At 35.8% G+C, this 288,358-nt stretch overlaps 1 protein-coding gene and 1 pseudogene across 4 annotated transcripts in view; both read right to left on the bottom strand.

Annotated features, from left to right (window-relative positions):
- The window catches only part of GRID2 (glutamate ionotropic receptor delta type subunit 2), a gene marked incomplete at its 3' end in the record, with an annotated part of 1,358,095 nt that extends 1,275,995 nt beyond the window's left edge, over positions 1-82,100 (bottom strand). For all 3 annotated transcript variants that reach the window (XM_081252684.1, XM_081252683.1, XM_081252685.1), the window contains exon 1: positions 81,946-82,100. In XM_081252684.1, the coding sequence (XP_081108810.1) occupies positions 81,946-82,033 (88 nt within the window). In that variant the 5' untranslated portion in view covers positions 82,034-82,100. The remainder of the gene's footprint in view (positions 1-81,945) is intronic.
- A 34,511-nt stretch (positions 82,101-116,611) lies between these two features.
- On the bottom strand, positions 116,612-272,128 carry LOC308605497 (UBX domain-containing protein 7-like; annotated as a pseudogene). The gene is made up of 3 exons: positions 272,018-272,128; positions 118,296-118,404; positions 116,612-118,045 (listed from the first exon to the last, which is right to left on the bottom strand). The product of its transcript is annotated as a UBX domain-containing protein 7-like (transcript).
- Between the last annotated feature and the right edge of the window lie 16,230 nt (positions 272,129-288,358).

Here is a 288,358-nt window from a genome sequence, read left to right as displayed (position 1 = left end):
CCAGCTTCATAGCACCTGCAAGTTTGAAAATATTGCTTCAAAAATTCCTGTCTAAGTTAATAATAAAATTTTAGAATATGACAGAGTCAAGGATGGAGTCTTATGACAAACCACTAAAAATCTATCCGCCTTCCAATTAATAGTAATCCATAACTCAGGGTTATCTGAATATGATCTTTAAACCAATTATAATTCTGCTTGGCTCTATTATTAGAAAATACTTTTCCATCTGGCACAGGGACATTAAAAGAGAACTTTGAAATGTCTTATTGAAATCTATATACATTAATTCTACATGTTTTCCCTTAGAGTATATTTGAAGGAAATTCCAGTCGTAAAGATTGTAGTACCTACTTGAGACAACAATCATGACATTCATAGTAATCTACTAAAGTGGAAGTAGACTCTATTAGATATTAAAGCGAGTCCTTATACTGTGAAGCTGAACATGACACAATTTTAACAGTTAGTTCTCAAGGGATTCTTTGCCTACAGAGAAGATGTCACATGAATATTTTGTGAAGGGAATCATATTCATGTCATATCAGCATCAGTGCGCTTCTATCAGAAAAAAGAAAATTATTTAAAGAAAACATTCTGTAAAGTTTTAAAATTTGTCAACCCTATACTGTCCCTTATCCACACCTCTGCTATGTAAGCGAAGTATAGTAAAACCAAATAAATGAGCACTTTTAATAAACCATAATTTCTATGTAAGGATCTCAAATATTGGTGGCCATAACATACTATTGTGGAAGTTACTTTTACAGATAAGCATTTCATTAATTTCCTAGTTCAGAGTTTCTTTCTAAAATAGCAAGCTTTCTACAATATCAACATTATACTATCAATTAGTATGCTACAAAAGTTGTTATGTATGCAAATCTATTTGAAAATTGTTGGGTTAAACAGAATTAAGGGTCAGTTTCCATTATTGTGATGCTACTGAGGATTTATGCTAATATGCATTGTGCACCCACGAAGAGAGATGTAGCACACGTCTCACACTCCACTAACCACAAATCTATTTAGCTCATGGTACTTACCAACTTTTCCCAATTTTATCTTTATAATAGTTATTGAGATTAGATAATACTATTTTAAAAACAGGAAGTGTAACAGGGACTCAGCTCTGATGTCTAAGAGACCAGTCTATCCCATACACACACACACACACACACACACACACACACACACACACAACCATAGGAGACAAGAAATCATTAACTAACTTGAACATCTGTGTGTAAAATGAGCTTCACTGGAATAGGGAGTCCTCAGTGTTCGGTGATCATGGCTGGAGTACTAAACACCTAGGATTGCTCAACAGGAAAAAGACTTGGAAAGCAAAGCAGGATCCCAGTGATATGATCTGAGAGCCTTAGAGGTAGGGTGGTTACTGCTCAATCTACCCAGTATGTGGCATGCTGATTTAGATTGTACTTTCCCCCTTCCTCAGGATGAGGAATGATACTGACCTTCAGAAGATGGTCATGTGGAGGTGTGAAAGGCAGAGGCAACATAACTGAGATGGCTACTGACTAGAGGGAGAGATCCAGGTATACTATTGTAACGACAGTATGGGGAATACTATTGAGACCTCTGGAAAATACTAAAACCGCATGCAGGATGCTGAGAAAGTATAAAGTCAAAGAATCCAAAGCTTTCTTCTGATTTTCAATACAGCCAATGACATAAAACAGCTAAAACGCTTCCCCCTACATAAAACTGTCCTCTTGGGCTTCCCTGGTGGCGCAGTGGTTGAGAGTCCGCCTGCCGATGCAGGGGACACGGGTTCGTGCCCCAGTCCGGGAAGATCCCACATGCCGCGGAGCGGCTGGGCCCGTGAGCCATGGCCGCTGAGCCTGCACGTCCGGAGCCTGTGCCCCGCAACGGGAGAGGCCACAACAGTGAGAGGCCCGCGTACCGCAAGGAAAAAAAAAAAAAAAAAAAAAAAACTGTCCTCTTTCTTCTGACAGCAATATCAACAATTGCCCTCAGCAAAATGATCTGGGAGAAAATTGTTCTCTTTTCATTTTCTGGCATAAGGTGAGCAAACAATGTTTTTAAGCACCAGGTAGTGCTCGTAGGAAACGCATAATACCTCTTCCAATAACAACAACAACAAAGGTTTTTTTAAAATCAAACAAAATATTGAAATATGTGTTATCTTTTGTTCTTTGTATGTTTTAACTTTAGCAAATTTGGTTCACAAAGGAAGGAGAATGTTGAACTTCTGAATTAGTGGAGAGAAATTTTATTTATACCACATATCTTAAAGAAAATGTAAAAAAAAAAAAAAAAAGGCCCCTTCTAAACTGAGAAAGTTCTTAAAATAGGTAATTATCATCTCTATGTTCTGGTAATTACTCCTGCCTTATGATTAAAACAGTACCCACCAGAGATAGCTTTCCAGGGCCACTTAAAATTCTGACCTCCTTTCTCTCCACTAAGTACACCCTATTCATGTTTCTGCACCTAGGGGACAGCTACCACAACATGGCTTACTCTCTTCCTTACCCTGGTCTAATACACTAGTCATCCAGGAAATATCAAGGGAAGTAATCTGCAACAAATATTCCTCTTTGTTGTTCACTGAGGGACATGATCAGGGCTTATAAGAATATACTGCACAGAGTATCTCATTCTCCACATAACTCGCCTACTCTTCTTTTACACACAGTTGTTTTTACTGTACTGTCTTTCATAATATCTCCTATACAAAATAAAGAAGTACATAAAATAATTTGGGGACATAAGGAAGAAAAAGAAAAATATCAGAATTTACCACTTCTGGGTATTTCTAGATACCATCCCTCAGTCTCTACTATACTTCTTTATTCCTAGAGTTGAGATATTCTTAGGACTGTGAGAAAACACCCTTATTTGAGTATCTAAATTTATATATAGTTTATGTTAATATAACTGAAATCAGAAGTATACATGGGTAAATTACTATTAACTATTCAATTAAACTAATAGCTTCAGGTCAATAATAGTGTATGACAAAATTATTATATTTCACCAAAAATGTCTGCTCTGTTAGGTTTTGCTAAGCACATTATATATACAACTGAGAAATAAAGTAAACACAGATATCTTCCATTTTACATTATCAGCAGTACCAAATTAATGATTAACATATACAACGTGAATCATTTTTTACATCACATTTCTAAATATGAGACCAAATATCTCAAGTTAATTAACTTTTCTAGTCCTCCATAGCTTTGGCTGCTTTTTCTTCCCTGGTCCCTAGAAAGTTAGTCATAATATTTTGTATAAATTCAAAATTATTCAATAAACAATGTATTTAAATAGCAATTACATATAAGCAATTGATACATATATTTTAATATCTACAATGATTTGATTTAATAATATCTTTTGTTTTTTAATATTTTCTTTCTGCTATTACCTGATTTTTCCTCTCAAAAGTTTTTTTATTTTGCTGTCAGCAATTTTAAAGTACAGAGCTACCTACTAAAATTAATTCCCATTTATTTCAATAATATATCTTTGTCATTACTTTGCCACTACTGAAATAGACAGTGTTGACAGCTTAATTAATTGCCATATATTAGGACTTTAAAGTTAATATTACAATTCTAGTTTTCCCTTAAGGCATATACTGTGGAATACATGGTACATATCACTTTGGTGATCACATTAGCAATGTCCTCAGTATCAGTAAACTGAGTGTGAATATAAAATATATATCTCTGATAAAATCTAGCTTATAGATCAAAAGGATATCATGATAAAGTAGCAAAATGATAGATGTGCTTCCTAGTCAGGTTAAAACACTTTAAAAATAACAACAACAACAAAAAGATGTAGACATTACAATTTCGAAAACTATTCAACCTCATATAGACTCTTACCTGCAGGGTGTCTTTGAAAAGAAAATATCACACAAAATACTACCACATAAAAATGAATTTTAATTGTCAGGTCACAATGCAAAACCTTCATTAACTGTGGTGAGGGGGAAGACATTTCACAAAGGGCATATTTAATCTGTTGAAGTATTGAAGGACTTATTTCAGGGTAAATTAGCTATATATTTCATAGCTAATATGAACTCCAGATAACTTAGAGTCTTCCACAATTGAAAACAAAAGATATGCAAAAAGTAGGACTACACTTACAAGAATGTCTGTGTATTCTAATTTATTTATTCTTAAATTTATAGAAATCTAATCATGCAGAGGCTCTAAATATTGCCAAATGCCAAACTTTTAAAATTAAAAATAAGTGATACTAATTTGGGTTTTCAAATGCAGCTGAAAAAACCTTGCAGCAAAGAGCTATTGATATATTTTAGGAATCCATTCCTGTTTTAAGGATTGTACATTCTGACTTCAGAGTTTTTATAACATCAACATGGCTGCAACAAACTATAGGTAATGGTATGGAAAAAAATGTGGTTTTATTTCCTTATCTTAGACTATGTAAGAATGTCTCCATTTTTGTAACTCCAAGTAATGCTCTATGTTGCCACAAATAAAACATATAATGTAAAAATTAACTAAATTGTTAAATATTTTAAAAATCCAAATACCAAACACTGACAATTTATAGAAACTCAAATATCTATTTAGTCACATAGTCATTTCCAGAAGTGGGCAAAATCTTTAATTATAACCAAATAGATATGTGATATCAAAGGGCAGCCTAAATACATTTGTCCTAAATGTTTATGATAATAAACCAAATCATAAATATCAACATTTACAGGAGGAAGGCTAACATGATGATTTTATAACACTATTGAATATTGTAAAATACGACATTTGAGCTGGGCTATTTTTTCAGCAGATACATTTTCATATTTAATATGAAATTATATATGAATCATCTAACATTTCCCAAGATATAAGGAACCATCTTAAAGTGAGAAGCCCATGGTGCATGATGGTGATCCAGGCTTCCCTCACAACTTCAGCTCCATAAAGGTTACCCTTTTGCACTGTTTCTTTCTTTATACTTTTTTATGCTTAGGATAATACTTTAATTAAAGAAAGGGTTCAACAACTAAAGAAAAAAACTTGAGCCCACTGTACTAAGATATCATTAAGATATAAGAATATATTATTACATTTCCAAGAAAGGAATAGATATAAATTTTGTTAACTTTAACAGCTACAAGGAACAATGTGTAGGCTTAAAGCATACTTAAATATCATGGAAGTACTCCTGATTTTAAGCAGATACATTATTCAATAGCAAGCTGATATATAACAGTTGAATTTTATGCATCCATTTTATAGTGAGGCTTCAAATAACTCAGGTAGTAAGGCAAGCATCATTAGAAGGAGGTAGGGGAGGTAGGGGTATAGGGAGGAAGAAGGAGAGGAAGAGAAGAGAAAGAAAAAAAAGAAAAAGGAGAAAAAAAGAAATACACAGAGTAAATGTTAAGTCTCAGATCAGTACAACTAAAAGGGTCAAAAAACATTTTGATATTTTGAATAGCAGGAGAATTAATCACTTTAACTTTTAATCGTTAAGGAGCTTTTTATACATTATCCCTTGGGATAAATTCCAAAGTCCTCTAGGATTAAGTGGAAAACAAAAGGCTGGATTAGGATTTTTTTTATAGTAGGAGTAAAGTAGAATTGGGCTCAAAGGTATATTTTAGCAACTCCTACATTTTGCCTCTGGAGCTTAGATACAAAGCTTAAGGACTAGTTTGGATTTGTAAAGAAATTATAACACTTAAAAACTCAAAATTTTAACATACCATGTTCAAAAATTGCAACTTAATTTATTAGAAACGATTTGCTCTAGGACTGCCTAAAATGTTCATATCTATGTCCTACAATGGCCAAAATACATGACTAACTGGAGGAAATGACTTTCTAGAAGAATGCAGCAGTGGTTTTGCATATGTATATTAAAAACATATATACTGATATATACATCTATATATATGCACACTTTCACACTAAGTGAAACATTTCATTAGAAAAATAAAAACAATTATAAAATAGAGGTCATGTTTTGTTAAATTTGAAAGTTAATTTACTTTAGACATACATACTTCAATTCTTCACAAATGTATGCAATCAATAAATCATAAAGAAATTTTTTCCTTCATAATATGCTTTTAGTTTCCAATAGCATATACCTATATTGACACAAACCTTAACTGCACATTTGCTGATTTTACACCACACAACTAAATTTTTTCAACTGTTCTTTTTAATTAAAATCACAAATATGATGTGTATGAGACTGAAGAAGGCTAAAAAGTCAATCGAGTTTATTAACGGCTAAATCTAATACATTCAACGCCCACTACAGCCTTTGTTCAAAACTTTTCTTCCTCTTCCCCTACTACCCTGCTGTTGCCATGCAGCTATCTAGTCGCACACGCTACCTTTCGTATGGGTGTTATGCTGTTGCCATGGATATAGCTATCTCTATTTGTTATCAGCTCTTCTTTTAAAATATGGTATTTTCTCCGACCTCAGGAGAACATGTAATGTCATGGACTCAATATTGTCATTTAACAGAATAGAAAATTTACATTAAATTCTAGATCTCTACTGTCATTTCAATCTTAGCATAACCATAAATATATTCAAAATCTAATATGTGGAGACACCCACTACAGTATTTAATACTAATGGAATGCTCACTGACAAAAATTACGTAGACCCAAAATCCATTTTTAAAATTCTACTTCAACTAAGGAGGAAAAAAAATCATAAAATAGCTGAAAAAATAGTAATAAACAAATTTCCAGTCTGTAGACACCTGATCTTTATTGTCTATATCATTTTCTCTGGTTGTATAAGAATGAAAATTAAGTGGGATGCTAAATGGTCACTGCCAAAATTAAAAGCACAGAGTAGACTTAAGACCACCTATGTAAGAGAAAATGAATCTTTACACTAATTGACAAATGCTCCAGAGTTCAATTCAAATTTCAGAAACACTTCACTGACATTCCATGGTCAAATTTTTCACACTTTGAAATTAAGTCCACAGCACTTCCTTAATGGTGGTGGTGAATTCCCTAGAGAGACTGCATTAGACTAAAGAAACTTGAACGTTATGGGGAAAATGTGTGCTGCCCAAATCAATTAACTGATTTGGATACAGAATTAAACAAGTGCCTTTAGCAAGATGAAGTACCAGCCCCTATTAAACTATCGGCATTGCAGGAGGAAAAAAAAAACCCTCTTTTATACGATCATAAGTTGACACATCAATATTACTCAGTTGTCAATCTACCTTCCAGGAATCAAGAAAAATCCTACACCATTTAGTTATAATACATCACATCTAGTAGAAAAAACATTTGAAGCCCAGGGTAGCCTACTTGTCCCCACGTATAAAGTACATACTAGAAGTGATAGGTATGATACAGAATATTGGTTAAAAGTGCAGATTCTCGAGCCAGACTACTGGGCTCAGATCTTGGCTCAGGCAACTCAATCACTGGGTAACCTCAGCTTATTCATGCCTCGGTTTTCTCATCTGTATATTGAGAAATAACAGTTGTCCATCTCATTAGGTTATTGTGAGGATTAAATTATACCATACATATAAAGCCTTTAGAATAGTGCCTGGAACCTAGTAAATCTGTACAATGCACTAGAGAATTTAATAGGTTAATGTTGGAGGAAAAAGGGAGGGCTTTCTGATTCCAAATTAATGTTTAGTAAAAACTTCCCATTTTTGATGCAAAGCATAACATTTAGTGATTACTGAGTGTTTATAGATGAGGTGTAATGCTGCTTCTACCATTTTAGTTATATAATTAAACTAGCCGAAATGTTTACTGAAAGAGCTGATTTTTAGGTAAACAAATTGTATCCTGAAGAATGAGCTTTGTTATGAGCCAGAAATAACTATATCACATGATTCAATATTCTGATTCACTTTACAAATTTTATACTCTGAAAGACAAAATAAAAATAAAAGATTTTACACTAAGAAGTAATTGTTACTAATCTACAAATATATATATATACACATACACACATATATTTTTCCAGAATACTTAAGGCTACTAACAAATATACATAAGCCAACAAAATCTTCTTAAAACAGGTGAGAAAACTGGACAAATATAAAGCTAAATCAAATATTCAGAGGTGGGGTTAGAGGAGGAAAGAAACTTTTTATATTATGAATACTTGATATAATTTAATCTTCACAAAAGCTCTATGATACGAATTCCACAGATAATAAACTGAGGCTCAAAAAAGGCTAAAGATTTGGGGCTTCCCTGGTGGTGTAGTGGTTAAGAATCCGCCTGCCAATGCAGGGGACATGGGTTTGAGCCCTGGCCCGGGAAGATCCCACATGTTGCGGAGCAACAAAGCCTGTGCGCCACAACTACTAAGCCTGCGCTCTAAGAGCCCACGAGCCACAGCTACTGAAGCCCGTGAGCCACAACTACTGAAGCCCATATGTCTAGAGTCCGTGCTCCACAGCAGGAGAAGACACCGCAATGAGAAGCCCACAAGCGGCAAGGAAGAGTAGCCCCTGCTCGTCGCAACTAAAGAAAGCCCACGCACAGCAACAAAGATCCAATGCAGCCATAAATAAATAAATAAATAAATTATTTTTAAAAGGTTAAAGATTTGTCCTTTTGCAGAGCTAGTAAACAATTTTCTGCAAAAAATAAACATGCTGAGAGAACAAAGAACCTTTTCATTTACAAAAAAAAAAAAAAAGAAAGCAATGCTTAGAGTAGATGTTACCTTTCTTCTAAACTGTATAATTTTGCAATGATATCACATAGGGAAACAAATCAACATGTACCTACAGGAATCTACTATGTGTAAGAAAAGGGGCTAAGTGATCCAAAACAAACAAACAAACAAACAAAACAGGAAAAATGCACTCCAAATGTCAGTGTTAGCCCTGCTTCACTGTTATCAACAAATCAAGGGCAAATTACACCATGTTAAACATCAGCGCTTTTGAATCTATACTGTAGACTAATATGTTTTCACATAATTAGATCATTTTTAATCTATTTGACAAGTATGCTTACCACAAACAATATTTTCTTCTCCAAAGCAATAAGTATAGGATTATTATTTGTGCAGCCTGGCACTGCTGCAACTATACCTTAGGGATGGGTTAAAAGACAATTTAAGACCTGTATATAATTAAAGACACTGAATAAATAAAATTTTATTAGATGTCTGTAAGGCTATTACAATAAACTCTAGAGAGCTTTCCAACCTTTTCCCAAAATGATGATCAATTTTCATCAGTGAAAGAACAGAAAGTAGTATCGCAGAAGACCTCATGCATTGACAATACTTGGGTAACGCCAATGTATCTCTGCTACGGCCTTGCTTGTTTAGTCTTTTACTGCTCTCAGAGCCAAAAATGACCATATCGTAAGTGATCGTAATTTTTTTTCTTGTAAAACAACAGGTTATAATTGCCCAAGCCCACTATATCCCTTTATTATTATAAGATTTAATCACTGAAATTTAATTTGTAAACAGTAGATGCTTAATTTCTTTAATTACCTTTTTAATAATTAGCAATATTTAACATCTATGAACAAGAGTTCAAAATATGTAAACATCTTTTGCCTCTTTTCTATTATTATTAGGGTCTATTAGGAAGTTAGACTCTCTCCTTGTCTCCACATGCTTTGCAGAGAATTTTAACAAAGTCTAACTCATGTGAACAAAAACATCTAAACAGCAATTGGCATCATACAGGACTCCCCATATTTTTGACTGAGACTCAAGAGAGATGGAGAGAATTGTGAACTTAAGGAAAATCTTCAAATTAAAAATTAATTTTAGCATATGATAATCATATCTCTAATAATATTATTAATATTACTAATAATACATGTTTTAATTTGAAAATTAAATTTAGTTGATATTTTGCATACTTTGTTATTCTGCTGGCAAATTTTTTTTTTAAAAAATCAATGCAGAACATAATGTTAGCTTGAATAGTTGATATAAATAGGTCTCAGAGTAATGTCACATTGAAAAAATAGAAATAATCATACTTAAGCCTTAAATTATAGGTAAATGAAGACATACTTTTAAAACTTTAAATTTTAGGTAAATGGAGACAAAATACATAAAACAGAAGTAGTTTGAAGACACAAAAATATATTTTTATAACTAAGATTAGTAGACAGGAGGTAAATAATAACATTACCATATAGCAAATAAAACAATGCTTTTGCTTTTACTTTTGTTTTTTTCCCAGTCCCTGTGGATTTTTTTTAAATTTTATTTAATCTTTTTATTTTTTATATAGCAGATTCTTATTAGTTATCTATTTTATACATATTAGTGTACATGTGTCCATCCCAATCTCCCTATTCATCCCACCACCACCACACCATCCCCCCTCTTTCTCCCCCTTGGTGTCCATTCATTTGTTCTCTACATCTGTATCTCTATTTCTGCCTTGCAAACCAGTTCATCTGTACCATTTTTCTAGATTCCACAAATATTCGTTAATATACGATATTTGTTTTTCTCTTTCTGACTTACTTCACTTTGCATGACAGTCTCTAGGTCCATCCACTTCTCCACAAATGACCCAATTTCATTCCTTTCTTTTTCATTCCTTTTTTTTTTTTTTTTTCTTTTTTGCGGTATGCGGGCCTCTCACTGTTGTGGCCTCTCCCGTTGCGGAGCACAGGCTCCGGACGCGCAGGCTCAGCGGCCATGGCTCACGGGCCCAGCCGCTCCGCGGCATATGGGATCCTCCCAGACCGGGGCACGAACCCGTATCCCCTGCATCGGCAGGCGGACTCTCAACCACTGCGCCACCAGGGAGGCCCATTCCTTTTTTTTTTTTTTTTTTTTTCATTCCTTTTTATGGAATGTATGGAATGTAAAAAAATGTATTTTATTCCATTGTATATATGTATGTATATATATATCTTCTTTATCCATTTGTCTGTCAATGGGCATTAGGTTGCTTCCATGCCCTGGTTATTGTAAATAGTGCTGCAGAAAACATTGTGGTACATGTCTCTTTTTGAATTATGGTTTTCTCAGGGTATATGCCCAGTAGGGGGATTGCTGGGTCGTATGGTAGTTCTATTTTTAGTTTTTTAAGGAACCTCCATACTGTTCTCCATAGTGGCTGTATCAATTTACATTCCCACCAACAGTGCAAGAGGGTTCCCTTTTCACCACACCCTCTCCAGCATTTATTATTTGTATATTTTTTGATGATGGCCATTCTGACTGGTGTGAGGTGATACCTCATTGTAGTTTTGATTTGCATTTCTCTAATAATTAGTGATGTTGAGCATTCTTTCATGTGTTTCTTGGCAATCTGTATATCTTCTTTGGAGAAATGTCTATTTAGGTCTTCTGCCCATTTTTGGATTGGGTTTTCTGTTTTTTTTGATATTGACCTGCATGAGCTGCTTGTATATTTTGGAGATTAATCCTTTGTCAGTTACTTCATTTGCAAATATTTTCTCCCATTCTGAGGGTTGTCTTTTCATCTTGTTTATGGTTTCCTTTGCTGTACAAAAGCTTTTAAGTTTCATTAGGTGCCATTTGTTTATTTTTGTTTTTATTTCCATTTCTCTAGGAGGTGCGTCAAAAAGGATCTTGCTGTGATTTATGTCAAAGAGTGTTCTTCCAAGGTTTTCCTCTAAGAGTTTCATAGTGTCTGGTCTTACATTTAGGTCTTTAATACATTTTGAGCTTATTTTTGTATATGGTGTTAGGAAGTGTTCTAATTTCATTCTTTTACATGTAGCTGTCCAGTAAAACAATGTTTTGATCCATGTTTATGATGTCATTAGGCATAAGGTACTCCATTCTCCAGCATCTTTATGATAAATTAAAATGGTTTAAAAATTTCCCAACTTGATAACAATAATTTTATAAATTTTGAAAAGTTAAATATTTTTCAAATCTGCAAAGAATAAAAAACTCTTGATTCCTTGTATACACCAAACTACACGTGTGATTTGTGTGTGTGTGTGTGTGTGTGTGTATGTGTATGTTTAAGAAAAGGATAGTTTGCTTTACTCTTAAGACTGATTCTAAATATATTTTTGAGTCAATGGATACAGTAAATATAAACAGTTGGATATTTGGAAATAATCTGAACATTCAACATAATGTGAAAAATAAAAGCTAAATGATTTAATTTTATTATGTCAAGGAGATACAAAATGATACACTATTATGAAGAAAATAATTCCTAAAATGGTGCTATTGACACCAACCCAACAGTTTTTTCATACAAACAAATATGGTAAGCCAGTCCTTTAAAGTATAACTACGTTTACACTCTACACATATTAAAACAAATCTCTAAGACTAGTTTGAATCAATGTTTAATAGTTTAGTATGTTTGATCTTTTGACAAAATTTAGTTTGCTCTACTAGGCTAGGGGTGATTGCTTAAAATCTCCTTAAATTTTCCATTTTCCTTATTAAACACATTACCTTGGGAAAGTCATTCAACTTCTCTAGGCCTCCTTTCTCTAATACATAAGGAAATAGTTTTTTAATGATCTCTAAAATCTCTTCCAACTCTAAAATTATATGACCTAAGACATTAAAAGACAGTAATTATTAGGTGTGCTTTAGATATCCAAATAAAAGGACCAATGATCTCAAAATTGTACTATAAAATTCTACCAACCACATTACGTTGAAAGGTTGAACAGAAATTAGACTGATTATTCATAACCCCAAATAAAGGTATCTGCTTTAACGCATTTAAAGTATGATTTAATTTATATCTCTTTAATATGCATACAGCTTTTTAGGATCATAAATAAAACCATTTTATTTTAAACTTGAGGGACTTCCCTGGTGGTCCAGTGGGTAAGAATCTATGCTCCCAACGCAGGGAGCCCGGGTTCAATCCCTGGTCATGAATTAGATCCCACATGCATGCTGCAACTAAGAGTTTGCACACTGCCACAACGAAGATCCTGCATGCCACAACTAAGACCCAGCGCAGCCAAAATATAAATAAATAAATAAAATAAAAAGATTCCCTTTATTTTAAACTTGAGGGAATTATAGACCTAAGAAGGTTAAACATGTGGGCTAAAGTCACAAAACAGCAGCAGATCTGGGAGAAGTTTCTGTTCTTTCAATTTCAATCCCACCTGAATGTGAGCTTCTAGTAAAAATGTTTTGTAAACAGAGGCTGGGTCTCTGTTGTTGTGACTGTTAAACACCTATGAGTTTTGTTAAGTGAGAAAGTCTATGACAATGATTGTGTTAAATACATATTAGCTTAATTAAATGAGAAAGTTTGAGTTAGTCTACTGATTTTTTTCTTTTTAGTTTTTTTGCCACTACAAAAAAAAAAAAAGTTTCACTAATAGTAATTCCAGTAAAGGAAAAGTTAATATTTTCTCTTAATAATTCTTATTTATAAAAATACAGCATAGTTAAAATTATAGAAAAACACAGCATTCAAGTCATTTTAAAAACATTTTAAAGCCAACACTTCTATTGAGAAGATAAAAGTTAAGCCCTAAAATTCTTAAAATTCATTTCAAAAGATTAACAATCTTCAGGGCTTCCCTGGTGGCGCAGTGGTTGAGAGTCCGCCTGCTGATGCAGGGGACACGGGTTCGTGCCCCGGTCCGGGAAGATCCCACATGCCGCGAAGCAGCTAGCCCGTGAGCCATGGCCGCTGGGCCTGCGCGTCCGGAGCCTATGCTCCGCAACGGGAGAGGCCACAACAGTGAGAGGCCCGCGTATCACACACACACAAAAAAAGATTAACAATCTTCAATAAAAATATACAATCACTTGAAATAAATCCAGTTGAATCAAAATATTCTTCAAAAAATGTATATTCTTTTTGAATTGTATTTGTGAGAATGACAGAGTTGAGGAGAGGTCAAATGATCTTATATAGAAAGTGTCACATAAGTGCAAAGGACTTAACTTTGTTTAAGCTGGATCCAAGCAGGAAATGACTCCCCTCAAGGAACTGAAAATCCTTCTTTCATACAGCAGTGGGCAAGAGGCAGCTGACCATGCCAAGGAGAATTCAGACTCCAAGGAAAACAGTGACTGACAGTATGTGCATCCGCAGATGCACAAAAGAGAGCTGCCACCACGTGCAGTTTTGTTATTGGTATTTTCTCAAGTGAAGCAGGCTGACAACTATTTAAGGGCATTTAATAGTGAGGATCAGAGCCATCTGTAGAAATCAACTGATGAGAGACTTCTACTAAAAGGCTATGCTTTGAGCAAATGCACAAGTCCTGTTTTAGTATTAACATGTAGCAATAAGTTGCCTCATTGGGGAACCAAAAAACAATAGGCCAAATTCAGCAAGTAACAGGTAGAGGTGAAGGTAGTTAAGTGAAAACTATCCCCTTAGTCATATATTAAATGTTATTACAAATTCCTCAGAATAAGGACAAATCTTATAAGGACCCAAGGAATCTCCTTTTCAGCTTCTTATATTGTCTACTGTTTTCACCACAGAGTTTAAGGTTCAGTAGATTTTTCAACTAACCTTTTATCTTCATAAAATTCAGAACTAAAAATCCTGGTAGGTAATATTATACATTGCTTCCCAGACTATATGGTTTCTACCTGTATATTACTGGGAAGTTTCTGAATATTAGTATACTAGGGGCAAGTGTCTGAATTCTGTAACATACTAGTTATAATTACTGGTAATGGAATACAAAATTCAGACAATAGGTGTTATTCATCTGGTTTTACTCATTAGATATCTAATATACAGGTAGAAATCACATGGCCTGGGTAGCAATAGATAATACCTTCTACTGAGGTTTTTTAGTTCTGAATTTTATAAAGATTAAGCCCTATAGCTATATTGCATCAATTTGCCCCCAAATTACAACATTTTCATGAAAGACAAATCCAATAATAATTTTTAAAATTGAGATATATAACTGACATATAACATTGTATTATTTTAGGTATACAACATAATGATTTGATACACATGTATATTGTTAAATGATTACCACAATAAGTTTAATTAACATTCATTAGCACACAGTTACATTTGTTTTTTTCTTGTGATGAGAACTTTTAAGATCTACTCTCTTAGCAACTAATACTTAGGTATATTTAATTAAATGGAATAAAAATCACTGTTCCTTTTTGTGTGTTTGTGGAGAAACACCCCTAACCCTGAATCATTTATTCAGAATTATTCAATTTATATTACAGATTCTTGTTTCTAACAGATGGCAATCAACAATAAAATACACCCTTATAACAATAGTGTCTATATTCATTTTGTATCTTCTTAATAAAGTCAATTGTATATTCATCAGGCATTTTTCTAAGGTTAATGTGCAACTTCCTGATAGAGTTGGATTGCAAAAAGAAAAAAAAGTACAGCCTATTTCACAATGGACACCACATTTGAAAGAGGACAGCAAAGAAAACATTTATTAATTTGTGATATCCCCAACCTCTCCAAAGTAATTGGATAAGTGCTGCAACAAGAAAATGTGTTCAGTATGATTCCTTTTCCCTTACTCTTTCATATTTATAGCAAATAGTTAAGGCAAAAATAAATGGAAACATTTCAGGCACGGTATGACATTAATCAGTGACTTTGTTTTTCTCTTTAAAAAATGAACATGGATAGTAGTGGAACCTTATTTTCATAGAGGACATCACAATTTTCAGAACTTTACACACTAACACAGTAAATTCACCTATAGATTCCTAATATCATAAGTTGGTTGGCTCCATGAAGTGTGATTTCATGAGCATGATTCTTTGTTTCTCTTGTAAATTTTAAGCAACAGAACTCAGACATAAAACCAAATGATATCAAACAAGCTCCAGGATAAAGAAAACAATCCTTTTCTGAATTTCTATTTTATAAATACTGCAACAGTACACATTATGGAAAAATGAATAAAATGCAAATTTTAAACTACATAAAAAAAGAAAAGCTGCCATTTACAAGGAAAGGGCTGAAATGGAACATAGATGCAAATGACTTTGCTTGGAAAACTTTACCAAATCACAGATATTACAGAGAGTCAAAAAAGAGGTCCAGCCATTTAATAAAATACCAGCATTGATTTAGCAATGCTTTTCCCTTGCAATAACTCTCTGGTGCAAACCCTACGATCTTCATAGAGATCTGTATCATTCTATTCATTCAAAAACAGCCACAGGGGCTTCCCTGGTGGCACACTGGTCAAGAAACCGCCTGCCAGTGCAGGGGACACAGTTCGATCCCTGGTCTGGGAAGATCACACATGTCACGGAGCAACTAAGCCCGTGCGCCACAACTACTGAGCCTGCCCTATAGAGCCCGTGAGCCACAACTACTGAGCCCGCGTGCCACAACTACTGAAGCCTATGCGCCTAGAGCCCGTGCTCCACAACAAGAGAAGCCACCGCAATGAGAAGCCCATCCACCACAGAGAAGAGTAGCCCCCTCTCGCTGCAACTAGAGAAAGCCCACGCACAGCAACGAAGACCCAATGCAGCCAAAAATAAATTTAATTAATTAATTAATTTTTAAAAAAAGCAGCCACAGGTGATCACTGTCTTTCTGGAGAATATGTTTGCCAGTTGAGACTTCTGGACCAATGTCTTGTGAATGAAATAATATTTTCTCATTTTAATCACTTCTTTATTTTAGGTCTTTCCAGTGATTGTTAAATAAAAGGAGTAAGGATTGTCTGAATGGTATGAATGATAATAAAAAAAGCATCATTCATGCAATTCTATCTCTCTTTTTCACTATTATACTTTTAGCATTTAACACAGTACCTGATACCTATCAGAAGCTCAAGATATACTTGAATAATACCCCTTCTGGTCCACAGTGTCACAGATTCAGTTACAATGTTAAAGGAAAAATTATGTCCTTGAGTACATTCTCCTGATATGCATTTAAAGCTCTAAGGATGCACTCTACATTGTTCTGGCTGCCTATTCTCTGGGTCAGAAATTGCTTTACTCCTGTACATCCTTCTTGCTCACTCGTTTATCCTCTTGTAAGGTGGCTATTTATTTTATGTAAACCTTCTTCAGGTGTGGTTTACTAACAGCTTCCATTGTATCCACCTCTTCATATTTGAAACCACATTTCTGAACTCTCTACAGGGTTCATCCTTAGACCCTTTATTTATATAGATTCAGAATTTGACCTATTTCCTGACATTGACCCTACCCTCTTCAAGTGTACTTTCTAAATTGTTGACCAACTTCTTCAACAACTCCAAGGTAAAATTTGCTCTGTTCTCAAGCCGTGGCCTCTGCCTTTGTGGAGTTTAAAATCCAGTGATGGGAATTAGACAATTACAAAATATGGAAACAAGATGTATATAGTTGGAAAATAAGCATACTACACATGAAATCATTTTGCCATGAAATATGCAGTTAAAATTATATGCTAATATATGTGAGAAAGAGAAAGCAGTCCCTGACTGCTGGCTGCTGGCCTTGCTCTATCAGATAAGCCCTGATGTTGCTAGAAGTTGGTCTGATACTCTCAGCTAGGCCATGGTATCCACTTATGGACCATAAACAATTTCACAGAACACCAACATCAGACAAGGCCACCCTGTGTCTATAATGGATCAAGACAAAATAAGACCACTTTGTAAAAACGTCTGAGCAGAGGCAAAAACAAGAATATTATCCAAACTACAAAAATCACCATATATCTCCTCTCTAGGCTATTATGAGTGATTGTCGAGTCTTTACCAATGACAGCTTCAGCTTTAATAAGAATTACTAAACCCAACCACAGAATTACCTAACAGCATCCAATGAAAAGATCCGCTGCCTGAACCTGTTCCCAAACTATGTCACACACGTCCAAAACACATAATATATTCTTTCTAACACCCTCTGACAGACACACCCTATGAGTCCGCTTACATAGTCTCCCTTATTGCAATGTACCGATAAACCCAACTTGTTTGAATAAAGGTATGTTTCTGGTATCTTTAGCGGGAGGACATTGACACATATTTTAATATTTTTCACTGAAAGGAGTAATTATTTGAATAAAATTTCTCATTTATGAATTGAAGTCTTCTGGAGTATCAATTATATAGCAACAGTCTATCAATCTCTCAATCCATAAATTTTTCTGCCTTCCTTGTATACACAAGTGGCTATTATATAAAATAGAAATGTTACTTTTATGTACCTTTGTTAAGTGACTCAGTACAATAAACATAGTATTTATTTTTAAAGGCTGGACATTGCTGCATAAATATATTTTCATATTCAATATCTAAAAAGCTCCCATGAAAAAATGTTTTACATTGTTACTTTGGATCAAGATTTTTAGATTAATATTTTGTATGGGAATTTATTTTCTTTGTTAGAAGAAAGGAAAGAAATGTATTCTCTGTCTCTTACTGTCAGAATATTTCCCTCACTTGTGAAATAGGATGGCTGAACAACATTCCCCAAGGTCCTTCAACTCAATGTGGTTCTCTGTAAGAATCCACAAGTTTCCAAGATCCTAAACATACCTCAACATGTGAAAATGTATTCAACATTTGTTAGACCATATGCTCTGAATAAATCAGTTTTTGCAAGATATTAACTAAATAGATACTGAATTTTGTTAGTAGTGAAATGCAAAGATATTTCCAAATATGACCCCACAGCTGAGCCATGTTACAGATACATGGTTCAGTCTGCAGTGTTTAAAGCAATTAAGTCAGTCTTTTAAACAAGCAGCTGTCTTTTTGCCCAGAGAATCTGATGGAAAATACTTGAAAAATTATAAAAATTTAAGGAGATGACTTGTATTTGTTTCATTATAATATTTAACAGTTGGATTGGTTTTGATCTCAGATAAATCACCTTTCTATGTCTTTTCCAGAGCTACAGAACAATTCCCTGAAATAAAGCCATTAGTCAATCATCAGAGGAATCTCTGTGAAGAGAATACTTATGAGGGGACAAATTCATTCTTTACAATAATGGAAAATCTATTTTCAGTTCTTTTAGTCAACAGAGGTAAATTTTCACACAGAAGACACCTTTGTTACCATGTGCTATATTTTTACAAGGTATAACATTGGTTCATTATTTCAAATAGTAAAAGCTGGTAAAAATGATAGTAATTTGGTCAAGTTTTCAGGACGATTATATAAGGCTTATTGAATCAGTAGAAGTAAAATAAGGGACTAGACTAGGCCCTTATGCAGTCTTTTGAAACCCTGTAATCTAATAATGTTTTTAATTTTTATTTATTTATTTTTTTACAACTTGCCCATTCAATTTAAACATGCCTTTAAAACTACCATAAATCTATACCAACATAAGTGCCAGTTCCACTGAATGATCAAAAGTTTAGGAATTGTTCACACTATACATGTCTTTATTAAGAGTTCTTGATTTTTTCCTTTAGGTCACATTTAACACCCTTTACTTTTCTAGCTCACTCTGTGCTAAAAATCAATGCTAGAATCATTAAATCATAAACTCTAAGTAGGATGAGGCCTTAGAAGTCATCTAATACAACCTCCAATCAAATGCAATAATCTCTTATAAATGTGAGATGCCTCTTCACATATTTATAATTAGATTATAAACACTTCATATAAATTTAGATCTCCCATAAACCAAGGAACTTAAAAAAATTAATCCACAGTGAACAGAAAACCAAGCTGCAGGCAAGTAATAAATAAAAGTGGATAATATGATTCACAGCAAAGTTTATGTATTAAAACTTTAAACGCACTGTTATTGTGTTGTTGGACCATTATGTGCCAACATTACAGCATGAGACATGAGACATCATAGGGATTTACCAGTAAAGGGTCCATAACATATAGAAAGCCTCAGGCATAAATCTCTCTAACCTCTCACCTGGTTCACCCCCTACCTCCCAACACCCCTCCAATTCAACTCTAGGCTCCATGCTGTAAAGGACAGCATTCAGGACCACAGGACTAGAACTTTTAGGCTACCCTCTTTGAACTCAGGCCATTATGTTCCACTACAGAGCAACCAGAAGACATGCCTGCTGGGCATCTGGTATTACTCAGGCTCTCAGGTCCATACTGCCTGACTGAGCTCAGTGTTACCCAAGACCGCATCCTTCTCCATGTTCCAAGCCTTTCCACTTCTGTGTCTTCCTTATCCGTAGCTGTTGCTTCCAAACTATTACCCTTCCTCCTTCTGACAAAACAATATAACTGAGTTGACAACATTTGATTAAATCACTCTCTCCTCACCTCTCACTGTCAACTAGTGCCCCTGGTAGTGAGGACCATAGCACTATGTTTTTTATTTTAATGTATTATTTTAAAGTGTGGAGAAGTTTGTAAGGAGACAAGTTAGACATCCACTGTAGTCCAATGAGAGATAAGAGTAGCTTAAATAATGATGCAAGAAGTTAAGACAGACCAAGCACACAGATTGGTCTGTCATTTGCTCCCTTCTAACCTATTCTCTAAGAAGGAATTTTTAGAGTTTTTTTTTAGTCATATTATGTCATTTTTCTGTTGAAATCCTTCAATGACTTCCAAATGTACTTAGAGGAAAATAACAAGCATTTAGCATAGTTTATACACCCGACGTGATCAACACTATACATCTCTCTTCAACCAAGTCTTCTGCCTCCTGCCCACTAAACTCAACCACACTGGCATTTTACTTACTCCCTTTTGTAGTCTCAGCTCTTTCTCACCTAAAGCAATGCTCTTTGCTTGGACCTCGTCCCATCCTTTGCATAATCAGCTCCTTTTTTCCCCCTTAAACTCTCAGCTTAAATATCATTCACCTCACAGACCACTACTGAAGATAAATCATTCTCAACATCAGTCTATCCATTGTCTCCTTCCTGGCAGTTATTGGTTTGTAATTTTATTTGTGTACATGCAAATCATTTCATCATTGTTCTCACTCCCATTACAAAGTAAGACACAACTAACTCACATAGCAGGAATGATGGGATTAGAAAATGACCATTTGCCAACCATCTTAATATTAATGCATTCAGACAAAAATCATCAATGGAAGCTAAAGCTAATAGATAAAAGTGAGACTAGCAATAGGATAATTATATAGTGCAAAAGTGCATAAGCTAATCTAAAGTAAATATCAGACAAACTCAAATTGAGGGATGTTCTACAAAATTAATGGGAAAATGTCAATGCCATGAAATACAAGAAAAGATTCAAGAATGGCTCCAGATTATAGGACTAAAGAGATATGAAAAGTGAATGTAACACAGGATCTTGGATTTTATTTGGCTATAGAAGACACTAGAACAACTGACAAAATCTCAGTCTGTAAATTGAAGAATACTATGGCTTCAATTTAATTTCCTGATTTTGTTAATTATACAGCGATCATCAACACAGGAGAACTATACACTTAAGTATTTAGGTGCAAAAGTGACATCATGTCTATAACTTACTTTTGACCAGTTTCTAAAAACTATCTATCTATCTAAATACACATACATATAAATATGCACACACATATGCAGAGAGGGACAGAAGAAATATAAAGTAAATGTAGTAAATGTTAACATTCAGGAAATATGTGTGAAGAGTAGTTTCCAGAATTTTTTTCTCTGTTCTTGCAACTTTTTTCTAAGTCTCAAATTATGTCAGAAAAACAAAAAAAAACAAAACAATGAACTAACAACTCCTCAAATAACATACTTTATTTTTAGTAAATATCTTTTTTAAAATTTTTATTGGAGTATAGTTGATTTACAATGTTGTGTTAGTTTCAGGTGTACAGCAAAGTGAATCAGTTACACATATACATAGATCCATTCTTTTTTGTTTTTAGATTCTTTTCCCATATAGGCCATTAGAGAGTATTGAGTACAGTTCCCTGTGCTATACAGCAGGTTCTTATTAGTTTTATCTATTTTTATATATAGTAGTGTGTATATGTCAATCCCAATCTCCCAATTTATCCCTCCCCCTCTTTATCCCCTGGTAACCATAAGTTTGATTTCTACATCCATGACTCCACTTCTGTTTTGTAAATGAGTTCATTTGTACCCTTTTTTTTAGATTCCACATATAAGTGATATCATATGATACTTGTCTTTCTGTGTCTGACTTACTTCACTCAGTATGACAATCTCTACATCCATCCACGTTGCTGCAAATGGCATTATTTTGTTTGTTTTTATGGCTGAGTAATATTCCATTGTATATATGTACCACATCTTCTTTTTCCATTCCTCTGTTGATGGACATTTAGGTTGCTTCCATGTCCTGGCTATCATAAATAGTGCTGCAATGAACACTGGGGTGCATGTATCTTTTCAAAGCATAGTTTTCTCTGGGTATATGCCCAGGAGTGAGATTGCTGGGTCATAAGGTAGTTCTCTTTTTTAGTTTTTAAGGAACCTCCATACTGTTCTCCATAGTGGCTGTATCAGTTTACATTCCCACAAACAGTGCAGGAGGGTTCCCTTTTCTCCACACTCTCTCCAGCATTTATTGGTTGTAGATTTTTTTGGTGATAGCCATTCTGACTGGTGTGAAGTGATACCTCATTGTAGTTTTGATTTGCATTTCTCTAATAATTAGTGATGTTGAGCATCTTTTCATGCACTTTTTGGCCATCTATATGTCTTTTTTGGAGAAATGTCTATTTACATCTTTTGCCCTTTTTTATGGGGTTATTTGTTTTTTTGATATTGAGCTGCATGAGCTGTTTATATATTTTGGAGATCAGTCCCTTGTCAGTTGCTTCATTTGCAAATATTTTCTCCCATTCTGAGCACTGTCTTTTTGTGTTGTTTATGGTTTCCTTTGCTGTGTAAAAGCTTTTAAGTTTAATCAGATCCCATTTGTTTATTTTGTTTTATTTCCATTATTCTAGGAGGTGGATTAAAAAAGATCTTGCTGCAATTATGTCAGAGAGTATTCTGCCTATATTTTCCTCTAAGAGTTTTATAGTGTCCAGTCTTACATTTAGGTTTCTAATCCATTTTGAGTTTATTTTTCTGTATGGTGTTAGGGAGTGTTCTAATTTCATCCTTTTACATGTAACTGTCCAGTTTTCCCAGCACCACTTACTGAAGAGGCTGTCTTTTCTCCATTGTATATTCTTGCCTCCTTTGTCATAGATTACGTGACCATAGGTGTATGGATTTATCTCTGGGCTTTCTATCCTGTTCCACTGATGTATATTCCAGTTTTTAATGCCAGTACCATACTGCATTGATGACTATAGCTTCGTAGTGTAGTCTGAAGTCAGGGAGCCTGATTCCTCCAGCTCCATTTTTCTTTCTTAAGATTGCTTTGGCTATTTGGGGTCTTTTGTGTTCTTTAAAAGTTTATTCTTTTCAACTTTGTCACCGTGGGAGCTATATAAATTTCTCACACTTTTATTAATTACAAAATGAGCTTTACCTTCCCTTGAAACTATTATTAGATGTTGTAATACATTTTTTTGAGTATATTCTCAGTGGTGAAACATGTTCATCATTCAAAAATGTAGTTTATATTTTGAAACAAACAGAAGTCATTCAACATTTGGATTAGTAATCTGGAGAATATCATTTTGGGGACATGAAACAAATGTAATTATACAGTAATCAGGCTGGATGCCTAGATTTCTTACATGGATTATAAACTAAGTTTTAATGTAATTCCAAGTAATGAAGTCAAAACATTTTTGAACAACAGTAATTAACAGCTTTAGGAATAACTGATTCCCAAGGTGATAGATAAAAATAGTAGTTAACACTTTTGAGTACCTACTATATGGCAGGTACTGTACTGAACCCTTTAAATGAATTGTCTCATTTATTCTTCATAACTATTCTAGATGTATACTATCATTATATCTGTTTTACAGAGTAGAAATCTGAGGCTTAGAAGAATTTTTAGTTTGCCAATTATTTTCTATTTAGTAGGGAAACCTGGAAAATATAATGCTAAATTCAGGATTTTTACCCACTATACCATTCTATCTACTCCCAAGGTGGAAGATAAGGCAGGTATATATAAGACAGTGAAAAGTATGGAGGACTTAAATGTGGAAAACTGGTGTTTAGCTGGTATGGAGGGCTTAAATGTGGAAGACTGGTGTTTAGCTGGCTGCTTGACTATTGAGACATAAATTTAAGATTTCAGAGCCTGTTTTTCCTGTAATCTTAGCTAATAATAATTTCTACCCTCTCCTGACTTACCATAACACTCATTTTGTCATTTAATTTTACTAACTGTAATAAGTCTAAGTAGTCCACATAAATAAATGGGGGGATTGATTCACATTATGCCCCCCCAAAAAGCCCTCAATGCTTAAAAAAGTTTTACAGAGGTAAGCATTTACTTTACCAATGCATTACAGCTATTTTGAAACCTGTTCTACTGATGAACATAAATATCTTGGACTCACTCTACTTTGTACAGTAGAACCTGCTTTTCCCTTCCCTCATTCATTCATTCACTCATTCTTTCCTTCATTCTTTTAACCACTCTCTGACTTTTGCAGAAGCTACAATCATAGTTTATAACGCTTAACCGTACACATAAAGAAATATTAGGAAAAAGTGTTATCTTGAGTTTAGAAATATAGTTAAGTGATAAAAGTGAGTCTTTGTACTCTTCTATAATTTGGTAGAAGGACTAGGAAAAGCATGTCTCCAAAGTAATACTGCCAGTCTCTTTATAGAACAGCCTCAAATTTCCTACTAATCCACTGTCTAGCTCTGTCCAACTCAGTCCATTTTAGGAGTTCTGTGGGTGACTATAATACCTTTAATCATAAGGTAGACAGATCTTAAAATCTTCCTTTGGAGTTATATTGGATATAAAAAATATCAAGTATATTTGAATTTTGAATTTAAATAATTATTTCTAATAACATTGTAATCATTTGTAGTGAAATAATAGTGATGTACAGTGGGAAACATCATCTTGTTTAGAAAGTAAAAATTAATTAAATATAAGTCCAGACAGGAATTAATAAAAAATCATATTAAGAATGTGTGAATAAAAGAGTTCAAAATAAATTTTTGTTCAAAAAATAGCATGGGTAATAAACAGAAAGCTATACTCCTTTCCCATTATTATATTTTAGAAATGTAGTATATTGTATTCAATTCAGAATAAAATAGAAATGAAAACTAATAAAACCAATTATTAGAGAAACAATAACAGAACCAAAGATAAGTATCCAGAAAAATGAAGAGCTCTAAATTATATGTCACAAATCATTAGTATTTGGCCCCAGTATTACTAACAATCTTCTGAGTTGCCATGGATCAATTCTGAAGAATATATAGCTATTTAGGCAGCAGTTGGTAGTTTGTTGTTTTTTTCCCTTGAAAAACATATCCAAACTGATATTCATCAGTTTCTTATCCTTTAAATAAAATGCTCAGAATGACCTTCAAGGATCCTTAATGTTCTAAAGCCAAAATGTGTTCACAGTTATTTATGAGTTCTTACTTCCCATAGCTGAAAAATATTGCCTGTTTGAAAGCCTGAAAAAAAGTGCAGAAGACACGGGAATGTTATTGAAAAGACTGCCAAGAATATTCTCAAGAGCCATGGGGTAAAACAACTTATTTGGGAATTTTGTTAAAATGTAGCTTCTGATTCATTAAGTCTGGGGTGGCACCTAATGTTCTACGTCACTACTCAGCTACCAGGTGATGCTGATGCTATTGGTCTGCTGGCCATACTTTGAGTAATAAGATTTTAGAAACAGTGCCCTCTCAGTACATCAATTAAGAATGCAAAAATATGGAAATGAAGAATAATCGTGACTCCAAGTTTTCCCCTCTTCATTCTCTGTCTTTTAATGAATGCAATATAAGAGGTACTGTGTTAGAATTGAGCAAAGAGCTCTGGAATCAGACAGAAAAATTTGAATACCGACTGAAAACTTGGATAGTCTGCTAAAAATTAAAATAATATTTACAACACAGAGCTGTGAAGAGAATTAAATAAAAATAATAAATATAATGCCGTAATGGCATTCACCAAATACTAGTGTGAGTAGTCTCTCTCCTCACTTTGTAATTATCTCACATTGTTTTCCTAGATGAGCACTAAGTGTTTTTTCTCAGTTTTTTGAGTTTAAATTTCTTAGGTCTCAAAACCATTTATCCTCTACTTCTCAAAATAGTTCCTATTAGTTTAAGGCAGATTTGGTTTTGGTTGATTTTAAATCATCTAAATGAAAAGTTTAAAAATATGTATAATATCACTCAACAAAAATTTAAAACAGTAGTTGTGACTACAAATTTAAAAAGAAAATTGTTGTTAATGTACATATGCCAGAATCCATGCATTCAACTAATAACTGCAAAATATATACTACAGGATGCTATAGTACCTCAAAATAAATTTAGAAATATTCTTTTGGAATAAACAGAGCCTGTTTATAAAGCACAATTTTTTTAAGTTTATTATTTTGTAATATGACTTTGTTTTGAGCCAGAAATCATACTTTCTACTTTTATCACTCACTTTATTCCTCAAATTTGGCACATCTGTAACTTCTTCGAATGGCAAAAACAGAACTGACTCTTTAAGTTTGAAGATTTGCCACTGTTGAGAATTATTCAATGTATACCTCACAAAGGAGCCCGAAACAGTGTAGCAATAGTGATATTACTGTATTTTTTGGCTCTTATTATAACTACTGCAAAGGGGACATCATGCCAATAAACCAATTTGAGTATGTTGTTCAATCAATCCCATTTTCTAAGTGTCACACCTCATATGTTTTCATGTAGATTTTTTTTTTTTTTTTTTTTTGCGATACGCGGACCTCTCAATGTCGTGGCCTCTCCCGTTGCGGAGCACAGGCTCCGGACGCGCAGGCTCAGCGGCCATGGCTCACGGGCCCAGCCGCTCCGCGGCGTGTGGGATCTTCCCAGACCGGGGCACGAACCCATGTCCCCTGCATTAGCAGGCGGACTCTCAACCACTGCACCACCAGGGAAGCCCTCATGTAGATTTTAATGAGAAATGGGAAGACTTGGATTTTTTTCTACCCATCCTATTTCCAGCACACTCTACACTAATAACATAATTCTACAGCATTTGCTATCATTTTAACCCCTGCCACACCTCTAATTAACTTAGCCGATGTCCCTAAAGTGGAAAGAGAAAGCTGAATTAAAAGGCAGATGCTCAATATACCACATTACGGTTGCAAATTCACTGGCACATATGGGAGCCAGAAACCCAGATCACAAGGATCATGAATTCTGAAGGTCTTTCCAGTAAAACCAGAACACTGGCAACAGAAAAGTTTGGAGACCTGAAAAAATTTACAATTGACTGGCAAACTCCTTTATATTCACTTGCCCTTCCAAATGCTTTTCCAACCCTCCCTCAACACAACTGCTTCCTCTGGGATTGTCCAGGTAACATGAGCTACAGCAACTCTGCTTTCTAGAAAATGACCAAGCCAGAGGGCACCTTCAGCATATGCACACCTGAATCCTAAAAGCATGGAACAGACAGCACTACAAGGTGGTAAAATCATCTTCAAAAACATTTTACTGCTCCATTTATTTTAAGGTTGTCCAGGATTTTTCTCTGAACTTACAATGTATACTATCATACATTGATATTTGCTTCATTGAGTTATTCAATTGCATTAGTTCGATTTTTTAAGAATTGTTTTGCTCATTTAGAGTTTATCAAATATATGTGGAATGACTTATTTGTGAAGGTAGGATAATGTATTTCTTAAGAGTTATAGCTCTGTAGTCAGGCTTTTTGAGTCAAATCCATTTTAGGAAAGTCATTTGATCCCACTAAGCATTGCTTTATTTAATTGTGAGTAGAAGTAATAATAGTACCTAATCTCATAGAGTTATAGTTTGAGTTAAAGGGATATAAAAATGCCTATTTCTTAGCATAGTTCTTGGTACACAGTAAACAGTAAATAAATATATAAACAAAAAATATTACTACATGTCTCAGTTATGGGTATTTTAAACAGTAATAAAAAGCAGGGAAGACCCAGTCCTCAGTCTCAAGAAATTTAACACTCACCAGGACAATTAAAAATTTAACACAAATATCTAATTTAGCTAAATATCTATCTTTTACCTATAAAAAAAGAAGGGCTTACACATGAAAATAGGGAGGAAAACCCACAAAAGTTTTCAGTGGGGTTCACTTTGAGTCAGGATTGTTAAGGTGGTTTTTGGAGACCTCGGCTCTAAAAAACTGATGATGCCTAGAGTCAACATGGTCTTCCATAACTGCCTCCCCAGACCCAGAATCCTCTTCCACTCTCTACCTAACAAAGCCTCTACTTCCAAGAACTTATTCAATTATCACTGATGTTACCTGCAGAGCCTCCATGACCTAGTCAAACACTGCTGGGTAGTTTTTAAATATGCCTCTCTTCTAAGATTTCTCCCATTGCATTAAAGTTATTTGTATGTGTGCAGTTGTGACCTTTTTCAGAAATAGAGCCACGTTTCATTTATTATTCTGTGACCCAGCAACTGGCATATAGTACTCCATAATGGCTTTGTTTTGTTTATCCATCTGCTTTTATTTGAATTTATGAATATATAAATGAGTAAAGGTGACATACTGGCTGGACTTGGCATGAAAATAATTTTATAGAGAGAACTGGGCAGAGTAAGGGTGTATCCCAGGTGAAAGATAAAGACAGAAAAAAGAGAGGTCAGGCATGTTTACCTAAATCAAGTTCTTGGAATAGTACGAGATTGAAAAGGGAAGCTGGACCCAGTATAAAAATTATGGAACAGTATAGATGTAAATCCAGAGGCACTTTGTTGCTTTTAAATAACAGTAGGGAAAACCAGGCAAAATTCTATGCTTAATTAAATCTTTCTTCTTTTGCCCCATCCCTGTCTTAAAATACTTGCTGTGTTCATAGAATTTCTTATCTCCAGAGGGAGATCAGGCTGCCCAAACCACACCATTAAATGTAATTTACAAAGAAATACAATTCAGATAGATGAGAATTCTCTGCTTAGCAAGGGATTTAGAATCAGGGCTGCTTGCTGCCTTTGGTACCCTTCTATAAAGAGTTTTTTCCAAAAATAGTCAGTATCAAAGGTCACACATTTAAAAAGTCACTTGGCATTAGAAGCCTGAGGGAAAATGCTTAGGAGAAAATGTTTTGGCAAGCTTTTAAACGCTTTCATTGAGTTGGCAACAAGACAGACCATGCTGGCCTCCGAAGCAAGCAGAGCAGATGTGTCATTTCAGAGGTGGTAGGAAGGCTTCCCGTCCCTAAACATCACTCTCACCTGCCTCTTTTTCAAGAGCAGAGATTCATTCCTTAGTGTTGAGGGACCAACCTCTATTGAAATGTACAAGCTTCTGAAAGGAAGGGGGAGAGGAATAAAATTAACACATGGTTAGTGACTACAGACTGCCAGGCATTATGCTGGGCTTCTCATACATATTTTGTTATTAAGTCTAATTATCTGATTTACAGAGGAAAAAATTCTAGCTCGGAGAAGTTAAACTACTTGCCAAAAATCATACAGCCAAGTTAGTATGGAGACAGGATTTAACCTTAGGTCTGACTCAAAACTGCTTTTAGGGCTTCCCTGGTGGCGCAGTGGTTGAGAGTCCGCCTGCTGATGCAGGGGACACGTGTTCGTGCCCCGGTCCGGGAAGATCCCACACGCCGCGGAGCGGCCGGGCCCGTGAGCCATGGCTGCTGAGCCTGCGTGTCCGGAGCCTGTGCCCCGCAATGGGAGAGGCCACAACAGTGAGAGGCCCGCATACCACAAAAAAAAAAAAAAAAAAAAAAAAACTGCTTTTATGTTATTCATTTACATAGTTATTTCTCTTTTTTTTTAGGTTTTAGCATAATGCCCTAAACTTTCCAGCTGATCACTAGATGGAAGCATGATTTGGTAAGGGAAAGAGCAGAAAGCACTGGAGAGCACTGCACATTGGTGAGGACGAAAGGAAGATGGACTGACTCTGAAATGCTGAAAGGAAAAGTGAGAAAGCAAAACACAAAAATCTCACAACTTAAAATGTTGATAGTTCGATTAGGACCAGCCCCTTAGGAAATCAGTTTGCCTCTACTACAGAAGAATTTATCTACAATTTAACTACAATATTTGTATATATGTTTTGTGGAGGAGGAAAAATCATTTTCCCTCTACCCTTCTAGGTTCTTGGCTGACATACCCCTGTAATAAAAAACAGATGAACATGAGAAAGACAAACAGAAGTTTAATAACATCTAACCTCCTGTATACATGGGAGATACCCAGGAAAACTGAGGAACTCCCTAGAAGGTGCCAGGCTATCATCTTAAATATCATCTTCAGCCAAAGACAAAAGACAAATGGTATGAGCTGGGGAGCCACTAATGGGAGATTACTAGGAAAGCAGAGTCAACAAGGGCAAGGTTGTTGTGCAGATTTAAGTCCTGCCTTCTCATTTAATAAGAGTTACTAGAGATTTGGTCATGCCCCTCTTCGTGGTACAGTGAGGGAGAAACCCTTACAAAAGGAGATTGTCATTATACATGTAAATAAATGTCCTGCAAAAGGGTAACTGCTACTCAGTTTTCAGGGCTATGTCTGCTGTTTCAGAGGTATGTCTGTTGTGTCTTAAAAATAACCAGCTTAAAATAATCGTTATGGCAAAGAGGCATATTTTGGGATGCCAAATTCTGCCCCCTTTCAGTTTTAATAAATTTACTCATTTCTCAAAATAGGAAAACAAGGCTTTCTGTGTATTTAAATGTATGCTACTATTAGGGACAATAGCAGAGCCCAACAGGAAGAAGAGACTGTTTCTTTCCTATCAGTGGCTCAGCCAATGAAAAGCCATGGACTCCTCCCAACTTCCTTTCCCTCTTTAAAAGAGTTCTCCTTCCCTTGTCATGCAGGGACTTGCACATGGCTCGTCATTCTTGCAGATGCCAAAATTCCTCTGCTGATCCCAAATAAACATATATTTGCTAGAGAAATATCTGGCATTCTATTTGTTTCAGGTCAACAGTATCTCCATAGGTTCAGGAGGATCTATGTTCTTAAGAGTTGCTTAATACAGAATTACCAGATAAATATATATCTTTAACATATATTTTAAATATCATACTTGAAAACATTCTATCCTAAAGACTTAACAATGAATTAGCTATTTAACATATTTATATCACAAATATGTCTTTAATGAATGTTGTTTTCATTTTAGGAAATGATACTTTGTTCATATAATCATACAAAAAATCTTGTACTGTGTATTTATTTTGCTAAGAAATATATAACAGGTAAATTTGACTTAATGATCATTTTAACCAAATGATATGTATGCATGGGAGTTAAAAAGCAAGTGCATATCCTTTTCTTTGCCAAAAAAGAGTGAGAGTGCTTTGAAATACAGGTAACTTAGCTGGGAAAGGTAAGAAGAGCAAACTTCAAATTATCTTCAAAATTCCAAACTTATTTTGTGTTTCTGTTTGTTTAAATCATCTCTAATTTGTTGCCATAAATATTTTGACTGTTGGTAATCTCTATCACTAACTTGAATATGGTTTTAATAAAATACGACAAGTTTGAAAGACTGTTATAAGTTTTCCCAAATGATTTAAATTTTCAGAATTAAAATCATAAGAAAATAAATTCAAATTGACCTTGTCCCCAGGCACTTGACATTCTTGTTAGGCATAATTCATTTAAAAGATCTATAGAAATGTCTTTTTCCCATTTATAAATATTCTTAAATAGACACTTGATCCAAAGTTTGGAAATACTGGCTCAGCCTGGCAGCACTACCATAATCCTCTTTTACAATGTATCTAATATAGAAAGATTCAGTCCTGCATACAGAGAGTACAAGGCTTTGTGTATGTCTATGTGTATTCCTGAAAATCATAATGATTGGGCCATTTTTTGGTTAAAGATAGCATACAGTGTTACAACCTTGGCTAGACTGTATTTTGTTACAGAGCAATGATTTCATTTTGTTTTAGCCACTTCCAAAATGTATGTCCCCAGACAAATAACCTCCACCTGCTCATCGTTTACTAAGCATGTGATTTGGCTGGCTCTTTCCAAAGCTTTCTGCTTTGATTTTTTCCAGTGCATCAGTTACTATAGAAACAATGTCATTGAAATATGAAAAGTGTAGTGAGACACCAAATCACAGTAGACCATATATTAGATAGATAGATAGATGTATATGCATTTGTGTATACTTGCATACACTTGTATACACATCTATGCATGTATATGTGCTTGCTGTATATGCATGAGTGTATAGAGTATGTGCATATACTGGTTTATAGTACAGATCAAGATGTAATTTGTTAATACATATACATATCATATATATGTAATACACATACATATATTAGGTTGAGAATCTCATAAATCAGAAGGCATGTAAGGTTTTAACATATGAGAAGTGGCTAAGTTAGTAAAAATAGATAATATTAAAATACGTTTTCCTAAAATTTAGATTTTTTAAAAGGTAAATATATAGAACAAAAGCAGAGAACACTGTGTTGAGTGTATAAAATTCTTAGCTCTAATGTAAGGAATCCACAAAATATACGTATAAAGCAGAATTCAAAAATTTGCATTGATTATTTAAAATTTCCATTTCAGAAGGACAAAAGAAAATGGCAAATTTGAGGAAAAAAACTCTTTCCTCAGCAATTTACATATGAAATTTAACTGTTTAAAAATACCTATTTTCATAAATATGACATTAATATATAAATTAAGGAAACAGCCTCAGTGGGAGAAATGAAATATTGTGACCAAGTATAACCATATGATCAATATTTCAATATATTACAGGCAAATTAATTTTACTTGGCATTTTAACTTTTGAAAAATTATGACCAATTAGATTTTTTATCATCCATAATCTATGGCTGGAAATTAACATTTTTGCACGTAACTGACAAAATTTTTACTATCATGGCTATATGACAAAATGGGAAGATTGTGGAAAAAGTTAAAATACATAAAATAGAATTATATCTGTGACACATATGCGATATCCAGTAAGCACAAGAATGATCTCAGAAGGTACATAAACTTATTCATATTTTTCAGTTATATTTTAGGTATGGGAAAACTTCTCTGTGCTTTGGAAATACTTAAAAATATTGAAAATGAGTAGTATTTTGTTCCCAGTGAGTATTTTTATTGTTGTTATGAAAAACACTCATTGTTGGAAAAACAGCTAGATAAAAGGTAGCATAACAAAGTTAGATATTATGTTAGAATAAGCCAGATCTGTTAACACATGCTGCCCTCATTCTCTTCCTTTTTCTTTATAATATGAAAGTCATTCTAAAAGAAATTTAAAATTAACTGCCATCTAATGCTACTTACAATAACATCTTTAATAGTTACATCATGAAAACCTGTAAACTCTAAAAATTGTTCAGGCATAGAATAAATCCTTGGTTTACTACTTCAGTAGTACAGTTTTTGAGAAACTAAAATATAAATTGGCCCAAAGAAATAATAATGGCAAAATATATCCCATTTTAGAGATGTGAAACATCTACAAACATTTTGAGGTACATGTATTTTTGGAAACTGGATACATACTAGAGGTCATGTTTGAAAGAATCTCTGATGCAGAGGAGCTTACATTCTAGAAAGAAAAGACAAACCATAGACATGTCAACAAATACACTCAAAATAAAGATAAATCTAAGTTTAATAAGACACAATAATAAAAGAAAATAGCGTTGTGTGCTTGGATAATTAGGAGGACAGCTTGAACTAGAATGATCAGGGAAGGCTGACATGAGTAGATAAACATTTGAAGTGATTCTTAAATGATGAGAATGAGGCAGCATATAAATATCTTAAAAAGAGAAGCTTCTAAGTAGAAGATAGGACAAAATCTTGAGAAAAAAACTTTGCACAGGGAAATTTATTAGCAATTTTCTAAAATAACAGCAATAATAAAGGTAGTGATATTGTAAGTACAGAAGAAAAGTCTCACTGACCTATCACTCCCCTTATGATTTCCTATCTCCACTTTGTCTATATTGTACTAGGCAATCATCAAAGCAGTTTCTGCTAATCTATGAGAAGATTGCTATTAGTCATCTTGGCAATTGGTCAAGTACATAGTCTTTAAAAACTGGCAGTTTACTATTTTGTGATATCATGAAGTTAGACTCCCTCCTTTTTAGTGCCTTCTCTTGGAAAGTAATAGCAACTACCTATCTCTTATAAAATGGATAATCATATAATTTTCCATGGTCCAGATTTTCAATTTATCATCTTACATTACTTTTTTTCTGAAATCTACTTAAAAATTTTTTTAATTGAATTGTAGTTGATTTACAGTGTTGTGTTAGTTTCAGGTGTACAGCAAAGTGATTCAGTTATACATATACTTTTTTTCAGACTCTTTTCCCTTAAAGGTTATTACAAACTATTGAGTATAGTTCCCTGTGCTCACAGTAGGTCCTTTTGGTTATCTATTTTATATATAGTAAATTATATATGTACCTGTTAATCCCAAATTCCTAATTCATCCCTCCCCCTCCTTTCCCCTTTGGTAACCATAAGTTTTTTTTTCTACGTCTCTGGGTCTATTTCTGTTTTGTATATAAGTTCATTTGTACCAATTTTTTTTAGATTCCACATATAAGCAATATCATATGATATTTGTCTTTGTCTGGCTTACTTCACTTAGTATGATAATCTCTAGGTCCATTCATGTTGCTGCAAATGGCATTATTTTGTTTTTTTTATGGCTGAGCAATATTCCATTGTATAAATATAACACATTTTCTTTATCCACTTATCTTGTCAATGGACATTTAGGTTGCTTCCATGTCTTGACTATTATAAATAGTGCTACAATGAACACTGGGATGCATGTATCTTTTCAAAGACAACCTACAGAACGGGAGAAAATATTTGCAAATGAGGCAACTGACAAGGGATTAATCTCCAAAATACACAAACAGCTCATACAGCTCAATATTTAAAAAAAACAAAAAAAAAACAATCAAAAAATGGGTAGAAGACTTACATAGACATTTCTCCAGAGAAGATATACAGATGGCCAAAAGGCACATGAAAAGATGCTCAAATCGCTAATTATTAGAGAACTGCAAATCAAAACTACAATGAGGTATCACCTCACACCCGTCAGATTGGCCATCATCAAAAAGTCTACAAATAATAAATGCTGGAGAGGATGTGGAGTAAAAGGGACACTCCTGCACTGTTGGTGGGAATGTAAACTGGTACAGCCACTATGGAAAACAGTATGGAGGTTCCTTAAAAAACTAAAATTAGAGCTACCATAAGAGCCTGCAATCCCACCCCTAGGCATATATTAGGTGAAATCTACTTTAAAGTTTGACCCGTACTCTGCAAAGCCAAGGGTAATTACATCCTTATCTCAGGAACCTTACTCTACAATCCAGCCAGCCACTGGTGGTCATTAATAAAATCTATCCATTTTCTCATTACAATCAATGCTGTACCCTAAGAAAAAGCACTTTCTATTGGTAGTTTCCCAAATGTTCAATGAACACATATTTCCTGAGTATTCTCCTAGGTCCACCAATTTAAGGCCAACAAAGACTCTAATCAATATTGTAATTTGTATCTTCGATCTCTTTCTTTGTTATCTATGCTACTAAAATTTCTTTCTAATTAGTTTGTTTACATAATTTCTATCGGGTAACAGTTAGCTGTGACCTCTGCCTTACTTAGCACCTTGTAACATTATGTGTTTGAATGCAGTGTCTCACAAACCATGTCTTAATCTCTGAAACTTCCTTAAAATATGCTTCTATAATTAGTATAGATTCTTGAAAAAGCATATGAATGAACTGCCATGATCATTCTTTGTATTCCCACAACGCTCTCCCTTTTATTTATACCTAGTCTGACAGGTGTAAGGCACTAATTTAGTTAAGAGAAAGTGGGAACTAACTACTGATTCTTTCTGAAAGATAATTTAATTAAGTAAATTCAAAATTATGCCCTCACAAACCCAGAGTTCTAATCTTTTCCCTAATACTGAATACCTCTGTCATTATATCATTTTCTTCCTTTGAAATGAAAACTAATTTTGCACCTCTGACAAGGAAATAATTTTGAAAATTATTAGACCCTATAAACAATTTATGTGAAAAATAAAATCTAGTAATGTTGAACCTTCAATAACTAGAAGTACTTGCATAAAAGAACTAAAGTCTGCTGCTTTCACTTTTATTATAAAGCTGTTGCTGTTTTCTGAGATGATTAATTTATCTTATAAATGACAGTTTATTTTTTTATTTGGACTAATGTATGAAAAGAGTTTCTTTTCATAAATCATTTCAAATCGATGGTAAAACCACATAAGTTCAGCCTCTTATTTATAACCTCTGTCTCTCAATTTTGCCGTACTATAGGTTTTCACTCTAAAGTTTCATCTAATGTGACTTCTGAACACATTGTATAGTATAAATGTTTCCAACTCTCGATACTATTGTAAAACACAATATTCTGAATTGCTGGCAACTGTAGACTATAACCCTCTATTTAAATAGGGGTATTAATGTGAAATTAATGGCTCTGTCAGCCTACCCCAAGTATAGTTTAAGTATAGCTGGATCTTCAAACCAAACGTTATCCAATATATTTCTGCACTTTATTCAACAACCAAAGAAGGAAATGGACTCATCTTAAATACATTGATTAGGCATTTCCTAACCTTACAAAGTCAATGCATGTTGTTTATTTTATCTAATCCATATAAAACCAACCTTATACCACAATATGGAAGCATACCTGCACACACATACACACAACACACTCATGCACACCTTTACACACACTCTACTTTCAGGGAATAATCATCTTTTTATAGTGACCCATCTAACACTTGAATTTTATGTCTGGTCACATATAGTAGTCCCTCCCTATCCATGGGGGATACGTTCCAAGACCCCCAGTGGATGCCTGAAGCCAAATATAGTACCAAGCCCTATATATACTGATTTTTCCTACACACACACACATATGATAAAGTTTAATTTATAAATTAGGCACAGTAAGAGAATATCTGAAATGCCAGCATCACTACTTTTGTGCTTTGGGGCCATTATTAAGTAAAATAGGGTTACTTGGAAACAAGAACTGTGATACTTCCATCTGATAAACAAGACAGTTACTATGTGACTAACGGGCAGAAAAAGCTGGACAAAGGGATGATTCATGTTCTGGGAGGGATGGAGCTGAAGGGTATGAGATTTCATCACTCAGAACCGTGTGCAATATAAAACTTATGTATTTTTATTTCTGGAATTTTCCATTTAATATTTTCAGATCACAGTTGACCGCAGGTAACCGAAACAACAAGAAGTGAAACCTCAAATAAGGAAGGACTCCTGTATTTATTTAAAATGAACTCATTCCTTGGCCACAATCCTTTGGTTCAGGGATAAAAAAACTGATACAGATTGGAAAATCCGTCCTTCCTCAGAAACCTAAAATTGGATACGAGAGATTCTAATCTCACCTCCCAGCTTTCAGGAACAGAGTAGATAGGAGTAGACTTGAAACTGTTGGCAGTGGCCATTTATGCCCATGTAAGCTGGAAAGAAGAAAGATTTGTCTGGAATAAGAGAAAAGAGTGAAACAGTGAGCCAAGGAGAAGCAGAGAAAGGGATGAAGCAAGTGGATTTCCTAGGTTCTGCCTGGGACTGCTCCAGTCTTTCCCTGGTTCAGCAGTGCTCTGATCCTTTGGTTCTAGAAAATGTACTGTATCACTATAATAATACCTTTATGGTTAACCCTTCAATAGATAGATAGATAGATAGATAGATCAATAGATATATAGATAGGCAGACAGATGCTGGACAAGTAGATAAGGATAGAGACAAACACATCACTTGCAACTAAAATATTCTGAAATAAAACATATTAAATCATTAAATAATTTTCTGTAAAAGAAAAACATTTGCACAAAAGAAGATAACTCCTTTAACTTAATAAGAATTTTTTAACACTATAGGAAATTTCTAAAATTCTCTTTGCTATTATTATTCCCATGGAATGAGAAAAGAGTACAAATGGTTAGCTGAGTATCGAAACTTTTTCTACAAGATATTGTTCATTTTCTCCCTGATGTATTTAAAATTCAGAAAATAAACATGAGCTCAAATTTTACTAAGAACTAAATATAATTGCATCATGTTTGTTAGTCACAAGAGAAGCTAATTTTGTTTTCTCAGACTTGTCTCTCTACACAAGATAAAGGGGACAGGCCAAAGGAAATTAGACTTCTACTTCTTTGACTTGATTTCAGAAGGATTTATTAATAAGGCAAAGGCTCCTGATAATGATATTACGACTTCTGGAGGAAGAACCAGTGAGGAGCTTGTTTTGGAACGAAGATCTTGTTTGTTCAGATGATGCTTAGACCCAAATTCTGACTTCTTCAGTAAGAGAAGCCAACTACCTGGTAAATTAGTAATGATAAATTCCATAATTTAGTATCATTTCCATTTGTATACTAAAAAGATTGGTGATTAAATATGCTGAAAATATGTGGCTATTTTTAGGGAATAAAAGCAGAAAGCTGAATACATTTCATTCAAAGAGTTTCCTGCTTTAATTTACAAGAGACATCAATATGTTTCTTTAAGATCAAAATATTTTAAAAATATAAGTACAGGGGGCTCTTTTCCTTTTTAAATCAGCAGAAATTATGCAGAAATTGTTTTAGAATAACAGGCATTTATTGTAAATAAATAAAAAGAAATATTTCTCTGTAAAATTTCTAAATCATCTTTACCTTAATATCATTTATGATTTAGAAAGCTGTGATGACTTTAAAACATGTCTGCAATCTCTCTGACCCTCTAACCAGCAAAAGTGAGGTCTATTTCTCCACCTCTCAGAAAGGGCTAGCCTTGATGACTTTCTTCTTATAAACAGAATGTGGCAGAATTGAGGCTGTGTGACTTCTGGACAATTCAGTTTCCCCCCATTCTGTATATTTTGGGACACTCACCCTGGAAACTCAGAAAATGTATTGTTTGGAAACCAAGCAGGCACATGGAAAGGCCAGAGACAGGTATCCCAGCCCCAAAGCCCCAAGTTAAGTTCCCAGCTCATCCCAAAATTCACCACTAATGAGCAAGCTTAAAGAAGATTCTAGAAACAGAAAAAAAAATCCTAAAATTATTATGAAACTACAAAAGACCCCAAATAGCCAAAGCAATCTTGAGCAAGAAAAAATAAAAGTTGGAGACATCACACTTCTTGACCTCAATATATTTTACTAAGCTATAGTAATCACAAGAGTATGGCATAAAAACAGACATACAGACTAACGGAAAAGATCAAGAGAGCCCAGAACTAAACCCATATAAGTTTGTTCAACTGATTTTCGACAAGGGTTCCAATAACACAAAATGGGGAGAGGATACTCTGCAATAAATGATGTTGGAAAAACTGGATATCCACATGCACAAGAATAAAATTGGACTCATATCTCATACCATATACAAAAAGTCAACACAAAATGGATTAAAGACTTAAAGGTAAGACCTAAAACCAAAACAACTAGAAGAAAACTTCAGGCAAAAATATTTTGACACTGCTTTAAGCAATGATTTTTTGGATATAACCCAAAGGCACAGGTAACAAGGCAAAAACAGACAAATAAAATTGCATCAAACTAAAAATCTTCTGCAAAGTAAAGGAAACTATCAATAAAATGAAAATGCAACCTATGGAATGGTAGAAAATATTTGCAAACAGTGTATCTGATAAGTGGTTAATATCCAAAATATACAAGGAACTCCTATAAATCTGTATGTAACAAAAAAGCAAATAACCAGATTTTTTAAATGGACAAAGACCCTGGATAAACATTTCTCCAAAAAACGACATGCAAAAGTCCAACAGATATATGAAAAGGTGTTCAACATCACTGATAATCAGGAAAACTTAAATCAAAACCACGATGGCATATCATTTCACACTTGTTAGAATGGCTATTATCAAAAAAAATAACAAGTTCTGGTGAGGATATGGACAAGAAGGAACCATTGACACTGGTGATGGAAATGTAAAATGGTGTAGCCACTATGGAAGAAAGTATAGAGGATCCTCATAAAATTTTAAAAAGAACTACATGTAATCCAGCAATCCCACTGTGGGTTATAAATCAAAAAGAAATGAATCAGTTATCTTGAAGAGATATCTACAATCCCATCTTCCTTGCAGCATTATTCACAATAGCCAAGCATATGAAAACAATCTAAGTGTCCATTGACAGATGAATAAAGAAATATGCAATTGATACACACACACACACACACACACACACACAATGAAATATTATTCAGCCTTTAAAAACAAAAGAATTCTGCCATTTGTGACAATTTGAATGAACTTGGAGGACTTTGTGCTAAGTAAGATAAGCCAGATACAAAAACACAAGTACTGCATGACTCATTTATATGTGGAATCTAAAACAGTCAAAACTCATAGAAGCAGAGAGTTGAACGTGGTTGCCAGGGATTAAGGGAGGAGTGGGAAGTGCGGAGATGTTTGTCAAAGGATACGAAGTTTCACTTAGGCAAAATGTGTAAATTCTGGAGATCGAATGTACAGCAGTGTGACTATAGTTAAGAGCATTGCATGGTATACTTGAAATTTGCTTAGAGAGTAAATTTTGTGTTCTCACCACATACACAAAAAAATGTTAACTTTGTGAGGTGATAGATATGTAATTAGTTTGATTGTGATGATTATTTCACAATGTATACATATATTAAAACATCAAATTATACTCAAACATAAACAATTTTTTATCTGTCAATATATCTTAATAAAGCTGAAAAGAAAGAACGTACTATTATTACAAGCATTGGGGAAAGATATTTCTCCAATTTAAAAAATTTTAAGTGAAAAGAGAAAAAACATTGAAATATTTATTTAAATATCATGCAAATTGAGTGATTTTAATGGGGCAGATACTTGTATTCCTTCCTATCAGCCACTCTCTCTTATTCCTCACCAAGAGTCCATAATTTGTTGAAAACTTCAAAGATATTGGTCTTGGGGAAATTGAGTTCCTCCCTAGGCTGAGGTAAAGAATCAAAATTGGTCCAAACCATCAATGATATTTCCATTCCTTTTTAAAAACTGTTTTAGTTTTTAGAGATTTAGGTTTATGACAAAACTGCAAGGAAAGTAAGAGATTTCCCATACTCTTCCTGCACCCAAACATGCATAGCCTCCCCCATTATCACATCACACACCAGAATGGTACATGTTTTACTAAGGATGAACCTACTTTGACACACCATAATCACCCAAAGTCCACATGGTTCACTCTTGGTGTTTTACTCTCTATAGGTTTGGAAAAAACATATATCTATCATCGTAATATTACACATAGTACTTTCACAATCTCTCTTATTATTTGTCTTTCATAGAGCAAAAGTTTTTAATTATAATGAATCCCATCTTATGAATTATTTCTTTCATGGACTGTGTCTTCGATGTTGTATCTAAAAAGTTATCACCATACCCTAGATCATCTAGGTTTTTCTCCATGTTACTTATTAAGAGTTTTATAGTTTTGCATTTTACAATTAGATCTATAAGCCTTTGTGAAGAGTATAAGGTCTGGGTCTAGATTCATTTTTTTGTACATAAATATCTAGTTTTTCCTGCACCTTCTGTTGAAATGAATATCTCTGCTCCATTGTGTTGCCTTTGCTCCTCTGTCAAAAATCAGTAGACTATATTTATGGGATTTATTTCTGGGCTATTCTGTTCCATTGATCTATTTGTCTACTATTTTCCAATACCACTCTGTCTTGATTACAGTAGCTTTATAGTAAGTCTTGAAGTGAGGTAGTGTCAGCCCTCCAATTTCTTCCTTCCCCCTGTGTTGGTTATTTTAGGTCTTTTGCCTCTCCACATAAATTTTAGAATCTGTTTATTGATATTACAAAATAGCTTGGTGGGATTTTTATTGGAATTGCATTGAATATATATATATATCAAGTTGGGAAGAACTGACATCTTGACAATATTAATTATATCCATGAGCATGGACTAGCTCTCCATTCATTTATTTTTTATTTCTGTTATCAGAATTTTTATTATTCTTCATATAAATGTTATACATACTTTGTTAGATTTATATATAATTATTTGATTTGGGGGCATTAATGTTAATAGTTTTGTGTTATTAATTTCAAATTCCACTTGTTCGTTGCTGGTATATACGAAAGTGATTGACTTTATACATTAACCTTGCACCTGCAACCTTGCTATCATCAGTTATTAGTTTCAGGATTTTTTTGTCCATTCTTCTGAATTTTCTACACAGATGATCATGTGAACACAGACAAATTTATTTCTTCCTCTACAATCTATATGCCTTTTATTTCCTTTTCTTCTCTTATTGCACTAGCTACTGTTTCACGTACGATGTTGAAAAGGAATGGTGGGAGAGGACATCTTCACCTTCTACCTGATCTTAGTGGGAAAGTTCAAGTCCTCACCATTATGTATGATGTGCACTGTGGGTTTTTTTCAGATATTCTTTATGAAATTGAGGAAGTGCCTTTCTGGTCCCAGATTATTGAGAATTTTCATAAGTGAGTTGAATTTTTTTCAAATCTGTCTTCCATATCTATTGATATGTTCTTCTATTTTTTCTTTTTAGCCTAGTGTTTTCATGGATTACATTAATTGATTTTTCAATGTTGAATAAGGCTTGCATAATTGGGATGAATCTCACTAGGCTGTGGTGGTACAATTCTTTTTATACATTGTAGGACTCAATTTGCTAAATTTTATTGAGGATTTTTTTAACACCTTTATTGGAGTATAATTGATTTACAATGGTGCATTAGTTTCTGCTGTATAACAGAGAAAGTCAGCTATATGTATACATATAACCCCATATCCCCTCCCTCTTGCGTCTACCTACCACCTCCCTATCCTACCCCTCTAGGTGGTCACAAAGCACTGACTGATCTCCCTGTGCTATGTAGCTGCTTCCCACTAGTTATCTATTTTGCATTTGGTAGCGTATATATGTCAATGCTACTCTCTCACTTCATACCAGCTTACCCTTCCCCCTTCCCATGTACTCAAGTCCATTCTTGAAGTCTGTGGCTTTATTCCTGTCCTGCCCCTGGGTTCAACAGAATCATTTTTTTTCTTTTTTTTTTAATTCTATATATACGTGTTAGCATACAGTATTTTTTTTCTCTTCCTGACTTACTTCACTCTGTATGACAGACTTTAAGTCCATCCACCTCACTACAAATAACTCAATTCCATTTCTTTTTAGGGCTGAGTAATATTCCATTGTATATATGTGCCACATCTTCTTTATCCATTGATCTGTTGATGGACACCTAGGTTGCTTCCATGTCCTGACTATGCTAAATAGTGCTGCAATGAACGTTGTGGTAAATGACTCTTTTTCAATTATGGTTTTCTCAGGCTATATGCCAAGTAGTGGGATTGCTGGGTCATATGGTAGTTCTATTTTTAGTTTTTTTAAGAAACCTCCATACTGTTCCCCATAGTGGCTGTATCAATTTACATTCCCACCAACAGTGCAAGAGGGTTCCCTTTTCTCCACACCCTCTCCAGCATTTACAGTTTGTAGATTTTTTTGATAATGGCCATTCGGACTGGTGTGAGGTGATACCTCATTGTAGTTTTGATTTGCATTTCTCTGATAATTAGTGATGTTGACCATCCTTTCATGTATTTGTTGGCAATCTGTATATCTTCTTTGGAGAAATGTCTATTTAGGTCTACTGTCCAGTTTTGGATTGGGTTGCTTGTTTGTTTTTTTTTTTTTTGATATTGAGCTGCATTAGCTGCTTGTATATTTTGGAGATTAATCCTTTGTAAGTTGCTTCATTTTCAAATGTTTTTTCCCATTCTTAGGGTTGTCCCTTCATCTCCTTTATGGCTCCCTTTGCTGTGCAAAAGCTTTTAAGTTTCATTAGGTCCCATTTGTTTGTGTTTGTTTTTATTTCCATATCTCTAGGAGGTGGGTCAAAAAGGATCTTGCTCTGATTTATGTAATAGAGTGTTCTGCCTATGTTTTCCTCTAAGAGTTTCATAGTGTCTGGCATTACATTTAGGTCTTCAATCCATTTTGAGTTTATTTTTGTGTATGGTGTTAGCAAGTGTTCTAATTGCATTCTTTTACATGTAGCTGTCCAGTTGTCCCAGCACCACTTATTGAAGAGGCTGCTTTTCTCCACTGTATATTCTTGCCTCCTTTATCAAAAATAAGCTGACCATATGTGCACGGGTTTATCTCTGGGATTTCGATCCTGTTACATTGATCTATATTTCTGTTTCTGTGCCAGTACCATACTATCTTGATCACTGTAGCTTTGTAGTACAGTCTGAAGTCAGGGAGCCTGATTCCTCCAGCTCCGTTTTTCTCTCTCAAGATTGCTCTGTCTATTCAGGGTCTTTTGTGTTTCCATACAAATTGTAGAATTTTTTGTTCTAGTTCTGTGAAAAATGCCACTGGTAGTTTGATAGGGATGGCATTGAATCTGTAGTTTGCTTTGGGTAGCAAAGTCACTTTCACAATGTTGATTCTTCCAATCCAGAACAAAGTATATCTCTCCATATGTTTGTATCATCTTTAATTTCTTTCATCAGTGTCTTATAGTTTTCTGCACACAGTCTTTTGTCTTCTTAGGTAGGTTTACTTCTAGGTATTTTATTCTTCTTGCTGCAATGGTAAATAGGAGTGTTTCCTTACTTTCTATTTCAGATTTTTCATCATTATTGTAGAGGAAGGCAAGACATTTCTGTGCATTAATTTTGTATCCTCCTACTTTACCAAATTCATTGATTAGCTCTACTAGTTTTCTGGTAGCATCTTTAGGATTCTCTATGTGTAGTATCATGTCATCTGCAAACAGTGACAGTTTTACTTCTTCTTTTCTGATTTGGATTCTTTTCTTTCTTTTTCTTCTCTGATTGCTGTGGGGAAAACTTCCAAAACTACGTTGAATAAGAGTGCTGAGAGTGGGCATCCTTGCCTTGTTTCTGATTTTGAAGGAAATGGTTTCAGTTTTTCACCACTGAGAACGATGTTGGCTGTGGGTTTGTCATATAAGGCCTTTATTTTGTTGAGGTAAGTTCACTCTGTGCCTACTTTCTGGAGAGTTTTTATCATAAATGGGTGTTGAATTTTGTCAAAAGCTTTTTCTGTATCTATTGAGATTACCATATGGTTTTAATCCTTCAGTTTTTTAATATGGTGTATCACATTAATCGATTTGTGTATATTAAAGAATCCTTGAATTCCTGGGATAAACTCCACTTGATCATGGTGTATGATCCTTTTAATGTGCTGTTGGATCCTGTTTGCTAGTATTTTGCTGAGGATTCTTGCACCTATGTTCATCAGTGATATTGGCTTGTAGCTTTCTTTTTTTGTGACATCTTTGGTTTTGGCATCCTTTTACATCCTTTCAACATCCATGGGATCGGTAGTTAATGTCCCTTCTTTTATCTTTAATATTAATAAATTGTGTCCTCTCTCCTTTTGTCTTAGTTAGCCAGGCTGGAAAAACTGATTTTATTGATCTTTTCAAAGAGCTAACTTTTGTTTTTGTTGACTTTTCTCTACTGAGTTCCTGTTTTCAATTTCATTGATTTCTGCTCTAATTCTTATGATTTATTTTCTTATGCTTACTTTGGATTTAATTTTCTCTTCTTTTTCTAAGTGCCTGAGGTAGAAACTTAGATGATTGATTCTAGATATTTCTTTTTTCCTAATATATACACTCAATGCTATGAATTTACCTCTAAGTATTGCTTCTGCTATATCCCACAAATTTTGATATGCGTTTTCATTTTCATTTAGTTTAAAATATTTTTCAATTTCTCAAGATTTCTTCTTTGACCTATGTGTTATTGAGAAGTACGTTGCTTAATCTTTAAATATTTGGGGATTTTCCAGTTTGTGTTATTGGTTTCTAATTTAATTCCAGCATGGTCTAAGAGTGGACATTACATAATGTCTCTTTTAAATTTGTTAGGGTGTGTTTTGTGGCCCAGAATGTGGTCTCTCTTGGTAAGTATTCCATATTAACTTAAGAAGAATGTTTATTTTGCTGTTGTTGGGTGAAGTAGTCTATAGATGTAAATTATATCCTGTTGATTTATCATGTTGTTGAGTTCAACTATTTTCCTCACTGATTTTCTGCATGCTGGAGCTGTCCATTTCTGAGAAGTCTCCAACTATAATAGTGGATTTATCTATTTCTCTATGCAGTTCTCTTAGATTCTGCCTCACACAGTTTGACACTCTGCTGTGAGATTTATAGACATTAAGCATTGTTATGTCTTCTTGGACAACTGACCCCTCTATGATTATATGCTTTTTATCCCTGATAACTCTCCTTGCATTAAAACCCACTCTGTCTGAAATTAATATATTTACCTTTGCTTTCTTTTGATTAGTGGTATATTTTTCTCCATTCATATACTCTTCATCTATCTATGCATCTTTAAAATACGGTGCTTTAGACAACATTTGGTCCTTGTTTTTTTATCCAGTCTGACAATCTGTCTTTTAATTGGCTCGTTTACATGACTGATGTTCAAAATGATTACTGATACAGTTGGATTAATATCTATCATATCCATTTCACTTTTCTATTTGCTGCCCTGTTCTTTATTCCTATTTTTGTCTTCCACTCTTTTTCTGCCTGTTATGGTTTTGAGAATTTTATCTGATTCCTTTTTCTCTCCTTTCTTAGAATATCTTTCATTCTTTTCTTCACAATTTTTAAGTTGCTGTCCTTGAGTGTGCAATATACATTTACATTTAATCCAAGTCCTGTTTCAAATAACACTATACCATCTCACAGCTAGTGTGAGTACCTTATAATAACAAATTAAACCAGACAAAGACAAATACTGTATGATCTCCCTTATATGTGAATCTTAAAAAAAAAGTCAAACTCATAGAAATAGAGAGTAGAATGGTGGTTACAGGGGGCTGGGGAATGGAGGAAACAGGTAGAGGGTAGTCAATGGGTAGAAAACTTCAGTTATAAGATTGAAAAGTTCTGAGGATCTAATGTACAGCACGTGACTATAGTTAATACCATATTGTACGTTTGAAATAGTAGGAGAGTAGAGCTTAAGCATTCTCACCATGAAAAAGAAAAGTTAACTATGTGAGGTGATACATATGTTCATTAATCTGATTGTGATAATCATTTCACAAAGTATACATATAACAAATCATCACACTATACACTTTAAATATATACCATTTTATATGTCAATTAGTAATCAAATAAAGCTGGGGAAATGAAGAAGATTCTAGTCTCCAGCCTTTGCGCTGTCCCAGCTGACACTGAATCAAGAAGAGACAAAATGTCCCTTGCAAGCCATGCCCAAATCACAGATTCATGAGCAAAATAAATGTTGTTTTTCTTTTGAGTCACTAAGTTTGTAAGTGATAGAAGTTTTACAGCAAAAGATAACTTGCACAGAAGCCAACAATCTTAAAAAACATTAAGTAACCAAGGGAAAAATAATAATACATGTCAAAGTAACAAGGAGTAAAAACAGTTGAGAATCTGTAACTCCTTTCACAGTGGTACACAATTTCAGGCTCTAAATATTTTTCTTTACATATACTGGGCACAAAATGCTTTATTTTTTCTCAAATTGAGGCAGGGCAATCAGTGTGCAGAAAGAAACTCAGACTGGTATTACTATAGAACACTTAGTGTCTCAAATAAATTAGCTAGCTGACCTGGTTTCCTTTTGGAACTTTTTAAAAAACATATCTGATTATCATGTGACTATATGATAGGTGTTGTATAACATAGTTGATAGATAAAATTTATAATGTGTGGTGTGTATATATATAATACTTATACACACACATACAACAATGACAATATTAAGTCTACAAATACAAACATGCTGAGGTTGATTAGTTTGAGCCTTCCTTATCCAGTTGGTAAAGTCACTCCCCATATAGAAAACTTACAAAAAAAGATAAATTGAAGTTTTACCAAAAAAAAAAAATGTGTAATGCAAATCACAGCAAATAAGTAAAAGAAAGATAAATTTGAGAATCCAATAAATAAAAATAAGCAATGATAATAAATTAAATTTACTCTTGCAATACTGTAAGGAAATATATAAAATAGGATTTCTTCAGTTTATATTACACCTTTTACTCATTTGACAAATATATTTACTGAATGACTATTACATCATGCTAAGTTTTCCCATGACTTCATCCATGGGATACATAGTGAACACAAGGGACAAAGATCTTTGCCTTTCTACAGGCAGTCAACTCATTTCCAAAACATAGCTTAGGAATAAGAAAATATAGCATTAGGATATTGGGAAGCAGTTGCCAATTTTCAAGTATTTTAAAGCATCTTTCAGTGAACAGATTGCCTGAAAATCTGTACACTTTTCTTTCACAGTAACAATCAATATACTTCATCATGCTACTGAAAACTCGTTCCACCAAAATTGTTGTTTGCAGAGGAAATCTATGAATGAACACTCACAGTTGAATCTTAATTGATTTATCAGATTTTGTTTAATGAATTTCCTTTCAAGAAGACTCTTCTATAGATGTTTATTGATTATGAGTAAATTCACCCAAAAATTCTGGTGTGCTAATAGAAGACTGTTGCTTCTAAACACTTTAACTCAAATGAGCCATTGATGAGATCCTTGACCTCACTAAATATAAGGCTCTTTCAGACTTACGTCCCACTTCCTTCAATGAACCTTTTAAGCTAGAGTGATCACATCCTCTGAATTCACAGTCTCATATTTTAAACTTATATAGCACTTAAATCTATGCTATCTGGGGTATTTTATTTGGTTAGTTTTTACATTTCTATATATGATTTAACTTTTACATTTTATTTAACATTTTAAGTTCTTTTTTCTCAACTTGATTTCAAGTTTCTCAGTAATAATTACTTTAACTTATTTCTTTTAATATTTTTATTTTATTGTTTGTCTCCCCAACTAGAATGTAACTTCCTGAAGTGACTTGTTCTATTTTGTTTGTTTTCGAATTCTAGCACCCAGCACAGTGCTACAAACACACAATAAATATCTGTTAATTGAATGAATAAAGTACTCAATATGTATTTGTTATTACTAAGTGAAAATAAAAATACTACCTGACAAGGTAGAATGATGATTTTGATATCCTTCAAATGTTTACATAAATTTCAAAGGAAATATCCAAAATATTCCTTTATCCATAGGAGTCTAATGATGAACTTTGATTCTCAAGTGTTTATCTGTTTGTAGCAGATGTGAGGATAATTTTGTATGGTTCCCACATTAGACTCTTATCTAGCACTCAGCATTAACCAAATTACTTCTTAGAAATAGATCCTTAAGGCTCATATTTCTCCACATGAAATCTCAGACAGCATTTGCTAATATTCTCAAATGACGAAATACTTTGAAATACTGTCAATTATGATTTTGGAGTGAAAATTTTTCCTTTGTTCTTAAATCAAGTTTTTACTGATGTGATGTATAAAAAGTGTTTTACCAAGAGAAGCTGTCAATAGTATGTGTCTAAGTAAACCTGGAAAGTCGCCATGGAGTAGCACTTGCCCTATCACTTGTGCAAATAAGGCTGAGTAGGCACCCACTGTATTGGTAGAAGGTGTAACTGGACCTCTGGTGGCCTGAAAAGACTGTCTGTCTCATAAATCCTTGGTATGTAAAAGTGATTCCCCAGGGAAAAAAGTAGGTAGATTTTCACAAGGCAAAAAACTCTCCTCAGAGGAAAGGATGGAGAACCTAAATCTTCCCAAAGACCTTTAAAGTTAAGTGGTTTTATAATCTATGTAATTGAGGATCTAAGATAGCCCTAAATAATGTGGTCCAGTCTAATGTGGTCCTGTTGACAAAAGCCCAAAGGTCCCTAAAAGAAAGATCAGTCAGAGTTAGGTGATGGAGGGGCCTGGGAAAGCTGGTTTGCAGCACAGGTTGTGGATGGTTGTAGAAGCACTTCTAGACTTATTAGCAGCATCATTTTTCAGAGAAATAGCTGAGCATATGAATATAAAAATAACATTGAAGCTGTAGAAAATCAACTGTGAACTGCCGTCTTTTCCTGTACAGGAATCTAAACTAGCGAGGTAGACACAGTAGACAGAATACACTGGACCACATGGGACTCATCTTCAATACTGACATAACGTGGAAGTGACAGAAGCAATGAAAGCTAGAAACTGAAGTGTACTGGAGGACTGATGAGCCTTTCCAATCTGATTTGAAAAAGCAATTCCAAGAAATACACGACACATATATTAAATAAAGATAAGAGAAAGGACATAAGCTTATATTGAAGCAATGGTCAATTAAACTTGGTATGGTATTCATTTACTTATTCATTTAATATTTATCACAAATATGCATAGAGACTGGTTTTAAAAACCCCTGCAGTAAGCTCGCATAGACAGTCTAAAATACTTGACACATTACTCTCTGATTTGTGGCCTCAGCAAAAACTCTAAGACAGACAAGTCCCATTTTAACTTTCTGTACACTAGTTCAGTACTGTGACAGTCATGATGAACAAGACAAATAAGCCACAGGCACATACTTTAAGTGGCTGACAATATAATGGAAAAAAAGAATAGTGAATAAGCAATTGCAATGCAATGTATTGAATAAAAATTGCAATGCAGTATAGCAAACAGAAGGTGCATGTGAGCGCCTAGGAAGGGACAACTATCTTTCTCTGTTGGAAAAAGACAGGAACACTTCACAGAGGAATTATTTCTTTGAGTTGAATCTCAAGATATTAAGTAGGTTCATCATATAAAACTCCAGGTACAGAAAACACCATGGTCAAAGGCACCAAGACATGAACCAGCAGGTAATACTTCCCCAGAGAGAGTCAAAGATCAGGGAGAACATCTGAGAGTGGCAGGAGATAAATGTGGAAATTAAGCAGGTGCCAAATTAAGAAGGGCTTTGTGCGCAAAGAAGAGTTTCAAAGAATTTGGACACTGTCACTACGCTTCTGAGCTGCTCTAAATAGAGAATAACATTATTCATATTTGCTTCAGGACATTCATGCTGGAAAATGTGGTGAATAGTTTTTTTTTTGGGGGGGGGGTTCACAGTAAGAATAAGTAGACTTCATTTTATTGTTTCAAAAATTTGATTTATATGAATGGTGGCTGTGTGTATGTATGAGAAAGGCGGGGGAGAGCATGAAAGAAAAGAGAAAGGAGATACAATTTCTAAACTAGATATAAATTTCTCCAAATTTTTACAAGAAATAGCCTTATTTTATAATTTTCTTAAATTATGCTGTTTTAATTGTTCTTTTTAAAAGTTTCTTCCAAGGGAATTTTTAGTCTCTTTGTGGAGAATTCATATAAAGAATTTTTTGTTTCCCAGATTCAAGAAAATGCCAGAGACTACCATTCCTAAACTCAGTTTACCTGTGTTGAATCCTTAGCTATGTGTTTTCAACATGAGCCTAACAAAAATAAGCGTTGTTTCTTGGATCCTTCACTTAGCAATTTCAGTGCTTATGCTTATTGGTTTAGCAAGAAAACAGATAAGCAGTTCATGTAGAAAAACGTGGCAAAGGAGACCTCTGCTTCTACTCAGAACTCTTTCAAGTTTCATTTTGTTATTAAAATTACCTTGATATATATTCTAGATCCAGTAGAATCTATAATAGTGAAATAGGTAGGACACTGGAACGGTAACATTTTTGGAGATTTAGTATTGTACAGAGGCTAAAGAATAAGCTCAGGAGTCACACTGCTTGAGTTTAAATCCAGGCTCCACCTCCAAGCAGCTCTGTGACCTTGAGATAGCTAACCACCTGCTTTTTGCCTCCTTTTCCTCATGTTTAAATTCCGGGTTTTCATCTCTATTTTACAGAGCTGTTATGAGGATCATAATAATGTATGAAATATAATCATCCCCATGCCTAGAAAATATATAGTTAATAAATGGTACCACTATTATTGTGTAAATATAAAAAATATCATTGCAATGACTATTTTCTTCCTTTACTATTACTAGATAGTTAATTAATATCTAACTGTTCTAATTTTAAAGCCAATATATTGAGCATCATATCTGATCTCCTTTCAAACTCTTTAAAAATCTTCCCATTTTATCCTTACACCTTACATCACACAAAAAATTCTGGCAGCAACATAAATAGTACAGCATAATTCATCTGCATTTTAAATCATCTTAATGATGAATAATGGAAAATATTCAAATGCTGAATATGTAAATGTAACACGTATACTTAAACTATTCTTTTTGATACATGGTAATGGCCACAGACTCATAATGGTTCACCTAAAATTATGCTGTCTCATATAACAATTGTGCCAGGTATTTCAGAAGAAGGTATAAATCTCCCATAATGTCCCTGTGGCAATGGGAAGTAATTAGAGTATTTCACACTTAAAGATTAATATTTGGGACTTACATTGTAACTTTCATCTAAAGACCTCAAAAAGCCTCTATAGGTATTAACTCATTAACTTTCCAATTGCCACCCTCCCATAAGGTAAGGAGGTATCCAACAGCATTTTACAATGAGGAAAGTAAATTGAGAAGAACTAAATATTATATTTATAATTAGTAATCTTGATACACAGCAATATTTTTAAGATGTTAAATAATGTTAATGAACTCAAAGATTTTGTACACTTGCACAAAATCCTGGTATGGTTTTCATTGCACTGTTTTTCATGGTATTTCCTTTCAAAACATTTTCCAATTCTTTTTATGGCATCTAAAAACTTAGAAGTAAGATCTTTTAGAACAACTTAATTTAAAAGTCTAATAATGGGGGGCTGGTTAAATAAATTGTTTACTGTCTTCACAGTAGAATAAAACACAAACATTAAAACATTACTTTATAAAATACTGAACAGAGTTTCTGATATAATAATGGTAATAAATATTGCGTATAGTCTTATGCACAAAGTCCATGCTAAATAATGGAGATATAGCTTTGAAAAGATAAGGTACATTCCCTGACCCTGTGAAGTGTACACTAGCATAAGACACATATCATAAAAGTATTACACAATCACCATCTTTTAACTTCCACTAAGATAAATAATGTGAAGGATAAGCACAGTTCATGAAACATGAGAGATCTGACTTGGTCTGTAGAGCCAAGAAGACTTCAGTAAGGAAACACCATTTAATTAGAAGGGTAAAGCATGACGAGGTGTGAAGTTCGGAAAGTCATCTACATAAAGGAATCAGCAAATCCAACGGTACTAAGGAAGAAGGCTCATGACACAATTAAGTAAAACCTGAAAAAGCCAATGTGGTTTGGGTAGCAAAGACTGATGAAGAATAGAGGGGTGGGATGGGGAGGGTGGAAGGGAGGGAGATGCATGAGGGAAGGGATGTGGGAACAGATGTATATGTATGACTGATTCACTTTGTTATAAAGCAGAAACTAATTTTAAAAAATAAAGCAAAAACAAACAAAGAAACTAAATAAATAAATAAATAATAAATAAAGTATAAAAAAAAAAGAATAGAGGTCTGAAAACCCAGAGCCTTATAAGTTGTGTTAAAGGTTTTAGGTTTTGTCTTAAGACTTGTGGAAGTCATACAGGAACATAAGATATATTAAGCAGTAGGAACATGATACTGTTTTTATGTTTTATATATTACTCAAATTACTCTAAATAGTAACATTACTAATATTAGGGAGCAAAGAAGACAAAGGTATTGATGTGATGAGGTTACTGCAATAGTCCAAGTAAGAGATGATGGGCACTTAAGCTAGAGAGTAGTATAGAGATGGACAGACACTGACAGATTTGAGATATTAGGAAGCATAAACAATTGGACTTGTGTTTGATTGGTTGTGTGGGTGGAGATTAAAGGAGACATCAAACATTACTCCAGGGGTTCTGCCAGATGGTGGTGCCACTCCACTGAAACAGACATCATGATGCAGCAGAGGGTAGAGAGCAAGTTAGGAAAGATTTTTTGTTCTAAACATATTAAGGGTAGAGTGCCTTTGTGACATCTAGTAAGAATGATTAAGCATACATGAATTCAGAACTGCAAATTACTCGTAAATAAATGTGTCTGTGTAGATGTGTGTGCACGTGCAATACGCACATCAATGTAATGTGTAATGAAAATGAAGGCCATACATTATAATATTAACAATGTTTGTCTCTGAATAATGGAATTATGAGACAACTTATTTTGTGAGTGTGCGTTTTTTACTTGGCATTTTTTGCTGCGCACACACAAATTTTGCCTTCATAAAATAAATTAATAAAGTCTAATCTCCCCTCCATGAACTGCCACAGCTCTTGAAGACTACTCAATTATAGGCTTTTTTTTTTTTTGCGGTACGCGGGCCTCTCACTGTTGTGGAGCACTGGCTCCGGACGCGCAGGCTCAACAGCCATGGCTCACGGGCCTAGCCGCTCTGCGGCATGTGGGATTTTCCCGGACTGGGGCAAGAACCCGTGTCCCCTGCATCGGCAGGTGGACTCTCAACCACTGCGCCACCAGGGAAGCCCTCAATTATAGTCTTCTACAAACATTAGAGAAACCACTTCTTGGAACCAATCACTCCAAGTACATCTTTAAAATAATTTGGCATTTGGCTTTATATGACCATTCAAATCTAGATATTCAACTATCACTCTGTGTAGCTCATCTTCCCTATTTTGCAGGCAATATTCCCCAATAGTCATATACCTTATAAAATATAAAAAGTCCTTTTATGGCACAGTTCAACCTTCTTTTAATTGCATAAGTAAGAAAAAGTGGTTCAAATGGACTCAGAAATGCATTGACTTATACATGTATGATTCCTTTTTCTTTTTAATACAAGGGATCTTCTTTTTATTTTACGTTTTTAATTTTTTATATTGTTTGATCTGTTATGTATTTTTTCCTCTTTAATTTTATTTATTTATTTATTTATTTATTTTTGGCTGCATTGGGTCTTCATTGCTGCGCGTGGGCTTTCTTTAGTTGTGGCGACGGGGAGCTACTCTTCATTGTGGTGCACCGGCTTCTCATTGCGGTGGCTTCTCTTGTTGCAGAGTACAGGCTCTAGGTGCGCGTGCTTCAGTAGTTGTGGTGCGTAGGCTCAGTAGTTGTGGCTCAAGGGCCCAGCTGCTCCGCGGCATGTGGGATCTTCCCAGACCAGGGCTTGAACCCGTGTCCCCTGCATTGGCAGGCAGATTCCCGACCACTGCGTCACCAGGGAAACCCATGATTCCTTTGTTTTCATCCTGAAAGTCACAACTGAGATTAAATAAATTCCTGATATCACCTCCTCTGAAGTCAGAATAAAAGCAGAATAATAATAATGATGATGATTAATGATTACTGAGTGCTTATTATGTAACAGGCAAAGCCTTTGGATGCTTTGTAGGGGTTATCTTCTTCAACAATAAATTTATAGTAAAGTAAATTTATTTCCTTTTTTGTAATGAGAATACAGGCTCGGCTATGCTATGTAAATTGCTACTGGTTACATACCTAGTAGCTGATGGGGCTTGGATACCAATTCAGTCAGGCTGACTGTGGCTTCATGCCAAACCTCATAATATATTACTCTCATTCTGCAAAGGGTGTGGTTTAGTATTAATTTTGGAACTGAGATCTGACATATAATTTTTCCTAGACCATAGTTACTTCAAACAAGAAGACAAAAAGCCACAAGGAATGTGACCCTTTCCTGTGTGGTAATCAACTGCTCAAGAGGTTCGTGAAGCTAAGATTTATTGACTGCCTACTGTTATCAGTTAGGATGCTTAACGTGGAATAAATAAGAAAACCTAAATCAACTTTAAACAGGAAATTGTTGGCACACGTAATGAAAAGTCTAAAGGGTGGGAGGCTCCAGGCACATGTTGATCCAGAGGTTCACGGTAGCTTCAAGGCTTGGCTCTATTTCTCTGCAATTCTCTTGGCTCTGCTTTGCTCTTCTTGCTGGCTTTGTCTCCAGGCTGAAAGCCAAGAGAGCTATAGCAAATCTAGGTTCCTCATCCACATACAGTACCATTACAGAAATGGCAAAACCTTTGTTCAAGTTTCTAAATTCCAATCATGAGTACTGAGACTTTCTAATTAGGCCAGCTTAGGTCATATGTCTACCCTTCACTAATTACCATAGGCAAATAGATTGAATATGCTAATAGGCTCAGCCAGGGTCACAGGCTTTACTCTAGTGTTGCAATATCCATGGATATCCACAATGAAATCAGAAACTACTGGGAAGGGATAGGGGAGACAGATGCTCAGAAATCAAGCAATAAGTGTTCCTGGCTTATGTGTTAGCTTTTCACGCGTATCATCTTATTTAAATTAAGCTGAAGACACCAATAAAATAGGAATTATTAACTCCACTGTATAAATTAAAATACAGAAGATTACATTATTATGTAAACCAGGATTTTTTTTTAAATTCAGTCTGGTTTAATAGCTTCTGCTTTTCTCCCACTAGAATTTGACTACTTTATATGGAAATCATGTCAGCTATTGAGCTATACTCAGTGGTAGTCATCATGGGAACAAGATATGTAAGGTACATTCTCATCCTTCTGGGCTTACTCAAATACAGTGGTCCCCCAGTATCCACAAGGAATGTGTTCCAGGATCCCTGTGGATATCAAAATCCACAGATGCTCAAGTCCCTTATATAAAATGGTATTGCATTTGCATATAACCTAAGCACATCCTCTTGTATACTTTAAATAATCTTGAGATTACTTATAAATAATAATACATTGTAAATGTTATATAAATAGTTGTAGATACAATGTAAACACTAGGTAAATAGCTGCCCTGGCGGCCATATTCAAGTTCTGTTTTTTAGAACTTTCTGAAAAATTTTTTGAACATTTTTTACCTTCAATTGGTTGAATCTAAGGATGTGGAACCCACAGATATGGAGGGCCAGCTGCACTAGGGAAGGGAGGCAGATGCTCAGCTAATTACAAAGCAATACAAGTTGGGCTAAGTGCTCTAACTTGAATTTACCTCTAACATATAAATTTCAGACTGCTTGTTCAAATGGCAATTAGATTTTTTTTAATCAATAAATGGTTTGTGTTAGAAATTAAATACATTTTAACTATTTTGAAAAGATTGTTTCATAAAAATAACAAGAAGTTATTACACATTATTTGGAAGTAATAGCTGAAGCTGCATGGACTGTGTCTTGTAATAATTCTTCACACATGTCTCAAACTCCCATGTGCTATTAAGAACAAACTCTACTATTTAATTTTGTGAAGAACCTCTACAGCAAGTAATACAGGGCGTTGAATAGCAGTTATTTCTCAATAAAGATTTGTGAAATGAATCTTGATGGGTGCAAGGAGTTGCCATGCAGCTATAAAGTACACTTCATTTTCCTAGAAATGTAAATATTCTGATTGGGATAAATTTTATATATATTTGAAGAAGACGAGCTTGAAAAAAAAATTCAGAATTTCTTCACATTGCCATTTCTCTTTAGTTAATAGCTAGAAGATTTTTTTTGCAAGATTTATGACTTCAGCTGTAATTTACAGACTAAGTGCAACATTTCTGATGGCTTTCAAAGCAGTTTGTCAGCAGTGTACACTTCTAAGCTCTAACAACAATCAGCCCCATTGAAATGTGTGCGTCTCTGTAGCATTTCTGCTCCACTTTTTTTTTTCAGCTCCACTTTTTACTCACACTCATTTCAATTCAATACTCAACAGCACTTTAGATATTCTGTTGTTGCTTTCCAATCTGCAAAGCCTAGTATTAGCAAGTCTCCCCTTCTGGACTCCTAGATTTCAGTCTAAATATCATTTCTCTTGTGAAAAATCATTTAATATATAGTATGTGGAGGGTTACTTTATTTATAGACACTACAAGAAGGATCTTTTGGGGTTGGTCAGAAAAAATAATAATAAATAAGACATTTCCAAATACTGTCTCTACAAATTTGTCTAAGAGTTTTTCTTCCCAAGATAGGAGAGTAGAAGAAGAATTCTTGAACTCTTATCAACTCTACAATATTGTCTCTGAGTATTGCCACAATTGGAAGAGTATATCCAACTTATAAATAAAGGTCATTTATAATTGGTGCCTTGTGAACGCCCAACGTAGGAGACACACACTTATATAGAGGTTACAACACCAAAACCAGCCATCCAAACCACAGCACATTCTCTGGTTACTGCTGGCGAGAAAGCTCTCCAAATGGGGAGACCACCTCTAAAGGGGGACTTGTGCCCTTAATCCCTGGCTCCAGGGCCCCTAATCAATCCCCCACACACTCCAGTCTTTGCTCTGAAACACATAGGAAAATTCTTCCCTGTCAAATAAGGTCCTTCTTGACCCAAACAATTCTAAAATTACAAGAACGCTGGTGCAAACTGGTGTGAGGTGGACAGGGGGGAAGATCTAATGACAGCAAGAATCACCCTTAGATAAGAGGATCCCTGGTCACGTTGCCAGGTTGGGCACGTGAGAAGACAGCAAAATGGAGCTTGGAGCATATCTTCCCATTTAAAAAACTAAACATTTTAAATAATAGAGAGATTCTATGATACCATTATCATAGTGCAATCTGTGATTCCCAATGGGTTAAAAATAATCTTGTCTTCCTCCTTGAATTATTCTTCTACCATACCCTTGCTGCACTAAATCTACACTAACATCCTTGCCTGAACATTGAACATTGCCAAGCATGTTTCTCTCTCCTCCTCCTCTCCGCTCTTCTCGTCTCTTCTCCCTTCCTCTCTCCTTTTCCAGAATATTCTATCCCTGTCACTTCATTTTAGTTTCTACTCAGTGCTGTCTCCTCAGAGATGAGGTCACTGACCTGCCATTCTACATTCATATCCTCCATCACTTTATATCCCCTTACCTTGCTGTCTTTTTCTTCATACCCCTCTACACTTTCATTTTTTCTTTACTGCTTGCCTTCCACTTAAGAAGTAAGCTTCAGGAAGATGAGGCTTTTGATTGTTTTCCCTGTTTATTTATCACTGTATATATACCCAAGGCATAAAAGAGCACCTGATACATTTAGATATTCCACAAAAATATAATGAATATTGAAAGACTTAATATATATTATTGTGCTTTGCAATTTTTTATTTGAGCCTCCTAACAAACCTATCTAAATAGATAGCATGGAATTTTGTTGTAATGAGAAAAAAAGCATGAAACATGACATAATGAATTTATTCACCAATTTCATCTTTCAGATAACAAAAAGTTTCAGATAACTAAGCCAATGAGCAGATAATATAGAGTAAGCAAGCTGAGAGAAATACAAATGATTGAATTGTGCTCATAAATGATTGTGAGAAACCCATAAACAGTGATATAATTGTATAGACATCATCTTTTTCTTCTCCCTCTTTCTAATAAATGCCAACATTTTTATGGATAGGGTTAGAAAGAAGCCAAAGGGCACAACTCTGTACTATCAGCTTCCTAGATAACCAGGGCCCACAGAACAAAGCATTTGAGACTTTAGGTTCTGATCCACTTGTTATACTTAACCACTTAGGATTGCTATTCTTGGAATATTGATTATTTACAGTTAACCATCATGGATGGTAAAATACAAACATGAGAAAGATGACTATTATCCAGTACACATACACAAAGCAAACCTTCACCCAGGATTAGAAACACCTAGAGAGTGAACTCTTTAAGAATTATGTGATATAGTTTCTTATTCCAGCTCCAAGCCCAATCCCCTTTTTCACCTTCAAATAGAAATGATTAAAGAATAGTTAGCAATAACATAAAGATGAAACATGAAAACCACAAATTAATGCTTAGAGAATAACACTTTCCAGCAGGTATTAACTACTTCCGGCTATAAGAGTTAGAAAAGGATGTCCCTGAAAGATCCATTTTTTAATATGTACTTCTGCTTCTTAAATTTTATTCTGAACATCCAGAAAAATGTTAGTTTGAATTCCCTATGATAAAGATTTTTCTCAGGTCACATTTTATTATGTTCTTTGTAACCATTAGCATAAAACTACCTTTCAAAACAAGAAAATTCAAAATCAAACAAAGGAAAAGTGAAAGTTTAATGCAATAACAAATTTAGTATTCAATCCATCCTTTCTAGTGAAAGAGAAACCAGTGTCTTTGGCATGATTACTTGAGAAGCTAACAGAGGTTACTACAAATGTAGTAAGAATATCATTGCACATAATAAAAAAAGAATTATCATCATTTTCCTAATGAACACAAGTGGACTATGCTGTTATTTCTTCTGAATGTTAACTTTCAACCATCTTGGCTGAACTTCAAAAAGTTCCATTCAGCAAACCTCAGGCCTACTGAATCACATATCTGGCTGACATTAGCTGAACTGACCTATCAGTCACTCTCATGCACCCTTTCCCTGCATCAGTGTTCCTGCAGAGAAGAACATTTAACATGGCACGGGATGAAGTCCTTGCCCTATTCCAGCAGAGACGTGGACCACATGCAGCTGTTAGACATTCTATAAAGGTCATTCTCCCTCTTGAATTTGTGTATTATTTGTTTTTGTTCTTATTCAACACTTGACACTTCTCCTTGTCTCTATCTTTGTACAGCTCCTTTTCAAGTAGATTAGCATTTATCACATTATATATTAACATACCTGTGTGAAGCACATTTAAAATATGTTGGTACAAGTAAGCTTTTCTTTCCTTTTTTCTTTCCTGATGGCCCTTACCTTAACACAGTGCATCATCCTACCAAATATAAAAATGACTTGCTGAAAATGATGCACTATGTCCTTCTTTTCCCATTTTGTACACTACTTTAAGCATCATAATTTCCTTTTAATTCCTTTCTATTCCACACATGAGAGGGGAAGCAAAAGAATAGATGCTCAGAAAGAATGTCTGAAATGTCTGCTGGATTCAAAGAAAACAAAGTTGCAGGAAAGAATACATTAAAACATACCTAAAACTTTCATTTTTTAAAATGTGAAACTAAAACAGGTATATAATTTCTGTGAAATAATTAAATTAAGTAAATTTATTTTTCATAAGAGAAGAATGTTGGCCAAATGTCTTATGTAGGACCTGGCTTGCTTAACCTAAAGATCTGGCCAAGGAAACATGGCCAACTAAAAACTCCCATCTCTCAGTGGAAAATAAGGTAAAACAGGAATATATGTGAAACATGTCTGGTTACTCCCTGGCATATGATCTACTCTAAAATGAGGGTCTGAGTGAGTTTTTCCCAGCGGGGACCAGAGATTGAGAGGGCATAAAAACTCTATCTAGAATTACAGGCAGGAATGTCCTTAAGCACAGATATTTAATTTTCTAGAAATAATGTGAAATGAAGACTTATGCCACCTTCAAGTACTTGTATAATGTACCAATCATCAACTGAAGACAAGTTAACAGATACTTTAAAAAGATGCAGACAATGAGTCTAATAGTGACTTTTTTTATTAATCAGTGATACTGTATGACTCAGGGGAAAAAAACAAAATAAAACAATAGCCATTTGTAAAACACCAACAAACCTGGGTTAATTTTTTAGTAACAACTCACTAGAAGAGATTTTGCTCTTTTTTTTCTTTCAAACTAATGAAAAATCAAAATCAAGGCTACAATAGTATTATAGAATGTGGTGAGAAATGCATAAGGTACCCTGCATTGCACTGATTAGAAAATCAGAGAGGGCTCTTAAGAGAGTATCTGGCTTCTTGTTAGCAAAGTGACTATCAGAGATAAAAAGAGCATGGGTTGCACGGAATAGATACAAACCCAATGAAAACTATTCTCTAGACATAATAAGGGAAGAAATGAGGATAGGTGTCAGACCCTATTATTATCTGTATTTCTGTGACTGAGTGAAGTTTGACAAATTATATGGTAATGCTAAACTTCCCTTAATCTCATCTGCAAAATGGGAATGATGATAGTACCAGCATTATTAGGGTTATTGTAATAATTTAATGAGATAATATCTACAAAGGTTTGCAACAATGATTTGCATATCATGAGTGTTTAATAAATGTCATTCTAATTACTGGTTCTTAGATATAATTATGAATAAAAAATTATATATTATTCTTGGGACTTCACTGTCGGCGCAGTGGTTAAGAATCCACCTGCCAAAACAGAGAACACGGGTTCGAGCCCTGGTCCGGGAAGATCCCACATGCCGCAGAGCAACAAAGCCCGTGCACCACAACTACTGAGCCTGCGCTCTAGAGCCCACGAGCCACAACTACTGAGCCCACGTGCCACAACTACTGAAGCCTGCGTGCCTAGAGCCTGTGCTCCTCAACAAAAGAAGCCACCACAATGAGAAGCCTGTACACCACAATGAAGAGTAGTCCCCGCTCACTGCAACTAGAGAAAGCCCACATGCAGCAACGAAGACCCAATGCAGCCAACTAAATAAATTTAAAAAAATTGTTTAAGTTATATATTATTCTCACTTTAGAGAATGGATTTAGTCTTTTCACTACATCATTTTGTTATATTCTATAATATTGTTGGAGTAGGTAATCAAAAAGATGTGACCACCAGCTGACTCGCAAGCTGGACATGGGCAATGGGAGACTCCCTACCCACTTTTCCTGTCCTTGGAATGGGTGTTCCACTTGACTTCCCCCCTCCCAGAGGCTGCTCCAAGGATACAGCCTTGAAATCAAAATGTGGTGTTGAGGTTATCTGAACTGGGTACGTGACTGAACTCAGTTAAAGCCTCCAGTATACAGAACTGAACCCAGTAGAGGCATACAGGCATACCTCATTTTATTGGACTTCACTTTATTGTACTTTGCAGTTATTGCCTTTTTTTTTTTTTTTTTTTTTTTACAAATTGAAGGTATGTGGCAACCCTGCATCAAGCAAGTCTGCAGTGCCATTTTTCCAATAGCATTGGTTCACATCATTGTCTCTGTGTCACATTTTGGTAATTATCACAATATTTCAAACTTTTTCATTATTATTACATGTGTAATAATAATAATATTTGATCTGTGAGCAGTGATCTTTGATATTAATATTGCAAAAAGATTATGACTCACTGAAGGCTCAGATGATGGCTAGCATTTTTTAACAAGAAAGTATTTTTTAAGGTATGTATATTTTTTTAGACATAATGCTATTGCACACTTAATAGACTACAGTATAGTGTTAATATAACTTTTATATGAACCAGAAAACCCCCAAAATTCATGTGACTCGCTTTATTGTGATATTCAATTTATTGTGGTGGTTCTGGAACCAAACCCACAATATCTCCTAGGTACACCTGTAAACTTTTTAAGATTCTTTGGGGTGGGTGCAGCCACCCAAGACAAACTTGTAATTAATTTCCCTTGCTTATTAAACCTGCCACCTAGCAATCTGTAGTGGTCTGACTTTTTTTTCAGTCTCTCCCTGTCCTTCCTATAGTGGCTGGTTTCAGATTAAACCAGGAGGCTCCCAAGATGTTTAAGAAGCAACAAGTATCCTTTGGGTGTTTTCACAGAGATGAGGCAGGACTAAGGGGACTATATCTATTTATTACATTCATGATAGTGGCACCCAAGGTGGGCAAATTAGATCAATGACCCCTCTATACACTATAGAAGCACTTAGGCTGTATTTTATTTTGAATAATGGTAATTCTAAATGTACAATACAATAAAAGTCCTTTTTCATTAAAGTACCTTTAAATTAAAATTAAATTGTGGACTTTACATTCACTGCTCTATAAAAATTGTGCTGATTTGGCCACAAATGCCCAAATAATTTACTGGCCTTTAGTCAGTTATAAACCTGTGGAGCTGGCTCTATTGATTAAACTCACATTAATAGGTCAATTCTAGAAGACAAGTCTAGTTTAACTGAAAAAAAAGAACAATTAGTAAATCAGTACCGATATGTAAAACTACCAAGAGAATTAAGTGCTTACCAAATCACTGTGACTTCTCTTTCCCTTTATTTTCTCATTAATACACAATTTTTCTCCAAAGAATTTTTTTACATAAGCATGGAACATGCAAAATAAACATTTCAGTACAGTAAATATTAGGGGTTTAGGCAAAAAGTGGATGCTAATATTAAAATAAAATTAGAAGTTAATTAATTAATTGATTATTAAAGCATAGACATTAAAAATAAGAAAGTAATATGAGTTGAACAGATTATGACTTTAAAGATATAAAAAGGATAAAGTTAAGTGGATTTGAAAGAAGACTTAAAGAAGGGTCATGTCTCAAAATGGATCCAGGCAGCAGGAAGATTCTGAGCTTTTAAGTAACTAAGAAAACCTCTATTTTATGAAAGTTCTGGAGCAAAAATTAAGAGGATTTAAAAATACATAAATTTGTTTGAGGTGTTTTGTCATATTAAACAAATAGCAAATTTGAGTTTGAAATGTGAGGATATAAATAACTAATATTTTCATAGACAGTTTTCCTCTTTACTTGACATAATTACAAAAATCAATTAACTCTAGCCTCAGGATATTTGGCAAATGTGCACAAAAGAGAAATTAAATGTACAATTAATCAAAACTATTATATTTATGAAATTTTGAGGGACAGCAGAGAAGAAAGAGGAAAGCAAACAATTATTTATTGAAAACTCATTCTGGGACTTCCCTGGTGGTGCAGTGGTAAAGAATCCACCTGCCAAAGCAGGGGACATGAGTTCGACCCCTGGCCTGGAAAGATCCCACATGCAGCAGAGCAATGAAGCCCGTGCATTGCAACTACTGAGCCTGCGCTCTAGAGCCCGCGAGCCACAACTGCTGAACCCGTGTGCCTAGAGCCCGTGCTCCACAAGAGAAGCCAATGCAATGAGAGGCCTGTGCACAGAGACCAAGAGTAGCCCATGCTCACCGCAACTACAGAAAGCCCTCACACAGCAACGAAGACCCAACGCAGCCCAAAAAAGAAAAAAAAAGAAAAAAGAAAACTCATTCTGTGCCAGTCTTGTTTTATTTTTTCCTATTTATCTTATTTATTTAATTTACTTTTCATTTGTCTCTTCAAGATAGGTGGTTATGTCTACATTTTATATATGAAAACACTAAGGTTGAGAATGTTGAAATAAACTGCCCAAGAGTGATTAAAAACCAAGGCAATGAAATATATGCACAGTAACAAGTTTTAGTACAGAGAGATTTAAACTTTGTAAATCTTAGAAGAATTGAGTTCCAACCTGAGTTTGGGGAGAGAAGGAGGGGATAGAAAGGAGAGAGAGTGAGGAAGAGCGGAGTGTGTAGTCTGAGGAATAGGGTTTGGATCTGGGCTAGACTGCTGGGCTCTATATTCTGGGAGAATTCCTAGAAGAGGGTATATATATGCTTCCTGTCCCTAGCAGCTTATGGGAATAGTTCCCCAACAATTGGGTTAGCTACCTCTCACATTATATTAGCAGGCTTCAAAGAAATTAATTACTCTATGGCAATATAGTAGAGCACAGGTAAAATGGACCTTATGTTCATGAAAACAATTATCCAGTTTTACATAACTGGGCTATTTCTATCTCTTGGCCAATAGCCTACATTAAAACTTCTTTGGTGATGTGAATATAATTACTTTTTTTAGTAAAAATTATGCTAAATAGACTATTCAAAAATGCCTATCTATGCAGCATTCACCTCACTTAACCTCTTAATTTGCTCATCAGCAAAAGTAGGACTCTGGACTATAGACAATTTCTAATATTCCTCCCAACTATGAAAATCCATGATTATATATTTTCTACAGTGAGGATGACCTAAGGAACAGGGTCAGCCCAAGCCTAAAACTCGCCACTGATAAAGAAAGGAGGAAAGCTGCAGTCTTCTTTGGAGCACGGTTGGAAAAAGATGCTCTCAATTCCAGTTCCACATTTGGAAATCATAGAAACGAATAACCAGGGTACCAAAAGTGAAGAAAAGGAGATAAGGTTTATATGAATTACGCTATCAAGGGAAGAGCAAAAGTGTGAAGGTAAGAGGCCAATGCAGGGCATCACATGATCATTTCTTGAGGTAAAACCAGACTCCGGAACAGAGAGAAAGGAAAAGAAGGTTAAGAGAATCTAATAAATTTTATACCAAATTGAAGGGCACACTTCTGAGAGTGAAGGTTGTAGAGGATGACTCAATTGTATAAAACGGTAGTCATAGTGTAATTAACTTAAAATCACAAACCAATATTTTATGCTTATCCCCTCTAAGAAAAAAAATTAATATGCACCTTTGAAACTTTAACTGTTAAGGCTATCCTCCTCTTCTTTGGAGTATTTGCTACTCTATTATATATTTTCATAAAAAATAAAAATTGCCAAAAAACTTGTTTAGGTGATGATTTCTTCTTTTAGGATGCAAAAATGAAGCAAATTTAAATCTTTGTTGTAAACTCTCTTTATATTTCTGAGAACAATTCACTCCATGTCCTTTATTTAGTTCCAGAGACAACAGCATCTGAGGTTAGTTGTGAATTTATGCAATTGCCAACATCCAATGAGTTTTGCTAGGAGCAGCAGTCAAACAGTAGATAGGGAGAATGGTTGCAGAAGAATAAAGGGAGCAATTACAGATACTAATGTCTGATATTTTAAAAATCAGTTAAATATGTTTGTCTGATCAAAGAGAACCTACACTTAGCTATTGTTCCTCTCTTCTGCTGGCTGTGAAGCAAAGTGCTCTAAGTAATTAAAAATAAAAACAAAACTTCAATCTATTTCTTTAAAGCATTTTTTTTTTTTTTTGCGGTATGCGGGCTTCTCACTGTTGTGGCCTCTGCCGCTGCAGAGCACAGGCTCCGGACGCGCAGGCCCAGCGGCCATGGCTCACGGGCCCAGCCGCCCCGCGGCATGTGGGATCCTCCCAGACCGGGGCACGAACCTGCGTTCCCGGCATCGGCAAGCGGACTCTCAACCACTGCGCCACCAGGGAAGCCTCCAATCTATTTCTTTAATCAGCATAAAAGACCTAGATAAGAGGAAGGAACAACCTGTTGCTAAGACAGAATCACTGCCTATTGAGGCTGGGCCAAAATACAAGCTAATCAACCAGTGCCCTGCAGTTAGGGCACTGAAATGAGTGCAGCCTTGTCCCTGTTTGCCTCCAGTCGGCCTTAGTTTGTCCCTTTCACCCCAGCAGAAATCTTAATACTGCCATTTTCACTTTCAAAAGAGTCCCAGTTTGGATAATAGATTATAAGGTTACCCTATTCCAAAGGAAAGGGTGTGGCCAGGCAAGGCATAGCTAAATATCGGTGTCAGTGATACTAAATAACATTCTATTTCATGTAATTTGAGAGTGAAGTATCATCTTTAAAGGAATACTTAACCTTAAATTCAGTCACTTTAATAAAGACTTTCAACTTTGATTTATATGTTGTAAAAAGGCATAGTTGTAAACCTGAATTAATATTTTAGGCACAGAGGATAAACAGGGAACCCCATCTGAAGTCAGGTATGGGATCCACTTTCTAAAGCTCAACCCAGACCCAGGACCCAGACTGTCAGTATAGTTAAATTGCAAGTTATATCTCCTGAAGTATGAACACTGACTATCTGCGTAGTCCACAAATCCATATTTTAAATGTTACAACTGCTTATCCTTATAACAGATGAAGTGGAGAGGAGGCAGGGGCAGGAAAACTTGAGACTTTCAAAGTCTCATCACTTATCCAAAGGTTTCAGAGCTATGAAGTGGTAAAGTGACCAAGGCAAGATTTGAATATATAACTTGGACATCAAATCGAGTGCTTCTATTTTTTGGTACTATACACTGCTCTGACTCTTTAAGAAAAAAAATTACCAATCATCACGATTTTTTACTAACTCAAATCATTCAGGTTATTCTTCAATGATTCTAAATTTCTCATCCCTTAACCTACTCGAAAACCAACAAGAGAGCCTGAGAGAAAGACTTGAGAAATGCCAGAAGCCTTCCTCCCCACTGGAGCACTCCACTTTCCATCCTTGGTTCTCACACAAAGGATCAACTTAGTAAGAACAAAAAAGAGCAAGATGGCAAAATGAAGTTCCAATAATATCACACCTGAACTGTTTTGACTGGATTAAGAGTTGACAGTATATTATAAAAACAGGCTGAAAAGCTAGACTCTAAACAATAACACAAAGGCAGAAAGAAGACTGGCTTTTATCTGGATCTACTCCATTTCGCTCTTCAGTTCAACCAGTGTTTTTACACACATGCAGACACACTGCTCCTTCTTTCACATTCTTCTGACTGCAGATCCATGTTTTCAAACATTTCTTATCTGAGAACACAGATCCTTAACCATGAAGCAGAGTCTTCTGAGACTCTTAGAAAACAAGGCCTGAAGTCCCAACGAGATCCCTTTAGTCCCATTTCAGGCTTAGTCCCATTTCAGGCTTTGCTTCACCATCCTAGGAGGACAATTTTCCTTCCCTTCAGCTAATTATGTTTGCAGATAATGTGTAACTAAAGAACACACAATTTTATGGAAATATTTTTACCCTTCCATGTAATTCTATTAATTTACATAAGGGGATTCTACTTGCAATATTCACTAGAAGAGCAATCATGCACAAGAAATTAAAATTATCATATTTTTATTTTACCTTTGATAACCTGCAATTTTGTCAAAGCTCACTCCATTTTAAAGTTGTTTTGATTGGAAATGGATATCAAATAAATTAACAGCACTAGTCTCTTAATATTAGTCCCAGACCCTGATTAAAAATATGTATGGTCAAAAAAAAATTGGTCATATTAAGAAATGAGATTACAGATATACACTTTTAAAAGTCAATAATAATACTGAAGTAACAATTCTGTACTGTTAAACAAGCACACACAGAAACCAAAAATCATAAGGCCCTTGCAGAACTACTATTTTCTGAATATAAGTAGCTGAAAAATATTTTAAATAATTCACATTTTAAATAGGAAATCACACTATGAGCATTGGATTGAGGGAAAAGTTAAAAAAGAATGACCAGAAAAACACTGCTATCGTTTTTAGATCAAAACAGCATTGATAGCACTATGGAGAATGACTTTTTTATTCTCCATTTGAGGCAGGAAGAGGGGTGGGGATTGCGAAGCTGCTGTCTGGGATGTAACACCTCACTATCATGCCAAAATAATTTTGAGTTCAATCCAAATTCAGTTTCTCTCATCTCTCTCAGTCTCCTATGTTGGTGAACAGCATGCGCCTCTACTCAGTCACTTAAGGTAGTACTTGAGGATGATGTTAGACTTTCTTCTTTTATTCCCACTTCTAAAGAATGGCCGAGTTGACAGAGGCAAACTCCTGGGTCTCCCCTCTAAGCAAATTTCCCTCTCCATTCCCATTTACAGTTGCTGGGCACAGCCCTGCACCAAAACACAACTGGAGTACTGCCAAGGTCTTCTCAGCTCTCCACCTACCACACTGCCACTATAAAGAGCTTGTAACACAAGGCTGGGCATCTCTTAGCCTAAATGATTTACAGAATTCTCGTGCACCTCATAGGGATTTTCCTAACTTCTAATCTCCTCTGTTGCCATAGCCTCCACTGTTACAGTGTTTCTTCCAAATAGAATTGCTTACCATTTCCCTCTTTTGCCAGACTATAACTCCATGGTTTTGGCAGCAGTGTGTTCCAGTCAGGTACTTCTTTCTCATGAAAGTGGTGAACAAACTTCATTCTTCTATGAGGGCCAAGGTATATGGTAGGATAACTTATACAGTCCACCTTTTTTTTCCACTCAAACTGAAAAGTCTTATATATATTAATGAACACTATATATGTATAGCCATGTGCTTCACAGTTTCTTTTTAAAAGTACAATATTCAAATTCTTCCTTGTGACCTATAACATAGCATCAGCTAGAAACCAACTGGGGACATACAATATAAATGCTCAGTATGCAATTTATATTGATACGAATGTCAATCCAACCGTTTTTACAAAATTACCTAAAGCGTTTAAGAAGTATGGCTGAATGAAATCCATACTGTCTTTTAAAAAAAAAAATTCACCACAGGCATGACCCTTGGAACTGAGCTAATCACAGGGGTCCTGGCTATCAGCAGCAATAGCCCTAAAGGGCACTCTTTTCCCAATAATAATAGTCTTCATCCTGCTCCCAGACTGTCAGAGTATTCTTCTTTGGTGGCCTGGAAGCTTCACTCCTCTTATAATCTCAGCAGCCAAAAGCAAGTTCTAGCTTTAGAATCTGGGCAGTATTTTGAGAAAATGAAACTTCTTCTCAGCAAGCCTGTGCATATGAGCATTCAGGGGCTGATTTTCCGGTTTATGGATTATCTAAAACCCTTTGCTCCTTCCTTGCTTTTGGCCATTTCACTGCTCATTAGCATTGTCACTGAAGGATGGACAGGAAAAATAAAAGGAAAGAATCAGAGCAGCCAGTTTTGCTATGTATTAACCACTTATCAACCACAACAAGAACTCTTGTGGAGAAGAAGAAGTATTGGGCAGTTAGTTTTTGAACTATCTGTTATTTTCAATTTCCAATGTTTGTCCTATTCTTAACACTTACATAATTAAAAGTTGGCATAAATATGTTTTACCAACAATACGTATTCCATGTGTAAAGTTAACTAATTTTATTTTTTCTGTGAGGCAATTTTCTTCTTTTGTTTGCTACAGTATAAAACTGTCATTTTCATTGATGTTTTATACATCTAGAAGAAAGTACAAATTAGTAATATGAGATAATAGTATACTTATAACTTCAAAACTAAGAGAAAAAATTAAATGTAATTTAATTTCTCCATACCCAAGAAACCAAGTTTAATGGGAAGATCTGATATGTGGCAGTAAATCTAGAAAGGATCTCATTAGTTTTATTAATTACAAGATAACTGGATCTTAAAGCCATCTCCTCTTTTACTTGACCTAATAGCGTAACTACTGACATCCATAGGAAAGAAAAAAAAAAAAGAGGTAAACGGCAGAGGCTTTCCCTTAGCTTTGACTATGGCATGACTGTATCGACTTTGTAGCCTATAGGCAAAACAAGGTTAATGATTAACCATCAGGAAGCTGAGCAAAGAGTTTTCTGTTATAAATCAAGACCTTCTGCAAGTGGTAATCTCCTTATCCCAATTATACTCTTTTTTCTGAAATATATGTTTGCTTTATGGCACCCTTAAGGGCACCATAAAGGTGGCATTTATTGAATTATCACATACTCCAGTGCCATAATAGACCACAGTCATCCAACTATGAGTCCTAAATTGCTCTACTTTCAGCTTCCTAATGTACAATATTATCTCAGACAGCAGATATACTTAAAAATTCTTAAAGGATGGGAAACATGTCTTATATGAATACATATTGAACTGTGCACATATAGTAAGCACTGAATCAAAAAAATTCACATGGTTTTCACGTAACCTTAAAAATATTTTTTCTGCAAATAGAATATGAGGATGTAGATCATGGTTTCTCAGTTTGACAATAATGAATTATAAAAAATGTACAAAACCCACCATGACTACACCACCAGGAAACTGAAGAGTAGTCCCCTCAAGTCTGTACATGAGCCACCTCCCACACTAAAGAGGTGTTAAAAAAAAATTTTAACGATTTTGTTAAGAAGAAATTTATAATGGTTTTCATAAAGGGCATGCCTCCTCTGGGCTATGCTGAGAGTTGCTGGTATTTCTAAAAAGAAAATTGACTAGTTTCCTATTATCACCATTCAAAGAAGCAACAAGGAAGAAATATGGACTGAAGGGCAAGATAGTAATTGCCACTGCACCTCTAACACAATTTTATCTGTTGTCAGATTGCAGAAAGTATAGAAGGAAGAATCAGTCTTCCAGATTCTAATTCACCAGGAACTCCATGCAGCAGAACAACAGACCTGACTCTCTTGTTTACCTAGCCTTCAGTTTTTAAGATAATAAACCTATCTAAAATGTGCTCCTCATGGGGCCTGTCATTTTAATGATATAAAGGTTAAGTATACTAAGCACTTCACCAATTTTAGTGGCCCATTCCAACTTAAATTTAGATTTAAATCTACTAAGCATTTCCTTCAAACAATTGTATTTCGCCACCCAGGAAGTTATGAAGTAGCAAGTTTGAAATATCTTTTAATGTTATAGACTTCATTAATTATATTCTTCAGCTCCAGCCATAACACAGCATGCCTTCTTTATCAGTCATTGCTGTGCCCAAACCACAGGACTCCTATCCCCTCACTGTTAATGTATTCTATGTTTATACATCAATTAATAGATGTAACCAAGCAGAAACAACCATGTGATATTCATATTACATTGTTTCCATGAGACAAAATGTTTTTATGGAGGAGATAGTACTGGAAATGACAAAGAACACAGAAAAATATAATTCACCTGTTACTGGCATTCTTATTTTAATACAAATATTAATTACTTTAGCTGAAAAAGCAATACATAACAGTGTATTAATAGGAGACCAATAAAAGAACTGAGATTCATTTTCAGAAGGCTGAATTCTGAGGTTAGAAAATGTCAAACACTTTTTTTCCTAACTTTCAGCTGTGTCTAAAGATCTGTTAGCTATGGTATAGCACAAATAGAAGTGAAACTTCCATAAAAGGAAATATTTAAATGTTACTGAAAATTAGTATCACATGAATTTATTTCATCTATTTAATTTCTATGTGGCAATATATACTGTCTTGTGAAAAACTATACTCTTTTAATTGTTCCAAAATGATTTTTAAGTAAATTAAATGCATAATAGAATTTAATTAGAGGAAACCTATACTCAATACAAATGTCTATTGTAACAAGATAATTCTATGCCATTTTAATGCCATTTACATAGGAATACTGTGTGTTCCTAAAATTAGCACATTACTAAAAGACTAAATGTTGATTCTATCTGTAATGGTATATCACTACTCCATAAGATATAATCCACTCATAATTTCAGGTAAGAAAATTTTACCTGAATTTGAGTGCTAATCTGGGAAACTAAATGAAACAAAACTGCAGAACAACTAACAGAGTCTGTTTCAGAGAGGACATATAAGCTTCTTTGGCTAATTCTACTGGCATTGGCCCAGTATCACTTGACCGGAGATTACAAAACAAAACAAAAACATCAACAGCCACCAAAAAACAAAAACAAAAACACAGTTCTATTTGAACAGTTGCCATCCAAACTCAGGAATCAAATAGGTTTGAATAAAAAAGAACATTTTCTTTTGAATCCTCTTATTGAAAATTTTCTTATGATTGAACCTTTAAAAAATTACTGTATATCCCAACTCCCACAATTAAAAACAAAACCCTCCCTTTACCTCATGTTCCCACCCCACCATACCCATTTCTCCCTTAAAGCAAAACTCATAGAGTTCCTCAAGTCCCATTAAATCTTTGATTCCTTGCCAACCTGTATTTTGTCCCTTCAGTCTACTGAAAGCAATTCTGTCAAAGTCATTTTTGTCCTCAACATTTCTAAACCCAGTAGTCAAGTGTCAATTTTCATCCATATAATTTGATAGGGTGTCTGATTTCCCCCTTGAAATATTTTCCTCACTTGGCTTCCAGAACACCACACAGTCCTAGCTTGCTTTCTAACTCACAGGCCACGCATCTTTCTCTTCTCCTGGATCCTCTCCGTCTCCCTGACATCTACATTTTGCGATGCCTGTGGTATATAGTCTTGGACCTCTTCTCTTCGCACGGTTATTCCTTAAGTGTGCTATCCCTTCCCATTGCTTTAAAGATCATGTCTGTAATGATGAATTCTAAATGCAAAGCTTGAATTCTTAACTCCCCCCAAAATTCCAGACTAATGTAATCAATTGCCAGCTTAAATTCTCAAATTTGACGCCTAATAGGAATATCAAGTGTAATAAATGCAAATTTTGACTTTTATCTAAAATTTGATCACTGTCCCACATTCCCAATTTTAGTCCCCCACTTGCTTAGGTAAAATACCTTGGAAGCTTCATTACTTCCTCTGAATTTCTCTCAGCAGAACATTCCATCGGAAAATCCTGTTTATCTTCAAAATACATCCACAATCTTACAGCTAGTTCAGCTACCAACTATTGGAATAGTCCAATTCACTACTATCAAACTGATCTTCATATTTCTACTCCAATCATTCCACCCAAGCAGAGGAGGTTATCTTTCTAAAACACAAAGCATTACGTATCGTGTTTGATCTCATTCCTCCAGTGGGCATCCTACATACCTAGATTAAATATCATACCATGACCTATAAGCCACTATAGGATCTTCCCTAGCTACCTCTCAGACCTTATTTCCTTCTACTTCCTGCTTTGGTCATTAAACTCCACATTTGCCCCACACTGACTCTTAAGATGTTCCTTAAATGAATTAAGTAGATTTCTTAGTGTCTTGTCCCATGGCCATTGCCTTTGCTATGCCCTCTGGCTGAAATCCTTTTTCATCAGATATCCACGTGGCCAATTTCCTTTTTTTTTTGAATCAAGTCTCTGCTCCAATGATCATGTCCTCAGAAGGTCTTACTAGATGACCCTACTCGAAATAGGGTGTCATTCCTTCATTTTTCTTCATAGCATTTATCAGTAACTGACATTACAACTTGTACTTTCTTCTTTATCTGGTTGCCACCCCCATGAGAATGTAATTCCTTAAAGACAAGGACATAGGTTACTTGTTCGACATTTTAATTCCAAGACCTAAAAACAGTAGTTCATAGAGAGTAGGTTCAGAATAAATGTCTGTTGAATGATAGAATATTCTCCCACTGAGCACACATACTACATACTGCTAATAATGCCTACCTTACCCTGTGGTTTCAGGGTAACTAGCTTCTAGAATTATGACTTTGATAATGAAGCAAACATCTTTTTAAGATTAGTTGGGAAAAATCAAGCACTCAGAGCAATAAAGTGAAATTATTCATTTTAAAAACATTACTTTGAATTATTTGGGGATGAAGAAAAAAGTTAAAGAACTGTTGTTTTAATAAAATAAATAACTTGATCTTTTTTCGTGTATAAAAATATCTGTTAATAAGGACCTTGACTACAGAGTGATTTAAAAATTTTTAACATACACAGGGGGGCCTTTTGGTATTTAGTTTCTTGTGCTTGCCTCTAGGCTTCCCTCTATTCACTCAAGAAAGCTTTCAGGGCTTCACTGGTGGCGCAGTGGTTGAGAGTCCGCCTGCCGATGCAGGGGACACAGGTTCGTGCCGTGGTCCGGGAAGATCCCACATGCCGCGGAGCGGCTGGGCCCGTGAGCCATGGCCGCTGAGCCTGCGCGTCCGGAGCCTGTGCTCCGCAACGGGAGAGGCCACAACAGTGAGAGGCCCGCGTACCGCCAAAAAAAAACAAAAAAGAAAAAGAAAGCTTTCAGTGGGTCATCCCAGCCTCAGCCTCACATTTGATAACCACTTGGTGAACAACAGCAGGGTAAAAGCCGGAATACCTGAAGAACACTGAAGAAACACTGGCTATTTCTTTTATATGCTACATTTTTGAGTGGTGCCAAAGGTATGCTAATATTCCTGGTGTGCTTGGAGTTGGTAAAGTCTAAAGGCTCCTGTACTCCATGCTGGTTAGAACATAACACTACTCATTCCTCCAGTCAGCCTTAATGTACACTAGTATTGTGGGATACACTAGCACTGTATGTAACATCTTAGTATTAACGCTAGAGAAAACAAAAACAAAATGTAAAACAAAGAACAAACCCAGCTCTCTCTTCTGATGCTGAAGTTATCTAGAATAGCTGATGAACAAATTTATTATGTATTAATTCTTGTTCACACCAAGAAAATCTTCATTCTAAGGGATCCTTAATTTGAATGATTAAGGTTTTATGCTCCATTTATTTCCCCTTGTATTTTTTAATTCACTTTAAACCTAACTATTAAAAATAGCTATATGAACCACACTTGACTATATCTCCTCTCCCAATTCCTCAAACACAGGAATTTGTCTTCATTTTAGGTCATATAACTGTAGAGCCTAAATGAACATTAGTCTAAGTCTTGTTTTCGGGTTGATAAAAATGAAGACTAAAGAAAATAAGTAACTTCCCAATATTGCTCAGTTAGCTATCTATAAAATTGGTAGTTAGCCCCAAACCCTCTAAATTCTAATCCAGAACATTTTTACTAAGACTTACATTCCAATTTTTCATTCATCTGAAATTTGTGTCCACATCCAAATGCTAAAATTCACCAATTTAAATGACCTAAATCCACAGATGTCCTCTTAATAACCAATCACAGAATTACATTAGTATGTCTCCCCTTACCCTTTTGACATCCATCTGATCACTTAATTTTACTCTGAATTTTTAACAGTACATTATTCCAACGAGTTTATTAATTAATACTGGCACAGGGCAAGGTCTACCATAACACGATAACTGGTTCATTCATTTAACCTAGTATTCCATTCTCTAATTTTGTGGCTTTGTCAATGTAAAAACTAATGTATCAGATTAAAGGTGACCTAACTTTCATCCTCCGTTAGTCTTATAATAGGATATGCTAGAAGGAAGATCTTGCTTCTTAAACAAATTAAATAAACAGGAAAATTACTACTTGATAAAAGACACTGGTTTTATATTACTACACAAATCCGATGGCACTGGTGGTAGTGGTGGTGGTAGTGGTGTGTGTGTGGAGGAAATTAATTAATACATGAAACTTAATATTTTCCAGGCTAAAATTATCTGAAAACATATATGATCCTTCACAAAAGTCAGTGGTTGACATTTTTAAAATATATTTATATTTGTGCCCATGTATTTTTTTCATAGCTCTGTGTATGTGTTTCATGTTACAAACATCAATCAGTTTGGGACCCTAAATATTCCATAGGTAAGCAGTTACTAATGTCTGTTTACACCATCATTATTAAGCATATCTGAATACTATTTGTTGTCTTAGATTTTTCCACAGATAATATTAGCTTAAGAGTATATTTCTGTTGTACTTTAAATTTGTGAAATATTTACATCACTAGATCTAGCAATCTATCTAGAGAACACAGAATGTTGATATGCCCTAGAATTAAATTCTTACAAGAGTCAGGGATATTTCTTTTGTTGTTGTTGTTATTTTTTGAATTTTTTTATACAGCAGGTTCTTATTATCTATTTTATAAATATTAGTGTATATATGTCAATCCCAAACTCCCACAGGGATAATATTTCTTTTTCTGGTTTGAAAATAAAAACCACCTGTATCTTGGAGTATCACAATCCTCATTAAATGGCATTTTTTTTTTCTGAGAATTAAAAAAAATAGTTCATGGGATTTTCAAGTAGGACTACAAAGGAACAGCTCAGAATGCAGTGACACCTAATGGCAAATCTCTCTTTATAGGCCACAAATGTTATTTTCTAATAAACATCATATTTTTAGTCAAACTAAGTATTGCTACTCACCAATACGTTATTATCTGAAATATCATGAAAATCCAATAGCAGTGCCAAAGACTTCACCTTTTAATACTAAAATAATATATGCAGGTGAAGGAATACTAACCTTTTGGATTAAAAGTGTGGTTTTAAAATTACAATATCTCTTTGAGATAAAATTACAGCATGATAAACTTAGCCTTGGAGATTAGAATTAAATATAATGCATCTCCCATTACTCATAACAACTTCAACTGGTTTCTATTGCTGGATAAGTTGAAAGTTAATGACCTTGATTTTTATTCATATTTGAATTAGAATTTACAGGAGGTATTTACTGGATGTACATTTCACTTGAAGTAGAAAGCAAAGTTCCTCAGTGTAATGGCTTATTAGTCATGTCACAGTTGATATTGTTGATTAATAACATTGTCTAACTAAATGCACATCTGAATTGCACTTCAAATAACTGTATTATTGATACAGAAAAACATACCTCATAAAATATACCCTCATTTTACATTTAGAAGCTACTTCTTAATACTTTCTAGAAGTTTACACTATATGTTATCCATAACTTTGGGAGCAAACAACTACTGTAAATAATAAAAGGATAACTTAAATCATTGAGATATCCCATACAGTGCAGGGTCCTTGATGACTCTTGAAGGCTATCATTAACCAATGCAAATCATGTAAAGAGTTGAAAAAGAAACAGTTTGACAGAAGACACAGTACAACTTCTAGAAATGCTTCTACATTCTGTATTTGATAAAATAGTCCTCAGTGTGTCAGTAATGAAAACTAATGCTTTAAATTTGTCATCTATTATTGTTTATAATGCGGTGACACATCTTATTCACCCACCAGTTTTGTACTTTAAACTTTCTCATAATGAAAATATTCTGTGAATTGTCTTAGGCTTCTCAAACATGTCATAGTTTATGATCTCAGAGGACAAAGTATCATTTGCTTATGAGAAAAAGATGAATAAGGGCTTCATTTCTATTTCCTGTTGGCATAAGTTATTTTACTATGACTGATAACAATAAAAACATGCTAGTGATTTTTATAATATATGAATAAGTACACTTGAGTGTTCCCTTGCAGAGATATATAACTGAGGATAGCTCATTTCAATGAGCTGGTACAGGTACAGGTACCAGATATAGAAATGAGCACACATTAAACTGTTAAAACATGAGATCCTCCGTATTAGATATGAAGCAAAACACAAACTGTGCAGTTGACTGGAAATGCCACCTAATCCCTGCTTAATTAAAGCAGTGCTCTAAACTCCCGTTGTGTTTAGGGAGTAAAGAGTGTGGGACGACTGATGTATGAAGAAAATAGCAGTCAGCGTGGCTAATCTCAAAGACTTTGGAGCTTTCGAGCTACATAAATCAGAGTGACTTTTGAATAGCCTCATGAAACACAATATCATTACCATTCCACTCATGACTTTCTGGTTCTTCCTACAGCATGCAGATCATCAGGAAACTTCTAAGCAATCAAGTAATGGGGGTCTGATGAAATTAATCAATGCACAGGCTCAAAGTAGAAGCATAATTCAAAATTGCACAGTTTTTATATGTCAAAAGACCTTTACTTGGTGGAGGGGGGCAAAGAAGATCACAATTGAGGTGATTCATTTCTAAATACTGTGTGTATTGCATGTGTATTAAACAAGAATATGTAATTATCAAGTATCTTTAAAATATGATTTAACAGAAATTCAAAGTAATTACAATATTAGTGCATTTTTGACTGAAATAAATACATTTCCATTTCAGTCATTAGAGTTTAACCATTATATCTCATCATTGTAGTGAACTAATGTGCTCAAAAAATATATATATTAGAGTTTAAAATATGTAATTGACTTTATTAAAACTACCTGCATGAAATAAAAACAAAGAGAAAGAAAAGAATGGACAAAGTTTTCAAACATATAATTTGGTTCAATACCAAAAAGATTTGATATTTAAAGAACCTATTAGAGCAGTGTCTTTTCATCTTTCAAGCTCGCCTGAACTACATATGGCAGCTACTGTCTACCTGAACACATCATATGAGGCTGTGAAAACCTTTCATTTCCGCTTATCTCCTTACATGTATAGAGTTGAAATATTCACTTTCCCTCCAGTGTCATCACTTTCATCCCTTTAGTCCTGAAATAATACATTCACCACAAGCATACTTGTCACATGAGATACTTAAGTGAAGACTATCACCTCCTAAAGATAATTAATTCTCTTTTCCTATTCAACCAAGTAAGTAAACTGATCCAATGAATATTAACTGGTACTTTAAAATTTTAATATGGGCATTTGGTTTTCAATTTATTTTACTTTGGCCAGGGTGGGGATGGAAGGGAAAGGGGCTTTTAACCTCTGAAGTGTACATAAATTAGACTTGGTCATTTTTTTAAAATTTAATTTAGGAGGTTACATTTTTCAGTATATTATAAAAGATATGAAGCATTTGAAACAACCATCAATTTGCTAGCTTCATGGCAATATTAGGTAGTCTATAAAAGAAGTTAATGTTCTTGTCTAATGTACTAATTGCAGTCAAGTCAAATTAATTGTCTGAGAAGTAACTATTTCTTTCAGTAGTATATACATTTAATGCATACAATCAGCTTTCTAAAGAAATCTGTAATTTGTACACAGTAACTTTTGTGGGGGGGATCTGGTTATAAATAAGTAAGCTGTGTCACACTGACAGACAACAGAATGCCAAAGAAAAAAAAATACAAGTTGTGTTCTATTTTGAAACAAATTCCCAGACTGCATTGCAAAATAGTATTCATCTAGTAGAGGACAGCAAGAGCTGTAGGTGTTTGCAAATAATGTATTTATCGTTTAGACCACAGAATAAGCAATAAAATAAGCATTTATCCACAAGCCTCCCTCCTGAGCAATGATGAGCATAAGCCCTCATCATAACATTAATATAAAGGTACCATGGTAATATATATCTGCATTCCTGCTCCAGTCGTTTACAACTGGACATAAATGTACGTCCTTTCTTTAAGAGGAGCACACGTCATTTCTGAACTCTATCAGAACATTACTGAGACCCTCCATGAGACAATTTCTCCCTGAAAAGTTCTGAACCCGGAGACGCTGTTACCCCAGGCAAAACGTGACCTAGCAGACAAGCTATCTAGTGCTTAATTCACTAAACGCGTTAAGTGCAAGGTTTTCTGAATCCTGACCTCATCACCCCTTGCACAGAGATATATACGGTTCTATTGATATAAATGATAGAGAATGGCAGACGTGTTTACAAAGACAGCCTCTGAGACCAAGAGAGGGAGCCCCCTGGAGCTGAGGGGCTGGCCGCTGTGGACTCGCACACCAGACACAAGCCTTTAGCTCAGGCAGGCACAAAGGCACAACCTCCACCTGCAGCAGGTTCCCCTTCCAGGACGCGCGCGCGCGCGCGCGCGCGTGTGTATGTGTGTGTGTTGCGCGGGGGAGGGGCAGGGGGCGGAAAGGGGAGATGCTGCGACCCATCTGTCGCCTCAATTTGCAGAGCATCAAGCCGTGTGGACACATAAAGTCCTGCGCCCGGAAAAATTCCCCAAGGGGGGCCTCTCCTCAGCGCAGTAACTGAACCCCGCTGGCCCGCGGACGCGAATTTCCGAAAAGGAAATCGTCGCATTAACGCAGAAAAGGCTGCAAGAGCCGGTCTCGGTTCAGCTCTCACGGATTAGCAAGTGAGAAGAGTTGGAGCCTGAAGCCGCGAGCGCTGTGCATGATAATGACGTGCAGCCCGCGCCCGCCGCGGCCAGACGCGGCCCGTCTGGGTGCCAATAGGTAGGGCCACGAGTATCTCCAAGGCGGCTCGGCGTCCTTCCCGGACTCAGGCCGCCCGTAGCCCAAGCGCCTTTGCTCTCGGCCTTGAGCTGCAACTCAGAGTTGACGGCGAGGCGAGGCGAGGCGGCTGTTCGCCAGGCAGCCCACGAGGGCGGCGCGCGCGCATGTGCTCCCGCGTTTCCCGAGCGCCCGGGGCCAGTCTCGCCGCCGCGCCAGGCCCGGGGAGCGCGAGCGAGGCAGCGAGGTGCGCGGCTCCCAGTAGCGAGCACCGCGCAGCCGAGAGGACAGGAAGCGGAGACGGAGGCTGGGGGCTCAGCCAGCAGCCCGTCACCGTCGCACGCGCTGCGGCGAGCGCGGCCCGCTCACGTTGCAAAACCACCTGTTCGATCCGAAGGGCGCTCTCCCCCACCCCCACCTCGCACCTCAGCCCTTTTCGCCTCACAGGTGACACCTCAGTTCCCCCAAAAGGTACTTTTTTTTTTTTTTTAATGGAGCAAATGTATATCCGGGAAAGAACATGGAAGGTAGAGTCGATGAAACTTCTTTTCCTCACACACCAGAAGCCCCCCGCGCTCCCCGGCACGCACGCACGCTGAGGTAGATTCGAGACCCCCAAAGCATCCAGCCCACACTCCCCGATACACCGCGAAACAACAGCACCAGGCAAGGTTCGAGCATCCGCATCCTCTCAGAAAGCTGCCCAAGTGTGAGGGAAGGTAGCGGGAAGGGGCAAGGAACCGAAGCCAGCGGCAACGAGCCACACTGAGGGCGGACAGGGGGAAGGAGAGGGGGAAGCAAAGGGGAAACATCTGCGAGCCGAAACGGTAAAAGTACCCACGGGCAGCGCCAGCCCTTTCTTACCGATGTGAATGATGGAATCCGCACTCGCCGAGTCCCAGGTTCGAGACCACCAGAAGGACAAAACCAAGAGCAAGGGGAAAACTTCCATCTCCGCCTATGTTGCTTGTCTTTGAGGATGGATTTTCTTTCAATATTAAAAAAAAAAAAGTCCAAAGAGTTTGAGGTCACGATAGTTTAGCACAGCTTTTTCTTTTTCTTTTTCTTTTCCTTTTGTCCCCCTCAATTCCTGTTACCAGACCAAAGCTTTTATAATCGTCGCTGAGGAAGGCAGAGCGAATAAGAGAGCCCAGCCTGAGGAAACCTCCTTAGCAAAGCCGTGTCACTTGGAGGGGAATTTTGGCATCGCCAGAGTTGTTTGCAGTTTGGCTTTTTAAAAATGTATCCAGCCTCGCTGCTCTCGGGCAGGGAGAGAGGCTGGAGCTCAGACCAACCCCATCCGTGCGCCGGGGCCGTGGGTCTCCGGTCCCAGCTCCGCCGCAACTTCCAACATACCAACCCCCTCCTCCCCGCTCACGCCGGATGTTCCCCTCCCCCTCCCCCCAGCGAAAAAGCCCCCTCCCCCTCCCGCCCCAACGGCCTGCAGAGAATCACTTGTCTTCGCTGCCAAAATGAAATCTAAGTGGAAAGGAAAGATTAGGAGATTCCGAGCGGAACAGCCAGATTCCAGCAGGGAGGGGAAAAAGCCCTCTCCAAGAGGGGTGGTAAAAGTGAACTTCAAGGTAATGCAGATAGTAATGCAGAGAAATTCCCCTTCTGCGCGAGGCGGGAGCGGAGTTCGTCAAGGCGGGCCCGGGGAGCCGGTTCGCTCGGGCGCGGTGGCGGGGGAGTTGCGCCGGGCGCGAGCTGCGGGGCTGGGCCGGAGGAGGGAAGCCACCGCGGGCCGCAGGATGCTTTTGGAGCGATTCGCCTGGCGGGATGCAGGAAGCGAGCAAGGAGCGAGCCTGGCAGCTTCAGCACTAGACCCACGTTGCCTAGAAATGGATCACCTAGGAGAACGAGCGAGCCCGCGAGAGAGCGGTGCTGTCAGGCGGAGAGAGGGGGAAACCGAGAGAGGAAGAGCTTCTCTCTAATAACCACCTCCTCCCCCTATCTGCAATACAAGGGAGAAACAAAATAGTGCTCTCATTTCCCCTGGAATCTTCAACCGGGACTGAGAAAAAGCCAGGACTCAAAAGACGTTGACGCCTTTTTTTTTTTTTTAACGAGGTTAAAGGCAACCTAAAAAAGCCACCCCAATTATTAAACCTTGCTATTGCTATTCTCCAACAGGTATCAGACTTTTTCTAGTCTTTGCCTGGAATTAGTCACATTGCTTAAAAACAAATTAGGGACACCTGGTCACTAAGGGAAAAGAGACCTAGAAAGCTTTTAATGAGATTTCAATTATAAAGTTATAAAAAGGAGAGGACGTGCTAATTACCTTTTATACAGTGATTTTTTTTCTGTCTCCAGTGTATTTTTTAGGTAATCAGGAGAGAGTAAGGATAAAGGAGATCTTGAAATTTTAAACATGTAATAATTAAATGAAACAGAAACGCATGCTTCAGTGAAACATTTGATAAAAACGTTACATTGACTAGCTTGTCCACAGACCTGTGTATATAAATGCAGAATGAGGAAGTTGGTTGCTTCTCCATGGAAAGAGCTGAGAAAGTACTGAATGACAGCCTCCCAATACCAGAATGAAAGGATTTTCTGCAAGCATACACCTTAAAAGAAAATCCTTAGGACTGTGGCTTCCTTTCTTCTCATGGTTAACTTACATCCAGTCTGGCCTCATTTCAGAATGGAGATTTGTTAACACAACCAAGTGAGTAGCGCAGTCCAGGTATAAATGGGCCCAATATTATTTCAATTATAATTGGAATCTTTGGGGAATGTTGCCACGTGGTATGTATGGATGTCAAACTCCTCAACCTTTCAGAGCCCTCCCTTATCTCCAAATATGGCACACCTCTTTTCTTCTTACACTCTCACTTGAGCCCTTCTCTCTAATCTGGTAATTAGGCTATTATTTCTCCAAACATAATTGTATATCACTTCTGTGAAATGGCTTCTTTCATTCACCTTGTGTATTTTTTCCCTGAACATTCTAGAAAATGCTGTGCTGCCATATTGTTACTTAGGTTAATCTGTTGGAAGGCATCTATTCATCCTCCCAACCACTCTCCTCAGGCACTTCAAGGCTTAGTTCACATTTTGCCCATGATGTCATATCCAATCCTTTAATATGGGATCATATGGAATAAATCCATCTTCCTTCTGTGTTCTCATAGCGCACTCTACCTTTGATTTAGAGTCAGACAGGATGACTTCTGAACTAGACCACTGATGCCTTGAGGGTGAGGACCATAGCTTATTCATATTTTATTCACTGCAGCATTTTACATAGAGCCCCTTGGTTGACTTGAAATTAATTCATCACTTCCTTCTGAATTTGGCATAAATCAGTGCTTCCAAAAAGCCATCACTGATTAATTCCTCTCAATTTTCATCATTCCTTTATTTTTTTTCCATTAGTACATGTTGATTCAATATTGATTTTATTGATGTTGTTGATATCATTTTACTTCTTCAAGGGTTCTCTGTCGATTTCATGGATCATATTTTGTTGTTACAGATAATGAAGTCTGAAAAAAACAGATTTATCTCCCCCATAGCTTGCTTCTATTACATTATTCACAAGGGTATTTTAAAAATTGATGAGTCACTATATGCTCAATCAAGAAAAAACTTGTGCAGTAACCATTAACATGGAAAGAACACTAATATCTTAGAATCAGAGAATGGGAAGGAACTTCAGAACATTAGCTAGCCCAGTCCTTGCTTAATAAATGTCATTGCTGGGGATAGCTAAATTTAGACAATTCATACTATCTTCTCTCTTGGAAATTTGTTCTAGTGTATTATAAACAAAACGTTTTCATTATTCCAAAATCGTCCAAATAATTTCTATGTCCAATGAGTTATAATTAATGGTTTTTGTATGGAATATAAGTTTAAAAACATTTTAAATTTTTGTGTAAACTATATTTTCTATTTTAGAAAATTGCATATTGTGATATAATAGTTAGACTTTTAATGTGTAAGTTAGACGTTACATTCCAGAAGAAAAAAAAAAAAATTCACTGGCTATACTTTTATATAGGCTTTTAATGAAGTACATCTGTTAGTCTAATGAAGGTTACTTAGCTGTAATTCATGTATTATCATATAGAAATAGCTTGCTGCACTGAAATTCAAAACTCTGTGACATTATAACATATTTTGGGGAAAAAACAGCTTTGTTCACTAAAGTTTTATAACCAATGATTAATTTTTGGAATAAAAATTTAAGTGAACTATGATTTATGAATTTATTCTTCCTATGTGAAGATTGTCACTTGAACCATTAGTTGTGATGTGCATATCAATAATTTGAAGAAATGGTAGATAATCTTAGTAGCTTTAAGATGCAAAGTATAATGATTATTTTTTTATGGAAAAACATAACTTGGGAAGAATATTAATTTGCATTGTTGAAGAGACATGCAATTAAATTACAGTCTCCTTTAGTTGTTACAATGTACTGTGTGTGAAGAAAGCAATGTAATGAAAATCCTTGGAATGCATAAATTTTTCATTTTCACTTTTAAAAAATACTAAGAATACCAATGTCTAAACTTTAAAAATTAACTGCTCACAGGATGTTGTAACAGCAGTAAGTCAACGCACATTAGTCAAGTTAAAGAACTCTTCAATAGTATTCAATGACTCGAGAGATTTATTTTGTTTTAATATAAAAATCTGTAAATTTATGATAGCCTAATTAAAAATTAGGAGAAAAGTTAACTTGAAAAGAATAGCAGAGAAAAAAATGGAGTATAATGCATTTTGATCATTATTTCTAATGCACTATAATTGTATCATTAGTATTATACATACAGATAGGCACACAAAAGATTCTAAGTATTTATAACTTTAACATGAATATGAAAGCAAAACTATAAAAGAGCAATAACTGACTACCTATATATGCAGGCAGTAAAAAAATTTAACCATAAAATTATAATTGACATGTTCATTTGCACAAGTGAAAAAAGAATTTGTTTGTTTGTTTGTTTGAGAGGCTGAAAAGGCAACTTTTATACTTCGTAGATCAAAAAAGTTCAGAGCTCAATGGGAATTTACAGCCTCTGTTATTCAATGCCTGGTTTTCTAGAAAAGGATGGGAAATTGAGTCATAGAAGTTGTACTGATAATTTGTTGAAAGACTTGAACTTAGAAAACACATTTTTTTTACTTTTAAATATGCTTCAACTTAATCATTATAACGCATATTCCTTTATAACATATTCACATTGGGTATACTATGTCTTTTTTTTTTTTTTTTTAGGTCAACCTGGCACTGACTCATAACTTTCTACTCTGTCAAACTGTTATACCCATAACACTAATACAAATCTTATCCTTGGTGATAGGCAATAACCCCATCCTTCCTCCCTCCCTTTCTTCCTTCCTTCCCTCAACATTAAGCTCTTAATTCCTTCCTCCCTTTCAAAGCTTTCCCTAAATCTGTAAAGCTGCCCTGTCAGAGCAATGTCATATTTTCTTCTAACTCCATGTGATATAAATTCCAACCAAATTCGGCAACTATATTGATTGATTTTTTTTAATATAAGCACTTTACCAGACTCATCTATTATTAAAGTTAATTCAAGTCAAAACTTTGAATTTCATAGCTTTTCCACTGTCCATACATTAGCCATGATATTGAACTTTTAGTAGCAAGAATTCAGTTGCACATATTGGTGGACCTCTTTTAGTTTAGACCTCTTATCTCTTCGGTCTGGATGTTGATGTGGAATTTTAAGTGGAATATTAATATTAAACACCAAGCAATTGGTAGATGGAGGTCAAATGACAACTTGCAACCCAACAGGGGCACTTTACTGAGATTGGCCCCTCACTACATTATATCCTGTCCCCACCAGATGGCAGCCATGCTTGATGTAGATTTAATCAGCTTACTTTTTAAAATGTCTCAATACTTAACAGTTTACCATAGTATAATTAGCCCATATTAATCAAATTACTATATTTAAGTAAACTTGATATTTTAAGTGATCCTTTTTCAGGTAACTTGATTTTCTGAAGTTTTATTTCTTCTAAAGCTTTCAGGAATAATAAGTATAATATCATGCTCTTATATCTGCTGTATTCACATCTTCTTTGATTTTATCAGTTACTTAGGAATTAAATGTCAATAGAACAAGCTTTAATAATATGCCACTCAATCCTATGTTAAGGGGTAATTAGAACATTGTGAAATATTATGTCATTCAAATTTTTGGTATAAATATTAAAATTTTAAAAATGAGGCTTATTTTGCTATTTCATTTTTCTACAGAAAAATAATATTTTATACATCCTGAGTTAAGCAATTTCACTTGGCCATGGGATATAGAAATTGTCTATGAATTATATGATTGACACTTCTGGTGTGGCATATCATTTGAAACAAATGTCTAACAAATAAGTCAAAAGCAAAAAGAAATGCATGATGTCAACTATAATAAATAGCAATTATTATTTGACCCTTAAAAATCAGATTTTATTATCTTCCCATGATTAACCATTTTATTTCTGAAATGAACTGTTTCTTTTGAAACATATTTCTCTAGGCAAAGAAGTAGCTCAGGGCTTCCCTGGTGGTGCAATGGTTGAGAGTCCGCCTGCCGATGCAGAGGACACGGGTTCGTGCCCCGGTCCGGGAGGATCCCACATGACACGGAGCAGCTGGGCCCGTGAGCCATGGCCGCTGAGCTTGCGCGTCCAGACCCTGTGCTCCGCAACGGGAGAGGCTGCAACGGTGAGAGGCCCGCGTACCGCAAAAAAAAAAGAAGTAGCTCAGATACAAAGTGTGTTTGTGCAATATGCTGCAGATAATAAACTATATATTTTAGCTTAAAATAGATTGTATTTTATAGCAGATATCATGGGCAAAAATTTAAATAGAGAAACAAAAGTTTGGTCAATATTCAGTCATTTACACACACACATACTGGCTTTACGGGAGTTTTCAAAGTAGTGATAAAACTCTATAACATTTAATTTAATTCACTTCTTAGTGGGTAGAGTACATAATCAGTACAGACTCAAATAAAATATATTCCTTATTCCTTGTTGGCCCTGCAAATTGATGGCAAATCTAAATAATTAATTACAAATAAATGAATTAACTAATAAGTGAATGAAAGGATAAAATGAAAAATTTTAAACATTCTGGAATATAATTCAGGCAGCATAAGACAAGAGCATCTTGACTCATTGCAGAATAAACAGATTACTGAGGTATCAAAGTAGTCTGTTCGTAAGATCATTTCATCTATTTATCAGTCCCATTGTTTACAACACAGATAGGGGTTATCTCTTGGTGTGGAAAAGAGGAAAGATGTTTTGAAAGGATTCTTTGGAAGATGACAATAAATAATTATCTCAGCAACAGAAGCCCAAACATGAATCTCTGCCCAAATTTAACTTGACTTATGTTTTATATGACTCAAGAGAATGCAGGGGGGATAAAACTAAATTTTATATTAGATATTAAAGAATTTATCTAAAGTTTGCTAATATAAAATTAGTCATATTGTCAACACTTTGTTTCATTCTTGTTTTTACACTATACTGCTTTATCACATTTTTAAAAATTTCATCAAGATAAAGTTAAACCATAAAGAATCAGACACAGCATCAAAGTTGTGAAAATGAAACAATCTTACAAAAATTTTTAATGCCTATGCAGTTAGAAATATCTGAACCAGCATTTCCTACATTGTGCTCTATGGAATACTTGTTCTGGAAAAAAAAAGAGAGAGAGAGAGAGAGATTTAGTAGCCATGTAAGACTGCAAAATGCTAAATAGATTTTTCTTCTTAGAGATCTAGAGTGTACATTAACATATCGATATTAAAAACATGAAGAGGTTTCTAGGTAACAAATTATTAACCTTTATTTAACCGAGACTCTTTCAAACTTATATAACTGACAATTTCCTGCTTTTTATGCACAGAATGAACATTCTTTGTTATACTGTTGCAATCCATTTCTATTTTCCAAAAATAATTTTGTTTGTTTTTTTCCTCCTCTGTTTGTGGATGGTTATATTAGCTAGATTGCAGATGGGTAGGCTGGTTTATCATATCTGGGGAGTGATTCTGTTTTGTGCCATAGTAGGAACTTCATGGGCTATAATTTGAACTTTAATGATGAAGGAAAATATACCACTCAACAATAAACATGTTTTCTTTTTAAAATGTTTTATAGATTTCCATGTCTGCTTAGGATGTACAAAGCCAAAGGAAAACATTGCTCTGATCCTAACAATAAGAAATTATTGGATGATCTATAAAAATGTAACCTTCCTTGAACCCATCAGAGAGCTGAGGTGGTGAGACAACAAAGCAAACTATGTTCCAAAGAGTGGCAAGCACCTCTAACGTGAGACAGGACACAAACCTGCTTCATTTTGGCAGAGCACAGAGGACAAATTTGGTGTAGCAGGTAAGAAGAAATCAACAAAAATTTTCATAAAATCCTAAAGGGTGAATTTGTGGTAGCATAAAACTTTAGAATAACTGGGAGCATCAGACACAAGGTGGTGTGCACTCACTCATAAGCTCTTTTCTATGGATCTGCATAGGGGCTCATGGGAAAGAACGCGAGCAGGGCAGGATACCAGAAATACCCCATAACTGCTACAGGCATAGTGGAGACGGAACAGTCTCAAAATATGATCCACTTGCCTGGGCTCTCCTCATTAGGGAAAAAAATGCTTCAAGCTGCTGAGGAAGGGACAACAAACTGTATTGTAACGGGGACCAGGCAAAGATCCAGTGCTTGTGTAGAAGCAAAACTCATCAGTTTCTAGAGAAGGGTTAGTAGCTCTGCTTTCTGACATCAGAAACCAAGAAAAGATCACTGCTTCTGGGAAAGTGATAGAATCAAAATAGTCTGCCACTAAGGTTCAGATAAGAAAGCCTTGGGCTTCCCTGGTGGCTCAGTGGTTGAGAGTCCGCCTGCCGATGCAGGGGACACGTGTTCGTGCCCCGGTCTGGGAGGATCCCACATGCCGCGGAGCGGCTGGGCCCGTGAGCCATGGCCACTGAGCCTGCGCGTCCGGAGCCTGTGCTCCACAACGGGAGAGGCCACAACAGTGAGAGGCCCGCGTACCGCAAAAAAAAAAAAAAAAAAAAAAAAGAAAAAGCAGAGATATGCTACTGCTGGGAGCAAGAAGGAGCAAAATTATCTCTCCTGTTTAATAACCTCTATGAATACAAGTGTGAATATGACTATCATTGAGATGAGGGAAACAAGAATAATACCAGGACCCCCTTCCTGACCCTCAGGGACACAGATGCTGTCTCCAATTGAGCTTTCACCAGAAGAACTAAAACCCTACTCCTTGCCCCTACCATGAGCCTAGAACTGAGTAATAAGCAATAGAAGACTACCACTGGTAGAGAGAAAAGAATGTGAAGAGAGACCCACTATTTAGCACAGTCATGCAACACATTCTGAAAACTGAGGTGGAAGCAGAAAAACTGAAAAAAACCCTCTAGCACCACGGGGCTCACTCCAGGCACATGATTTAGGCAGCGCATCACTGAAGTAACTTGAAGGTAACAATGTCGACAACAAAACCCAAACCCAACTGAATCATTTACTACCATTGTAACAGAAAAAGAGTTGTATTCATTTCCAGCTATAAATACTCTTGATTCAGACTCTACTGTTCTTCAGTTGACAATGTGCAGTATACATTCTAAAATTATATGACAAACAAAATAGCAAGAAAAAAAGTCATTTTCCAGAGATAACGCACTCAACAGAAGCAGATTGAGCTATTACCAAGACATTTAAACTATCAGTCAGGGCCTTTATAATAACTATACTTTAATGTGTTAAAGGATGTAGTGGTACAGGTAAAGAACATATGTGAACAGATGAGAAATTTCAACAGAAAGATGGAAACTATTAATATGAGTAAAATAAAATCCCACCCCCAAAAAACACATGCTATCAGGGTGAAGAATTTCTGTGATGCTCTTGACACATCTGAGGAAGAAATTTGTAAACTTAATAGTAGGTTGATTTAAATTGTGCAAAATGAAACATAAAAAGAAAAATGAATTTTAAAAAATAGAGCAGAACATCCAGGAGCTGTGGGACAATATCAAATGGTCTAACATGTGTATGCTTTGATTTATAGAGGAAAATAAAAAGAAAGGGGAAGAAAAAATACTAGAAAAGATCATGAAGTATAAATTTCCAAATATAATGAAATACAATAAACCAAAGATCCAAGAATCTCAGGGAATTCCAAGCAAGATATTAAAGACATACAAAACATAAGCAAACACATCATAATTAAACTGCTAAAAAACAAAAGTTAAGAGCCAATCTTGAAGGCAACCAGAAAAAAAAAGGAAACTTTGCATACAGAGGAACAAAGATAAAAATTACAGCATACTTCCCATCAAAACTGTGCAAGCCAGAAGACAATGGAGTGACACTTGTACTAAAAGAGAAAAATGAATCCTTCAATTAGAACACTAAATCCAGCAAAAATATCCTTCAAAGATGAAGATGAAATAAAGACATTTTAGAAAAAAAAGCTAATAAGTTATTTCCATAAGACCACCCCTGTAAGAAATTTTAGAGATAGATTATTAGGATGAAGATGATACAGATTGAAATTAGGATTTATAGACAGAAAGAAAAAGAACCAGAGTAGTAAATAGAGAATAAATATAAAAGATGCATTTTTCTCTTTTGTAATCCCTTTAAAGACAATCGACTTTTTAAAGTAAAAATAATAGCAAGGTATTATAAGATTTATAACCAATGTAGAAACAAAATGTATAACAAAAATAGCACAAAAGATAGGAAACAGGAAATTAAAGCATAGTGTGTGATATATTTTCACTATATATTGTGATAAATTAAACATCATATTGTAAACCAAAAAGCAATCAATAAAACGATTTTGTACCAAAAACCTTAACAAAAATGTACCAAAGACCTTAACAGACAGCTTAACAAAGAAGACACACGGATGGCAAATAAGCACATGAAAAGATGTCCCACATCATGTCATTAGGAAAATGCAAATTAAAACAATGAGATACCACAACACACCTATTAGAATGTCCAAAACTGGAACATTGATAATGGCAAATGATGGTGAGTATGTGGAGCAACAGGAAGTCTCAGTAATGGCTGGTGGGAATGCACAATGGCACAGCCGCTTTGGAAGACAGTTTGGTGGTTTCTTAAAAAAACTAAACATACTGTCACCATAGGCTCCACCAATCATGCTCCTTGCCTAAGTTGTAAACTTAAGTCTACACAAAATCCTTCACATAGATGCTTACAGCAGCTCTATTCATAATTGTCAAAATTTAGAAGCAACCAAGATGTCCTTTAGTAGGTGAATGGATAAATAAATTATGGTACATCCAGCCATTGGAATATTATTCAGTGCTAAAAAGAAATGTGATATCAAGCCATGAAAAGACATGGAGGAAACTTAAATGAATATTAGTAAGTGAAAGAAGCCAATATGAAAAGAAGCCAATATAATACATACTGTATGATCCCAACTATATGACATTCTGGAAAAGGGGAAACTATGGAGACAGTAAAAATAACAGTGGTTGCCAGGGGGTAGGTGGGAGGGAAGGATGAATAGGGGCACCCACAGGACTTTTAGGGCAGTGAAACTATTCTGTATGATACTATAATGGTTGATACATTATATATTTGTCAAACCCATAAAATGTACAACACTAAGAGTGAACCCTCATGTAAACTATGGACTTTAGGTGATAGTGCTGTGTAGGTTCATGTATTGTAAGAAATATACCATTGTGGTATAGGATGTTGATTGTGGGAGAGACTGTGCATGTGTGGGGTAGGGGATATATGGGAATTCTCTGTACTTTCTGCTCAGTTTTGCGATGATCCTAAAACTGGTCTAAAAAATAAAGCCTAGTAATTTTTAAAAAAGGACAAAATATTTAGAGACACTTTACCAAAGAGATGAATGGCAAATAAACGCTGAAAATATATTAAATATTATTGGTCATTAAGGAAATGCAAGTTAAAAACAACAATTAGATATTTCTACATACCTATGAGAAAGGCTCAAATTTTAAAAACCAAAAGCCATAGAAAATGCTAGTAAGATTGTGGAACAAGTGGAAATTCCATATATTGGTGGTAGGAAGACAGAGTGGTATAGCCACTTTGCCAGCAGTTTAGCAGTTTCTTATAAAGTTAAACATACAATTTCCATTAGACATAGTAATCTCATTATGTAGTTACTCAAGAGAAATAAAAGCACATGTTCAAAATTAGAGTTGTATATGAATATTTATAGCTACTTTATATGTAACTGATCAAAGCTGGAAACAACTCAAATATCCAAAAACCAGTGAATAGCTAAACAAAGTGTTGTATATTCATACAATAAAATGCTATTCATGGATAAAAAGGAACAAATTCCTGATACATGCAACAGTATGGAAAAATCTCAAAAGCATATGCAAAGGGAAAGAAGCCATACAGAGAAGGCTATATACTGTATGATCTACAGACATTCAAGAAAAGATAAAACTCTAAAAGAAATCAGATCAGCAGTTTCCAGAGACTGGGAATGATAGGAGGTAAGTATCTACAAAGTGGCATATGGGATCTTTTGAGGTTGATAGAAATGTTCTTTCTCAATGGGGTATAAATGTCTGGTACCAATTCTAGCATGGGAGAGGAAGTTCCCCACACCAACAAGCAATTCTCAGGACACCAGCTGGACACCAACTCAATCCTGACACTATCTATGGGGAGATAACATCAGATTCCACAGAATAAGGGTTCAGTCCTCAAGACTGCCCCCAGGCCCCCCCCCACACACACACATTTCAGATGCCAGTTGCAAGCCCAGGTTGTTATCTGTACTAGTGATCAACTGGTTAAAATCAGACGGTTCCTGAGATCCCACTCCTCAGGTTTGATTAATTTGCTAGAGCAGAAAATCACAGAACTCAGAGGAACAGTCTACTGATTAGATCACCAGTTTATTATAAAGGGATATAACTCAAGAAAAGCCAGATGGAAGAGATGCATAGGACAAGGTACAGGGAAATTATGTGGAGCTTTCATGCCCTCTCCCCAAATCTCCGTGAGTTCATTGACCCGGAAGTTCTCCAAACCCTACCTTTTGGGTTTTTATGGAGGCTTCTGAACAGGGTCTTGATTGATTAAATCATTGACCAAAGGCAATTGATTCAACCTCTAGTCCGTCTCCCCCTACTAGAGGTTGAGGGGGGTGGTTACTGAAAGTTCCAACCCTCTAATCAGCTGGTTGGTTCCCCTGGCAACCAGCCACTACTCTAGAGGAACCTAAGGGCTTTCCAAATGTCAACCATTAACATAATAAAAGACAACTTTATAGCTCTTAATACAAGAAATTCCAGGGGTTTTAGGAGCTCTGTGCCAGGAATGGCATCAAAGACCAAATATGTATTTCTTATTATAAATCACAATATCACAGGGTGATCATAGGATTGCATGGATTTGTAAAAACTCATCAAACTGGACACCTAGAAAGAGTGGGTTTATTTACATATGAATTATGCCTTAAGAAACCTGATTTTAAAAATAATGTATAGTGCATAAAAACTCATGTCTTATTCTTCATTGTAATATTTCAAAAGCTTGAGCGTGAATAAAATGCCAAGTTCATCCAACAACCAACTGGCACATTCCAACTAGATCAACAAACATTGCTTCTAATGTACATTTGAATGATTGATCTTTTTCTTTAACTAATCTTGATTTATATATCTTCCATATTTACTTAATTTGATCAAATTTTCTACTTTTAATTGACTAGAAAGGGCACTTCAACAAAGGCTATTGAATTTTCTAGAAAACATTTGACTCTTCTAGAAACAATCACTATCTTCCCCACTTTCCCCAACATAAAGCCGCAACAAAAGAAATAAACATTTAATAAAACAAAGAAATCCTTTCATTAAAGAGGTTTAAAAACTCTCACATCTTTACTGAGTCTATTAATATGTTCTCAATGAATAAATCCTTCACATTTCTTTTTCTACTTTAATTGAGCACCAGTCCCAAAAGTCATCAGAAAAAAGGAAGTTAGTGTTAGCCACCTTCCAATTTTATTGTAATTCAAGTCATTAATCCTCCACACACCTTTTGAAATAATGAACTTTGTCAAGGATTTCAGGCCTGTGGAAGTAAGTATTGAGTTAAAGGAGCACATTCTGCCCTACTCACGATTACCACATAGAGAATTTACTGGATTTCGGAAAAGGCAACTTGGAAAAGTCTTATTACATGTTTATTATCACCAAATGAATATATGTTTTCAACTATGATCATACATTCATATCTTCATAGTTGTGCAGGCTTAAGTTTTTTCATGCTTTAATTGAAAAACCCCTTGTCATCAAAACACCTAATGAATAAAAATGTTATATCCTGCCTGAAAAATCATGCTTTGATGCATTAAACATAATTTGTTCTTCTTAGAATTTGGATCCATATTTTTACCATGACTATCAGCATCAATTATAGTTGATATTTTCTTTTTGCACAGAATTTCTATCATATATTAAGAAAAAAATCATTAGTTCTGATGATATGATGAGAAGGAAACAACTAACTAACATTATAAATTATTTCTAATGGTTTTAAAAATAAATTTAATAAGGATGATATTTTCTTCAGTAACCATGGTAAAGGAGAAATCATTTTCCCCACTGGAAGGATTAAGTTTCCAAGCAAACATCTCCAAATCCCACAGGGAAATGTCCCTATTGCCTTATAAAATAGGATATTCTAGCCACTTGTACTGATTTATGTGGAATAAACTGAAATGTACTTTTAAATGTAGGTTAAAAATAACAAATGTTATTCAGTTTGAAAAATGATCTCTTAAATGATATTTTAATTATGACCTTTTTGTCTACTTTGCTTATAAAACTTTTCTTTAGTAAAATTTGAATGTTTTTCATTTTGACTCAGATGGTTTAAATTGAGGTATTTGCTAAATAAGGAAGAAATATTTCTTAAATGTTTGGAGATACTTCTATTTAGGTAATAACACTGATCTTTCTTATGATCTTTCAGGCCAATAAATAATGGCATGCAAGAACTACAGGAAGAACTTCAGGCATTTCTTATCATATTTTTGACCAGATGCTACAGATCAAAGAAGTGGCATCCACAGCTAAGATGGACAATCAAGGTAAATTTTAGCATGCAATGAACAAATTCCCTGTGATGGAAGATACATTTTTCTTCTATCCCCTCCAGTTGAAGAAAGAGTCTGCTGTTTACATGTTTCACAGAATAGAAGGGTAAAATCACAACTATTATTTAATAAATTTAATAAACGAACGTGTACAGAACGACAATTGATTCATAAAATAATCTTTTTCAAAGGTAAAAGAAGATAAAAGTTATTAATAAAATGAATAATCAAGCTGCTTATAGCGTGATTATCAAAAAGTATAATAATGAACATCTCAAGGCATAAAAAATGCTATTACTTACCTGGACAAACAAAATATCTTTAAAATCTAGGTAAAGTGGTATATTACAAATCTTTTTTAAAAATGTTTTTTTAGGGCACCAAATTCATCTAAGTTTTGGAAATTTTTTCTGTTAAGTAATGAGTAATATTGATGATATTTCACTATTTATCTCTTTATTATTCTGAAGACTTAAATCTTTGTTGAAAGACTGAGACCAAGATATCAACTTTATGATTAAAATAAATTGAAGCCTCTGCATTTCCTAGGAGGAACAGAGAGGTTTCCTATCAGTTATATTTGTGGAATCATCAGTGACAAAAAGGCTGAGATTTGTATCTCATACCTGCAAGCTATAGGGTAAAGAAAGTCTTTGGTAAAGGGGACATTGAATCTTTGTCAAGAAACTTCAGATGCAACCTCGAAATTTGTCTTTATCTTCTTTTTCTGTATAAAGAGGTCATTAGGATTCCACATAGTATCTAAGATAGCATTATTAAATATTTTTGTAATCTATAAAATTCAGGGCCTAATTTTCTTATTTGGAATATTTGGGAGTAAAATATTGTATGTCAGAAGTAGGAATTTCTGTTATACCTCTTTTTTTTTTAATGAAAATTTATTTATTTATTTATTTTTGGCTCTTTTGGGTCTTCGTTTCTGTGCAAGGGCTTTCTCTAGTTGCGGCGAGCGGGGGACACTCTTCATTGCGGTGTGCGGGCCTCTCACTGTCGCGGCCTCTCTTGTTGCAGAGCATAAGCTCCAGACGTGCAGGCTCAGTAGTTGTGGCTCACGGGCCTAGTTGCTCCGCGGCATGTGGGATCTTCCCAGACCAGGGCTCGAACCCGTGTCAGATTCTCAACCACTGCGCCAGCAGGGAAGCCCCTGTTATACCTCTTTAATATTGCTTCATAGTGGGGGATAGAATAATCCCTAAGGTGTGATGCTCACAAACTCTCTGTCTCTGTCTCTGTCTATCTCTCTCTCTCTCTCTCTCTCTCACACACACACACACACACACACACACACACACACACACAGGATTGCTTACTTCCCCTGTAAAGCCTTGATTTTTTTTTTTTTTCACTTCCCCTTTCCTCTTTTACCTAAGAGGCTTCTTTGGTCTTACCTCAATTTTAATAAGACCTTAGAATTTTTATTTTCACTCTTTGAAAAAGAAAGTAATGATGCTACTTAAATATTTTCAACACACTTAAAAACTAATAAAACTGCAATTTAAAATAAAAGTTGAAGTTGAATTTTCATAAGACATAGTGATCCTCTTATTATCTTCAGTTAGTGGAATCACAACAATTATTTTTTATAGCATAGAAATATTTTTCCTGTACGAAAATTTTATTCAAGGTAAGGTTTAGAGTTACTTTTTCACCTAAAGCTCTATATTAATTAAGAATGAATATATACCAGAAACAGAAAAATACTAATCAAGTTCTTTTAGATAAGGAAAGAGATGCTAAAATATTAACTGTATAAGTTCTCTTTTTACTTGCAGTTTTAGGTATTAAAAATGTTAATTGAATCTATTCAGTATTCCCAAGTACCAGCTTCTATTTGTTATTGGGCACTAATACCCTGAAAATTAAGAGTCAAAGCAATACAGATTATTTACTACTGAGAAGGTTATCAGCCCAATAGTAATACCATAAAATACAAAAACAAATTTCTAATTTGTATTAATTCACTAGTGGTGGGATAGCATAGATTTCATTTCTACATACCCAAATAAGTTGAATCCCATTGCAATTCACAAAAGTAGGAACTATCTGTATACCTACCCAATATTTCTCATGTCAGAGATACTTACATAATGATCAAACATTGAACTTCATTATTTAAATCACTCATGGTTAGAAGAAAATAGCAGAAGAGGAATCTTACGTATCTTTGAAATATTTAACAGATAAAATTAAATAAAAGCAAGAGTTTATTCATCCTATTCTTCTTTTTTTAATTGAAGTATAGTTGCTGTACAATATTATATGTTACAGGTTTACAATACAGTGAATCACAATTTTTAAAAGTATTCTTGACTCCTTTGTCATAAATTAATTGACCATAAGTGCATGGGCTTATTTCTGAGCTCTCTATCCTGTTCCATTGACCTATGTGTCTGTTTCTGTGCCAGTACCATACTGTTTTGATTATTGTAACTTTGTAGTATAGTCTGAAGTCAGGGAGCATGATTCCTCCAGCTCTTTTCTTCTTTCTCAAGATTGTTTTAGCTATTTGAGGTCTTTTGTGTTTCCATACAAATTTTAAATTATTCATTCTTGTTCTGTGGAAAATGGCCTTGGTATTTTGATAGGGATTGCATTAAATCTGTAGATTGCCTTAGTTAATATGGTCATTTTAGCACTATTGATTCTTCCAATCCAAGAACATAGTATACCTTTCCATCTGTTTGTGTTGTCTTCAGTTTCTTTCATCAGTGTGGTGAGGGTGGGCACCCTTGTTTTTTTCCTGATCTTAGAGGAAATACTTTCAATTTTTCAAAATTGAGTTAGCTATGCATTTGTCATATATGGCATTTATTTATTTATTTATTTACTTATTTACTTATTTATTTATTGGCCACTTACAGCCTGTGGGATCTTAGTTCTTTGACGAGGAATCAAACCCATGCCCCCTGGAGTGGAAGTGTAGAGTCCTCACCACTGGACCATCAGGGAATTCCCTGGCCTTTATTATGTTGAGGTATATTTCCTCTATCCTCACTTTCTGGAGAGCTTTTTTTTTCTTACCATAAATAGATGTTGAATTTTATAAAAAGCTTTTTCTGCATCTACAGAGATGATCATATGGTTTTTATTCTTCAATTTGTTGATGTGGTGTATCACATTGATTGACTTGTAGATATTGAAAAATCCTTTCATTTTGGGGATAAATCCCACTTGATCATGGTATATAATCCTTTCACTGTATTGTTGGAGTCACCTTGCTAGTATTCCGTTGAGGATTTTTGTCATTCTCAATGGTGGGAAAACTGAAACCATTTCCTCTAAGATCAGAAACAAGACATGGTTGTGCGCTCTCACCACTATTATTCAACATAGTTTTGGAAGTTTTAGCCACAACAATCAGAGATGAAAAAGAAATAAAAGGAATCCAAATCAGAAAGGGAGAAATAAAATTGTCACTGTTTACAGATGACATGATACTATACAGAGAGAATCCTAAAGATGCTACCAGAAAACTACTAGAGCTAATCAATGAATTTGGTAGAGTAGCAGGATACAAAATTAATGCACAGAAATCTCTTGCATTCTTATACACTAATGATGAAAAATCTGAAAGAGAAATTAAGGAAACTCTCCCATTACCATTACAACAAATAGAATAAAATACATAGAAATAAACCTACCTAAGGAGACAAAAGACCTGTATGCAGAAAACTATAAGACACTGATGAAAGAAATTAAAGATGAGACAAACGTATGGAGAGATACACCACGTTCTTGGAATGGAAGAATCAACATTGTGATAATGACTATACTACCCAAAGCAATCTACAGATTCAATGCAATCCCTATCAAATTACCACTGGCATTTTTCACACAACTAGAACAAAAAATTTTACAATTTGTATGGAAACACAAAAGACCCCGAATAGCCAAAGCAATCTTGAGAAAGAAAAACAGAGCTGGAGGAATTAGGCTCCTGGACTTCAGACTATACTACAAATCTACAGTAATGAAGACAGTGTGGTACTGGCACAAAAACAGAAATATAGATCAGTGGAACAGGACAGAAAGCCAAGAGATAAATCCATGCACATATTGTCACCTTATCTTTGATAAAGGAGGCAAGAATATACACTAGGGAAAAGACAGACTCTTCAATAAGTGGTGCTGGGAAAACTGGACAGCTACATATAAAAGAATGAAATTAGACCACTTCCTAACACCATATACCAAAATAAACTCAAAACAGATTGAAGACCTAAATGTTAGGCCAGACGGTATAAAACTCTTAGTGGAAAACATAGGCAGAACACTCTATGACATAAATCACAGCAAGATCCTTTTTGACCCACCTCCTAGAGAAATGGAAATAAAAACAGAAATAAACAAATGAGACCTAATGAAAGTTAAAAGTTTTTGCACAGCAAAGGAAACCATAAACAAGACGAAAAGGCAACCCTCAGAATGGGAGAAAATATTTGCAAATGAAGCAACTGACAAAGGATTAATCTCCAAAATTTACAAGCAGCTCATGCAGCTCAATATCAAAAAACAAACAACCCAATCCAAAAATGAGCAGAAGACCTAAATAGACATTTCTCCAAAGAAGGCATACAGATGGCCAACAAACACATGGAAGGATGCTCAACATCACTAATTATCAGAGAAATGCAAATCAAAACTATAATGAGGTATCACCACACACCAGTCAGAATGGCCATCATCAAAAATATCTATAAACAATAAATGCTGGAGAGGGTGTGGAGAAAAGGGAACCCTCTTGCACGGTTGGTGGGAATGTAACTTGATACAGCCACTATGGAGAACAGTATGGATGTTCCTTAAAAAATTAAAAATAGAACTACCATATGACCCAGCAATCCCACTACTGGGTATATACTCTGAGCAAACCCTAATTCAAAAAGAGTCATGTACCACAATGTTCATTGCAGCACAATTTACAACAGCCAGTACGTAGAAGCAAGCTAGGTGTCCATCGACAGATCAATGGATAAAGAAGTTGTGGCATATATATATATACAATGGAGTATTACTCAGCCATAAAAAGAAACGCAACTGAGTTATTTGTAGTGAGGTGGATGGACCTAGAATCTGTTGTACAGAGTGAAGTAAGTCAGAAAGAGAAAAACAAATACCATATGCTAACACATATATATGGAAACTAAAAAAAAAAAAAAAAAGGTTCTGATGAACCTAGAGGCAGGACAGAAATAAAGACACAGATGTAGAGATTGGACCTGAGGACACAGTGAGGGGGAAGGGTAAGCTGGGACAATGTGAGAGAGTGGTAGTGTATATATGGACATATATACACTACCAAATGTAAAATAGATAGCCAGGGGGAAGCAGCTGCATAGCACAGGGAGATCAGCTCGTTGCTTTGTGACCAACTAGAGGGGTGGGATAGGGTGGGTGGGAGGGAGATGCAAGAGGGAGGGGATATGGGGATATATGTATACATATAGCTGATTCACTCCGTTATACAGCAGAAACTAACACAACATTATAAAGGAATTATACTCCAATAAAGATGTTAAAATAAAATACTATTCTTATTTCTCTCTCAAAAAAAAAGTGATACAGTGTGATTTCTGAAGCTAGATCATAAAAGTTCCATTCACTTCTACCTTACTCTCCTGGGAACTTGGTCTTGGAACCTACCAACAATACTGAGGAAATCCAAGCAGGCTTTGGAGAAGAACTGAATTCTCAGCCCACATTGTCAGATGAGCTCATAGGTGATGGCACCAACTTGCTAGGCAGGTGAATACTTGTTCTGAAAGTATATCCCCATACTTCAGTTAAGCTGCCCTAACTTATGTTGTTCACAGCGAAAGGGAGCCATTCCTGCTGACCTATTTTCAAATTGCCAATTTGCAAAGAAAGTAAATGGTTGTGGTTTTTCAGGCTGCTAAGTTTTGGAGTGACCTAATATGCATCTGTAACACTTGTAACACATTCTGGTGCAGGAAGTAGGGTACCAGTGTAACCAAAACATAAAATATGCAGATTTGGCTTTGGGGCTGTGCAGTGAGTTGAAGCTAAAATGAATTTGAAGGGCATTTGCAAAGGGTAAAGGGACTAGAGAAGGCCGCAGGTGAGAGGGGGAAAAAAAGGAATATATTACTGGAAACCAGAGGAAAGAGTCCCTTGTTATTCAGTGGTGGAATGTTTGGCAACAGTGTTCGCTTTGATTGTGTCAGTTACAGGGAGGATGTATGCTAGAGAGATTTCCAAGAATAGTATTGCAAGTGTCCCTTGTCTGATTCTAACTTCCTATGATAAAATGTGAGAAGAGAAAGGTGTTCTAAGAATAAACTGTTACATATATTAGAACCAGGACTTTCTGGTACAAAAATTTCTTATTTCTAGCCTCTCCAGATGGCAGACAATTCTCAAATAAGAGTATCAGGCTAAAGATTAAAGCCAAAGCCAGTCCTCTAAAGATCTTAAGGGTGTGGTCCCACAGCAGTCTCAAAGGGAACCTAAGATATAGTAGGGCTTACCTCTAAGAGAATTGTTGGTGTTGCTCTTGTCTAATTGAGTGTATTTTTAAATTGATACATAAGAAATCCACAAGGTTTTTAAAAGAGTTGTAGCAAGTGGTACTGAAAGGAAGAGAGGCTGTACAAAATGGAAAGAGGCTTTTGGACCCCCAAACTTTTTTTTTTTTTTTTTTTTTTTTTTTTGCTGTACACGGGCCTCTCACTGTTGTGGCCTCTCCCGTTGCGGAGCACAGGCTCCGGACGCGCAGGCTCAGCGGCCATGGCTCGCGGGCCCAGCCGCTCCGCGGCATGTGGGATCTTCCCAGACCGGGGCACGAACCCGTGTCCCCTGCATTGGCAGGCAGACTCTCAACCACTGCGCCACCAGGGAAGCCCCCAAACTTTTTTGAGCAGGAAGCAAACTGAGCTGCCTACTCAGTTGCAAACATGGTTTACTCATTAGAGAAAAGTGTGGATGGCTCAGAAAGCAGACTCAAGAGCCTAGAGGATGGTGGGAGCCACAGAGAACAAATTCTAGTAATATGATTGAGCCTTAATCAAGGAAATGGCAACATGTGTCTGACTGGATTGAAAAATTGCTCTGGGCAAGTGACTGCTGTGAATCTTCAGTTTCCTCCTTTTGAATGGATGGGATTGTAGCAGTTATCCTATGCTATTCCTCCATTGTTCTTTGATATATGGGCATCAGATAATGTCTTAGTTCACAGCTATTCATACAGAATAGAATAGATCTCAAGGAGCTGCGCTAACATGGGAGGGAGAGAAAGGCAGAGAGAGAGGAGGAAAAAGTAAGTAAAGGTGTAAGAAAGTACCCTAGACTATTCTTGCAACTTTTTTTTTGAGTTTGAAGTTATATTTAAACATAAACACTTGCATAAATAATAAAGTAAGCAGAAGTGAATTATGGAGTCATGCCCACTTCCATTCTCTCCAAAATCTCTGATCTCTATTTCCTCATGAAATCATCACAGCTGCTCCAGCTCTTACTTTTTCTCTGAGCAAAAAAGTAATAAATTTACATAATTCAGCATTAGAGATAAACTGCCTCTTCACATTTAATAATACGTATTCTCTCATTTGTGCTGGTCTTTGCTGTCTACCCAGGAAAGATGAAACAACTCAATAGTAAAGGCAGGACTCTGCGCATAACTCTCATCTCTTCCTCTAACTGGCTCTACAACCCTAGTAAGTTATTTTAATCTCCATGTCTTTCAGGTCCCTTATCTATAACTTAGAGATAATGCTGGTAAATTTACTTCCTCATTGGATAGCTGTGAGGATTAAGTGAGGATAAAGAATGTTAGAAATTTTCCTATGGGTGCTCATTAAGTGTTACCTATTATCATTATTTTCAATACAAAGACTTTAAACTCTTTGAGAATAAAGATCCCCTCAGACATTTGATTCTGCAGAGAGCACATTAGAATTCTGACTACATAATTGTATTCCATAAATGCATGACTGATCAATTAAATATTTTTTTATTATCCAAATCTATAATAAATGCAAAGAGTCATACATCAGATATGTTATTTAGTGAAATTATTTTTGTATGATAAAGATTCAGATAAAGCAATTTTTTTAAAGATATAATTGAAAACAATCCAGGAAACCACGATTCCAGCTTGTCTCCTACAAAGGCATAAGGCTGTCTGTTATATAGAGTACATATAATCAGATTTTACCTGTTTTTAGCAAAAAAGTATTCATATAAGTCAATATGTTTTAAAATAAGCTGAAAAAACTTTAGCTACTAAATTGTCCTTAAATTTCTGAAAAAATGCTATAGCTAATACATTCAAACTCTCTATCTACTAACTTGTCCTTTGCTTTCACATTATTCAATTTAGGGGGGGAAAATGTCCTTTATTACCCCTGCTGAAACGTCTAGATGCAATTATATATCTTTCCTTTTCACTGCCAAGAATCCATATATATGACATCTATTGCTTCACTATTCACTCTTTACTTAATCTTCTGTAGTCTGTCTTTTGTCTCCTGGAAACTACCAAAAATGCATTTTAAAGGGTATCTAGGATTTTTCTTTTTCAGTTTTATCATAAGTCTCAAGATATGCACACCTTAAATATAGAATTTGAATTAAGGCTTGTAGCAGTATTTTTTTGACCTTTGCATGCCTCATAATAACTTGGGACATTAATTAATAATTCTGATTTATGAAGCCTTAACCCCAGAGATTCTGATTCAGTGATACTGGGGTAGAACCAGGAATCTAAATTTTTCACAAAATCCAAGGTTATTTTGAAGTATTGCATTCTGCTCTTTGAAGAGACACCACCTTAAAGGAACTGAATAAAACAGAGGGAAAATGAGAAACTTTCCTATCTGAAAAATTCTCTTCTCTTAGCTTCTTTGATGATATTATTTTTGTTCTTTTATTTCTAGTGTCCTCCCACTTGATTGTAGCCTTGTTGTAAGGACTAGTTCTAAATTTCCTCGCATTCTTTTTATTTAAATACTTTTCACATCTACTGATTGAACTATAATATTAATGCAGAATTCTCCTATTTCTTCCTAACTCATCCATATCTTTAAGTGTGCATTGGCTACTTATGCATTTCAAGTTAATTAAATTAGTTTACTTATTTTTGAAAGTGGTTCTAGATTCCACTTTCTCTTTTTTCCTGCTTAGTCTCTCATCTTTGGTTACAAAATGCAGGTCATGTTCCCTTGAACATATCACTGACTAACTTAAAGTGGGTTTTATTTGCTGCAGGGTGGGAGAGATTGAGGAGATCCAGAGTTCTGAGACCACACAAAGTTAAAGAGACACAGCCAAGAATTGAGAGAAATCTGGAAACAAGGAGGAAAGAAATACTCACATGTTCATTTCCTGTAGGAATCTGAACAACAGTGGAGTTAGATGTTGGGGATCCAAATCCCTGAAAAGACTTGGAAAATACCAAAAACTAGACATACTACTAGTAAGGGAATCAAAATATGAACTCAGGTACTAAAAGTGGACAAAGATCCAAGTTTTAGAACTAGAGTGGAGGTTTTGCCAAAGTGAAAGAAGGAAAAGTTTATTTATTTAAACTATGTTTCACTCATCCATTTATTCAGCAAATATTATTGAAATCTACTACACACCTGACATTGTGCAATGGACTAGGAATAGAATCAAAGAGTCTCTGTTCTCAAGAAGTTAAATTCTAAATAAGAAAAGATTTAAGCGTAAATCATCAGGATAATTTTGTGATAGTGCTGTGAAGACAATAAAAGGGGGTATGTTGTAGAGTAATTGGGATTGGAGGCTGAGGGGAGAAAAGGACAGGGCTATGGTAGACAAGATGATCAGGGGAGGTTTCTCTGATGAGTATATGAGCTGAGATATGATTGGCAAGAAATTTCCAACTGGGAGTCATTTGAAGACCCAGAGGCATAGTGTTTGTTGCAAAAGGACAAAGAAATTAATGAGTACAATGTCACTGTGGCCAAAATAAGATTTGAGAATGTGAGGAATCTAAAGAAGGCTGCTGTGGCTGGAGCTTAATGAGCAATGACACAGGAATGGTAGTAAATCAAGTCAAAAAAGTACTCTGAAGTTAGGTCATGTAGGTCTTTATAAGCCACGTAAGGTTTTTGATTTTATTCCAAGTGCAGTGCAAAGTCATAGAAAATTTTAAGCAAAAAATTGAGAACTATATTTTTGAAAGATAAACTTTAGCTTCTACATGAAGAATGAACTGTAGAAACATAAAAGAAGACACAGATAAAATAGAAAACTATTGTAAGAGTCTGGGAGAGAAATAATTATGACCTGATTTGGGGTAATAGCAGTGGAGATGAAGAAAACTGGAGATAGAGAAGATATATTTAGGATTTAAAGCTGATAAGAGTGGTAGATGGGGTTTGGGAGGGGTTCAGGTAGAGGGAAGAATTCAGGAAGACTCCTAGGTGTTAACTTGAGTGAATGGTCATACCATACAATGAAGTGGAAACACTTGTAGGGAGACAGATTTTGAAGGAAATAAATATTTCTGCTTTGTCTATGTTTAGTTAGAGAAGCCTAATAAACAGCCAAGTGCAAATGTCAGAGAAGTGAGATCTATAAACCTGGATTTAGTGGAGAAATATAGACTAGAGAATTATTTGAAAGTCATCTATATTTAGTGGCCTATCAGAGGAATCCAGCCAACAAAGGAAATAGAGAAGAAGTAGGCTTTGAGCCAAGAGTGTGGTGTTGCATCAACCAAGAGAAGTGTTCTAGGATAAAGGGAATAGTTTATTGCGTCAAAAGCTGCTGTAAGTTCCAGGGAGGTACAAAACCCAAAGAAACAATCAAGTTTAGCAAGATAAAGGATACTGATGACATTTACAAGTACTGTTTCAGAAATTTTGTGTAAATGAAGCTAGAAATCCAATTGGCAAAGATTGAGGAGAGAACGGTAAATGAGGAAATGGAGATATCAATTATAGAAAGTTCTTGAAGAAACTCTGATGGAAAATAAAAATGTAATAGTATGCACGACGTTGAGATTGCTGCTGATAAGGTTCTAGTTATTAAAATTTTCTCCGTACCATGCCACAGATATCTGAGTCTGGGATGGGATTGGACATCTAAACAGAGAAAATAAGATTCCAGTTAGGACAGTTGCAGAGCCACAGGGCAAGCATACAGTACAGATCATAACTACATATTAATAATTATAATTAATTATTTAATTAATTATGGTCAAGCTCTTATGCCTTGAATATTGATCTCCCTGTTTTCAATCTCTGTTCTTTATACAACTTTTAGACAAATCTTCCTACATCAGGATTTCCCTATTTAAATGATTCTCCAGGACTAAAAACCATGATCAATGTTATCCATATTTCAATCTATAAAATAGCCCCAATATGTCTCTTTGGCCTGATCTCTCAGTTCTTTACATTTTCGTTTTCATCAAGATAATCCTATTTCTTGCTTCCTAAGCATATCTTACACCTATTTAAGAGTCAACATCTTTTTGAAAGTAGTTGAGTAGTGGTTAGAATCATGGGTTCTGGAGCTGGTCACCTAGGTTCAGTCTGCCACTTGCTGTCTGTGTGATTTTGTACAGATTTCCTAACCTTTTTATGCCTCAGTTTTCCTATCCATAAAATCAGTATGTTTCTCATGATTGTTTTGAGGAATAGATGACACTGTCTGACCCATAATAACTACTTTATGCATGATAGCAGTTTTCATTATTAATTTCTGAATGCCCTTCTCTTCTTTCCTTCTTAGAATCTCTGCTTTGAAAAGTAATTCCATGTGAGGTTTTTTATAAAGCTTTCCTAATTCATTCACTATGGCTTCTAGCCCGATCTTAGAGTATTTGCTTGATTATGACAATTATTCATTATGAATTCTTACTAAATATATATGAGATTTCCTTTTTATCTTATAATTTTTATACATTCTTTTCATATAGGTAGTAAACTCAAGACCTAGATCATGATTTTACTTTTTTCTTTATTGCATTCAGCATCCTGTTTTTCACCTTTTAGTTTAGTACGGTTGACTGCTCAACTTATTCAGCCTTCCAGTGTATCTATTATTATGTATTTTTAAAATCAGCATTGTAGTCTTTTACAGTTACATTAAACTGGATTTATTTTAAGTAATCCATTAATATGTGTGATTAATTCTATGTTCATCTGTGCTGCTTATACCCTCTTCTCTTGAATTAGAAAGAATTACTGAGGTTTAACATTTTTCAAAAATCTTTATGACCAGATCAAGGAAAATAGGGTAAATATGGGTCACTGAATGGAGAAGGAAGAGAAAATAGAGGTTGAATGGCAGGTTTTAATTAAGGAAAAGTAAAAGTGAAGGAATAGTGTACAAAAGCAAGAAGGGAAAAATAGAGAGGGAGAGACAATGAACAATTAAGAAGACCAAAGAACAAGAAAGTAGAAAAGATATAATTGAATATGTGGAAAGTGTTAGATAAAGGTGACATGGGGAAAACAGAAGTACAGAAAATAAGATCATAGATACCCACCTGTCCACATACCAAAACAATTCCCATGTGTAACTGAGTTAAGATATGAACATCACGGGTTAGACATTATAAGAGAGTGTTTGTCAAACTTCTGATTTAAGAATTCCTCAATCACAGAAGTGCTATAAGAAGCAACAGAAAAGTGCACAAACTGAGAAAGACAGGCCTCAAATAAGGAACATAAAGGAGGAAAACAATTGATATATAAACTTTTTTCCACATATTTAGTTTCTGTTACAGTCAAATACAATAAAAATGAAAGCTCCAGTTTTCACCTAGCAAACCCTCAAAAGTATTACCCATATTATACTTAGAAGGTTTAAGAAATGATAAAACAACAATAATTGTGAGTAACTTTTATTGGTGGGTACTATATAACAGGTACTGTTTAAATTCAAGCTTATATTTTGCTGATAAGGTATAAAATAATATTTGGTGCTACTATTTTAGAACATATTTTGGCAATAAATATTAAGAATAATTAACATTAAAGTAGTGTTAAGGGATAATCAATGTTTAATGGATTTTTTTTTTTGCTCTACCAAAATCAAGTAGCATTTCAATAAACAATTTAAAACAAATATACATACTCAGTAGAGCTAACCAAAAAGTCTATTTGAAAGATTTAGGAGAACCAGTGAATAAAATTTGTTTTAAATGAAAAGGTTTTTTTTTTAAAGGGGTGGTGTTATTTACCTTTCAAAGTTGTACAACGTCTCCCAGAAACCCTTAAGTTTTAAGATGTGAATAACACAATGGGAGTAAACTGAAGAAAAAAGGAAAATCCACTAATCTGAGTTAGCATAGTATGAATCTGTCCCTTATTTACACTTGTGATGCTTGAGAAGAGAAACTGTTACACAAGGACTAATTGAATACTCTATATTACAGAGGTGGGTACTAAAATAATTGTGGGAGCATAAATAATTATTGTGTTAATATTCTGCCTAGCCTGAAAAATGCAATCAGCTCTGTCTACATTTATTAATCCCTCTCCTCCTCTTTTGTTCTTTTTCACTTCATAACCTCCATATTAACTGGGGAGACAAAATAAATTTGAATCAAGTAATATATTCAAATTCCGTCTTATCAAAAAAACAACTCAAAGTGAATAGAGAAAGCAGTTAGGTTATAGTATGTTTCATATCTCATGATGGCAGAATTGAATTGGAGGATTGTTGAATTTATTATTCTAGATATGTTCATAATATATTTATCCTACCTCACTATTTTCATGGTGGAGAGGGTGGGTAGGTAGCAGAGGCATGTGGGGCAAAACTGTGCCTGCATAATTCAGCCTCAGTCTTTGTAGGTGACTTCTCACTAAGAGATGGATAGTTGAATGGTAGTTTTTCCCCCAGCACTGTTGTTGTTGGAGACAGTGAGGAAAAGTTGCAGGGACAGTTTGAGAAGGAGGAAAAAAATGTCAGTACACAAATGGAAGAAATCAGTAGTCACCGTGAGCAAGGATTTCTCTTTTATATGAAAATAGACTCTGACTGTACTATGAGGCAGTAAATGCACATCTGAAATGTGTACTTGATGCTGATGGAGTGGCCTACCTTGTCTTCGTTCCATTTATATAGCTAGTTTTGTATCAACTCTGCCATGAACTAGCTGCGTGACATTGGACAAGGCTGTTGGACATTGGACAAGTTCTGTTTTCCTGATACCCTTTTATACGTAAATTGAGAAGAATAATGGGATTAAATAATTTTTTAAATAATTAACTTGCAAACATTTAAAGAACTTACAACAGTACATACATTAAGCATGATATATGTGTTTACTATAACTATCTTTTCTCTGTATTATTATATACTTTACTATATTACTCTATAGTATGTATAATAGGATCATAGGATTTTTTAAAGTGTTTTTAAGAGCAGTTTAATGTTCACAGCAAAATTGAGGAGAAGGTATAGGGATTTCCCGCTTAACCCCTACCACCACACCAGATGTAGCCTCTCTCATTATCAACATCCACACCAGACTGGTACATTTGTTAATAATTGATGAACCTACATTCATAATCATAATCACTCAAAGTCCTAAGTTTATGTTACAATTCACTCTTGATGTTGTACATTCAATGGGTTTAAAAACGTATAATGACATGTATCTACCATTGTAGTCTCATACAGAGTATTTTCATGGCCCTAAATATCCTCTATGTTCTGGCTCTTCATCCCTCTTCCCCCACCAAATCCCTGGAACCACTAATCTTTTTCCTGTCTCCATAGTTTTGCATTTTCAAGAATGTCATGATAGTTGGAATCATGCAGTATGTAGCCTTTTCAAATTAGCTTCTTTCATTTAGCAATATACATTTAAGGTTCCTCCTTAAATATGTGGGATAAATTCCACTCAATCATGGTTTATAAATCTTTGTATACATTATTGGATTCCACTTGCTAGTATTTTATTGACGATTTTGGCTTTTAAGTTCATGAGAGATATTGGTCTGTACTTTGCTTTTCCTGTAATCTCTTTGCCTAGTGTTGGTATTAGGGAAATGCTGGCCTCATACAATGTGTTAAGAAGGATTTCTTCTGCTTCTATTGTCTGAAAAAGGTTGTAGAGAATTGGTAGAAAATTTCCCTTAAATATTTGGTAGAATTTGCCAGTGAACCTATCTGGGCCTGGTGTTCTCTGTTTGGGAAAATTATTAATTATTGATTATATTTATTTAATAGATATAGGCCTACTCAGATAGTCTCTTTCTTGTGAGTTTTGGAAGTTTGCGTCTTTCAAGGAGTTGTTCCATTTCATCTAGGTTATCAAATTTGTGGGCATAGAATTGTTCATAGTATTCCTTTATTATCTTTTTAGTGTCCACGAGATCTGTAATTATATTTATGCTTTCATTTCTGATATTAGTAGTTTGTGTCCTCTTTTTTTCTTAGTCTGGCTGGAGGCTTATTGATTTTATTAATCTTTTCAAAGAACTTTATTTTCATTGATTTTTCTCTATTGATTTCCAGTTTTCAATTTCATTGATTTTGACTCTAATTCTTATTATTTCTTTCCTTCTACTTACTTTTAACTTAATTTGCTCTTCCTTTTCTAGTTTCCTAAGGTAGAAACTTATATTATTGATTTTAGATCTTTCTTCTTTTCTAATATACACATTCAGTGCTCTACATTCCCCTCTAAGTATTGTTTTTGCTACATCCCACACATTTTGATAAGTTTCATTTTCATCTAGTTTAAAATATTTTTAAATTTCTAGATGTTTTTTCTTAAGTCCACTTCTTATTTAAAGGTGTGTTGTTTAATCTCCACATATTTTGGGATTTTCCAATTTTCATCCTGTTATTGGATTCTAGTTTAATTCTACTGTAGTCTGAGAGCAGACATTGTTTGATTTCTGCTCTTTTAAATTTGTTAAGGTTTGTTTTATGGCTTAACATGTGGTTTATCTTGGTGAATATTCTTTGTGAACTTGAGAAGAATATTTATACTGTTATTGTTGAATGAAGTAGTCTATAAAGTGATTATATCCAGTTGATTTGTGGTATTGTTGAGTTCGACTATGTCTTTTTTTTTTTTTTTTTTTTTTTCTTTTGGTACGCGGGCCTCTCACTGTTGCGGCCTCTCCCCTTGCGGAGCACAGGCTCCGGACGCGCAGGCCCAGCGGCCATGGCTCACGGGCCCAGCCGCTCCGCGGCATATGGGATCCTCCCGGACCGGGGCACGAACCCGTATCCCCTGCATCGGCAGGCGGACTCTCAACCACTGCGCCACCAGGGAGGCCCGACTATGTCTTTTTTATATAAATTTATTTATTTATTTAAAAAAAATTTTGGCTCTGTTGGGTCTTCGTTGCTGCATGGGGGCTTTCTCTAGTTGCAGCTAGCGGGGGCTACTCTTCGTTGCGGTGTGCAGGCTTCTCACTGTTGTGGCTTCTCTTGTTGTGAAGCACAGGCTGTGGGCCCACGGACTTCAGTTGTTGTGGCTTGTGGGCTTAGTTGCTCCATGGCATGTGGGATCTTCCCAGGACAGGGCTCGAACCCATGTCCCCTGCATTGGCAGGCGGATTCCCAACCTCTGTGCCACCAGGGAAGCCCTCAACTATGTTTTTAATGATTTTCTGCCTGCTTGATCTGTTTACTTCAGAGAGAGGAGTGTTGAAGTCTCTAAGTAAGACAGTGGATTCAGCCATTTCTCTTTGAAGTTCTACTAGTTTTTGCTTCACATAATTTGATATTCTGTCTACATATTAAGGATTGCTATGTCTTCTTGGACAACTGACCCCTTTATCATTATGTATTGCTCTTCTTTATCCCTGTTAAGTTTCCATGCTTTGAAGTCTTCCCTGTCCAAAATTAATATAGCTAGTTCTGCTTTCTTTTGATTAATGTTAGCATGATATATTTTCTCCATTCATTTACTCTTTATTTCTATGTCTTTATATTTAAAGTTCATTATTTGTAGATAGCATACAGTTGGGTCTTTGTTTGATACACTCTGACAGTCTCTGTCTTTTAATTGGTGATTTAGATCATTGATTTCAAAGTCAATTGACTACTGATATAGTTTTATTAAATATAACACATTTGTTACTGCTGTTTATTTGTTACATTTCATATCTCTTCCTGTTTTTTGTCTTCCACTCTTTTTTCTGGCTTTATTATTTTTAATTGAGCATTTTATAGCTGCTCCTTTAGCTGCTCCTTTCTTAGTAGATTGGATACTTTTTTAAAAAAATTAATGGTTGTCTTAGAGTTTACAATATATATTTACAGCTCTTCTAAGTCCACTTTCAAAACTGCTTCATGAGTAACTTATAATAAAACAATCCTAATTACTCCTTCCTGTCCCTTGTATCATTGTTGTCATTATTTCACTGAAATACAAGCACAGAAGCATATATATTTGGTATTATTATTTTGAACAAACCATTATCTGTTAGATCAATTAAGAATACAAAAAATATGTTTTTATATTACCTTTACTTAATCCTTTTTAATGCTTTTCCTTTCTTTATGTAGGTCTAGTTGCTGACCCGTATTATTTTCCCTCTCTCTGAAAAAAAATTTTGGAACATTTCTTACAAGTTAGGTCTATTGGCAACAAAGTCCTTCAATTTTTGTTTGTCTGAGAAAATCTTTATTTCTCCTTCGCTTTTGAAGGATAATTTCATAGGGTATAGAATTCTAGGTTGTTGGTTATTTCTTTCTCAACATTTTAAATATTTCAACCTACTCTTTCATTTGCATGGTTTCTGAGAAGTCATATGTGATTCTTTTTTTTTTTTTTTTTTTTTAGTTTCTGCTTTATAACAAAGTGAATCAGTCATACATATACATCTGTTCCCACATCCCTTCCCTCATGCATCTCCCTCCCCCCCACCCTCCCCATCCCACCCCTCCAGGCGGTCACAAAGCACCAAGCTGATCTCCCTGTGCTCTGCGGCTGCTTCCCACTATCTATCTACCTTACGTTTGGTAGTATATATATGTCCATGCCTCTCTTTCGCTTTGTCCATATGTGATTCTTATCTTTGTTCCTTTATAGATAGGGAATTTCTTTCCTCTGGATTCTTTTGGGATTTTTCTTCATCTTTGATATACTGTAGTTTGACAATGATATGATTAGGTTTTTTGTTTGTTGGTTTCATTTATCCTGCTTGGTGTTCTCTGAGCTTCCTGAATCTATGGTTTGATGTCTCACATTGAGTTAGGGAAATTCTTAGTCATTATTGTTTGGAACATTTCTTCTCTTCCTTTTTCTCTTTCTTCCTCTTCTGGTATTCCCATTACATGTATGTTATGATTTTTGTAGTTGTTCCACATTCCTTGGATATTTTGTTCTTTTTTTTTTTTTCAGTCCTTGTTCTCTTTGCATTTTGGTTTTTGAGGATTCTATTGCTGTAGCTCTGAGATCCTTAACTCAACCATATTCTGTCTACTAATAAGCCCATCAAAAGCATTCTTCATTTCTTTTTAATTTTGGGGGGGGGGGATGTGAAGTAGAAAAGAATAGCGTTATTGCTTTACCAGGCAAAGGGGGACACAGTGGGCTCATGCCCCTAAAAACTGTGTCCCCTCCATTTTAATTTTTTTAATCTGAAAAATGTTTTCTAGTTCTTTTTTTGGTAATTATATAAATATATTTATAAATATTTATACAATTATATACTTACACATAAGCACTCACACAGACTTAGAAAAAAATGTAAGAATATTAATTCAAAAGGAATCACTGAAGAATAAACAAAATTTTCCATGATTTCCTTAAAGAGATATATAACTAATTCTTTAGGGAGGGTCTCTCAATGTCCAGCCATTAGAAACTGTATACTCTAATTGTACTTGTGTACTAGCAACACACAAGCATCATTGTTTTTTTTTTTTTTTTTTAATCCCCATCTTGCCAAGAGAGTGATCTTAAAGTAGATGGGAAACTAAAGGTCTCTGAACAATAGCAATTTATGTTCCTCAAGTAGAAGAATCAGTCAGTCTAAACCCCAATTGACAAAATAGGTTCATTCTGTATTATGGCTTTATAACAAGTTAAAGTTCTGATTTTGCCACCAGAATTCTTACTACCCCTTCAGAGGACTCTAAATCCCAAAATACAAATTGAGAATAATGTTAAGCTGATAAGTCGAATCGTATTATATAGATTCAAGATGGCCTCTTCTAAATAATACTGAAAAAAGCATTCACCAACCACAATTTGAATGTGGCTTTTGTTGGCAGAAAAAACTCACATCTGAAGATTACTGGTAATCTTCCCCACCTCCCTTAGTAAATGTTGTCTTATGAGTTGATTTGAAATATCTTCCCCTTAGAGAGGTTTTCAGTTTTGATACCTTTTGCAAGAAACAGCATGAGGAATTAAGCTCAGTCACCAGAGCCTTTTAGAGACTGTTCCAACCAAGGGTAAAAAATGAATCATTATTTGTAACCAAAGGAACATTGTTAGCAACTCTCAGCTGCATCTTTTTCTTTTTCCCCCAGGGGCATACATTAAGATGGCTTAAAGCACATAGGACAATCAATAAGCATACTGGTTACAACTACAAGCCATTGTACTCATGATTATTGAACAGCTGCCTTCCTATAGATCACTTGTGGACCCCAACAATGGAAGGGCCAAAGGAACCAATATGCTGTACTGGCAAAAACAGCAAGCACCTTCCTATCCCAGTCACAACAATATGCTCATGAAATGTCCATTCCAGGACTAGCAGGATCAAGATAGTGTATAGGGTGATAATGAAGCAAGTTGTCTCAGCCTAGGATATTGAAAGCCACCCCATGCTACTCACCCTAATTTAACACTCTTTCTGTCAGTAACATATATCATGGAAATAATTCTAGCTGGGACGATGGGAATCCTTTGAAAAAATTTTTAAATATGATGAGCAGTAATTATAAAGGATGCTTTTTGCATGTAAACAAAAGCCTGGACACTTTGTTATATGATATTTCCTACATGAACAACAAAACAAAACATGTGTTAGAGAATTTCTTCTTCCTACTAAAAATGGGGCATACAAAAAAGGGAGGCTGTTCTTATATGAATCTAGCCATTCCTTTACCAAAGCAGTCTGAGGAGTAACATTATCATTTGATCCTCAAAAAGTGCCGTGTAGGAGACCACTTATTGGAACATACATTTCCTGCTGCCAGTACTAGGAGGTCTTATCCTCACACTTCCATTTGGTCACCAAACTAGGTAAGAAAGAGAGAGGAAAGTAGGAAAAAGAAGAAAATGGGAGAGGAGAGGAAAAAAGCGGGGAGGGGTGACACTGATTATAGGAGAGAACAATAAATAAAGGAGAAAGAAGGTGACTTTCTTGCCCACCTTTGGTTCTATGGTCCTATGAGCCAAAATGCATACTCAGTGACAAGGTATCTCACAGAAACAGGGAAAAAGGGGTAAGCTGAGAGTGGTCAGACCATGATGTTAATTTGTTTCCTGTACAAAGACAGTCTCTTGAGGACAAAGCCCTGCCTCCTGTAATGTAATATCATAGTCCAGATGAGAGAGTTTCCTTCGAGGGAAATTGGTGTAAAGTTCAAAACGTTCATGTGGATATCCTTTAGACTGGACATGCTTCACCAAAGCTAGTAGTTTAGCTTGCTCTGGAAGAGTGATTTGCTCTCTTTTTTCCATCTGGATACCACAACATCAGCTGTGCTTTTGGTCCATTTACATCAATGCCCTCCAGTATTCCATCTGATTTTTCCGGTGGCATCTCCAATATTTGTGAATCCACGGCTGGCAATCCTTGGTGGTTTGTGGCTGTTCCAGGCTCAGTTCTGGAAGGGGGCTCAGCCAGTGACCTTCTGTTCTCCTCTTTTCTATGCCCCAAATCTTTGTGGGGAGACTTTCCAGACTTGGCAAGATTCTCTATCTCCTCCTCTTCATCAGAGCCACAAACAGATATGAACTCCTCACTGCCAGAAAAAAAATTCAGACTCAGATTCTTCATCTGAGCGGCTGTTTCACCTGTGTGTAATCAATTGTGTCTCTTGCAAGGAGGCTCTAATAGCGGCTTCTAGCTGGCTGTCTTCACCTTCATCTATAAGGCTCTCCGAACAGGAACATTTTTTGTGGGGACTGCTAGAAAGTCCATCTAGTTGCCCGTGTTCACACAGAAATCCCGTTACTTGGTCCAAGAAAGAAGATAGGTCTAACTGGTACCACTCTACTAGCTTCTGACCTGTCCCAGATCCAAGATGGAAACATAGGGTAAATCCCCTAGCTTATAAAACTGTATGTATCTCTGACTTTCCTCACTGTTGTGATAAACCTGCCAGAAAATGAAATGTTCCTGAATAATAGTCTCCGCTTCTTCCTTGCTCCGTACCTCCCGGTTGAGGCACTGGCGTGCAAAGTCTTGTACATTTTGAATGTTTATCATCAGCCACTTATTCTGCGTCTGGCCACACTCTTTGGCTGTTTCTAAGCTGCCTTCATGCATCCAATCAATGGGTGGCCAGAAGAGATCCGCAAGGGTAGTTTCTTATGTAGTGCTCCTGCATTTCTTAATTCCTGTTCTTGACGAATAGTTTCAGTTTGAAAATCCCGGAAACCACCAAATATTGAACGTGCAGGCTGTCGTCTTTTAGGAGCACCAAACAAAGGTTCTAGTTCCGCCCATATTTCTTGCTTTTGAGAAACTCAGGCACGGACTTCCTCGTCTGTGGGAGATCTGACAGTGGAGACACTTGCTGAACTGGCACCGGGCCCCTCGGCCATTCCTCCACCATCCAAAAACATAGTGACTGCCATCTCCAGATTATTATTATTATTATCTTTTTGCGGTACGCGGGCCTCTCACTGTTGTGGCTTCTCCTGTTGCAGAGCACAGGCTCCGGACGCTTAGGCTCAGCGGCCATGGCTCACGGGCCCAACCGCTCCGCGGAAGGTGGGATCTTTCCCGACCAGGGCACGAACCCACGTGCTTTGCATCGGCAGACAGACTCTCAACCACTGCGCCACCAGGGAAGCCTCCATCTCCAGATTATTGTGCTAGGTTTCAAGCGTGTTTCCCTCCACTTTCACGTGCACCGGTGATGGCGGCGAACTGATGAATTAACCCCTTCAGCGCCGAAGACGCCGCGCAGTCACCCCATCTTACCGCCGCGGCCGGCGGCCGAACAACCTTTTGGTTCTTTTTTTAAGATTTATATCTCTCTGTTTACATTGCCCATTGCCCATGGCATGCCGTCTTCTTTATCCATTAGAGCCCTTAGTATGCTAATGGTAGTTGTTTTACATTCGTGGTCTGATAATTCAAACATCCCTTCCATGTCTGGTTCTGATGCTCTTTAATTTTTTTTTTTTTTTTTTTTGTCTTTTGGTATACCATGCAATTTTTTCTTAATCGTTGACCATGTGGTACTGGGTAAGAGGAACTGATACAAATAGGCCTTAGTAATGTGGGGGAAAGGTAAGCATTGTATAGTCCTATGATTAGGTCTTAATCTTTGAGTGAAACTATGCCCCTGGAACGTGGACTTCATAAGAATTTCTCAGAGGTTTTTTTCCTCCTTAGGTGGGACAGAATGGCTTAAGTGGGCTTGACTGGGTGTTTTCTTTCTCCCACATCAGTTAGGCTCTGATAATACCTCAGCAGGTAAGGCTTCGGATAATTAGCTTTCCCTGAGAGAAGGCCTTGTTAAGAAGAACAGAATACTGTGGTATATTTTAAAATTATTCCTCCATCCCTCCCTGCCCCTTGCCAAAAGCAAAAGGTATTTTTTTTCCAGAAACCTGATTAAGCTCCTGGGGGTAAATCTCATAATATTGTGGGGTCTGCTATAAATAGGTCTCCCTGGAGTTTTTAGTTCTCAGAGTTTTCTGCACTAAGCCTCCAGTAATTCATCAATTACAGTTCAGCTTTTCCAACCGGACACTGTTTCCCATGGTGGTTTCCACTTTAAATCTCTTCTGGTAAGACATGCCAGTCTGTGTCTCCAATCTTAAGACTGCAGTTTTCCCCATGTCCTCTATTCTCTTATGGATCTAAAAGGAGGTTTTTTTTTTTTTTTTCAGTGTGTTTAGCATTTTTCCTGTTTTGGGGATGAAGTGGTGACTTCCAACTCGTATATGTGGAACTGGAATTTGGAAGTCCAGGATTTTTTTTTTGAGGCTTTAATATGTAAACATATCAAGCACTGGAATTGGACATACATTAAGCATATATGTATTAGCTATAATTATTATATTTTAATGAATTATTATATAATTTACCACATTACTGTATAGCATTACTATAATATATAATTAGCTTTTGAATATATGCTATTATTCTATTACTATATAAAGCATTAATATAACATAAAATATTCTATATATTATATAGTATTACTATTCTGCTATACAAAATTACTTTTTATATAGTAGCAAGTAGCAGATCCCTTTTTAAAATACATTTATTGAATTATACATACAAAACAATATACAAAAGATAACTAAATACATAAGACAGATAAGTTTTAATAAAGTGAGTTCATTTGTGTAAACAGTGCCCAGTTAAAAGAAGAGAATATTATTAGAGCCCCAGAAGCTCCTTGATGCCTCTTGTAAGGAACAGTGACCCCTTCAATGGCACCACTTCTCTGACTTCAAACAGCTTATACTAGTTTTACGTGGTTTTGAAGTTTATATAATGCAAAAAGTTTTCTTTTGTGACTGGCTTCATATTCTTTACATTTTCTGTGCAGGATTTGTTTATGTCATATGTAGCAGTAACTCATTTATCTTCATTGCTGAATTGTGTAAATAAATTACAATTAATTTATTCATTTTTATTAGTCTTGTTACATGGAAAAGACTGCTAAGATAATGTTCATTTGACATTCTGATAGTGGACATGCTTGTATCATGTCTAATCTTTCTATAATTCACAATTCACCATAAAGATGATGTTTGTTTTGGGATTTTACAGACATTCTTTATCAAATTGACATTACCTCTATTCTTACTTTTCTAAAAAAATTTTAATGAATGAATATTGACTGTTATCAATGGCTTTACTGCATCTACTGATCATATTATTTTCCTCTGTTTTACTGTGATGAACAGAAATGTGATGAATTTGATGACTATATAATTTAAAAATTCATGAAAATAATAAGAAAATCTTTTTCCTCTATGAAAATAATTTATATCAAAATATGCAATGAGAAAATTTAAACTCTGATAATGATTTAAGAAAAATGATGTTTACTTGGGTTTTCTGAAGAAGATCCACTGGAAAGTTAATATACAGGTTAATAATCTTTATCTACAGATGGATGAAAGAATGGTTCCCAATAAGCTATAGAATGGTTCTCTGAAATTCAGTGTTTGTGACTTTGAGAAAAAGTTATAGAATCATGGCTTCCATCAATAAACAAAAAGAATTGATCTATAAGGTGAATAAAATGTTAATTTTTTTGATCTGAGACCAAGTACACCACAAAAGGAAAGTATATGCTACCTGTAAAATACCCAGTTCCACATCATGATTTAAAGACAGTTTTACTATGCCTACCTAAATTCAGAATTCAATATTACATGACATTCTGCTTTGGGGTTATAAAAGATGGCAGGAATCCTCGATTAGAGAAAGGTGTGAGCAAACTAGACTATAGGGATTGCTTTGCAGTATATGAATGATATATTTGACAGGTAGATAAAATTTAAATTTTCTCTTTTTGTTAAGGATTGTTCGTTATCTTTTTTCCTTAGAAATATCATTGTACTATCTCAGTAAGCTTACCCCTATCCTCAACATAATAGTTTTTTAAAGAACTAAATGATCAGTAATTTTTTCCTATACATTGGTTTGTATTGTGTGCCAAGCCACATACTGGGCATCATAGATTTGAGTAAGAAGATCCCTGCCCTCATGGAGATTCCATTCTAGTGCATATGGTTCCTAATACTCAGAATTAGGGTTTCATGGCAGAAGAATGATTCTTAAGATGATTGTAATATTTTAAAATCCAAAGTGAAACAAAAAATTTAGTGTGAACCCTTAAATATTTTTTTAATTAATAATTAATTTTGATATGCTTTTCTTTTAAAAATAGAAAGGATTGAATTCTGATGGGTTGGCTAAGGGTTGAATTTGAAATGGTGTTCTGTAATATTTGGTAGGAATAGATTTTGGTGACAGCTTACTGGGATTGAAGGCATAGGCTTTCCAAAATAGCAATCTAATGCTTTCTAGCTTTGTAAAGTTAAATCTAAATAGCTGGTGGGGAAAATCCAAAAATCCCTATAACAATATATATAGGATGGGCAGCTATGAAAGAAAACTCTCCCAGTTGATTTATTGGCTTTCTGTACTATCCACTAATTAGGACACAAAACTCTTTTATACAATTATGTATTATGCAATAAATGTATATTATTACTTTATGATATATATTATTCCTTTTTTTTGGTAAGGTAAAATATGCCTATGGCTATATTTGGTTCAATATTTTAATGAAGTATTTTGGTAAAATAAATCCACCACTTGATTCCCATGCTGTACATTTTTCTGGCAATCTCTCACCGTAAGAATAGTAGATATCCTACCTGTGAAAATGAAAAAGGAAAACATTTCCTTTAAATATAGAAATAGTTTTGAGAAACTCAAGATGAATTTGGCAGCTCATTTACAGAAGTAAAGACCCATCTATGAAAATATATTATCAAATACTTTTATTTATTTATATATATTATGTGAGTTCCTTTTTTAGTGGCTTTCATACTTTCATCAGAGAATTTTATGAATTTCTTAAGCTTTTTCTTATTTTTAAAAAGGCTTGGGGACCTTCCTGGTGGTCCAGTGGTTAAGACTCCATGCTTCCACTGCAGGGGGACTAAGATCCCACATGCTGCACTGCACGACCAAAAATAAAAATTTAAAAAAAAATTAAAATAAATAAAAATAAATTTTAAAAAATTAAAGAAATAAATGTTTAAAAAATAATTAAAAACTTTTTTTAAGTTTAAAAAAATAAAAAGGCTTGGTAAAGAAATGTATTGTTGCTGAGTGACTTGAAGTGCTATTTTAATACAGAACACTCAAATTTCTGATTTGTGAGATTGATGAGATTCAGACTAGTCTTTTATTTTATTTATCTAGTATTTTTCTTTATAATATAACATGGGGCGGAGATCACCTTCCTCCCCACGGATACACCAGAAATACAGCTACACGTAGAACAACTCCTACAGAACACCTACTGAACGCTGGCAGAAGACCCCAGACCTCCCAAAAGGCAAGAAACCCCCCACATACCTGGGTAGGGCAAAGCGGAGAGATCTCCACACAGAGGATCGGTGCCGAGCGGCACTCACCAGCCCGAGAGGCTTGTCTGCTCGCCCGCCGGGGCGCGCGCTGGAAGCTGAGGCTCGGGCTTCGGTCAGAGCGCAGGGAGAGGACTGGGGCTGGCGGCGAGAACTCAGCCTGAAGGGGGCTAATGTGCCACAGCTAGCCGGGAGGGAGTCCGAGAAAACTCTGGAGCTGCTGAAGAGGCAAGAGACTTTTTCTTCCCTCTTGGTTTCCTGGTGCGCGAGGAGACGGGATTAAGAGTGCTGCTTAAAGGGGCTCCACAGACGGGCGCGAGTCGCGACTGAAAGCGCGGAGCCCAGTGACGGGCGGGGGACGCTGGGGCTGCTGCTGCCGCCGCCAAGAAGCCTGTGTGCGAGCGCAGGTCACTGCCCACACCGCCCTTCCGGGAGCCTGTGCAGCCCGCCACTGCCGGGGTCCCGGGATCCAGGGGCGGCTTCCCTGGGAGAACGCACGGCGCGCCTCGGGCTGGTGCAACGTCACGCCGACCTCTGCCGCTGCAGGCTCGCCCCGCACTCCGTGCCCCTCCCTCCCGCCCGGCCTGAGTGAGCCAGAGTCCCCGAAGAGGCTGCTCCTTTAACCCTGTCCTGTCTGAGCGAAGAACAGACGCCCTCCGGCGACCTACACGCAGAGGCGGGGCCAAATCCAAAGCTGAGACCCAGGAGCTGTGAGAACAAAGAAGAGAAAGGGAAACCTCTCCCAGCAGCCTCAGAAGCAGCGGATTAAAGCTCCACAATCAACTTGATGTACCCTGCATCTGTGGAATACATGAATAGACAACACATCATCCCAAATTGAGGAGCCCCGAGTCAGTGCTGTGCCTCTGAGGTGGGAGAGCCAACTTCAGGACACTGGTCCACAAGAGACCTCCCAGCTCCACATAATATCAAACGGCAAAAATCTTCCAGAGATCTCCATCTCAACACCAGCACCCAGCTTTACTCAACGACCAGCAAGCTACAGTGCTGGACACCCTAAGCCAAACAACTAGCAAGACAGGAACACAACGCCACCCATTAGCAGAGAGGTGGCCTAAAATCATAAAAAGTCTGCAGACACCCCAAAACACACCACCAGACGTGTACCTGCCCACCAGAAAGACAAGATCCAGCCTCATCCACCAGAACACAGGCACTAGTCCCCTCCACCAGGAAGCTTACACAACCCACTAAACCAACCTTAGCCACTGGGGACAGACACCAAAAACAACGGGAACTACGAACCTGCAGCCTGCAAAAAGGAGACCCCAAACACAGTAACATAAGCAAAATGAGAAGACAGAAAAACACACAGCAGGAGAAGGAGCAAGATAAAAACCCACCAGATCTAACAAATGAAGAGGTAATAGGCAGTCTACCTGAGAAAGAATTCAGAATAATGATGGTAAAGCTGATCCAAGATTCTATTTCCCAGATCCAAAATCTTGGAAATAGAATAGACAAAATGCAAGAAAACAGTTAACAAGGACCTAGAAGAACTAAAGATGAATCAAGCATCGATTAAAAACACAATAAATGAAATAAAAAATACTCTAGATGGGATCAATAGCAGAATAACTGAGGCAGAAGAACGGATAAGTGAGGTGGAAGATAAAATAGTGGAAATAACTGCTGCAGAGCAAAATAAAGAAAAAAGAATGAAAAGAACAGAGGAGAGTCTCAGAGACCTCTGGGACAATATTAAACGCACCAACATTCGAATTATAGGGGTTCCAGAAGAAGAAGAGAAAAAGAAAGGGACTGAGAAAATATTTGAAGAGATTATAGTTGAAAATTTCCCTAATATGGGAAAGGAAATAGTTAATCAAGTCCAGGAGGCACAGAGAGTCCCATACAGAATAAATCCAAGGAGAAATACGCCAAGACACATATTAATCAAACTGTCAAAAATTAAACACAAAGAAATCATATTAAAAGCAGCAAGGCAAAAACAACAAATAACACACAAGGGAATCCCCATCAGGATAACAGCTGATCTCTCAGCAGAAACTCTACAAGCCAGAAGGGAGTGGCAGGACATAATTAAAGTGATGAAGGAGAAAAACCTGCAACCAAGATTACTCTACCCAGCAAGGATCTCATTCAGATTTGATGGAGAAATTAAAACGTTTACAGACAAGCAAAAGCTGAGAGAGTTCAGCACCACCAAACCAGCTTTACAACAAATGCTAAAGGAACTTCTCTAGGCAAGAAACACAACAGAAGTAAAAGACCTACAATAACGAACCCAAAACAATTAAGAAAATGGGAACAGGAACATACATATCGATAATTACCTTAAATGTAAATGGACTAAATGCTCCCACCAAAAGATACAGATTGGCTGAATGGATACAAAAACAAGACCCATATATATGCTGTCTACAAGAGACCCACTTCAGACCTAGAGACACATACAGACTGAAAGTAAGGGGATGGAAAAAGATATTCCATGCAAATGGAAACCAAAAGAAAGCTGGAGTAGCAATTCTCATATCAGACAAAATAGACTTTAAAATAAAGACTACTAGAAGAGACAAAGAAGGACACTACCTAATGATCAAGGGAACGATCCAAGAAGAAGATATAACAATTATAAATATTTATGCACCAAACATAGGAGCACCTCAATACATAAGGCAAATACTAACAGCCATAAAAGGAGAAATCGACAGTAACACAATCATAGTAGGGGATTTTAACACCCCACTTTCACCAATGGACAGATCATCCAAAATGAAAATAAATAAGGAAACACAAGCTTTAAATGATACATTAAATAAGATGGACTTAATTGATATTTATAGGACATTCCATCCAAAAACAACAGAATACACATTTTTCTCAAGTGCTCATGGAACATTCTCCAGGATAGATCATATCTTGGGTCACAAATCAAGCCTTGGTAAATTTAAGAAAATTGAAATTGTATCAAGTATCTTTTCCGACCACAATGCTATGAGACTAGATATCAATTACAGGAAAAGAGCTGTAAACAATACAAACACATGGAGGCTAAACAATACACTACTTAATAACGAAGTGATCACTGAAGAAATCAAAGAGGAAATTAAAAAATACCTAGAAACAAATGACAATGGAGACACGACGACCCAAAACCTATGGGATGCAGCAAAAGCAGTTCTAAGAGGGAAGTTCATAGCAATACAATCCCACCTTAAGAAACAGGAAACATCTCGAATAAACAACCTAACCTTGCACCTAAAGCAATTAGAGAAAGAAGAACAAAAACATCCCAAAGTTAGCAGAAGGAAAGAAATCATAAAAATCAGATCAGAAATAAATGAAAAAGAAATGAAGGAAACGATAGCAAAGATCAATAAAACTAAAAGCTGGTTCTTTGAGAAGATAAACAAAATTGATAAACCATTAGCCAGACTCATCAAGAAAAAAAGGGAGAAGACTCAAATCAATAGAATTAGAAATGAAAAAGGAGAAGTAACAACTGACACTGCAGAAATACAAAAGATCATGAGAGATTACTACAAGCAACTCTATGCCAATAAAATGGACAACCTGGAAGAAATGGACAAATTCTTAGAAATGCACAACCTGCCAAGACTGAATCAGGAAGAAATAGAAAATATGAACAGACCAATCACAAGCACTGAAATTGAAACTGTGATAAAAAATCTTCCAACAAACAAAAGCCCAGGACCAGATGGCTTCACAGGCGAATTCTATCAAGCATTTAGAGAAGAGCTAACACCTATCCTTCTGAAACTCTTCCAAAATAAAGCAGTGGGAGGAACACTCCCAAACTCATTCTACGAGGCCACCATCACCTTGATACCAAAACCAGAGAAGGATGTCACAAAGAAAGAAAACTACAGGCCAATATCACTGATGAACATAGATGCAAAAATCCTCAACAAAATACTAGCAAACAGAATCCAACAGCACATTAAAAGGATCATACACCATGATCAAGTGGGGTTTATTCCAGGAATGCAAGGATTCTTCAATATACGCAAATCAATCAACGTGATACACCATATTAACAAATTGAAGGAGAAAAACCATATGATCATCTCAATAGATGCAGAGAAAGCTTTCGACAAAATTCAACACCCATTTATGATAAAAAACCCTGCAGAAAGTAGGCATAGAGGGAACTTTCCTCAACATAATAAAGGCCATATATGACAAACCCACAGCCAGCATCGTCCTCAATGGTGAAAAACTGAAACCATTTCCACTAAGATCAGGAACAAGACAAGGTTGCCCACTCTCACCACTCTTATTCAACATAGTTTTGGAAGTTTTAGCCACAGCAATCAGAGAAGAAAAGGAAATAAAAGGAATCCAAATTGGAAAAGAAGAAGTAAAGCTGTCACTGTTTGCAGATGACATGATACTATACATAGAGAATCCTAAAGATTCTACCAGAAAACTACTAGAGCTAATCAATGAATTTGGTAAAGTTGCAGGATACAAAATTAATGCACAGAAATCTCTGGCATTCCTATATACTAATGATGAAAAATCTGAAAGTGAAATCAAGGAAACACTCCCATTTACCATTGCAACAAAAAGAATAAAATATCTAGGAATAAACCTCCCTAAGGAGACAAAAGACCTGTATGCAGAAAATTATAAGACACTGCTGAAAGAAATTAAAGGTGATACAAATAGATGGAGAGATGTACCATGTTCTTGGATTGGAAGAATCAACATTGTGAAAATGACTCTACTACCCAAAGCAATCTACAGATTCAATGCAATCCCTATCAAACTACCAAAGGCATTTTTCACAGAACTAGAACAAAAAATTTCACAATTTGTATGGAAACACAAAAGACCCCGAATAGCCAAAGCAATCTTGAGAACGAAAAATGGAGCTGGAGGAATCAGGCTCCCTGACTTCAGACTATACTACAAAGCTACAGTAATCAAGACAGTATGGTACTGGCACAAAAACAGAAAAATAGATCAATGGAACAGGATAGAAAGCCCAGAGTTAAACCCACGGACATATGGTCACCTTATCTTTGATAAAGGAGGCAGGAATGTACAGTGGAGAAAGGACAGCCTCTTCAATAAGTGGTGCTGGGAAAACTGGATAGGGACATGTAAAAGTATGAGATTAGATCACTCCCTAACACCATACACAAAAATAAGCTCAAAATGGATTAAAGACCTAAATGTAAGGCCAGACACTATAAAACTCTTAGAGGAAAACATAGGCAGAACACTCTATGACATAAATCACAGCAAGATCCTTTTTGACCCACCTCCTAGAGAAATGGAAATAAAGACAAAAATAAACACATGGGACCTAATGAAACTTCAAAGCTTTTGCACAGCAAAGGAAACCATAAACAAGACCAAAAGACAACCCTCAGAATGGGAGAAAATATTTGCAAATGAAGCAACTGACAAAGGATTAATCTCCAAAATCTATAAGCAGCTCATGCAGCTCAATAACAAAAAAACAAACAACCCAATCCAAAAATGGGCAGAAGACCTAAATAGACATTTCTCCAAAGAAGACATACAGATTGCCAACAAACACATGAAAGAATGCTCAACATCATTAATTATTAGAGAAATGCAAATCAAAACTACAATGAGATATCATCTCACACCAGTCAGAATGGCCATCATCAAAAAATCTAGAAACAATAAATGCTGGAGAGGGTGTGGAAAAAAGGGAACACTCTTGCACTGCTGGTGGGAATGTGAATTGGTACAGCCGCTATGGAGAACGGTATGGAGGTTCCTTAAAAAACTACAAATAGAACTACCATATGACCCAGCAATCCCACTACTGGGCATATACCCTGAGAAAACCATAATTCAAAAAGAGACATGTACCAAAATGTTCATAGCAGCCCTATTTACAATAGCCCGGAGATGGAAACAACCTAAGTGTCCATCATCGGATGAATGGGTAAAGAGGATGTGGCACATATATACAATGGAATATTACTCAGCCATAAAAAGAAATGAAATTGAGCTATTTGTAATGAGGTGGGTAGACCTAGAGTCTGTCATACAGAGTGAAGTAAGTCAGAAAGAGAAAGACAAATACTGTATGCTAACACATATATATGGAATTTAAGAAAAAAAAAATGTCATGAAGAACATAGGGGTAAGACAGGAATAAAGACAGAGACCTACTAGAGAATTGACTTGAGGATATGGGGAGGGGGAAGGGTAAGCTGTGACAAAGTGAAAGAGCGGCATGGACATATATACACTACCAAACGTAAGGTAGATAGCTAGTGGGAAGCAGCCGCATAGCACAGGGAGATCAGCTCGGTGCTTTGTGACCGCCTGGAGGGGTGGGATAGGGAGGGTGGGAGGGAGACGCAAAAGGGAGGGGATATGGAAACATATGTATATGTATAACTGATTAAATTTGTTATAAAGCAAAAAATTAAAAAAATTAAAAAAAAAGAAAAGAAAAAAAAAAAAATATATATATAACATGGAATCAAAAATATCTTCCTAAGCTTCAGTAAAATATTGTCTCAAGCTATGATTTTCTCTAACTCAAAATGTCTTGAATATTTCAGTTTAAAAGAAACCACTCAGCCATGAGAGAGATGCTATTGAAATGTAACTATTTCAATGTTTTAGTTCTTTGAATCTTACTTTGCCTAGATTTCCCTGAAGTTAGTGGGCCTCATCTGTGTAAAATTTCTTAGATGGCTTGAATTTATACTCTAGCGTTGGGAACTCTGCCTACTTTAACAGGGCACTCAACCAGCCTTGCAGAAGTAGTGTACAGAGATTTGTACTCTCTTTGAATATTCATTTCACATAGTTGCTGATTCTTAAGAATGTGGCATGAATAGAATTTCTTGAAAACTGTGCCTTCAAAAGAATCTACTTTAGGACTGCATCATTACCATAGGAATTTACAGTAAAGGCACTGTTGTTTTTGGAAGGAAAAAATAAAGCATGTAAATTAACGTTTTGCTTAGTCCCACCATACGGATATATACATTAAATGAATGAGAAAAAATAGAAGCATTATTTTCTTATTATATATGTTTATTTAAAATTATGCAATATAATTTCTGATCTTGTTACATAAAAAAGTCAGTAGAATATTTAAACTTTGAACCTTTTTACTGGAAATGTTTATATTTGCTTTCTCTGAAATAAAATTGTAATTTTAAGGCATGCCTCTAGTCTAGTTAATTTCTCCTAGGGGTTCATATCTATAGTTTGTCCTTTGGTAATGGTGTTCTTAAATGGGTTTTTCTTTCATGTCTGGCCAGTTGGGTTTCAGAGCATGTACTTCCACATAACTTTACAGTAAAAAATAACTTATTATGAAAATGATATTTTTAATCAAAGATATTTTGCAAGTGATTATAGACATAAAAGTATAATATAAAAAAAGTTATCAAAGTTTCATCATGCTCCAACTTTTAACTGTTACTTATTTTATTTAATGAAATGTAGAGTTTTGAACTTGCAATGTAAATGTTAGTCAGGTTTGAAATTTGGTGAGGTATTCAAACTTCAATTCTCCTTTCCCTTCAAAATCAAACCAAACCAAATCAAATCAAACAAAACAAAACTAGCTGTTTGCTAAAGCAAACAGATGGTAAACCATAGATAAGCACCTAAACATCATCATGGCTTTATGAAGAGGCATTGGAGAAAAGGTCTTTTTTTTATTAGCTGCACCACTCCTTACTAAAGTTTTCTATGTAGTGACCCATATTCCAATATCCTATTTCTCAGTCTTTATACTTTGAATCACAACAGAAAAAAAGAAGAAATATATTGCTCTTTCCTTCTTCACTTAAGACTTTGAGTCACCTACCTTCTATCTAGCACATGAAAAATCAAATAATTAACTTACTGATAGTTTATTTTATTAAATTATGCATTTTATAATCTATACCTAATTTCATAAATGCATTTCAACATTCTTAGTAAAGTTTTTTTCTTTAAATTAAAGAACCAGGTCTACATGCTTTTTTGAATCTATTTAACTTGTTTTGACCAGAAGAGAATAGATTCAAATGGTTTGAGTTTTTTTGTGTGTGCCAAGTCTCTTCACACTACCAAAATAACGATTACATTAAGAATGAAAAATAACATACTTTATCAGTTTCCAACCATAATAAAATCATGAGGTTAAATGTTTTCTTCCATATAGGAGGGGATTTTGTTGTTAGTATTCTGAGATCATTGAAGTATTGAACAATTGCAGTTTTCCAGCTATATTTCTGAAAAGTTGTAAAACTGTCTAGAACTAGGACCAATATAGCAAATGCTATTTTAAAAGCTTCCTGACATTTAGGAACAAATGCCTAGTTTCCTTATTGTCTTAGTTTGGGGTTCCCCCCAAAGCAGACATGAGATAAAACCTTGGATTGCAGGTATGCATTTAGTATGTGATTCAAAGAAATAAAAATGAGGGAGTAGGGGAAATTATACTACAAAAAAGAAAAAGCCAATATAGGGTGTGTTAATGAGTGGGTTTGGGGGCTCAATTCTGCTGGGCACCCTCTGAGATAGCATGTTGGTTGTGCCTCAGAATTGTCTCATTGAGGAACAGGGAAGCACAATATGTTCTCCACAGTTTCAGGTGAACTCAGAGCTGAGCCAAGGGAATACGGAATACTTTATCCACATAGAATCCACTAATATCTACTTCTTGCAGTGCTCAAATATGCTTGTATCCAATATTGAGTCTACTCTGTGACTGTGACAGGCATTGAAAAATGATGGCTGTTCTCAATGTCTAAAATAAAAGCACGAAATAAAAAGGTTAGTAAGATCTGTCTGCTATTACAAATAGAGGCCATAATTGATATTTAACACCTTTCTCTAACTCCCATTTTAGATACCCATCAACCTAGTGAGCATTTATTTCTACTGTTTTAGTTCCATTGCATTAGGGTGACACAGATCTTCACTCCTGAGGTTTCTAAGCCTCCAGTTACATTGTCATTATCAGTACATGATCACTATAAAAGCTCATTTACTCTCATTAGAAGTATAGAAACACTGAGGTAACCCAGTGAATCACCCACACTCCAGACATATTTCTCCACACCCTCATTTTGTAGTAGCAGCTCTAGCACCTAATTGTATGAGTTATGAGAATATGCCTCTCAGTTCTCTGACTGCTGGGAGAATTAATGACCTGAGCTCTAAAATTAAGCACATCCTTCCTTTGGCCTACACTCAGCCAATAGGGATAGTAAATCAGACGCATCCCTGAGAAGGCAGGACTCCTCTGGCAAGCTACTTTGACTCAAGGACTCCCTGACAGCCTTGCTAAACTTTATTAGAATTGCACTCTGCCTGAGACACTTCCACCCAGTCTTCCTTCTTTCTCTCTCACTCTCTTGGGATTAAATCTTCATCATAGTCTGATAGCTCTCCCTGCCTCCTCTTTACTCCTTTCTAATTTTCTCTCATAGACATTGCCATATTAAATCTCTTGCATAGATATCTTATCTTGGTGTCTATCTTGGAGGACCTCATATCACACAAGTGGCATCAGGACAATAAATATTACAGAAGATTCTTCAGCAGAGATAGAGAAGGATGAGTGTTTAACACAGGAGTAAAGATGTCTTGCATCAATTATGGACATCTCCAAAGGGCCATTTCAGCTTTGGAACTCTTTCTCCACTTCCGTTGCTTAAGGTCTTTTTTGCAACCTAATCATCACGATTCAACTTCTTCCTCTTTCCAATCCTGCTTTGTCAATGCGATTCTGGTGTGGTTCCTGATAGCCCTCTCTAATAAACAGTTTGCATGAAAATCTCCATTTTGGGGAGCCCAACCTGTGATGTAATGCAAACATCCTCCTCTATCTCGACTATGGAGTCTTCTATAAAGTCTACATTATCCACTAATGCTGTTATCTTAGACAGTTTTTTATAGGACTTAAAGAAGAGTTGAGCTAGAGATTTGGATTTATGCAAGCCAGAGATACACTAAAGTTAAAGAGATCTTTGGAGAATGAATTTTGTTAATTTGCACAAAAAGTTCATGAAGGTTTCCAAGGCGTGGGCTTGGGGAGGGATTGAGGGAAGAATATCAAGCTCAAGAGAGCCTCGAACTGACATCAGAATAGTAATTTGATAATAATAAATCTATGATATTAAATTGTTAGAGAATTTCTGCATAAACTGTAATGTATTTGGAACCAGCACACCAGTGAGAAATTAAGGCTGAAGATTAGGTTTGTGTGCTTTCCACACAGAGATAAGAGTTGAGAACATTAAAAAATAAATGTACTTTCAAAGAAAACATTTAGTTCAAAATTGCTGACAACATTTTCTAAATTTGTAACCCTAACCTCACTTTGACAGTCTCTACTTTTATTTACTGCTTTGCTATTCTTCTTAGCTCTTTTTTACATTTAACCTACTGTGTATTTTAGTTATTAATCTTGTTTGTTGTGTGCCTACCTCATCTATAGTATAATTTCTATGAGGACAAATGTTTGTCTTGTTATCACTATGGAATCCCCAGAACCTAGAATAATGCCTGGCTCATTGTAGAGTCTCAATGATTATTTGAAAATAAATGAATATGAATGAGTAAGTTTCAGAAGAGCTTGGATAAAAGGAGTTATATGACAGAAGTTGGTTTTTTTTCCCCTGAAGTGGAAGGCAGTTTATTTGTACCCCACCCAAAAAAAAGAAGTGTGCTAGATCTGAAATTTAAGTAAGAAAGATAAGTTTCACTCTAGCTTACATGTGAAATGTATTAATAGTGCTTTTCAAACTTTACTCCGCTTACGAATCATCTGACAATCTTGTTAAAATATGACTTTTTCTTCAGTTGTTCTAAACTGTGACCTGAGATTCAACATTTCTAAAAAAAAAATCTACATTATAAGAATGCTGCTGGCCCAAGGTCACATTTTGAGTTGTAAGTAAGTTGCTAAGGAAATCAGCATGTGGCGTATATAGGTAGATAGTGTGGCATATGGGGAAAAACTTTGGGTTTGAATCATAAGATTGGGTTTGTGACCTAATGATGATACTAACTAGCTTAATATTTTGTGGGTTATTGTGCATAAAATTGTACTTATTTAATTATCACACTTTCAATTTAAATTATACTTTTAAATTTTGCCAGACAAAATAATTGGCAATATAGTCAACAGTATGCCGCAGATTAAGACACAAATGAAAACAATGTTCTCAGATTCTAGAATGACATGCTAAGTTAAAAAAGAAGTCAAAAGACTATATTGTCTGTTAAAAATTTTGTATAGCTGTAATTTTGAGATTACTTTTTGATTGAACAACTAGTTAAAAAACTTAATACAGTTGGGGGGTCAAATCAGGTGAGGCATAGTAAAGGAATTAGAAGGAGACAGTTATGGAAATCGAGATAGAATAGAAGAGCTGTATGCAGAGATTAATTTGAAAGAGGGCACACTAAATTTTAATTCACTGCTGCAATTAGGAATCAAGAATTTATTGCTGATATAAGAAGACAAACAAGATTATACTGTGAAAAAAGAAAGCATAACAAACAAAAATTCTTGACACTATTGAGATTAATAACCTTGGGACTGGGGTTGTCAATAGAACCAGTCAAAAAGAAGAAAATTAGGTAAGACATGAATATAAACTGGATGTAAAACATAAAGTTAGAACAATCTCTCTCTTTCTCTCTGAGTATAAAATTATTCTAATTTCAAGCAAATTACATGACCATAATTGATTTAAGACCAGAGCCATGACTTTTCTCTTGTGAATTCCATTAAAAGTCTATTCTGGCATTCCCTCTAGTGTATCCAAAAGTTATAGATAAAGGTTTACTCAGGAAACTGGGTAAAAAATAAACTATTTGGATTACCCATACTTTACTGCAAATGCAAATTTCTTATTTTTCAAGTCTTTATGGTTCCTTCTTAATACTTGTTAGTATTTATCAAAAAGTGTGTCGCAGTTTTAGTTTTTTAAATTGTTGGAGTTTTAGATTGTTTCAATGATTTTACATACTTGATTTAAGACAAAACCCAGCAAAACCCATTTCACTGAAGAAATGACAGGTATTTTAGATTTTCCCTTTGGCAACTTATTTTTTTCTACCTTTAACTTCTGTCTCAGTAGTGCAGGTTAATATCTTGGGGACTAATTTCCAGTTAAAATATGGTTATTCACATTCATTCGCTGTTTTCTAAACTAAAAAATAAATTCTAAGTTATTATTGGAATCCCTTGACATCAACTAGAATCAAAATAGGATTCAACCTCTTTCACACAAACATTATAAATATTATTTTTACACCTGGGCACAGTAACAACTTCTTGACTACATTAAGTAGCTTCTTGGATCATAACTCATTTACTATATACCTCAATACATCACTAAGCTTAGTGATTCTGAATGATTAAAGACATATGGCAAAAATGAAAGTCATTATCAGTGATTTTCTTATTTTGCGCTCCAATATCAAAGCACAATTATTAAAAATTTTAAAACATGACTCTCGTACAAATATAGAATGATCACATTTCAGAGATTTTATTCAACACATAAATGAGAAAATTAGAAATATGGAAAACCTGTCCAAATTAGAATTAGAAGAACAAAGATTGTGTATTACAGAGTTGAAATAAGTTTAATGGGAGAGTTAACATCCTGCAGGGCAATAAAACCTTTCAGGGGGGTATTTACCAGAAAAAATAATCTCTACCAGACAAGGTCAACAAGTTAGCATGTAACTGCAAAGACTCTGAGGTCATAAATTCATAATAACTAGCAAGGTGAAAAAAAAGTACATTCCCCTGGAAATTAAATATCCTTTGTGTGATCCTGTTAAACAATGTACCAGAATCATATTGAAATCATATGATGAAATTTCTTTTTTTTTTAATTTTTGAATTTCATTTTATTTTATTTATACAGCAGGTTCTTATTAGTTATATATTTTATACATATTAGTGTATATATGTCAGTCCCAATCTCCCAATTCATCACACTAATTTCCAAGTTTTAAATAATTTTTCTTAATGCGAACTCCCAAATCAAAGCTTAAAATGTGATTACAAAGAAAGTCTTAGTATACGTGTATGTTTGTATTTAAGTTAGAGTATGAAAAAAGAGAAAATACCTAATTCTCAATATTTTGAGAGAAACAGTGATTGCAGGTAAATTCATTCATAGAAAATTAAAGACTTACTTAAAAAATGGCATAATCCATTTAATGTGCTGTTGAATTCAACTTGCTAATATCTTATTGAGGATTTTTGCATTTCTGCTTATCAAGGATATTGGTGTGTAGTTTTCTTCACTAGTGATGTCTTTGTCTGGCTTTGGTATTGGGGTGATGCTAGCCTCATAAAGTGAGTTTGGAATTGTTTCCTCTTCTAATTTTTGGAAGCGTTTAAAAAGAATTGATATTAATTCTTCTTTGAATGCTTTGTAGAAGTCACTGGTGAAGCCATCTGGTCCTGGGCTTTTCCTTGTTGAGAGGCTTTTGATAACCGATTCAATCTCCTTATTTGATGATTGTCTGTTCAGGCTTTCTACTTTATTCAGTTTTGGTAGGTTGTATGTTTCTAGAAATTGATCTGTTTCTGCTAGATTTTAAAATTTGTTACTGTATCATTGTTTATCATACTTCCTTATGATTTTTTAAAGAATTTCTGAGGCATCCCTTGTAATGTCTCCTCTGATTTCTGTTTTTATATATTTGAGTACTTTTTCTTTTTTTCTTAGTCTAGTTAAGGGTTTGTCAACTTTGTTTATCTTTCCAAAAACCCAACTCTTAGTTTTGTTGAGTTTTTTCTATTGCTTTTATATTCTTAATTGATTTATTTCTTCTCCAATTGTTACTATTTTCTTCTTTCTGCTAACTTTGAGCTTAGTTTGTTCTTTTTTTCCCTAATTCTGCAAGATGTAAGGTTAGGTTACTTACTCAAGATCTAACTTCTTTTTTAATATAGGCATTTATTGCTATAAACTTCCCTCTTAGAACCGCCTCTAGCAATTCTTTAATTACACTTCAGGTTTTCCATCCATGTACTGGTTCCTGAGTAAGTTTCCATTCCTCAGTCTCTGCAGTAATCTGAGACTCCCTCTACTTGCCTGTCTCTCTAATGTTGGGGGCAGTGGTTTATTCTGTGTCCTCTCCTCACTTATGGATCCAAGAAGCATTATAACTTTTCAGTCTGTTCAGGTATTTATTTGTTGGGGTGGAGTGGTGACTTCCAAGCTTCTTACATGAGGATTTGGAAACCGACATCCTTCCCATTCCTTTTTGCTAATGATTGCTTTATGGAAAGCCAATGAGATGTGGGATAGGAGTTGTTTGAAAAGTTATTCCCCAATCAAAAGAAATGTTTTTGTCTTTTGACATGACTCTGTATACCCTCATGCCTTGAACAGCAGTCCTTTGGCCATGGGCAGAAAAACCTCAGGATAAAAGCCAGTTGCTCAGGACAGCAGATTAGAGAGATGTAAGGCTCTGAGTTCTCAATGAACTTCCTGACTTTTCATTATGAAATAATATCTCTTGTCTATGTCAAGTTACAATAGTTTCTGTTACTTGCAAGAATAAATACTCAAAATGATGCCATGAATTTAAAAAAAATTTGTAATATGAAATATGCTTATAGATAAAAATGATAGATTTTATTTAATAGATAAACACAGTTAAAGTAAATATAGCATAAAATTTTTGACTCTATTTGATTTTTCACCACAAATAAAGGCAGTTATTTGGCCAGGGGTACTGAGTAAAAGGAGCCCAGATGGAAGAGCCACTCTTTGGAGTTATCATCAATTAACCTAGATAAATCATGTCAACAAATTTCATTCATTATTTAATTAACTGTTGGCAGATTATTCTTCTTGCATGAATCAGATAATTGTTCAATGTTTTACTTACATTTGTTGTAAAAGTTGGGAAGTTTCCCACTGTTTGTTTTTCTAACACCTTTACTGATGTATAATTGCTTTAAAATGGTGTGTTAGTTTCTGCTTTATAACAAAGTGAACCAGCTATATGTATACATATATCCCCATATCTCCTCCCTCTTGCCTCTCCCTCCCAACCTCCCTATCCCACACCTCTAGGTGGTCACAAAGCACTGAGCTGATCTCCCTGTGCTATGCGGCTGCTTCCAATAGCTATCTGTTTTACATTTGGTAGCGTATATATGTCCATGCCAAACTCTCACTTCACCCCAGCTTACCCTTCCCACTCCCCCGTCCTCAAGTCCATTCTCTACGTCTGCGTCTTTATTCCTGTCCTGCCCCTAGGTTCTTCAGAACTTTTTTGTTTGTTTTATTTGTTTTAGATTCCATATATATGTGTTAGCATACAGTATTTGTTTTTCTCTTTCTGACTTACTTCACTCTGTATGACAGATTCTAGGTCCATCCACCTCACTACAACTAACCCAATTTCATTTCTTTTTATGGATGAGTAATATTCAATTGTATATATGTGCCACATTTTCTTTATCCATTCATCTGTTGATGGACAATTAGGTGGCTTCCATGTCCTGGCTATTGTAAGTAGTGCTGCAATGAACATGTGGTACATGACTCGTTTTGAATTATGGGTTTCTCGGGTATATGCCCAGTAGTGGGATTGCTGGGTTGTATTGTAGTTCTATTTTTAGTTTTTTAAGGACCTCCATACTGTTCTCCATGTGACTGTATCAATTTATATTCCCACCAACAGTGCAGGAGGGTTCCCTTTCCTCCACACCCTCTCCAGCATTTATTGTTTGTAGATTTTTTGATGATGGCCATTCTGACTGGTGTGAGGTGATACCTCATTGTAATTTTGATTTGCATTTCTCTAACGATTAGTGATGTTGAGCATCCTTTCATGGGTTTGTTGGCAATCTCTATACCTTCTTTGGAGAAATGTCCATTTAGATCTTCTGCCCACTTTGGATTGGGTTGTTTGGTTTTTTGTTATTGAACTGCATGAGCCGCTTGTAAATTTTGGAGATTAATTCTTCGTCTGTTACTTCATTTACAAATATTTTCTCCCATTCTGAGGGTCATCTTTTCGTCTTGTTTATGGTTTCCTTTGCTGCGCAAAAGCTCTTAAGTTTCATTAGGTCCCATTTATTTATTTCTGTTTTTATTTCCCTTTCTCTAGGAGGTGGGTCAAAAGGATCTTGCTGTGATTTATGTCATAGAGTGTTCTGCCTAGGTTTTCCTCTAAGAGTTTTATAGTGTCTTGCCTTACATTTAGGTCTTTAATCCATTTTGAGTTTATTTTTATTTATGATGTTAGGGAGTGTTCTAATTTCATTCTTTTACATGTAGCTGTCCAGTTTTCCCACCACCACTTATTGAAGAGGCTGTCTTTCCTCCATTGTATATTCTTGCCCCCTTTATCAAAATAAGGTGACCATATGAACATGGGATTATCCCTGGGCTTTCTATCCTGTTCCATTGATCTATCTTTCTGTTTTTGTGCCAGTACCATACTGTCTTGATTACTGTAGCTTTGTAGTATAGTCTGAAGTCAGAGAGCCTGGTTCCTCCAGGTGTTTTTCTTTCTCAAGATTGCTATGGCAACTAGGGGTCTTTTGTGTTTCCATACAAATTGTGAAATTTTTTGTTCTAGTTCTGTGAAAAATGCCATTGGTAGTCTGATGAGTAATGCAGTGAATCTGTAGATTGCTTTGGGTAGTATAGTCATTTTCCCAATATTCGTTCTTCTAATCCAGGAACATGGTATATCTCTCCATCTGTTTGTATCATCTTTAATTACTTTCATCAGTGTCTTATAGTTTTCTGCATACAGGTCTTTTGTCTCCTTAGGTAGGTTTATTCCTAGATATTTTATTCTTTTTGTTGCAATGGTAAATGGGAGTGTTTCCTTAATTTCTCTTCCAGGTTTCTCAGAAGTGTGTAGAAATGCAAGAGATATCTGTGCATTAATTTTGTATCCTGCTACTCTACCAAATTCATTGATTAGCTCTAGTAGTTTTCTTGTAGCATCTGTAGGATTCTCTATGTGTAATATCATGTCATCTGCAAACAGTGACAGTTTTACTTCTTCTTTTCTGATTTGGATTCCTTTTCCGTCTTTTTTGTCTCTGAATGCTGTGGCTAAAACTTCTAAAACTATGTTGAATAATAGTGGTGAGAGTGGGCAACCTTGTCTTCTTCCAGATCTTAGTGGAAGTAGTTTCAGTTTTTCACCAGTGAGAACGATGTTGGCTGTGGGTTTGTCATATATGGCCTTTATTTTTTATTTCTTTTGGGGTACACAGGCCTCTCACTGTTGTGGCCTCTCCTGTTGAGGAGCACAGGCTCCGGACGTGCAGGCTCAGTGGCCATGGCTCACGGGCCCAGCCGCTCCGCGGCATGTGGGATCCTCCCAGACCGGGGCATGAACCCGTGTCCCCTGCATCAGCAGGCGGACTCTCAACCACTGCGCCACCAGGGAAGCCCATATATGGCCTTTATTATGCTGAGGTAATTTCCCTCTATGTCTACTTTCTGCAGAGTTTTTTATCATAAATGGGTGTTGAGTTTTGTCGAAAGCTTTTTCTGCATCTATTGAGATGATCATACGGTTTTTATCCTTCAGCTTCTTAATATGGTGCATCACATTGATTGATTTGCATATTTTAAAGAATCCTTGCATTCCTGGGATAAACCCCAGTTGGTCATGGTGTATGATCCTTTTAATGTGCTGATGCAGTCTGTTTGCTAGTATTTTGTTGAGGATTTTTGCATCTATGTTCATCAGTGATATTGGCCTGTAGTTTTCTTTTTTTTTAACATCTCTGTCTGGTTTTGATATCAGGGTGATGGTGCTCTCGTAGAATGAGTTTGGGAGTGTTCCTCCCTCTGCTATATTTTGGAAGAGTTTGAGAAGGAAAGATGTTTGCTCTTCTCTACATGTTTGGTAGAATTCGCCTGTGAAGCCATCTGGTCCTGGGCTTTTGTTTGGTGGAAAAATTTTAATCACAGTTTCAATTTCAGTGCTCGTGATTGGTCTGTTTATATTTTCTATTTCTTCCTGGTTCAGTCTCGGAAGGTTGTGCTTCTCTAAGAGTTTGCCATTTCTTACAGGCTGTCCATTTTTTTGGCATATAGTTGCTTGTAGTAGTCTCTCATGATCCTTTGTATTTCTGCAGTGTCAGTTGTTACTTTTCGGTTTTCATTTCTAATTCTGATTATTTGAGTCTTCTCACTTTTTTTCTTTATGAGTCTGGCTAATGGTTTATCAATTCTGTTTATCTTCTCAAAGAACCAGCTTTTAGTTTTATTGATCTTTGCTATTATTTCCTTCCTTTATTTTTCATTTATTTCTGATCTGATCTTTATGATTTCTTTCCTTCTGCTAACTTTGGGGTTTTTTATTTTTCTTTCTTTAATTCCTTTTGGTGTAAGGTTAAGTTGTTTATTTGTGATGTTCCCTGTTTCTTGAGGTAGGATTGTATTGCTATAAACTTCCTTCTTAGAATTGCTTTTGCTGCATCCCATACGTTTTAGGTCGTCATGTTTTCATTGTCATTTGTTTCTAGGTGTGTTTTGATTTCCTCTTTGATGTCTTCAGCAATCTCTTGGTTATTTATAGCATATTGTTTAGCCTCCATATGTTCGTATTTTTTATAATTTTTTTTCTGAAATTGATATCTAGTCTCATAACGTTGTGGTCGGAAAAGATACTTGATATATTTTCAATATTCTTAGATTTACCAAGGCTTGATTTATGACCCAAGATATGAGCTGTCCTGGAGAATGTTCCATGAGCACTTGAGAAGAAAGTGTATTCTGTTGTTTGGATGGAATGTCTTATAAATATCAGTTAAGTCTATCTTGTTTAATGTGGCATTTAAAGCTTGTGTTTCCTTATTTATTTTCATTTTGTTTGGTCTGTCCATTGGTGAAAGTGGGGAGGTAAAGTCCCCCACTATTACTGTGTTACTCTTGATTTCCTCCTTTATAGCTTTTAGCATTTGCCTTATGTATTGAGGTGATCCTATATTGGGTACATAAATATTTACAATTTTAATATCTTCTTCTTGGTTTGATCCCTTGATCATTATGCAGTGTCCTTCCTTCTCTTGTAATACTCTTTATTTTAAAGTCTATTTTGTCTGATATGAGGATTGCTACTCCAGCTTTCTTTTGATTTCCATTTGCATGGAATATCTTTTTCCATCCCCTCACTTTCAGTCTGTATGTGTTCCTAGGGCTGAAGTGGGTCTCTTGAGAACAGCATATATATGGGTCTTGTTTTTGTATCCTTTCAGCCAGTCTATGTTTTGGTTTGAGCATTTACATTTAAGGTAATTATCGATATGTATGTTCCTATTACCATTTTCTTAATTCTTTTGGGTTTGTTTTTTGTAAGTCTTTTCCTTCTCTTGTGTTTCCTGCTTAGAGAAGTTCCTTTAGCATTTGTTGTAAAGCTGGTTTGGTGGTGCTGAATTTTCTTAACTTTTGCTTGTCTATAAAGTTTTTAATTTCTCCATCGAATCTGAATGAGATCCTTGCTGGGTAGAGTAACCTTGCTTGTAGGTTTTTCCCCTTCATCACTTTAAATACATCCTACCACTCCCTTCTGGGTTGCAGAGTTTCTGCTGAAAGATCAGCTGTTAACCTTTTGGGGATTCCCTTGTATATTATTTGTTGCTTTTCCCTTGCTGCTTTTAATATTTTTTCTTTATATTTAATTTTTGATAGTTTGATTAATATGTTTCTTGGTGTGTTTCTCCTTGGATTTATCCTGTATGGGACTCTACACTTCCTGGACTTGATTTAATATTTCCTTTCCCATATTAGGGAAGTTTTCAACTATAATCTCTTCAAATATTTTCTGAGTCCCTTTCCTTTTCTCTTCTTTTTCTGGGACCCCTGTAATTTGAATATTGATGCATTTAATATTGTCCCAGAAGTCTCTGAGACTGTCTTCAATTCTTTTCATTCTTTTTTCGTTATTCAGCTCTGAGGCAGTTATTCCCACTATTTTGTCCTCCAGGTCACTTATCCGTTCTTCTGCCTCAGTTATTCTGTTACTGAATCGTTCTAGAGAATTTTTAATTTCATTTACTGTGATGTTCATCATTGTTTGTTTGCTCTTTTGTTCTACTAGTTCGTTGTTAAATGTTTCTTGTATTTTCTCCATTCTATTTCCAAGACTTTGGATCATCTTTACTATCATTACTCTGAATTCTTTTCCAGGTAGACTGCCTATTTCCTTTTCATTTGTTTGGTCTGGTGGGTTTTTACCTTGCTCCTTCATCTGCTGCATATTTCTCTGTCTTCCCAGTTTGATTAGCTTAGTGTGTTTGGGGTCTCCTTTTTGCAACCTGCAGATTCATAGTTCCTATTGTTTTTGGTGTCTGCCCCCAGTGGCTAAGGTTGGTTCACTGGGTTGTGTAGGATTCCTGGTTAAGGGGACTAGTGCCTGTGTTCTGGTGGATGGGGCCGGATCTTGTCATTCTGGTTGGCAGGACCACGTCCAGTGGTGTGTTTTGGGGTGTCTGTGACCTTATTATGATGTTAGGCAGCCTATCTACCAATGGGTGAGGTTGTGTTCCTGTCTTGCTAGTTGTTTGGCATAGGGTGTCCAGCACTGGAGCTTGCTGGTCATTGGGTGGCGCTGGGTCTTAGCATTGAGGCGGAGATCTCTGGGAGAGCTCTCGCTGATTGATAATACGTGGGGCCTGGAAGTCTCCGGTGGTCCAGTGTCCTGAAATTGGCTCTCCCCCCCTCAAAGGCTGAGGCCTGACACCTGGCCAGAGCACCAAGACCCTGTCAGCCACATGGCGTAGACAACTGTGGTAAAAATCTGACTGGTGTCTTGGATTTTTCTTTGCTGGGTGATTTATCTGAGCCAGGTTCCCTTTGTCAGAAACACAGCAAGCCAAAACGCTGAGACATGCGAGGTTTGCAGCAAAGACAGAGCTTATTCACAAGGCAGCCAAGGAGAAGACAGGAGAATAAATCTCAAATCTGGCTTCGGAAGACAAGAGGCTGGGGTAGTTATGGGATAAAGAATCAGTTAGTTAGTTTCCCACTAAGCAGTTGGGAGACTTCAGACCTTGGCCTGTGTTTTAGTCCTTTATTTCTCTATGTTAAGTGGAGACTTGACCTTAACCTCTGTTTCTAAATACAGCATTGTTTTTTTCTTTCCATGGCTACTGACCATGATTTTACTGGCAGTAAAAACAACCAAGGAGAAAAGTGAGGGACAAATATGAGACTGAGCAAGCTCTAGAGGAATGAATCTATGTACTAGGGCTGGCTTGTACTAAGTATGGTTGCTGTGGTTTCTGAATGCTTATTAAGAATTCTCTTGTCAAAAGAAGAATTCACTCATGCTTAGTTTCTAAAATGTGATAGGGTTGCAGCATTTTATTCTAGAACAAGATAAATCTTTCTCCTCTCTATATAGAACAGGTTATTATCATCATGCTCCTCCTCCTCCCCAAATAAACAATTCAACCTATCTCCAACTTCAGTGAAATTTGTACCAAGTGATTAATATACGATCTTAAGTAACCATTTTATTATTTTTATTACCAAAGCAATTTATTCCTTTTAGTTACATTTTTCTCTTAAACAGGCTAAGTTTAGTTTTTTCCATATATAAAGTATATTCTAACTTATATTTAGTAGAAGGTAGCTGCAGCAATGCTATTTTGAGTGTTATATATTATAAAGTAACATTACATTAATGTAGATTTACTATTTAAGTTCCAATGGGGAAAGACTTGGTGGGTTGTTATTTAGAGATGATTAATTTCTAGTAGAGGAAATACTTGAAGAGAGGTGATGTTGTAGTACATTTATCTGCATGTATCTTCTTATTAGCTGTGGTGAAATATTAGAACAACAGGACCAATATAGTTATTTAAATGTATGATCATAAATCATTCAGAACATAACAGCATAAGGCAGGCTAAGCAATAAATGAGAAATTATTCTTATTTGACAGCGATTCATTTTAACAAGAAGGTAAATGGAAGCTACTCCAGGGAACAGTAGGGTCATCTGTTTAGTTATGGAAGGAGCCAATATTCTCTCAGGAGGAGACCTGCAGACATACAGCTCTACTATGAGAATTTCATGAGATCAATATAAACATATCTCATGACTCCAGATTTCTTTTGCTAATTTGACATTTAATAATTAAATCATTTTATTCTTTTTCTGATTTCTCAAAAAAGTCTCTCATACAGTGATTTTTAATTAACAATGTTAATTGTGTTAATAAGATACAAAATTTCCGTGAATACCTAACTTCAAGAAAAATCACATTTTAGTTAATAAATAATATGTAACACTTGTTCAATAAATCTCTAACCAGAAATGCTCATGGGTGAAAAAATTGTAGCGTTGAGCTGTATTTATTTTGATATTGTGGTGGAAAATCTAATAAAAATGTTCAAAAGGAAGACAGAAAATTCCATGAATAAGTAGAGGCAAAGTTTCTAAACAGAGATAAGCACTAATATTTATACCTATGAAGTAAAAAGTTATTTTTAATGTAAGGGGTCAGAGGCATGGAATAATTAATTATCTGTCTTAGGTCATACAGTGGGGTTGGACCATCAACTCTGAAACTTTCTATTCTACAAGATGATTTACAACATAGTTCTTCAGGGAAGTGTCAGGTCATATAAAGAAGACTTCCTCTGTAAACATGAATGAATTTTCCATTGCTCTTGTACTACTGTTGTTCAAATTCTGGTCCATACAAAATTTCCTTGTTAAGTGTGATTTACATTTGGAAAAATCAATGACTTGAATCATCATATAAGATAGTTTATGCAAAAGATTACATAGTATAAGATACTTAACTTATACCACAAAAGATTACTATATATATATATATATATATATATATATATATATATATATATATATATATATATATATATATATAGTAGTATCTATGCTGTTCTTCAACTTGATGGGTTCAAGAAACATCTGTAAACCATCATCACCAAATAAAAAACACAAGTAAAAAGGGGGCCATGGGATCAAGGCCTTACCTTCTTGTGGTACCACAATATTTTTTTCCTTTAACCTTCATATATTTTTTTTCTTTAACCCTTGTGTATATTATTTTTCAGTATGAAATTCCTATTTTATTCCTTTCTCCAGAGTGGGATTTATTGCTTGTGCTCTGGTTAATATCCAGAAGAACAGCCACAGAACAATTCATGGGAATCCGCTCACTGTAACAGAGACACCCTTGGAGAGGAGTGGTGAAATGAAGAGACATGCCCAATCACTGATTGGAAGTTAGGAAACTTTGCTCTGTTATTTTGTCTGCAGACATATCATACTGTGTGTGCATGTGTGCATAGGCCTGCATGTATGCAAGTGTGTATGGTACTTTACAACAATAGTGGAATTAGGAGAATCATACTTTGGACACAGGTGACGATAGACACATAGAGGTGATTAATGTAAACTTTAGCAGTATTTAAAGGTAGCTTAAATAATTTCAGCAATGATACTGGGGCAGTCAGAACAAATTTAATTAATTTTCAACTTTTTTTCTTACTAGCTCTGTGGACAGTTGACTTAACCTCTTTATAATTCATTTATAAGTAATTAATATGGGAATAAAACTACCTTTCATATAGTACTTTTGATAGTTTTTATATATAAGTAATTCTTTGTAGTGTTAGGACTTGTTCTGCATTTGGATCAATATGTAGACTTTGACAGAGATGGAAAATTGATATTTGAGATGGAAAAATGATTAATACAAAGGCACAGAGAAGGAAAATACAAGTTTGATTGAAGTATAGAACTTATAAAGGGAACATAGTATAAAAATGAGCTTTGGGGCAGATTGTGAAGTGTTTCATAAAGATTAGGTTCTCTATGGGTGTCTAACTGGTTGCTAGACTTGTTGAGACATGGAATGACTGATTTAACTGGAAGCAATATGGCTGGTAGAAAGGAGGAGATAATTCTAAAGGAGGTGGTCCATATTCGAGGCTGCTGCAGTGGTGCATAAAGTACTGAACTGCAAGTTTTTGCTCCTAGTGTCTTTTGGACAGGGCTTAGCCTCTCAAGACCTCAGTTTATTCATCTATAAAGCAAAGCATTTAGAGTAGATGAATCATATTTCCTTATGATTTCTAAAATACTGAGAATATGACTTCTACAGCGTATGGATTTGAATTTGAGTAGTGGCTAATCAAAGACAGTGCAAGATAAGAATGCAAAACAAAAAAAAAACAAAAGCAAGCAAGTCAATAAAAAACAACATTAACACCCACCCCATACTGCAACAAAAGATGAGCTTGAATACTTACTTAGTATATGTTTTCATCATTTCACAAGATATATCACAAAAAGGAAATAGCTATTAAATTATTTAATCACTAAGTGTATTTCTGATATGTCCACCTGTTCTTTTCCTCTCTTCTCTTTTCTTTTCTTTGTTTCTTTTTTTGTTTGTTTGTTTTGCTGTACGCGGGCCTCTCACTGTTGTGGCCTCTCCCGTTGCGAAGCACAGGCTCCGGATGCACGGGCTCAGCGGCCATGGCTCATGGGCGCAACCACTCCGCGATACGCGGGATCTTCCTGGACCAGGACACGAACCCATGTCCCCTGCATCAGCAGGCGGACTCTCAACCACTGTGCCACCAGGGAAGGCCTCTTTTCTTTTTTTAATATCAATTTGCTTCTCTAACATTTGTTCTACACTAAAAACCAATGAGTTTTGGAAAAATCTATAAGTTTGCCTTTGGACCGTGACTAGTAATACAGGAGAATTTTTCAGAAGTTTATGGAGAGAGTAAAAGAGGGCAAAAGGAAAAAACAACTTACATCTTTACCTCGTATTCCTGGAGATTTCAAACAATATAAAATAATGCAATAAAGGAAAAACACAAGAAGTATTTATAAAAGTTATAGAATATCACCTTTGAGGAAGGATGATTCATAATCTTACTACAGTTTTTTTTTTCAAATGAATTATGTCTTATTCCAAATTTGCATAATGTAAAGATGATTGTATACTTCTGTATAATAGCTTAAATAAAAATTCAGGCAAGGAAAACACACCCTTTATAAGTAAGTGTAGCATTTCTTTTTCTTTTCCTTTCTTTAATTTTTTTAATTTAATTTTATTTATTTTTTCCTACAGCATGTCCCTAATACTCATCAATTTTATACACATCAGTGTATACATGTCAATCCCAATTGCCCAATTCAGCACACCACCACCACCCCCAGCCGCTTTCTTCTCTTGGTGTACATACATTTGTTCTCTACATGTGTGTCTCAATTTCTGCCCTGCAAACCAGTTCATCTGTACCATTTTTCTAGGTTCCACATAAATGTGTTAATTTACGGTATTTGTTTTTCTCTTTCTGACTTACTTCACTCTGTATGACAGTCTCTAGATCCATTAACGTCTCATCAAATGACCCAATTTCGTTCCTTTTTATGGCTGAGTAATATTCCAGAGATTATATGTACCATAACTTCTTTATCCATTCATCTGTCAACAGGCATTTAGGTTGCTTCCACGACCTGGCTATTGTAAATAGTGCTGCAATGAGCATTGGGGTGCATGTTTCTTTTTGAATTATGGTTTTCTCTGGGTATATGCCCAGTAGTGGGATTGTTGGAACATTTGGTAATTCTATTTTTAGTTTTTTAAGGAACCTCCATACTGTTCTCCATAGTGACTGTATCAATTTACATTCCCACCAACAGTGCAAGAGAGTTCCCTTTTCTCCACACCCTCTCCAACATTTGTTGTTTGTAGATTTTCTGATGGTGCCCATTCTAAGTGGTGTGAGGTGATACCTCATTGTAGTTTTGATTTGCATTTCTCTAATAAGTAGTGATGTTGAGCAGCTTTTCATGTGCTTCTTGGCCATCTGTATGTCTTCTTTGGAGAAATGTCTATTTAGGTCTTCTGCCCATTTTTGGATTGGGTTGTTTGTTTTTTTAATATTGAGCTGCATGAGCTGTTTATATATTTAGGAGATTAATCCTTTGTCCATTCATTCGTTTGCAAATATTTTCTCCCATTCTGAAGGTTGTCTTTTCGTCTTGTCTATGGTTTCCTTTGCTGTGCAAAAGCTTTTAAGTTTCATTAGGTCTCATTTGTTTATTTCTGTTTTTATTTCCATTACTCTAGGAGGTGGATCAAAAAAGATCTTGCTGTGATTTATGTCAAAGAGTGTTCTTCCTATATTTTCCTCTAAGAGTTTTATAGTGTCTGGTCTTACATTTAGGTCTTTAATCCATTTTGAGTTTATTTTTGTGTATGGTGTTAGGGAATGTTCTAATTTCATTCTTTTACATGTAGCTGTCCAGTTTTCCCAGTGCCACTTATTGAAGAGACTGTCTTTTCTCCATTGTATATCCTTGCCTCCTTTCTCATAGATTAGTTGACCATAGGTGCGTGGGTTTACCTCTGGGCTTTCTATCTTGTTCCATTGATCTATGTTTCTGTTTTTCTGCCAGTACCATATTGTCTTGATTACTGTAGCTTTGTAGTATAGTCTGAAGTCAGGGAGTCTGATTCCTTCAGCTCCGTTTTTTTCCCCTCTAGACTGCTTTGGCTTTTCGGGGTATTTTGTGTCTCCATACAAGTTTTAAGATTTTTTGTTCTAGCTCCATAAAAAATGCCATTGGTAATTTGATAGGGATTGCATTGAATCTGTAGATTACTTTGGGTAGTATAGTCATTTTCACAATATTGATTCTTTCAATCCAAGAACATGGTATATCTCTCCATCTGTTTGTATCATCTTTAATTCTTTCATCAGTGTCTTATACTTTTCTGCATACAGGGCTTTTGTCTCCCTGGGTAGGTTTATTCCTAGGTATTTTATTATTTTTGTTGCAATGGTAAATGGGAGGGTTTCCTTAATTTCTCTTTCAGATTTTTCATCATTAGTGTATAGGAATGCAAGAGATTTATGTGCATTAATCTTGTATCCTGCAACTTTACCAAATTCATTGATTAGCTCTAGTAGTTTTCTGGTGGCATCTTTAGGATTCTCTATGTATAGTATCATGTCATCTGCAAACAGTGACAGTTTTACTTCTTCTTTTCCAATTTGTATTCCTTTTATTTCTTTTCCTTCTCTGATTGCCATAGCTAGGAGTTCCAAAACTATGTTGAATAATAGTGGTGAGAGTGGATATCCTTGTCTTCTTCCTGATCTTAGAGGAAATGCTTTCAGTTTTTCACCATTGAGAATGTTGTTTGTTGTAGGTTTGTCATATATGGCCTTTATTATATTGAGGTCAGTTCCCTCTATGCCCACTTTCTGGAGAGTTTTTATCATAAGTGGGTGTAGAATTTTGTCCAAAGCTTTTCCTGCATCTACTGAGATGATCGTATGCTTTTTATTCTTCAATTTGTTTATATGGTTTATCACATTGATTGATTTATGTATATTGAAGAATCCTTGCATCCCTGGGATAAATCCCACTTGATCATGGTGTATGATCCTTTTAATGTGTTGTTGGATTCTGTTTGCTAGTATTTTGTTGAGGATTTTTGCATCTATATTATCAGTGATATTGGTCTGTAATTTTCTTTTTTTGTAGTATCTTTTTTTTTTTCGGTATGCGGGCCTTTCACTGTTGTGGCCTCTCCCGCTGCAGAGCAGAGGCTCCGGACGCGCAGGCTCAGTGTCCATGGCTCACGGGCCCAGCCGATCCACGGCATGTGGGATCCTCCCGGACCGGGGCATGAACCTGTGTCCCCTGCATCGGCAGGCGGACTCTCAACCACTGCGCCACCAGGGAAGCCATTTTTGTAGTATCTTTGTCTGGTTTTGGTATCAGCATGATGGTGGCCTCATAGAATGAGATTGGGATTGTTCCTTCCTCCGCAATTTTTTGGAAGAGTTTGAGAAGGATGGGTTTTAGCTCTTCTCTAAATGTTTGATAAAATTCACCTGTGAAGCCATCTGGTCCCATATTTTTTTTGTTGAAAGACTTTTAACCACAGTTTCAGTTTCATTACTTGTGATTTGTCTGTTCACATTTTTTTTATTTCTTCCTGGTTCAGTCTTGGAAGGTTATACCTTTCTAAGATTTTTTCCATTTCTTCCAGTTTGTCCATTTTATTGGCATAGAGTTGCTTGTAGTAGTCTCTTAGGATGCTTTGTATTTCTGCAGTGTCTGTTGTAACTTCTCCTTTTTCATTTCTAATTTTATTGATTTGAGTCCTTTCCCTCTTTTTCTTGATGAGTCTGGCTAAAGCTTTGTCAATTTTGTTTATCTTCTCAAAGAACAAGCTTTTTGTTTTATTGATCTTTGCTATTCTTATCTTTATTTCTATTTCATTTATTTCTGCTCTGATCTTTATGATTTCTTTCCTTCTGGTAACTGGGTTTTGTTTGTTCCTCTTTCTCTAGTTCCTTTAGGTGTAAGGTTAGATTGTTTATTTGAGATTTTTCTTGTTTTTTTAGTTAGGCTGGTATAGCTATAAACTTCCCTTTTAGAACTGCTTTTGCTGCATCCCATAGGTTTTTGATCGTTGTGTTTTCATTGTCAGTTTTCTCCAGGTATTGTTTGATTTCCTCTTTGATTTGTTCAGTGATCTCTTGGTTATTTAGTAATGTATTGTTTAGCCTCCATGTGTTTGTGTTTTTTACTTTTTTTTCCCTGTAATTCATTTCTAATCTCATAGCGTTGTGGGCAGAAAAGATGCTTGATATGATTTCAATTTTCTTAAATTTACAGCGGCTTGATTTGTGACCCAAGATGTGATCTATCCTGGAGGATATTCCATGCGCACTTGAGAAGGAAGTGTATACTGCTTTTTTTTTGGATGGAATGTCCTATATATATCAATTAAATCTATCTGGTCTATTGTGTCATTTAAAGCTTCTGTTTCCTTATTTATATTCATTTTGGATGATCTGTGCATTGGTGTATATGAGGTGGTAAAGTCCCCCACTATTATTGTGTTACTGTTGATTTCTTCTTTTACGCTATAAAAGAGACTAGCAGTTGCCTTATGTATTGAGGTGCTCCTATGTTGGGTGCATATATATTTATAATTGTTATATCTTCTTCTTGGATTGATCCCTTGATCATTATGTAGTGTCCTTCCTTGTCTTTGTAATATTCTTTATTTTAAAGTCTATTTTGTCTGATATGAGTATTGCTACTCCAGCTTTCTTTTGATTTCCATTTGCATGGAATATCTTTTTCCATCCCCTCACTTTCAGTCTGTATGTGTTCCTACATCTGAAGTGGGTCTCTTGTAGACAGCATATAGATGGGTCTTGTTTTTGTGTCCATTCAGCAAGCCTGTGTTTTTTGGTTGGAGCATTTAATCCATTCATGTTTAAGGTAATTATTGATATGTATGTTCCTATGACCATTTCCTTAATTGTTTTGGGTTTGTTTTTGTAGGTTCTTTTCTTGTCTTCTGTTTCCCGTTTAGAGAAGTTCCTTTAGCATTTGTTGTAGAGCTGGTTTGGTGGTGCTCAATTCTCTTAGCTTTTGCTTTTCTGTAAAGCTTTTGATTTCTCCATCGAATCTGAATGAGATATTTGCCGGGTAGAGTAATCTTGGTTGGAGGTTCTTCCCTTTCATCACTTTAAGTATATCATGCTACTCTCTTCTGGCTTGTAGAGTTTCTGCTGAGAAATCAGCTGTTAACCTTATGGGAGTTCCCTTGTATGTTATTTGTCACTTTTCCCTTGCTGCTTTCAATATTTTTTTTTTGCCTTTAATTTTTGCCAATTTGATTAGTACGTGTCTCTGTGTGTTTCTCCTTGGGTTTATCCTGTATGGGACTCTCTGTGCTTCCTGGACTTGGGTGGCTATTTCTTTTCCCATGTTAGGGAAGCTTTCGACTATAATCTCTTCAAATATTTTCTCGGGTCCTTTCTCTCTCTCTTCTCCTTCTGGGACCACTATAATGTGATTGTTGTTGCGTTTAATGTTGTCCCAGAGGTCTCTTAGGCTGTTTCCATTCTTTTTTCTTTATTCTGTTCCGCAGCAGTGAATTCCACCATTCTGTCTTCCAGGTCACTTATCCGTTCTTCTACCTCAGTTATTCTGCTATTAATTCCTTCTAGTATATTTTTCATTTCAGTTATTGTATTGTTCATCTCTGTTTGTCCTTTAATTCTTCTATGTCTTTGTTAAACATTTCTTTCATCTTCTTGATCTTTGCCTCCATTCTTTTTCTGAGTTCTAGATAATCTTCACTATCATTATTCTGCATTCTTTTCCTGGAAGGTTGCCTATCTCCACTTCATTTAGTTTTTTTTGGGGGGGGGTTTATCCTGTTCCTTCATCTGGTACACAGCCCTCTGCCTTTTCATCTTGTCTGTCTTTCTGTGAATGTGGTTTTTGTTCCACAGGCTGCAGGATTGTAGTTCTTCTTGCTTCTGCTGTCTGCCCTCTGGTGGATGAGGCTATGTAAGTGGCTTGTGCAAGTTCCCTCGTAAGTGTAGCATTTCTTGCATTTAGAATATTTCCTGTGAAGGAATATCAGATCATAAGTAGATGGAATTTTCTTTTATGGAATAAAAAATACAGAGACTGAATAAAGGAAGTGTGGAATGCATAAGTGAATAAAGGATGAAAATCAAGTTACAAAAATGTAGAACAGTTATATCTTCTACCTATGCTCAGAGAGGAAAATATAAAGGGAGGTGCTTGAGTGGAAGAATGAGAGCTTCTCTTGCCATTAGCAGCACTTGTGAGGGCAAGCATGGTATATGGAATTGCTCTTTTAAGACTCTATCCTTAGAAAAAAATACTTTCTTAATATGCAGTGTTTGCCCATCTCTCTGCTTCTATAAAACAGGCTACACCTTAAAAAGATGATTATGGCTGATTAAAGCTCTACTCTGGTGTACAGCTCTATACCTCTGACTTTTTGTCTAATTTTGAGAAAGTGTTGTTTGGCTTTATTATCTTTTTTTTGTTTTCTCCTCTCTCCCTCCTTTATTGGTTCTATCGTCCTTACATATGTCTTTCTATCGTACAATTGGAGTGTTTTCTAAAATTGTGGAATTCAATGTTAGTCCATTTTTTTTGCATTAGTAGATACTTTGTGAATTTCTGCTATGTACCAACCACTGTCTAGATGTTAGAAATACAGAGGGAAAAGAAAGAAGGGGTCTCTGCTCTCAGCAGGTCAAACATTCATTCTAAAGGGTGATATTGAATACAAAGAGGACTTTTTTTTTTTTTTTTTTTGCGGTACGTGGGCCTCTCACTGTTGTGGCCTCTCCCATTGTGGAGCACAGGCTCCAGACGCACAGGCTCAGTGGCCATGGCTCACAGGCCCAGCCACTCTACAGCATGTGGGATCTTCCCGGACTGGGGCACAAACCTGTGTCCCCTGCATTGGCAGGCAGACTCTCAACCACTGAGCCACCCGGGAAGCCCAAGGAGGAATTTTTTTTGATAAAAGTACAAAATCAGATGTTAAATAGAACCAAATTAGCTGGTAAGGTGTTATTATTTTAAAAATAAGTTAAAGCAAAAAAGAAAAAGTGCTTTAGACCAAAGAGTCTCTGGTTAATGACAGAAACAAAGCATTTAACTGCTATATATCTGCCCAAAGAAATGTGTATATATGTATAAAATAAAAACAGGAAAATTGGGACTTCCCTGGTGGTGCAGTGGTTAAGAATGTGCCTGCCAATGCTGGGGACACAGGTTTTATTCCTGGTCTGGGAAAATCCCACATCCCGTGGAGCAACTAAGCCCATGCGCCACAACTACTGAGCCCACACTCTAGAGCCTGCGAGCCACAACTTCTGAAGCCTGCACACCTAGAGCCCATGCTCTGCAGTAAGAGAAGCCACCACAATGAGAAGCCCGTGCACCACAACAAGGAGTAGCTCCTGCTCGCTAAAACTAGAGAAAGCCCACATGCAGCAACGAAGACCCAACGTAGCCAAAAATAAATTAATTAATTAACTTAAAAAAAGGAAAATAGGATAAAATAATGTAATTTAGAAAAGTTTAAACAGAAAAAAATGCACACGTAAAAACTGTTTCCTCCTCTCCTTCCTTGCCATTTATTCCTAATATCCCACCTTTCTTTTCACTTTTACTACCCTGCCCTTCTTTCCTTCCTCCTTTATTTCTAACTGCTTATTTCATTTCAAAAAGTATTTGAGAAGATTCCAAAAAGCTGTAGGTTTCTATAGAGTTAAATTAAATAAATGAAGCTATTTTAATTCTTACCATATTTTAATTATTAATATATTGGATGGTCATTCTTAAATTCAACTGTGTAAACTTGCACAATCCTATTTTCTAGTGAGAAGCAAATACTTATTAGTTAATTAGTCTCAGATCCTTACAGGATCCCTATTAAAAATATAGTGTCATATTTCATATGGCTGAATCTTGTATCATTTGTCAATTTAGATCAATGACAATTTTCCCAAAATCTTCCTCTTAGCCCCTACCTTCCTTTAAATTTGGAATTATGAGTGAATGGAATCATGTATTTGGAATAAATGAATGAAATTATTGGCCCTCTGTGAAGAATGAGGATAAAAGAGGGGTTAAAATATTTTTTAAAATATTTGAAGACCTTGAACAGCTGAGGTGATTTTTTCATTTTTCATTGCTTTTCTTCCAAGGACAATTTTCTTTCCTTTCCCCCGCCAACTTTACTGAGGAGCAATCAACAAATATAATTGTATATATTTAAAGTATACAGTGTGATTATTTGGTATACATACATTGTGGAATGATTACCAGGGTCAAGATAATTAACACATTCATCACCTCACATAGTTAACTCTTTTTTGGCATGTGTAATAAGAATGCTTAAGATCTACGCTTATCAACTTTCAAGTATACAATACTATATTATTAACTATACTCATTATGCTGTGCATTAGATCCTCAGAACTTATTCTTGTTATAATTGAACGTTTGTAGCCTTTGACCTGCATCTGCCCATTTCTCCCTCCCCCAGCCCCTGTCAACCACCATTCTATTCTGCTTCTATTTATTAAATTAAGGGTTTTTTTAGATTCCACATATAAATGTTACCATACAGTATCTGCGTTTCTCTGTCTGGCTTATTTCACTTAGCGTAATGTCCTGCAGTTTCATAGATATTGTTGGAAATTGAAGGATTTCCTTATTTTGTGTGACTGAATAATATTCCATTGTATATATGTCTATATATTACATTTCCTTTCTCAGTTCATCCATCAAAGAACTTTTAGGGTGTTTCCATATCTTGGCTATTTTGAATAATGGTGCAATGAAAATGGATGTGAAGATATCTCTTCGAGACACTGATTTCATTTCTTTGGATATATACACACTATTAGCATTGCTAGATCATATGGTAGTTCTATTTTTAATTTTTTGAGGACTTGCCATACTGTTTTCCATAATGATTGTACCAATTTACATTCCCAAAAATGTTTAAGGGTTCCCTTTTCTCCAAACCAATATTTGTTATTTCTTCTTTTTTTGATAATGGCCATGAAAACAGGTATGAAGTAATATCTTACTGTGGTTTTGATCTGTATTTCCCTGATTATTAGTGATGTTGAGCACCTTTTCATATACATTTGAAAAAATGTCAATCCAGGTACTTTGTGCCTTTTAAATTGCATTATTTGCTTTTTTGTTATTGAGTCATAAGAGTTTTATATATATTATAATTTCAAGCTATCTTACAAAGCTATAGTAATCAAAACAGTATGGTACTGGCGTAAAAACAGGCACGAAGACCAGTGGATCAGAAAAGAGAGTCCAGACATAAACCTATGCATATACGGTTAACTTTTTCACTGAGTTACAGTCAATTAATTTTTGACAAGGGTAGCAAAACACACAATGGAGAGAGTCTAGTCTCTTCAATAAGTGGTGTTGGGCAAACTGGATATCCACAAGCAAAAGAATGAAACTGAACCTATCTTACACATCTCGCAAAAATTAACTCAAAATGGATCAAAGACTTAAATATAAGACCTGAAACTATAAAACTCCAAGGAGAAAACATAGCAAAAAAGATCCTTGACATTGGTCTTGGCAACAATTTCTTGGATAAGATATCAAAAACACAGGCAACAAAAGCTAAAATAAACAAGTGGGGCTACATCAAATGAAAGAGCTTTTGCACAGCAAAGAAAAAAAACCAATAAATTGAAAAGGCAACTCACAGAATTGCAGAAAATATTTGCAAACATATATCTGATAGGGGGTTAATATCCAAGGACAAATTTCAATTCATAAGTGACATGTGGACAGAGGTAAGAAGCCAAGCTAAGAGTAGCTATTAAGAAACAGAGAAGCTGTAGAGCTTTTTTGTAGTCCCAACTGGACTGAAAAGACAGAAATTGGAACATTCATATCTACCAACACAAGCATTTAAGACTAATATCCTGAAAAGTAGCATAAAGTATGCCCAGCATAGATAATATATATATTTTCCCTTTTAGGCTTTTGCATTTTATAGGCAGAACTGGCTGGGAGATTGAAAAGGCAAACCAAAAGCTGTTAATAAAATTCTGAATAGCTAAATAGTTATTGGTGGTCTCATGGTACCAGAGAGAAAAATGGGTGTTTAGAGACTAGTAGGTGGTTGAACTAAACAGCCCATGCATTTATTCAGGACACTGAAGTCTAAATTTTAAAAGCAGGGAGTTATTGAAGATCAGGAGGCCCCCACAAAGACTAAAACTCATCTGTAAATCAGTTCAATTCTTGATTGGATTAAGGTTCTATGTTCCTATTCCAACTACCTATCAGAACCAAACAAAAAAATTTCTTCTGTGGAAGATCACATCAAAAGACAACATCTTTTCATACACAAATTCAATTAAAAGCAAGCAGACAAGACTTCCATTTTATGCCATGGTGATATAACTGGTATCAGCTTTACCTTCACACTGTTAAACAAGTAGAAAACAGGATTAAGTATGTGGAAGAGCTATCTTTAGATATTGGGCAAAGTCAGCACAGGACTTTGATCCCTAAGAGAAGAGAAATAAATTTAGGTGAACAGAGAAAAGAACAATAAGAATTATTACAGGATGCTTGTCAGAAAAACTGTGAATAAAGGTACAATTGAAAGATACATCTGAAGTAGGTTGAGGGAAAAGACAAAACAAAACAAAACTATCCCCAATAATTCTATATACAGATTTTTTTCAGAAAAACAAAAATTGATAGAAGTTGTTGCCAACAGACCTGCACTGCAGGAAATATTAAAAGAAATTCCTTAGATTGAAGAAAAATGAGGCCAGAAGGAAAATTGAATTTACACAAGGAATGAAAGTACCTGGAATGGTGAATATGTGCATAAATATAAAATACATTTAAATCTTACTCTACAATATATTTGAAATATTGTTGTTTGAGCAAAAATAATATTGATATAAGTAAAATATATAACAACAAAGCATAAAGATCGGGACAGTGAAATCAAATTAAAAGTTGTAAGGTCTTTGCAATATACATGAAGCAGAATAATATTATTTGAAGGTAGACTGAAAAACACAGAAGTCTAGTCACTAGCAATGGAAAACATTTAGATTTCACCAGAGAATTTAAATCTATTAAAAGAGTAAACAAATATTAGCTCTACAACTGAAAAATAATGTTATAAATTGTTTTCAGTGTAGATAAAACAAAGTTGTAGAAAGGGTATGTGATCTGGGTCACAAATCAGTAGAAAATATATAGACATATTTCTGCAGAATAGAAGGAAAAAATATGGAAAATCCAGGTACATATGTGTGTATATATGTATATTGTTTTATATTTGAAAAGGAGAAAGACTAAAAAATCAATGATCCAGTAAAAATATAATAGTAATATAAATCTAAAGAGAGTAGAAGGAAGGGAATAAAGATAAGATCAGAAATCAATAGGAAACAAACTTAAAATTGAGAAAATCAGCAAAGCCATAAATTGGTTAAGAAGACTCATTAAATTTAGAAACCACTGTTAGTAAGACTGGGGTGTGTGTGTGTGAGGGTGAGTGTGGGAGTGGAGGGAGAATAACATGTTACCAGTCTCAGGAATGAAAAAGAGGAAATCTCTACTTGTTTTACATACAAGAAAAAAGGTAATTCTAGGAAACTCTAAAGAACTTGATGAAAATATATTTGAAATTTATGTGAAATGAACAAATTCAAAGAAAAACACAACGCAGCAAAACAACAAGAAAAAGTAGAAATTTTGTGCAATTCCTTATCTATTAAAGAAATCAAGTGTTGGATTAAAATCTTCCCACAACAAAAACTTTAGGTCAAATGACTTCAGTATAGAATTGTTATTAAATAAACATCTAGAGAGTAAACTTCCATGATCCAAATTGTAAAACGAGACTGACATAACTTTGCTAATAAAATCTAATGAGGATATTGAAAGATGAGAAACTACAGGTCAGTTATCTTCCTTATAAATATTAGATATAAGAATTCCTTAAAAAAGGAACAAATTTAATCTAGCGGAATACATCATCATTGATTTCAGTTTATATGAGGAAATCAAGGATAGATAAACATTCAAAAACCAATTTATTTCATCACATTAACAGAAGAAAGAGAACAATATTATGTCATGTCAACAGATGCAGGTAAAGCTTTTGATCAAATTCAACTTCCTGATTGATAAAAATTCTTAGCAAGCTATGAATGGTAGGAAACTAATTTGGTAAAGTGTATCTAAACTCAAAAACAGAAACAATGGCAACAACATTGTAGGTACTTATGAAACATTGAAAGCCTGTACACTGAGGTTAAAATGAAGCAAAGATAACTGCTTTTATTCCTCTTCGACATTGTATTGAGTTTCCCACTGTGAGCAATATGTCAAGAAGGCATTTCTCCGAAGAAAATATGCAAAAGGCCAACAGGTACATGAAAAAATGCTCAACATCACTAGTCATTGGGGAAATGCAAATTAAAACCACTATATGATATCCCATGTTAGAATGGCTAGCATCAAAAAGACAAGAGATAATAAATGCTAGCTTGCATGTGGAGAAAGGGAGCCCTTGCACACTGTTGGTTGGAGTGTAAATTGGCACAACCACTATGGAGAACAGTGTGGAGGACCCTCAAAAGATTAAAAATAGAGCTACCATATGATCTAGCAATTCCACTTCTGGGAATAAATCCAAAGGAATGAAAACACTAACTTGAGAAGCTATCTGCTCTCCCATGTTCATAGCAGCATTATTTATAGTAGTCCAAGCATGGACACAGCCTAAGTGGTGATGGATAGATGAATGGATAAAGATATTTTGGTATACTTATACATAATGGAATATTATTCAGTCATAAAAATGAGGAAATCCTACCATTCACAGCAACATGGTTGGACCTTGCAGGCATTGTGCTAAGTGAAATAAGTCAGATAGAAATACTGTATGATTTCACTTATTTGTGGAATCTATAAAAAAGAATAAAAACAAAAAAACCCAAACTCAAACAAAAAGAGATCAGACTATGGTTACTAAAGGTAGAAGGCAGCAGGAGGAGGAATTGAAGGAAGATGGTCAAAAGGTACAAACTTCCAGTTATAAGATCAACAAGTAATGTACTAGAGATATAATGTACAACATGGTGAGTATCACAGTTTTATGATATATAAAAAGTTATTAAGAGAGTAAATCCTAGAGTTCTCATCACAAGAACATTTTTCCCTTTTTTATTTCTTTTTAATTGTATCTATAGTAGAAGATGGATGTTAGCTGAACCTATTGTGGTAATCATTTCACAATATATGTAAATCAAGCCATCATGCAGTATACCTTAAACTTATACAGTGATATATGTCAATTAAAACTGGAGAAACAATGAACTGCAATAAAAGATATGTTTAGAAAACAAGGAAACTGTTGCCATTATTCGTAGAAAATATGTTTACATATCTGGAAAATCCCAAAGAATGAATCTACAGGTGGAAACTTTTGGAATTAATAAGTTAATTTATCAAGGTCATCTGATAAAAGATCAATATACAATGATTAATTGTATATCAGTAACAATTAGAAAATTAATTTAGAATTTTTCATTAGCATCATAAATCATCAATATCCTAGGACTAAGTTTAACAATAGATTTTCAAACCCTTTGCATGGAACACATTAATGAGAGAAATTAATGAACCAAATAAATTGAGGGAAGGTGTATATCTATGTTTCTTGTAGAAGATTCAGTATGGTTAATATGTCGATTCTCCTTATGTAATTTATAGTTTAAATGTATTCCCAATGAGAACCTTAGCAGTCTTTTTTTTTTTGAAATTTGGAAAGCTGATTTTTAAATTTACTGGAAATGCAAACCATCCAAAGAATAGAGTTGGGGGAATTTTACCATTATGTATCAAGCAAGAGTAATCAAGACAGTGTGCTCTTGGTAAATGAATTAAAATATGTTATTGGAATGAAATAAAAAGTTCAATAATGACAAAGGAAGCATGGAAGCGCTCTAAGGAAAGGCTGTTCCTTTTAATACGTGGTGCTAGGTCATTTGTATGGTATAAAATGTTTTTTTTGTTGTTGTTTTTTTGTGGTACACGGGTCTCTCACTGTTGTGGCCTCTCCCGTTGCGGAGCACAGGCTCTGGACGCGCAGGCTCAGCGGCCATGGTTCATGGGCCCAGCTGCTCCGCGGCATGTGGGATCCTCCCAGACTGGGGCACGAACCTGCGTCCCCTGCATCAGCAGGCGGACTCTCAACCACTGCGCCACCAGGGAAGCCCTAAAATGTATTTTGACTCTTGCTTCACACCACTTACAAAAATTAGTTGTGAGTGGTTTATCAAAATGTGAAATGTAAAACAATACAGAAAGCACTATTTAGTAGAAATATAAAGGGAACCACATATGTAATTGGTTTTATGAGATATTTTTAATGCCATCTATTCATGATATTATCATTTCAATATACAGTCAACTTAAAAAGGTAATGAGATATGTTACATTCTTGTTTTCAAACAAATTCTTCAAAATATGATGTATATTTTATGTTTACAGCACACTTCAATTTTGACTAAGCATATTTCAAGTGCTCAATAGCCACATGTGGTTAGTTGCTACTGTACTGGACAGAGTAGGTCTACAAGATAACAAAGAATAATATCTTCATGATCTTTGGGTAGGTAAAGATCTTTTCATAATCATAAAGATTATTAACTGTAAACAAAAATAAAACCTAAAATTTAAGAACATCTATTCATCACATACTACTAAAAGTAAAAAGCAAGCTCCAAAGTGGAAGATAGTATGTATTTTATTAAGTATAATATAGTATAGATTATATTTTAATTTTACAAACATATTTCAGAGTTCCTTAACCTTGCTACTGTTGACCTTTTGGACCAGATATTCTTTTAGTTTGGTGGGCTATCTTGTTTGTTGTAGTATGTTTAGCAACATACCAGACCTCTGCACAGTTGATGATTCTAGCACCCCTTCAGTTGTGACACACAACAATGTCTTTAGACATTGCCAAGTGTCCCTGGGAGGATAAAATCACCACTGATACATAAAGTCCATACAAATCAATGTAAAATGACAGGTTCAACTTAACAGAAAACACAGGGAAAATATTTGAATAAGCACTTCTCAAAACATTTTTCAAATATCCCTAAAGATACAAAGAATATAAAAATAGTCTCAGCCTCACCATTCATTCAGGAAGTGCAAATTATGTACATATATGCACTAAAACATGACTACAAAGATGTTTACAGCAGCATTGTCTATCATAGTCACCATCTGAAAACAACCCAAATGGATGAAAATAATTGTTGAATAGATACTATAGAGAGCAATGGAAATGAATGAACTTCTACTACTTTCAGTAACATGGATCAATTTCACAATCATAATGTTAAGCAAATAAGACAAAATATGCACTGTATATTTCTATTAATAAAGGTTCAGGTCCAGGTAAATCCAATCTATGGTGACAGAAAGACTCTATGTTTGGGGAGAAGAGAGGAAGTGGTGTCTGGGATAGATGGGGGGCACTTAGGTTATTTAAGGGGGTTGTTAAGTCACGCAGAGGAGAGTTACTCTGATGTGTTCACTTTGCAAACATTTATAAAGCTGTACACTTATGGTTTATTCACTACTTTTGCTAAGAAAATTTAAATTGAGCCTTCCAATGTTATCATGTAAGATGGAATCCTTTGTAATAACTTCTAAACTATGTTGTAGTTGATCACTCTCAATATTTATAAAAATAGTTTTAAAAAAGACACAGAGTCAGTTAAGTACCTAGAAAATGAACAAATATCTTCTTTTTTGAATGAGTAGACAGACAGAAGCCTATAAGAATATTGCATAGATAATATTTCAGAAATGATAATTGATATATGCCTGGCTTTTCTGTACCTACAATCTTTGGAGCCACTGGATTTACCCAGAGCAGCATAGAGCTTTGTGAGTGGAACTGGCATGATGTTTAGGCCACCTACTAACTTGTCTCTATATTGGGCTGCAAGTGCCCTTTTCCTCAGAGCATGTTTGAAATCCCTGTGTGTCTATGGGGCATATGTAAGAGAAATGTGTTCCTAATCATGAGCATACAAATCTGTAACATCTTTTTTTTTCAAAGAAAATAGAGAAAACAGTGAATAATTTCAGTATCTTTAATAAGGTCACATGAACTATTTGAACAAAGTAGTTATTCTCATGAAGCAAACATAATTTTATTAATAAATGACAAATATAAGAAATTTTTATGAAAATCTTTAAAATTTTTAAGATAACTTTTGTCTTCAGAAATCCACATTTTTTGGGGAAAAGAGCTAATGCAAGTTCAACTGGAAAATTAAACACACTATTGACTTTGTGAAATGTAATATAAAAAACGTTGATCATAAATTATTTTAATGGTGTATATGAAGGACTAGTAGTATATAGTACTGACTATTTTCACAATAAATATGTTGAATTAGTGAATGAATGAATGACGCATGACTGCCAAAGTGTAACTCTGACCTTGGGAAGGCTCCAGGGTAATAGTTCACGATCCTTGCAGGAAACAGTCCAGTTTTCTACAAAGCAGCTTCTCCTGGTTACAGATGTTTAGATGATATCAATCACTTCTTTTCACTTGTGGCTTATTAGATAATCAACCACAAACAAAAACAAAGTTTAATGAAGCTCTTTGTTATGCTCAGGGGAAAAGGAAGGTAGAACAAGTATTTGAACACAACTGGATTATGTTTTAAATGTTGTAATCAACAAAATACCCCTGCAAAAAAAAGCCGGTAACTTTGAAATGAAAATGATCAATGGAAATCCTGAACTTTTTGTAGTTTTCAGAGGCAACAGGTGGGTATGGAAAGGGGACAGATTGTGATTGGACCAGAAACCCTTTAAAAACATCTTAGTAGCTGGAGTCATGAGGGCCACGTCCACTGGTCTGTGATGGTTCTCTTGAGTTGATGGGGATTTCATTCACTGACCTAATTTTTCTGAGTAAGCACTATGAGCTAAGCACTCTGCCCAGTGCTGGGGACGTAAAGAATAAGGAACAGTGTGACCCTTAATTAGCTCATAATCTCCAGGTAGAAGCAAACACATAAAGCCCAATATTTACAGTTTAATATAACAAGTGCTCTAGTAGAGGTTTATAAAAATGCCATGGGAACCCAGGAGATTAAATATGCAGCTAAGTAGTAGAGATGTGCAAATCTTAACAAGTAGGTGGCATTAGTGTAAAACCTGTAGAATGAATATATCTCCAGGAATAGGGACAAAAAAAAGGCTATTCTAGACAGGAAAAATTACTTGAATATTGGGTACAGCTTGGGGTATTATTGGAAAGAGTGGGAAGTCGTGCATAACTTATGCTCTGGAGACATCAACAGTATACTATGAATCTGGATATATAAGTTATTGTAAAGATCCATATATATATAATGGAAGAGAGGGAAGACTTTGTAGGTGAAAGAAAACATTAGGAGATTTCAGGAGAGTTGCTAGATAAGAATTATGTTTTAGGAAAACAACTAGAGGCAAAATTCAGGATGTACTGCAGAGTAAGGTAAAATCTTACTGTTTAGGCATGTCAAATTCTATGGTATGAAGATACAGTATCTTCAATGCTTTTTAAATTTTAAATCAGGATGAAAATAGTGATCCTTCATCTCAAGATCACCTAGGGCTTTAAGGCTTAATGAGAATGGTGAGTGCTGATACAACATTATTGAGCTAAGGGGGATAGAGTGCAGTGAACTGGACCATTTACTGTAGATGAGCTATATACCTAGATCAACTTCTTTTCTTTTCATGTGACTTGTGCAGGTGAGGTAAACTCCCTATACATGGATTCTTATCCATGAAATGTAGAAAATAGTAATATCTTTTCCATAGAGCTGTTTTGAAAGCTAAATGCATTATTACATGTGAAGTGCTTTAGCTGTAATTATTCCACAGTGGTTTTCAACAAGGGGTGGGGGAGTGATGTGATTTTGCCTCCAGGAGACACTTGTAAATGTCTGGAGACACTTCATTTTGGATTGTCACAACTGCTAGGAGATGCGACTATCATGTAGTGGATAGAAGCTAGAGTAGGCTTCTAAACCACCCACAATATACAGGATAGCCAGCCATGACAAAGAGTTGTTTTAAAATATCATTAGTGCCAAGATTGAGAAACACTGCCTGCACTAGAAAATACTAATTTTTCTGCCTGGGTTACTCAAGGAAAATTTCAATCAGTCAGCTAGAAAATAAAAGCTTGATTTACTGAATTTTTAAGATCCAGATATGATACTGAATAAAAAGATGGAAAAGTTCCCAATACATTCTATCAATCACAGTGATTCGCTGGAAGTAACAGAATTGTTTTTTTTTTTTAGTCTGAATGTAGGAAGCTCACAGAATCTCCAGGAGAGCCAGCGACCTGGGTTGTTTGCCTCAGAGCCAAGAACAAAGCAGCAAGTTATGATACATCCAGAAAAACAAAACCCAGAACACATAGAACTGCTATTTCTAACTGCTGTTTAGCTTGTCTGACACTAGACACTTCCAGGCAGACATCACCAAAGAACCAGTTGCCTTTGTTTGGTGTTTGGCAGAAGATCTGATTTCTCCCAGATGACCACCAGTTAAAGAGGCTTACTTCCTTCTCCATGCCTCCTGTGGATGCATCTGATCAACACAACAGAGGTAACATGAGAACTTTAGCTGCAAAGGAGTCTTGAAAATTAGATTTTAAACTACTCCAATTGACTTCTAATCTAATCCATTTACCCTCTATTATAGAAGGAAGAAATCTCAAGTTCCTTTAGTATCCTAAATTAAGGCTGTGCTTTATCTTGTGACCTAAGATTTCAATTCTTAGGTAAATGAGCCCCTACTGGTTCTGCCTATACTCCTCTGTTAACTTTAATTAATAGACCAGGCAGTTTTAAGACATTCCTCAGACAAGAAACCCCTTTGCCTTAATAACTAGTATTAACCATGTCAGTCATCAGACTAAACATCTGAACATCCTGTTCATCCAGAGACAGCAAGTGTTCATTTTTGAGTAAAGCATCTGTTATGGGTTGAATTGTACTCCCAAAATAGATATGTTAGCATACTAAACTCCAGTACCTCAGAATGTGACCCTATTTGGAAATAGGGCCTTGATAGAGGTAATCAAGTTGAAATGAGATTATTGGGGTGGACCCTAAACCAACACGAAGTGGTATCCTTATAAAATGGGGAGATTTGGACAGAAAGACAGACATGCATAGATGGAAAATTATGTGAAGTCACAAAAGAAGATGGCCATAAAATTATAGGGTTGCTTCTACAAGACAAAGAAAGCCAGAGGTTGTTAAAAAACATTGGAAGCTAGATGAGGCCAGGAAGGGTTGTCTCCCAAACAGTTGGAGAGAGCATAGTCCTGGTGACACCTTGATTTCAGATTTCTAGCCTCCAGAACTATAAGAAAATAAATTTCTGTTGTTTTAAGCCACTTCGTTATGGCAGTCCTAGGAAACTAATACAGCATCCTTCCCTCAGGTTCCAAGACTACTGAACCAACAAAGCCTATAATCATGAAAATACGAGGCATCTGTCTCAGATAAAAGAGTGTCCTCCCGTAGAATTTTATGGTAGGTCACCAATTACAGTGTTTAGGAAGTGAAAGGGAAGTAAATAGAGACTCCTCTTGAATCTATAAGCTGCATGAGGGCTGGAACCTGGTCTTATTTACCAGTAAATCTTCAGGGGTTCTAACAGTACCTACACATGTGAGATGCTCAGGACTTTTGCTTAATTAAAAATTGGAAAAGGGAAGATGGTAAGTTGCAGGTTTTATTTTAATTTTAAGAAGAGTTGAAAGTTGGGCATATTTATTCATGAAAGAAAGGAGCCAATTTAGAGGAAGGAATTACAGATGCAAACAACAAAAAATTAACAAAGTACTGGTGTAGACAAAAGCAGCTAGAAACAAAAACCAGGTAGAAGAGCTAGCTTTACAAATGTGTCAGGATATTTCTTTCTTTGACACACAAGGGAAAAAAGCATGAAAAAGTGAGATACAGATAAATTCTAGAGGTGGAAATGTGGAAGCTGAGAGTTCATATGGGTTGGCTTCTAATTTCCTCGTATAGCAGGGAGCTGGCAGCCTGCCGAGAATAAGTGGGCAGGGTGGGGGCAGAGGGCTTTAGAAATATGGACAAGATTTGGAGTAGTCACTAAGGGAAATGAGAAAAGTTGTTGATTAGGATTAAGTAAAAGGATTGCTGAGCAGATTTGAGGGGTCAGCTGAGGTTGAAAATTAAATTTGTAATGGAGACAATCAGATCAGTTATGTGATTTTCCCTAACAGCATTTGGCAACCTGGGAGCAAAAGCAAAGAAAATGGATGTTAGGGTTGGAGACTGGTGAGAGAGGTGAGGCAGATGGTCAAGGGAGTGATGGATGAGAAGGTGCTACCAAGAATGTATTTGAAAGGATGGGTTGTGGGGTCCAGGGAGAGTGAGGAAGGGAGGGCTGCCAGGAGGAGCTAATGGAGTTAGAGAACAAAGGAGTGACCAAGCATGGGGTTCAACGAGGTAAAACAGTAGGTTTATTTGAATAAGAGACTGAAAGAGGGGAAAGAGTCATAGGTTGAGGTCAGATGGAGAATTTTGGTGTTCCAGTTGCTTAGGTGTAACATTCATCATTATCAACAAAGCTTAACTAAATGGGAAATAAGCACACAGTCCCACAGTTCTAGGTCAGCCATTCTATTCCTATTGCTTGTCTTCTTGAAGGAAAACAGAATTAGTGACAATGATTTGTGTTAGGAAGCAGAACAGTTTAGTAAATAAAGTTTAAAAATTAGCGGAAGAGTAAGGGGAAAGTGTTTCAGACTTTCTCTATGGGATTAAAAGCTGAGAACTTTGTACATCTGCTGTCCAGAGTTTCCTCTCTTGCTCTAATATCATCCTTTCAAAATACCAGGTTTTTGAGGGGACCTGTTAGTTCATAATGCATTTGATTTCTACAGAATGCCCATGTACTGCCAGAAAGAGAGTTGTTCTTCTTCCCCCTAAAACAACACAAAAACCTATTTTCTGCCCCTGAATCTTTCTAAACTACACACAAATAGGTTTTGCAGACTGATTTCATCATTTCAGATCCTAGTGTATATTTCTTCATTTCTGTAGTCTGGAATATGTTGTATCTTACTCAGTGTTCTCAAGTAAATTGTATCTTTCTGTAAAAGAGCATATTTCTAAAATTTAAAAGCAATCAGTATAGTTGAACACAACGAAAAATACATTTCATTAGGAAATTTTACTAAGCAAAAATTAAACCAAAACTGGAGTTACTTATCCTAATAAGTAGCACTGTGCCTGGAAAATAATTCATGCAATCAAAAATATTAATTGTATTTCTAACCGAACTTAAAACTTTAGTACTTACTGCTTAAAAAGGTAAAAGGGTAGAATCAGATTCTAGTAGAAACTTATACCTCAAAGAATTGAAATGGTCCTATAGTGACCAACTGCATTTTCAGAATAAATTCATTTACCCAATGGTGGCTAATGCCAGGGACTTAAATTCAGTCTACATAGCTCAGCCAAAGATGTAACACTGGAAAACGAAAGGTAATTGTCTGCCCAGTTGAATCAGTCTCAAACTGCTTTTTTAATTTTCTGTATATTTCTGCTCTGCAAAGTTTAGGAAGTATTTAGGATAATTTGAGAAAGCTCAAAAGAGAACAGAAAAGACCAAAAAAAAAAAAAAGGAGTAAAAGATATATGTAACAACTGAAAAAACTTGTGTAGTCTCGAAAAGAGAAAACCGAAGTGAGCCATGTTCATAATCTATAAATAATACCTCCTGGGTAACAATATAATGAATGAAGGGAATTATTCATAGTCTCAGAAGACATGAGGACAAAGAGCAATGACTGGAAGCTAAAGAAAGCAAAATATAGGTTAGATATTAGGAACGCGATAAGAAAGGTGGCCTATTCCTGTTAGGCCAATGTGAATACAGCCCTTTTTGTCCTACAACATAATTACCTGAGAGATTAAAGTTTCCCAGAAAATTTACTTTCTTTTTTAATTGGTAAATTTCTTCATACCAATGTTAGAGCTTTTCAAACCACTTTAACCTGAAAATTAACCAGTAGAACAACTCCTACTTGCAAATGAAACAATAAAAAAAAAAACACCCAAATAAATGAAAAAAAATACAAAAGTAATTTTGAGAGACATAAGCAAATTTTTAACTCATGTCAAAAACATGTCACCAATGTTGCAGATTCACTACCATGTGGAAGCTAAAAGCACACCATTTGGGAGATGCCCAAAGAGAATCATTGAACTCTGCCATTGTACCATAGGAGCTAGTTAAGGTATAAATAAAAGTAGTTTCTTGAATAGGCATATACTTTTTGGTAAAAATCTGAGAAACATCTAGCAAATGGAGAGGATGGTACTGAAGCTAAGGGAGTAGATTTGGAATCAGAAAAATCTGGACTTGGATCCTTACACCAGCACAAACTGTTGGCCTTGGACTTAAGCTCTCCCTATCCCAATACCTCAATTGTAAAATGAGGACATGTAAACCAGAGGGTTGTTGTGACAATTAAATTCCATAAGATAATGTGTGTAAAATGTTCCACCTTGTAGTTAATATTTTCCAATGAATTGTCATCCTTGGAATGAGTGTTCTAGGAAATGGTTAGAAGGATAAGCAGTGGATTAGTCATAAACAGTGAACACACATGGTAATATAATCAGCTACCAGAAAAAAACTCCCTTTCTCCCTCAATTCTTTCCACTTCCTCTTCCCTTAGCCATTCATTTGTATTCTGTAGGCAAATTTAATTGTTAAGTGGGAACCATCTGTTTGGCAGAAAATCTCTATGAATGGTAAAATCCATCAGAATCCCTATCAAATTTTTTCTACTAAGTAAAGCAAAATAAAAAGTAAGATTTCACATAGAAGAATGTACTTTTGTTAATAACATTTAATTTTGATAATATATGGCTTGATTTTCTGTATTAAGGTCAATTTTAAGGTATTAATCAGTGAATTAGCTATAGCTGGGAAGTAAATAAAACTGAGATAAGTAGTAAAATAACACACGTCTATTTAGAGTATATGGAATATTTTATTCAGAAATAGGGATAACTACAGACATGTTGTTCCATAAAAATAGGAAGATGTTATAGGAAGCATCACTTACTGGAACTATTGTTTGAAATGGGTACCTTAGACCAGGGTACTCATTCTCTTGATCTGTAATAGTCCCTTAATTTTGCCTTTGCTTGAATTACTTTCTGTAGTCATTAAACCATCCTTCTTACTTACCAGAAACAAGCCTCATAGGCAGGTAGAGATGAAACAAATTGCTTCAACACCTCCTTAAACTTCATTACTCCTACCAAAAAGAAAGTAGAATTTCAGGTCTAAAAAAGTTATTTAGTAGACCCACTTCGAAAAATGTTTAAATTTATCCTTCTATTAAATATTCATTTAAAAATTTGGCCTTGCTTTGGGTTTAATCCTAAAATGTATTTCTAGAAATATGTCAGAAAGTATAAAATAGCCAAGAAAAAGTTAAATCAGGAAAGTATTAAAATTTTTTTGATTGTATCTATGATTATATAATTGGAAAAATCTGCTTAAACCAGATGCAAGAAGCATAAATAACAAGAAGAAAAATAAGCAGATTTGATTACAACAAAATTAGTAATTTCTATTTAACAAAAGAGGCAATAGATAAATTTCCAGATATAATGATCTTCTGCAAATCAATAAAATAAAACAAGAAACTCTCCATAAAGATGACTTTAATATATGACAGATAATTCATAGACTGGAAAACCAAATAACTAAGAAGTACTTAGAGATATTCTAAATTAACACAACGAAGAAATACCACTTATTGGCCAATAATTGAATAATGGGTAAAAGCAAGTATTACCAGAGATGTGGAAACTCTAGTGGATGAGACTCTAGACTAAAGTAGGCATTGGAGAGCTATCTGGCCACTCATTGTTACATTAAGTGCATGAAGTCCACACTAAGTGTATGAAGTCCCTATGTCTACAAAATTTCACTTCTTGGAAAATATCCCAGAGATTTCCTCAGATCATATCATGAGAAGACACATGAGGACTTTATCACAGCTTTGCTTGTGGTAGTGGGCAATTGTATACAATTGAATTGTTCATTTCAGGGGGAATAATATGTAAGGAAGACAAGTAAATGGCTGCTTAGACACCCAGAAAAATGCATAAATCATAAAATCAATGAGTAGGAAAAAGAGAGAAAGAGACAAAAGTCTATAATACAACAAAATGTATTCAAATTGAAATGCATGTATATTAAATAATACTATATACCTTACACCTTAATACCTGTACAATAATAAAATTTAAAGAATTTATGATCAATACATAGAGTTATCTTTGTGGGGAATGGGAGGAGAAGAATGGGAAAGAGGAGGAGGAAGAGGAATAAATAAGTAAATAATAGAGGACTTTGCATGACCAAATGACCGTTGTATTTTAGGAATGAAGGAAATTATTAACTCAACTTTCAGCACCTGAGGCTCAAAAGAAAAAGAGTGAGATAAATCATAAAGTCATATACAATATTTATCAAAATTTATATTTCTGCTTGATAATTATTCTACTTAGAGTTTTGTTGCAATAGCCTTTAGATGTAGCATGGTATGCCAAAATTGACAGTAAAATAAAACAACATAAACTTTAGAAAATGAAAAATGCCGAAGCTAGTTTGAGACTTTAAAAAGTATATTGGACACGTTTTGGATATCTGCCCAACTTTCAATGACACCATTTCTCTGTTAACTGCCACTTCCCTTTGCCCCTCTTCTCCACACCATTTGTCTCATTAACTAGAGTGAGATTCTGGCAGCTAAACCATACCCAGGTGGGTCAATAGGAATCTATCTCCCATGAATCAGGAGTTGGGATCCAGAGACAAGGACAACATCTACTTATTCAGGAACTCAGGAGATGTGACCTGAGGACATTTTCAAGGGTTACTTTCTTATTGCTTGTGCATGGAGAGGCAATGAAAAGATAGTCTCTGCCCAGCAAGGGAAGATGTGCAGAGGTGCAGAGAGAGAAAGTAGGAAAAAGATTCCTTGATTCCTTGCCACAGGTGTTGCTGTGACTAATTTCTCCCAAATATTCCAGCCTTCTTCCAGTAAATTTCCAATTAAAAGTATTTCTTCAGTTAGCTTGAGTTGATTTCTGTAATTCGTAACCTCATAAGACTTGAGCAAGTATGGCATAGACTTCCAGTACTCACTCACACCTACCTTATTTTCTCATATCTTGAACTTTTTCATCTCTAATCCTCAAGATTAGGATGTATAGCTCTGGAATCTTGCTTGGGTTCTGGGTCTTATATTTTTATCTGTTTCTAGGGGAGTTTCTTGGAGCACATGACCATTTATTTAAGTGACAAAAGGTGAATCAAAGTTCCTTTTTCAGAGGGGAAAAATAAAAAGCAAGAGGACTTACTGGCACGTATAACTCTAAGTCCAAAGGTAGTTTGGGGTTTAGGAATAGCTAAATCCAAGTGCTGAAATGCTCTCCTCAGCAAGGTGACACTCTTTTCTGTGGGGTCTGTTTTCTTGTGTATTGGTTTCTGTCTTTGTAGACTGTAATGGCAAAGACAAGCAGAACAATTGCTGAGCAATTATATTATAATTATAATTATATTATATTGTATTGTGTAAACTGAGCAAAGATCAGTGAAAAGTGATTGCCTCTCATAATTATTCCAGTCATTCCCAGTGCCCTGATTTATGTCAAGTGGCTGTTCTTGAACCAGTTATAGTAACTCGGATTGACTTGTCAAAGCCACTTATGGATCCAGGGAATGGTTGAGTAAAGCTCTGTGCAAAACAGATTGATTCAGATGAGTGGAGAAGTAGTTTCTTTAAGGAAAATCTAAATGAAATACTAAAAAAGGGGGACAATAGATGCTGGACAGAAAACTATGCTAACTAAATTTACCATTTTAATCTCTCACCTAATGTAGTTTTATAATTTCACATTGAGGAAAACCTCTGCATAGTTACCAAAGAAAGGAAGAAAACTGAGTTCAAACCTTAAATTTGTAAGGGACTGTATAAATAGACCACATAAAATGTTCAAAGACTTATCAAATGCATAACTTATCAAGGGAAGGGAAATAAAAGAATCATGAGGAGTAACAGTGGCTATTCTTGCTATTTCCAAGAATTATGGGAAAAATCATAAAATCTCAAAACTATTCTATTTTGAACTCCTCAACAGCTATTGTTTTAATATTGAACATTCAAACATTCCTGTAGAAAAAAAAAAAGGACTAGCACTTTTTTTTTTCACTGAATATAAAATGTTTCAGCTCTGATGTGGTTCTTAACTATAAATATGTATCAGGATCTCCTGACCAGTCTTTGCAAAATGTACACTTTGGGGCTCCACCCTCACCAGACTTCAAAAAGTTTTCCATTACATTTATACTTCATTGTGTCAAAAATTTACCCAAAACTTGAAAGCAAGCAAACAAGATTACTGAATCTTTGAAAATTTGGTGCTTAGCTTTATTTTCTATTGTCTGGTCTTTTCAAGAATTCTGTAGGGATAGAAGTTAACTTGTAGACTTTTTTTTAAAACATAAAAATGCAAATAATTTCTATTCAATAGAGAAGATAACCCCCCAATTGTGAAGGTTTATGTCACTGTTGTGCTTGAATCCTGTTTGTTTTTCTATCATTGCTTATAAATACCTAGCCTTTCAAATGCTCTTCAGTTTTTACAACTTACTGGTTCTCTAGTAAATTAAATGAACTTTTGACACATGCTCATTTCATATTTGTATGAGAGTCATGATAATTTATTGAGCAGAATTTGGTATAGCTGATACTAATGTATGGCTAAGCAGCACCTAAATAGCAATATTTGAATTTCTGCTTGTAATAACAATTTCATCGTCTCTCATCCCACAGTTTTCACTTTATTTTCTTGATTTGAGAAGCCATTTGCTATCTTCAGAAGTTCCGTGTATAACATTTATTCCTGAAGGTAAGCTTTACAAGGGATCACATCTGTACATATGCTGCTCTAATGATTACCAACACATATCACACTACACATAAAGGAACTTGATACTTGTACGAGTATTTTCCTTTTAAATAATTGAATAAATAAACAATGTATAAAGAAAGAAACACATTTTAGTCCAAACATTACAACTATGCTCTTGTCTTTGTAGAAGCAATATCTCTAAAATGATAAAAGACACCCTAGACACACTTGTTCTACTTCACAAATCTGCCAAAAGTAGTTTCTGAATATATGTATAAAGAAAATGTTGGTACAAGAGAAACAAGCAAGAGCGATGGGATTGAGTAAGCCCACATATTTTTCTATCTGACTCACAGACATCATATACTAAGTCCAAAATAAATTATGCTTTTTAATAAAAATTCATGCAGTTAGCATATGTTTTTAAAACCTTAAAACAGTGATGTCAGTCACCTGGTCCCCACTACAAGAAATCAGATATGTTCAAAATAGCTGGCTAAGGTAAACATTTTTATTTTGACCATAACTGGTTCATTCAACAGAAGAATAATGTTATAGATTTAGGAAAGTATGTGGTTTTCCAGAGGTTTTAATTTTTTTAATCAATTTTTTGAAGTTTTGGATATCTGTATTTAGCATGTGTTATTGATTAAATGAAATGCCCTTTATAAATGAGAAAGTCTTATTTCTATAAGTTATATTTTGTTGTGCTTCTGAGAATAATTTGGTATCAGATTCCTTTTATAAATCATCAACATTTTTTAAAACTTCAAGGCTAGTCTTACTTTGTATTTATTATTCCAAATCCCCTTGATGATACACCCTCAGGCAGGCATATCATTTATTTGCACAACATCTGCATGACAAATAAAGAACATTGGTTATATAATATTTAGACTTCACCAGTTTTCAAAATATAAAAATCATTTTAGTAATCATTTCATATAATTGTATGTATACATATAACATAGGTATGTTACACATGTTAAATGTATTTCTATATGATTTATATAGTATATAAAGAAGTCTATATTGAAATGTATTATGTTGCAAGTCAAAGTACATTTCTTATCATATATTATTGATGCAAAAAAGGCTCTAGGTCTTCCCTGGTGGCACAGTGGTTGAGAATCTGCCTGCCAATGCAGGGGACACGGGTTCGATCCCTCGTCTGGGAAGATCCCACATGCCGCGGAGCAACCTAAGCCCGTGCACCACAACTACTGAGCCTGCGCTCTAGAGCCTGTGAGCCACAACTACTGAGCTCATGTGTCACAACTACTGAAGCCCATGCGCCTAGAGCCTGAGCTCCACAACAAAGAGAAGCCACCTCAATGAGAAGCCCACGCACCGCAACGATGAGTAGCCCCCACTCGCTGCAACTAGAGAAAACCCGCATGCAGCGACAAAGACCCAACACAGACAAAAATAAATAAATAAATAAATTTATATTTTAAAAAGTCTCTATATGAACAAAAAGGGAATGCTACATCCCTAGTTGAATTCTGAGGCTTATTTTTTACTTTATAACATGTATTTTGCTTAATTAGGTTAGATGGCCATTTATTGTAGTAGATTTAATGTCAAATAATATGACATTGAACATTAGATTTATGGGGCATTTTACATGTGAACTTTAAGAGGAGATCAAATAAGCCATAAAATAAAATACTATGTATTTTATTACTTGTAATTACTTAAGAAATTGACCAAGAAGAATGTAAATTGCTCATTGGTATTAATTGCTGAGCTGACAAAAATAATAAAGTATGAGTTAGAGGACAATTTTCAAGCTATCTAATATAAAAATTGAAGCTGGAAAGAGAGTGAAGTTTTTAAATATATGATGTTGTGTATACACAACACATTTTGGCAAGTAATATATTGGTGCATAATTCCACAGGCAGCAGTTACTTGACAGCTGACTTCCCACATTTGTCACATAGAAAAACTGCTGATCGTTTTTCAGTTTTTCACCCATATACACAACACAGGTATTGATTGTCATCCAAAGCAACATCTTGGAAAAGGTAGGTCACTGGTTTCCCCCAAGGAAAGATTTCATTAAAACGTTTCTTTTAAACTCTTACTTTTGGATTCTGTTTTTACATAGCTGTCCTATACAGTTTGAATCAAAAGTTCTATTTTGATATTGTTAGACTTCCAGCTTTAGTCTGACATACTGATGTAGTTCATACCTTTTAACCATTGAATAAATGGAGAAAGCATTCTGGAATTCAACAGTATTGATGAAAGTGCTATAGAAGTGTAAACGGTGTACATATGATTTACTGCTCATGAAATTTCATCAGTATTAGTCCTTCAACATGTATCAGTAACAAGAATTTAATTCTCGCTTATCTTACAGCCAAACTCTAAGATCAGTACAGTGGCTTAACTATCTTGATTCACAAATGTAAAATTATGGTTAGTGAATAAAAATTAATTCTAAAGGCAAATAAAATATATAATTAAATATATTAGTGAATAGAGGAAAAAATTGTATGAACCAATGGTAATTACCTTTTGAACGCTTATTGCCTGGGGATTCTAAGATGGGGCTTTCCCAAGGAACTTGCAAAATACATGTGAATTCAAGACAAACATACAAAAAGCTAAATAGCAATATGATTGATACATAAAAATTGAATATGAAGAAATGTGAAGTATAACATGACTGTACATGATTAATCAGCAAAAGAAAGGATCAGAGCTTTAGCATTAAGAGTTCAGATTGGTCTAGTTGATGTGGCCTAAAGATTTGTAATAGTGGAGAAATAGAGTTGAATCTGGAGAAAAGGGTGGTTTGGTTGGGTAGAGAATAGGAGGGTGTCATCTCAGGAGACTAGGAAAGTATTACAACAAATGACTGATGAGCACTTGGGCATGTGTGCTTGTACACACACTTAGGGAAGTATGATGAACTATAGGAATGAGGCAAGACCCCCTTTTTCCCAGCTTGCTGCAAATAATGGGCAAAACCTAGGTATCAATAAGAAGTTGATGAACATTTTGCCTCTAAATCTAGGTAAATAGAAAGTGCTTTATGTTTTAATTCAAGCTTGTGAAGGAGACAGAGGTTCCAAATATTTTGAGTATCAGGAGGATAGATTCAGTCTTCTAGGCAATTTTTAGTATAATTTGTGTGATTCTTAAACATATATTCAGTAATAAGAAATTGGAAAAAAAAAGTAAGATACAATAGCAAGCTACTATTCAGAGTACAAGACTACCTTCGTGTTCTTTCTTCCTCTTTTCCTTCCTGGTCAATAGCTGAGGATGGGCAGTGAAGAGGGTAACTACAAGGGAAAACATGACCAGAGAAATAATGTCTGATTCGTCAGACACTTTCTCCATTCTCTAAAAGTGACACATTCATTCTCTTGACCAAAGACGAGGATTTTAGTACCCGAATTACATTTATAAAGATTTAAAACTATCTACATAAACATTTCTGCTATAAATTCAACTTTCATCTCAGTAATCTAGGATCTCACCTGAGGGAAATACTTGGTGTATCAATATGGATATTAGTATATGGGATTTTCTTGGATATTTTGGGGCTAAAGTCCATTAAATGGGAAACTTTACTCTCTTAGCCAAAACAGACTGACCCAAGAGGCATGGAACAACTGGGTTTAAAGCCAAAGGGCATGAAGTTACTCAGAGAGAGATGAAGAAGTAAGAAACAAAAAGGGGTAATAGTGGGAATTAGAACTTGGACAAGATAGCCACTTATAGGTAAACAATTTTGTTTGTCACTCAGAGAAGCCTCCTTGAATCTCTGTGTGACTAGAGTGGGATTGAACATTGAAATCAAAAGGAAATCTATAGTCAAAATGTATGGAAATTCATCCATAAAAATGAATAAACTCAGTTAAATTAGCAACTGGAACAGGTAAAACTTTTTTTTTTTAATTGAGCATGTTGACTATTTTGGTCAAAATAGTCAATTTGATATGACAAGAAATAAAGTCAGAGTTATATAAAATGGTAGTGAATCCTTGTTAGAACTGATACAAGTTCAGAGGAATAATTATTAGTATCTGGCCAGTAAATGAAAAGAAAAACTGATAATGACCTAAACGTATCTGATTAAAAGAATATATCAAAAAAGTCACAGTGCTCGTTTTGGCAGCACATACACTAAAATTGGAACGATATAGAGAAGATTAGCATGGCCCCTGCGCAAGGATGACATGCAAATTTGTGAAGTGTTACATATTTTTCAACTAGGAGTTTGCATGCCACAACCAAGAAGCCAGTGAGCTGCAACTAGGGAGCCTGTGAGCTGCAACTAAGGAGACTGCCTGCTGCAACTAAGACCTGGCACAACCAAAAAAAAAAAAAGTTACATAATTACTCAAATTTTCATTTTATTTATATCCAAAGCAAAAAATACTGTATATTTTGCTTTATAAAAATGAATTTTTAAAGATATGAAAAATAATTTGTTGGAAATTTAAAATTTTCACTGAAAAGATAATTTTTAAAATGTCTGCTATTGTGGAATAGTAAGACTACTAAGTGTATATTTTTTCATGGTCCCACCTTAATTATAGTAAAGCTGTTTCATTTTTAGAATGATTAATTCATAATTTTAAAGATGGCTTATTATAATTTAAAAAGGGGGCAGGATATAAAATCAATGAGACAAAACTGAAAAGGAAAATGAGACCTGTGAAAATGATGTTAAAGAAAAGGGAGATATAGCTTAATGCTAGAAACATGATACATTGCCAAATAAAGCATATTTTACTCTGAAAAACAGGAAAAATAAAATTGTAATTCAGGTTTATATATATCAAATGTATATACATATTACATATGACTAAGAAAAAGAAGTATGTGTAAGAAATAATCCTTTAAAGAAACAAAAATAATATGGGATTCAAAATCAGAGCCATCATTGTGATACTTTATCTCTATTTTATGGTATCATTATAACATTGTAAGTTTTATAACTTGATAATTAGATTATATAAGAATGATTGGTTTAAATTGATTAGATGTTTGAGGTTCATTGTGATGTCTGGGAAGTCATCTAATTAGAAAAATATATAAAGCTACCCCACATAACTTGTCTTGTTTTTTCTGTCCATGCTTTTGTTTTTTCTGTCCTTTCACACAGAGTAATTTCTGAACATTGCACCCAGAGCTGTGCCTTTTCTTAGTTACTAAACTAAATAAAGCACATTGGGTTTCCTGGACTGTGATGGAGAATGGGGTGGAAAGAGGACTGGAATTCAGTTGAGGGTTTTTAAACCCAAAGAATAGATAATGTTACCATTTAATCAAGCTTCGGATTTTAATCGATTTGGAGGTAAGGACACAAACTCCTTTGTTTGCTGTTCCATGTCTTTCAATAGTCTTGTGGGACGAAATCATGAAAGTGTATTCTGTAAATGTGGAATTAACAAGGCAAAACTAAAGACCCTTAGGTTTGCATCATAAATTGTGGCTATTGGCTAAATTGTCTAGAGAAAGCTTTCTGATTATCTAAAAATTTAACCTTTTCCATTTCCCAGTTGGAAATGTTGACTCAGCTTTTTCAACAAATCTAATGCCAATCAAATGAAGGTGAAACATCAGATAAAAAAATGAATATTATGACAGAAAGTTCTCATGCATATAAACATTTGGAATCCCATATGAATGAAAATTCAATCTAAAAGAAATTTGTTTGAGTATTTATGTCAACTTGGTCTACACAGAAATCTACTTTTCTAGGTATTCTAGTGATTATGAAAAATTAAACCACTTTGGAGACCTAAGAATTTGAATTTTGAACAAAACAAACTTGTAAAGCAGATTTTCTTCATATCACTTTTTATAAAGCATCAAAGCCTTAATCTTTCCTTATTTTTATTGAAATAAAAGTGGTTAATATCACCTCACTGAGGTTTGTAAAATTTCTACATTTATGTAATTTGACTAGTTTTTCTTACATGCAATCAACTTTTATGTTCCAGAATGATTTAATTATGATGGCTGTAAATATCAAAAAATTAACTGCCAATTGGTACTTAGAATCATGTTCTAATTGATACTTCAGTGGGGTGTCTATTATTTGACAAAAAAAAAAAGCTTTTACATTTTGCATTTGAATCAGTACGTGATAAACATCAAAAAGCATTCACATCCTTACCTGTTCTGTGAGCTTATTAGGAAAAACTAATATGTACTAATTAGTACATATATACATGTACTAATTCCTGTACCCTGAATAGAGTTGTTTCATAATATTAAAGGTATAATGTTAAATGTCATATATTTTAGTCAAATGAATGATTGAAAGTAATTTAATATGCTTATTCTCTTTTACCTATTTTAAGACTAAGAGCAAAAGTCCGTTGACTCATTCTGTAAGTGGGATAACATGATTTATGATATCGAGTAATAACGCAATCTCTTGCAAAATCAGGTAAAAACACTCTTGAAATAGAATACAATTTAGTGTGTTAAGATGTTTCTCTTAGGTCTCCTGAGGTGTCTCTGCCTGGAGGATTGACTCTGATAGTAGATTTTGTATATCTGGAAAATTTATTTTATCAGTTCGCTCACGGATTATCAGAGTGAGTATATGAGGTTAACCAGATTCCTAAGGGCAATTTATTAATTTTAATGTAGGAAAACCTTTTCTTATTTTATATAGTACCTTTTGGTTTTTTAATGTATCTTGAAAAGGGATTCAAATTGCTTGGAATCATAGCAAAACACTTGAATATTTTTATTCTTCTTTAAATGGAATATGGGGAATTATTCCTGTTTCACCATCTGTCCATGGTGTCAGGTTAGACACAACTGGCTCTGATGAGAACAATCCTGGACAAACACAATTGTTCTTGTTCTATAACTTTTCTACTTCACAACCTATGTAGCTCAGTACCCCTCTATTTGTATAAGCAGTTTCATGAAGTTTAAATTTACAATGTTATACCATTTGAAGTAGAATATAATTTAGAGTGGCCACTTTCCATTACACAGTGAGACGCTTAACTATCTAAGCTATATCCAAATATAAGACCAGTTACTAGAGAACTTTTATTCCATATATCTCTTCTGTGTTGGTATTTTGTAATTTCCATCTACATACAGTAGTAGTTTCTAACTTCATCCCTAAATTTTGTGGTGCATCTCAGATTGAACTTGCAGCTGTCTCTTTTCCCATTAAATCCATAAAAGAAATAAGTATTTTTCAAACTCTGATCCAAGAACACTGGTTTATAACAAAGATTTCAATAATTTTTAGCAAAATGAGAAAAAGAGATTTTTTTCCCAAGGCTAAGTATATTTAACTTATTTTGGTGTTATGTCTCTTCTACTTTATTAAACAGATGTTTATGATAAATATAAATTATAGTAAATATTATTTTTATTAGTGACCTTGCAAGAATAAAATGCTGGCAATTCTATATAAAGGTAACACCGCTTCCTTTCTTCTTCTTCTCCCTCTTCCCCCAGGAAGCACTACTGGACTGATCAAAATTTCTGGTCCTTTAAGGACTGCTAATTGGAAACAGGGCTGTCCTAAGGGCTTGGGGTGTGTGTTAGGGGCTCACAGGAGAGACCAACACTGTTGGATATGATGGAATCATTCCCTGGAAGTAGGTCTAGGAAATTTACCAGAGTGCCCAAAAATCTTAGCCTTAGCTAAGCAACATTTTCAAAACTCGGCAAGTTTTTAAAATTCAGAGGAAGAAAATATAACGAGAGCCTCAACTTGAGTCTAAGAGAGATCTATGCAAAAGTGAATTTGCCTAGTGGCTTGGTGCTCCAAGGTTCCCAAAAGCATATTTGCTTGGGGGCTAAGAAGGCTCTTGAGAAAAGAATTCATATTCTATCTGCTGTTCATGGCAAGATTGGTTGTAACACTTCACACAATTTAAGTGAATTCTTAAAGAACATACTCCAAATGGGTAATTTGCTGTAAGTTTTTATTGCTACTTTTTATATTGTGTCTTTAGCATTGTGGAAATAAAGCCACATTGGCCAAATATTCTACTTTTTTAATTTAATGAAATTGTTTCTGTTGCTTAGTATAGATTTCAATCTTCTTCAATGTTATACTGGAAAATGTAGCGTATTCTTTCTGGCATATGAGGCTTAGTATATATTTGTTTAATCCATCTTTTAATTATATATATATAATTATGTGTGTATTATAATTATATATATGTATTCCTCATTTGGTAATTGACTCTGATCTGGACTTCAATCCTAGCCCTGCCATGTACACACTGTGTGATCAAGGGCAAGTCATGGAGCCTCTGAAACCTTTATTTCCTTGCTCCTGTGTGAGATTTTAATAGTACATACCACATAGGGTTTTAACTTTGATTATATGAGATCATCCACATAGGTTCTTTCTTCAGTGTGTGGCACATCGAACAGAGGCAATCCAAGTTAGTTATTTTTATTAATAGTTATGGCATTTTGTATTGTGGAAAAATCTGAAGCTTATCTTGAGTTTTGTACTGGGGTAGGTAACCACTCACTTTTCTGCTAGTACGCTAGTTAAACCTTCATTTTATTCAGCATTATTCTCAAGATGTTTTTCTCTCTTCACTAATGTTTTGTATAATATTATACTTCTTTTCTGGTTGTAAGTTCAAGTTGCTCTCAGTTTAAGAAAGTTTACTTAAGTATGTCTTTGCATATTACTTCTAAGGGTCTAGCTTCTTTATCAAAACCTCTATAATACTTCCTCTACATCTGTGTGTCTCCAAATGTATTGTCCTTAATCAATATTTTCATATCTCTTCTTATATTCTACTCTTCAGTAGAGTTTATATGCCTCCAATATGTGAAGAGTATACTTTTTTCTACCACAACCCAAGTTTCTTCTCAACCTTTTTCATGATTTGGTTTCTTTCCATAGAGCCTTTCAGCTATTACTACCACAAGGTATCAGTAGCAATTAGTAATATTTTTATGGAAGAAGTATATGACATAGGGAGAATTTCTATCGGGCAGAGATGTAAAGCCCTTCTGGTAAAAAAGACTGTTTGGGGTTGAGAGAGAGTAACTTGGCACTGTGGTCTTTGTACTTTCCTATTTTCTTTAGGAAAATATATGTGATTTACCTTCCACATATAATGGGATAATACATTTGATCCCCTACACTAACCCCATCTCTTTTTTATTTTAATAAGTTTTATTTATTTATTTATTTATTTATTCATTTATTTTTGGCTGTGTTGGGTCTTCGTTGTTGTGCATGGGTTTTCTCTAGCTGCGGTGAGCGGGGGTTACTCGTCGTTGCATTGCATGGGCTTCTCATTGTGGTGGCTTTTCTTGTTGTGGAGCACGGGCTCTAGGCTTGCGGGCTTCAGTAGTTGTGGCACGTGAGCTCAGTAGTTGTGGCTTGCGGGCTCTAGAGTGCAGGCTCAGTAGTTATGGCACATGGGCTTAGCTGCTCTGTGGTATGTGGTATGTGGGATCTTCCCCGACCAGGGCTTGAACCTGTGTCCCCTGCATTGGCAGGTGGATTCTTAACCACTGCATCACCAGGGAAGCTCAACCCCATCTCTTATCATGCATGTGTTTTCCTTTCTAGGAAGGTAATTTGTGTCCATTCTATTCAGCTCTTTTCCTGTCATTGCATTAGATTTCAGAAGAGAAAATGCCATTTAGGAAAGGAGAGGTATATAATTTAGAATATGTTCTTATCAGAAGGGAAGGGGAAATTTTTTAGACACTGGAAAGAGGAGTCAAGGAATGATAGAAGGATATTACAATTTGAGAAGGACACCTTTTGATCTAAACCTCAAAAGGTAGTGAGGCAAGGGGAAGCAGACCATTTGCAAAGGAAAGAAAAAGGCAAAGGAACCTTGTGCCTTGGCTCAAATAGTACCAAAGATGGACGGTACATTTAGACAGAGAGTAGATCCCTGGTTCCCCATAGTCTGCACTTGGCCAATAGAGCATATGGGCATACAGAATGTCTCAAGTGCCCACCTGCCCAGAGGTAGTGTAGGATATCAGAGAGTTGAATGGTGTGTTTACCTGGAGGTTTATTGTAGTGAAGGTAAGACTGAGCATACACAGAGCATTGTATGGCTGACTGTTCACGGTGTGGGTTATAGTTTGAATGGACATTGATCTAATATTTAATGGACATTGAATGGGCATCCAGGGCTCTGTGGTACAAATGACTGCAGAAGCAGACCTTATAGTGCAGGAAGGGTAGCTATACATACTTCCAAGACTGCCTGCAGTAGAACCAGACTTACACCAGCTATCGAAGTGGCACCTCACAGCTCAACAAAAAGAACACCATACAGATCAAAACCTCCAGTATATTTATCCAAATAAGTGCATGTACTGTGAACCAAAAGTCTTCAAGTAATCTTTATTTTCAAGAATGGTGAGAATTATACAAAATAAAATACACTACTTTTGCCAAGGAAACAATAATAGTGTCTAAATTTTGTCCCATAGGGATTCTAATTCTTTTATTGCATTTTGTGTTTCCTTTTATGGTTTTGTGTTCACTCTCTCTGTTTGCACTTCTACTTATAATTCATGATTGTTTTTCTGGATATTTTTGTCTTTTCAAAGAGCCTACTTATTTTTCTGTATCCTGGAGAGGATATCAAAGGTAAAAACCTTGGGCCAGTTAAGTCACATTCAGAGGCATTACTTCTTTAGAGTTTTGAGGTTGTTGTTTCCTTTCCCTTCTACCAAAATAAACATGCCAGGTTCTCAATGAATGTTTCTGAATAAATACTTGAGGGAGTATACAAGGTTCATTTATTGTTTTTCAAGAGTCTAGCTATTGCTAAAAATATGAGTCAGAGGAAAAGATTGAACAAGAAGTGAGGTAACTAGTTGCAAAGGCATAAGGAGTAGTTCCATTTGGGCTATCACCCTAAATCCCATCAAATAGGCAATGGGAAGCCAGCAGAGACACTAGTCATGTAGCCAACCAGTTAACTGACAGCCCCTGCCAGGTAAGCTGGACTGACAGACAAGGCCATGTCTTCACTGAGTGGTCACATGTCCTGCTGGCTGGTATCTGTGGTTCTGTTGTAGAGACACTTCTCAGGGTAAAAAGTTGGTGGGGGTAATATCAGTCCCCAAGCCTTTTCAACGTCATGTATCATATTACTAGCACTAAAATGAGACCATGTGTTTTTTTTTTTTAATTTTGTTTCTAATTTATAGGTGGGAGAGCAGAGATAACCTGAGACATCGTTTGGCCTTAGCACAGGGTTAATGGTCTAAGAAGAATGATGAATCTAGCTAGAGAAGAAAGTTAGTTAATGCTGACATTAAGGAAAATCTTAGTTGTCTATGCTTACTAGAAATAAGGAAAAAATAAGGCTTGCTTACTGAGGGATGGGGATGATAGATATCAACAACTTGTATTTCATTTTAATATGAAATAGTTTAAAGGAACTAGGAGAGGTTACTACTGCCTATAACTCCATATGAGTATACATATAAAGTTTAGGTCAAATTGAACAAAATAATGTTGGTTAACTTTTGAAGGCTATAGTTGAGCATAATTTAATCACAGTGCTTCCCCCTAGTTAGTTCAGTAAAATGCATTTCACTTTAAGTAGGTGGTTGTAGTCCCCAAACTCAGAACTTTAAACTCTTATTTTAAAAAACCACACAATTACTGGCAGCAGGAGAATGACAACAGGATAAGTTACTGGTTTACTTGTGTCATTTCTTAATCTGCCCGCCTACTTACCACTACGATGTGCTACCATAATTATGTGAGGATAACAGCTCACAGTTAACAAATCATGAAACCGTCTTAGTATTATTATTTTTCCCCAGTTATATGAAAAGTCTTTTTTTCTAAACTATCTTAAATTGCATTCTATCTTTAGTTTACTAACAATTTAGGACTTTTAAGTAGAGGTAGAAGATTCTTCAGATAATTTGAGATACAGATAAGAATTTTACATGATTTGAAAATTAATCTTCAAAGTTAATTTTAAAACTTTTGAAGTTCCCCCAAACATGTGTATATAAAGAAGCAAAAAAAAAAAAAAAAAAAAGCCTTACTCCTTCAGGTGTTCCTGTGAGACTAGCTGCAATTTTCACTTTAATTTTGACTGGAAATATCAATAATGTGATTTTTTTTTGAAGTATGACCTTTAGTTTCAACTAGAAAGTGGGGCAGAGGGTAGCGTAATCAAAAGGAATGAAAGTTAAGCTAAAACTATCACTTTAAAAGATATTTAGTTTAGGATCAAGTTTGGGTGAAGATATTTTTGAAATCAGATTATTCTTTTTTTTTTTTTTTTTTTTTCTGAAGTGCATAATCATTTGACCACAGCAGGGAGACACCAAGGACCCATCTATCTTCCTTCTCTCTCTCTTGCTCTCATTTCTGGAAGCACAGCAGATAATACCGTAAATATAGAATGAAGGGATGTGTGTCCTACGACACCAGTATCCTCCCCACTGCTTTGCCATGTATCAGCTCAGCTGTTTCCAAGGCAGGGTAGCCTCTCTTAAAAAAGATTAAATGCCAGATACTAGAGCAACTTTCAACTTCCATGTAACCAGGTGCAGTAAATCACACACAAAAACAGCTCTCTTACTTTTTTCCTCTTTTTATTCTTACCAAAATCCTTCTATTTTTCTTTCTGTCTCATCTTACCACTGGAGCATAGTTTCTTAGTCATTCTTTCATCTGCACCATCATCCATAATCAATAATGATTAAAGTTGAATATATAGTTGACACTGTGCTGAGTGGTAGGTTACATAGTGAAGGGGGCGAGAGAGAGTCACCTGATTCAGAGCACACATTTTTAAGCTTAAAGTAGAAAGCCAAGGGCAAATAATTACAAAATACTTTGTGTTCATTATATCTGCTATATTTTTTTTCCAAAATAATGATGGGATTTTTTTTCCACTATGCTACATAAAAAGTCATTAATAGCTATCTATCACTTTTCATAGTAATTGGAATTCAGACTTTTATCAGTAAAGTCTATTAGTGTGTATTCTTTCCTTTAGACTATTCTTTTTGTGTGTGTGTGTGGTACGCGGGCCTCTCACTGCTGTGGCCTCTCCCGTTGCGGAACACAGGCTCCGGACGCGCAGGCTCAGCGGCCATGGCTCACGGGCCCAGCCGCTCCACGGCATGTGGGATCTTCCCAGACCAGGGCTCAAACCCGTGTCCCGTGCATTGGCAGGCAGATTCTCAACCACTGTGCCACCAGGGAAACCCCCTAATAACCTTTTGATTTGGTGCAATTTTATCTCCATTTTACAGATGGGTAAAGTTGAAGTTCAGAAAGTTAAGATAAATTGCCCAAGGGCTCAAAGCTTGTAAGTGCTAGAACCAGGATTCCAACCACAGTAACCAGAATCCGCAGATGCCTGTGTGTTAACAATACAACTCAACTAATTAAATTGTGCTTTTCCTTGGTTAAAGTAAAGCTTTTTTTTCCTTCAAGAAATTATGAGTAAATCTTTCTGAAAAACTCTGCAAATATGGCAAACAATTGTGCCTCTGTTCTTTTTTAAATGTTCCTTTAAAAATATACATTTAATAACTATTTTACATAAAAGAAATGTATTGTTATATTTTCTATATAATAAATACATAAATATAGTTATATATTTATATGAACATATATAAATATTAATATATACATATTATATGAGTATATAAATATATTTCTTATACATTGAAAACTAGAGTTATTAAATGACTTTCTCAAGATTGGAATATTTACTATTACTTGAACTAAGACTGGAACAGAGGTCTTAGAACTCCTCTAGTTCATTGCTATTTGAACTACCCTGAACCACATTGTAAGCAGTTTCTACTAAGAAGACTAAGCAAGCTTTACATATGAAGTGCTACAATTATCAGAGTTGCTACTCTCATTCTCTTCTCTTCTTTTCCCCTATACCATTTACCATTCTCCTTCCTCTTCCTTTTCCTCTTCTTCCTTCAGCTCTTCTTCCCTCTTTGTCATCTTAATCTTTTATCTTCTTCCTCCTAATTTATATGTAGTTTGTGGCATAGAGAAATATTCATGAGAAGAGAAACCCACAGCCCCTAAATTAGCTGCCCAATGCAGTCATCACAATAATATGTGCTATAACATCCAGATACTACAAAGTTGTATTTTTTTACAAACCGAAATAACAAATATTAAATAAATTACAAGATGAGAATTGATCATTTGCACATCACATGCTTTAAACTCTTTGGAGAAGAAATATGCTAAACAGTATACTATTGTTAGAGCATCTGGAGTTATTAATTAAAGCTTTAAGAAAATCTGTTAGTGTCTGAGTAATATAGAGCTTTAAAGAAGAAAGCTTCTTCTGAGAGATGTGTCCCAACCCTAACCATATTTAAAATGGACTTATCCTATAGAAATGTCAATAAGGAGCCATCTAAACTCAGTGTACTACATGTGGCACTGTCTTATAGTCTCTATTATTGATTAAGGGACCAGTACTGATTGGTGTTAATGTCATGTGAAAGTTCTCTTTTACTGTGTTGTCTCTTCATACATGAATCCTGTTTGCCTGCATATGTGTAAGGGGAATATGTGCTCCTCTCATTGCAACTACCCAATAATTATAGATACAATATAGGGCAAAGGCATATTCATGTTTGCTATTAAAGCTGCATTTCAAATTTTTTGTTTTGTATCACAAAACCAGGCTCCTAAATTTGGAGTAACGCATGTTTATGCCTTTCGTTCGCTAAGAAAAAAATTGCTTTTTTACTTAGTCCTTTGAAATTATAGTTTTTCTTGGATTAATTCACAGTTGTAAAATCTGATTAATCCTTTGGGAGTGTGCTTCCTGGTTCCATCAATCTTAGTTGGAGTAGAGTGCACAGCATAAGGCTCAAGATCTTTAGAAAAGAATTCACACATCCGAACCCATACGTCTCAAGCACAAACACATATACAATTTCTATCAATTCTTTACTTGCAATGTGACAGTTTCCAGTTATCAAAGTACTTGCTGTGTAGCTACTGGGCAGTAGGAAAAGATTAAGTGCTCTCGGTACTATAGAGAGAGTGCACAAATAGCTATAACTCTAGTTTAGTTGAGGAACCAATGATTCTTTCAAGGAACTATTCCTTTCAGGATGGTTTCTTTCTTATCCCTGCATAGAAACGTAAGTAAAATTATTTGATTGCTTTAATTATCTTATCTTGGATTTGCATTTTATGGAGAGACAGCATTTGAGGTGAAAATTATACGTAGTTTTTTGTTTTAAGCACAAAATCTTCTCCTCCAATGTTGTAAACTTTTCAATATACTTTCAACAAGGAGCCTGTGATAATTTAAACGAGTCTCTGAGGTACTGAATTCATGAAAACCAAGCCTGATTTTAAAAGGGCTTTAATTTCCTTCAGTTACAGTAATATGGATCATCTTATCATTGTGAACATTTTTCTGTGTTTCCATACAAACACATAAGCTTAATAATTTATTAAACTAATCATTTCATTTATCTAAAGCAAAAACCTGCTAAAGCGAGAAAAAAATAAGATAAAATCTCAATTAGATTGGAAAAGCAAAGTCTATTATTCGATTAATTGCGTTTTAAAGTATTTAATACAAACTATTTTTTTCTCACAGATATATGAATATACTGTCAGTGATTTAATTATACAATTAAAACCTTTCAAAGGTTTTTATTTAAAGTTGAAAATATTGGCTCAACTATATGATAAACCTAAAATCAGTGTAATCCTTGTAAATACTTTCAGTGCAGGAAGAAATTGATGTGATCAAACTTCTTTTTATATCTGTGATACTTTTAGGCAAATTAACTTTTGTCTGTCTCTTATTTAAAGAAAGTTAAAATTTAAACACTGGTGAAATGTTTCTTTTAAGTAAAATAATTCATGCTTATTGGCTGAGTGGGGAGATTATGGGGAGATGGGGTTGTACGGTATGGACAATACAGAAATATATACATAATAAAGTGAAAGCCTCTCCATTTTCAATCATTCATTCTCCTTCAGTAAACATTGTTAGCAGTTTGCTTATGTATCTTTCTAGACATGTATCTTTCCTATGTACATTTAACCAATTATAACATGCTATAATATTTGTTCTGAAATGGGCATATTTTCTTCACTTGTTATAATGGTCGTCTCCCTCATCATACATCCTGAGTCTGAATACCAACCAATATGCTTAATAGATGTTTGATTTAGGTAAGTTCCTTTGTCTCTCTAAATGTTGATTTCCTTGTTTGTAGATGTGGTAATAATTGCAGAGAAAGAAGAAATCATTCTGGGATGAATTAGTCAGGAAAATTTTCACTTTATAGGTAGGGTGACTCTTCATATTTGTTTTTGCCTATTGTCCCAAAGTAATTATTAACAGTGGCCCTAATCTCAGAGGTCTTCTGGTTTAAGTGTTTAATTATATGGCTATAATTACAGGGTTGTTGAAAGGATTAAATAAAATAGTGTCTCATGTGTTGTAGGAGTTCTATATATTTAACTTACGGGTAAATTATACATACACTGTTAAGACAACATATACATAAATTACTTTAGTGTTTTCACTTTCATTTACATTTTTTTCATTTTCTTTTTTTTAATTAATTAATTTATTTTTTATTAGTTTCTGCTTTATAACAAAGTGAATCAGTCATACATATACATCTGTTCCCACATCCCTTCCCTCATGCATCTCCCTCCCTCCCACCCTCCCCATCCCACCCCTCCAGGCAGTCACAAAGCACCGAGCTGATCTCCCTGTGCTCTGCAGCTGCTTCCCACTATCTATCTACCTTACGTTTGGTAGTGTATATATGTCCATGCCTCTCTTTCGTTTTATCACAGCTTACCCTTCCCCCTCCCCATATCCTCAAGTCCATTCTCAAGTAGGTCTGTGTCTTTATTCCCGTTTTACCCCTAGGTTCTTCATGACATTTTTTTTTCTTAAATTCCATATATATGTGTTAGCATACGGTATTTGTCTTTCTCTTTCTGACTTACTTCACTCTGTATGACAGACTCTAGGTCTATCCACCTCATTACAAATAGCTCAGTTTTGTTTCCTTTTATGGCTGAGTAATATTCCATTGTATATATGTGCCACATCTTCTTTATCCATTCATCCGATGTTGGATACTTAGGTTGTTTCCATCTCCGGGCTATTGTGAATAGAGCTGCAATGAACATTTTGGTACATGTCTCTTTTTGAATTATGGTTTTCTCAGGGTATATGCCTAGTAGTGGGATTGCTGGGTCATATGGTAGTTCTATTTTTAGTTTTTTAAGGAACCTCCATACTGTTCTCCATAGTGGCTGTACCAATTCACATTCCCACCAGCAGTGCAAGAGTGTACCCTTTTCTCCACACCCTCTCCAGCATTTATTGTTTCTAGGTTTCTTGATGATGGCCATTCTGACTGGTGTGAGATGATATCTCATTGTAGTTTTGATTTGCATTTCTCTAATGATTAATGATGTTGAGCATTCTTTCATGTGTTTGTTGGCAGTCTGTATATCTTCTTTGGAGAAATGCCTATTTAAGTCTTCTGCCCATTTTTGGATTGGGTTGTTTGTTTTTTTGCTATTGAGCTGCATGAGCTGTTTATAAATTTTGGAGATTAATCCTTTGTCAGTGGCTTCATTTGAAAATATTTTCTCCCATTCTGAGGGTTGTCTTTTGGTCTTGTTTATGGTTTCCTTTGCTGTGCAAAAGCTTTCAAGTTTCATTAGGTCCCATGTGTTTATTTTTGTTTTTATTTCCATTTCTCTAGGAGGTGGGTCCAAAAGGATCTTGCTGTGATTTATGTCATAGAGTGTTCTGCCTATGTTTTCCTCTAAGAGTTTGATAGAGTCTGGCCTTACATTTAGGTCTTTAATCCATTTTGAGCTTATTTTTGTGTATGGTGTTAGGGAATGATCTAATCTCATACTTTTACATGTCCCTGTCCAGTTTTCCCAGCACCACTTATTGAAGAGGCTGTCCTTTCTCCACTGTACAGTCCTGCCTCCTTTATCAAAGATAAGGTGACCATATGTGCGTGGGTTTATCTCTGGGCTTTCTATCCTGTTCCATTGATCTATCTTTCTGTTTCTGTGCCAGTACCACACTGTCTTGATTACTGTAGCTTTGTAGTATAGTCTGAAGTCAGGGAGCCTGATTCCTCCAGCTCTGTTTTTCGTTCTCAAGATTGCTTTGGCTATTCGGGGTCTTTCGTTTTTCCAAACAAATTTTGAAATTTTTTGTTCTAGTTCTGTGAAAAATGCCAGTGGTAGTTTGATAGGGATTGCATTGAATCTGTAGATTGCTTTGGGTATTAGAGTCATTTTCACAATATTGATTCTTCCAATCTAGGAGCATGGTATATCTCTCCATCTATTTATATCATCTTTAATTTCTTTCATCAGTGTCTTATAATTTTCTGCATACAGGTCTTTTGTCTCCTTAGGTAAGTTTATTCCTAGATATTTTATTCTTTTTGTTGCAATGGTAAATGGGAGAGTTTTCTTGATTTCATTTTCAGATTTTTCATCATTAGTGTACAGGAATGCCAGAGATTTCTGTGCATTAATTTTGTATCCTGCTACTTTACCAAATTCATTGATTAGCTCTAGTAGTTTTCTGGTAGAATCTTTAGGATTCTCTATGTATAGTATCATGTCATCTGCAAATAGTGACAGCTTTACTTCTTCTTTTCCAATTTGGATTTCTTTTATTTCCTTTTCTTCTCTGATTGCTGTGGCTAAAACTTCCAAAACTATGTTGAATAAGAGTGGTGAGAGTGGGCAGCCTTGTCTTGTTCCTGATCTTAGTGGAAATGGTTTCAGTTTTTCACCATTGAGGACAATGTTGGTTGTGGGTTTGTCATATATGGCCTTTATTACGTTGAGGAAAGTTCCCTCTATGCCTACCTTCTGCAGGGTTTTTATCATAAATGGTTGTTGAATTTTGTCAAAAGCTTTCTCTGCATCTATTGAGATGATCATATGGTTTTTCTCCTTCAACTTGTTAATATGGTGTATCACATTGATTGATTTGCGTATATTGAAGAATCCTTGCATTCCTGGAATAAACCCCACTTGATCATGGTGTATGATCCTTTTAATGTGCTGTTCGATTCTGTTTGCCAGTATTTTGTTGAGGATTTTTGCATCTATGTTCATCAGTGATATTGGCCTGTAGTTTTCTTTCTTTGTGACATCTCTGCCTGGTTTTGGTATCAAGGTGATGGTGGCCTCATAGAATGAGTTTGGGAGTGTTCCTTCCTCTGAAATTGTTTGGAAGAGTTTGAGAAGCATGAGTGTTAGCTCTTCTCTAAATGTTTGATAGAATTCGCCTGTGAAGCCATCTGGTCCTGGGCTTTTGTTTGTTGGAAGATTTTTAATCACAGTTTCAATTTCAGTGCTTGTGATTGGTCTATTCATATTTTCTATTTCTTCCTGATTCAGTCTTGGCAGGTTGTGCATTTCTAAGAATTTGTCCATTTCTTCCAGGTTGTCCATTTTATTGGCACAGAGTTGCTTGTAGTAATCTCTCATGATCTTTTGTATTTCTGCAGTGTCAGTTGTTACTTCTCCTTTTTCATTTCTAATTCTATTGATTTGAGTCTTCTCCCTTCTTTTCTTGATGAGTCTGGCTAATGGTTTGTCTATTTTGTTTATCTTCTCAAAGAACCAGCTTTTAGTTTTATTACTCTTTGCTATCGTTTCCTTCATTTCTTTTTCATTTATTTCTGATCTGATCTTTATGATTTCTTTCCTTCTGCTAGCTTTGGGGGTTTTTTGTTCTTCTTTCTCTAATTGCTTTAGGTACAGGGTCAGGTTGTTTGCTCGAGATGTTTCCTGTTTCTTAAGGTGGGATTGTATTGCTATAAACTTCCCTCTTAGAACTGCTTTTGCTGCGTCCCATAGGTTTTGGGTCGTCGTGTCTCCATTGTCATTTGTTTCTAGGTATTTTTTATTTCCTCTTTGATTTCTTCAGTGATCACTTCGTTATTGAGTAGTGTATTGTTTAGCCTCCATGGTTTTGTATTTTTTACAGATCTTTTCCTGTAATTGATATCTAGTCTCATAGCATTGTGGTCGGAAAAGATACTTGATACAATTTCAATTTTCTTAAATTTACCAAGGCTTGATTTGTGACCCAAGATATGATCTATCCTGGAGAATGTTCCATAAGCACTTGAGAAAAATGTGTATTCTGTTGTTTTTGGATGGAATGTCCTACAAATATCAATTAAGTCCATCTTGTTTAATGTATCATTTAAAGCTTGTGTTTCTTTATTTATTTTCATTTTGGATGATCTGTCCATTGGTGAAAGTGGGGTGTTAAAGTCCCCTACTATGATTGTGTTACTGTCGATTTCCCCTTTTATGGCTGTTAGTATTTGCCTTATGTATTGAGGTGCTCGTATGTTGGGTGCATAAATATTTACAATTGTTATATCTTCTTCTTGGATCGATCCCTTGATCATTATGTAGTGTCCTTCTTTGTCTCTTCTAATAGTCTCTATTTTAAAGTCTATTTTGTCTGATATAAGTATTGCTACTCCAGCTTTCTTTTGATTTCCATTTGCATGGAATATCTTTTTCCATCCCCTTACTTTCAATCTGTATGTGTCTCTAGGTCTGAAGTGGGTCTCTTGTAGACATCATGTATATGGGTCTTGTTTTTGTATCCATTCAGCCAGTCTATGTCTTTTGGTGGGAGCATTTAGTCCATTTACATTTAAGATAATTATTGATATGTATGTTCCTATTCCCATTTCCTTAATTGCTTTGGGTTCGTTATTGTAGGTATATTCCTTCTGTTGTGTTTCTTGCCTAGAGATGTTCCTTTAGCATTTTTTGTAAACCTGGTTTGGTGGTGCTGAACTCTCTCAGCTTTTGCTTGTCTGTAAACGTTTTAATTTCTCCATCAAATCTGAATGAGATCCTTGCTGGGTAGAGTAATCTTGGTTGCTGGTTTTTCTCCTTCATCACTTTAATTATGTCCTGTCACTCCCTTCTGGCTTGTAGAGTTTCTGCTGAGAGATCAGCTGTTAACCTGATGGGGATTCCCTTGTGTGTTATTTGTTTTTTTTCCCTTGCTGCTTTTAATATGATTTCTTTGTGTTTAATTTTTGACAGTTTGATTAATATGTGTCTTGGCGTATTTCTCCTTGGATTTATTCTGTATGGGACTCTCTGTGCCTCCTGGAGTTGATTAACTATTTCCTTTCCCATATTAGGGAAGTTTTCAACTATAGTCTCCTCAAATATTTTCTCAGTCCCTTTCTTTTTCTCTTCTTCTTCTGGAACCCCTATAACTTGAATGTTGGTGCATTTAATGTTGTCCCAGAGGTCTCTGAGTCTGTCCTCTGTTCTTTTCATTCTTTTTTCTTTATTTTGCGCTGCATCAGTTATTTCCACTATTTTATCTTCCACCTCACTTATCCGTTCTTCTGCCTCAGTTATTCTGCTATTGATCCCATCTAGAGTATTTTTCATTTCATTTATTGTGTTTTTAATCAATGCTTGATTCATCTTTAGTTCTTCTAGGTCCTGGTTAACTGTTTCTTGCATTTTGTCTATTCTATTTCCAAGATTTTGGATCTTGGAAATAGAATCTTGGATCATCTTTACTATCATTATTCTGAATTCTTTTTCAGGTAGACTGCCTATTACCTCTTCATTTGTTTGGTGTGGTAGGTTTTTATCTTGTTCCTTCTCCTGCTGTGTGTTTTTCTGTCTTCTCATTTTGCTTATGTTACTGTGTTTGGGGTCTCCTTTTTGCAGGCTGCAGATTCGTAGTTCTTGTTGTTTTTGGTGTCTGACCCCAGTGGCTAAGGTTGTTTCAGTAGGTTGTGTAGGCTTCCTGGTGGGGGGACTAGTGCCTGTGTTCTGGTGGTTGAGGCTCGATCTTGTCTTTCTGGTCCACAGGTCCACGTCTGGTGGTGTGTTTTTGGGTGCCTGTGGCCTTATTATGTTTTTAGGCAGCCTCTCTGTTAATGGGTGGGGTTGTGTTTCTGCCTTGCTAGTTGTTTGGCATAGGGTGACCAGCACTGTAGTTTGCTGGTCGTTGACTGAAGCTTGGTGCTGGTGTTGAGATGGAGATCTCTGGGAGATTTTCGCTGCTTGATATTATGTGGAGCTGGGAGGTCTCTTGTGGACCCGTGTCCTGAAGTTGGCTCTCCCACTTCAGAGGCACAGCACTGACTCCTGGCTGTAGCACCAAGAGCCTTTCATCTACCCGGCTCAGAATAAAAGGGAGGAAAAGTAGAAAGAAAGAATTAGTAGAAGAAAGAAAGAGAGAGAGAAAGAAAGGTAGAAGGATAGAAAGGAAGGAAGGAAGGAAGGAAGGAGGAGAGAAAGGAGGGAGGGAGGGAGGAAGGATGGAAAGAAAGAAAGAAAGGAGGGAGAGAGGCAGGAATGAAAGAAAAAGGAAGAGTGAATGGAAGAAGGGAGGGAGGGAGGAAGGAAAGAAAGAAAGAAAGAAAGACAGGAGGGAGGGAGGGAGGAAGGAAAGAAAAAGAAAGTGAAAGGAAGAGGGGTGGGAGGGAGGGAGGAAGGAAAGAAAGACAGGAGGGAGGGAGGGAGGAAGGAAAAAAAGAAAGAGTGAAAGGAAGAAGGGAGGGAGGGAGGAAGGAAAGAAAGAGAGAAAGAAGGAAAGGAGGGGCAGAGGGAGGGAGGGAGGAAGGGAAGGTAGGAAAAAAAGAAAGAGCAGGTAAAGTAAAATAGAATAAATTATGAAATATAGTAGCGTTATTAAAATTAAAAAGTAATTATTGAAAAAAAAACCGGACAGATAGAACCCTGGGACATATGGTGGAAGCAAAGCTATACAGAGAGAATCTTTCACAGAAGAATACACGTACACATTCACAAAAAGAGAGCAGGGGGAAAAATCAAAAATCTTGCTCTCCAAATCCACCTCCTTAATTTGGGATAATTCGTTGTAAAAAGAGGAAAAGGGGGGAAAGTCTTAAATCTTGTCCTCAAAGTCAACTTCCTCAATTTGGGATGATTCGCTGTCCATTCATGCACTCCACAGACGCAGGGCACATCAGGTGGACCGTGGAGCTTTAATCCGCTGCCTCCGAGGCTGCACAGAGAGATTTCCCTGTCGCTTCTCTGCTCTCACAGCTCCCGGGTCTCAGCCTTGGACCTGGCCCCGCCTCTGCGCGTAGGTCGCCGGAGGGCTTCCGTTCTTCGCTCAGACAGGACGGGTTTAAAGGAGCCGCTGATTCGGGGGCTCTTGCTCACTCAGGCAGAGGGGAGGGAGGGGCGCGCAGTGTGGGGCGGGCCTGCGGCGGCAGAGGCCGGCGTGACGTTGCAGCAGCCCGAGGCGCTCCGTGCGCTTTCTCGGGAAAGCCGTCCCCGGGTTCCGGGACCCCGGCAGTGGCGGGGTGCACAGGCCCCCCGGAAGGCGGGGCGGACAGTGACCCGCAGGCGCACACAGGCCCCGCGGCGGCGGCAGCAGCAGCAGCCCCAGCGTCCCACGCCCGTCTCCGGGGTCCGCGCCTTTAGCCGCAGCTCGCGCCCGTCTCCGGCGCTTCCCAAAGCAGCCCTCTTAATGCCCTCTCCTCGCGCACCAGGAAACAAAAGGGAAGAAAAAGCCTCTTGCCTCTTCGGCAGCTCCAGACCCTTTCCCCGGACTCCCTCCGGGCTAGCCGTGGTGCACTAACCCCTTCAGGCTCTCTTCCTGCCGCCAGCCCCAGTCCTCTCCCTGCGCTCCGACTGAAAGCCAATACCCAAGCCGATACCCGAGCCTCAGCTCCCAGCCCCGCCCGCCCCGGCGGCCGAGCAGACAAGCCTCTCGGGCTGGTGTGTGCCTGAGGGCACCGATCCTCTGTGCCGGAATCTCTCCGCTTTGCCCTCCACACCCCTGTTGCTGTGCTCTCCTCCGCTACTCCGAAGCTTTCCCCCTCCGCCACCTGCAGTCTCTGCCCGCGAAGGGGCTTGTAGTGTGTGGAAACCTTTCCTCCTTCACGGCTCCCTCCCACTGGTGCAGGTCCCGTCCCTATCCTTTTGTCTCTGTTTATTCTTTTTTCTTTTGCCCTACCCAGGTATGTGGGGAGTTTCTTGCCTTTTGGGGGGTCTGAGGTCTTCTGTCAGCGTTCAGTAGGTGTTCTGTAGGAGTTGTTCCACGTGTAGATGAATTTCTGATGTATCTGTGGGGAGGAAGGTGATCTCCGCGTCTTACTCTTCCGCCATCTTCCCAGGGTCCCCTCATTTACATTTTTTACAATTAAACTATATAAGTTAGATGTATGTAGACATACACAAAGTGATTATTATAGATCCACTTAGATTTTAAATTTGGATTACATATCTCAGGATCAAAACCAACTCTGTGGTATAATTAAAATACATTTTATAACATTGATTGAACAAGTGTTATCATATAGTTAAAATATGACAAAATTTGAACAGAAGCCACTATTGAAGCTGACATGCAATGATTGCACTTTTCGTACTATATATGTATCTAGTGTAAAAAAAGGGGGGCTTTTAGCTTTTATATCTTCATAAAAAGAAATTTGGTCTTCCAGAAACTTAATGTGTTCTTATTTAAATGAAAACACATTGACATATAGTACCTGTGTTCAGGGATTAAAGTACCCATTTCTGCAAGAGAAAAAGGCCTTAAACAAGCCATAAAGAGGGGGAAATCCTAATGCAAAGGATACCACCACCTCAAATTTTAAATTAACAATTCTAAAAGGAAATACTTGTGTTATGGAATGAAAGTTTGTGTCCCCTAAAAGTTCATATGTTGAAACCCTACCCCTCAATGTGATAGTATTAGGAGATGGGGCCTTTGGGAGGTGATTATGATTAGATGCGGTCATGAGTGTGGAGCCCTCATAAAACAGGATTAGTCATAAAAGTCATTAGAGTCACCAGAGCCCTAGCTTCTCCTCTCTGCCCTCTGCCATGGGAGGATACAATGAGAGTTTGGCAGCCTACAACTTGGAAGAGGGCACTTACCAGAACTAAACCACTCTGGTACCCAGATCTGGGCCTTCCAGCTTCTGGAACTGTGAGAAATAAATTTCTCTTGTTTATAAGTTACCTAGTTTATGACTCTTTGATATAGTAGCTCTGACTAATTAAGACAACTAGAATTAATTAAATCACGTTTTTTCTATTAAACATGAAGAAACGACTTCAGCTTCTTTAACATATCTGTTTATTCTGTTTTCCACCTAGTTTTGTTTAAATTATTTAAAAATACTTTGAAATATATATATATTTAGTAGGTTTTCATGATATTTTGTTAAGAACTTATTATGCTGTAAATAATAATAGTAAAAAGATTTGGAGGAGCTTTTTGTAACATTAGAAGTGAGGATCATGTAAAACCAAATACACTCAAATATAAACCTTCAAATTAGTAAATTAAGAAGCTACATAAGGGACTAACTAAGGAAATTGTCATGGCAAGTATGTGACACTTGCTTCAAATTTGTCTAGTAAAAATAAGCAATCAAGAAGTAATCAATAATTAATATCAACTCTTAAGCACCAGATAGGAGTATAGTCAAAGAATGTGTATTGTAACTTTCAGAGAATGGAGAGATTGTTCTGAGCTGACTTTTTCACTGATAACTTTCTAATAAAGTGGAAAAAGATTGCAGCAAGGAGAAAAGCAAAGTCAAAATAATAAAAATAAAGACAATAAGTGATTCAGTTTAGGTTGGTAGATTGAACACATAAAAATGAGAAAATCAAAAGTAACAATCTTGGTCTATTGGACATAGTAGAAATAAGCAATATTTTATGGTAATTAAGCACTTAAACACTAAACAATAATTTAACTAAATATTTTGATTTAATTCTATAGGGTAAGGTGAGGAGTAGGAGAAGGCTGAGGTAGAGATATAAGAGATTTAAATGCTCAACTGTTAAAACACAAAGTCAGTGGATAGTATTTAAGATCAAGAAACCAAACTCAGCAGTGCAATACTACGTTTGTTAAATATCAGAAGAAAATATTTCAAAAATCATTGTCGTAGTCTATCTGCAAGGAAAATAATGTATTTTATTTTAAGCATATTGCTGTTCTTGGATAATTAATACTCATATAATATTTAAAAGTAAAGTATGATATAAAAAGGAAAGCCAAGTAAAATTTTCAGGGATACTTAGTACTTAGTTTTTCTGCTGTTGACTTCTGTTGAAGAAAGTGAGGTGAAATTGAACCTGGGAAAAACATTGGACCCAGATTCCTCACACAGTCTTGAATAACAAGATTGAGATTTTATTTACAGGTAAAAATTACTGAAAAAATAATATTTGTTATTTCAAATATATATTTTTAAAAAAGAAATTCTTCAAAATCACAAAACAATTTAAGGTCATTGGTCTCAATTCATAAAATAGCCCATTACTTCAATTGTAGGGAACAAATGAGTTTTCATGTTTCTATAAAAATAACTCTACATATTAAGTCTGTAGACACAGGTTTGAGTATCTAGAGCTTTGGAATTTATTCTATTTAATACTTCCTTGTTTCATATAAGTTCTAATCATCAAAGTTAGTTTTGTAAAATCAAAGTAAATACTAGGTCACGTAGTAAGCAAAATGAAACATCTGGTACATGATAGTTTTTCTTGATGTAACAGGTCAGAGTCAGGCAAGCTGCAACCATATCTGTCCAAAGAGAGATTTATCCACTTAGATAGAAGAGCTGATGGGGTGACCTGCATCAAATCAGTCTTTATGTCAGATCCTTTCGATCACAGTAATGAAACATTAAAATAATATACTGCAAGTTACTGTATATGACTTTTAACCTTAGCATTATTATCCAGGATTAAATTGTATTTATCATTATCCTCCTACTTATCCTTAAATTTCTCTTCTAATGACTCCTTAAGCTCTCTTATCCTTTGCTGCCAAACGATTTTCAAATTTGTTTAGTCAGCCTCTTTTTAACTTTGAATGTCCACTTCACTTATATATGTCATTAACATGCAATTTCTGCCCTGATAGGAATGATGTCTGTCAAATAAATATGCAGGGTATTAAGGGAAAGGAAATTCTAGTAGTTTAACACTGATATTCCACTCAGAGAATGTGAGGGCATAGATATCTCCCAAACATTTTTGTTACTTAATATTGTTTACAATCTGTATTCCATATTCAGAACCCCACTCCCATAATATTTGAATCACTATCCTGTTTTTCAAATGTAAATGTACTTTGAGGGTCAGAAATAATTTTATTGTTAAAAAGAAGGGGGACTTAACTGTTTAAATGCTGTTATTTAATGTAGTTTTTTGGATAGATTCTGTTCTTTGTTCTCAGTTTTGCGGTTTTAGTTTAGATAGTCATGAAATCATTTAAACTAGATAAAACTGTTGTGGCAATTCAGTTAGTAATAAGAAAGAAAAACATATTTTTTATATAAACTTTTTTTTAATATAAACTTTTTTATTACCTTTTGAAGATATCAAAACACTTTTAGTTCTTAAATCCTCACCATATTGCTGGAGCTAGATGAAAAGCTTCTTACTATTACTTTACAAATTCAGTCACAGGGTCAGGGAAAAATTGAGCAAATTATTCACACCTGTGATGCTCCAAGCAGTCTACAGGTCTCTTGCCTTTATGTGTTCGAGTGACTCAACAGAGCGCCAGCTAATTATTGACTTATTAAGAAAAATTATAGTAATTTACAACTTAAATTATAATTGGGAGTCTCTCAAAGTAAAAAGGGTTACAAATTTGTAATCAGTTGCTTTTTGAAATCAAATTTAAAACATTAAATTGATTCTCAGTTTCTGCCCAGAGATACAGAGAACTGGAAAGACTCATTCTCAAAGGCCATTCTCAACCTTTGCAACAAGGACAATGACAACAACAATAACAAACAGGAAATTCACAACTTTGTTTGAACCAACCAGAGTGAAGAGGTCACAGAACTCAAAAACTAAAGAGAGATGGTCAGTTGCAGACAAAACCAAAACACTTGCTTACCTGGGCAATCTGCTTCCGGACACCTGTTAAAAAAAGGTAGGATGTTTGGCAAATTTCAGGGGCCCAGGTGTACACAAACGCCACCTAATACTCACAAAAAGTGGTTGGGAGAAACCAAAGAAACTCTTCAATATGGGGAAGGAAAACAGAAGGAGGGGAGGAGAACAGAGAAGAGGAGAAGAGAAACCAAAGCAGGGGCAGTAAGAAACTCTGAGACCCTCTTCCTTATGTCCCTTAAGGAAATAATGCTCTGATCTGTGCAATAAGGATGATAAGCCATCACCCTTAGACACTAGTAAAAATTCACTGCAGCTGGGGAAGAAACAAACAGGCTGGGGGAGGGAAAGGAAACCTTTATCCCTGGGAAATAAATGCTTGGCTCAAAACTGCATCAGGAAGGGGAGGGGCATTAAGGAGGTCATATCCTGGAGAACCAGGGATACCTTGACTACTTAATGGTTAAACTTAATCAGAACAACATAGACTGTTCCCACCTCCACCACTAGCTTAGCAAGTGTCATATGAATGAAGAGTTACTTGCAGAAGACAGACAATTTCTGAGGTACAGAACAAAGGGATGACCTAAAACTCAGAGTGGAGCAGATATTGGGGGAAAAAGGCTGGCAAATCAACTCCCATAATAAACAAAATAATACCTCAAGGAATTGAAAGCCTGTGGTATACTGAAACCATAGCAACAACAAACCTAAAACCCAGTCCAATTCCTAATTAGATTAACTCAGTCCTATACACTGAAGGCCTAGCAGAAGAAAAGGCGTGCCCATTTCATGACATAAAAACTCTTTGTGGTCAAAAATGATGAAGGGTTTGAGATTTTACCTTACTTGTAGGCTAACAAATTAGCCTGTCAAGGTTCATAAATGCTGGAATAAGATATAGTGTGTCAGAGACAGGGATGCTCTTTTCAACACATAGTGATAATAGAATTGGCATCCATATGCAAAACAAAACAAAATAAAACAAAATTCTTTAAATAAGCCCTTAAGTTAAAAAAAAAAAACTTCAAATGAATATCTCTGTGGTCTTGAGTTTGGCAAATAGTTTTTAGATAAGACAGCAAAAGAAAAATCTATAACAGAAAGAAAAAGATAAACTATATTCAAGTTGAAAACATTTACACTAGGAACAATACATTTATGAGAATGGAAAGACAAACCGTGATAGGAGAAGCTATTTGAAAATGACATACCCTGTAAAGGATTTTTATCCAGAACATATAAATAACTCTCAGAGCTCCGCAAAAAAATAAAACAACATAAAAAATTGGCCAAGAATCTGAAAACACACTTCAGTTAGGAAACTATGAAGATGACATTTACAGCAACATGGATGGGCCTAGAGATTATCATACTAAGTGAAGTAAGTCAGAAACAGAAAGACAAATATCATGTGATATTACTTATATGTAGAATCTAAAATATGATACAAATGTGCTTATTTATAAAACAGAAACAGACTCACAGACATAGAAAACGAGTTTATGGTTACCAAAGGGGAAGGGGGAAAGGAATAAATTAGGACTTTGGGATTAACAGATACACACTACTATATATAGAATAGAAAAACAACAAGGACCTACTCTATAGCACAGAGAACTATATTCAATATCCTGTAATAAGCCATAAAAGAAAAGAATATGAAAGGAATATGTATATATATTCTTTGCTGTATAGGAAAAATGAACACAACATTGTAAATCAAATATACTTCAATATTAAAAAAAAGCTGACACTTGAGTATTTCAAAAGATGTACAATATTATTAATCATCAGAAAATGCAAATTAAGACCACAATGAGTTATTAATACAATGCTATTAGAATAACAATAACAAAAAAATAAGAAACTACAAATATGGAAAGCAGCTGGAATTTTCATACATTGATGGTGGGAATGTACAGCCCCTTTGAGAAAATAGTTCTGCCCTTTCTTGTAAAGTTTCACACATACTTACCAATGACTGAGCAATCCACTTCTTATTTTTTGCCCGCATGAATTCAGAACTTATCTCCATACAAAAACCTGTATACAAACCCTTGTAGCAGCTTTATGGATAACTGCTAAACTCTGGAAAGAACCGTGGTGTGTTTGAATAGGTTAATTAGTAAATGGTGGTACAATGATACAGTGGAATGCTACCCGGCAACAAAAAACAATAAACTGTTGTTTTATACAACGACATCAATGAATCTTAAATGCATTTTGATAAGTGAAAGAAGCAAGACCCCAAGCCTTCATGTTTTATGATGATTTCATTTATATGACATTCCGGAAAAAGCAAAATTATAAGGATGAATTAGTCGTTCCCAGGATTTGGGGTGGGAGGAGCATAAGGTAATTTTGGGGATGATGGAATTGTTTGGTATGGAACGGAGGTTGGCGAATACACACCTCTATGCCCATGGAACTGTACAGAAAATGAGTGAATTTTGCTATATGCAAATAAAAAAAATCTACCAGGATATAAAGGAAGTGCAATACAGAATGTAGACTGTGACAAAATAATTTAACTTTATTTCAAATGAATGACATAACCAACTACAGTGTGTGGGAAACAAAGGAGCTGGCCTAAGTAACTTTAGAAAACGCTGTTTTCACTGGATGTTCTAAGGCTAGAAACAACAACAAAAAACCTATACAAACACTGTTTTCTAATTGATAAAGCTACTTCTCACAGGGTGTGGGTTAGAAATTCTGAAACTATTTTTTACTTATGCTTCGAATGAATAAATGAGCAAATGTATTATGGATAAGGACCACTGTTAGAGATATGTCATAAATAAGCAAAGAGGGAATAAAAAGAAACCTGTGGTCCTGAAGAGGAGTCAGATATACCAGTATGAAAAAAATATGTGTGTGTGTGTATGTGTATGTATATATATATATATATATATACGTACACATACACACATACATAGATAGAATAGACATGTGTGTATACATGGGTTAGTATACACATGTACATGTACTTTCAAACTCTGTCTTCTAAATGGACCTACACAGAACGACACCCCAGCAGCAATGAGAAAACTTAGTGCCCAGATCTTGACTTCCAAATAGCATTCTCCAATAAAAGGAACCAGGGCTTCTTAGGGAAGTGTTGATGCTAGGGATGACACACACACAAAAATGTAAGTTAAGACTGGAGCACTTTGTAATCCTAGAAAGTAAGGAACTTTCAAAGAAAAGCTTGGGGTTTACTGAAAAGACACAGGAGCTGACCAGAAATAGCCCCAATGTCCAAAACTGGAACAATTTGAGCAGCAAAAATATAATGATAATGTTGAATTGTAACATAAAGAAAAAAAATATTCATATGTCCAAACCAATATAAACAAGTGATCAAATGCTGGAAAAGGGACAGATTTTCCTGATGAAAAATTTCCAATTAATGAATTTAGAAGGAACAAGGGAAATAGAAAAACATTAGAACACCACAGTGAGGGACTTCCCTGGAGGTCCAGTGGTTAGGACTCCATGCTTCCAATGCAGAAGACATGGGTTTGATCCCTGGTCAGGGAACTAAGGGGAACTAAGATCCCACATGTCGTGGGGCTCAGCCAAAAAAAAAAAAGAAAAAAGAAAAAAATACCACAATGATAATTACTGTTGACTAGAAACACTGACCATTGTGAAGATTAAGGAGAAACAGGATATGTTTGAGAAAGAGGGTATGTTCATAGTCTCAAAATATCTCCACCAACAAATATTATTTACAAAGAATTAAATTGTAACTTTACCAAGAAGACGTCTGACAGAAACCATCCTAACCAAGTAATTTAGGTTAATATTACTAGTAATAAAACATATTATCATCACGCACATATTAACTTCAATGCACTGAGGGTACCTCGCAGCCGTGGTGTTCTTCTCCCAAATCCATAACCTCAATCTAATCATGAGAAAACATCAGAAAAACCTAAATTGAAGAGCATTCTATACAAAATACCCAATCTGACTCTGAAATTTCCAAGGTAATAAAAAACAAGGAAAGACTTAGTAATTGTCACATATCCGAGAAGAGCAAGAAGACACCACAAGGAAATGTAAGGTAGGATCCTGGACTGAATCCTTGAACAGAAAAAAAAGATATCAATGAAAAAATTAGCGGGCTCTGTATAAACTCTGTATGTACAGTAGTCCCCCCTTATCCTCAGTTTCACTGTCCGTGGTTTCAGCTAGCCGCTGTTAACAGTTAATGTTAACAGTAAGTGGGAAATTTACTATTCAATTCGTAAGTTTTAAATTGCGCACCATTCTGAGTAGCTTGATGAAATCTCGCGCTATCCCTCCTGGGGCGTGAATCATCCCTTTGCCCAGCATATCCGCTCACAATCACTTAGCAGCCATCTTGGTTGTCTGATTCACTATTTCAGTGATGCGATGGTAGAGTTCAGGTAACCCTTATTGTACTTAAAAATGGTCCCAGGGATTCCCTGGTGGCGCAGTGGCCGAGAGTCCGCCTGCCGACGTAGGGGACGCGGATTCGTGCCCCGGTCCGGGAAGATCCCACAAGCCGCGGAGCGGCTGGGCCCGTGAGCCATGGCCGCTGAGCCTGCGTGTCCGGAGCCTGTGCTCCGCAGCGCGAGACGCCACAGCAGTGAGAGGCCTGCGTACCGCAAAAAAAAAAAAAGGTCCCAAAGTGCAAAAGTAGTGATGCTGGCAATTTGGATATGCCAAAGAGAAGCCGTTAAGTGCTTCGTTTAAGTGAAAAGGTGAATGTTTACTACTTAATAAGGAAAGAAAAAATCGTATGCCGAGGTTCCTGAGATCTACGGTAAGAATGAATCTTCTGTTGGCGAAATTGTAAAGAAGGAAAAAGAAATTTATTCTAGCTTTACTGTTGCACCTCAAACTGCAAAAAATTATGGTCACAGTTCGTGATAAGTGCTTAGTTCAGAATGGAAAAGGCATTAAAATTGTATAATGAGATATTTTGAGAGAGAGAGAGATCACGTTCACATACATTTTATTACAGTATATTGTTATAATCCTTCTATTCTATTCTGAGTTATTGTTGTTAACCTCTTACTGTGCCTAATTTATAAATTACTTCATCACAGGTATGTATGCCTAGGAAAAAACACAGTGTATATAAGATTCAGTACTATCTGTGGTTGCAGGCATCCGCTGAGGGTCTTGGAATGTATCACCCGTAGATAAAGAGGGATTATTGTAGTTTAGTTAATAGCATTGTGCCGTTGTTAATCTCTAATTTTGATAATTTTACTACAGTTATGTAACATGAATGTAGAGGGAGCTGAGAGAAAGGAATATGAGAAATCACTTTACAACTGTTGCAACTCTTAACGTCTAAAATTATTTCAAAATAAAAAGTTAAAATATTAAGTTTTCAGTCATAGAATTTACTTTTAAATAATTTTTCAGAACCTGCTGTATGCTCTTCCACTGCACAAGGTATTCTAGATTAAACATGTTAAGACAATACTATTCTGCTGGTAAAGGACCATAGATTTAAGAGATATCTTTAAATCTATGTAGTACTTTTGTTAACTTTTTTTTTTTTTTTTTTTTTTTTTTTTTTTTTTTTTTTTGCGGTACGCGGGCCTCTCACTGTTGTGGCCTCTGCCGTTGCGGGGCACAGGCTCCGGATGCGCAGGCTCAGCGGCCATGGCTCACGGGCCCAGCCGCTCCGCGGCATATGGGATCCTCCCAGACCGGGGCACGAACCCGTATCCCCTGCATCGGCAGGCGGACTCTCAACCACTGCGCCACCAGGGAGGCCCACTTTTGTTAACTTTTAAATCTTAATAACAGAATTTCATATAACTCAGGCCATGTTTATGTTGACTATAAAAATCCCGAGTTTATATGCATATATATTACAACTTCTTAAGGATATATCATGATTATTGCATAATATTGAAGATTCAGTCATGCTGAAGTTGATGAGTATTGGATTTGAAGTCAATGACTTAGTTTGATTCCAAAGTTTGCTGCTGATACTAGTTATGTGAACTGGGACATGATTTTGTTTTAATGAGTTTCAAATTCATACTGAGTTTTAAGTTCTTTCTTTAACAATTAGAGGTAATTATAATTATCTTTCTTGGTCAACATTTAAAGATTTATAAAAAATAGACAGTATTATCCCAATTATATGATATTTCTGAAAATATGGAAAATTTAGAAATATAGAAGGAAAAAAATGATAGTATATTTATTTTTATCTTTATGCCTATGCATGTATTTACATAATAGGAATCACCCTACTTAAACGATTTTATTACTTACTTTTTCCAAGTAACATTGTGACAAAAATTTCCTGTTATCATAAATTATTTGCAAGCAAATTTTAAATGCTGTGTAATAGATATAATAGATATTGGTACAATGACACATGCATATGTATGTATATACATACATATATAGGTGTGTGTATATATATAGTATATAGTATACAACCTGTAAGAATATTTAGGTGTTTTCAACCCTTTTCTTAGAGTAAGATCCCTCAAGAAACCCATATATTTTCTTCCTGTAGCTGAATAATTTATTTTCTATTTGGAATTAATAAATCAAAGCAAGTTGCAGATCAGTTTCACCAGAAAGTTGACTTTGAGACAGATTACTGTCCAGGAAATATCCCTGTGGGGCAGGGCAGGGAGCTAGATTAAAGGGAAAAGTTGGTTTGTGACACTTTCTCAAAATGGTCTCAGACAACTTCTTGTCTGAGAAGACAAGAAGACAAACTGAGATGGCCCTTCCAAGTTGTCCTGAGTTGGGGTGAGTTTCCAGGCATTTGTGGCAAAGCACTGACTAACTTACTGGATACAAGGTGCCCAAGAGGAGGGTGAGACATTAGGCAAGAAGGCTTCTTCAACACACTTTATCCCAAAGAGGGCTATCTGTGGCAACACTTCACGAAGAGCTGGAGTGTAAGTTCTTTCCTAAGGAGGTGGCACCACAGCGTTCAATATAAAGGCTGTTCAAAATTCTTTATACATTCTAGTAAGTAGCTCTACAAAACTATGGTACAAATGCAATTAGTACTAATGTATTAGTTAACTGCTAAAAGTTGCTTTAAGGGCTTCCCTGGTGGCGCAGTGGTTGAGAGTCCGCCTGCTGATGCAGGGGACACGGGTTCGTGCCCCGGTCCGGGAGGATCCCACACACCGCAGAGCGGCTGGGCCCGTGAGCCATGGCCGCTGAGCCTGCGCATCCGGAGCCTGTGCTCCGCAACGGGAGAGGCCACAACAGTGAGAGGCCTGCGTACCACAAAAAAAAAAAAAAAAAAAGTTGCTTTAAAATAGTTCATCTAGGACATCACTGGTGCAGTGGTTAAGAATCCTCCTGCCAATATAGGGGACACGGGTTCGAGCCCTGGTCCAGGAAGATCCCACATGCCCATGGAGCAACTAAGCCTGTGCACCACAACTACTGAGCCTGCACTCTAGAGCCCCGCGAGCCACAACTACTGAGCCTGCGCTCTAGAGCCCGGGAGTCACAACTACTGAGCCCGTGTACTGCAACTACTGAAGCCCGCGTGCCTAGAGCCCGTGCTCTGCAACAAGAGAAGCCACCCCAATGAGAAGCCCGCACACCTCAACAAAGAGGAGCCCCCGCTCGCCGCAACTAGAGAAAGCCCACATGCAGCAACAAAGACCTAACACAGCCAAAAATAAATAAGTAAATAAATAAGTAAATAAGTAACAATAGTTCACCTAAAAAATTCTTAGTGTATTTAGTTTGTTTATGGAGTCTTACACAACATAAACTTTTTTTTTTTTTTTTTTTTTTTTTTTTGTACGCGGGCCTCTCACTGTTGTGGCCTCTCCCGTTGCAGAGTACAGGCTCCGGACGCGCAGGCTCAGCGGCCATGGCTCACGGGCCCAGCCGCTCCGCGGCATGTGGGATCTTCCCGGACCGGGGCACGAACCCGTGTCCCCTGCATCAGCAGGCGGATTCTCAACCACTGCGCCACCAGGGAAGCCCAAACTTTTTAAAATGTTACTTTATCCTATTTATACATTTACTTTTCCTTGGACTTTATAAAATGTTTAAATATGCTTTCTCACATCTTAAAATTAGAAAAATATTCTACTGTACCTTAGTACTTCATAGTTTATTTCCATATATGACCTCACAAATTTATTTTTGTGTGTAATATAATACAGAAAACATACTTTTCCTTTGTTTTCAAACGGGTAGTCATTTCATGAATAATCAATCAAAGCTTTCCTCATTGATTTGAAATGCCACCTTTATTACACAGTAAGTTCCCATATACACTTATTCTCTATGCTTTCCATTGATCTATTTGCCTGTGTCTCCATCAGTACCATACTTTTTTTTTTTTTTTTTGCAGTACGCGGGCCTCTCACTGTTGTGGCCTCTCCCGTTGCAGAGCACAGGCTCCAGACGCGCAGGCTTAGCGGCCATGGCTCACGGGCCCAGCCGCTCCGCGGCATGTGGGATCTTCCCGGACCGGGGCACGAACCCGTGTCCCCTGCATCGGCAGGCGGACTCTCAACCACTGTGCCACCAGGGAAGCCCCATACTTTTCATTAATAAAGTTTTATGATGCATGTCCCTCTCCATTCTTCTTTTTTTTCTCATTATTTTCTTGGCTATTTCACACATTTAATTTCTGAGATGAAATTTAGAATCAGTATGTCAAGTTATGAAACAACCACACCACAAAAAAATCAAATCAAAAAGAGATTTGGGGTGAATTTTCATTGAATTTATATATTAATTTGGAAAGAATTGGCATCTTTACAGTATTGAACCTTTTCCTCCAAGGGTGTGACATCCATTTCATTTAGTCAGGTCCTCTTTTTTTTTTTTCCTTTTTAAAGCTTTTGACAAGGTTACTTTCCTTTTTTAAAAAAGTTAATTAAGTTATTTGGCTACATTGGGTCTTTGTTGCTGCACGCCGGCTTTTCTCTAGTTGCAGAGAGCGGGGGCTACTCTTCATTGCGGTGCGTGGGCTTCTCATTGGATGGCTTTTCTTGTTGCAGAGCACAGGCTCTAGGCACTCGGGCTCAGCAGTTGTGGCTCGCGGGCTCTAGAGCGCAGGCTCAGTAGTTGTGGTGCATGGGCTTAGTTGCTCTTTGACATCTTCCCGGACCAGGCCTCAAACCCTTGTCCCCTGCGTTGGCAGACGAATTCTTAACCACTGCACCACCAGGGAAGCCCTAGTCAGGTCTTCTTGTATGTTGTCATGGAATTTTTCAGCTGATTTGATGTTCACCTCACACAAAATGAGAAATAGAATGAAACATCTGTATAAACTGATTGTAGGAAGGGTTTGTGTCACGATGTCCTAGAATGTTGGCAGTCTGTTTCTAACTGTCCAAACTATAACATCTATACCTTTGAATTTTGTATAAACTTTGTCATCCTTAAAGTATAATCCTTCTTTAGTTGCTTCTTTTTTGTTTTTGCCTGTATTTTGTATAATAGCTTTTGAATGCAGCAGTATTCAAATAGAGAGCAATCTTCTTTCAAATAGAGAGCATTTACTAACTTTTACAAAGATTGCAAAGTTAACATGTTTTTGTAAAAATTTTAGAAAATGTAAAAAGGCTCTTCAAAATAAATTTTGGTAATAATAGTAAACTTGAGAAACCACTCTATAGATTTGAGCATTTTTCTCTATCATTTTATATACATATTAGTAAGTAGGTATTTTTATTCTTTTAATAATTTTTTTACCTAAAGTATATTTTAAACATGTTTTGTGACATTATTCTTTAGCTTGACATTTTTAGTTGATGTATAATATTTTACCATATAATGTCATAATTTATTGAGCCAGTTCACTAGATGTGGCTATTAGGTTGTTTTCAATCTCTGTTCTTATAAAAATGCTGAATATAAGGAAATGCTTATTTCATTATTATCAATTCCCAACACTGAAATTACCAAAAAGAGAATGTGGTCATTTTATGCTTTGGATGTATGTTACCAAACTGTCCTCTGGAAATTTATTATCAGTTTACAGTTGCATATATGTTTGAGCTCTAATTAAGTTCCACACTTAATGGGAATTCTTAGCAATGGGAATACAGCAGTGAATGAAACAGACAAACATCTAGGCCATCATGGAGCTTACATTTTAGTAAAGAGAAATCAAAATAATCAACATAAGGTTTATTTATACATACATTATATAATTGCTATAGACTGAATTGTGTCTACCCCCAAATTCTAAGCTGTAACCCTCCTTGTGACTACATTTGGAGAAAGGGCTTTTAGGAGGTAATTAAGGTTAAATGAAATTATAAGGATAGGGTAATAATCTGATAGGATTGGTGGCCTTATAAGAAGCAATCTCTCTCTCTCTTTCTCTTCATCTGCACACACTGAGCAAAGTCCATGTACTGCACAGTGAGAAGGAGGCAGCTTTCTGCAAGCCAGGAAGAAGGTCTCTCTAGAACCCAACTTCCAGCCTCCAGGACAAAGTACCATTGGCTGGTTGTCCTAAACAACAGATAACTTATTTTCTCACAGTTCTGGAGGCTGGAAGTCTGAGATCAGGGTGTCAGCATGGTCAGGTTCTGGTGAAAGCCCTTTTCTTGACTTGTAACTGGCCACTTTACACTGTGTTCACATGGCCTTTCTCTGGTGCATGAGATTGGAGAGAGAGAGCTCTGGTGTCTCTTTCTCTTTTTATAAAGGCACTAATTCCATCATGGGGCTCCTCATGGTCTCATCTAAATGTAATTACCTCCTAAAGTCCCCATCTCCAAATATCATCACATTGGAGTTTTGAGGGGAGAATAAAAAGCAGACTTTTGGACATGTTACATTTGACATGCTTATTGGACACTTAAGTGGAAAGGTTGGTCAGCAGTGGATATGTGAGTCTGGCAATTCATGGAGAGGTAGAAGCTGGAAATCTCAGAATACAGATTTGGAAGCTAGGATACTGGGAAACACAAATGGAGAAGTGGGGGGATACAAAAAGGAAAAGTATTCCAATGACTGAGGTCCGGTGTTCCCTGATATTTCTAGGTTAGAAAGTTGAGGAAGAGCCAGCAAAAAAAGACTAAAAAAGAAAGTCTATGATAATGGTAGGAGTGAAACCAGTGAATGAAGTGCCCCAGAAGCAAGTGAAAAAGTCTTCCAATGAGAATGATCAAATGCTGCCAGCTGAGCAAGTTAAATGATCACTGCATTTATTAGTCATTGGAGATGTTCACTGGTGACGTTGACAAGAGCAGTTTCAGGGGATTGGAAATGGGAAATCCAGATCAGGTGGATTCTAGAAAAAAATGAGAGAATACATGTATAGACAATGTATTCAAGAAGTATTGCTGCAAAAAGCATGTGATAAATAAAGGCAATATCTAGAGAGAAAAGTAAAAAAGTAAAGTTTTAATTTTTCCCCCTATTTGCATACTTATTCTTGAGATGGGAGAAACCATAACAGAGTTTATATTCTAATGGAAATGATCCAATGGAGAGGGAAAATTGATCGTGTAGGAGAGAAAGAAGACAATTGCTGAAGTATTGTCCTCAAATAAGTGAGAGGGGATGGAGGGACTGGTCATGGCCAGGAGCACATATAAAGAGTATATGGGTTCTGATGAAATCAGTGTGAGAGCATGCTTGTTTCCTATATTTGGCAACACTGAGAATGATCTCTCTTTTTTTCAAAAAATTAATTTATTCATTTTTGGCTGTGTTGGATCTTCATTGCTGAGTGTGGGCTTTCTGTAGTTGTGGCAAGCAGGGGCTACTCTTTCGTTGCAGTGAGGTAGCTTCTCTTGTTGCAGAGCATGGGCTCTAGGCGCATGGGCTTCAGTAGTTGCAGCTCATGGGCTCAGTAGTTGTGGCTCCTGGGCTCTACAGCGCAGGCTCAGTAGTTGTGGTGCACGGGCTTAGTTGCTCCGTGGCACGTGGGATCTTCCTGGACCAGGGCTCAAACCCGTGTCCCCTGCATTAGCAAGTATATTCTAAACCACTGTGCCACCAGGGAAGTCCACATCATCTCTTTTAAAAATAGGTATAAACATCAAATCATCCAGTTGGAGATAGGCCTTGGAGCTACAAGGTCAATGGACTTGGGATTTGCCTCCAACTTTTGGCCAAGTAAATTAGATGGCTCTCATAAAAAAGTATAATGAAGCAAATTCACTGAAAGAGCAAAAAGTATTTAAAAAGTAGACCATTCAGTCTCAAAAATAGCTGATTTTTATATGACATTCTCAGCTTTACATTGTACATTTAGAAATTAGGTTCCGTAAGTGTCCCATGTATCCATCTAAACTTGAGCTAATTTGCCTAGAAGTCTATTCTTGAAATCATATGGTCCATAACTAAGTCATGTGGGGGCTGTGTGTGTGCCTGTGTGTGCACACCCAAACATTGGTTCACCTTTAAATGTTATGGGAACTTCTGCTTCTATGACAAAAAAGAGTATATCAGACTCACTGTTCTAATGACAGCAACTGTAAAAGCTATATTTAAATAATATTTTAAAAATCTGTTTGCAGACACCAGAGAACAATCAAGGCAGCCAGATCTTGATGGGTACAATTTTGTCAGAGAAGGAAACACATTGAGGTGAGATCTCTATTTCATTTTGGAGCATTTTGCTTATTCTCTACAGTAAACATAAATGCCAAACAGAACACAGCATCCTAGAGCCTATGGCAGTCTCTCAGGGCTTTACAGGTAAAAATGAGAGTTCAAGGCTGCCAAAGCAACCATGACTTGAAGAGTCAGAATCTTGGAGAAAAGAAAACTATAGAAAAGTACAGTGCTATTTTTCCTGCAACTTCTCTTTGAGGCGTTTGCTGATTCTTAACTGCATATTCCCAGGGAAAGTTATTGAGAATCCAAGCAGAACATAGTTAATTAAAGGATAAAAAGTTAAGCAAAGAATACAAGAAATTAATTTAGCTGGAGAGACAAAAATTGGATCTCAGGACTTACCAAGTAGTAGGAGCCCTGATAAGGCAACCTAGACTTTCAGCTGAGATTCCTTCTCTGGTAATGCCCTAACAATAAGAGAAATATAGAAATATTCCAGTTCCCATAAAACAAGAGATCTAGCTAGAAGTCATGGTGATCTGCTCATATTCTATCTATGCACTATTCAGAAGTAAATTGATAAAAAAAACCAAAGCCAAAGCACAAATTATAAAATAAATCATAGATAAAAAACAGGTTACCTTCATGGAACAAATAATAAAATTAATTGCCACTTTTTAATCAGAAACCATGGAAGCCAGACAGCACAATGACATCTTAAGGTGCTAAAAGTACTGGCAAATTGGAATTCTATACTCACTGAAAATCAGCTTCAGAGATGTGGTGAAATAGACATTTTCAGAAAAACAAAAAAATGAGGGAAAAGTAGTAATAATAGTCTTTCACTAAAATAAATACTGAAAGTATTTTCCAGGAAATAATAAGATGATTTTAGATTGTTGTAGATTGTAAAAGTGGCCAAAATAAGCACCCCTTCCTCCACCCACTTCCTTGCGATTTGTCATTGTAGATCCTCCCATTAAGATTTGAATCACTTGTATCACCAGTTGAATCTGTTTGCTAGGTTGTATGGATTGAATTAGGTAACCCCTCCTAATTCATATGTTGATGTCCTAACCACCAGTACCTCAGAATGTGACCTTATTTTGAGATAAGATTTTTATGTAGGTAGTCAAGTTAAAGTGAGGTCATTAGGTGGCTCCTAATCCAATATAACTAGTTTCCTTAAATAAAGGGAAATTTGGACACAAAGACATGTATAGAGGGAAGACAATGTGAAGAGACAAGGGGAGAAGATAGACATTTACAAGCCAAGGAGAGTGGTCTAAAACAGATTCTTCATTCAAAGCCTACAGAAAGAACAAACCCTGTCAACATCTTGACTTTGGACTCCCAGCCTCTAGAACTGTGAGAGAATAAATTTCTGTTGTTTAAGCTAGCCAGTCTGTGGTACTTTGTTATAGCAGCCCTAGCAAACTAATACACAGATATACTGCTTTGGCCATTGGAAATTGGCAAACATGAAACAGAGGCTTGAAAAAGGCTATAAATTGCTCTAGCCACTCTTTGGAACTGTGAAGCCAGCATGTGAAAAATCGTGGGCCAATCTAGTGCAGGATGAAATACCACATGGAATAAAGTCCCCATGGAAATAAATCCTAGACCAATGAGCTTACCAGCTACCTGACATGTGAGGCAGGCCATCATAGATCATCCTGCAATTAGTTGACCTGCAACTGACCACAGAAGCATGAGAGAACTTAGCTGCAGCTAAGCCAGGCCACAATCAGGCTGATACATAGAAACTTGAGCCCAATAGAACAATTGTTTTAAGCCAACCACTATAATTTGAGGTTGTCTGTTTTACACAAAAATCTAAGAGGTACACAGATAGAAGTAAGAAAATTCAGGAAAGGAAGAATAGCCCTGGAAAAGGTAAATACATGAGTAAATACAACTTACTTTTGACTCTCAGACAAAACTAATAATATTTTGTATGGTTGAAAATATATGTCAAATAGAGTAAAATGCAAAAATAGCCTCAAAGTGGCATGATTATAAATAAAGGTAAAGTGTTATAAGATGATTGCCTTTATGACATCTGCATTTGTTTGTGTATTTAGGAAGATTTTCTCCACAATAACATAAATATTTGTTTTCTGGTTTTGCTACTTATTTATGTAATTATGGAGAAAACACTCTAATATTTTCTTCTAATACGTCTATTTTATGTATTTGTTTCTTCAAATTCAATGTTTTTTTCAATTACCTACAACTTACTTTGGGGAACAATGTAAAATACAAATCTATGATGACTTTTTTTTCAAATAGCTAACCAGTTGCCCTAATATCTTTCAAAATATCCTTCTTTTTAAATGTACTTAAGATGCCCATTTTTCATATATTAAATCTTATATGTAGGAATGATATCATTTAAAAATATTTTTTTCTTTCATTTCCCACAATAAGTCATTATGTCCTATTAGTAATACTGCATAATTTTCATTGAATTTTCCAATGAACTTTAATTCTCACTGACATTATTTAGTTACAGACCCTCATCATTTCATATTTTATATTTTCTAACTGATCTATCTATTAACATAATACTAAAATAAAGTATTCTTCCCCTTCTTCTGCTGACTCTCAGCTTAAAAACTTTACTTGTTTTAGATCATTATTTAGGCCTACCCTTCAAAACCCTTGATCTGCTTGCATAATTTTTTTTTTAGTTTACCTGTTGGAGACAATTCTTCATGGGTCTCTCACATTTCCATATATCTTCTTAGAGGCCTTGACAGATTTTGTTCCAGGCTATCTTCTCAAGAATATTTATATAGCAAACAGCCTTGAAAGATAGAGACTGTATCTCCTTCTGAGGCAGAGGTAGATTTGTTTGTTGTCCAGGATAATAATGTCTCCCTCTGGGCAAAGGTAGGGCAGGTTTTCTAGCAGCCCTCATTAAAAGTTTGGAATTTTCTAGGTTCAAGTTCCTCAGGGTTCCTCATTGACATAAACTACCTGCATCCACCAGGGCTGTTCCATAAAATATCAATGGGACTTGGGGACAAGCAGAACCATAGCATACATTACATTTAAAATACCTGTTTTGTCATGAGTAAAACAGTCCTTTGTCTCTGACTCAGCATCCATAAAAGTGTAGCAGGCTAACTTGTTAACTTGAAAGTAGGGTGTAATTCCAGGCTATTCTAATTCTTACTGCAGTGCTTCAGCCAGGCAGGTTTCCTCAGGCGACCCCACCCAAGTAAGACTACTCTTTTCTGTGGAATTGGTTTCACAGTTTTCCTTCTTTTTTTTTTTTTGGCTGCATTGGGTCTTCGAAGCTGCGCACAGGCTTTCTCTAGCTGTGGTGAGCAGGGGCTACTCTTCATTGTGGTGCGCGGGCTTCTCGTTGCGGTGGCTTCTCTTGTTGTGGAGCACGGGTTCTAGGTGCGGGGGCTTCAGTAGTTGCAGCACATGGGCTCTAGAGCGCTGGCTCAGTAGTTGTGGTGCATGGGCTCAGTAATTGTGGCTCGAGGGCTCTAGAGTGCAAGCTCAGTAGCTGTGGTGCACGGGCTTAGTTGCTCCGCTTGATGTGGGATCTTCCCAGATCAGGGCTCGAACCCGTGTCCCCTGCATTGGCAGGTGGATACTTAACCACTGCATCACCAGGGAAGTCCAATTTCACAGTTTTCTATTGGACTTCTACAATATGTTAAAAATTATAAGTTTCCATGGTTATATGACACTGCAACCATTAAAAAAAGTCATTTCTTTTTCCAAAATTGAGATATAATTGACATATAACATTGTGTAAATTTAAGGTGTATAACAGGTTGATTTGATTATTGCAATATGTTTACCACAGTACCTTTAGTTAACAACTCCATCATGTTACCTAATTATTATTTCTTTTTCTGTGGTGAGAACATTTAAGATCTAGTCTCTTAGAAACTTTGAAGTGTATAAACAGTGAATAGAATCATATTGCCTTTCTAAGTTCCCACGCTCACTCTGATATTTCAATCCAGGATAACCCAAGCATGTAACAGGTGATCTATTAAAATAACCCACTTTAAAGATAATTGACATGGAACTGTCTAGCCTTAGATACATTCATGGCTTATTTCAGCATTATCAACTTTCTGATCCTTTTGTTTTTTAAATTATCCTCTCTGTTATTCTTTACCGTGATGTTACCTTATTTTTTTATTTTATTTTTTTTTGCGGTACACGGGCCTCTCACTGTTGTGACCTCTCCCGTTGCGGAGCACAGGCTCTGGACGCGCAGGCTCAGCGGCCATGGCTCACGGGCCTAGCCGCTCCGCGGCATGTGGGATCTTCTCGGACAGGGGCACAAACCTGAGTCCCCTGCATCGACAGGCAGACTCTCAACCACTGCACCACCAGGGAAGCCCTACCTTATATATTTGATAGGATAATTCTTTAATATTCCCAAAGACATAGCTTGCATTTATCCTCAAGTGCTTTAAAATCTTGGCTTTTGAGGATATACATTCACCTTGCTCATGTCCTGGGACTACACTTCAGCATTGACAGTATGAGTGTGTTCCTTGCTCTTAGGCACAGCCATCTGTGAAAATAATATATATACATAATATATATATATATATATATATATATATATATATATATATATATACACACACACACACACATACAGTTATATAAAATCCTTAATATAATATTTAATGAATACTTTCCACATATAATTTACCATTTAATTAATACACCACCAGTATAAGGTTTTATACTCTCCTTTATAAAAACGAAGGCATTAAAGGCTTAGAATAATTATGTGATGTGCCAAAGGTACATCATTATTAAGTGATATAGCCTTGTACTCAGGACCCCAAACTCCAAATCTCAGAGTAAATGTAATCATGACTTTAACTACTTTGTACTAAGCATTAAACTATTGGCTGAGCATACAAAGATGAATAAAATAAATCCCTTCCCCTTAAAGAGACATTGGAGAGAGAGTGTGTCCCTAGTCTACATTTATCCATTTGTGTCAGCGACCAAGTTTCCTTCACAAATCCTCCGTAGGCAGCCTTCTCTGAATCGTGAAGCTTTTAAGGATGATTCTGGGTGAGTGGTGCATGTTTGTGAGCTGTAGCTCTAGCTCTACATGTCTCATCCACAAAATGTGTGGTCTTGAGCAAGATCATAAAATTTCTCTGTCTCACTTTCATTTTTGGTGAAAAACATGAAAACTACTAGAATAGTAGATGATCCCTGAATAGGCACAGATGGTTTCTGCCTCAGGGCCTTGGCTTTAACCTTTCTTGTTAGTCATCATTCTTTAGTTTTAGAGCCTCACAAGACTCCTTCACTTCTTTCACAGCTTGCATCAAACATGTCCTTCTCAATGCAGTATTCCTTAACCATTTCATTAAAAATAGCTCCTCTTGCTACACCTGTCCATTATAAATCCCTTTACCCTGTTTATTACCAGAAACTTCACTGTATATAATTAATATGTCTATTTTCTTTTAGTGCATTCTAGAATTTAAGCAGCATGAGGGCTAGAACTTTGTCTAACTTTACTGTTTTATTTCTCAGGCCCAGAACAATGTTTGGCACGTGGTAAGCACTCAATATAAATTTGTTGAATGAAGTAATTAATGAATAAGAAAATATTTGTGAAAAGTAAATGAAGTAATATATAGGAGGCTGAAAATGAAACCCTTCTATAGCATTTTTTATTATAATCCTTTTATCACAGGTGAAGAATTCTTCATAGGTGAATAACACAGATAAAAGGATTATAATAATAGAATATCATGAAAGTATTTCATTTTCAGTCTCATATGTTATTTCATTTGTTTTTCACAAATAGTCATTCATCCATTCATTCATTTATTCAACAAGTTTATATTTAGTACTTGCTATTCTTTCCCAGTGGGCACCCTCTCATTGCTAGGGTTTCAATGTGCCTATGTGGTCTTTAATTAAATGGAATTGTGAAATTATACCGGTCAATGATGCCAAATAGGACCAGTGAATAATACCAAATATTGTGCCCAATTTCTGCAGGAAAAGGATTTTGATGCATCTTTCAATAGCAGCAGTAATTGAGGTACAAGAAAGAGAAGTTGCCCACTGGGAATGAAGGATTTGGGACAGAGGTAGCAAGTAAGTGTTTTCTTTTCTATAAAAGATGTGGTAAGAGATGATAGATTAAATGGTGAAGACCCAGGAATGAAAATGAGAACAATTTCCCCAGTCCCCTATTGAGGTGAAGGCTATACTAGTGGCAAGCTGTACAAATTACAGTAATGGGCCCCAGCAGGGCCGGAGAACAAAGCACATGACTGAGGAACTGGCAAAGGTAAGAGTCTGTATTGGTTCGATGTAACTGCACGTGGCTGAGGCTTTGGCACTTTGCGAGAGAAAGGTTTCTATACGCTCAACCTCATGAGTAACACAGATAAACATGTAACATTTTTAAAAAATAAAAGTTTTCATTTTCTAAGCATAATATCTAGATGTGACATTTTAAATTATTGCAATCTGTTAAAGCATTTCTATAATCTTTTTTGGTTTTGTTTTGTTTTGAATTCTTGCTAGGGAGTATCTCAGTAAGCAGCAATAGGTACAAAGGCTATTCCATTCTTTCTCTGGGAACTAGGCAAAAGTCTGCTACTCAGGTAATTAGCAGCTCTCCCTTTATTACCCATTTGAGTTTGGAACTAGGCTTTGAGTTAGTGGGATTTAAATTTGTTGCTGGTCATAGACCCTTTTAAGAAGTTAATTTTGGCCCAGGAAAATGCATACACACACATGTAATTTTTGGCATATAATTTCAGAAGGACTAGAGACCTCCTAACACCTATCTATGAACCTAGGGAAGACTCTACAATTTTAGCTTCTTCTTTACTTAAGCTGAAGTCCATACTGCTTTAGTTGTCATTGGGTAGTGGCCCCCATAAATGTCTTTGTCAAGAGGTGATGTCTTTTGTGTCATTCCCTAGGTCTCTTGAGTTTCTCCAAAACAGTGGCACTTACACATCCATGAATTGACTTGGATTGCTTCTCTTTCTTCATCTGTCAGCCCTGAGTTCCAAACAGCTCAGACTCAACAGATTCCCTATTACAAATATCTTTGTTTTATACCGCAATGGCCCTTCCCTGCCCTATTACTTTTAATATGACAATGCCTAGGACAGAAAAAGACTTGTTATATCAATTTTTGATTTGATGGTCAGTTGTTTGCTCTATCCTTGGACTTAATTTCTGTTCTTCTGGCAAGATGGTTTAGACCCCTTTTAAGAGTTAATGCTAGTAAGTAGAGTGAGTACTAAGTTTTTCTTGAAAGCTGAGTGGAACCTCATATCAGGGGAAGCATGACACCCCAAAATCTCTTAAGCTGCTGTTTTAGATTGTTGTGCAATCTAGCATTTGCATATGCATATGTTTACCAAGCTGTCTATATGGTTGTGCAGGATGTTTAATGGATAGAGTGAATCCATATGTATGACTATGTATTACAGATTTCTCTGAAGTGCTGTCTGTTAAATCATGCAAATTTATTTTGTCTGTTCAGCCAGACTTATACTTATTATGGCCAGTATTTTCAAATCATTCACATAACAATGAGAGAATGAATATTATATTAATAAATGTTTTCACATTGATTGAAATGAAATACTGTTCAATTAACATAATATTGTCTCATTAACTTTTACTTAGTGAGTAATAACTGCAATAAAACAAGGGGACTTCATTAATTCCAATAGATGTTTTCAGGTAGTTAAAAACAGAAACAAAAACAATTAGCAAAATCCTGATGAATATATTTGGTTTTATTTTTCCCTTAGAAACTAAGGTTAATCTTTAGCATATCATATATTTCATACTATCTTGGGTCTACTCAAATTATTAATTTATTATTTTGAATTTTATGTCTTTTTAAATGGCATAAAACATGAACCATGATTTCTATTTATTGTGAAATGTCTCCCCGACCTTCGTCTATGATATTTACTGAATGAAAGCATTTTAACATTTTTACTGGAAATGTTTACCTGCTTTTAATTCAATTTACAATAATTAGGTTTATTTACTCTGCATGAAAGCTACTTATTATGGATAATTGTAGCAAGTAGACAGGGAGATTGTACAAAAAAATAGGTTTCAATCCTAACGTTGTCTCTCAACTAATGAGGACTTTCAGAGTTGTCATTTACAGAAAATCCACCCCAAATAGACTCAAGCAAAAATATAAAAAATAAAAATGGGGGAGAGATTTATTAGTGGTCAAACTTTACCTACTACTCAATCTAGGAGTTCAAATGCTATAGTTAAATATTGGTTCTCTCCCTGTATTAACTTTATTTCATCCACTGGCCTCAACTTTCTGGCAAGCTCTCTTTTTGTTAGGCAATAACTAACAGCGCCTGGTTAATTTTTGAGTTCACCAGGATTAGAAAGAACATATTTTTTTGGTAGCTCAATTAAAAGTTAGACTAATTCCTTGGACTTAGGTCATGAGCTCATATCTAAACGAAGCTTAGGCTTGGGAACTGAAACACTTTGATTGGCCAAGCCTGCTTCATATGTCTGCCATCCCCCCACTGCCCTCCCCAAACTGACAAGGGCAGGAGTCGGCTCTAGCTATTTAAAAATTTTGTGCAATGATTGACATATAATGAATTCTCAATAAATATTCGGTTTCTTTTTTCATCCATATCTCCCTACACTGCCTGCTCTCCTACCCCAACGTCAAATGTATGGTGTAGTTATATTCTGTCCAAAGCATAAATATCTCTTAAAATTTGGATGAGCTTGTTAGAATATGTCTTTCTCTCTCTTCTTCCCTCCTCAGCGTGCCTTTCTTCCTTCCTTCCTTCTTTCTTTTCTCCATATTCTCTCTATAAGATCTGCAATCATTACATTAGTTGATAAGAGCAAGCAGGATGAATTCCAAGTTCTAACCTCCAAGGTTGCATACTTAAAGCAGTCTGAGTATAAAGTTTCATGGCAGTAATTGTGAACAAGCACATTTAGCATTGTCCCTGTAATTTGAACAACTATAATATCAATGTTTTCCAAATGAACTATTTCTTATTTAAATACAATATTATTTGTACTTATCCTAGGTCAGTTCATGGTAGTTTACATTATACTTAGCTTAAAACATTCCCTGAGAAATGACCTAAATTAAATCAGTAATTCTTTCTGTGCCACTGCTATTAGGTTCAATTACTTGAGGTCAGAGAATTAATATTAGGGCTAACAATAGTTACTTATATAACATTATATCTTAATGAGGTTGAAGTGTTAACACTGGCTACAGTTATGTCATGAAACTAGTACACATTAATTGAAAAACTATGTTATAATCACACCCTGAATCAAATAGTCCAGACTCCTTGACAAGGGCGTAATTCAAAAGTAAAGCTCCATGGCTTTACTAAGAGCACCTCAACGAACCTTGAAAAATTTCATAGATTCATTAATTCTCCAACACAATTATGTGGAAATTAGTTTGAACTTTCAAACAGATTTTTAAAAAGCATTATCCATGCCATATTAAGTTTACTATAAAGAGAAAGATAGACAAACCATAAAAAAATTGTAAAAAGATAATTTTTGTTTACTACATTTAAGCTGATTTAGTTTTAATTGCATAAGATACTGTAATTTGAATTCGAGCAGTGTTTACCTATTGAGTTTCTTCTTTTCTTGAACATTTTGAATGTACGTTTTAGCAACTTGTTTCTTTGTAGTATCTATATATTTTAGGAGAACAATTTAATACTTTATAAGAGACACTGTCTTTAAATGAAATGAAATCTCGTTTGTTAAAATACTGTAAAACTTGAAAACCCTGACTTTTTAAATTGCTGAAATGCTTGTATTTAAATAAAAATATACCTTAATCAAATCAAATACCATTTTGTTATATCTCCTACCTTAACCCGCTGGAGAATGAGCTATCACATTTATTTTTTAAAAAGTTTGCAATCTTAGGCATTTAGAACAGCAATTCTGAGCAATGGTTGTGCTGGTATTTACTGATAGTGCTAAAGGAGGGAGTGCGGTTTGAGGTGAAAGCAGAGCTCCTTAGGAATTCCATTAAAAATGCCATTAATTGCTCTAAAAAATTTGTCTAATTGCCAAGTTTCTCTCTCTGTGTTTTTCAAGGAACTTCTATTTTCAGAATTTGTACCACCTGATTTGGTATCCTACATCTCTTATTTGTCTTACTTTTTGGTCTTTATTTTTAAATCCTACATTCTAGCATATTTTCTTGCTTTTGTCTTCCAAACCTTCTGCTAATTTAAAAAAGTATTCTGGAAATTTTGCTTTAAAGTTGTAAAATCAGAATAGCCAAGTCAATCTTGAAGAATAAAGCCACAGTAATGAATACAATGTGATAACAACATAAGAGCAGACCAATAAATTAGAAATGAGAGTCCAAAAAGAGACCCATGCGAATATGGTCATTTGATTTATGACAGTAGTAGCACTGGAGTGTGATTGAAAAAAGATATGTTTCATTTACCAATAACTGTTGCTGAAAATATTGAATATTCATGTGAAAAAAATCTTGACTTTATGATATTGTATTGCAGATCAAAATGTGACAAATAAAATTGTAATGTGTCTACAAGAAAACAAAAATATCTTAATGACATTAGGAAATGTAAAGATTTTTTTTAAGAGCACACAAAAAGTACAAATAGGAGAAAATTGGTAAGTTGATCAGTGTTAAACATCAAGAGGTTTTGTTCCTCCAAAGACATCATTGAAAGAGTAAAACTTACAAATTTACTTTACAATTGAGGCTGTTGAAATTACCAAGAAACATACTGACTAATGCTAAATTCATTAGTCATTAAGGAGATGTAAACTAAATCCCAGTGTAATATTACTATATACCCATTATGACTGCAAAAATGAAAAGGCTGACACCAACTGTTGACAAGGATATGGAGCAACTGCTAGTGAGAATGTAAATTATTAGAATCTTTTTGTAAAGCAATTTGGCGGTGAGAATGACAGGAGCTTCTGTGATACTGATAATATTCTATCTCTTGATATTTATCTTATCACAGGGATGTATTCACTTTGTTAAAATCATTGAGCTGCACAACTTTTGATTTGAGCATTATTTTGGATGTATGTTATGTTTAATTTAAAATATTATATGAATTTCTAAGATGTTTTAAAATTCTTTGTTTCTTTTTATTTTTCATATGAGCCTGTTCTTGTTTTATATGCTCTCTTTTTGATGCTGTATCCAGAGTGAAATTTTAAGATGTTTAAACTTTCACATGTTCCTAGGATTTTGTTTTCTGTATTTTTCATATTTGTTACCTTTATCATTTTTTCCTTCAGACCATATCAGATATCTGTTGATAAATGACTTCTATACCTATTCAAAATGAATCAATGGGAAAAATTACAATGCGCTTAGTGTACATGGGAAGGCTTATTTACCTGCAAAGATTGGATTAGGGCAAGTGAACAATTAACGAACCACTATGTTGGCATTTCCCAAGAGAACACACTTACAAATACTTTTCTTTGAAACACACTGACATGGACTGCTCTATTTTTCCTTAGGTAATTCACTGAATTTATTTTGAAAATAATTATCTTTTTGTTTGTCCAAGATGAATGCTTAGACACTGGTCATTTCCTTCTACAGTTGATAGTGATCATTGGTTGTGGTATAGGTACAGAGCATGTAGGCAAGAGACTTTTGAATACTATTACAATTAATTCTCCAATTTTAGTCCCACATCGCATGCTTGCATCCTATCCTGTCCTAGAATCTTTCCAAAATTCTTATTAGGAGAGCGGTTCTTTCCTGGCTTATAACCTCCCTCTACTCATTCCAATTTGTGAAACTTTTGCTTTGCTTCTTTAGCCACTGCACTTCCATCCATACTCATTTTCCAGAAAATACTTGAAATCTTTCATCTTTTGATGATCTTTCCCTGATGTGGGTTTATAGCTTTAAAATCATTTTACTATCATCTTTATAGTGTCTTTGGAAGGAAAGTATAAATGTATGGACTTAATTTTTAACCTTGAATCACAAGGCATATAAACATGTTTAAATGTGTGTGTTTCATGCACATGTGTTTGTTATAGTTAAAACAGCATTGTAATTAGAGTCAAAAGGTAAACCTGAATTTAATTTCACTACAACCATATGTCCAGTACTTGACCTCAGCCAAGTACCTAATAGCTCTGAGCTTAATTTGTTAATCTAAAACATGAAATGCATCACACAAATTTTGAAATGTATAGTTGTGAAAGATTTATTATTTTTGTCTTTATTAAAAACAATGTGTATCATTATCTTATTAAACAAAAATATAGAAAGTATTATATTGTATAATTTTAAAAAATCTTTGTTCACATTCAAGGCAGTAGTAATTGATGAGTCATGCAGATTTTATTCTTGTGAATAATACTAATTACAGTAATCAAGTTATTCTGTTTATACTATAATATTTTCTCAAAGCAATTAAGAAAATATAATAAATTACAGTCTCCCTATTTCTATTCAACCTATTCAATTATCTTTACATATTACATAGCTCTTAAGACTAAAATGAATGCATTATTTTTTTAACTTAGAAGATTGTCAGTATGAGAATCAAAAATATGCACACGTTGATCATGAGTAATGTGGTGATTTTGTACTATGTTAATTTAGCTAAAATGGAACTATGCTTCCAAGAATTCTGTTCCCTGTGTGATTCTCAATTCTCCACAAGAAATAACTGTAAGATTTGGAAGGCAGAAAAGAAGCAGCAGCCGTGTGTAGGCTTGTCAGGTTAGTTTTGGATTAGGTGCTGCAAACCTGAGTTGTCACTCCTTTGCTTAAAATATTCCAGTGACTTCCTAGGCTTTTAAGATATTGTGAGAATTACAGTACTGGACAAATGGAATCTATTACATCTAAAATTTTGTTTTGAATTTGTCCTCCAATTAATTATTATACTCTTGACAACCTATACTTAATTTAGTTCCATGTGCAAGCCAAGGATTTTGTCACCTCATGTTCTACCTACACATACCTGCTGGTCTGCTGGTTCTTCTGCCTGGAAAACTTTTATCCTCAGTTTTGATTAGTCTCACTCCTGTAAATACTTCAGGACTGAGCTCAGGGAAAACCTTCTGGCTCCCTACTCGCTAAAATGGTTGTATTCCCTTATTATACAATATATAGTTTTCCTTTATGGTACTTAGCACAATTGTAATGAAAAACATTGGTATAAAATTTGTGTTAAATCTCCTTCCTTACTGGAAGCTCAAACTGAACAGGAACTGTGTTCCATAGCAATATTTCCTTAATATTTGTTAAATAAACAAACAAAAGAAGAATTTCAAGTCTGCTCAGGATACTCATAATTGTTAAAAGTAGAAAGATACATAATATTTTTCATAGTGTTAATTATATAAAAACACTAGAAAATGCCTTGAAAAGGAAACAAAAACTTAATTAGTAAAAGTATGAGTGTCTGCTGTCTCTCTGTATACACACACACACGTGCACACACATATATTCTAAAACTCTGATACAATTAAAATTTAAGAAATAAGCTATATTTCTGTAACAAGACAAAATAAACAAAAGTCATAACAAAAAGGAGAAGGTTTTGAAACATGTATGCCAGTATTTCCAAAGGAAAATGAATAAAACAACAGCAAAAACTCATGCCATATTGGTTTCTAGTTCATATTTTATACTACTTTTATACTATACCTTGCATGAACTCTACAACATTGATGTGTTAATTAACTTTGGGAGATATACACATAATATTATTATTATTTAGCTAGATATAGCTCATTTAAATTAAATGAATGTAGCCTGTTACCGTGAAGTATCAATCATGAGAAAATTTATGAAAAATACCTACTGAGCACACAAAATTTGTTTTCAAGTACTGTCTTTGAATATTTATTTCTATTTTCAAGTTCAGTAATCCAATGATCTTCAGTAATCTGTGTTGGTGGATCCCACATCAATTTCTTATTAAAAACACATTGTAAGCATTTCCATTATAATAAATTTCTACTATATGACTCAAACTTCATCAAAGATATGAATATAAAGAAGAATGATAATATATTCTTTGATTTCCAGGACTCTGTATTAAAATAAAAAACACTATGACTACAGTATTGGAGAAACTAATAAATTGTCACTGGCAATGGGATAATTTATAATTTCCAGTTCATAGGCTAACAGTTCATGAACTAAGAAAAATGAAACAATTTTCAAAATACTATTTTATAATTGATAGTGACAAAATTGTCTTTCTCAAAGAAAATGTACCAAAAAAACCCCTCAGAATCAAATGAGTGAAATTCTTGTAAATAAATACTATCTTTGTGTTGCTTACATAAACAGTTTAGAACCTACAGAAGACTCCTGTCTTACAATCCATTGGATTATCCTTTCTCTGATACCTCTTCTTTATCAATCAGGATCTTTGTTAAGGCACTAATTCAGTGCAGTGAATTTCAGTGACTGAACAATACAGTTTGCAACCATTAATTATGACCCACATATAGGAAATATTGCATGAAGGTCCTTATTTATCTGACAGTGAAGAGAGTTTGAGGAGATCTAATTGATCGGAATGTATATGCATTGGATGGATTCGATAAATATTTTTATTGATCAAGAATGTTATGATAGTAACTATCTCAACAGCAGTGATTCCACTATAATTTACTAATAACTGTTGTTATTCTAGAAGTGCCAAGAATTTATTGAATCAGTGACTGAATTGTATACACCTGAAATTCAGTCACGGATTCAATAAACAATTTTTGAGCATCTAACATTTGCTAGACACTATTCTAAGCCCCAGAAATATAATACTGAACAAGACTAAAGAGTTATCTTTCATATAATGCTCTCAATATAATAGCATACAGACAGAAAGTTTAGAGAATATTATAAGAAATGTGAAAGAACTAAATATAGATAAAAGGAAATATAATTTTTCGAGGGTGGTTCTAAAATTTGTCTACAGAATTATTCCGAGTGGTTTTCCCACAATACTTTATTTTTTCTTCAGTTTTGACATATTATATAATTTTCAATGAGATTTTATAATGCTTACTATCTATCTATCTATATCTATCTATCTATCTCCATTCATATTAAAATACAATCTTGGATGGACCATATCATATGCATTGTCTATCCTTGATACACCCTTGAATGTAGAAATGTAGAGAGTACTTAATAAATTTTTTAACTTGAAATTAAATGCTTATAGTTCTTGGGTAAATGTTGAAAACCAGAGAGGTGCTTGCAAAATTACTTATGTATCTAAGTACTATATTAGTACATTAGCTATATGAACCTATAACCATAGATAGATGATGTAATATCAGTATCATCTTTCTCTTTTAAAGAGGGGAAAAAGCAGGCATGGAGGTGGCCAAAAGACAAAATTTGGCTGGAGTTAGATTGTGGAGAATTGGAGTATGAAAGACTCACCCAAGCCAAGGGAAGATAATGAGCTTGGAGAATAGGGCTGATCCAGAAATGATAATGAGAAGGTCAGATGAGAAAACAGTGTAGTATCTAGTAGGGGCCTGAGGAGTGTTGAAGCAAGATTTCAAAACCAGGAGGAAAAGATCTAGTGAAAAAAGATATCAGGATCCATATTGGAAGTCTAATGGTTCTAAGTTTTGGGTATTAGCTAGCTTTGAAATGTACTTTTATGAGTCAATAGAGAAGATAAGTTAAAAGGTCAGTTAGAGGAAGGCAGTATTTAATATCTGGCATACTGAAATTGACCTGTGTGTAATGTTCATGGTTTTACAATATTTAGAATGGTGATTTCTGAATCAACTAGGAAAGGAGTTATTCTGGATGTTACTTTTTCTAGATATTTAGGGCTTGACCTTTTGTGTGATGGAGTTCTAAATATTTTTCTTCAAAATACCTTGTGTATTAAAGTGTGAAATAGTGGATGGTCTTTAGAGTCTACAGACTTGGGTTTGACTCCTTGTTTAGCTCTAAGATCTTTGGCAACTCTAACTTCAGTTTCTTACTCATTTAAAATACCATGCCTAAATTTATTTTTTTTTTGGAATGTTACTGGATTTAAGTATTCCCATAGTAACTTACATAAAGGTCTTTATAAGGTGTTATGTTTAAATCAGTTGAAGAAACATTTATTGAACACTTTCTATGTTTCAGTTCTTAATTTAGGCACTAGAAGGGCTCAATAAATACATATTGAGCTACTTATTTTTTGTATTAATTTTATGTGCAGCCCTACTGAATAATTTCCATTATGAATTCACCATACATTTTGAACCCTGAAGAATTCACATACATCCAGTTTACCTTCTATTGTTCTCATCCGCTTAGGACACAGAAATTTATAAAAGAGTTACAAATATTCACTGGGGGTATATTTCAAAAAGATATGTTAAGATTTCAGAATTTATGTTCCTTTAAACATTTGTACATCAAGATAAAACAGGAAAGAACATGAACAAATAATGTGAAACAGAGTAGTTTAATATATTAAGAACATTACCTGATCAGAGCAGAAAATATTATTTTAATTATTTGTTAAATAAATTTTCAATTAAGGAGAAGACATATGTGTTACATTAATCATTTAAATATACATTTCAGTTTTTTTCTAATTTTTTTGTATACCATTCCAAAGATTACTGTAGTCTTGGAGTTTTTGATTAATTTAGTTATTAATTACAGAGTTTTCAGTGTTTCTCTGCAAAGTCTTTATCTCTCAAAGACTTAATTTTTGCTCTTAAAGCTGCCATCTGACATTTAATTAGGCTGTCAATGATCATCATCCCGTATTTTTGAAAATCAAAGTTCTAAATTGATGTTAATTACAAAGATAAGACAGTTTCAAAATGTAATTCCCTTTTGGTTTCTTGTTTGCTAGAATTTTTTTTTCTTTTCTTCAGGAAGATGTTTTGCCTGGTGTTTTTTCATCAGTTTTATCCCAGTGATACTGAAATATTTCATTAGGAAATTTTGACACCTTGAATACTCTACAATATAAATGATTCAACTAAATGCTTTCATTTTGACCTAGATATGAACTGGAAAGGGGAAAGTTAGTAAAAATGATAAGAAATTAGATATTTAAAAATATTTCACGTTAAATTGCAGAGAAATCTTAGAAGGGCTGGGTTTGGGTAGCTCAGATACCCTTGGACTCAAATCTTGCCACATTATGAAATTATGTTTAATCCAAGAAAGTGAAAAAGGTTCAATCATCATATTTAGATTCAGAAATATTTTGATCCTTTCTACACTATACCATGCCTTTGTATTGATAAACAATAAAATTGAGAAGTTAAAAAATTTGCGCCATAAAATATGGATACTTTATTTGGAATGGAAGAAGAGTGAAAGTTTAAAATATAGTACCAGAAGTTAGGAAACCTAAATTTTGGTGCTACCTTGGTCTTTAATATGTTTTATAAGATTCTAATTTATCAGGGCTGAAGCCCAGGAATATTCATTTTTAACAAACTGTGATTCTGAAATAGATGTTCTATGAACTACATTCTGAGTGATAATTGAATTAGGTGGGAAGCTGTTTCGAAGTTGCAAGTTCAGGGAATTAACAATTTTCCATGATTAGTATATGGAATGGTATTTATAACACCACACACACACAAAAAAAAAACCATAAAATGATTTTCTCACTTCCAGGAGGAAAATTTTGCTGGTTGTTTTTCTGGTTAATTCTTTTTAATTTTCTACCTATAAAATAGGAAAAGGAGAATTGAATCATATGCATAATTCAGTAAAAAATATGCTCGGAAATACAATCCTCAAAGAACAGAGCTGAATCCTTTATATTTCAGTAATCCTAACTTCCAGTAACCTTTTAGCAGAATCATACTTATTGAATGAAAGATGAGTGAGTAAAGTATTTAAAAAATTATTAAGATATATGAGGTAAAATTATAATTGGTATACTTTGAAAAATTCTCTCCTTTTGTGAACGAATAAAAATCAAAAGAATTAAAATGTGTTAAATATTTGTACCCTATGATAAATAGATAGGAATATTTCTGGTTAAACTTTTCTGTGTGTCAAAATTTCAAAGTTAGAGAGGAACTTAGGAATCATTCTTTGACCTTTTCAAAAACACATTTAGAAAGAACCTTCAATTCACTTACATTGTGATAAATCAGGATATAAGGCCTAATAAAATATAAGCTTTTGCTGAAGTTTACAATCTAGAGTTAATCCCACAGGCAATACTAGATCACCCAAAGCAGGTTGTGAGAAAACAATCTGAAGTTTAAGAAATTCCACCAGATTTTCTATGTGCCTTCTCTGTAGTTATATAGCATATGTAAAGGATAGATTATCACACTCTTAATTAGTCTAGAACTATATAACAAAAATCTAGATAGCTCTTAGATTTAGTTCGTAAGTAAAAGAGGCCAAAAGTACACAAATCGACTTCTTGTCTGTGAAGTACAGATGCTGAGGGAATGTTGGTATGTCAGAGATACCAGTATGGCATATTCATTTTGGATTTTATGGTTACCTCAACATTAAGGTCAATGAAAACTTGTTTGTATGGTTCCCAGCATTTATTACAGCTGTTGTTAAATATATATTTGATGAGTAGATGAGTAGTGTATGTATACTTCATACACAAACACACATATACATATAATCAGTTCATTGGGATAGTGCCTGAATCAGTTACTTTTAATAATATTTCTTCATTATTATTTGCTTAGTTAATATAAAAAATAGTCATGTTATTCCAGGGAATACCTTAATTAATAGTAAATGAGATTTTAGGGAACTTTGTTGTTTAGTTACCTAACTGCTGTAATTAAGCATGTATTTTCTATAGTTGTTTACTAATGAAAATTGAGGGTAGATGCTATAAAACTCTTTGAAACCCCCAAAATAAAAATGATAGTGCTGTTTCAATTGAATTAACCTAATCTTTGGCATTAAAGATATTTTCCAGTAGAGACGTGATCCAAAGTCATTCTTAAGTAACAATGATCAAAAGGAAGGAACAAAATATTTTGTTTTTGAAGGATTATTGTTTGGACTACTTTGGGCTGCTCATTTAAGTTACAGAATTTCTGTAACTTTCTGTACATTTCTGTTCTGCTTTATTTTCTTGTGAATCCTATTTTTTTTCTCCTCTATATGTGTAAATAAGCAGCTTTTAAGCAGCGTGAATGATCTTTTCTGAATGAACAAATAAGAAGAGATCAGTAGTGGATATATTAACATCACCCAGTAATTTGATGTTGTGGTGTCTCAGACATATCATGAAGCTGTAAAGAACTAAGTTTAGAATCTCAAAAATGAAATTGACATACAGTTTACTCAAGAATAAACTTTACATTTTAAATAAAATTTAAACTTAGGTAAATTTTAAGGATAAAAGAATGGTAGGACATTTGTAACATTTTTAATTGTCCAAATCCATAACACAAAGACTTTGTTTAGTTATGTCTCAAATCCATTACTTAAATAAAAACAGAATTATGATATTTAACCTCTTCTTGTCATTTTATTTATTTAAATCACCATATATTTACTTCTGTGTATACATGGGATAAAGGCAAACAGACACTGGATTTATTTTTTCTTATTATTTTTCATTTTAATGATTTGTTCTCACTGGCATAAAGGTGCTTGTGTATCATTGGTACAATACAGTATTTAAAAAAGTATGGCCAGAAAGATATATGATTATTTCACATGAAAAAGTGTTCAATTTATTAGTCATCAAGGAAATACAAATAAAAAACATGTTTCCAACACCCACTCATCAGAATGGCTAAAATTTAAAAAACTGACACCACCAAATGTTAGCAAGAATGTGGGATAACTGGAACTTGCATGTATTTTTGATAGAAAGTTAAATGGTACAATACTTGCAATTATATTTTATTTTACATTTGGCTATTCTGGTAGCTTTTATGATGGTATCACATTGAAGTTTTATTTTGCATTTTCCTGATGCCTCAGATTTGGAACATCTTTTTTTTTTTAAAGGCTTTTGTCCTTTTAATTTTGTATTTTATGCCTGTTCTTGTTCTCTTCACTTTTTTTTCTAATAGATTCTCTCTCTCTCTCTCATATCTCTCTCTGCTGGAGTTCTTAATTTTGAACAAATTTTTTTGTCAAATATATGTACTGCAAATATCTTCTGGTTTCTGGCTTGTAATTTTATTCTAGACATTAAATAAATTGTATTTAAATACATTGCTCTTCAATGTATCAATATTTTTCTTTACAGTTTATACATTTTGTGTCTTATATAAGCAATATTTGCTTACATTATTAAGAAAAAGAAGGTATTTGTCTATGTTTCTAGAAAATATTAACACTTTACAATTCTTCTTATGAGATCAGAATAAACCATAGAATAAAATTCTTAAAAGATGCCATCTAAAAGAAGAACAAAAAACTTTAAATATCTAGAAATAAATTTTAACAAAATATATATGTTGGTGCATGATTAGTATATCACTTTCTTAACTATTTGTAACAATTCCTCAGAGAAGCCATTGAGACTTGTAGTTGTATTTCTGGGAATATTTTTCTCTTTTTAGAAAAATAAAGGTTCAATTTCCTTAATAAATGTTATGGTATTCAAAATTAGTGATGTTTTCCAATTTGTTTTCTATTTTAATTCAAATTTAAAAATTGATATACAGTTATTTGAAATATATTAATGTATTTTTAATAGCTTTGGGACTATAATGCTGACCCCTTTTCATTCTTGTTACCTGTAGATTTTAGTTTTTTCTCCTCTCTCTGCTTCTCCCTTCCTCCTTCCACCCTCTTTCTGTCTCTTCTCCTTCACTACCTTCTTCTAGTTCACTTCTTCCTCTTCCTCCTCCTCCAGTTCCTCCTTTTTCTCTTCTTCTATAAGACTTTTTAGAGATTTGTTAAGTTTTCAGAGAACCATTTTTGTCACTGTGGATTTTTCCATATTGTACATTTCTTTTCTCTTTCAGTGACTATTGTTCCTACCCTAACTTTATTTGATCCCTTCTTTTATTTTCTTTTGATTTTTGTTGATTTAATACATTTTGATTGATGCCAACCATTGTGTGTTAAAAAAATTCTTGAGATGATTTGAGGTTCTTCATGATGTTATCTTTCTAACGATAATTAACTTTAGGCTAGGGAAAGATAATTTCAGTACAAGCTAAGATTGAATTGATTGGATACAGGTGTCCAGTTTATTTTGCCAATTTCTTATCTTTCCTTAATATTATATTATTAGTCAGCAGTTCCAACTGAAAATCTAAGGTGTTTACCCTGGGGACTTCATCTTGGTGGGACTTGAACTCTTAATTTTTATGTCCTCAGCTCTGTGAGACTGCTGGACGTTTGCTATACTTCCCAACTTGTGGGTGGCTGCTTGCTAGTTAGCAAATACCTTACATATAGAGGAAGATAAGAATTACATCTGACTTCTCCTCAGAAACCAGGCAAGCAAGAAGAGGGTGGAGTGAAATATTAAAGTGTTGATAGAAAAAGCCCTCCAACCAAGAATCCTGTACCTGCAAAATTATCCTTCAAAAGTAAAAAAGAAAGAAAATATTTTCAGACAAACAAAAAATTGAGGGAATTTGCTGCCAGTCATTTTGCCTGGTGAGAAATATCAAAAGTTTTTCAGAGAGAAGGAAATAAAATAGCCCAGGATCTACATAAAATATGGAGGATCTACATAAAGAAAGGAAGAACATCAAAGAAGGAATAAATAAAGATACAATAAAAATATTTCTAGTTTAAAAATTTTCATATTATTAATTGATCTAACAGAGAATATCTAACCATACTGAAGGAGAAGAATAATGTTGGAGGATTGATATTACCTCACATCAAGAATTACTATAAAGCTATAGTAAACAGGACTGTGTGGTATTGGTAATAAATAAATACATAAATTAAAAAAAAATAGTGTGCCCAGAAAGAGACCCACATAGTCAACGGATCTTTGACAAAGAAGGAAAGGCAATGAAATGGAGACAAGATAGTCTTTTTTAACAGGTGCTGCTGGAACAACTGGATACCAACATACAAAAAGTGAATCTGGACACAGACTTTACACCCTTCCAAAAGTTAACCCAAAATAGCTAATTGTAAAATGCAAAACTATAATACTCCTAGAAGTTAAAATGTTAGAAAATCTAGATGACCTTGGGTTTGGTGATGACTTTTTATATACGACACCAAAGACATGATCCACAGAGAAATATATTCTAATTTGGACTTCATTAAAATGAAAACTTCTGCTCTGTGAAAGACAATGTCAAGAGAGTTAGAAGAAAAGCCACAGACTGGAATAAAATATTTGCAGAAGACACATCTGATAAAGAACTGTTACCCAATGTATATAAAGAACTCAGAACACTACAATAAGGACATAAATGACCTGATTAAAAAATGGGCAAAAGACCTTAACAGACATCTCACCAGAAAAATGTACAGATGGCAAATAAGCATATGAAAAGATGTTCTACATTGTATGTCATGAGGGAAATGCATATTGAAATATCAGTGAGATACTACTAAATAGGTATTAGAATGGCCAAATTCTGGAACACTGACAACATTGAAAGCTGACAAAGATGTGGACAACAGGAACTCTCATCATTCCTGGTATGAAAACAAAATGGTCCAGCACTTTGGAAGACAGTTTGGTGGTTTCTTACAAACTTAAACGTACACTTACCATATGATCTTTGGTATTTACTTAAAGGAGTTGAAAACTTATGTCTACACAAAAACCTGCATATGGATATTTATAGCAGCTTTGTTCATACTTGACAAAACTTGGAAGTAACAAAGATGTCTTTCAGTAGGTGAATGGAGAAATAAACTTTGGTATATCTAGACAATGAAATGTTATTCAAAGCTAAAAAGACATGAGCTATTAAGCCATAAAAAAGACATAAAGGAACCTTAAATGCATAATAGAAAGTAGAATAAGTCAATCTGAAAAGGCTAAATAATGTATGACTTGCAACTATATGACATGGAAAAGGCAAAACTATGGAGACAGTAAAAAGATCACTTGATTGCTAGGCCTTAGGGACAAAGGAAGGATGAATAGGCAGAACACAGGATTTTTAGGGCAGTGAATATACTCTGTGTGATACTATAACGGTGGATACATGCTGTACTACAATTGTCCAAGTCTGTAGAATGTACAGCAGCAAGAGTGAGCCTAATGAAACTGTGGACCTTGGGTTACTATGATGCATCAGTGTAGGTTCATCCATGGTAAGAAATGCAGCAATCTGGGAGATGTTGATAATGAGAAGACTGTATATGTATGTGACAGGGGTATATGGGAAATCTTTTACCTTCCTCTCAATTTTGTTGTGAATAAAACTGCTCTAAACAATCTTAAAAAAAAAAAAAAAAGATGTATCCTCTACTGTAATGGCTTGCAACTTATTAGTCCACCATCTCCAGGAGCTGAAGTGCTCAACGGCAGTATAAATTTTTAACAATTCTTATAAATGCAAGTCATTTTAATATGCTTTAATTTACCAGTTTTAGAATGTAGCAACTCTAGGAGTTGGGAGTATGAGGATAGTTTGGATAAGCCACTAATATGTTCATATATTTCTTATAAATAGTCTTGTGCACACCCACTAGTTAAGAAAACTGGATTTACCTATTGTTATGATTCTTATTTCTTTTAAAAAGTGTAGGTGTTCAGAAAGTTGATGTTAACTTTTTTTCTCCCTCTCCTTAGCTTACATTCACAAACTTTTGTAAAAGATGATCAATTGAACATAGAGTTAAACACTTCTCCCACACAGCTTTCTGCTTTATTCATCAAATTCTATGCTGAAAGGAAAAAAAAAAAAAAAAGCCACATCTGTAGTGCTTAACCATTTTTAACTAGAATAAGAATCCTGAGGAGTAATCTTTCCCTTTCCAGTCTGATACAAGAGAATTGAAAAAGGACTGCAGAGGGTAAATCTATATGGTTTTTTGTTTGTTTGTTTGTTTTTGTGGTACGCAGGCCTCTCACTGTTGTGGCCTCTCCCGCTGCGGAGCACAGGCTCCGGACGCGCAGGCTCAGCGGCCATGGCTCACGGGCCCAGCCGCTCTGTGGCATGTGGGATCTTCCCGGACTGGGGCACGAACCCGTGTCCCCTGCATCGGCAGGCGGACTCTCAACCACTGCGCCACCAGGTAAGCCCCTCTATATGGTTTTAAATGGAATCTTTCATAAAGGTTAAGGTGGAGATCTCAATATAGATATTGGAATATCAAGGAAGAGTTGTGTCATTTGCATAGTTGTTTGAATTTCTGAGAGCTTTGAATCTATAATTTGGTTCACTAAAATGGGGAAATGTAAGTTAATGTCATTTTACTGATGAAGAACCTAAGGGGTAATTGTTGTTTTGTCCAATATAAGATTAGAACTGAACACTCCTGACATGGTCTGATCTTTTTCTAAAATGATCATACACTGCATATTGTGCACATCCTCACACATGCAATTTTAACAGTATATAGAATATATCACACAGATCCCCTAAGAGCTTTAAACGGACAGAGAGCAGTACTTTATCTTATTCTCCATATGCACACTCCAGTTTTTGTTTACCAAGGAAAATCCAATCAGTGCTTTTGGAGTTTATGGGTGTTTATAGAATTCTTTCATCCTATAAGGTATTTCAAGCAGTTTTATTGCAGTCATATCGTTTCAAGTTTACAATACAATTCAAACAGCTCAGATCTTAGATAAAAACCAAGGATGAAAGGATGATTGCCCACACCGCAGTTTAAACGGAAACTAGAATCTGCATTACACTTTGCGACAACACTTTTCAAATATCTCAAAACCACGGCACTAAGTCTAACTCTGAACAGGAAATTATCCTGAGGCCTGAGTTAAAATTTTTTGTTTTCATGGAAATTAATGAATACATATTTTGCAAATATAACTAAATTTGTAAGAATTGCTGAGTTAGGATATTTTCATTTTATAAGTTATTGATAAGAAGGAAAATAGTAAAAATCATACCAGTCCCACAAATCAGGGATCCGTGCACTATAAGGGGGATTAGCAGCTTTCAACAGGACCATGGACTGTGAACGCTAAAGATGATTTTCCAAGTGGCCATAGTAAGTAGTGATGATTTTGTCATTGTAGAATCATCACCAGCATCTGAAGCTGTTTGGGAGGTGATAACTCAGGCCTATAGAGACGTGTATCCAAGCGTGCTCCTGTTATTTTGCACTCTGTGTTGACTGCCCACGTGGCCTGAATTGAAATGGAGTGGGAGAACAAACATAGGCATGTTTGCCTGGCTGTTTGAATGATTCAGATTAGGTTCTTCAGCAGAAATGCTCTGGTGGGTGGGAACTCTAGGTCAATAGCCTAAAATTCAAGCGCAAGAACTTTTTTTCTTAGTTGGGGGGCGGTCCTTAAGGAGAAAAGGAAAAGGATAACATTTTTGAGAAACCTCAGTTGTACCAGTTTTTATATAGGGATGGGGGGCTTGAAAATGAGCAGTAACTTAGAATATACTTGATCCATAACAAAAGCTATTCCCTTAGCCATTTTGTAGCCATTCTCTCTCTCTCCTCTCTCTCTTCCTATGCTCTTTTTTTATCGGTTTCAGGGCCAGGCTACATTCTCAAAAACCTCTGCCCATTTCTTTCCAGGCCCTGGTACATTCACATCTCAAACACACTGTATCTCACTGCTAGAGCTAGGCATACCCAAGAGTGTACATTGCATTTTCCTTGTCAGTATAACTCCAGTGACAGTATCAGTTAGTGAAGTCAGACCCTCTCCAGCTGGAAATGTAGAAATCCTTTCAAATATAATATTCCCTGCTGTATGTTTCTGTGGCAGATTACTTTTTCTGAAGAAAAACTCAATGTCTGCTTTCTTATCAACTGGCCTTTATTTCCCCCTGTAGCATGGTACAGCTCTAGAATAACGGGTGGCTTAAGGGCTATTACAAAAACCTCCAGGGTACTTCTTTAGGGAAAAAAAAAAAAAAAAGACTTCAATGACATTTTCATAAATCTGCTGTTTCACTACACAGAATTCTGTAAATAGAGATAAAACATCATGAGGATGGACAGGGCAAACTTTGATATACTTATGGGAAGAGTGATGTTTGGGAAGTAGGCTGACACCTACTTTGTATTCACACTTTGATGAAGCTAATGCAAGCCTATGTTTCTATATGCATGATGCACTCAAAACTAGTGGGTCTGGTCCACTTCATTACAGGGGTTCCACATCGTGGTGCTAGTATTTACGGGTCACTGCTTCTTGCATGGCTGTGACCTGTGTGGCAAATTTTCAGTCACATTCAATCCTATTGTAATCATACCAGCCTGGCTTCAAATCCCAATGCATAAACATGAGAATGGTTTAGAACCTTTTTTGTTGTTGCTACTATTGTTTTTGGATACACAGAAATTTCTCTGGTTACTGTGGAATAAGAATGTATTACTTATACTAACTGTGTACAAATTCAACCAATATTTCAAGTATTTTATGTTGTTTGTCCTATTTAATCTTCAAAACAACAATGTGAGATAGGTATTATTATACCCATACATTACATATAAGGAAACTAAAAGTCTGGGAGGTTAAGAAGAGTCACAAGTTGGCAGAAATAAGATTGAAACTTTGGTCTATCTGCCTCCGTAGCCCAGTTTCCTGCCACAGTGTCAAACTATCGCATCCTATTAATAAATACACAAGTATACCCCAGCCTGCTAGAAAGTTGAAATGCATTAGGTAGCTTAGGACTTTTTGTTTAGAACTGGTAGCTGACTTGAGATCTCAACTTCTTAAGGTGCAAGGTGGAGGATAAGTGGATTATAAGTAGTTGTGTGCTGGTAAATGCAACAATCAGCTCTCTGGGAGTAGAAAAAAAATCAGTGTATCGAGCCCTGGCTTGTAATGTTTGCTGGTTTCCAAGGTATAAATACTACTGTGGCTGATTTCAAACTACCAAATATACATGACTGATTAAAAGTGTGCATAGCACACTTCATATGTAGTACTTCTACCATACAGGTAAGGATAGATATAATTAACCTCAAAATAACAGTAAAATGGACAATAGTAAATAGTGAATAATAGATACCAGTAAATTATAGTAAAATAAACAGGAAATGATGAGTTTCGAGTATTTAGCTCTATGATTTTAACATAATTTATTTCACTGTAAGTTTATATAATTTAATTTTTAGTAATGCCTGTATTTAACCACTAGCTCACAAAATTCATGACAATTTAACAGTTGACTCCCAGATGGATATAGGGCAGCTCCAGCACTCCACTGAATAAATGAAAATATTAATGGGAAAAAAATAATACAGGTGTACCCTCAGCAAAAGATACAACCCCATTATAATGAGGCAATTAATTAAACAGAATTGAAAATGGCCCTTGAGAAAATGGAACTAACTTATAGCCTCCTGTGATAGTTTCTTAGTCTCTGTAAGTATTTAGGTAGACTTATCATGGGTAGAGCACTACGCAAAAATTAATCTTTCATTAAAACATCACAGGACACCAAGATCCTTAAAGTAGTATTTCTTTTTTCCCCCACTACTCCATTCCTTCCTCAGAGCTCATTCCCCCATTCTTTAACCCTTGGTCTCAAAAATTGCTAACTGAAAAGACAGTGGTTTGGAGGCAAGAAATACGAAGTTTCAGCTTGGCTTTTCCAATTACTAAAAGTGAAACATTGAGTAAAATGCATTCTCTATGAGACTGGGTTTACTAAATTATTAAGTGAGGGCATTCACCAGGTGACCCCTAAGGTCTCTTCCAGCCCTAACACCGTTAGATTAATATCTCTCAGGATATTATTTATTTGGCTGATCAGTTTGACTTTTGCTCACCATCATGGCAGTTGAACACAGGCCATCAATCAGATGGACACTCACAGTTTGTTTTTTCTCCCATTGCTGTCTTCACAAGTAGATCAGATCAAATGTTTAGGAATCCAATTTGATTTGTAATACCCTGGATATAGTCCAGCAAATTGAACATCATGATACTACCTCGGTCAGTTCCTACGCGTACTGTTTGCCGTAATTCCCTTCCTGATTAGTGGTAAACACATCCCCAATGGCCTGTGGAGGATTTGGATGAAATAAAGGTTTGAAAAATACATCTAAATGATATTCAAGTTAAAAAGCATTTCCTTAAGAACTTGTGGTCACTAACATTAATGAAATATACTGTGCCACACCTGCTCATCTAATCTTAGCAAATATAATAGTAAATCCTTAGTAAATTCCATCAGCATTTAAGCAAACAAGAAGGAAATTTGTTCCTTAAATCATATGATTGGATTTTGCCTTGAAGTATCTCATTATTCTTGAAAATATTCTTTCAAAAGATTTAATTTCTTAGTTTCTGTGATTCAAATAAGTCAGTTTAATACAAATTATTTTTTTCAACAATGAACTGAAACTAGTCCTAATAAATACATTTAAAAATAGTCCAACAGCACATGTAAGACAAATAAAAATATCCTTTACAAGAATGTGCTGTACTTTTATTGTTTATTTAAAGTGCTTTGGGATGGAAATGAATTGGCTTATCTACTGTAGCTCACTATGGGGAACTGCTCATTTGAAAAGCAGGATAATCTCAAAACCCTTGAATGTAGCTGTTTTAACATAGTCACAAAAGGCCAATCTAAGTATAAAACAGTTCCAATAATTCTCTATAAACCTATACCATACCATATTTACAAAGTAAAAACGGAAGTTACCTAGCTTTTCATTTTCTTCAACATCTCATTTAATTCAGTTAACCTAGTCTATTTGCTTACCTACTCTATTCATGACACTGGGCTAAGTGCTTCAAGAGATTAAAACAGAGATTAAAACAAAACCAAAAAACTCTATCTGAGAGAATTGGTGACAAGACAGATACAGAGTAAATGGAAAAGTAGCTCCCTATTAGCACATGACCTCAGGAAAAATTAATTAAATAATCTGAACTTTGATTTCCCATCCATGAAATGAGCATAATATTGATACTTAAATCATATGTTTGATATGAGAATTATATGATGAATATATTAAAAAGATATTTGAATGTTTCTTGGAACATAGTGTTATGATACACGTTATAAGCAGTTGTTGGTTTATAGTTGGGGGAGATAATAAGCATACATTTATATAGATCTCGTGTCCTAGTGATGATATCCGGAATTTCCTTTCCACCCTCATACTTCTTTCTCATTGAGTTTGCAGTTTTAGGTCCCAGAATTTCAGATGAGAAAACAGGGACTTATTTAATCCTGCTTTTTGGCTGCAGTTGAGGTGGACACCTGGTCCAAGCTTGATTAACCCAATTCCTTCTAGAAATTTGAAATTATAATAAAGAATTTCCAGTGACTTTTGGCAGTGAAGCTGGAACGCATGGAGAACTGGAGCTAGAGAGAACCAGAAAGAGGCAGTCTGCAGGAAGAGAGATAGGAAGCCACAGAGCATTATGGAAACCAAGAGAGTAATCTGTTTCTCAACCTGCAGTTCTTAATCCCAGACCTTAGTGAGGGCCTACTTTTCTTCCTACCTTCTGTGTTCTTCCATACATTTTATTTTTTCTTGAGGTTTGTGAAGAGAATTTTGCTTATTTATACCTAGACAATTCCCTGCAATCACTACAGTAAACAATAGTACCATGGTTTGGAGTTTAAAGGACTTTAAATTGTGGTACAATAATTTCAGAGTGGCTGTTTTGGTTACACAGATGGCAGTGCACACTTCCAAGGAGATGATATTCTTAAGACCAAGTGAGAAGAGCAACCTCTGGAGATGTGCCCTGAAGCAGCCACTGTAAACAGCCCTGTCCTCTACAACTGAAAACCTTTGTCCACTGGAACTTATATAACTTTCCTTTGTTTCTGGGAGTAGGGGATTCAGAATGCAAAAAAGGATCAGATCAATGTCAACAAGTATTTATTAATGGCCTAATACATGCAGGGCACGATGTTAGGCCCTCGGTGAAAAGTAGTGAATAATGAGTGTCTTTCCTCAAGTTACTCTGTGCACATTTTTTGAAAAACAATGATCCTGGAAAAAATGGGAGTGAGTAGGAAGAGTGATATAAAATGACTTTTAATGTTTTTAATGAAATTAAAGAAATATAGGATCCAGTGAGTCATCACATTGAAGAGCTCAAAACAACTTGGGGGTATTCTGATTCTGTGAACTTGAGAGGAAGTGCCCAGTGACACAGGGAGAATAGACAGAGAGGTAGCATATTTAGAATTCACTTATTTATAATTATGCCTACAGCTTGTCCTTATTAACAATATCTTTCTTTTCCATCCTGTAGGAATGCTCATTTCAAGGCATTCTATGCCAAAACATTTGACTTAATTTTTGCTTCATAGCCCAGTCTTCAGGACAGATTGTGAATTATCCTAAGCCTAGAAAGGTAACAAGACTACACAAACACTTGCATTCCACAGAGAAATGTAGCTAGGAAATAGGAAGACATGTGTACAAGTCTAATCTCTTTTTATTGAATTCCATGAGAAACTCAGATTCTCACAGTTTTTTTAATCCATCAAAATAAAAACCTACTGCTATAACATAAATAAGACCTTTATTTAAAACAACAACAGCAACTTTTAAATAAGGTAAAGTATCTACAAACAATAACTTGGGGAAGGGATGGAGAGCCTAAGAAGGGAATGCAAGATATGGGAAAGGAATAATATTAAATATTCATAATCATGCCTTCATTTGAATATCAGCAACTGCAGGGAGAAAGGTCAGAATGTATGGGAAACGGGCTCTGTGGTTGCCTTCTTCTGATTTTATGTGACCCCAGATCCTGACATGCCTTTGTAGGACTGCAAAGAGGGATCTGTGTGGGGTTCTGTATAGAGAAGAACATGACTAGGAGACATCAGGAGTTGTTTTTTTGGGGAAGAGAATTTAAAAACTGATTTACCCCCCCCCCCCACACACACACAAAAGAGAATTCCCTGGTGGTCCAGTGGTTAGGACTTGGTACTTTCACTGCCGAGGGCCCAGGTTCAATCCCTGGTTGGGGAACTAAGATCCCACAAGCCATGCAGAGTGGCCAAAAAAAAAGTAAAATAGATTGCTATTTTTTATTCCTTATAAAGTCTATTTCCTTTCACAGCCATTCTTGTTCTGCTCCAGTGTCCACTTTAAGAGGACTGAGTAGGTGCGGAGGATAATGTACTCATTCTAAGGATCAGTCTCCTACTGTCGCAGGTAAATGGTGGGCAAGGGAGGGAGTAGTGGAAGGAGGGTTAAGCACACTTGTGTGCCATAGGTATAATGTTTTCAGTCATTACACTTCAAAATCACTCGTAATCATTCCTAAAAATTATCTTTCCCTAAAATCTGTGGAGAGAAATATTTAAAAAATATGTAAAAGTATGTGCATATATACTAATAATAGTCTAATTAATTCGAGGGAAAAAGCTGTTTTTAGAAGAGAAAAGAGAAATGAAATGTGGCTTGCTTCATAGTTTTTAAAACTTGAAGTTGTGAGATACTGGTCCCTGGGAACTGACACAACACTGAAATAATTCCTAAACAACATGGCCCTCACCACCCACCCATCCCCCTCTATCCTGAATCTCTGAGCAACTTGAAGGGAGGGGTGTTTATTTTTATACCTTAGCTCTTAGCATAATGCTTGGCACAGCATTCATACTCCTTATTTTATTTTTCTGGAATTGGAACTGAAGTGAATTAAATTTCTTGGCAGTTTTTCTTGTTATTGATATTGTTACTACCTTAGGATCCAGGCATCTAAGCAATTTTCTTTTTTCCCACAATATACTTCACTTTTACTTCAGATACTTGCTACTCACACATTTCTCCTCTTTGGCCCAGTATTAGTTAACTTGTGCTGTGTAGCAAACCATCTTAGTGATTTAAAGTAGCAAATATTATATTTCACATGGTTCTGTGCATTGGCTAGGTTGTTCTTCTTGGCTAGGATGGTTCAAGTGGAGGCTGCAGTGGGCAGGTGGCTTGATCTGGTGGTCTCGGCTGGGTCTCTAAGTGGTCCCTTATCTTTTAGTAGCCTAGCTGGACTTCATCACATGGTGATCTCAGGTTTCCAAAAGCGGGAAGAGAAAGTAAGCCCTCATGCACAAGAACTTTTAAAGCCTTTCATTGCATCACATTTGCTTGGCTAAAGCAAGCCGTATGGCCAAGCTCAGATTCATTGTCAGAGAAAAATACTCAAAAGTGTGGATACAGGAGACTATGAACCAAGTGGTTGCAAATACTTGATCTCATATTTGAACATGGTCATACTTCAGAAGTCTCTCCCTTGGCACCTTGAAAACCAAGCATCTGATCTATCCACAATTCTTAAATTTTAGGCCTAATTTTTATGTAATTAATGACCCCCTCATTGAGAAGTTAGCGTTTGCATTCAAATTTCCATAGTGTTTATATTTTTAACCATAATTCCCTAAGCTATCCCCTGTTGACAGCTCTGCTTCTCCTAGCTCTTTCTCATTTCTTTCACTCTAGCATCTTTGTTATATAATATTTTCACATTAATTTCTAAATGTTTAGGAACATATGAATACATGTGCTCTAGTGCTGATTCTATTTTAAGTCACATAGTGTGCTTGCTGGTCACATCCCCTAGAATATTCTTCCCAACAGCTTTCCAGTACACTTTCCTTCCCATTATCCAGATTTCAATTCAAATGTCACCAACTCAGAGAGCCTCAGACAAAGTAGTTCTTGATCAGTCTCCCTTATACCATTTCTGTGTTTTATTTTTGTTAAATCAGTGTGTTATTTATTCGGTATTGTTTATTACTTTACTTCAAATGGTACACAATGGTAGAACAAACCAGTTGATCAAATATTGAAATAATTTCATATAGTTTGGTAAGTAGCCATTGCTCTGAAATCCCCAGGACCCCCGAGTCAGCCAACCAGTCCTCTCTGGCACCCACTATACATCCCCACCATCCAGAAATAAAAGGGTTAATTCTGACTTAGCAAGGAATTCTAAGCCAGCTCCTGAACTATGGCCAATGCCTCCTCTAAATGACCTGAGCCTGTGGTGTAACAGCTGTTAGATATTTGTAATGATCATTGCTTATATGATGTTTCCTAACCTGCCTCTATCATTGAGCAGTGCATTTTCTTGATTTACTATTAGAGGCAAACGAGTTATTTTTCTACGACTCTGTGAACCAGATCCTCTGGGCTTGGGCCTCCAAAACTCAAACTAGACCTAAAATAGCATATGTCTTTGTTAACAATAATGATATTATACTTTTGTATCACTTCTAGAGGAGCAAATAGGTGTGTGAGAATGAAGCTTACGAAAGATCAGTTTTGAGGATATGGATGACATAAGAGGAAAGGTTTATCTTTTGGGGCTTAATTTAGGAGGAAAGTGCAAGCAGGCCACTTGATCCCTGAATTCTTATGGGTTGGCATTAAATCAGCCAGTGCCTTTGTAATGAGAGAGGAATAGAAATAGAGTACTGAAACTGTTTCTGCTTGCTACATAATTTTAGATTTGCCAAAACATCAAGGATGGTATTTTCAAAGAGTATTGCAGAATTCACTTCAGTTCTTTGCAGTGGCTTATCCTTTACCTCTGGTGCATCATATGGCAATTCAGAAAAATGAAACCACCTCCACTCAAAAGTAGTTGCATATTATGACAGCAAGAAAACACCTCAACTTCGGATCTAGAAGATCTATTTGACATTGTGTTCTTGACCACTATTCCCTCTTACCCCTGTGTACTTCAGCTTCTCCCTTCAAACGAACAGCTGTGGCCACACACTTGGCCGTTGGCAGCCTAACCTCCAGAAGCCAAGCTCTTGAACAGATTTTCTAGGAGCAGACTTGGGCTCTATAGTGGCTGCCTGCACACTCCCTCCTTGCTAGCTGGTTTCTTGGCAAGTTCTTTGATTCATTTGATTTTTGGCAGAGCAACTCCCCTGCTGACTGTGAAGTCTCTGATTCTGTCAAATGCCTTAGTCAAGCTGAATGTTTATTTGACTGCCCCTTCCTATCATACCTAAAGATTTAAGTTTTCCAAGATCTATGTTTAGTGTCATACAGAGCTAAATAAAGAAGTGTTCTGCACGGTTGAGTTGTACTGATATGAAGGATGAGAGCAATCCTTTGCCCTAGGACCAAACCCTCATTGATTCTTTCCAGTGAGGGGTTTAAACATAACACTGTGACCATTTCTTGGCAGAGATGACTTTCCCCACCTTCTGGAGCGTCAAGTTACCAACATTCTCAAAGCAAATGCTTGGCCCAGATACGAGGCACTGTCTTTCTCTCAATGGTGAAAATCTGGTCCATTATTTCCCTTTAATTTCTCTTTTTTTATGGGTAAAGTTGCTGAAAGCATTCTGGGAAAGTTTGCTCTAGGTACTAATTGGAACTGGCCTTCTATCACTCATAGACCTGAGTTCTGATGTGGTTAAAATATTCAGCAACATCTCATCTGATTAATTCTCCGTCGTCCCACATGCATTTGAAAAATAACACAGGTGGATGTCTGGATGTAACACGAATTTTACAGAGGGAATTAAGATATTTTATTTCCTTGAGAAAGTCTCTTCTTTAAAATCAATGCTTATCATCATGCTATGCAATAATTCACCAAGACCAAAAGAAGGAGGAAATATACATTTGGGATTATAGCTGGTAAATGATGGCTTTACAAGCCCAAGAGGACATGGACTTATTTCCTGCTTTGAGAAGATGAATTGAAGAAGAGAGCTGCAATCCCTTTTCCTGTATGAAATATGTATACCAATGCTACTCAAAATCTCTTCTTCAAATATAGTTTGTTTTTATCACATATTCAGCTAATTGTTTTAACCTTCTTATTTAATTTTACTATTGAATGGTCTATTGTGAAGAAAAACCACATAATTTTGTCATAAATTCAATCTGATCCTGAAATATTTATTCAGCATTTATTATGTGTGATACATATCAATAATAAACATTTCAGGAACAGAAGACTACAAAGATATTAAAGGTATCTTCATTGCCATTCAAGTTTCCACTTTATCCTTTTTAGGGAATTAAAGAGGCAGAATTTGCCCTTTTTGCATCTTTTTGTTCCATTTGGACTTCCAGTGGATTTTTTTTGGCTAGGTGATCTTTTATTTCTTTATTTTTGACCCCCTTCACCCATTTCGCCCATTCCCCTATCCTCCTCCTCCTGGCAACCACCAATCTGTTCTCCATATCTATGAGCGTATTTTTTAATTTTAGTTTTTTAAAAATTTAGATTCCATGTATGAGAAAGATCATATGGTATTTGGCTTTCTCTGTCTGACTTATTTCACTTAGCATAAGCCCTGGAGGTCTAGCTATGTTATTTCAGATGGCGAGATTACATTATTTTTATGGCCGAATAAGATTTCATTTTATGTATATGTACACCACAATTTTTTAATTCCTTAATCCATCAATGGACAGTTAGGCTGTTTTCTTATCATGTCTATTAGACATAATGCTGCAATGAACATGGGGGTGCATATATCTTTTGGAGTTAGTGTTTTCATTTTCTTCAGATAAATACCTAGAAGTGGAATTGCTTGATCCTATGGTAGTTCTATTTTTACTTTTCTGATGAAACCCCATACTGTTTTTCATAGTGGCTGCACTAATTTACATTTTCACCAACAGTGCACAAGTGTTCCCTTTTCTCCGTGTCCTTGCCAACACTTTATTTCTTATCTTTTTAATTATAGCCATTCTAACAGGGGTCAGGTGATATTTCACTGTGGTTTTGATTTGCATTTCCCTGATGATTAGTGACGTTAAACATCTTTTCATGAACCTGTTATCCATCAGTATGGCTTCTTTGGAAAAATGTCTCTTCAGATCTTTTGCCCATTTTTTAATGGGATGATGATGATGATTATTATTTTGCCATTGAGCTGTATGAGTTCTTTATATATTTTGCTTATCAACCTGTTATCACATATATAGTTTGCAAATATTTTCTCCCATTCAATAAGCTGCCTTTTCATTTTGTTGATGGTTTCCTTTGTTGTGTATAAACTTTTTAGTTTGATGTAGTCCCATTTGTTTATTTTTGCTTTTCTGCTTTTGCTTTTGGTGCCAGGTTCAAAAAATCATCACCAATACCTATGTCAAGGAGCTTACTGCCTATGTTTTCTTCTAAGAGTGTTATGGTTTCAGGTCTTATGTTCAAATATTTAATCCATTTTGATTTGATTTCTATGTGTGGTATAAGATAGTCATCCAGTTTCATTTCTTTGCATGTGGCTGTCCAACTTTCCCAACACCATTTTTTTTGGTTTATTTATTTATTTTTTTGTTTGTTTATTTATTTGTTTATTTATGGCTGCATTGGGTCTTCGTTGCTGTGCATGGGCTTCCTCTAGTTGTGGAGAATGGGAGCTACTCTTTGTTGCGGTGCTCAGACTTCAGTAGTTGTGGCACATGGGCTCAACAGTTGTGGCTCATGGGCTCTAGAGCACAGGCTCAGTAGTTATGGCACATGGGCTTAGTTGCTCTGCAGCTTGTGGGATCTTCCCGGACCAGGGATCGAACCTGCGTTCCCTGCATTGGCAGGTGGATTTTTAACCACTGCGTCACCAGGGAAGTCCCCCAAAACCACTTATTAAGGAGACTGTCCTTTTCCCATGGAATATTCTTAGCTACTTTGTTATAAATTAATTGACCATATATGCATGGATTTATATCTGTGCTCTCTAATCTGTTCCATTAATCTGTGTGTCTGTTTTTATGCCAATACCATACTGTTTTAATTACTATAGTTTTGTAAAGTAGTTTGAAATCAGGGAGTATGGTGCCTCCAGCTTTTTTCTTTCTCAAGTTGTTTAGACTATTTAGGGTCTTTTATGGTTCCACACAAATTTTAGTATATTTTTTTTCTGTTTCTGTGAAAACCATCATTGGAATTTTGACAGAGATGGCATCAATTAACCTTAATTTAAATTGAATCCTCCACTCTGCATATAATTTTATCTGTCACTATGGACTGTATTGGTTTCACACATTGAATTACAGTTTTGCAGTTTGAAGTTTACAGGATATTTTGATCTATAATAGTAAAAGTATGTCTGTATTTTAAAAAGGGGACTTTCAATTTAAAAATAAAATGTCCAGATGCAACTGTGTGTGTGGTTGAACACATACACACACACACACGCACACACACACACATCACCCGAAAGTAGAAGACATTAGTTTTCTTATACCAGATACAGTTTTTCTTGAAATTTATAGGTATTCAGAGACAAGTTTAGATCAAGTTTTCCATAAAGTACATTTTTAAAGAAAAGAATAGTACTTCTTCCTTCTTTATAGGACATGATTTTATTAGTCTATTATTTAATAAAATATAACATATAGTATTATCATCTCTTGTTGTTACATATAGGTGAGGTATTACTGACTTCCATTACTAGAACGATTCAAATGACTTAACTGTAAATAAACTGTTAGTGTGTTCCCTACTCTCATATACACAGTTGTCATGTGTAAGATCTAACTCATTAAAAATCACACCTATAAATTGGCAGTACTTTAGGGTCTAAGAAGTATTCATGTGCATAATTTGAATAATAGGAAATCCAGGTATCATGATTCAATATATGGTATTTTTGAGGTGTGCACAAATTGCTTCAGCATAAATATTAAGCAATGACCCATTTTTAGGAGGTGGTGGTAAAAATGGATTGACTGAATAACTCATCAGTAGAAAAAAAGAGGCTAAGGATATAATTTTTAGATGTTTGGGGGAAAATTAGCATATCTAAAATAGTAAAAAGCTTATCAATTATTTGTTCATTTAATAAAGTCTTGCAAAGCTTTTCATCTCAAGAGATTTAAAACTGCTAAATAAAAAGTTGGCTAGAAGTAGATGAGATGAGATAGTTTATTTTTTTAATGTTTCAAATTTAAAAGAGACAGATGGAATGATAGACTGATAACTCTGTGCTTGCAGTATAAAACACACACTGCTGGGCTTCCCTGGTGGTGCAGTGGTTGAGAGTTCACCTGCCGATGCAGGGGACACGGGTTCATGACCCGGCCCGGGAAGATCCCACATGCCGCGGAGCGGCTGGGCCCGTGAGCCATGGCCGCTGAGCCTGCGCGTCCGGAGCCTGTGCTCCGCAACGGGAGAGGCCACAACAGTGAGAGGCCCACATACCGCAAAAAAAAAAAAAAAAAAAAAAAACTGCTGCAGTTTGTGAGTAACTAGGAACTGATAGAGCAAATCTATATTATAATCAGTTCATTTGCATCCAAAATGTAGTCTATATATTCCAAGCAAACATACCTGAGCCAGTGATACCACTACTATGCTTAGTACATTAATGTGCCCTCATGAAGAGCATTGATTGCTTAAGGTCAGTAACTCAGAATTATCATAGATTTGTGCCAGGATGTTCATTAAAAAAAATGACTTGAAAGCCTTCAGCATGAAGCCAAACTAAACAGAAGGACGTCAAACTATCATTATGTATGGGGATATTTATTACTAGACATTTAATAGAGAACTTTGCCCTTTTGGTGACTTAGTTTATGCCACATTGCCATTACAGAAATGTAAATATGTATTTTCTTCTGGGTGTAGTGAAGTCTCTTTTGGTTAAGAGAACAAAAGCAGAGGGGGCATGGCAACTCTTTATCTTCTGTCCAACATTAGGAGTTATTGCTTCCAATTCAGCAGCCAAGTCATTTAACAGCCAAAGTGATGCCTCAGTTCATACTCCATAGCCATAAGAAGCAGAGACCTTTGGGGAAATCTTCCATACACTGCTTACTTTCCTCTGCCCATCCATCAAGCAAATGAGCAATTTATTTCTGCCATGGTACACTGCCACCTCAATGAATTCCTGAAAGACATCCACTGCTGTCAATTTGAGTATCAGCAAACAAAACCACAAATAAGTTAAATTTGTTCAATTTTATAAGGGATTTTCAAGTAGTGTCCAACATACCTGCTGTGGTTGTAGGAAAGGGACTTAGTTCTGAAGGAGCTTTAGAATAGTAGTTGAGTGCTTAGGATACCCTCAAAGGATTTATGAAATATCCTAGGACAACTGAACTGGGCATGCATAACCATACATTGCTGGTTTGTTGTAATTCAGTTAGGAGAAAATGATTAAGCTACAAGTAATTGTACTTTACCTGAAATTTAACTTATTTATGTAGTAGCCCATGGAGAAGTGTCACAAATAAAAATATATCAAATAGAAGGAAAAACAAGATCCTCAGCTTTATGTTGTATACTTATATATTATACTCTATTGAGTAATTTGACAAATTAGCCAGTACAAACAATTCAGTTGGATAAAAACTGAAAATAAGTAATTAAGTTAAAAAATCACCTTATGTCAATATATCTTGACCTTAGAATTTTAGTGATATACCTAATAACATCGATGTATATTTCAACCAGTATGCCTAGATTGAGCTTTGGTTATAAATATAAGATCATTTCTAAAAGGCAGGATTTCTTTGTGTAGATGTAGCATTACAGTAAAGGCATATTCTTATATATATAAGAAAAGGTTTTCAAAGCTCTGTAATTTTAATATTTTACTATGATTCCTGAAATGACCAATGTAGTTAAAATTATGCAATAAAATACAAACATATTATCTATAATATTTTAAACTTAAAATCTCTAAAGTATTATTTAATAGAGAAGTACTAATATAGCTGAATTTAGGCAAAAACTATCTTTAAACATAAAAGATTTTCATTTTCATTCTGTCAACTGCATCAAAAAAACTGCTTTATCATGATGTGATATAAAGGAAATTTGCAGTGCATTTGAGGGAAAAAGAAAGATGAGGGAGAGTAAAAAGGAATATTTTTCACATAACAATGGAAGCTGAGTTTGTACATTGTTACCTGTGTAGCAATGTCTACAGGCAATACCTTTAGTATTAAAAATTATTAGAGTACCTCCTGAAGCTAACTGTAAATAGTTTTTACACAGAGAGATACTTTTCAATGATATAGAAAAAGGGGAGGAGTATACCTGGAATTAAAAATATCTTGAAACAAGGAAGCAATCATATCACCAATTCAAAACTTATATAAAGGAATTTTGTATGCTGTACTTCTTTACAGCAGTTACCTGTCGAGTTGGAAAGTATCTGTACATAAGGGAAAAGAAATTGATGAATACAATGTTTAAAAAAATATGGTTCTCATCTAGAGCACATGAGAAACAGTTGCCAGAATCCTGGAGAGCCAAAAAATACTGTGTTAAAATTTAGTTGAATTTGAATGAATTTGCATCAGATGGACTTAAAATACAAAAAAGGCGGGGTATAAGAAAGTGAATACTAATGACCTATTCCTTGTTAGAGATGAGGGCTAGATTCAATGTTACAGAGAACCAATGTTTTACAGAAAATGTTACCTATTTTTTACTCCACTTGTAAAGAGAAATATAAGCTTCCACCTCCCTATCTTAAAAAATAAATAATAGAAGACATAACAGTCTACTCAGTAAGGACATCCAAGTGTAAACATATACTTCACTTCCTTAGGATTTAAATTAAGGAAAAATAGAAGGAAAAGAAGAGGTGAAAGAAAAAGAATGAGAGTGAGGGAGAGAAAGTAGAGACATAAACAAGAAATAGAAAAGTATACAGAGAGTGAGTTAGTTAGACAAGTATTATTTATAACAGAGCAGTGAGCTTTAGAGTGCCAGTATCTCTTTAAAAGCACTTTGACAGTTAGTCAATTAACTACGATCCATAACTTTCCAATGACTCAAAATATTAAATCACAAAATCATGAAAATATTAAATCATGTAATATTAAATAATTTAAAGTGGTTTCTCAAAAACCACCTAAAGGAAAAATTACTATTTAAGGAAAACAGAAGTATTTTTGAGGAATTATTAAAATCAAGCAGAAGGCTGAAGTCTTCACCCCAGGATTTATCATTTTGGACTTACATGTATTTATAGTAATAAAAAACCTATGGTGAAAAATAAGTACTAAAATTAGTCAGCCTACAATATCAACACCATTTTTTCAGGGTGAGTATTTTTTGAAAAAGATAGAATATAAAATTAGCAGCTACTATATATATTTCTTTTTTTTTTTTTTCTGAGCCACAATTTGTATTGCTAGACTGGGGATGATTATAAACATCCTATTTAACATTATGAAACTAGTGCACATTATTACTCATGATACTTAGTTTTACTCCATTATTCTACCTGTTGATATTAAATTATATTTCTATTATGGATGAGATTATAGAATTTGTTGTCAGATAGACTTAGGTTCCAATAAAATATCTTTCACTTATTAATTACTTAATTTCTGCAATTAATTACTTGATTTCTATTATACAGTCACCACTTGTGAAATTGTGACTATATAATATGAATTTCAGAGTGTTGTTAGGAGAAAAATGTGTGGTGATTAGCAAAGTGTCTGACAGAATTTCAAGGCACAGAACCTATAGCTATTTATTATTATTTTTATCTTTTACACAAGTGTGAAGAGCTTATAGGTTTAGTTGTCATGAGAAGGAGGTAATACAGTTTGTAATGGCCATTTTCTGTGTAGGTTTGTAAAAGTCCATTTAAAGCAGGTAAGATCATATTAAAAATGGTGAAACTTCTTCAAATGAAGATGATATTGGGTGGGCCAAAAGGTTCGTTCGTTTTTTTCCATAAGATGGCTCTAGAAGCACTTAGTTGTCTTTAACTTCATTTGAAACAATTTTGCTAGATTGTATGTGACAGCTGTCATATCAGTGAGCATTTAAAAGTAGACTTATCAAAATTGGTGGAATTTTGTGTAGCCATTTTAACATTGAAGATGGAAGAAAAACAACATTTTCTGCATATTATGGTTTATTATTTCAAGAAAGGTAAAAGCACAACTGAAACAAACAAAAAGATATGTGCAGTGTATGGAGAAGGTGCTGTGACTGATTGAACGTGTCAAAAGTGGTTTGCGAAGTTTCGTGCTGGAGATTTCTCGGTGGATGATGCTCCACGGTTGGGTAGACCCGTTGAAGTTGATAGTGATCAAATTGAAACAATAATTGAGAACAATCAACATTATACCGTGCGGGAGATAGCCGACATAACTCAAAATGTCCAAATCAAGTGTTGAAAATCATTTGAACCAGCTTGGTTATGTGAATCGCTTTGATGTTTGGGTTCCACATAAGATAAGCTATAAAAACCTTCTTGACGGTTTTTCTGCATGCGATTCTCTACTGAAACATAATGAAAATGTTCCTTTTTTTAAAACAAATTGTGACGGGTGATCACAAGTGGATACTGTACAATAATGTGGAACGGAAGAGATCATGGGGCAAGCGAAATGAACCACCACCAGCCACACCAAAGGCCGGTCTTCATCCAAAGAAGGTGATGTTGTGTACATGGTAGGATTGGAAGGGAGTCCTCTATTATGAGCTCCTTCAGGAAGAGTAAATGACTAATTCCAAGTACTGCTCCCAATTAGACCAACTGAAAGCGGCACTCGATGATAAGCAACTAGATTTAGTCAACAGAAAACTCATAATCTTCCATCAGGATCATGCAAGACCGCATGTTTCTTTGATGACCAGGCAAAAACTGTTATAGCTTGGCTGGGAAGTTCTGATTCATCCACCATATTCACCAGACATTGCATCTTTGGATTTACATTTATTTTGGTCTTTACAAAATTCTCTTAATGTAAAAAATTTCCATTCCCTGGAAGGATATAAAAGGCACCTGGAACAGTTCTTTGCTCAAAAACAAAAAATTTTGGGAAGATGGAATTACGAAGTTGCCTGAAAAATGGCAGAAGGTAGTGGAACAAAAGTGTGAATACATTGTTCAATAAAGTTCTTGGTGAAAATGAAAAATGTGTCTTTTATTTTATTTTTGCGGTACGCAGGCCTCTCACTGCTGTGGCCTCTCCCGTTGTGGAGCACAGGCTCCAGACGTGCAGGCTCAGCGGCCATGGCTCACGGGCCCAGCCACTCCGCAGCATGTGGGATCCTCCCGGACCAGGGCACGAACCCATATCCCCTGCATCGGCAGGCGGACTCTCAACCACTACGCCACCAGGGAAGCCCTGTGTCTTTTATTTTTACTTAAAAAGCCAAAGGCACTTTTTGGCCCACCCAGTACAAGGATAAGGAAGTTTATTAGATTTGTCCTATTGTCTAATACTCAGATTCAAAGGATTCTCAGAAAGATGACTGAAGAACTGGATTTCAGAACACACTTTTAAATTTAAAAATGTTTTAAAAAAATATTAGAACTTTAAAATATGTGTTTGTAGACAGAACTTCGGAAAATAATTGTTCATGTTACAATACCTCAATACATTGCCAAAAATTGATACTGTAGACAAAATCTGAAAGGTATCCAATAAAATATGAAATAACAAGTGACTATTATTTTTCTTTTAGTCTTTTTTTCAGTTGCATTTTTACCAACATCTTTTTAGAGTACAGATCTATGAATTTTATCATGTGTATAACTTTGTGTATCCACCACCACAAGTGGGAAACAAAACAGTTCTATCACCCCAGAAAACTCCCTTGTGCTATCCTTTTGTAGTCACGTCCTCCCCTTTCTCCTAATCCGTGGCAACCACATATCTGTTCTCCATCATTTGTCTCTTAGAAAATGGAGTTGTGCAGTATGTGATATTTTGAGATTGGCCTTTTTCACTCAGCATAATGGCCTTGAGATCCATCCAAGGTGATGTGTGTATCAATAGTTGCTGAATAATAATAGTCCATGGTTGGGATGTACCATTTTATCCATTCACCAACTGAAGGAATTTGGATTGTTTTCACTTCAGGGCTTTTACAAATAAAGCTGCTATGAACATTCATGCCTCTGTGACTAAGAATATGCATGTCTTTGCATGGACCTAGGTTTTCAGTTCTCTGCGATAAATGGCCAGGAGTAGTACAGCTGCATCAGAGGGCAAGAATATGATTAACTTTTTAAGAACCTGCCAGACTATTTTCCAGAGTGACTGTACCTTTGTGCATCCTTATGTATAATGTACGAGAGTTCCAGTTGCTCTGTACTCGTCAGCACTTGATATTGTCAGGTTTTATTCTTTTATTGGAGTAAAATTGCTTTACAATGTTGTGTTAGTTTCTGCTGTACAGTGAGGTGAATCAGCTATATGTATACCTATATCCTCTCCCTCTTGGACCTCCCTCCCACCCCCCTCCCCCATCCCACCCATCTAGGTTGTCATAGAGCGCTGAGCTGCGCTCCCTGTGCTATACAGCAGGTTCCCACTAGCTCTCTATTTTACACATGGTAGTGTATTTATGTCAAACCTAATCTCCCAGTTCATCCCACCCTCCCCTTCCCCCCCATGTTCACATGTCCATTCTCTATGTCTGCATCTCTATTTCTGCCCTACAAATAGGTTCATCTGTTCCATTTTTCTAGATTCCACATATATGTGTTAATATACGATATTTGTTTTTCTCTTTCTGACTTTCTTCACTCTGTATGACAGACTTGAGGTCCATCCACATCTCTACAAATGACCCAATTTCATTCCTTTTAATGGCTGAGTAATATTCCATTGTATATATGTACCACATCTTCTTTATCCATTCATCTATCATTGGACATTTAGGTTGTTTCCATGTCCTGGCTATTGTAAATAGTGCTGCAATGAACACTGAGGTACATGTGTCCTTTTGAATTATGGTTTTCTCAGGGTATATGCCCAGTAGTGGGATTGATAGGTCATATGGTAGTTCTATTTTTAGTTTTTTAAGGAACCTCCATACTGTTCTCCATAGTGGCTGTATCAATTTACATTCCTACCAGCAGTGCAAGAGGGTTCCTCTTTCTCCACACCCTCTCCAGCATTTATTGTTTGTAGATTTTTGATGATGGCCATTTTGACTGGTGTGAGGTGATACCTCATTTTAGTTTTGATTTTCATTTCTCTAATAATGAGTGATGTTGAACACCTTTTCATGTGCCTCTTGGCCATCTGTATGTCTTCTTTGGTGAAATGTCTGTTTAGGTCTTCTACCCATTTTTTAATTGGGTGGTTTGTTTTATTTTGATTTTGAGCTTCATAAGCTGTTTGTATATTTTGGAGATTAATCCTTTGTCCATTGCTTCATCTGCAAATATTTTCTCCCATTCTGAGGGTTGTCTTTTCGTCTGGTTTATGGTTTCCTTTGCTGTGCAAGAGCTTTTAAGTTTACTTAGGTCCCATTTGTTTAATTTTGTTTTTATTTTTATTACCCTAGGAGGTGATTCAAAAAAGATCTTGCTGTGGTTTATGTCAGAGAGTGTTCTTCCTATGTTATCCTCTAAGAGATTTTTAGCGTCCAGTCTTACATTTAGGTCTTTAATCCATTTTGAATTTATTTTTGTGTATGGTGTTAGGGAGTGTTCTAATTTCATTCTTTTACATGTAGCTGTCCAATTTTCCCAGCACCACTTATTGAAGAGGCTGTCTTTTCTCCATGTGTGTTCTTGCCTCCTTTGTCATAAATTAGGTGACCATATGTGCATAGGTTTACCTCTGGGCTTTCTATACTGTACCATTGATCTATATTTCTGTTTTTTTGCCAGTACCATACTGTCTTGTTTACTGTAGCTTTGTAGTATAGTTTGAAGTCAGGGAGCCTGATTCCTCCACCTTCGCTCTTTTTTTCTCAAGATTGCTTTGGCTGTTTGGGGTCTTTTGTGTTCCCATACAGAGTGTAAAATTTTTTGTTCTAATTCTGTGAAGAATGCCATTGGTATTTTGATAAGGATTGCATTGAATCTGTAGATTGCTTTGGGTAGTATAGTCATTTTCACAATATTGATTCTTCCAATCCAAGAACATGGTGTACTTCTCCATCTGTTTATGTCATCTTTGATTTCTTTCATCAGCATTTTATAGTTTTCTGAGTACAAGTCTTTTGACTCCTTAGGTAGGTTTATTCCTAGGTTTTTTTTCTTTTTGTTGCAGTGGTAAATGGGATTGTTTCCTTAATTTCTCTTTCTGATTTTTCATTGTTAGTGTATAGGAAAGCCAGAGATTTCTGTGCGATAATTTCGTATCCTGCAACCTTGCCAGATTCATTGATTAGTTCTCGTAGTTTTCTGGTGACATCTTTAAGATTTTCTATGTATAGTATCATGCCATCTGCAAACAGTGACAGTTTAACTTCTTCTTTTCCAATTTGTGTTCCTTTTATTTCTTTTTCTTCTCTGATTGCCATGGCTAGGACTTCAAAAACTATGTTGAGTGAGAGTGGTGAGAGTGGACATCCTCGTCTTGTTCCTGATCTTAGTGGAAATGCTTTCAGTTTTTCACCATTGAGTATGATGTTTGCAATGGGTTTGTCATATATGGCCTTTATTATGTTGAGATTGCTTCTCTTTATGCCCATTTTCTGGAGAGTTTTTATTTTTTAAATGACAAAATTAAAAAGAGTTCATGCTTCTATGTATCTCTTCCTTCAAAACGAAAATTAAAACTGAAATTAAAAATAAACCCTCAAAGTTCAGTTTATTTATGTGATACTCTTGAGAATTCTTCATATCTAAACATATGAGTTGCCCAAATACTTGTAGTCAGAAAAATAAAAATTGTGGCTTTAAATACTTTTAATGTAAAAAATAATTAAAATAAATTAAGGTTTCAACTCAATAGACTAGGAAAAAAGGTGCATTGTAACCCAAAGAAAATAAGTAAAATATGTAAAAAGTAAAAATCTGAAAATAATAAGTATATTATTCATGTTAATATGTATATATGATTTTTTATATATAGCATATATATAATTTAAAAAACCAATAGAATATGCCTTTAATATCAGCTACTAGCTTGATTTGTGATCTTTCTCATCTGGACATAATTGATGAGCATCTTACCAACGCTGCTATTGAACATGTTCCCCAGGAATTTTGGAGTGGAGGTTATGTGAGTTGAGTTTCTACCTTTTGAAATCAAAAGTTTTAATTAATTCAACTGGACAATTCAATAGGCAATGTAAATGGTCTATGACTTGCCTAAAAATATTAATACAAATATCTATGACAAAACTAACAGTAATTATTGACATGCCAGTGTATGTGCTTTGCTTGATGGTCCTTTTAATCTTCACAACAAAAAACTAAGAGACACTTTTTTTATTATTATTATTGGGGTATATTTGTTTTACAATGTTGTGTTAGTTTCTACTGTACAGTGGAGTAAAGTAGAGTTCCCTGTGCTATACAGCAGGTTCTCATTAGTTATCTATTTTATACATACTAATGTATATATGTTAATTCCATTCTCTCAATTCATCACATCCCCCTTCACCCCTTGGTGTCCATACGTTTGTTCTCTACATCTGTGTCTCTATCTCTGCCTTGCAAACCAGTTCATCTTTACCACTTTTCTAGATTCCACAAATATGCATTAATATACGATATTTGTTTTTCTCTTTCTGACTTTCTTTACTATGTATGGCAGTCTCTAGGTCCATTCATGTCTCTACAAATGACCCAATTTCACTCCATTTTATGGCTGAGTAATATTCCATTGTATATATGTACTACATCTTCTTTATCCATTTGTCTGTCGATGGACATTTAGGTTGCTTCCATAACCAGGCTATTGTAAATAGTGCTGCAATGAACATTGGGGTGCATGTGTCTTTTTGAATTATGGTTTTCTCTGGGTATATGCCCAGTAGTGGGATTGCTGGGTCATATGGTAATTCTATTTTTAGTTTTTTAAGGAAACTCCATCCTGTTCTCCATAGTGGTTGTATCAGTTTACATTCCCCCCAACAGTGCAAACACAAAAGACCCTGAATAGTGAAAGCAATCTTGAGAAAAAAAAAAAAAAAAAACAGAGCTGGAGGAATCAGACTCCCTGACTTTAGACTATACTACAAAGCAACAGTAATCAAGACAGTATGGTACTGGCACAAAAACAGAAATGTAGATCAGTGGCACAGGATAGAAAGCCCAGAGATAAACCCACACACCTATGCTCAAGTAATCTGTGACAAAGGAGGCAAAGATATACGATGGAGAAAAGACAACCTCTTCAATAAGTGGTGCTGGGAAAACTGGACAGCTACATGTAAAAGAATGAAATTAGAACACTCCCTAGCACCATACACAAAAATAAACTCAAAATGGATTAAAGACCTAAATGTAAGACTGGACACTATAAAACTCTTAGAGGAAAACATAGGAAGAACACTCTTAGACATAAATCACAGCAAGATCTTTTTTGACCCACCTACCAGAGTAATGGAAATTAAAACAAAAGGTACTTTTTTAAAAGTCCTTTTCTAGTTGAAGCATGTGAGGCATAGAAAAGAAAGTAACTTGCTCAAATTCATACAGCTAGTAAATATGTTTGTTTGTTTTACTTTTTGTGTTTTTAATTTGAAACTGTATTGAAAACTTAGAAGTTGTTACAGGTTAGGTTATTACTGTTCAGAGAAACCTGGTCTATAGTGCTATAGTGCTATAGTGCTATATGTGTGAAGAAAGGCAACATAATATATTTGTCATAGCTGTTAAGAGTTTGACTCTGGATTCAGCCTCCTAACACCTGTGAAACACTTCCATATCTTCAGAAGTCCATAGTTAGCATATAATAAGAACTAAACACTAAGAAGATAGAATTTTTAAAAAATCATAAAAGAAATAAAATTAATTTACAGGGTTACTATATGAAAAAAATTACAAATCTGAGAATTTTAAGAAATCGAAAGATGGTATACTCTTATATTGTAAAAATATCAATTTTCTCAAATATAATAGCTAAATGAAAAACTTTTCAATTTGTTTCATTTACACATTCATCTCAAAGATTAAACACAAGAAAACAGGGAAGATGAGTTTGAAAATTAATATTAGTGAGTGTGTTCATATGTTTGTACACACAAATTATTATGAAGCTATAATAATTAAATGATATAAAATTGGCAAAAGAAGAAATGAATAAGCAGAACAGAAATTCTGAAAGCAGACATATATATATTTATATGAACACAACATGTGTGCGCAAGCATATGCATGCATTTGTTAAAAGCTGAATTTGAAATCAATGTGAAAATGGTTTTGCTGATACATAGGAACCTAGGATTCCATTTAATGCTATACACCAAAATAAGCCCTGGGTAGATGAAGCATTTAAACAATTTTAAAACATGGAATTGTGATATTACTTGGATAATTATATTTATGATGAATACTTACATATCCATAAGTGAGGAAAATATTTCCAATATTCTAAGGCTAAAAAAACAGAAAATATTGATAGACTTGAATAAAAACATTTTCAACTTCAGCACACTATTTAAAATAAAACCTAAAACAATGAAAGCAAAATAAACCAAGGAGAAATAGGACAAACTGGAAAAAATATATTTGAAAAATATATTAAATAACGTAGGCATCCTGAGTAAAAGAGAACTTTGACAGCTGACAAACAACATTCCTAAATGTGTACAAAAATTTAGTTTCAGAGATGTTTACTTTAGTATTGTTTGTGATAGCAAATAGGAGAAAAACATGTAACAAGATGGTCCTGATTATATGACACATCTTACATATGTAGCCATTAGGAACATTAGAGAAGAATATTTTACAACCTTTACAAATCCTTAATGTATTGTTCCATGAAACAAAAATGTTTTAAAAAGTAACTACAACTTGAATCCCACAGAAGGGGCTAGGAAAAAGTCAAAACATGTTTCCTGTGTGGTCAGGGAAATCCGTAGAACGTATAAACATTGACATGAGAGATGGACCAGGAAGCCTGGGCTTCAGATGACCTAAAACATATGAATAAGTAGAGGATGAGCACCAACAAAGTGCCCTACTCAGAGTGAATCCAGAGCACAGACAAATAGTGACTATGAGTACAATTCATACTACAAGGCAGCAAATGGAATGTGGAGAGTGAAAGTATTTTTAAAAAAGGAAATACATTGAATGTAGACCACAGAAGGACAGTAGCAGCAATTCAGAAGAAAATGTACAAATGTCTTTGATAGTAAAGTTCTTGAAATAGAATGAACATACTCTTACTTTTCTTGAATTTTTACAAAAATATAATGAGTAGATAGTGAGAAAAATCTATACAGTTCTATAATGTAATCATAAAAAGAAAATAAGTGAATAAAAGAGACAAAAGCACAATGCAGGGATGGACTGGAACTAATATTTGAGTGTTTACTCTCTGCACAGCATTTTAAGAATGACATTTTATTTCTACCTCAGAAGTTTCATTCTATATGGAATATTAATTATGTTAAAGATGAGGAAACTGAGATTCAGAGAAAACAATCTCAGAAAAACTCAGTGACTTACTCGGAGCACACACCAGTAAAGAAAGGAGTTGAATTTGAAATCCAAATCTATCTGACTAAAAATCCCAGGATCCTGCCTCCACACACCTGTGCACCCAGCACCGTGCCTTGACCACAGTGGTGCTTAATAAATATTAGCTGTGTCGCTATTGTCATAATACTAAAGACCAGCTTCCTAATAAATGATGACAGCACAATTTCCAGACTAACTAAGGCTGCATTAAAAATGGATGCCATTATTTGCCATCTATACTTATAATTTTTTTTTAGGAAGAATATGTACAGGGGAATGGTGGATTTAGGCAGGAATAGCTGGAATGGAGTTTGAAAATATTTTCTGTAAGATAATTGAAAGACAATAAAAACAAGATGAGGGGCTTCCCTTGTGGCGCAGTGGTTGGGAGTCCGCCTGCCGATGCAGGGGACACGGGTTCGTGCCCCGGTCTGGGAGGATCCCACATGCCGTGGAGCGGCTGGGCCCGTGAGCCATGGCTACTGAGCCTGCGTGTCTGGAGCCTGTGCTCCGCAACGGGAGAGGCCACAACAGTGAGAGGCCCGCGCACCGCAAAAAAAAAAAAAAAAAAAAAAAACCAAGATGAAATTTTTAACCATTTTTGCTCATGAGACCTTAGAGTCCAAAATTCAATAGTGATTCATACACTGAAAATCCAAAAATAAGATTTTGAAGGTGACACTCTTTACTTTTTAGAGGCTTGTAAACAGCTTTTTTACTCTTCACTTAATAATGTTTTCTTTTAAAATATGTTATGTAAAATCCACTTGTAAGACATTTGTCAAACAAATATCCAGCATTGCTTTATTTTCATGCTTCATTGGAACTCAAATCATACACACTACTCTTTCTGCACATCTTAATTGATTTTATTTACACCCTTAAAAAAAATTACACCTCAGTGAGAGTTACTTATTAGGCTACTAAAAATGAGAAATTTATTTTCTAAAGTGCTCTTCCAAAGTATGTGCTCAGAAAATCTGGACACGTGCAGAATGAAGTGATTATTAAATAAGTGTTGCAAGTATTAATACCTGGATTACAAATATCTATTAATATCAAGTGCTAATTATCTATCTTAATGACTCAAAAACTCTTGAAAATTATATCACTGGAAGAAATGTTAATTGCTGTTACAGTAGTTATGAAGCACATGTCAGCCAAACTGTTGATATAAATTCATTTTTTATGGTAGAATATTCTAGCTTTATTCATAGTGCTAAGAGCAAAAGTATAAAAGCTTTACATCAACTAATCATGTTCTCTCTCTCTCTTTCCTTCCTTCCTTTCCTTTTTTTGTAATTGGGAATTAGTCTAAATGCTTTCTAAATGAAATATTTTGGCATGTATATTGAGCATAATTTTATGATCCAAATTTATAGTCTATTAAATGGGTAACATATCTATGATTGTAATTGAAGAGTTATTTTTGAGTGTGTTACATTTGAAACCACTGGTAATATTATTATTACTATGCAGAATAGCATCTCTATCTTCTTAGCCAGCTATTAAGGATAGTCAAACTATTCTGGATTTTCAAGCAGTAGTAATAGAATTGGAGTAAGATTTTTTTCCCAGAATAATGCCACAGGAGAGTTATATAAAACTCAGGACATTCAGAAAATCTCTGTTTGTGGTCAGTGAATAGTGCAAGGCCCTTTCAGCTGTGTTTCATTGTGAGCTGACAGATATTGGCAAGAATGTGGGATGATTATAAACTCTCACATGTAACTCTTGAGAAAGAAGATCATGATGAAATAAAATGCATTGACCTCAGTAAAGTGTTTAATGGGAAACATATTCTCAATCATACCTTTCACACATATGCTTGAATCTTTATGTGAATTACTTATAAAAGGCATGTGTATAACCTTGATTACTTTAACAAACTCTTCTATAAAAGCTAAGTTATATCTTCTTACCCAGGGCTCCCTAAAGTCTCTACAGGAAAATTGAAGCTCAGATTTCAGAGTTTGTGAGTTCTTTTACAGGGGGTTGGCAACAGAGCTATGGAAGCACTCTGCAGAGATGTAGCAAAAGATAAATGAGTTCTTTTGAGTTCAAGTTTTCTTTATATTTTGACAAATTAAACAAATGAGAGGGTACTTTGTTTCTTAAATCTAGTACATACAGTGAATGGAACATTTCGTTATGATGAGGAATTCCATGAAGTGTAAAGAAATCTCAAGGACAATCTTAACAATATTTCAACATGTGCTTTTACAAGCAAAGTAAAGCCACATTCAACTCAGTTAAGCAGACTCACAATCACTTAGGGGCTTAGTATCAGTTCTTCATTAGGCAATCTTCTTCCTAATTAATATTCATTACAGTGATCACCCATCTAAAACTTTCATTTGGAAAGTGCCTAAGATATATTTATTTTTGATGCAAATAAAACTATTATATAGATGCCTATGGAGGCCTCAAAATCTACTTTTCTCAGATCAGTTAGAAATTACATTTTTAAAGGAAACGATTTTTAGACACGATTTTTAGGTATACAATTACACTTTATTAAAATGTCTTAAACACCTTTTCAATCATTCTGGTTTAGAGAATGCTAAAGACATATGGTCCATAACCTTGCCAAATATCATTCTTGTAGGATTAAAAATGTATTAAAAGAATTTTTTTAATAATCTTTTGGTTGCACTGCATGGCATGTGGGGTCTTATTTCCCCTACCAGGGATTGAACCTTCTCCCCTTGCATTGTAAGTGCTGAGTCTTAACCACTGGACAGCCAGGGAAGTCCCTGAAATCTTGTTTTCAATTGGCACATTTGATATATTCTTCTACAGAACGGCTTGTGGGGATATGGGATTACCCCCTTTACCTTATCTTTGAGATTTTATCCTCATTGGTAGGATGACCACATAAATTATTATCTAATTCAGGTTACTTTTGCGAGGGAGAGAAAATGCAACTGATAATTTTTTCTCAGACAATAAGCATCAATTGATGTAGTCCTAGGGAATTCAGAAAGTATGATTACTCCAATCACATCAGATAACATCTACAGTCTCTCTGTACAATGCCCTAGAGTCCCATTATATAGAAGAGTGGCAGAGATTCCTTTCTGCTCAGAAAAATCCATATTCTTCTTTTCTTCTTAGACACATAGCTAGACCCCATTTTCCTTGCTTCTTTGTCATTGTAGTCAATGGACTGTGGCACTAGATGTGGTGCCATTTCCACATCTAGCCTATCAAAACCTCCCACTCTTGCTCCTCTGTGTCCTTTATCCCTTCTGGATGTCTGACATGGCCATAACTTTTAGGATGACTTTGGAAACCATGTTTTGAAGATGGTAGAGCTTTTGTCAACCTGGATCTTGAATGACTGCATGCACGATGACTCTGCCAATCTTCTTACGTATCCAGCATATTACCTTAGGAAGAAATAAACTTCTTAGTGCTTCTTATGAGTTGAATTGTGCTCCTCTAAAACATGTTTAAATTCTAACTTCCAGTAGCTCAGAATGTGACCTATTTAGAAGTAAAGTTGTTACAGATATAATTAGTTAAGATGAACTTATACTGGAGTATGGTGGACCTTAATCCAATATGACTGGTATCCTTATAAGAAGCGGGAAATTTGGGCGCAGACACAGACCTCATGTGAAGACAGGGACAGACAAACACAGAGGAAAGATGGCCATGTGAATATGGAAGCAGAGACTGGAGTTAAGCTGCTACCAACTAAGGAATACCTGGGGCTACCAGAAGCTGGAAGAGTCAAGGAAGGATCCTCTCCTAGAAGCTTTGGAGGAAGGATGGTCCTGCCAACATCTTGATTTTGAAATTTTAGCCTCTAGAACTTTGAGAGAATAAATTTCTTTGTTTTAAACCACTCAGTTTGTGGCCCTTTGCTAAAGCAGCCCTAGGAAACTGATAAAATGTTGAAGTCATTGTGGACTTTTGTGGTTAGCATCACCTAATACAGAAAAAATGACCATGGTTCTGACACAGTAGAATTTTAAAAATATATTATTCATATGACAGGACTAGATCAATTCCCCAGTTTCACAGTTGGAGCAATTCTACTTCCTTAGAGTTGTGGTTTTAGGTATTTTCAACAGATGGGTAATTTGTGGCTAGGTGTTTTATTCCAGAACCAAGTAGCTTTGCCAAAAAGGGAGTTATTTGTTAAACAGTCCACATGAATGGATAACAAATCTCCATCCATGTATGCGAAAAGTCTGTTTAGTAACCATCTATGCTTAAATATAAAAATTAAATCTAAATCTAATTAATTTGAAATCTCTTTGCTCTCCAAAACATAAGATTTAAGCAAACTTCAAATAACTTTTCCCTGTGCAAACTTTTATTGCATGCATAAGCTTATTTCCCCTACTGCTACTTAGCCCACTTCTTAACCAAGTACATTCAGAAAGCAAGATCCATGTCTCAGGAAGTGTTAAAAAAGCACTAATTATAAAATAGGTTAAATAATTCAGTCATTTAGAAGGTAAAAAAATCCCAAACACATCTGAGTACTAATCCATGAATGACAAACATGTTTGTAAACAATAGCCTATGAACTGTCTGTGAAAAAGCTTGTGTCTGAAATGAGTTTGCATTGTTATGTGAGAAAGATGTACAGAGGAAATTTTAGAAAGGATAGAGAACAAAGAATTGTGATCACATCTAGCCTTTGAATAGGGGCAAAGCATCAATTGTAAGTATAATAAATATCTGACATAGATCACCAAAATCAGTACGACTTGTATTTATTTACCATCAGGAAATACAACAAAAGCATTTGTGATATACTAAATAAATAACAACAGCAACAACAACAAATCCCAGAGATAAACAAACAGGTTCTAAGCTGAATGCCACATAGGAAATGTATAAAAAGCAGTAATATCTGATGCAGTAGATAGAGCACCCCTGAACTTCATTCAGGAAAGGAATTGCTAACACATGGCAGGCAGCAGCAAATGCTCAGCCAGCTCCCAGTCAGAGAAACATGCCTTATCCACAGGTTATGGAATAAACACAGATGCAGCAAAATGAGTCACCAGAGGAAAACAAAAATCTAAATTGAAGGTAAATGAAGCTTTGTGCACATGCATGACAAGAAATCCATTGAGCAAAAGTAATTTTATATCTGTGCCAGAATGGCTGTCTTATATATTGGAAATAGGGAACAGGAGGGAAAGGAAATTGTCACATAATAGCAGACCTTGAAGTGTACTAAAATACAGAAGGCCTTCTGTATTGGCACAAAAAAGAAAAAAATATATTCTAAGAGGTAAAATTCATTCAAAGTGCTATCAAAATGGGATGAAGAAATGTTGATACATGAAAGAGAGGGGGAAAATGTCCAACGGAAGAAAATATTGAGAATAAAAAAATGTTCAATGAAAAATGCAACAAAAAATGATGAGATTCTAGAAAAAAATGCCCTCCTTTATAGCACACATAAAATGACATAAAAATCAATCACTTCCAGAATATATTCTTATAAAGTTACTATATAACTCTTGCTATTTTTTCAAAAGTTACCATAAAACTCTCTTATTTCATTTGAATCAATTATTAGTGCAGGGAGGACATTAATTTCTGAATTATACTGTATACTAGCACATGTTTTTCTATGCGTTCAAAACAAAAATTCCACGAAACTTCTCTTGTTATTTTAACCTTATTCAGCTTCTGCAGTGTGTCTCTGCATTTGTGGGTATCTAGGATACCACTGGCAGGAATTTCTTGAGACAGAAGATTATAGGTTTGCCCCTTGGAAAATTTTTATAGGGTCTATAATATTTTTCACTTAATATTGATTGCAGAGTTCTTTTGGCTCAGCTTGCTTATCAGAGAAAGGAAGTGGTATTCTCATGTCTTATTATGAGCTAACTTTAGTTAGTAACCTTGATGTGAATTCACCTTCACTGCCTGCCTTGTGTTTTTAATGAGAGAGTAAACTGAACCAATTTAAGTATTCCAAATCTCTTTTCCAAGTGTGTCAACAGTATGAAGTGACCTTGGAGAGGATCTCGTCTCACCCATAACGGTATCTTGGTAGAAAGCCATTTGGCCCTAATGGGAGCAGTGGGTCAGCTCATCCTGCCCAGTTGGCAGGGACATGCTATATCGGGCACATGCTGCTCAGTGGAACCATCCACATTTGTAGCCCTGAATGTTGGCTGCTACAAGGTGAGAAGGAAAAAAGAAATCACTCTCTCTCCCTATGCTGGTTCTCTCTGAGCAAATCTGTCTTTTTTTTTTTTTCATTTGTTTAGAAGTCTATACAGGTTCAAGATACAAGTTCAATCAGTGAAGCAATCTAAACTAGAGTTTTGCTAAAATAGCAGACCTGCAGTGGAGACCTTACTGGAAATTGGGAAGGGATGAGAATGCATTTGCTGAAAGATGTTGGTCTCCTTAGGAATGGAGATAAATTTGGATCCTAGTAGGAGAAAAGTATGATACAGTTAGACCAGATTAATAAAGACTATGTAGTAGAAAAATCCTGTAGTTTTTATCTTATCCTTTTTTTCTTTTCTTTGTGGTATGAAATAAAAAATTAGGCACCAATAGGAAAACAGAAGAAAACAAAAAAGAAGCTAGTGGTCCTTAGATAATATCCAAAGGAAAAGCGAAAGGCTAAGCGTAATATATTTGCCATACAATAAATGGGCTTCTCTGCTTTTAAATTTTTTTCTCATAAAAACACCAGCAAAACCACACGTGTGAATCTTGATTCACCAAGAAAAAAGACAGAAAACGATATTTCTTTCAGTAAAGACAGCAGTTAATAGGTAAAGATATATTGAACCTTCTCACCTGGTGACTCTGAACCCCCAAGGGCCAATAAAAGCCTTTAAACTCTATAATCAGAGCTACTCATGACCCTAAGGGCTACTTGATCCCAGAATTGTGATCTGAACCTCATAAGAGGTTCCAATTCTCCAGGAAAGGAATCAGGCAGGATAGGGCATAAGGATTTTAAGCTGAAAGTTTGTTTAGGGAGTTGTAACTCTTGTTGATATTTCTATTTTGTCAGTATGGTTGGCTTCTAATGTGTCATTTTGGCTAAGCTGAACTATGTTTCCTGGAATCCTCTTCCTAGAATGTTTCTGGCTAAGATTGGTCAGGAGACAATATATGATAGATTCGGAAGTGGTGGCCATGTTTATTCTTGGAAGGTTGAAGTAAATCATGTATGTCTTTCTGAATCTGCTTGCTCACCTTGTTGACTGGGCAACAGTTGGGTTCCTCACTGCCAGCTCCCAAGAGATTTTCTTCCCTTGCACTTCTCCATATCCTGGTGTGAGTGAGGCCAGAGCACACTGGAGACATCGTGGATTCTAATGAAAGACAGACACTAGCCCCATCTTGTTCCTTGAGGTCTTCATGTGTCACTGCTCATCCCCACATTCCCTTCTGGTTGTCCAGGGACTTCACACTCAACACCAGCAAAGAAGAAACAGTGACACTGAGACTGTCCTACCAGTTCCTACAATCGTGTAAGTTTGCTTCACGTTACACATCTCTTATTCTACATTATTTTCTAGTGGTTCTGAATGAATGTTGACTGATATGGACCTTTTTCTCTAAATGCTTTGATATATTCTAAGTCTGGTATATATTAAGATCCATTCTTTTAAACTATCATGATGTATTTTACAATTATACTGCTAAAGTTTCCTTATTAAGATGAATTTACTTAAGATTTTTAGAATCTTCATCAAAAAATAATAAAAATGGTTTATACAGAAATTCAGTAGTGCCTTCACCATCTAACAATTCTCTACATCTTTTTTCAGATCAGACTCAGTTCTGCATTGTTTCATTTTTTCTAAGACTAAATGAGACATCAGAATTATCTCACATCCATTTTTTTCTGTTCTTAAGAAAAGTAGGCACTTGTTGCTACTGGCTCCATTGTTTATTTTAATTAGAGTGATAAATCTTATGTGAAATTGTAATTAACATTATTCATTAGGGAATGCCACAGAAAATATAACAGATTTCTGGCATTTAAGAAATTTAGTGCTTATAACTTACATCTTTGATTTAGTCTAAGGTAACTATTCCATTTTTCCCCACCCACATCAGTTCTTGTTTTAAACTGCTGTCTCAAATTACTTAATAATAGCAATCTTTTTATTTATCTAAATTATATAAAATACACTAGAACTCTGATAATTAACCTAAAAAAATACCTCCCTGTTTCTATCTCAATATTTCCCGGTTTAGATTTGACCGGAACGAAATAAGATGGTATGGTTGAAGAGTTGTAGATCCTTTACTATCCTAATGTCCCAATTCTAGTTTTACTTAGTTACTTATAGAGATTCCAAAGGATGTTTGAACAAACTAAGTAGTTTCTCAAGGTAACAACTAACGCTGTTTCACAGGGAATTAGACAGTTTGTTATATTTGAAATAAATTTCAAGTGAGAGAAAAATGCAAACAAATACTCAACCAAAACAACTGTGTAATTTATGGGCAACAGTCATAAATACAAAGCCACTGGCATTAAATATCTTATCCTCATTTTGCAGTAAGAGGAAGTTAACAGCTTACAATCTGTATCTGTTGGAAATTAAATATTAGTGAATAAGATAAAGAAAAAAAAACGGTCTCTGTATGATTAGATCCTTTTTTTAGCACACACTGTTTAATTTGGAAAGTTTGGGACCTGTAATAAGCCCAGCTGGTTTCTTATGTGTTAGCTATGTTAAAAATATATTAGAGGTTAAAATCTAACTTTCTAATTTCAATAGTACCTGCATATGGCTTTTTTTGGTTGCCAGAATGATGCTAGGTGTTCAGTTGCATTCTCTCTCTCTCTCTCTATATCTATATCTATATCTATATCTATATATATATATTTAATTTCTGTTTTAAAATGCTTGTGGAAATATGGATGCCACACCTGAGAATGGCAATATGCTGTTTTTTTTTTTTTTTTGGTAAATGTACACTGAGATTATGTTATTAGAACAAAAAATAAATATTTTACAAAATATTACCTAGCATTTACTTAATCTTTATCAGTCATTCTGAATATGAGCCTTACTTAAATTACTAGATAAAATTATTCACTCTTAGAAAAATATCTCTCGTGATACAATTCAACAATGCTTGCAGTGATTATTGCTTTTCAAAGATATAGTTGAATAAAGCCTTTCTTCTCTACTATATGCCATTATAGATTATATGGAATATCTATTAGAAAGGTTAAAGGCTGACTCTTTCAAAACTACAAATTTGACAGTGCACGTTTGTGACCTTCAAAAGATTAATTTTAATGACCTTGAAATCTCTCTTAGATAAATTGAAATATATCCACATGTATGTGAAACAAGGATGAAATAAAGAGCCTAAGAGTTGAATGAAATAGAGAAAAAAACAGATAGTTTTAACAAAGATCCACTTGAGTCTTTTGTTTTCTCTAGGAGGCAGGTTGATGCCAGCTAACCACATGGGCATAACAGAAGGTACTGTGGGCAGGAATATCAATGAGCTTGATTTTCCTCACCTTAGGGAAGTGAAACAGGCTGCTATACACCAAAAGGAATTGCCTTCTTGGGAAGAAAGTGGTCCACCTTTGCCCCCTTTCTCCCACCCAGGGCACCAAATAAGCAAGAGTTGACTCACTCTCCCTGTACAGATCTGTAGCTTCACAGTTGGAAATTCTACCACCAATGGAGCCAGCTGCTGTCACACTCTCTGGGAAAATTTTTTTGCCAAGCAGAAAAAAACCCTTCCTTGAGTCACAGTACCCCAAGCATGTATGATGGTGTCAGTGCTGCTCCAGCTCTGTTGAGACAAGTTGAAATTTGGTAGGCAGATCACAGGGATTCTTGGCCTCAACATAAACCCCAATATTTCTCCATTGTTTTTCCTTTGCTCCTTCAACAGCAGAACTACGCTTCCCTTAGCTGTATGGTCAGGCAGACATTCCATCAAACACAGGAGTTTCGCAGTTGAGCTCCTGCACACCGAGAGCTGCTGCAGCATACCTCTAAAACAGGAGTCCTGGAAATGGTAAAGAGAATCAGATGGTGTGTACCACAGTGCTTCCCAACCCTTTTGTGCTCCAGGGACATTTTTCAATGCATAAGTAAAGAGTTTTTAGGGCACTGTTAAAGGGGGTAGAATATGGTGCCCTTCAGAATTAGCATATTGGAGGTTAGTAAATGAAAGAACTTTAAAGGGAAGGAAAACCCCAGACACTGATGTTTGCTCTTCTCTGCAGTATTGTCTTCTCTACCTCATTATTCATTGCAGGTCTCGGCCAAAAATATTGAGGGCTGTATGTTATGTGAGTGTGGTGGGGATTGGGCAAGAAGAAGGGGGGTTGAGTGTTCATATGATTTGCAAAAGGTATAATCTACCTATAGTATTAAAGCTAGGATTGATATCTGGGGGGAGAAGATCACTGATTTAAGTATTCCTCATATTTCCTTGCACATGGCATTCAATTCAGTCAAACAAATCAAAACAAATAAAGGTCTTTTTGTGAATTAATACGGGGCTCATAGCATTTGAAGATGGGACTAATCTTCTCTCCACAGAATAATGTATCCGCTCATTCAATAAATATTTATTGAGACCCTACAGTGTGCCAGGTACTAATCTAGAATGATGTTATTTTGCAATGAACAAATCAAAGTCCCTGCCTTCAATGGAGTATCCATTGCAGGGTGGGCAGTAGAAGGAGGAGACAGAAAATAAACATTTATAAATGGTTTGTCAGATGGTGATGCATGCTTTGGGGCAGAGTAAGGAGGAAGGAAGGATGAGGAGAGCAAGGATGGGGAAACGGGTTGTGATTTTAAATATACTTCTGAAGAAAGGCTTTGCCGAGGAGGTGACATTGCAACAAAGATTTGAGGGTGTTGAGAGGGCAAAACATGCGTATATCTTGAGTATCCAGGTGGAGAGAACAGTGCGTATAGAAGTATAAGGCTTAAACTTTGCAGTGTGCTCAGAGTGACTGAGGAACAAGAAAGGGGCACATCGCTGAAGTGAGTAATGGTAAGGATGGGGAAGATGTGTCTGAAATAACCACCATGCTTGCTGTGAGATAAGATATTTAAGCAGAAGTTATACAAGCAGAAGAAAACTATGATCTGACATACATGTTAAAAGGTTTGCTGTCAGGCTTCCCTGGTGGCGCAGTGGTTGAGAGTCTGCCTGCCGATGCAGGGGACACGGGTTCGTGCCCCGGTCCGGGAGGATCCCACATGCTGCGGAGCGGCTGGGCCCGTGAGCCATGGCCGCTGAGCCTGCGCGTCCGGAGCCTGTGCTCCGCAACGGGAGAGGCCACAACAGGGAGAGGCCCGCGTACCGCAAAAAAAAAAAAAAAAAAAAAAAAAGGTTTGCTGTGTTATTCTATTGAAAGTAATATGTAGGTAGCAGGAACAGAAATAGGTAGAAACATTGAGGCAAGTGAAATTTTAATTCAGGTGAGAGATGATGCAGTGTTAACAAGGGTGGTGGCAGTGAAAGTGATGAGAAGTTATGGAATTTTGCTCATATTTGAAAAATGAAACCAAGAAGATTTTTATGATGCTTTAGATTTGGGATATGAGAAGAGTTGAAGACAACCCCAACATTTTTAGATTGAAAGGATGGAGTTGCATCTATTAACCTAGGGATGACCTCAGAACAATTGGTTGGAGACATATATAAGTTTTTTGAAATCTGAAATAGCAATTAGGCATTCAGTAATCGATGCTGAGTTGGCAATAGGACATACAAGTCAAAACTTTCGGGTTGTTTTTGTAGGAGGTACAGATTAGGCATTTTACTTATAGAGAATATTTAAAGCCTATGAAACTTAAGGAAGCAAAAAACAAACTGCTTTCATTATTATTAAGCATTTTACATACTACAGTTGGAAAAACAAACAAACAAAATGCTCTATGCTCTGAAATTAAGCCAAAACCAAGATTGCCTTTATTGTTTCTGGTCCTCAACTTAATAAAATCTTGACTATTGCTCATAAACCTGGATTTCGTAACAAAAAGAAATCATCCCTGAATTATGATGTACCGATATCTGAAGATACGCATGACCTTTGTGAATATAATTATTTGAGAAAGTTGTTATCTTCCTGTCGTGAACAGACTAATGCAAACTACTACCTTTGAGAAGTTTGTGGGTTTTCCCCCATTCAAATATGTGTTGTGATTTTTATTTGGTAAATCAGTACTCCTGATATCTGACTCCCTTCCACACTTGAATAGAAAAGTTTTTCTTTTGCAAAATGCTATCTCCTAGGAATGAATCCAGATAGAGAAGAGGTACAAACTGAGGCTGGACAGTGATTCTCAATCCTGGCTAGATGTTAGAAATGCCTGGGGAGATGAAAAAGCTATCACTGTCCAGGTCCCGTGCCAAACAAATTACATTAGATTCCTTGGAGGTAAGGTTCCAGTATCTGTTTTTAAAAATCCTTAGGTAACTCTAGTATAGCCAGTGTTGTGAATCATTGATCTGTAGCTTGCAGAGATGAGAAGAAACCAAAAATGAGGACCAGGAAGGAATAGCTAGTGAGAGATGAGAGGACAAAAGAGAGAGAGAGAGAGAACAGTGTTGACCTGAAACAAATAGACTGCCAGATATTTCTCCTGCAAAGATGGACTTATTCTGAATCAGGAGAGAATTGCAATTCGGGGTCTGCAGCCATGGTGGGCCACATGCAAGGCCCTAAACAGTAAGGGAAGGAGAACACTTTTAGAGAGAAAAAGGAAGTTGGGAGGGCTATAGTAAATGAAGAGTCCATGGCTTTACACTGGATGAGTCCTTATCAGGAAAAAAAAAGTGTATCTTCTTTCTGTTGGGCTCTGCTATATCAGGGCATGAGAGTTTCCCTTCTGGTCTCCCAACTCTGTTTAATTGAGGTTTTTGTTTTTTCGTTTTAAATATTTCTCCCTTTTGGTCAATATCTCTCTCCGAAAGCATAACTGATCTAGAGTCAGATTTTCTAGTTTCAGGGGCTTTTTGTCCCTCAATGTCAGGAAGGAACTTTTCTCGGTGTAGTGTCTCACACTGGAAGGAAAGTGCACCATGGAAATCTTTTAAAGTCACATTCAAGTAACAAGGAGGGGTAGGAGAGAGAACTCTCAGGCACTTTTAATCTAAAGTCCATATGTTATCAGGACCATAGACATTAGAGATGTCTGTTCATAATCTGAAGTGTTACGTCATCATCAAAATTTTGGCAACAGACTTCCAATAAGCCTGGTCCAGATATCTTGGGAAGGATGTCTCATCAGATGTCATCTGCTTCAGTTTTGGGAAATCTTTACCTTCAGGTCACCAGATGATGTGCAGGTCCAGTCAGGGTTTAGCACTTTCTTTAGGTGTGTCACAGGAATTCAAGTCTATCCCTTGGAGTTCAGCAGCACAAGGGTTACTTAGCAGTACATGACGGGGCCTTTCCCAAGAGGTTGAAAGGAGTTCTTCTGGAGGTGTCTTTTCTGATAGACAAAATCTCCAGATTGCAAGGTGTGATGCTTAAGGTCTTCATCTTCTGAAGGTGTCCTGTGAAAAGACTGCTCTATCAAAACATGGCTATTTTTAATAGAAGCAATATTGGAGTATCTCTCTTTTTATCAGCTGTGAGTCAAAAGGAGGAGCTAAGTGCATTAGGCGTCCCGTGATTATCTCAAAGGGTGAGAGTTTATGAGTTCTTAAAGGGATGGATCTGGGATTTAGAAGAACCAACAGCAATGGCTTTGGACAAGGTAGTTGGAAAGCCTCTATAAATTTTGCAAATTGAGTCTTAGTAATATTGTTAGTGTGTTCAACTAAACCAGAGGATTGAGGGTGGTAAGAAAGTGTATGTGTTGTTAAAACTGACCAAACAGCACAGACTTTTTAAAGCACCTGGCCAGTGAAATGAGTTCCTTGATCACTATGAAGTTTGAGACGAGTTCCCCAGGTAGGGATTATCTTTTCCAAAACAACTTTAGTCAGAGAAGAGGCAGTAGTCTGTCTGCAAGAGAAGGCTTCAGTGCAGTGTGGAAATGTACATACCATAACTAAAACATATTTGTATCCATTTGTTGGAGGATTCTGTATAAAATCTACTTGCCACAGCTCAAATTGTCCATGAAGGCAGTTTAAAATGTCTGGGAGCAGTATCAACAGGCTTCCCTGGGTTGTACTTTGGACAAGTGTGACAAGACCGCACTTTTTGCAGCTTTGTTAATATTTCTCCACCGATATTGATTCAGGAAGGCTATCATTTTATCAGTAGACTAATGGTTTAATGCATCTACAGTAGTGAGGATTGGGAATTTTGGAGTCTCCAGTAGGACTGGGTTGTTATTTGGTTCAAATCAGAGCTTTCTCTTTTTATAAAACAACAATTGTTGAATTTCCAATCTTGCTTTTTTCTTTTCTGAGATCAATTACTGGGCTTCTCTAGCCAGCTTTTCTAAATTATCTTTGGGGAAATATCCCTTTCCTGTAGATCATCACAAGGAGCTAAGAGGTGGCCTGTCAGCCTCAGGCAGTCAGGAGGGACTTCATTGATGATGGAAGGGAGAAGAGCAGCAGGGATAAGTTTATTACCATGTGAAAGAGTTATGTGAAGAGCAGTTAACAAAAAGACCTCATAGGAGGTGGGGCGGCTGCCTGAGAAGTGCTGAGTTTAATGGAAATTCAGGAAAGCCTCTAGAGCATGAGGTACAAAAATGGTCAAAGGGGATCCCACAATGATTTTTTTTGTGGCCTTAACCAGAACGGGTGTGGCCATAATCGCTCTAAGGCAAAGAGGGTATCCCCATGCCACAGGGTTCCGTTGCTGGCTGTAAGACCCCATGGGTCAATGGCAGTCCGTGCTTTGGGGCAAGAACCCCCAGGGTATTTCCTTCCTTTTCATATACAAAAAGAAAAAGGGAAATCTGATAATGGGGATGCCCAAAGGCAGGTAGGTTTATCAAATGCTCTTTAAAGCCCTGGAAGGCTATGTTGTCCAGTCCCACCCATAAAGTTGGGTTGGGATTGTTACCCTTGAGTAACACATACACAGTTTGGCCATAGAGATATTTGGAGTTTAATTTCAGCAAGAACCAACTAGGCTGGGAAAACCTCACTGGTGCTTAGTTTTGGGTTTGGAGAAACTTAGGACTCCATGAAGTCTATCTGGATGTAGGTGTAGCCCTTGTTCTAATATCAGATACCCTAAATATTGAACCTATATCTGGGCAAGCTGCAGTTTTTATTTGGCAAATTTATGTCCCTTTAAGGCTAAACGCTTTAGTAAGTGGATGCTGTCTTCCTGTGAGGAGGCTTGAAAAGGAGAGCAAAGAAGCAAATCATCCACATATTGCAACAAAGTAGAACTTCTAGGGAACTTTATATCCTCCAGATCAGCCGTCAGGATTTGCAAGAAATAAGGAATCTCAGTATAACCCTGAGGTGCTACTGTCCAGGTAAATTGTTTTTCTTCCCAAGTGAAGGCAAAAAGGTGTTGAACAGTTTCATCAACTAAATAATGCGCTGCATAAATCAATTGCAGTAAAGAATTTACTTCTGGTAGAATGGATGTTAGTAATGTATGAGGGTTAGAGATAACAGTGTTGTTTATTGCTTGTGGATCCTGGACAAACCTCCTCCCTTGGCCCTTAGGTTTTCTCACTGGTAAAATGCAAGAGTTACATGTGCTAGTACAAGGGATAAAGAGGCCTTGAGCCTTGTAATCTTCTGTTATGGTCTTCACGCATTGAAGGGCTTCTTTACTTACAGAATATTAATTCTGGGAAGAGGTTTTGAGGTGTCTATTTGAATTTTGTTGGGAGGTGTGCTGTAAGTTTTGCCATCAGTTGGAGATTCTGTCCAAAGGAAAGCTGTAGCTGATTCAATAGGGACGCATTTTCAATGTTTCCAGAATCAGCTATAGTACTGTCAGAGATGGAACAAATAAAAGATGTCAAAGGGTCATTTAATTCACCTGGTGGGTTACTTTGATGACTACTGTCAATTTCTAGAATTATTTCCCCCTTTTGGGAGAAAGAAATTCTGGCATGATACTTCTCTAAGAAGTCTCAGCCTAATAAATGGATAAGGGTGGAGAAACTAAGGGGAAAAAAAGGTGTGTATCTCTCAAAGGGCCTAAACAAAAGGGAATGGGTTCTGTATGGTCAGGCCACTCAGGATGGTGGCTCTCTTGCTCTCTGTACATCCCCTGCTGACCAGTGCCTGCCTCACCTACACCCTCCTCACTTGACTGACTTTCCCTTGTACTTGCTCCAGACCCCAGCTAGTGATTGTTCTTATCAAAGGGGTGGTGAGGGGTGTGCCCCTCCACTGGTTTCTCTGGTAACTAATGAGCCCACCTGATGTCAATTCCCCTATAAGTGGTAATCTCCGCCCCCTCCCCCTCCCCCCACCCGCAAACCGGGAGCGAAGATTGTCGCCTGCTCGCTGCGCTCTGCACACAGTGGGGTGTTGCTCCAGGACCTTGCTTCAGACGTGTAAGTTCCCCAACCCATTAGACCATTGATGTCTCTGTTGCTGACTCTGGGCTCCTTCTTCAGTCGTTTTTTTTTTTTTGCGGTACGCGGGCCTCTCACTGTTGGGGCCTCTCCCGTTGCGGAGCACAGGCTCCGGACGCGCAGGCCCAGCGGCCATGGCTCACGGGCCCAGCCGCTCCACGGCATGTGGGGTCTTCCCACACCGAGGCACGAACCCGTGTCCCCTGCATCGGCAGGCGGACTCTCAACCACTGCGCCACCAGGGAAGCCCTCTTCTTCAGTCTTGAAGCTGGGCAAGCACAGGCCTTGCAGGCCTGCGAGGTACAGCCCAAGAATTCAGAGACAGGAACCTCTTGAGATTCATTAGAGATCCCCATTATTGGAGCTGTTTTAGTACTCCAAGGCAGGGGCTGTTATATTGTAGTGGGGCTCTGAACCAAGAGTGTGGCTCCAGTGTCATTTAGGATTGGAAGAGATTCATCTCCAATCTGGAGAAATGTTTTTCCAAGCCAACTAAGAGGGAGAATTGGGAAGGGCCTTGTAGTTCTTTGGAGCTCCATCATTGAGAACTGGAAGGACTTTGGAAAGCCTGGTTAGAGGGCTGAAGGAGCCTAAAGTGCTTACATTTGTAACAATCTCTTTTCCAGCATCCTGACTTTTTGCAATAATAGCGGAGACTAGGAGGCTTTGGTTTCATTTAGGAGCCTTCGTTTGCCTGAGTTAGAATAAGAATTTTGGTGGTCTTCCTTGGAGGTGACTCATCTAGAGTACAAGAGAGCTGGTTTGCCAGATAAAAATTACTTGGGAAGAATCAACATCTGAAAGAAGACCAGAATTTTCTTTAAAAACAATGTGAAGTTGATTGTAATATTTACGAACAGTTTCCTCAGATTTTTGTGGGCAAGCCTGAATTTTGTTCCAATCAACAGGCATTGGAAAAGTCCTAAAAATTGTTGGAAAATGTTACCTAGTGATCAGGCCTGAGCCTGATCATATACAGTTGACCCTTTAACAGTGAGAGGGTTAAGGGTACAACCCTCTGAATATCCATGTAAAATTCATAGTCGGCCCTTTGTATATGTGGTTGCATTCCCTGTGTATCTGTGTTACCCCAAAACTGGGTTTGTTTCTTGGTGGGTATCAAGCCAACAGACACAACCAAGCCAAAGATTGGGAGAAGCAAAGATGTATTACTTGCAGCAAGTAAGGAGAACACGGGGGATATTTCCCAAAGCACAGTCTCCCAGAACAGCAAAATTGGGGAAGTTTTAAGCTAAACGTACCTGCATATTTGTGAAGGGGCTTGGGCAGTCCACAGAGTCCAAGCTTTAGTTGACTGAGGTATAGAAAAGGTCAACATCATCCCTTAGGTTCCAGTTGACTTGGTGTTTGAGTGCTTGAGGCTAATCTTTACCATTGAGTGACATATTGTCTTTGCTCTTATTGCTTCTCTTTCCTGATAATAGGCGATGTTTCTGCATTCCTTTGTTCCCTTAAGAACACTAATTACTAACACCTGTCTAAGGACAAGCATAGTGGCCAGGCTTAGCTCATAAAATAGCTTATGCCCAAAATGGCTTCTCTTATGTCAAGAAAACCATGCCTGATTGTCTTTCTCTGGAGACTCCCTACCCTGTCTGCTTACATCTGCAGTTTTACATCCTCAGTTTCAACAACCAAGGATTGTGTAGTACTGTAATATTCACTGTTGAAAAATATCTGCATGTAAGTGGACCTGAGCAGTTCAAACCAGTGCTGTTCAAGAATCAGCTGTAATAAGTTAGTGGGCTGGTTGCCCAGTTGTAATTCTAGAGGCCTTTCAGGATATTCTCATTTAGCAATTTTCATCCAATGCTGAGCCTGGCTTTCACTGACAAACATGAACCAGGTGATATAAGTCAGAAACCAGGTTGATAGTTTGAATGCCAGTATTAAATTCTTTAGCAAATTTGAGGATCTTCTCTTGCTTTGGAAAAAATCTTTGACTATGGTTCACAGTTCATTTTTAGTCCAGGGAGTATAAGAAATTAAGGGGTTAGCCCCTGGCTTCTTAATTTTAAAGGGGCAGGTTCTGACAAGTTCAGAGGAAAAGGGAGTAAGGAGAGTTTCAGAGAAAAGGGGAAGTTTGGTGAGAGAATTAGTATGAGATAATTGAGGGTAGAGTGGAGGCACAGTCAGTGTAGAAGGAAAGGCAGAAGATGGTGCAGGAGGTGAAGTCTGGCCGTGATGAGCAGAGAGAGAGAGAGACATGACCACGCTGAAGGTGAAGCCTGAGACAGAGGAACCAAGGAAGAAGAGCCTGCGGTTTTGGGGGCCATTTTATCTTATTTTAATTGTTTGTTTGCTGCAGTTAATCTTAAAATTATAGTTTTCGAAGAGGCAATTTTAGGCTCTTGATAAAGTTGGGAAGCCTCAAAATACGGAATGAAATAAGCATTCCATTCAGTTCTGGAAAGTTTAGTTATTGTAGTCCAATTCGGTTTTAAGGAAATTAGGTTTGTGGATTTCGGAAATTCCTCGTGATGGTCATTGATATTCTAAATTGCCTTTGGTCAGGTGAGTCCATTTTGTTAGAAATTCGCAAGAGGAAGGACTATGGTTTTTAAATATAGAATTGGCCGGAACCCTGGAGAGGGGGAGGGGGAGGGGGAGGTGTCCTCAAAATACTTAGATAACTGGGATCCCATTTCCTAGAGGTTTTTCCTCTAGAGTAAAGAACAATTTTCAAACAGCTCAAACAACTTACAGCACAAACAGCTCAATTCAGACAGCTGGCAAGCCAGTCCCAGCCAACTCAAAGGAAACTGCTTGGTCCCAGGGAAGCGAAGCCAGAGGCTTTTCCAGCCCATGTCTAGAGAATAGCCCTTCCAGAGGAATAGGCTGAAGCCTGAACGCACAGCGCGGTTTCATTGGAAGCAACCCCTTCTAAAGGAATCGGGCTGAAGGCATTTTCAGCCAGCTTTAGTTGAAACAGTCTGATCTCAAGATCAGACCAAAGTGCCAAATGAGTACTTGTAAACAGAACAAGGGCTTGAGGAGAAAGAGGAAACCTTAAAATAGACCCTGAATAAAGCCTGGAGAGCCTCAAGTGCAAGGAGGGCAAGCAGCTCAGATTCAGGAGAAAGAAGTACCATCAAACTCCAGGGTAGGGAGAAAGCCGTAAACAACAATGGGCTTGATTGTGAATACTGCACCTGTTTTCTCACCAGCCTCAGAGCCTTCGGGAGTCTTCTCTGGTCCCAGTGTGGGCCACCAAATGTTTACCTCAAACAAATAGACTGCCAGATATTTAACCTGCAACGATGAATTTGTTCGGGACCAGCAGAGAATTGAAATTCTGGATCTGCAGCCATGGTGAGTCATGTGCAAGTTCCCATATGGCAAGGGAGGGAGAACACTTATAGAGGAGAAGGAAGCTGGGAGGGCTATAGTAAATGAAGAGTCCATGGCTTCTCATTGACTGAGTCCTTGCCAGGGAAGAAGAGGGGTCCTTCTTCTCCCTGTTGGGTTCTGCTGTTGTCACAGGTGTGAGAGTTTTCTCTTCTGCTCTCCCAGCTCTGTTGGACTAAGGTTTCCGTTGATTAATTTTGAGAGAGGGAGAGGGAGAAGTGTGGTTCCCGCAGCCAGGTGAAGAAATTGAAGGAGGAGGCTGTTACCAATTGTGTCATGTCTACTGATCGGCTGAGTAAAATAAGTACGAATACTTGGTCATTGGCTGCAGCAATGTGGCCATCCTGTGTAAATTTATAAAAGATGGTTCTGTGGGTTCAAGAGAAAATGAAGGTGGGAGAATTGGAAAAAAATTATATAGACAACACTTTTAAGGAGTTTTTCTCTAAAGGAGGGAGCAGAGGAATGTGTAGTCACTGGTAAGGCTGTGGAATTAAGAAAGGGATTTTTCAAATGGGATAAAGTACCTCATGTTTATATACAGTTGAGAAAGATTCTGTGTGTGTGTGTGTGTGTATATATATATGTGTGTATATATGTATATATATATATATATATATATAGTGAAAAAAATTTATGGTACAGTGATGAAAGAGGTGAGTTAGTGAAACAGTGGCCCAGAGTACATGAAAAGGAATTGAATCCAGTGAATAAATTATGGGTTTGGCCTCAGAAATAGTAGCATATGATTCAATTCCAAAAGGAGGGAAGATAGGCTATGTGGGTACAGATCCAAGTAGATAGGTAGTTTTACAGAAAAAAGCTTGTGGAAGTTCTACCTGATTCTCATTAAAATATGAAAGAGGTCATCAAGTTAAAATGATAAGAAGGAAGAGTGTTAATGGTCTGAAAGAGAAAAATTGTCCTGAAAAGCTTCTCAAGGTAGGAACCCCAAATCAGCAGCCATTCATCATCTGAAATGTAGAATTTTGGGTCCCATTCTAGATCTACTGAATCAGAATCTATGTTTATCAAGATCCTCAGGTAATTTATATGCAGATTCAAGTTTGAGAGGTACTGATCCAGAAAAAAGAGTGAGAGAGTTAAAGAATTAGGGAAATATGGTAGGATAGCTTGCAAACAGGAAGGGCCTACTTGAAGATACTGATCATGAGTTTAAGATGAGACCAATCAGTGTGGTTATGAGATTTTATTCAAACAGTTCACCTATGTGGTGCAGGTAAAAGAGTAGCAAGAGTTGCTTCAATTGAAGTTGATTTTATCAGGAGAAGACAGAGTGATAAATAAGTAAGAGGGCTTATGGTAATTTCAAGGGAGTGATGATTATGATGATCAGGGATTTAAGGTTGAGTAACGTAGGAAATGAGGACTAGAGGCTTGTTCAAAGCCCTGTTAAAGTACTGTGAAAGTATTATCTCTGTTTGCATGTCTCAACATCTCCAAAGTAGTATTGTATCTCCAATTTGACTCCAGTAGGGATAATTCAATTTCTTGAAAAGCAGTAGCAAAAAAAGAGAAAGCTACTTACCAAGGACCAGAGAGAAGATTGGGATGCATACCTGAAAAGATTATGGTCAGTTTCCTGAATGTGGACCAGGTTTTGGTTGGGCATGAAAGAAGAGGCTGAGTAACCAACTCAGAATGCAGCAGATTTGAAAGAAGGACCTTTAGTTAAAAATAATAGGCAGCAGTGTGGAGAATGTCTCAGCTTTAGGTTCTGCCTCTGGTTACAGTTCAGAAAAGAACATCAACTACCATTACACTTATAAAACATGGAATTTAAAGTGTGGACCATGCGTGTGTTAGACACTGGGTAACTTGTCTAAGAAGAATTGAACCAGACAAATTAAACAGGTAAGGGAGGTGTTACTAAAAACTGTTGCAATAGAGATCAAGACTATTGCAATAGGGGAGAGATACTGAACTCAACTCTGCTGAAATGAAAGGGAGGAGAGTTTTAGGCACTGAAGTGAGCTGGTGGAAAAGTACTGGAGGACATTGGTGGGAGGTTGGTAAATGTGATTAGACTGTTAATTGGCACTTATTGAAGTTGACTCCTAGCTGGCACAGAGACTGGGAGATAGGGGCATAATCTTTCTTGACAATTATATTTCAAAGGGATGGCTTCTAGGTCCTGGAAAGACATTCCTGTGTTGTAAAATTGGCAAGTGGCTGGGAGAAGATTTAGAAGGAGCAGAGAAAAAATTTACAATTGCAGGTTTTCTAAGAAAAGGAAGGTTAGAAGTCTATGTTTAGGAAGAAAAAATATAGAGTTTAGGCCATCATGGGAATGGGGAATGTTAAGGCCATCTTGGTCAAACCGTTCCCTTCAAAGCCCATCACCTGTAGATAACCTACAATATAACAGTAATTAGACATGCATAAACCATTTAACAGAAAACAGGAAACTTCAGCAATCTTGGACATTGGTGGCATAAAGGGAATGATTTGCCCCTAGATTGAAGTTGGACTAGGCAGAACCAGTTGCAGGTTTCTCAAGAACTTATTGATAAACATAGTGCTTTTATATTAATCTCTACTTACCGTCATAATCTATAAATCATGTTACTAGACACTTCCAATGTTTTCATTATTTTGCACTCAACATAAGTGTGATGTTTACTATTAATAGATTAGCACTAAGTACAAAAAAGAACAAACAAAATCAGAACAATGGACATGGCTAAATTGTTCTGTTAGGACTTCTGCCCTCTGTTAGAAAGTGGCAAAGGGTCTTGCTCTGGAACACTGTTCATATTTGTGAAAGTTCTTAACTTTAAGTATGTGGGTTGGAAAGTTTATGTGTTATATTTTTGACACTATACTTGAAGGGATTAAAAATTCAAACCCCTCAAATCAGTGTTAAATCACACATCAGTCACTACCACATTCTATAGCAATATCTATTCACAGTTACTGATAATTTAGTAGGTCATACTCAACACAGTGTAGCCTTGACCATGTACTTTTATATATTCTTTGAGCAATGATGTTAACATGTGAGAAATTTCTTAGGCACTGGCTTGATGTCATTTTAGGACTTTGACTTGTTGAAGCAGATGTATTCTACTTTATTCTGTGTGATACAGCGTGCTCCTGCTTAATGACTGGGAAGGACTATACCGCAGCGGAGGTTCGGATGGTCCCGGGCCTGTGGCCGCCTAGTCTCCGACGGCTGGGGTTCAGGGCAGGAGCGCGCGGCCGCCCTGAGTCTAGTGAGGCTGGCGCCGCGGCCGGGCCAGGTCCGAGGCTCCCGGTCCCTGAATACGTGGAGGGCAGTGGCCTGGTCTGGCCTCCGCCACGATGTCAGTCTTAATTTTTGTTCAGGTGAAAGATGGACGCTTGAAGCATAGACTGCATGCCCTATGACTTCAGAGATCGTGAACAATTACTCAGCCATAAAAAGAAATGAAACTGAGCTATTTGTAGTGACGTGGATGGACCTAGAGTCCGTCACACAGAGTGAAGTAAGTCAGAAAGAGGAAAACAAATACCGTATGTTAACACGTATATATGGAATCTAAAAAAAAAAAAAAAAAAAAGAAAAGGCTGTGAAGAACCTAGGGGCAGGACAGGAATAAAGACACAGATGTAGAGAATGGACTTGAGGACACGGGGAGGGGGAAGGGTAAACTGGGACGAAGTGAGAGAGGGGCATGGACATATATACACTACC

Source organism: Mesoplodon bidens (genome assembly GCF_964165515.1).
Source record: "Mesoplodon bidens genome assembly, chromosome: 1".
Taxonomy (NCBI): domain Eukaryota; kingdom Metazoa; phylum Chordata; class Mammalia; order Artiodactyla; family Ziphiidae; genus Mesoplodon; species Mesoplodon bidens.
Note: the sequence above shows the minus strand (reverse complement) of the source record. Positions and strands in the feature narration are given on the sequence as shown.